The sequence below is a fragment of the Oryzias latipes genome, chromosome 7 (assembly GCF_002234675.1).
Source record: "Oryzias latipes chromosome 7, ASM223467v1".
Classification (NCBI taxonomy): Eukaryota; Metazoa; Chordata; class Actinopteri; order Beloniformes; family Adrianichthyidae; genus Oryzias; species Oryzias latipes.
In genome coordinates this window covers 11740555-12023564 of record NC_019865.2, presented here as the reverse complement: position 1 = coordinate 12023564, position 283010 = coordinate 11740555, and the positions used below count along the sequence as shown (strand labels likewise).

Below are 283010 nucleotides of genomic sequence, written 5' to 3'. Positions count from 1 at the left end.
GTCAGAGGTGGCATAAGAAGTGAAATGAGGTTTTATGAGCTAACGTAAAAAAATATTTACTTTAGCAAAGTAAATGTTTGTTATATTCTATAGTTATTAGAATGTGGGCTGCTTCTCATAGAGCAAGAACAGCTGATCTTTGCCTCTATGTCAAACTAAAAATTAGAAAAACTGTGAAAATGTTGACAAAATGCAGACTGTCTACAGTAACACTCACATGCCGAAGTTCATGCATAAATGCGAACCTGCAGTGTCTGCAATAGGCAGCCACTCACCACCATACAAGCTTCTCAGAGCTGAGATGGTCGGCTCACCTCAGACGTGCTGTTCTGTGAGTCTTTTCTTTCTGCATCACCTTAAGTATTGGCCACTGGAAGTGTGACAAACAAACATGCTCTCTCTGTCTTATAAGCAGTTCCAGTGAGTTTCAGCACCTCAGTGGGAAGTCTCCAGAAAAATAAGGTTAGAAGGGTAAAAGGGACAGCAGTGTACAGCTGTGAGCACATTTCAACACCCAGGAGCCAGAAGGGGGTCGTGTTACAGAGACACACAGCAGACCATGGCTGTCCCCGTTTCTCACTGTAATAAGCACACTGGGAAATGTTTCAACACAGCATCTGACTGAATGACTGAATTGGTTTTCTGGAAATCATCAGTCCTAGTAATTACTAAGATGCATCTGAAAACTGAAATGCAAATCAGAAACATCCATTTGGCAACATCTGAAAGTGTTTGTTTTTTACAGAGAAACCCACTTGGGATGAGCAAAATAAATGTACCAGTAATATATTTACTTCAAATAAAAAATTTGACCTTAACAGATCAATTTTAGTTCTTCTTCTTCCACTTTCGGCTTCTCCCATCAGGGGTCGCCACAGCGAACGAGTCGCATGGTAGATTTGGCAATGTTTTACGCCGGATGCCCTTCCTGACGCAACCTTCTCAAACCGGGCTTGGAACCGGCAGAGGTAGAGAAGGGAACAGGGAGTAGCCCGGAGTCGAACCCTGGTTTCACGGACGGCAGGCGCCGCAAACCAGCACGAGCTAAACCGGCTCCCCCAACAGATCAATTTTAGTTAAAGGAAAAAAATTGTTTCTTCACGGTTTTAAATGTTGTATTTTTCTTTCAGTACAAAGCTTCAAAATTGTCAAAAGTTCTGTAGCTTAGTGCTTTAAAATCTGAACTAAAACAAATTGCTGTGTCTCGATGCACTGGATGTAGTTAAATAAGCGAAGATTTGTAACACATCTTTTAGTAATAAAGAGATACAGGAAAAGAGAGATCCAGCAATGCAGTATTGTGCAGCCAGTTGCACGGCGTTGTTGTGGTCAGCATGCTTGCCTCACAGTAAGAAAGTCTGAGTTCAAATCCCAGCTAGGTCTTTCCTGTGTGGGGCTTGTATGTTCTCCTCGTGCTTATGCAGATTTTCTCCAGGCACTCTGGCTCCCTCCACAGTCCAAAAAGATGCTTCATTTGTCAATAGGTGTCTCTAAATTTCACCTATTTGGGAATGTGAGTGTGTGGCAACTGGCAACCTGTTCAAAGTGTACCCTGCCTTTACTCAACAGTAGCTGGGTTGGCTCCAGTTTTCCTAACTTGTTTTATAAGTGTAAAAAAATGACTATTAATTTCAAGTCAAATTCTTTCCACTCCTGACTAGTGATACCACTACCTTTACATACCGTATTTTATCAATTATCTTTTGTCATTAAAATGTGTCTATGAAGACTCTCATTCTTTCAGGTTGATTCCATCACTGTAGTAGGATTAAGGGCTGTCATCTGGACTTGGTTTTTTAAGTTGAAGACGTTTCACCTCTTATGCAAAAGGCTTTGTCAATTCGACAAATTGACAGAATTGACAAAGCCTTTCGGATAAGAGGTGAAATGTCTTCAACTGTAAAAACCAAGTCTAGATGACAGCCCTTAAACCTACTACTATTGTGGTTTAGTCATCATAATAACTTCAAGTGCCCCATTGTTCGATGTTTAACCTACTATAAAGAGAAACATCCAAAATCCACATAAATAAGTGGGGAATACATCTTTATGGGGAAATTATGTCCAGAGGAGAGAAAATGCTAAGTCAAATTGAATTATGCAACACTATTCCCAGGGTGGATGTGAAAATAAAATGTCAAATACCACCTCTTTGCATTTTCGTTTTAATTATGACACAGAATAAGCGTTTTTTTAAGAACAAAATGAAGAAGCATTTTGAGGTATTGATTTTTCATTTTAATTTTGAGTCATTTGATGCAGTAACATTTTGAAAATGAAAAAGCATTTCTGTCAATACATTAAATTGTCAAATTACACATTTCTACATGAATTTTGCTACACATTTACCAGAGAACTTTTTGAAAATGAAATATAAAATACAATTTTCTTTATTATTTTAATTAAGTGACAGAATAAGCAGTGTTGAAGTAGAAAAGGAAAATCATTTTGAGTGATTGCTTTTTCATTTTAATTTTGAGTCAAAAAATGCAGCTTCATTTTGAAAATTCAAAAGCATTTCTGGTATTGACTTTTATTTTTAATTATACTACAGAATTGCTTCCATAGATTCGATGTGGCGACCCCTGAATGGAAAAGCCAAAAGTAAAAGAAGAAGATTTTAAGCATTAAAAATTTAACGCATGTCTGACATTTGTAATTTCTGGGAAGTATTTTCCTCTCCTTATGATTCCTTACATAGTGTCTTCCTTGGAGGGCATTTATAAAGATCACTCAATGTGAGGTCAAACTGTCTTTGAATTAAAGACCATTTTTAAACTCCTATCTTGGCTAGACATGATCTCATCAAACCCCTTCCTTATTCATAATGGGTGGCGACTGATGATACACATCAAGCCTGCTCATCCACTTAAATGCCACAAGTCCAGCCTTGATAGTTATATAAAATAAATTACGCTTATTTAAATATTTACTTGGAGAATTGTTAATCTAACCAAGGAGTTAATAACAAGCCAGAACTTTAAACTGAAAAATACAAAAGCAATACAAAAAATCGACTTAAAATAAATAAATAAATAAATAATAGATTTTCATGTTGCTTTTGTATATTTCAGGTTACATTTCTGGCTTTTTATTATCTCAGCTTTTTTTTTTTCTTTCTTTCTTTCTTTAAGGAGAAGCTACACTGTGGAGCTGTGGTTAGCGCTCTTGGCTCACAGCAAGAAGGTCTCTGGTTCAACTCCTGGGTGATACCAATGGGGAACATTTTTGTGTTGAGTTTGTACATTCTCCCCGTGCATGCGTTGGTTCTCTCTGACAACTCTGGCTTGCTCCCACTGTCTAAAAATGTGGTTAATTGGTTACTCTGACTTGCCCCTATAGGTGTAAATATGGGTGTGTGATTGTAGCCCTGCAACAGATTGGTAACCTGTCCAAGATGTCCCCCACAAGCGGCCAGGAGAGGCTCTGGCAGCCCTGTGATCCCAAAAGGGACAAAACAGGTTTAGAAGATAAATGAATTAACGTTTTTTCAGCTCCTGTCTCACTCAGCTGAGTGGAACAAGTTAGAAAAAATAACTGAATCGCCTTATGGCTTTTTGTCTGGGTAAAATACCTAAATTCAAAAGGTGATTCGCTATTGTTCTGTTAAGGATGCATAAAAATAAACATTATTCTTTTGATAGTCTTTGAAGTATTGTGGCAAAAGGAATGCTATTATTATTAATACTATTAAGAGCAGAACGTTTCAGATAAAACTGTTACATTACTGTACATACTCTGTGAAAAAAAAACAACCAACAGATTTGAATCATGATTCTACATTTGCTTCAGCAACTTCAAGCTGGGCTGGGTGCAATCAGCCAAAATTGGAAAATGCTGTGAAGAATTTCCCTGCAGCCTTGAATGTCAGCAGAGGGATGTGGTGAAACTTACTTTTGTTGGGTTGAGTTGTGTGGGTTTTTTGTAGAGTGAAAGGATGGCAAGCATAGAGGTGTTGACAGAGAGATTCTCCACACATGAGAAAATGTACTGTCAGGACTTGAGGGAACAAAGCTTTGCTGATTGGCCTTTCAGAGAAGAATGCAACTGCACACCTGAAAAGGTAAGCGGGCCTCTAAACTTTATCAAATTAAACTTTATTTCTAAAGCATTTTTCATGCATAGTAACACACAGTACTTCACAAAATAAAAACACACGCACACTCTACCAAAAACATGACATGATGATTAAAAAATGATATACGAATAAGTTGCAGGTTAGTTTGGGGATTTGTCTACAGCAGCGAACACCCCACTCATATTCAGTGACTGAATAGTGACTAGCATCGGCAGCCATAAATATTGAAGATTCATTTTTCTAAATATAAAAGCAACATTTGCTTACTAACTGAATGATGAAATATGTCTAAACTTATGTTGTGGCCTAAACATAAGTTGTTTTTAGTGAAATATCGTTCACAACTCATTAATTTAATTTGGAAATGATCAAAAAGGGTAACAATTATTCACAGAATCTTCTGCTGCTGTCATTACGAGACCGCCAATATCCAAGTACATCAGAAATATTACAATGCAATGAGAAACATTCATACCCTATGCTATGTCTTTATTGTTGCCTTTACAGATGGCTAAAGCTGGGTTTGTCCACTGCCCCAGTCAGAATGAACCTGATGTTGCCTGCTGCTTCTTCTGCCTGATCGAGCTGGAGGGCTGGGAACCAGATGACGATCCATGGTAAGAAGCATGTTGGGATGAGTTTATAAATAACTGTTTATTTAAACTGTGCAAAAACAAAACAGAACAAACCTTGGTCATTTTTGTATGAACAGTTTTTATTCTTAATATGCCATCAGGACTGAGCATGCAAAACGCTCCCCAAACTGTGGATTCTTATCCATGAAGAAAATCTTCAATGAGCTGACAGTGTCTGAATTTTTTATCCTGGAAAAAGAAAGGCTCAAAGTCTTTATTGTAAGAATCTTTCCTATAAACTGGTATGCAGTTTAAATAAGTATGGTAAGTGTTTAGAAAATTATGACTTTTTTTTTATTTTGTCTTTTTTTTTTTTATCCAGAGGAAAGTCTGTCACAAGAAGATGGCACAACTGCGTGATGACATGAATCATGTTCTTGAAGGGCTGAAATCTCAGCTAGAAACCCTATGATTTTTACTATTTCTTTTTTTTTTTCTTCTTCACGAAACTCCTGATCCTGCAGGAATTTATTTTGAGCGAAAAAGAGCATTGCTTCATTTTTTGTAGTACCACCTGTAACCACAAGATGGTGCTTTAGATCTTGAACTGTAATCTGGTCACGTTAAAAGGGCTTTGGTGTCCTCAGTTTCACTTAAAATTGTAATTAATTCCAACTAAAACGAAAATTCACATTGGGAGGGATTACACTGAAGGGTATATTCCTCCTTTTTCCCAACCAAAGACTCACCATTTTCATGAATGTACCACCATCTCAACAATGTCTTTTCAAACCTTGACCCTGGACAGATGGCCTGGAGCCCCTCCTTTTGAATACCAACTGTTGCCCCAGTAACATCTGTTACATATAGAGGACAGTGTGGACCAAGAGCTTGCCCGGACACTTCATAAACACCTAAGAATAAAATAAAAATAAACGTTGGAAGTGATTGGGCAGCTGACAATGCAACAAATATTCATGCTGCTACACTTGTTTTTGAATTTTTAACATTAAATTTTTTTTCCCAAAGCTATGGAAGAATGTATTTTGAATGCAGCAGAAACCCCATTTTGGCTTCAGGTCATGTATGAGTTAAATGAATAAAGTACTTGATTAAAGATGCTGTTCCTTCTCCAATGTTCCTCTATTCTGGATTAACGTCTAATGTAACACTCTGGCCACTGAGCCTAGATCAGCTGCTTAATTCTCCTTTATCCGCTCAATGCAAACGGGATTGAAGAGAATATTTTTAGACAAAAGTAAAATACTCCTATGTGATGCAACAATTTTAATAAAACTGTCTTTTTTTTTTTTTAAACTGAACAATTTTGAAACGTCATTCTAAAGGTGAATTTTGGTGCAAAATCTGTTTAATACATGATGTAAATGCAAAGCAACAATGCATTATGCAATGTAAGGGAAAATTTAACATGTCATTTTTGATTGAGAGAACTGATCAAGTAAGCAAAGCTGGATTTTAATTTATTTTTTAAGTCTTGTAGTAATCACATAAATCCCCAATCCACTTCATTGTATAGAAAATAGCTGTGTAATTGGCCTGTCAGTTTTAACCCGTAAGAACCCAGACCCATTGTGTTTTTTTTTTCTCAAAAATAGACTTGTGTATTTTACCACAAACCAAGTGGGCCACAGAATCCATTTCTGATTATTTTGTTACACTGATGTCACCTATGGGATGTCCCCATGGGTGACATCAGTGTCATTAAACCATGGGTATGGGTTAACGGTAAACACTTAGTGGTATAAAAACTGAAATGAGTCAAAATTTTAAACTAACGCGATTGAACTTTTGGCTCTTCCGATCTAATAAAACATGACAGTTTACATCATGACCTTAAGTGTACTTTTCTAATTAATGAGATTCAGCTAAACAAAATATACACAAGTGTAGCAGATGGACAAATGGACAGATGTTACAAACAGAAACTTTACAACCTGAGCTATCCATCAGACCCCATCTGTTGCTCCTACCGCCAGTTCCTCCCTCTATACCCTCCTCCAGGGCTTGGAGTCTCCTCTCAAGAATCTGTCAGTCACTTGATGCCTTCTATATTTTCAAGTTAAATGGCTTTTTACTGCATTCATATTAAAATTGCAGAAAAAACTGTGTAGAATTTTGCAGTGAACATGAGCTTTTTAGGGTTGTTTATATTAAAAATTCAATTTCAGCCTTTAATTTTTCTCAAGAAATTCTGCATATTGGCTTAAAATTGAAGGCAGTCGGCAGACAGATGAACTCTCAAAGTGACTACATATCAAAGTCATATGTTTACTGATAAATTGTTTTTTGTTCCCCCCCCCTTCACCTCTAATGCTCTCCCATGTCCGCAGTTGGGTATGCCGGCTGCCTGTTCTCTCAGACATCATGACCCTCCTACCTCTGTGAATTTTTTTTCCCCCTGTTTTTTGTGCATGTGTGCCCTCCTCCAAAAAGACCTCCATCTGTCCCTTCACTCGGCCCATTGTGGTGTCCTAAAGCCCCGAAACTACCACAATGCACTGGGCTTGCAGAGGGTGGGGGGCATGGTAAACACGTCAGCATCCAGATCCCATTAGAAGCTCTTTAACTCCTACACCCTAATACTTTGAAAGAACTTTGAGTGGGGAGGGTCTCCCTCCCCTTTATCCTTAGGTAATCACCTTTAACGCCCACTTCCACAGGTAATGAACCTGGAAGACTTTCCATTCGGTCCGTTCCCAAGTACATATAAAATTGCCAAACGGTTTTGTGCTTTCGTCTACAGTAGATATCTATTTTTTAGAATAAAACATCCTGAAAATGGTTAGGATATGCAAAAGAAAGCTGTATCAAATATAAACCTGTATTTCAAACTAAAGTCAATTTACAAATGAAGCACATGTTTAAAAAAAAAAAAAGAAACTTAGAAATCAACAAAGTTAACGCCTAAATTCAAACTACTGTTTGAGAAAGCAAATCTTTTTGAATGACTATTTTATCACACATCTTTTTTTACTTAAATCTAAAGCTCTTAGGTATAAGTTATGTTTTTATGTTTTAAAAACAGAATGAATGATGGACTGACCAGAGAACATTTTTAAATTTCGTTGTACTTGACAATGACAACAATAAACCTAATATTTTGAATTCTTCATTTCTTTTCTCCTTTATTATATTTTAAAACACACTTTTGACTTTGCTATTTTTGTTCTTTATTTTATTTTTATTCTTTCTGTTTCATTTTCGTATGTGTTTCTATTTTAACTGATAGGTTTTTGTCTTGATTAAATTTCGTGTTTGAGGAAAATGTGTATTTTTAAAGTTGTCCAAAAGTGGGACTGTGGAATGTTGTATGTATTTATTTTTTCCATTACTTCAACATAAATCTGGTTTAGAGTCGCATTTTCAGCACCAGCCTTGCCATCTTTTTAGTGCCATCTTTCATCATGTCTTTTATGTATCTTCAACCAGCGACTTTTCCCTATCCAGGGTGCTCCACCTCTCAACCTGGGCACCCATGACCCCATGCACCCTCCAGTCACAAGTGTTGTGTGCCTCCATGCTGAGACCCAAGGGTGGGAGGATCGCTGTGTTCACCCCAGCTTAAAGGCAGGGGGATTATCGGCACACAGACACTGATTAAAGCCTTCCAGCCTCCCATGGCCCCATTAATACAGTCTTAATCACAATGCTTTATCCCTGCATCGAGCTCCTACAGATCAGGCCCTTTTTTCATTTTAGTCTGGGCCACTCTTGTTTGGCTCATGGATTAAGTCTGCTGTACACAGAAACTAAAGCGTAAACACAGGAGAATGAGAGGAAAAGAGCACCAGCTTTATCCTGCTTTAAACATGGTTAGAATTTGTAATTATGTCTTCTCTTTGTGGTATCAGCCTTGTCTTCAATAAAAGGTATACTGTGGTTTCATGCAAACATCTAAACTTTATGCTTTTGCACCCTTTAAAAGGATTTTTCGGGGATTCAGAATAGTGTCATCTTTTTATTTGGTTTTTGGTCCAACAAACAGAACTCTAAAAAACGTGAGCAAGTTGCATCCCGCTGGCACAGCCAAGATGTCATCATGAAGGACTTCAAATTACAAGAAACTTATTCCATTATATCACAGAAGAAGCACTTGTCCCATCCCAAAATTCATACTTCAACTCACCTTGAGTTTATGATGATATCCTGTTTGTATTTTGCAATCTTGGATTTAAATGTTTTGTTGCCAAACCTCCATTTGGTTCTCGGAACAAGTGGCACAAGCTAGTCCGGAGAAAAATTTCAAAGGAAAACTAGAAAATTGCAGTACCTGCGAGTGACTTAAAGAGCCCCTCCAAGGAAAATTGTATATTTGGTGTTTTTAAACATGTTCTTAGTATTTCTTTATTCAAATCGCGTTGAATCAAGAGCAGACGAAGAAATGCTGTCTGATAAAGTTTGTAGTTTGTACATACAAACTGCAGTTGCCGGGCCACAAGCTCCCTGCTCCGCTCCATTGTGGTTCATCCACTTGTAGACGACTAGATCCATGAGTGTCTTCATTTTTCTCATCTGAGCTGGCATTTGGCTCAAAACTGTAAGGCTAGATAACTCAGATATTGCTCGCCTTTTTTGTTGCACCGCTATTGTTAGATTGGGGCGTTGCTGGACTGTACGATAGCAGGAGAGAGTGGATCATGGGAAATGACCGCAGGCTTACTCCAACAGTCCTTTCCACAGCAAATTTTCTGATGAACTACTGCCGCTCTGCAGAAACTATATCCTATGAAACGAGACAGGTTTTTATTTTTGCCTAAAAACTGCATAATCATGATCCAAAAAGCCACTAGGAATGCTTTTAAGATAGATCAAAGGTTGATTGGAGTGGGACTTTAAAAGTAAAAACAAGAATTTTAATAAAAATCAAGTATTCAGTGCCTAGACTTCTTAGTTCCACAGATTTTAGCCGAATTTAGCCGCTGCATTTTGTCGGAACCATTGATGATCTCCACCAACTCGTGTTTTGAATTCTCGTGGATATTTTACATTCCCTGCCCCCCACCAGGGTTGTTGTAACAAAGTGGCATATGCACAAAGAGGCTGTGTGCCAGCTAACTCTGACAGCACTTTCTCACAGACCAAACGTCTGTATCGTTATGTCTCATTCACATCCCAAAGCTGACATGCAGGAGCACTTGGGACAAACTTTTGAATGAAGAGCATGGAACTCTGTCACCTCGCCTGCCCTTTCCTGTTCCCTCCACCTCACAGTCCCCCTTTCCCTCTCTCATCCTCCTCTCTCATGCTCTTACACTCCTCTTTCTCCCCAAATTGGCCCAGCTGTCCATCAGCCCCCTGCAGATCCCCCAGCTGTCTGCCCTCCCCACACGAGAAGAGCAAAACAAAACGGGTCACAGGTCAAGAGAAAGAACAGGCTGCGTTCACAATGGGCCAGCGGCGCCCGCTAAAACAATCATTTTCTTTTCTTTCATTGCCTTTCTGCACTATTTCCAGAACTGGAAAAGACAAACCTTTTGGAGAGTTTGGGGGGGGGGGCACTTCATTTAATTGTCTGAAGGACTACAAGGAAAAAAAATACATAGGTACACAGCAGCTCTCACTCTCAAGACTCTGTGTTTGCACTTTGCTGTGATGTTCTTCCTCTCAAGTGCAATCATGTTTTTTCAGAACCCAGAAGTCAAAAGCGATGCTTTGGTAAATAGTCGACCGATATACATATTTCAGACATCTCCAGGAGAGAGCTTGTCTTTAAAAAAGCCTATTTTTTCCTCTTAGCAGAAAACCCACACATTTTCTACCCATTATGGAGATATTTTAAAACAAGTCCTCGCCCTGCAGTGTTTTGGCTTGAGCTCAATGGGGAAATGGGACATGTGCACGAGAAAGTGAACGACAGAAACCGAGAAAAGCCTCTGTGACACATTCACCTGTTCCCCAGAGCTGTTTTCCCATGGCCCACAACTGCCTCATGCATGACCTCATATAAACCCCTCGCAAGCCCTCAAATGGCATCATGCACAGACTGCACACACCATGCAATAGTCACCTTCAACACAATGAAATTTCTTTTCGTTTTAAGCTAAATTAAAAGCTTCAGAGCATTATAGGTTTTATCGATTTAGTTTAAAATGTGAGTTAAAGTAAATGTGTTGAAAAAATTGTGCTTTAAAAGCAAATTTATGGAAGTTAATGTAATTTAGCTGTATGAAAAGTCTTCCACCATCACTCGAAAAAGTTTAGTGTGGTTGTTTTCTGGCTTCATAATATTTAAATTCTTTAGTGTTTTTCTATCATTCTATTAATCATTTTATATTTATTGCATCTATTAAAAATCAGAGAAAATTAGTGCAACATCTGATTCAATTATTTCATACAAAAAACTGAATTATAATTTTATTTTTCTGACTTTTTTCTGTCTTTTTAATAACATCTGGGGGGGGGGTGTCTTTCATTTAATTCATTTGATCAGTGTAACAAGTTTATTGTGTGCAGAAAGTAAGTTGTAACTTAAAATGTAACTTTAACAATGGGACCAAGATGCATTTATGCTGAAATTTACCGAAAAAACTAGATGAAAGTATTGAAACTCGTGGCAAGCATTTGTTACTATGGAAATAGCATATAGTATAAGAATATTTATTCAATTAAGTGCGAAAGAGCCAAGTTTTGACAGTACACTGAGACAAAAATGAAAACATCAATAAAATAAGTACCTGAAATACATCAAATAAATATCTTAAATAAAGTAAAAGCTACAAAAAGAATGGTAACAAACAAAGAAGACAGTAAAATGAAAACAGCGCTGAGAAGAATCTAAATGGTGTTGAAATAAATAATAAATACATTTATAAATAATGCATTGCTTTCTTAAAATCAGGACATTGACAGTTGACCCCAGTGCACAGTTTCAATCAATTCACTTTTTGATCATTTTGATATGTAAACTTCCAAATGTTGTATCAAAGCTCTCATATTTGAACTCAAGCTGCTCCAAACAATTTATCCAACTAATTCTCAGTTCCACTCTTAAACAACAGAGGGAGCTACTTTAATTTTTTTTAAAAACAACATCCTAATATAATATCAATAAAAAATAAGAATAAATAAGACCGTACATTTTAAGGGTGCATGTTTGCAGCAGGTAGTTTAAGTTGAAATTATTCTGAGACTCTCTCGTTCTGAGCATTCTAAGCTCTCCCAGAGTTCCAAACAGCATGAATGCAAACTGTTTTCTCTATAAAAGAATCTTTTTACAGCAGTTATCAGCAATCAGTTCTTCACCTCTCTTCTCTTCTCTTCTCTTCTGAAAGAGTCACTCACTGTTCCTGTCCCATTCAGATGGTGCCCATCTGAGAAGTGACCAGGTGAGAGGGAGGAAAGGAGTCAAAGGTCACGTCCAGAGGCAGCTCATATCGTGATGTCTGGAAGATTTGGTGGCCTTGAGGCCCTCCTGGTAGGCTGCCAGTGCAGTTGGTATAATGGTGGGATGGGAGGAAGTGAGCATGCTGGCCAGAGTGAGATGTGAAGTTCCTTTCGGATTCATGGGGAGAAGGCTCCTGCTTCAGGGCAAAGTTACTGCTGATGCTGAGGGGGGGAGTGAGGGGCCCATCATAAGGAGGGGTGCCAGAGCTGCACTCATTTGGTGAGGGGTTGTCGTAAACAGGGCCTTTGTATCCCTTCATATGGAGGAGATGGGATGCCTCCAGGGAGCCGTAAGGTGGACTGGGAAGGCCTGGGGAAGGGTAGCTAAGTGGATGTCCAGCAACCACACCACCCATTCCTGGGCCTCCGCTCTTGTCCTCCAGCTTGTTAAGGATCACTGGAGTGGGCCCCAGGTGCAGGCAACCAGCCACAAGATTACTGGTAGGCTGTGAAAGACCTTTACAAAGCATCTCAACAAACCCAAGACTTTCTGGGGACTGACCACTCTCAAGCACCTCAGACAGAGCCCAGATGTAGTTGCGGGCCAGCCGTAGAGTCTCAATCTTGGACAGTTTTTGTGTTTTGGAGTAGCAGGGCATGACTCTGCGCAGATTATCCAGAGCATCATTCAGTCCGTGCATTCGAGAACGTTCTCTGGCATTGGCCTTGATCCTGCGGGCACGAAAGCGCTCCTTTCTAGCTGTAGTCATCTTCTTTTTCTTCGGACCTCTCCTTTTGGGAGCATTTTCACCATTTGGTCCCACCTCTTCATCATCATCCTCTTCATCCATGTCCTCACTCCCCAGTTCTGTGCAGGAGTGGACACGGCCCCCTACATTCAGGCCATGGCGCCCCCTCATCTCTGGACTTTCATCTCCATCTTGCGAGCTGCCATCCTCCTCCAGCCATCCAAGGGAGCTAACAAGATCGTTCATATCCCCACTTTTTCCAAAGGGTTTGGTCATCATTTTATCTGAAAGTTAAAAAAAAAACTGGTTTTAAATTTGAACTGAAACCAAAATAATCAATTTTATCTGTTATTATTACTATATTGCGCATTTTTAGTCTCAGATGCAATGGAAAGAGCGCCTGTTTCAGCACTGCAGTGTGGACAGCTCACTGCTCTTTTCTCACTGATTTTTTTCCCTACATTTTTTAAGAATCCATTTGATAATTATTGTGCAGTAAAGTGGCATTCTCATGTAAAAGGATTTGGAGCTGTGGTGGGATGAGAGTGCTGAATTGCTCGTCCCCCGCTGCTGCGCACGCTGAGGCGACGCTGCCAATCTGGGACACGGCGGGATTTACTCAGCATACAAAGGTCAGAGATTAAATTGGAACACAATCAAAAAAACATGTAACATCACGCCCACTTGGGTTATAAAAGAACAAGAGTTAATTGTTGTCTCTTTTGGACTGTTACTAAAATAAAAAATAAAAAAAAGGGAACCAGATCATTCAATGTATTGAATTTGTTGTTTCAATCTTAAAAGAAGTGGATTAAGGCTTTATGCGCTGTTAGAATAGTTCGAATATGGGGCACAAAGTATACAACAACAATTTGGACGTTTAAATGTAAGAAATGAATGAACTCCATACTTAAACTATTTTAACTTAATTTAAATTGGGGGAAGAAATTAGATTCGTAGATTTATATTTTTGTGTGAATCTTCGCGGTGGTTAAGTTAAATGTGTGTGACTATGAGTTCCTAAAATTCGTATTTTCGTCTGCATCGAACTTGAACCTAAAACTTGCACACGTGCAAACTCACCTGTTTTGGGGTCCAGTGGTCGATTTGCTCCAATTTGCCAACAAAATAAATGGTTTGATTTTAGAAAAGCCGCAAAGTGAGTTGTAATCCCAAAGAAGATGGGTTGTATCAGCGCACATCCGCCTCTGTCCCGAACCGTTCTGCTCTGTCAGAAAGCCATGAGCGCGCAGAACTTTCATATCTGACTGGCTCGTCCAGGCAGAGTTTGCTCAGCCTTTAGAGGGGCAAGCCCCTCCCTGTGCCGCCCACCCATCTCCAACTTATCAAAAAGCGCGTGGCGGGCTCGTGACCAAGAGTTCCACCTCATCAAATGTTTGCAGAACACAGGAGGAGAGGGCTCCGGCACACGCAGAGCCTTCCTTCCTTTATGGAGGTGCGGGAGCACTGACTGAGGGGTTGGCAGTCGCAAAATACTAGAGGAAAAAAACAATTAGAAAGATTTTATTCAAGAATGATTTGATGCTTTGATGTAGTTTTAGGTTGAATTGGGTTCTGGGTCTTCCTTGTCGACTTACCAAATTTTAAAATGATAAAATAAAACGTCAGATCATTTCATTTCAGATCATTGCATATTCACAATATATGAATCATTAAATCTGCAGTTTATTTTTTAAATGAACACCTTTTAATTAGATGTAATTATTCATATATTGAATTATTAAAACTTTTTATGTTTGTGTTAAGTTTTCTTATCTTCTTCTGTCCTATTAAAATGAACAAACAAATTAGTCATAAACAAATTATACAAAAAGAAACGCATTCTTTACAAAGGGTTTTTTCCACAAAAGCCACGCGCCACATTACTTTAATTATGAATTGCCAATCATTTCATTTTGTGTCTTTGTTTGATTAGAATCGCATGTTTTGTTCAAATCTAATAGATTAACTGATGTAAAAATGTTCCCGATTTCAGGTGAAGGCACATTCAATTTCGCTTTTTTTACGAATGTTAAACGACACACCAGGTTTGTCAAGACACAAAATAAACGTTTTGTAATCGGACAACAAATGTAATCATAAAATTTAAAATCTTTTGAAGATTTAATAAACTAAGATAGCATCTTTATTTGCTCTGGAGGCATTAGGTGTCAACGTTTGTTTTTCTCTATGATTGTATTTAATGACTTCCAAATTTATGATTTATGTCTGTTTTTTTTATTTTTTATTCTACCTTGTTAACCACGGGCATCACAAAAACTGTTCCCATCCAAATAAATAAATAAATAAATAACGAAAAGAAAAAAATTAAATATCTTCTTTTACGTCTGTTAAAACTTTAAAACGGATTGGGTCTTTTGTCACGAGCATAATAAGTTCCACTGCTCAGTTTTGTTGGGGTGTGCATTAACAAAGAGCCACTTTAATCGATTGTCTATCTCGTCATTAGGCGGTTGGATTAGAAATGTTCCACTTAATTAAACTCGGTGTAGGCATGCGCTTCTCCGAGTTAAGAGACGCTCTTCCCTGCGTGCTCATCTAAGTGATTCTGACAGCTTGGTGCGCAGAGAGCAGGTGTGTGCGTTACTCACCCGGTCATGCAGTTTCTGTGTTGCATTTTGGCGTCATTTTCTGCCCCGAAGGACAATCAGATTATTGAATCGAGGGGCGCAATAATGAAAACAAAGTTTCCCAAATTGGAACTTTTACGCATGCAGTTTTTCAATGTTCTTGTGAAGTTTTTATTTGTTTTGTTTTGCTTTTTTTCTCTGGTTGTGCAGCCACGTTGATCGCATAACTTATTTTGCATATGTTAGAGTTTCATAAAAGCCCGCCATTCCTCGTGCACAGTGGGAGTCTATTGTCACAACCGGCCACTGACAGCCGGGGTCTCGCGAGTCGCACGTGCCCCCGCATCAGTCCATTGTGCGCGCGATTACGCAAAGACGCGCTTAGGCTTTTTTTTCAAAGTTCTGAGTCTCCTATTGATCTTCAGACTATAATCTAGTTCCATGTCTTATAAAACGTGCTAAAACAGGTAAACCATTTTTCTAAAGATTTATTGAGCATACAACCGAACAGATGGTCCAAAATAGGAAGCGCGGGGTGGGGGGCATCTGTTGCTTGGATGAGCAAGCGTCACACGCTTTCAGCACAAGATGATATCACGTGCTGAAACAACATTTATCCACTTGGCTGAAGCTCTCCGTCGCTCTCGGTCAGGGCAGAGATTAGCCTTTGCATTTGTGCTTAGGCGCGTAAACGTGTGCGCGTGGCTATATGATGTGCCCAAAGGTCCCCAGGTACGCGCACTTCTACCCCCAAACACGGATCCTACACACACCTCCTGTCTCATGAGTGCGCCAATGGCTTCAACACACCTGCAACCTGAATGGGGAATTGGAGCTTCCCTGTCTCCCACGGTCACCATCAGTTTCCCAAATGACTGTCTGAGTAACGGAGAGGGAATTGGCCTGCTCCCATTTTTCAGCAGTAACAGATAACCAACGTTGTGAAAGAGGTCATGGTGAATATGTCCTCTAAAACTATTTGTGATGAGTTTGCATGATTTTAAATCAAGTGGTTTAAACTATTTTGGATTTTTTTTCATAATAATTTAACAAATCGACCATGACATCAGCTAAAGGTTCCTACGTTTTTAAAGGTGTTATTGTGCTGAAACTTGCACATGAATTTTTGTAACACATTTGTTTAAAAAAAATACCAAAAGAGTGTCAGTATTGTATTTAGCAGTTATTTTGCAAATAGGAAAACCCTTTTGCATCAGAAAAAAGTGGTGCCACAAGTGAGTTGTCTCACACTGCTGTCCCCAAGGACTCCGAGTGGATTGGGAGGGATTGGTGAACTACGCTGACAGATGGGTCCTTGTTTCTGTCTTTTTCTTCATCTATATCTCCCTCTCCCTCTCGCTGAAACACAGACACACTCACAAACACCAAGTCTGCATGAAAACAATAGGAATTAAACCTCTACACACAGGCTCTTTGGTGTGCCTCAGAAAGCTGAGCCCCTTGTAGTGATCACAAAAGATGTACTGAGCTTGGATTTGTGCAAAAAGTTGGTGTGCGGAGGCATAGGAGCCAACGTGACACAGAATGGAAAGTTGACACTGTATTGTTGTCAGACTAACTTGGTAAAGTTTGACTCTGTGGAATTAATGCATTTTCCTTATTTTATAGTTCTTGTTTTATTAATGAATGTTAAATATATTAGACGTTCAAGTGAGCTTAAATTGTATGCTTTTCTTTGGAAGTTGTGTTTCATTTCATTTGTTGTTCTTGATGCTGAATATGATTAGTTTCCATGCTTTCCTAATTGAAGGATGGTTGCGCATCACAGACACACAGTTATTGATCCAATTAGAAACATAAAAATTAAAAATGAACAACAAATCTCAGTTCATTAGTTTTTTTAATCAGAAGCAATTTTTTTAAACAAAAAAAGAAGATTGTGTTTGAGTCTAGTCAACAAAAACTGCAGATATAAATGTATTTATTTGTTCCAACTGTGAAACAACAGCTTTTTGTTTTAAAAACTCATTGTGTATTCATGTATTAAGTCAACATTCAACTGCACAAAGAATTCTGGTAAAATTTGGAAGCATTACATCTTGACAATAAGAGCAGATTGTCTGACACCTATTCCTCTTCCTTTGGGCTAATGCATTTGGAAAACATTCCAGTTGAGCAGAAATGTGGCTGCAGAATAGAAATCTGGCCTGAGGGCAATTCTTACTAAGTGGGGAGAAAGCCACTAAACAAAGGTGCCTGTGGTTTCATATTCAGGATACTTTACAACCTACATCCCAGGACATCAACACTGTTTTTGGGTGTGCTGTTGGAGGGGGCACAAGAGGGGGGAGGAGGATCCATCTGCCATGCTGCCAGTCCTCAGGGAGATAGGCATATCCCAGGGGTGTTTTGGAGAGAGGGGGCCTGAAAGGATTACACCCAACCACTAATCAACGACGCTAATCTGTGGGCCACAATACAAAACCCTGTCTGACTCAAACGACAATTTGGCATAGAAGATAAAGTCTCACCGTTGAAGGACATTTTCCTTAATGAACAACCTGATGCGATAAACACAGGTGATCTTTAATTGGGCAAATTAACTGTGAAGGTGTGATAGTCTACAAGAACCACGGTATACATGATCAGGTGCAAGTATCCCACAAGTGGCCAAGTCTGAATCCCAGTGTGACCATTATGCAAAACAGAGGAACCAGCCTGTAAAGCACATTTGTCAAAGGCATAAAAGCACAACTCCAATCAGCTCCAACCACTGAAGTGGGATTTTTTAGAGCACACTGAAATTATTTTTTTAAGCGCATGAGTGAGAAAAATAGCTTCTTTAATCTGATGTCTGCATTTTCCCTGAACCGTATTGAAACATTTTGCCACAGCATGAATCTACGCCATGTGGGGGGGCTGAGCTGTCATCTTGGCAAGTCTCACCACGCGGTGAGATAATAGCAGGGAATCAAGTTGCCACTAGTTTCATGGTCCCCCATTGGTTTGGTTTTGATGTTATGGGTCTGACTGGGTGGGGCCTAGATCTGTTAGAGGTGGATTTAAAGCTCCCTAGAACTATAAGAGAAGCTTAATGATGGTAACCATCCTCCAGGGCATAAGGAACTGGAGCATCCTGGCCTACACCTCCTCTACCTCCTGCAGAATACCCACTGGCTAGGCTGCCTCTAAGCTCCCTATTCCTATAGCTTCATTGTTTAGTGGGCCTGGCACTGTCAATATTAAGCCTGGCTAATGTGATCTAGAGGCAGCTGGAGCAGCCTCGATTATTACCATGACACAGCCGACTGAGGGTGTAATATCATTAAAAATAAATCAGGTGGTTTGGAGATTTGCTGTTGCAAGGGGGGGTCTGAATGGCATTAAGTGGGAGAGCTGCCATAATTTCATTAATCATTTTGGGAAAGTCAAATGTCTGTTGAAAAATCTCCTTTAAGTTGAAGTAATTTAATCTGTTCTTTCAACCAAAGTGAAAATATGTGAACTGCTCAGAGAAATTATTTAAATGTTGAATATTTCATTAAGTTTCAGTTAAGACATTTGTACAAAGACACTTGGAAATACACAAACAGAAGATTGTTCTAATTTCATAATAAGTCTGTGGGAAACTGGTGATGGCATGAATAGCCCCATAACTAGCCTGTTGTGGTTTTAGGCTTTTGTGGTGGATTATTTGGAAATGATGATGAAAACGTGAGGTCCCCTTAATCCTCTTAAACTGTTGGACACTATGCTGTCAACTCAACAGACTTACAAGCAGCTATGTCAACTGCAAAAATACAAAAGTTGCAGACAGACTAACACACACTACAGTGGTAGAGATTTTCTTTTATTTCATTTTAATTAATTGAATCAACACTTTGCTGGTTGCGATACTGAGCTACCAGCAGAAGCACCGTTAGTCTCCCAGCAAGAGCCCTAGATCACTATTGTCTCAAGGCACAACAACACACTTACATGGTTATGTCAAGGCTGATTGAACAAGCAACGAATTGTCCCCAGAATCTGCTGACTGGATCAATAAGCACTGAACAAGGGAGCAGAACCACGCTGGAAGATGTTAATCTGTCCTTTACCATTCACAAAATTTTAATCCAATCAATGATGGATGGATGGATGGATGGATGGATGGATGGATGGATGGATAGATGGATAGATAGAGTTGAAGTGCTTGAATAATACTTAAGTCTTTTTGTTGTGTGACAGGGACATCTAGTGGTAACCACGCAAAATACTTTTTTTTGGTTCAGCAGGAGGACAAGATATCCTGTTAGTATTTAGTTATAAACATTTAATCTACACAAAGCATCAGATAAATAGAATTTACAGAAACAGATGACAGTCACAATATGGTGGGATAGCATTATTCTGGTTCTTGAACTCCTTCTGTGAGAAACCTTAAACTATTTTGATGGATTTTTTTTATTTTCAAGTTCAATTTCTAACAACAACTAGAGTGCAATGGTGTTTATGATGCCACGCCAAACTTAATTCTCATAAAAACACGAATCTATTATTATAATGTCCTGGTTCCATGAATGTGTGTTTCTGTAAATAGTCAAAGCTTTGTCTCCCCCTCTGGTCATTGGCGGTGACTATCTCCAGAGTTAAAATACTACATATCCCAGCAGTCCAAGCGCACACACCTAACTCTCATGTGCAATCACCCACACTTCATTTAAGCACTGCACTGCGACTCACTCAGTGTGAAGTATTAATTGTACCATTCTGTCTGCAGTACCACCTGTTATAGCTGAATCAGATCTTCTGATTTCCTGCCCCTGTTGCCTCTGACTCTGTTTCCCTGCCATGTGCCCCGAATCTTTGCTGGGTCCTGACTCTAGTTTCCTTTCCCATGCTTGTTATTTACCTCTGCCTGCCTGACCCTGATTTAGTTTTATGGACTTTAAGATGAGCTAATAAACCTGCTGTATCTGGGACCAGCCCTCTGCCTGTTTACGGACAGACAGTAGTTAGAAAAGCTAAACAATGCATGGAGCAGCCAGCTTCATCTTTTATTATAGCTCAGTTTTTGGAGTGGGGCGACATCTTTTTTGACAATGTTTAGACTTTATTACAGGTGTTGCAATTATGCAGTAGACAGATTTTGCCTTTTGCTTGTATAATGTATAGGAATTACACTGTAAACCTCTTTGAATAATCTGTTGGTCATTTATAGGCCATTAATATACAAGAAGGATAATCTGTTTTTAACAAGATTATCTGAACTGTCTTGGATTATAACAATAAGAATTAATAAAGCCCTTTCTGATGTTTTTGCTTTTAGTGTGGCGCTTTGAGACAACCACTGTTGTAAACCAGCAATTTACAAATTAATTTAAATGAAATGCAATGATAGTAACCCTTGTACTATCCTAGGCACTTTAACATTGGGAGTTGCGTCATCTAGACCCACTGACTAGACAGTGCGCTGAACCTTTTTTCTTCAATGATTTGTGATCTTCACTGGTGTCCATTGATTACATGAAATCTTTCCACGTTTATCCACTTTTGTCATGGCAGGGAGAACACGTCAATGCAAGGGTGGGGGTCATCTATAGCACAAGGGTTAAACCAGCCAAACATGTTCTTGACATCTGAATGTTCAAATTTAGTAGATTTGTTGTAATAGTTTCCTGTTGAAGGTAAATGGAAATTACTCAAACATAATGAGGCCTAAAATCTAAGGGTGGTAGGTCCAAAGCAAATAGATTATTACTACATGTCACAGTGAATGTCTGTATAAGCTCAGAACTATCAGAGGTCTTCAAGAGAGCAAAGCAACAAAAAACCAAAGCAAAGGTTTTATCACTGCTGTGGGTCAGGACAATCTTGATATCAACCATTGATCGTTTATGGGATTATTCAGGTGGAGTCTGTCAAAAAGACCAAGCACTTAATGTTCTTGGGTTCTCCACTGAGCCGTTTACCTAGACAAAAGATGTAAGATGTGAGTGGATCTAAAATAACTTCTAATCCGTCTCACACCCCCATTTATCCCAAACAAACCCCCACACAAATTTTCTACCAAATCCCAACATTTTGTAGGGTATACCTGGCTAAATCTGTCCCTGGTTTGTCCTGTTCTCTTGCTCTCTTCCTCCCACACTTTGCCTAGCTCTTTCACTCACACACTAGTCCATACATCCACCCCTGCCTCATCCACCCGACTAGTCTCTGAGCAGCATCAGTATCACAGCTTTGCTCTCCTCCCCCTCCCCGCCATGGGATTCACACAGCTGACATACTTTACTTTGGTTGCTTGATACTTCCCCTTGTAGCAGACACTTTTGCAGCTTTTGCACTGATCTGTTACTAACTCCAAATCGCGCATAATATGGAAAATGGCTCCTAAAAGAGAACCCTCCATTAAGAAGGATTCTTCACCTGTGACCCAACCCAGACTCGGTCCTCCTTTCCCCTCTCTGCCTGCAGTCACAACAGCTCCAAAACCAGTTCAGGAGCAGAAACCAAGGATGTTGCGTCCTTCAGATATACCATTTGACCCCAGCACTTTGGAGGTGAGTGTTTCATCTAAAGTTTACATTTCCAATGATGTTCATGTGGGGCATTTATTAAATATGGCGTTAAAACACATTACTTGGCCTATGTACATGCGTGTCTTAGTCAGAAATTATGAATAACCAATTCTAATATGTTTGATTATTAGTGCTTAAACTAAAATTGTTTGCTTGCTTTATTATGAAAGGTATTAAATAAAGCAGATTCAAGAATATGGGTATTGATGAGGAGTTTCTCTGTCAACCTTTTGCAGAGATTTTAGATACAGCAGAGTTTAGTGTAGAAATGGGAGCAGCTGCTGTCAGTCTGTCAGTCACTGACCTGCTTTGTAAAAGGGTTATTTCCTTCTGCAGTGTGAGCCATTTCTTTTCTACAAAGAGAGAAAAGACTAAAGCTCAAACTGATTTTTTCCAACATGAGAAATGCTGTCCATTTCCTAAAAAGTATTATCTTTTCAAAATTCTCACAAGCAGACTGAAAAAGAGTACGGTAATATGTCCTCTAAAAATGTTTTTTATAAGAGTCTCACGGCTGAAGACTTGACAAATGAAAATAAATAAGATGTAGAAATAAATAAATGTAAAATAATGATAGAAATATAAAACAATAATACATTAAGTAAATAGAAATGTAATACAAGTGGTAATATGAATATAAAATAAATAATATAAGATCTAAAAATAAATTATTTAAAAATAAATATGATCCTGTACAAATATTTTCTTTCAATTGTTGTTATTTTTCTGGTTTACCAGACAATCTCTGAACAGTCTAATTATAGGGAAATATACTAATGTGTACTTGGTGTAACAAGATGAGACTTTTTTAAAATACAAATAGTAAATAAATACTCAATTTTTCAGACCTTTGGTTCACTATTTGTAACTACACTGTGGTTTTTAGGTCACTGCTCATACCAGCAGCATTGATGCATGCACGGTATTTACATTAGTAAAGCAAAAAGATTTTAGAGTTTCTCAGAACAATAAGGAGCAATCCTATCATGTCAGATCAAATGATTTGCTACAGGCAAAGAAAAGCACAAAAACCCAGCAGAAATTCCATCAGCTTTAACATTAGATTGACTCAATGTCATATGGGGCAAAAAATGTGTAGGATTCTACAAAACTGTTGGAAATTATAAGTTAGTGTGTTCCATAAAGAAAGTAAGATGTTGCCTGATCCAACAATTTCTAGAAATCAGGTTCATCTTTACTTGGCCTGCTCCTGAAGTTGCATTGATTACAAAGAGCAATGTGGTGCTATTCTAAAATCATCAGTTTTAAGTGACAACAATTAAAAAAGATGAAGTCTTAGGGAAAATGTATCATAAAATGATCACTGTCATAATGAGAAATCACTTTTTTATTTTTAATTTTTTTTGTGAAATATAAAGGAATGAGAAGCTTTTTACCTTCCCATTGACCAAAGACCATGCCCCACATAAACATTATTTCAGCTTTGTTGGCACTTCAGCTTTGCTTGCACCTTCATTGCATGATCATTAGATTAACTGCATCATTTTGCAGGCTGGCCTCCTTAGCTTGTGGTGAGAAGCTATATAGGCCAACATTGCCTCCCTCCAGAGGAATAAAAAATAGAAATCTGCTTCATTTCATGGTTTCACTGCCTTCAACTAAATCGTACTTTCAGCAAAAATTTACTTTATTAAAGAAAAACTGTAGCAAAGTCACTTAATTGCATATTTTTTCTTAAAGGTGGAGGTCAAAAATAGTATTAGACTAAATTGTGACACAATGTGAATATTCGCTTTATTCAGCAAAAAGTGTACAATTTGTATGTTCAAAGCACAAAATCTGCAACACAAAGGACACCTCATTCGTTTCTATATATGGAGTGCAGCAGTTCTGGCTGCCATGAAGCTCCGACGTCGTTTGCTACGTCATTTACGTAACGGCGCACGGCAGTTCATTTTTTTAAACCCTGCCCTCTCTCTTCATCTCTGTGCATTCTTTGGCTTCCCTTCGTCCCGGGCGAACCTCAACGAACGCAATAATGGTGGGTTTATAGGTTCAGTTTGACTTGGCGGAAGTGCCACAGCCATGAAGATGGTTGTTCGTGTTTTAAGAAAACCGTATCAATTCGTAAAATGCGTCAAAATGGACCCGATTGTCCGAATTTGCTCGCGACTCCAGTAAGCGGAAGTGCAACTTTGTTAAGCTAGCATTAGCTTACTCTATGCGAATAATAATAGCGATGTAACGATAAACTACGTTAGAAATAAAGTCGCAGTTTATACGACCAACACCATTAGAGACTATAGCATCTATAGTTCATTTAATTAACAATAAAACCGTATTGGCTGAGTTGACCGATCTAATTGATAAATAAGCGCAGACATTTCATCCCATTTCATTTTATTCCTGAACAGTCTGACTTCTCGGAAGACCAAATTATTGGTAAGTTGTTATGTTTTCTCTGAACTTTTTTCTTGACATCTCCATTTTACCCGGCTTTTGTTTGCTTGGCTCCCATTCTTTCCTGAAGCAGTGAAGGCACTGACTTTGCCCTGTGTTTCTACTACTGTCTGTATGCTGTTAGTTATCTGCATGTCGCAGAGAAGTCGTGGTTTAGGCTGGTTTCTTCTTTATTTCCACACGTTTCATCTCTTTACCCCCTTTGCTCCTGCTTATCCCTTTCAGATTGAATTTAACCTGGACCAAATTCACGGTAAGTGGGTGAGGCAGGGTCGTCGTACACTAAAAACACAGGATGGTCTGACTGAGTGTGCAGGGTGTGTTCTGCATGTCAGTTTCAGAATTAAAACCTGTTTAAAACGCGAACGAGGCGCATTATGAGTCTGGAATCGTGTGTTGTTCTGATGCCATGTCTGGCCATTGTCTATATAAACTTAAGCATAGCTTGTGTCCTTCTCTGTTAAATAAGTCTAGATCCACCAGAGCTTTTCCAGAGTCCTGCTTTTGTCACAAATACGTTTTTATTCCCTCCAGTTGGTTTGAAGCGTGCCCATTTTTGGTGCTAGATAAAGGGGTGGATCATGCAGCTGTTTTGTTTAATCTTCTTTGACATAATGGGCCATGGCTGCTTTCACTCTCCTCCTTTGCTCCACTCCTCTAATACCAAATATGGTGTTGGGAAAAGGACTAGTAGCCTGAAAGGAAGAGGCACATTCCTTAGAACAGGAAAGCAAAACTCCCAGCAGCTATTGAGCTTTTTTGGTGAACAGCTCACTGCATAACATTAGGAAACCCCTGCTGCCTAGTTATTGCATAATCCATCTTCATGCCCACCCTTACTCCTAGTAAGACGCAAAGCACTTTATTCATATGACTTCAATAGAGGGATTTTACAGTGCAATAGTTTTGACTTTTAAAAGTTCACTTGACGATAACACTGCAATTAATAGATTCTCTTGTCTTGCTGTTAATGATTAGGTTATTTAAAGGCTCAAATTTGTAAAAAGAAATCGCACAGTTGGAAAAGAAAACTTTTAAAAAGATTGAAGCCTTAATCAAATTTTATCTTGAAAAAATCTGCTTATTGCAGCATATTAGTCTGTTTTGTGTACTGTATATCAAAATGCTAAAATAAATCTTGATAATTATTTATATTTTATTAGTGAGAAAATAATTTGTTGCCTTTGATCTTGTTTTTTTGAAAATGAGTCCAACAGTTGTACGTTGTTGGGTTTCAACAGATTTTTGAACGTTTAAAAAAATGTAAAGGAATAAGCAATCTGATTGGTTGAACGTAATATGTCAGATGTCTCGGAGCTCTTTCTGCTAGCTAGACAAACTAGTTGTTTTTTAAACACAACTCATGGCATGTTGTGCTTTAAATCCAAAACAGCTACGCATGATGTGTTCTTAATATGAAGCTGTTTAATTGCAACGACAAGTCAGATTACTAACAAGTCCGTTGACTAAATTAAGGAAGTAGAGGAGATTGAGCATAATGGCAGTTATTAGGAAACGACAAACTGTATGCATTTTATGCCATGCCCTACTGCAAATATTCCAAATGTGGTTAAGTATACATTTTAAAATGTAAGTTTTGTTATTTGGCCCTAATGCTTTGTTGGGTGTGTTTCTTCACTCTCAAAACCTTCCTCATCATTTCAAGATCAAGATGAACTTTATTAATCTTTATTAATTATTATTTTAAAAAGATAAATGCATTTTTCTAATCTGTTTTCATTTATTATTCCATTTAATTGTGGTTCTGAGATGTTTCTTCTCTAAATCAGGCTGTTTTGCCCTAATTAGTCAAATGTGTCGGTGTTCCAGAGTTCAAGGAGGCGTTCCTGCTGTTTGACAGAACAGGAGATGGCAAGATCAGCTACAGCCAGTGTGGGGATGTAATGCGGGCCCTGGGACAAAACCCCGTCAACGCCGAGGTGCTCAAAGTCCTGGGCAACCCAAAGGCTGAAGGTGAAAACTGAGGTTTTATGTAGCTTTAAAACACTATTTAAAACTAATACTTAAAATGCTGCTGACACCAGGTGTGACTTTACATTTATGTAAAAACCCTTTCTTACATGCAGAGATGAACACCAAGATGCTGGACTTTGAGCAGTTCCTGCCCATGTTCCAGGCCATTGCAAAGAACAAAGATCAGGGCTCCATGGAGGATTTTGTTGAGGGACTTCGCGTGTTTGACAAGGAAGGCAATGGCACAGTAATGGGAGCAGAACTACGTCATGTCCTCACAACACTAGGCAAGTTACCACTTTTGTTTCCATGTAAAGATTGCCAGAATAATCACAAGGAAATAACGTGAACTTACTTTTTTACACTGCATAGATTTAATGATTGTTAAACTTAATATACTCAATAGTTTAAAGTAATTTAAGTAAGTTTTAAATCTTTTTATTGATTGAGGTTTGTCCCCTTTGCTTTTAGGTGAGAAAATGACAGAGGAAGAAGTTGAGACGCTGTTGGCAGGACATGAAGATGCAAATGGATGCATCAATTATGAAGGTGAGGACTAAAGGAAGCACACATGACAAAAGAGAGTTTTGACTAGAATCAAGCATCAGCTTGGCTTGTTTTCTTTGTTTTCAGCATATCTGCCCTGATAAGAAAAATTATTAAAGGCCTTCCATGCAAGTGTTGTTTTGCTGCTTAATATTAAACATGAATGAAGAAAAAAAGATTTTTGCAAACAAACTCACTGCTTGATGTAAGAAAAGAAAAAAATCTTGGACAAAAAACATGTAGGTCAAAAGGCAGTTGTTTATTTTTCAACTGAAGTGTTTTATTGATCTAAAACTCATCTCATTTGATTGTTAATTAAGAAAAGATCTGGAATTTAAACCACACAGTAAAGTGATGTGATCATTCATGCACAGCAGTGGACAATTTAAAGAATCCTTCCATCAAGAACTGTGCCTTTAGCGTCAGTTTAGTTTTACTAAATTAACCTGCTAAAAGATTCTATTTTAGGAGGGTAAATAGCTGCAGTCGTTACAGCAGGAAAAATCAAACATAACCATTTAAGGTAACCCAACATCCATGCTGTCACTCACTCCCGCAAGGCTTACACAGAAGATGGTCGTCGTGACGGGTCACCCCTGTTGCTTTGTCATTCCATCAACCGGACTTTACATTCCTAAAGCTCGATCTTTGCACTTTCTGGAAAATCAAAGCCTATTTTCAGGCTATATTTGTTTGACTTAAAGCAACACACCATCTAAACATGAAATGTCGTTCTTTGTGCGTTTGTGTGCAGAAATGCTGTTGGAATTACACATTTGAGCTGCTCTAGTATGTTGGTAGCACTTTTACTTAACACAAATGAAATATTTGGGCTAAATTAGCCTAGCTGTACTAGAAACTCTAACAGAAGAGGTGAATCTCTATAAAAACAAAAGAAACTACATCACTGCACAAAAGTTGTGGTATCTTCTGTCATTTCATTTTTGGATGTCTTTATTTATTTTTTTACTAATTCTTTTCATCAAACTTGACCACAATATTGTCTGAAATAAAGATCACAGAGAAAGGAAATTATAGCACCACACCAAACAAGACCCTTTGACTACATTTCATGACTGCGTCTTAATAACCTCTTCTAATCAGTCCTGTTTCATGGTGTCCTTTAAGAAGGTGTGATTTAGTGTAAGCTGCTGACGGTGTATTAACTCTTCTTCCTCCACAGCATTTGTGCGCCACATCCTGTCAGGCTAAGGGCCGGTATGGGCAACATGTAAACAAACTTATCCCTCGAGGATAACGGTTACCTTACCTTTGGATGGCATCTCCAGGCTTTCCTGCTGTTGCTAAATAACCCAAACAAATTAGTCCTGATTTCTGTCATGTCTTGTACTGTTGTTCACACGTGTGAACAGGAACAATGTGGCCTTGTAAAGTAGTTGGCATAGATTTTTAGCTGTTACTGTGGGAAAGCCTGGTGTTTTCCGTCCCGTTCAGACCTGAGGCTTTGACACATGTTTGGCCTCCTGCTGCTGTCCCTCTCCTGCAGCCTCTGCCTTGCTGCAGCATGCGTCTCTGCGTGTGTCCGACTCCCCTGGTTTAAGTGGGGGAGGCGGTGGACACACAGGGAGGACTCCGGTCTTATTCAGGGAATGTCTGGTGGGTGGGCACTGTCAACATGGAGTGCTGGTTATTCTTAATGCATGCTGTTGGTTATAGTGCATAGATTTTATATATGCTGGTTTCCGAGGTAATATAAATGTTCGTTTTACAGATGTTTTGCTTTTAGACATTTTATAGCCTAAAACCCACCAGATTTGAGAGAGTGGACCGGTCCTCTTTTTCTACTAACAGATGTGCAGACTGTTCTCTACTCTGTACTGATGGAGAGTTTTAGCTGGCCGCTCTGACTGGACTGTAGCTCAACTGATCCTCTTCCCTTTTCTCTGCTTCTCAGCTAGAGGAAGGCAAACGGCGAGAATGGCTTCTCTAACCAACTTTCTAAGGATCTTAGAGGGCCAGCTGCTTTGGCTGAATGGGAAATAGAAATAAATGCCTCCCTTGTTTCTCAGAATCCCTTTTAACTTGACCGCCTTTGCTCTGTCTGAGCAGAATATGGGGGATCTTTCTCCAAATGCAGCATCTCCCACCAAGGCTCACCAAAGCTTGAAGACGAAAGGACCTTAGCCCCGCATGCTGTAGTTGGAGTGGGTCTCCTAGATTTTGACAGTGAAACTCACTTTTTTTTTTCCTTGTCTTTCTTGCAGAACTGGTCAGAATGGTTATGAGCGGGTGAAGAGGAAGAACACTCAAGTTTTTGTCTTCTTTCCTTTTCTTGCTTATTTTTTTTTATGCATTTAGCTTTCTCAGTACCCATGTAAAACTTTCCATGAATTTGTCCTGCTATTTTAATTTAAGAAGTGCCTTTACACCCCCACCCCCCCAAATAAAGAGCAGTGGTCACAATATTGATCTGATATCACTGTCAGCATTGGATAAGACCTTTAATAAATGTTTAAAACCCTTTAGAAAACACCATCTGTGTCATTAGCAATTCTATTCCTATGCAGAATAGAAACTTGTTTTTGATCAAAAATAAAATCTGTGTATCAAAAGCCATACTTTTGAGAGTTTTACAGATGAGTTATCAGTCTCCATGGTTACAATTTATGGCAATTTTGTTGATATATTGAGAGAAGCTGGTGTGCTGGTTCCCTGCTGTCATATCCTTCAACACAAGAGGGCAGTGTTGCTGCTGGAATTGACTGTTGCTGCCACCATGTCACTGTCAAAATAAAGCCCATGATCTTCTTTTCAGGCTTATGAGTCATTTTTTATTGCTACTAGAATACTTAAAATACTTTTTTTCCTTAGATTTGCATCACTCTTTTTAAAAACCTTAAGTTTTCTTTAAAATGTAGATGGTTTCTTTCTTTGTCTTGAGGATAAAGGCAGCATTGACATAGATGCTGTATAGCGCTGCTTAGCAGCTTCCTGACCTTTTTTTCCTTCGTTTTCCTCTCAACCAGTCACAACTATTTTCCCTCATTAGGCACCTCAGCCATTGGAGTGTGGAGCTTATATGTGAGGTAGGGTTAGGGAAGGTGTTGTAGTCCACTCCTGAATAGGTTGTCCACTAATTACTGGGTGTGTGTATATGTGTGTGGTCGATAGATGTCAAGGCTATTGATTATTTTAATCCTGCTATTTGTGAGTCTGTGATCCTCGTGGCTCTGCATTCGACAGGGGAATCGCTAATGGGCCTCAACGCATCCTGTCTCAGACCTCTCCCCGTCCAATTAACTTTCAGCCAGAATCTGCCAGTAGAGAAAGCCTTAGGCTGGGCCCGGCTACGATGCAGCTTCTCTGCTCTTTTTTTTTGCGCAGGAGCAATCCTTAACATCTGGAATGACATCAGCTCTTTAACTTGGTTCTTCAATGCAAGAAACAATCCCAATTATTTAAAATTGAAAGCAAATATAATTTTTAAATTGTAAGATTGTAAAGAAAACAAATTCAAAACGTATTTAGACTCAATTTGCTATAATTTTCTTTTTAACCCATTGTTGCCTGTTGATGGTTCACTTTGGCGGCTAAATTACCATAATTTTGCATCTACTTGAAAGCAAAAACTCAAGAGATTTTTTTATTTTTATTTTTTGGGAAATAAATTCAGGCATCAAGGCGTTAAGATATTTTGGTTCCAATAATGTATTTTATCATTTAGTAATTTTTTTAATATTCAAATCGTTCAGTTCTTTCAAAAATAGTACTTTTTCCAATTTAACGTTTTTTTTAAGCAATTGTAAAACGCAATGCCTGGCTTTGGCAAACATTTCACTTATTTGTTTGTAATTGGAGTTCTACATGGCCATATATATATATATATATATATATATATATATATATATATATATATATATATATATATATATATATATATATATTTTTTTTTTTTTTTTTTTTCTAGGACTCTAAGAAATATTGGAAATCCATGTTATATCAGGCGGTGGCTGCAGTCATCTTCGATCTGAGCTGTGCATTCACCTTACAAAGTGTCTTATATCCGATGCACCCGTCACTTCAAGTGGTCAAATAAAACAGAACACGGGGACTGCATGTTTCTTTCAATTAAAATTCTCCCCAATGTGTTCAGCGTGACCTTCACCTTCTTAAAACAACAGGAAAGTACACAAGAATGGTTGGTACACGGTAGATGTTTTAATAATAATGTTGCCACTCAACCACTTATTGTTTGCCAGACAACCCATTTCAAAGTTGCTGGGTTTGGTTCACATTATGACACTTTGCCGGGTTCCATCAAAAATAAACGTACTATACACATGGCAGTGTAAATTGTTGTAAAATGTCCGTAATGTACAGTATTTCTCAGGCAACTCTTAACTAAAAAGGTATTTTAAATGTGTAATATATTAGTTTTATTCCTCCTGTATCTTACAGTCTTTATACACTCATTCACACACACACACACATAAGAGACAAATAACAATCATTTAACAAATGTCCTCCATCAAACTCTGATTTTGCATTGTAATTCACATGTCACACATTAAACTGCAGAAGAGCAGCAGCCCATTGTAAGATAAAAATATAAGCATTTGACGTGAAGAGTAAATTGCCATTTTGTTTTCCAAGTAGATGAAATTTAACGAATGCATAAAAACAAAGTATTGTGGCACATCTGATACTTTTGGGATAACAATTTCCATAAAAATGAAATGGATTGTATTTCAAATGTTTTTAAGCCTTAGCAATTCATTATTTGCTCATACAGTGTACATATTAAATTCAAACTTGCACGTAAGAGTTGGCTCAATTTCATACAGTATTACTCAGTTTACTTGTCATTTTTGCAATCTATCGAGATCTCACATCCTGGATGTCGTTTGTATGTTTGCTTGCATGCCTGTGTGTTGATGCTTTTTGTGTATAGATTGCACATCTGGAAATGAGCAGTAGTTTGCATACAAACATTAGGGTTTTTTTTGTTTTTTTCTTATTTTTCCATTTCAGTCAGGGTAGATGAGGAATCCAGAGAAGGTGCTGTACTTGTTCTTGTTTCCTCCATGGACCTTTCCTCCGTCCAGCTGCACACACACCTCATCACCCACGTCCAAATGCAAGATTACACTGTTGGAGGCATAATCATAATTCTGATCAGCATCCTGAGCGATAGCACTTGCTCGTACCTGTCACCAAGAGAGGACAAACACTGTAAGAAAAATGACAAAGTTGCAAGATAAAACTGTTCATATTTTTTCATATTTAATTTTTTTGTAAAAAAAAAAAAAACTTTAATAGCTGAATACTTCAAAAGCACTAATTAGTAAGAAACTCTTTCACACTTTCAAATTAAACTCATAAAGTGGAGATGTGACCCCTGTAATGAAGAAAACTACTCCAGCAAGCCATGTTCTCACTGGTCAGCTAAAGATGAGATGAGGCGTGAGAGGGGAGCACCTGATTGGTTTGTGGAGATAAGCAGGCTCCCAGGGGATAACAGGTTAGTGAGCTCGGCCGAGAAGCAGCATCACTGCCAACCTCACCCATCGACCTGTTGCTGTTGATGCTGAGCCAACTCAATATGTATGATATTAAGTGGCTGTGCCACAGTGAGACAGTTTCACTTATGCATGCTCTGCATGAGTTTGGTGGTATTGACTCAACAACACTACCGTAAATCTTTTCTTGTTTGTTTTTGTTTTTAATTGTGATCAGGCCAAGTGGGCTTTCGCACAAAATAGGAATTTCAATTGTTCAAATTGTAGTTTTTTAAAATCTAACAACTTTTTAAAACCAAGAAACATTACTTGAATAATGATAACTAACAAAAACAATAATGAATCGGATGTGCCAATAATTCTGGTGCAGCGGCTCTAATCATTAGGCATATGTCAGCCATCAGTGGCCTTGTGTCTGGCTCAGTGTCCGTTCACGCTGGGAGCACTCAATCTATGTCAGCGCTCGAGCAGGCCACCATTTCTCCCTGACAGCCCCTGAATATGATCTGCAACTCAACCACCATCATGTCAGCCACGTCCCTGACAAGCCTTTCTCCCCAATGAGCGTGCATCAGTTTGAAAATGCCAATTGCTGAGCAGCAGAGCATGAATTACTGTAGCTAAAAAATTTGCTCACCCACCTTCCGGGTAAATTCATTTTACCTTGTCTGGACATATCGTTTTACCATTTATTTACCCTGGAGTACCCCCCCCCCCCTCCACCACCACCTCCACCATTTTCAGCCTTTTTTGTCGAGACAATATTCAAGGTGTTTTAGAGACAACTACTGGATGCTTTTTCTAAGATATACGCCTTGATAGTGGCCTGTTGTTTAGGCAGGCCTGAGTCCTCTCCACATCTTACCCATTTAATTAAGAACAGAATGAGGTCTCCCAGGGGTGAAAAGCTTAAAAGCTACTCGATTAAACTGACCACAGCTTTTGTTTCACTACTGCAACTGGCTGCTTTTGTAATTGAACATTCCTTTGTCGGATTTCATTATTAAATAATTTACTTTTGCTTGTTAGGGCTGTTTTTAATTCTGTTCGGTTTTCTGAAAGGATTTAATATTTTCAGTGAGCAGACTGAAAACTGAATTGTTGATACGTTGAATGAACTTTATGTTTTAATATGTAATTTGTACTCAAAACAGTGAGCTTGCTACTGTTAAGTGTAAATTTCTGTTCAATATCATTACAAATTGTCCTCCAAACCAAAAAATGAATTATTGTTTTCTTTTTACCCCTATTAAGGGCTATCTAGTTATAGTTTGACTACCAAACATTTTTTACCTTTATGTATTGAGGATTTGCTCTGATTTGCTCTTATGTTGGGAACACTTTTACATGAAAATTAGATTCATTGAAATTTTTTATTTTAAAAATGATGGTTTGAGCATAGCTTCTAACTTTTTTTTTATTAATTACTTTAGGTAAGAGTGAAAATAAAAAATAAAAAAACTTGGTAGTTTGCTTTGCTTTTTTTTTTTTTTTTTTAATTACTCTACTCTTTTGTTATGAAGCTGAAAGACTAGTTCCTGAGGAAGATTCCCAGAGCACTGGCTTTTGCAAAGGTTACGTTGTTGTCCTTGACATGTGTAGTGACAGCTAATATCACATTTACATCTTTGGCTGCTTCTGACATAGAAGTTATTGTTGTGACTCTTTATTGACAGCATGGAAACATACTCTATTCATTACTTTTGGCCAAACTCCACAGAGATGGCAGAGGATCCGCCCTATCAAAAATGCTTTTTATTCCATGCTGTAACATTACGTTTCTCTTCTTGGCCTACCTATTTTCCTTTATCTGCAAAATGAATTGATGCTTGAGCTGATCTTTGTGTGCTTGAAGAAATAATTCTAGCAATCCATTAATGCGGGTAGCAGACAGAGAGGCATGAGGGAGCCGTGGCGGGATTAGGACAGGAAGCAGACAGAGGAGATGGATACGGCTGGAGGACACCGACTGATCCGCATGAACCAGGCAGCACACAGCGCTGATCCTGCAGTTGGAAAGGGTTGTGAGACGTGCGGCTAGGGCCCCCAGGGCTTGCCTGTGGCTGTCTCTGTCTCTGCCTAGCCCTTTCATTATACAGCCCCCTGTTAACACGCCTGGGAGCAGAGGGCCACAGGCGAGGAGAATCAAGAAGTGGTGTGAGGTGCAGCTGCTGTGTCGTTTTGTCTACAAGCAAAGCCGCGACGCAAAAGACAGACATGGGGAGACAAAATGAAGAAAAGGGAGGGTAAACAGGAGTGGAAGAGTTGAAGAAAGAGGTGGGGGGGCCCCAGTGTAACAGACTGATCAAGCGAAGCTATTTTGTGAGACCTAGGAGATGTGGGGGTATATGAAGTCTTGTTTTTATCTGGGGTGCTTTGCTCCAGTGGTAATAAAACTGACAGGATTCATTCACTGTGATGTACTGACCTCTTAGAGTGGAGACAATAGGAAAGTAGCTGTTAAACTTACCTAAGGGACTCCAGCACATGGCAGGAGGGAGGGGAAAGGGTTGGGGTGATGTTGTGGAAATAGAATATTTATTGAATAGGTTTTCCCTATCCTTCGGGAGCCCAGGGATTACATGGCAGCACCAGCTTAAGCATTGAACCATGCCTGAGATTGCTATTACCTGACATTCATAGTTAAAGCCTGCCGTCTATGACACCTGTGTGCAACATGAAGAGACTAGCTTCTCTTATCATCTAAAATAACACCCACATTTTTATTTACATCTGTCCTGAACCTTTATAAAAAACAAAAGCTTCTTGTTCCTACAGGTCTGCTGTGTATCTAACACTTTGCCTTTCTGAGAGATACGTCTATCTCACCTGCAGCACATCTACAGTACGTCTTCTTCCTGGGAAAGTTAATACAGGTCATTACAGCAAGTGATGACATTTTAACATTACTGTGTGAAATAACTTGACCTTTTGCTGAGCTATTAAAAGGAGACTTGGACAGGTGAGAAATCATGGGAGAGATTAAAGTGAGCTGAGGCCGAGTCTATCTGTCTACATAGAATGCTGCATTGAGAATGCCTAGCACACACAGGAGCAAGGTAAAAATGTAAATGACTGGATGAGCAGCCTGATGATGAGTTAATGAGAGTTACAGGAGATGATGTGCAGAAAAGATACACCTGACATATCACCACTCTTCAAAGCCAGAGATGCAGGCCAGCATTGCCGTAATAATAACCATTTTGGAATATGAAGCTGTGCACAAATCACATATATATGACTGCAATTGATGCATGCTCTGGTTAAATGCATTTATAATTCCAATTACAGCAAAAAATATTTCTATTGATTAATTTTAAGGACGGCTAAGTGAACTATCCATCAACAAGAATCACGAGGAAAAAAATGTCCAGCGTTTTTTTCAAATCGGATCACAAATAAAGTTGTGCATGTTCAGTAGAGGTAACACAGGTGGTTAATCTGCCAAAGGAGATCATATGACTGTCAATCAAAATGCCACAGCTCAATTATAAAGATGGAAAGAGCTGAAGTGCAACAGCATTCAATCACGACTCCCCTGGCTCTGGTACGACGCTGTGCTGCAATGATTTGTGAACATTAGATTGAGGGGTAGAAGGTGGGCTTTACAAAGTGGGGATTTAGTGTCAGTAATGGATGTTGGATCCATAAGATCCTAGGGAAGCTTTGTTGCCGTTAGCACCTCCTCCTAAGATCTTGACTCAGCTTCATGCAACGTTCGCTTCACAGAGGTAGAAATTTAGAGTTAAAAAAAAAAGATTTTGTTTCAAACAAGTCAACTGCTTTTAAGATATCTTCAGGAAGCCCCTTTGTTCACTCAACAGATGAATGGAAAATTGATTTAAAAAATATATTTTTCTCTGGTTGACCTTGATCATTTGTCAAGCCAAGACCTGCCCATTTTCATCTCAGCCTTCAACGCCAGCCTCCCAGGTGCCTCGTCTACCAGCCCACTGCCTCCAAACCTCCATTAAGTCATCTGTCTTCTTCTGCCCCACCTCAGTCTTGAAATAATCTCTGTCCTCCTGTAGTGCTCTGCCTTGAGAATCTTCAGGAGAACCTTTTTGCATATATCTGTCCAATCTTTTTTGTTGAATACTCTTTACCAAGTCAATTTAAAATTATTTTGCTCCTTATAATAGTACAATATTAATTGTTTAAGTTTTAAAAATTAATTATTTTGCAACATAAACAAAGGAGTAGGAATTATCTTTGTTTTACTTTCTTTACCCTTTGATGACCCTTTTAAAGTGGTTTAAAAAAATCACAGCTGGGGGACCAACTATCTAATAAAGCCTGAGCACCTGCGGCTATGATTAAAGAAAAAAAAACTCTATTTGATTCTTTGGTCAAAAATGCAAGCATAGTCCCCATTTAGTAAACCCCAGCCACTGACTAGCCTCAGGCAGAGTACCTGTCTGCCTTAGGGCTTCAATAACTCCAAACATGATCAGGCATTCTGCAGAATTTCATTTACACTCATTTTCATCAACCAGCACCTCTGTTTAAATAGATCCCTTTTAAGTGGGCACTCTATTTAACAGAGGCGTTCAAAGGGGCTGCATGACGGATGTCATATGGACCTAGATGAAATTGAATAATTGAGCAGAGGGAAAAAGATAATTAACGGAGAATCAATGAACAAGCTGGGATAGGGTTTGGATAGGAAAGTATCACGGGTATCCAGGGCATCCAATTTAAGATGAATAAATTATTTAGCAGAATAAAATTGACTTGAATGACAACACAGCACAAAAGGCAGGAGCCTGACATGTATCTGCATGCTTTGATGACATCCATGGCTGCGTCTGTGTAACCGTGGTGATTCACTACGTGAGCTCAGGTTACATTTGTGAGCGCATTCCTACACTCAGCTTGGCCAGAAAGTGAGATTTAAGCAGAAAGCATTTGCATTTTGAGACCTTGATGAATGAATGAGTGTAAAAAAGCCACTAGAAGAATGTCTGGTGAATTTGGGCTCTTCTGATGAAACCCTGTGATTTATCACACCTCTTCATTCCTGTTTCGACCAGCAGCCCCTCTGTCTTTAATTAGTGTCTGGGGATGGAGAGAGGGGATGAGTGGACTGTCAATATGAATTCATTATTTATTTAGCTGAAGTGTAAACTGACTCCTTGAGATTCTGACAGACATTTTCTACTGTGCTCTTTTGCACTTCTGTTGAGGCGATAATCAAACTGGGTGTATGATACTTACTAATTAGACCGCTCTTTTTTTTTTTGAAGCTATGCCTGCATTCTACCACTTGTCATGTAGCCACAGTGCATGAGGGAGTGCAAATATCTGGTGCTGCAGTTTTGGTCTGTATAGCTTGAATTCCCTTTAATGAATAAAAGGGCGGCTGTTTCGTTCTTCAGTCATGTTGCCACCCTTGAGGCTGAATGTGCTATGAATACAACGTGGAAGAGGTGAGTCAATGAAGAAACAGAATGATCAACTTTGACGAAAATCTGCTGCGTGGCCACATGGTTATATTTGTATGCTGACACACCTGGTATCTTCCATGGACGTTCATGCATGCACTCACTCACTCACAAATATTCACTTTTACTAACCAGTCCATTCTTCCTCAGGTCTGCCCACATGCTAGTCCCGTCCCCACCTCTCATAAGAACATGGTAGGTGAAGAAATAGATACCAGGCAACGGGCAGGTGAACTTTCCAGTACTCGGTTCGTAGTAGTTACCTACATTGGTCACCACGTCATCAAATTTCAGTACTTCATTGCCTTCGTGCTGCTTTCGTAGCCCTGCATAAAAAGCAATTTTGGGGGTGTAGACTGAAGGAGAATAGCCTCCAGGGCCTGGACCTGGGAGCCCCTGTGGCCCTGGTTTGCCTGGCTCTCCAGGGGGTCCACGTTCTCCTGGTGGTCCAGGGATGCCTGGAGGCCCCCGAAGCCCAGACCTTATCTTTTTTCCAGAGTAATCCTGGGGAGCTGGAGACACAGCCGACAGCTCCTGACCTGGCTGGAATGTAGGGTAAGCATCGCACACCATCTTGCAGTCTCCAAGCATTTCGTAATGGCTCTCTGAACTTCCTCCGGTACCCCCTTTGGTTGTGTGGACCAGCAGAGGAATGGCCACCAACAGTATTAGAACCATGGCTACACCTACAGCAGCTCCTATGACACGTTTCCTTTGGCTGAGCCGCGACACGGCCAGCGTGAGGAAGTCCTCTTCCCCCTTGACGGGAATACTGCCGGCCAGGATGAAGGCTCTCAGAGAATCAGTTTGTTATGAAAAGCTGACAAGAAGTATGGGGATGGTCAGCAGGATTCTTGAACAAGCGTGGAAGAAAAGGGCAAATGGTCAGAAATATAAATAAATGGAAGAGAAGATCCAAGGGGTCAATTAAAAAAAGAAAAAGTCCGATAGGCCCAAACTAATTTTAAAAATAGTGTCATCTAATCGGAATGAATGTACTTTGAAAAAAAGGTTTAATGGAAAACCTACAGCAAAAAATGTATTTTCAAAGTTTTGTCTTGATTTTGCAGTTTTGAATTACTCTGCAAAGTTTCAGAATAAAAGTGTTAAAATGTGTTAATATATTTTTGAACTTAGACTTGAAGTCCGTTTCAGCTCAGCCCCTCAATCAATTTACTGCTTTATGTTTGTTTACTTTTTTCCAAAACAAAAACCCCTTTAGGTCTCACTACAGAGCTCCCAACTTCAATTAATAAAAATGTCTTGGTTTGTGCTGTGACAGTGCAAAAAAAGGATAATCAGAAATCTTTTCCTGACAGAATCATTGGCGGGTGTCCTGATTTTGTTTTTTCAAAAGGTTGTTCAACTGGACTTCAGAAAAATTCCTCCCAGGCCAGAGAATCTGAAAAATATAACAAAAAGGTCTAAGATAAACATATGAATGTACTTTTTTTTACTTAAAAATACTTAAAAGATAAAATGTGCATGATTGTATTAAATCAAATTAAGGTTTTTAATTAAATTATATCAGACAAAAAATATTAAAAACATCATTTAATCTCACATTTATATCATTTTCTATTAACTAACTTCATAAAGTATTTAAAACGAGTTATGTAGACATTATTCTGGGAGAAGAAAGCAACTTACCTCCTTCAATAATAATCCAAAAAGGGATAACTCAGTTTTTTCCACGCTCCAAAAAAATGCCTGTGAAGAGCCAACAGGACGCGCAAGAGTTGCCAAGAAAGTGATGCGTGATCAGAGCGCAATGCGCTTAATTTTTCCTGCCTAACGTATCGTTTTTTTGCGCAAGGAAAATAAAGACTCAACGTTTTGAACTTCTTCGGAATTAATCTTATAGAGACTAAATGCAGGGAAGCACTTTTTGATTCAATTCCAGAAAGAAAAGCGCGGCAGTCCGGGATGCGTCTGTCCGCTGTTCCGCGTCTCCAAGCGTTTGGTCCACGCGCTCACTCCCGGTCTACACCTGTTAGATCTCTCCACCCCCAGCCCCCTGCACCCTCCTTCCCTCTCTCCCCCGTCTCTCCTTCTCTCATATCACTATGTCATATCAGCAGATATATTTTCCCCACCGATCTTTAACCCATAGTTTGTTCAAATAGTGTCTCTCTTTTCTGTCTACTGGTTGTTATAATCACTTTATTAGTTTTTGAGGTAATAAGTTTAGCTTTTGAAATCTTCACATTTATTTCTGAGTAAACTAATGGCTAAAATTCACAGATGTCTCCTGTCTGGATCTCGTTAGCCTGACATTCAACCTGTTGTTAGAGACAAACTCCCAGCGAGCCAAATGTTTGATTCCGTATTGTGAGACGGAGACAGAATTTTTTGTTTTCATCTTCTGTATGCCGGGCTAGGGAGGACATAGGAGGGTTTCTAAGTAAAAGCTTCCTTGGCATGATGTGTGAGGAATGGAGAGGAGATGCTAAATGTTCCCCAGACCATTTTCTGTGTGTGACTCGCATCCCACAGCTATAAAGCCTCATTAGTGAGACACCCTGCCCCAGACATTGTGCAGCTCTTTTTGTTTCTTCACCTAAAAAAATCCTACACACAAGCACATGCAGTGATTGCACATTGGAGCAAACACACATGCATGCACAGTCACGTTAGACAGACCATTAGGTGAGAAAGGACATGCATTTGTGACTCACGGTGGTGCAAAACTTCATGTATTTCAAAATCCTGATATTTGCATGATTTTAGGGGATTTGTCATGATGTCAGGGTTAGAATTTTCCATTTCTATACGTTCTTGTCTGTCAGTCTAAAAATATATTTTCAGATATAGACAGGGAACAGTAAAAAGGTGTGTTTAATGTTGTGCCTGGAAAAATTAATTACAATTAATTAATATTTTTAATTTTAAGTAGGTACAAATTCACACAGAGGTGAATGTTGACTGGCCAAACACCCTGAGTTACTTTATGAGCTAACTTGGTTCCACTTCTGATCATTTATTGGTAAACTTTAACCAGGAATCCAAAAAGTAGGACACCCATTAAAGGGACTCCCTCTCATCTAGGTCCCCATTCTGAATTTTGCAAAGCAGCACCTCTGTCTGCCAGACAGATTCACTAGGTAGCTGTTATGCTAAGTATGTTGCCTCTGCAAGCGACCACTTCCAATGAAAAGTCTGTGTAAATACACATATATGCATGTTTTGGGCTTCCATGTTTAAAAACTCTTGCATTCAAGCGTCACTAGGCAAATTTTAAGACTATTTTGGAGCTTTACTTGTGTGGCCACAGAAAATCTGTTAAACCAGTTGATATTTGACCATTCAGGGACTCGTATCAAGTAGTGAGTTACATGGGGGAGCGCCCTTTTTAATTTACAGAAGTGCCAACCGCTTAAAAAGTAATCATAAAGAAGAAATTAATAATTGTGGTTTTAGTCTGGCTGTAATTATATGATACCAAGTCTTTCATATATCAGAATAGAGCTGTCAAAGAAAAAGCCTGGAGCAAGACGTACACGATTTGCAGCTTCTTCCGACTGTGAGTGGATACGCTAGTTTCGGGTAGCGACAGTCCTGTGTGAATACCGTGTGCTAAAAACGCATTAAAGAACTCGCATTCAGGATGTTATTGAATGTGCATTGCATGTCTGTTGTGAACATAGCATTAGGCTGAACAGATGCTGCAGAGAAGGTTTGCCTGAAGGTTCGACGATTGTTTGGAACCAAATTGATTTTTAGGGTTGGTAACCAAAGGATCAGGTGAAACAGAAAGATCCTGATGCTGGAGTAGGGAAAGCACGTGCTAACCTTTTGAGAAGAAGCGGAAAAGGATCTGGAGAGTGATGAGGAGTCTTTGGATCTCAGTGCACTGCAGGTGCTAGATCGGTCATATGTCATCGTTAAAAGTCCCTTTAGACACCGTTTGTGGAGTGCATTGACCCCTTCTAGACTTAACGAGAGGCATCCAGGACTCTTTGGTGACTGAGGGTGAAGGGGACGAAAAAACACATGAGACAACAGAGGAAAACAAATACACAAGCAGGAAAGCAAGAGCCAACCACCCAAAAGTCAATATAAATGTATATTGGGGCCATGCTCTTCATGGAGGATCTTTAAAATACTATTGTAGAAGCCAATATTGTGAATAGTTTATGATGGCCAAGGAAGAAAAAGGAACCTGACCATACAAAGTGGGTTTATGGGGATAAGAATATTTAAAACAGCCTGGTATAAAGTCCATTAGACCAAAACTAATAGAACTACCCTGATTTGAGTGAAAAGGACCAAAACCAAAACTCATATTAGTTCAGTATCATTTAAATACTTTAGTCTGTTAAGTTTTACACCAACTGTTCTAACCATCAAATTGGCAGATTTGCAGTGTTAAAGTTTAATGACAATAGCAAAGGGGAGGGTCTCCATACAATATTAATGATTCCCTTTTTATTATCCACCTCCCTCTTGACCTCTCTCATCATTTATGATGACCACCGTCTGGTAGTGTAGCAATCATCCACAGTAATCCCTAGAGACTCGCAGAGGCAGATACAAGTCTTTAATGTGACTTTCCAAGGGCTTCAAAAATGCAAATAGTCCATACGAGATGATCAAGGAATGTGTAGCTTTTAGTAGTAGCTCATTATACAACAAAAAAGTTGAAATACCTGTTAGCCTCAGTTTGTAGATTTTTAATCTGGTTCACTAAAATTGTTTTCTGAGGTTCTTAAAACATGGCTCAGATAATTACTGCAAACCATCACAGGCAATATGCTCTGGATTGAATTTTTAGAGCCTATTTAAATATTACTGAGGTGATTAATATTGAAATCGCTTATATATTTCACCTGCCTGTCTGTCTGTCTGTTTTAGCCCCCCCATCTAATCCTGGATTTTTTTCCTTATAAAATTCAGACATTCCTACATCGAAATATGTTGTGTTGTGCTCATGAAATTCACCTTGTTTGCATTCACTGCTATTCCCTTGTTCGTGTAACCTGCATATTTAGTGTGACTGAAACAGACTATGGTAAATGGCCAATGGGAGAAAATGTTCAACTTTTTGAATTATTAGTTTTGTCCAAAATAATTTGATGTAGCACGTTAGACTGGGAATAAATCTCTTTTGTGCGCATGGTTGCATAATTTTAGCTCTAGCTTTTCTCTCTTGTCTTTTGTTTGAACAGGAGAAAGACAAACACAAGCTTATTTATGGCCGCATTACTCTGACCATTTCTCTTGTGCTATGACTGTTTTGCCTACATGGTCTTTTTAAACCACAAATTCTTCAGGTCAGCCATCCACAGCAGCATTTACAGAGCGAGCCTGCAATCATAAGAAAAGAAAAGAAATGCACTGTGTGGTCCACGTCAGATTTAAAACTATGCAATCACGTATGCAATATTTATTAAAGACCAACTCTATGGAAATTTGTGTTTTAAACATGTTCATGTAGCATTTTTGTCATAATGGAGGACATATATAAAAAAATTAAGCTTAAAATTGCATTTCAGAGTATTTCTTTATTTAAATCATCTTGCATCAGGAGTGTACAAAAATACTGTCTGAAAAGGCTTGTAGCAGTGACATAGGGTATATCAGGTAGGCCACAAGCTTCCTACTCTGTTTTGTGCCGAAGCATCCATTTGCAGACAAATAGATCCATACACATCTTTGTTTTCCACGTCTGAGCTTGCATCTGGCTCAAAACTGCACGTCTGGACACCTCCAGTGTTCCTGGCCATTTTTGTTCCACCGCTAACGTTGGGTTGCGGGTGTGATGAGCTGTAAGGTAGCGGCAGAGAGTGTGAACAAAGGGTTGATGGGAAAAGGAGGCAGGCAGTTCCACAACTCAGAGACAAATTTATGATAAACTCCTGCAGAAACTGTCACAGGTTTTTCAAAAGGGCCTAAAAATGGCATAATCATAATTTAAAAAAAAACACTGGGAAAAATTTGAAAATAGATCAAAAGATAATCGTAGTGGGACTTTAAAATAACTTCTTTAATACTCACTATTTATAAAAGTTTGTACTTTCTTTTTTAATATCCTTATAGAAATTCTCCACTCTGATAAGAATTGCATTTCTTTCATTTAACTTGAGGGTGTGTGTTTACTGTATCACCGGGTACAGATTTATATGTGGACCACACGAGTTTGAATGTGTCTACATCCTGGTGCGGTGCTGTTTCATTAGGCTCTGATTATGGGGCCTGATGCAGAGTGACAGTGTGCAGATTGAGTTGCACAGCCACTCTAATTCTCTCTATTAATAACAACCCTCCACACTGCCGTCCTGAACCACATTTATTAATCACAATTTGTCATCTGTCTGACGCTCAACCCTCCCCTCCTCTCTTTTGCTCACCCTCTTTCTCTCTCTTTCTCTTTTTCCTGCCTTGTTTTTTGTTCCCCCCCCTCTTCCCCACAGGATCTGTTACCCCCCTGCACCTTTCTACCTCCACCTCCTCCCACCCTCAATGCGAGCTCCATCAGTTCTAAGCCCAGAGACATGGTTCAGCACACAGATATGTTTTTCTGTTCACGCCCATACTTGAGCTGAACTCCGTAAAGACTGATTAATGAAAGCTCTCCAGCATTAATGTGCCAAAATAACTATTAACAGTCTGGATTCTGTTCACTGTTACCCTAGCTGTAACAGTTTACAACTAATCCAAACCTTGTCTGATTTACTGTTTCACTAAGAGTGAGTTTAGCAGTTTTGTTGGATAGTCTTCAGAGATCCTCAGGAACATGCACAGACTTTCCTCATCCAAAAAAAAAAATTTGCTGTCGTGTACGATTGATTTTATGCTAGAACACTCAGTTCAACTTGTTGTGACAGATGTGGAATCATCATGCAGTTACAACAACTTCTCATCTGGGGGCAGTATTGTCCAAAATGAGCACTGACCAGAAACAGAAAAAAGCACAAAAAAAGACAACCAGCTTGATTGTCATACGCTGATAAGACCTACGATCTTCGTGGAAACTTGATTAAATATTCAGCCAATCACCATATTCTTGGTCTGTCTTTCCATTTCCAACAATTATTCTTGTTACATTGTTATTTTTTGAATATTGATTAACTAAATTTTGTCATTTTTTTCCTCTAGAATACTTTCTTTATGCTAAATTTGTAAGAGTTTTTTGTCTCAAGTTTATCCTGAAAAGCTGTGTCTCCACCGCTGTGTAATAGCTTTTTACCAGCTCTTCTTGTACTCAGCTGGGGTCCCTCCACTGTTTTCTTCCAGCAGAACTGCTGTTTGGGGGGGAAACAAAGGCGATTTTCATGTGCAAATGTCAGTCAGTTCGCTCACAGCAATCAGAGGCCCGTCTTCTCCAGAGATCGGAGCTTGAGACACAGCCTGAATAATTTAGCAGCTCTGTGCCACCATGCTTTAGGGTCACAACCTTATAAAGTGATGACAGAAAGATGTCGGCTGACTTCTCCTTACATGCACTCCCATTACCACTTATTTACCGTTCATGATTCCAGGAAGACAAAGCAGGAGGCCACGCTGGGGAAGAGAAATCATTGGTGCTGTATAAACTGTGTCATAAAGCACAGCACAACCAAACAATGACATTTTCAGAGCATCCCCAAGCTGCAGACAATGCTCTCCTGTGCTATACTGTGAAAGAACCACATAGCACACATGGTCAGACAAACAAAAGAGATGATGGACACTCACACAGGTAAAAGGTTGAACAGTGACACACAGGACAGACAGGTGTCAGTTTGAAAACTTCACCAATGTATGGATCAAGATTTAGATAATACCGAAATCCCACACAAATCTCCCACAGACGGAGCTATCACACTCATTTAAAAAAAACTGAGAAGAAGAGGACAGAGTGAAAGGAATTGATCCCACCATCGGTACATTTCCATCATTCAGAGAGGGACTGACTGCACTTGGTCTGACAAGGGTGGTCATCACTCGTCTGCCGTGTGGTTGTGACAGCAACATGACAAGGACGAATGGATTGTCTGGCTATCCCAACCAAAACACATATGCTGTGCTTGAGATTATACATTTATCTGGCTCATTTTTTTCTTTCAGGCTCCCTCAGTTCCTCCTTCACTTCAATTATATTTAGCCTTTTTCATACATCCAGAAAAATTGAGTTTAAATTATTAATTTGTCTACCTGTGTATCTGTAAATTTGTTTTACTCAGCAGAGGTTTTATCAACCAACCTACCGGTATTTGGTGTTATTTTTCCAGTTTGGTGACACAATGCGAGTACAAAAAGCACAAACTCTAAAGATAGAAAATATTATAAGAACACAAGATTGAAAGTTGAAATTGTGCATTTGCAGTGCAATAGGAGATTTTCATTGAGATGTCAATTGTGAAATGCCATCAATCCAGTCCTGGGTCACTGAGAGACTGATTTTTTTCTGCTCTTTCTGTCCATTTATTCAATTGGTCAGTTAATTGCTGTTTGGTAAAACTGCAACCATCCAGAACTTCGGGAGTCAGCGAACATGTGGTTTGACCTCAAGCCTTCAGAGAGTGTTTCAAGGGCAGGGGGAGGGAGGGGAGGACATGAGAAATCCCTCTGATGGCTGTGAGTGATCATTTGGTGAAATATGTTTGGTGGTTGTCTGCCGCAGATTGATGAAATGTACAGAGCATGTATTACACCTTCTCATTCCTCCGCTGAGTGTTTATCTGCCTCTTTCTGCTTGACCAGACTCTATTGAACACTTATTCCATTTTCTCGTCTTTTCTTGCACTAGTGAGTTTTCAGGCAGACTTTTAAGGGTTGCCTTCAGCAGTCCTATAATAAGGAAGGTGTAAGAACATATGTCAGCCAGTTACAATTTCAGTATCGGTCTTTTAGCTGGTTGTCTAGAAGGTTTGGAAGGTACGAAACTGTAGACAGACTAAAGTATCTTATTCATATGTGAGTTTAGTGACAACCAATAAAGGCCTGGTTTTTACAAAAAATAACATTGAGTAGACACTTGTAGAAGATAACACACCAAACATTTAAGATGGCACCAAATTACTTTATGTATTAACGCAAGATTTTTTCAGGATCCCAAATCTACAAGCAAATATTTTACATTTCTCTAGCAGTGCTTACACCTTAAGCCCTTTTTTGTGACAAATTTTATTGTTTAATTCTTATATTGTGAAGGGGAAAAAGTATGCAAAAACATAGAAACAAAATTAATGTGTCCTTTTCTATTGACTAAAAATGATATATTCTAATGTTGGAAATATGAATGATTTAATCACTATTTATTTGGTCAAAAAGCTATTTTAGTAACAGCTGCACAGGAATAAAACTGTTCCTGAAACTGCCATAACAAACTTTCAAAAACATCTGAAAGATCGACTCCAATGGAAATTATGGGTTCTTGTGGCATTTTTCTAAAATTGCATTTCAGAGTATTTCTCAGATTGTTGTGAATCAGGAGGAGAGGCAAAGTGCTGTTGGAAAAAGCTTGTAGGTGTGACGAAGGATCTACAACGCCAAGCCACAATCTCCCTGCTCCACTCCATTCTGATGCATCCACTTGTAGTCGACTAGTTCCATGTACATCTTCGTTTTCCTCATTCAAGCTGGCATCTAGCTCAGACCTGTACAGCTTGTTAGCTCAAATAATGCTCGCTGTTTTTGATGCACTGTTAATTTTAGGTTGGGGTTGTGAGGGGTTGTAAGTTAGCAGGAGGAACTGTAAACAAAGGGATCACGCAAAATGAAGGCAGACTTACTCCGCACCAACAGTCTCGCTCAAAACTCAGAAGCGAATTTCTACTGATCTACTGCTGCTCTGCAGACACTATGTCCTAGAAAACGACACAGGTTTTATTTATTTATTTATTTATTTTGCCTAAAAACTGCAATAGATCAAAAGATGAATGGAAAATGTAAAGAAACGATAGCTTGCTGGATAATAATTCCTATAGGTCTCTTGGATAAGTGGCAGTAACTGTTTCTGATTATTTAATTAGTCTGATGGCAATACTGCAGTCCTTGATTTGACTGTAAAAAGCCAACGGGAACGAAATCAGGAATGGGTTTCTGTGTGCTCTCTTTTTTTTGTTTTTTAAAGTGGATTGCAACAAGCAGAACCCAACAACAGAACATTTTGGCTTCCCAGCTGTGCCACAGCCTCAAGCAGATGAAAAGAAAACTTGACTACAAAAACTCTAAAAATGTAAAACAGGCATTTCTCCTCATTCATTTCTCTTTCACAGATACAGGTAACTACGGAGCCCGTGTCCTGACATTAAGATATAAAAATATATCTTGTTCCCACAGGTTATTATGTCGTTCGCACGAAATACTATTCCGTTCCCACAAGATACTATTGCGTTCCCTCAAAATACTATTCCGTTCCCTCGAAATGATTAACTCGTGCGAACGCAATAATTATGTCGTTCGAACGCAATAATTAATCCGTTCGAACGCAGTAATTATTCACGTCATACGTCATTCACGCGGATATGCTCTCTGTACGCCGGCAAAACTAAGCCGCTTTCAGCGGTAACTTCCGTGTCTCTGTGACCCATATTCGTTCAAAAAAGGAACATGAAAAACAAAAATGATCACTTTAGGGGTAAAAATAAAAGCAAGAATGGTCGATCTGTTATTGTCTCAATGAAAATCTGAAAAATATCATATTAAGCTGGCTGCTTCGCCTAAAGCACTTACCTTTAGCTCGTAGCATAACAACAATAGCAGTACGTCACGTTTCCCAGAATGCTTTGCTGCGAATCATTGGTCTTGTTGTTAGACCTTGGTCACAGGGACACGGTGATTGGCCAATGATTGGCAGCAAAGCATCCTGGGAAACGTTTTATTTTTACCCCTATTGAATGTTCACAGAGACACGGAAGTAGAGGCAGGAAGCGGCTTTTGCAGCAAGATGACCGGAGGGCGTACCAGATGATGTGAACGTGAATACGATGGATGCTTCTGTGCTTTTTAAAATAAATAAATCTGTTCTCTAAACATCCTCCGTGTCTTCAATGCAATGTAATGAGACACACACAGACAGAAATGTGAAGGTATCTGCTGTAAATCTATGACGTAAATTAATAACAGGATCAATGATCGGCTTGTCAGTTAGCATGTATCCTTATAGCCTTCGAATGTAAAGCAACTGACTGCTAAAGTTAATAAAAGACAAGTCCTGAATATTATTATTCCTATTCGACCCTAAACTACAATATCAGCTGTCTGACAACAGACCAGCCAGTTGCCCAAATGCCGGCATACATCAAAGAGCTCTGCGGCGGAGCTAGTGGTAGCCTAGCAGGGGCTATCGTATGACAAAGCAGCCTAGTTATCATAAATCTTTTGATATTTTTCTTATATTCATTGAGACGGTAATAAAGTGATCATTTTTGTTTTTCATGTTCCTTTTTTGAACGAATATGGGTCACAGAGACACGGAAGTTACCGCTGAAAGCGGCTTAGTTTTGCCGGCGTACAGAGAGCATATCCGCGTGAATGACTTATGATGTGAATAATTATTGCGTTCGAACGGATTAATTATTGCGTTCGAACGACATAATTATTGCGTTCGCACGAGTTAATCATTTCGAGGGAACGGAATAGTTTTTTGAGGGAACGCAATAGTATCTTGTGGGAACGGAATAGTATTTCGTGCGAACGAGATAATAATCTGTGGGAACAAGATATTAATCTGTGGGAACAAGATATATTTTTATATCTTAATGTCAGGACACGGGCTCCGTAGGTAACAAACACCCAAGAGAGGTTTTTTTCTTTGATTTCAATTCAATTCAGTTTTATTTATATAGCCCAGTTTTACAACACAGTTCTCTCAACGGGCTTCAAAGGGGCTTTGGGTGAATGTACAATAGTGGGTTCGGCTGAGGGAGTTTTCTTCAAGTATTGCTTAAAATGCTGCGAGGTTCGAGCTCAAATGAGCCACGAATTCATTTATACTAATGCTAAACTATTTATACAGGCAGAAATTAACCTAAACTACTTGTCTAAAGTAAGATAAAAATCCCCAAGATAAATGCCCATACTTGCAACGGAAAACATGGTTCACAATACGGAAACAACATTAGGGCACTTTGTGGCTTTTGCCTGCATTGCCAATTATTTTACAAAGTGGCAAGCAAAAAAACATTCTCTGGCATAGAAAAGATAAGATGTACTGAAAGTGTCAGCACTTTCATGACCCTCAGTTAATTAGGATTTGATTTTTAACACTTGTGCTATCCTAGGCACTTTAACGTTGGGAGAAGGGTCATCTGGACCCCACAAGTGCTAAACCTTTTTTCTTTATTGATATGTGATCTTCACTGGTGCCCATGTATTAAATGAAATCCTCTTCACCTTTATCCACCTTTGTCATGTAGGGATAACACATCAATGTAAGGATCGGGTCATCTGGACCCCATAGGATAGCACAAGGGTTAACCACAAAGTGAACACAGTTTTTTTTAGTTCTTTTTTTTTTAACATGGAGATAGTATTTGAAGAAGTCACTCTTGGGACTTACTTTTTCACTTGGTGGTTTCAATCTTTGAGAACCTGTGAGACCTCATGGATCCTGTAAATAAAGCTGGAGGACTCAAAGTGACGTGCTAGCATGAGACGTGGCAGAGGTGATCAATCTCTAATTATGTGCAAGCATGTCTAAAATAAAAATATTCCTTGTCTTTACCCAGATATGACTATAAACTGTTTTTTGGAGGCAATGCATTAAAAAATACAGGAAAAACCACAAGTCAGAATGTGTTAACGAATAAAATGGAAATAAGGAAACCGAACAGTTTCTGTTAAGTGATGTCAGCAATGAGATATCCTTTGAATTCAGTGCAGAAATCATTGTTAGATTCCATCTTTTGTCAGATTAGGTACTGTACTTGTAAACATGTATTTCTCTCCAGTCATGGATTTGGGGTCCTTTAATAGTGCTTTGAAGATTCAGTAAATGTTTTGCAGCACCCTGTGATGGAGCAGTGAGCGTAAACAGACAACAAAGAAATGAAACCCATACGTATTCTGAATAATTTTTTGTTTTAGCAAGAAATGACCTGAACACTAAAAAGAATTGCAGTGGGTCGTGTTTAAAGTCTTGCTCTGATCCAGCACACCATAGGTTCGGCTCGATGGATGATGAGATGACATGCTGACAAACACCAATTATGATCCTGACTAATCCTGGTCGACTGAAGATTTTTTCCTTTTTGAAGCACATTTTTGTGGTTTTCCTGTCACTTTTTTTAATTGATGCTTCATTTTCTGTTTTATTGTTTACAAACAAGGAAATACTTTGTGCTAGTTTTTTAATTGACAATCCCTGTTGCATAATGTTTCTAACTGACTGATCAGGTATCAGAGATGGAGTTCTTTTTGTAAATGCAGCTTGAATAATTCATACAGGGCTGTCAGAGGAAGAGAGGGAGAAAGGGAGAAGGGGCATTTTAGAAATCAGCTCGCTATGCCCCTGACCATGAATAATTGATCTTAACTGATTAAAGTTTGCCATGATTACCCCACACCTCCCCAACAGATTAAACGGCACACCTGTGTTTGCTGTCTCTTTAGTAAGTCTTCTCTTTGTCTTTCCTTTCACTCAAACCTGATCCCTGAAATCATGTCAGGCCGTTCTCTTTGTGTGGTGAAATGCAGCACGTTTCATTATTTATCCTGTCTCATACTGATACTCAAATCTTCTTTATACGCTCTGCAATGGGCATTAAAGGAAAATTTGAAAATTAACAAAATTTACTCCTGTTTTCCTTTTTCCTAAAGCAGTTAATTCGTTCTAACTGAAAATGTAAACATTGTTAATTAGTTGACCTTAAATTGAAACAGATTGTGTATCCATGGTCTCTGGTGGGTGATGGGTCTTGCCTTAAAAAGCAAATAGACAAACTGTCGGATAATGTTGTAATTGAAAAGAGACTGTGTCCTAACTTGACTTGATTCACTCTCTCTCTCTCTCTCTTTTTCTCTCTCTATATATATAGTATGTGTATATATATATATATATATATATATATATATATATATATATATATATATATATATATATATATATATATATATATATATATGTATATGTCTATATATATATAGTACAGACCAAAAGTTTGGACACACATTCTCATTCAAAGAGTTTTCTTTATTTTAATGACTATGAAAATTGTAGATTCACACTGAAGGCATCAAAACTATGAATTATATTATATCTATATCTATATATGTATACATATATAGATAAATATATATATACACTGCATCTGAACTACTTTTCTATTATTTAACCTTTGAAAGTCCAGAATAAAAAAAATATACTACTCGGATCCCTGCTCCAGAGCCAAAGAAAGAAATGTGAGACAAAAAAAGACTTGAAGGAGAGGAGGAGCAGGAAAAAGGGAGGAAGTGTGCAAGAATGACAGCTACTGACAGTAGCTACAAGCTGTGACCTTTAGAGCAACCACACAAGCATGACAAAGCAGGCTCAAGGTGACAGAGAAACGGGTTATTTTGGAGGAAAATATGGATAAATTCCACATATCTGCAGTTTAGCAGCCAGGATGTGGGTTTGGTGATGGAGATTATGTCGACAAAAATAATCAATAACTCTTTAATTTATGTCAGAGAACCATGACGTTCTGTGTAAATGCGTTTTAGGGTGCAGTGCACATATGCTGCTTCACATACCGCTAATGAGTTTTGCTGTTCACACACACTCAACCACTCTTATGTTGTTTGCCATTCAATTGCTCTGAATTGTTTGCCTTTTTGAAGGGTGAGAGGGCATTACATCCCTCCATTTCCACCATTTCAGGTAACTTAAAACCAGAAAACGTCATTTTCCACCAACTATCTTATAACCCAATGCTAAAGCTGCCATATAAAAAATGTATATTTATGAAATAGGGCCCCTTTTTGTTTTCCCCACTTGCCCAGGAATACTTTTTCTAAATGTGGTCAGGTTAAATAAAAGGGAAGCATTCCTGATTTAGATATTTATTTGTGACAGATGTGTTTCTGAAAATATGTGAACTGTAAATTTAAAGAATTTGGAAGGTTCTGTACCTTTTTTTTTTCTTCTGTATCATAAAACCAATTGCTATCAGTATGTTTTTTTTCCCTCAAGTATTACTGCCACTCACATCAAAAATCCTTTTGTGTAAAAGCAATAAATCAAATCCAGGTGTTCAAGTTAGACAAAAGTGAGACATGTACTGACAGCCATATCTTTATAGTCACCTGGTTATTTCTATTTTATTACAGTAACTGAGTCAGAGTTTAAGAACTGCTGTTTAGTATGAAGTTGGAGGAAACTGTACAAATCTGAAGTTTAATGTCAATTAAGAAATTAATTGTTATTAATGTCAATATACATGTTAATTTCCGAACAGAAAATAACTGAATAGCCCTACCCGCCAATTTTAACTGCACCCCCCTTAGTACACACACCCCTCCCCCCTCAATATATACATCCCAACATAAACACACACACATGCACACACACACCCTCTCAAACACACATACACGCACACACATTTTGCAAGGAAGGTGGGACCTGGGTCCATCTGTCCCCTGCCTCTTCCCTGGTGGGGGGTACGGGCCCCTTTGTAACGGCGGCCGTGTCCCCGGGGTGGCGGCTTCCTGGGCCCGGCGGTGCTCTCTCCGCACGGTGGGGGGGTTCACATTACATCTGAGCCGGGGGTGTCTGGTCCCTGGGGGGTGGGTTCTGGTCCTCGCTCCTGAGTGCTGGGCCCCGCCAAATTTCCAACTGTGGCCGAGCCTGGTCGGGCCATATTTACAACACCCCTTGTGGGCCCTCTTTTTTCCCCGGGGTTCCCCCCTCCTGGGCGGGGGCGGTGGGCCCCTGCCTCGCTCCTCCCTGGACCAACCGTGGGCCGGGCGGATGGCTGCCTGGAGTGCGGAGCGGGTCTCCCTTGGGGGGTCCTGGCTCGTATCTGGGGTTGGGGCGGGGGGATGCCCGGAACTCCTGGGTGGTGGTGGGGTGCTCGTTTGGGGCTGTGGGCGTCCTTCTCCGGTGGGGCCCTGCGTTGGGTTCTCCCGGCGTGGCGGGGGGGCTGCTCTCCTGGTTGGGCTGGGGCGGCGCTCTCTTTCCCTCCGTGCCTCCCTGGCCTCTGGCTCTGGGGGCCTTGCGGCGGCCCTGCTGGCCCTGGCCTGGGTGGCGGGCTTGGTCGCCCGGGCGGCGGTTGTTCCCTGCCGGTTCCCGTGTGGCATTGGGGGGATTCCGGCTGCCGCTGCTGCTGCGGTGGGGGTCTTGGGGTGGGGATGGCTGGGCACTCTCCCTCCTTCTTTTCACGTTCCACCACCCATTTTAGAAGAACATAAACACTCACCTGAGCACTGGTGTTAGCTCACCTTTGCACTAACAGTTTGCATGACTGAATGACTGAAATATTTCACACTAGTTGGTTTTAAGGCATAAGTATGCGTGTGAACACTATCTGTTTTGTGTACATGTCGACAGGTGGACATTTTTGCAGCTAGCAGGTGTGTTTAATACATTTCAGTGTGTGTGTGGACAGGCTTCGCCCCTTTTTTTTTGTTTGTTTTTTTGTTTTTTACTACATTTGAACCTTACCATAATGATTAACAACCAGTAAACTTGTTGCTTTATGCTGCTTCATGGTCTTATCCCCCTTCCCCTCCTATTATCACCCCCTACCCCCCCTCTCTCTAACATCCCTCTCTCTTCTTCCCCTCTTTCCTTTTCCGTCCGGTCCAACACCAAAGATTTTCAGACATGATTGAAATTAATAAAGTTTGGCCTCAATTACAAAAGGGGTTTATTCAGACATACCTTTGGTTTGTCTGAAGATTAATAACCCCTCTTGTTAAAGTAAAATATGTCCAACACAAGAGGCCCTCAGCTCTCATCTGTCTGCCCAGCTGTTGGACAGGACAAGTTAAAAAAATAAAAATAAAAAAAAAATAACTGAATAAATGTAGGGTTTTATGGAATTAACACAGAGTGACGTTCTAGGATGGGAAATCACATCTCAACAGGTGCTATTACTTATGGAAAGTAGTAGCAAAATACCTTTTTAAATATATTGCTACTACTTTCAGATACTTACAGATTTTTAAAATGTGCAGAAATTCTTGAAAATCTTCAAATCTTGAAAGAACTCATTAAAAAAATAGCTTTTGCTATTGTTGCAATGCTCAACAATGGCATCAATTTTGACTTAAAAGTCCCCCCCCCCCCCCCCCCCCCATAGTTCCGTCCCTGGGTAAAACATACATGGAATAATAGAAAGCAAGAGCCGATTTACTGCTGCGTCACAAATATACAAACAATCATGCTTGAACTTAGTCTTAAAGACTGCCTGGTAGCAATCAAACATTTACCAGTAGTCTGAAACAACCAGAACAGTCAGAAAATGCTCAACCCTCACACAGAAAGATCCAAACAGAGGTCTGAACCAAGACATTTGCTTTGAAACAAAATTACTGCCCACCACTTCATGGAGCTTTTTTTCTGGCTTTTTTGTCATTTTTTTACACTTTGTTTTTGTCAGTTTTGTTAAAAACAACTGACAAAACCTTGTTTATGTTGGAATGCATGTTAACAACCTCCAGTCATGCTGGAAGCTCTGATGCCCTTTGTTCACCAAGGCAGAACCAGATCAGAGGAAAAGTCTGTCTGTACTTGGTCACTGCATGACTTCAAACTTAATGCTATAAACAAAGCACAGAAGAAAAAGAAACATGATTGTTGCTAAATATTCTTGCATCTTGTTTTTTTTTTTTTCTACCAGATTGGGGGGATTACATGAAGAGGATGACCGGTGCACCACCCTGGTGGAGGTTCTCCAATAGTCCTGTCAAATAGAAACAAACACCCTATCTACAGACGGAGGGAGGGGAAATCTCCCAGATAGCATCACACAGGGTCTCACCAGCCTCTCTGTCTCCCCTCCGCAGAGCCCACAAAAGAGACGGGCGGAATACTAAGAGAGCAAGCATAGATTTTCTGCACGGGGGTGGGGGTCAGAGGAAGAGAGGGGGCTGTAGAGGATGGTGGGCTTCACTGCCCACATCAAACTCCCCTCCTTTTTCTTACCCCTCTCCTTCTCTCCTCCTCCTCTTCCTCTCATCTGCCTGGCTCTAGAGGGACTCTGTTTGTCAGCAGGGCAGTGGAGCGTCTCCCTCTAACTCCACCACTTCCCATTTTGTCTGTTTTTCTTTTCTTTCTCTTTCTAGATTGTTCTCTCAATCTGCCCATCTCTCTTACTTTGCGTCTTTTCACCAACAGTTGTTTTTTTCTTTTGCCTCGAGGTGTGTCCAACTGTCCCTCTCTTTGTCCTGAAATGGAGAGCCCTTTTGATGAAGGTTACTGAGCCCCAACCTGGAGCAAAACGTGCCAGAAACGTGTCTGGGTTAGTTTCAAACAGTCATAGGATTCAAAACAGAGGGGGAGAAGGGGTGAATCAATCTGATTTATGACATATATTCTTGCAATAGCAGAAAGGAAACAAAATGTTGAGTTACTGATGGAGATCAGAAAGAAACATTTGTTGCACAGCATGTCCTTTTAGGTTGCATGACTGCATGACGCAACTATACCCGCCTACTAACTAAATATCCACTCTGAAGATAATTGTGTTTTTGCTGTTTTTAAGATATTATTTTAGCAATTATCTCATGATGGAGGACATATTTAAGAAAAATAAGCTTACAATTGCATTTATGAGTATTTTTTAATTCAAATCATTGGGAATCGGGAGCAGACAAAAAGTATTGTTTCTGCTCTGCTCCATTCGGATGCATTCAGTTGCAAACAAATGTAGGTCTTTGTTTTCCTTGTTCGAACTGTTATCTGGCTCAAAATTATGGCTGGATGGCTCCAATATAGCTCGCCATTTTGGTTGCACCACCAATTTTATCTTGAAGTTTTAATGTAGAGTAAGTAAGTGGGAAAGACTGTAAACAAAGGTGTATTTTGAAGGTTAATTTCAAATTAACTCCTACCACTCTGCAGAAACTATATCCTAGAAAACTATACAGGTATGTTTATTTTTTTGTTTATTTTTCTTGGGGGGGGGGGGGGGGCAGGCCACTGGTAACACTTTTAAAACAGTTTAAAAGATGACTGGAGTGGGACTTTAGGAAGGGTACTAATTTTAGATGTAAACGTTTCTTCCAAGGTTGCTTGTTGCCCTAGCAGGGAGGATGCTTGGAATGCTTATAAAGAAAAATGAATTAATAAAATCCAGGGATGGGGAGTTTAAAAGAGGTGACAGTTGTGACATTGTGAGAGCATCACAGAACAGGGGGGAGAACAAAAGATACAATAGATTTATCCCAAAGGGGAAAGTACTTTTTTATGTACCATGATTTGGGGGGATTTTTAGCCCCTTTTAGAATGCTGTAGGCAATAAAAAAATGCAGCACGTCTATGTCTATATCTTTTTTGGGGGATAAATAGTTGAAAGGACCCACCAACTGTAAAAAGAAATATATACTGAATGAAAAGACCATGCCTTATTCTTTCTTTTTTTTATTTAGGATTTTATTTTTAATTCTAGTAGTTTTCTATGCCTTTACTACAGTCTGTTTCTTCTGTTACCTCAGTTTCAACATCAGCCCAACCTGTTTCTAAATACATTCTGAGGAGGTATTATTGATTTCTGATACCGTAAGATGATTGTTGTAAGATGTTTGTTTTCACATCCCCCTCTTTGTATCAGTATCACTGCAAGCCTCAAGAAAATAGAGAAATGGCCAAAAATTTCAATACTTCCTTGCATTTGTTTCATGGGGGGGGGGGGGGGGGGTGTTTTTCTTAACATTTATATCTTTAAACTGCTTAGGTTTAGGGCTGTGTTTGTTATACTGCCAGAGGCGGTCTATCGGGGCACACCACTAAGCTGCCATGTCAGATTCCAGCAAATGCCAAAACAGTGAAGACTGACTCTCCTTGGCATTTGGTGAGAGCAGCCCCTGCAGACCAGGTCCATGAAGCCTGAAGCTGGGGCAGGTGGATCAGAGACTGCCACAACAAGGGAGCTGCTCGAGACGGAGAGAGGAGGTGACACTGACTCGATCATGGTGACTCAAGAAGACCCAACAAACTGAAACTTGGCTCTGAAAGACTGTTTCCTAACAGCAAAGTTTCTCTCAAAACATTTTTACTTCCTGTCCAACTGCCAGTCAGATCTAAACAGTTTTCTGACCTCTACTTGACCTATTCTTCTCCCAAGTTATACCTTAGTATATCTCGTGCCCACAGACAAAATGGTAGTAAACCAGTTTTTGGTGTGAAATAGTTTGTGAAATAGAGAAATCCTCAAACCTGTGACTTCCAAACCCCAACCTAATATCATCCGAGCAACAAATATGGTGAGCAATATTGGAGCTATCAATTTTGAGCCAGATACCAGCCTCAGACGAGGAAAATGAAAACGTTAATGGATCGATTTGTCTGCAAGCGGATGCATCAGAATGGAGCAGAACAGGGAGCTTGTGGCTTGTCGTAGTAGCTTCAGCATCACAACTACAAGCTTTTTCTAACAATCCTTTTTCGTCTGCTCCTGATTCACAACTATTTGAATAAAGAAAAATTTGAAAATTCAATTTTTTGCTCAATTTTCTTAAATTAGTCCTCCATCATGACAAAAACGCCACCAGAACCTGTTAGAAACTGCAAAAAACATCACTTCATTGGAGTGGGTCTTTAACTGCTTCCTTACCAAGTCGATAAAGGAGGGGTATGCTCTTATTTGCTTACTCACTTGATTTGTACTTTTCGTCTAGTGCTTTTATTCTTAAGTCAAATTTGCAAACACTGAATATACAAATCAGACTCTATTCCAGAGTCACACAGGCATTAATGGCTGACATCTGTTGACTGGTCTGCCAACTCTTGTTAGACCAACTTGAAGCTTTTCCGAGACTAAAGCCTGTTGAATTCTTTCATTCCAACAACAAACCTAATTCTTCCCCTGGAGCATTTTATCTACCTTTCAGTTTACATCACTCTTAATTTCTTCCTATTGTTTATTGCTTGTCTGCACCAGTTTCCTTTGAAAAATGTATATAGATTTCTGCCAGCTTTCAGGTATTTTCATTTGTTTTTTACCAATGACAGCTAGGAAGCTGTTTTTATTGTTTTGAACTTCTCTGAAGAGATACTGTGCAAAATAAAAAAAAGCAATGCAATGTTTCAAAGGTCACGTTACGGCAATATCAGCTCATATCTCCCTTTGCTTTTCCTGTGTTTTCCTGTTTTTTTTGGACACACATGAAGGAAAGTTTGAGTTAGGATGGTTGCAGATATGTGACAACTCATCTTCTTGCGTTTCTGCTTGTCATGTGTCATGGCTGCCTTCGGTTTCCATGTTGTGTCGAGCTCAGTCTCCCCACCCCAGCAGCTTATGTGACTTGCTGAGAATCTGCGACTCTTCAAGGAAGGACACGTTCTATCCGCCGCCTCCATTTTTTCAGCTCAACTTGCTGGGTTTTGTTCCCACCATCACTGACGGGAGCTTCTCAGCAGACACCTTCCCCTGAACGGGCTCAGCTGGCTGACAGGCAGCTGTCCGTACTTATAAAGCGGAACAGGACACACACTGTACTCTTGTATCACCATCACTACTGTTTTAACACCTTTGCCATTGACACCCCCCCTTTGGTTTCAACACCTTTCACTGAGGCGTCCGAAGTCAAAAAGAAAAAAAATAGGATTGCTTAAACTAATATCTGTTGTGGTTCCGTACCCTCGCTGTTATATATCTTTCTTCTGCTCACAGTAAATTTCACAAATCTGTGGAGTGATTTCAAGCAGCTCAAGTTACAAGTATTTCAAGCCTAATGTGGAAGACTTTGACTCAAAGACTGGAGAAGTAGTCCTTGTTTGATTACCATGGGAAAGGAAAACTCAGGCAAGGGGGCCCAAAACAAGCCAGCGGCTGATGAAGACAAATGCACAAACACATGTTGGCAGAATTGCTTTTTGGTTGAGCGTGATCGGCTACACTCAGGAGGGCAGAAGCTGGAGTTGTGATTTATAGTTTTGTGCTGTCCCTTGGACCACTACTGTCTGCTACCTCCCACAACTGTAATTACCATGTGTGTCTATTAGAATAGTTCTGCTGCCCACAATGTATCACCTCAGCAGAGAGAAGAGTAACGGAGAGGAGAGGAGAAGAAAGGATAAGAATCACCTCCCTCAAGATGGTGTTGTTATTCAAACAGCGTGCTCTCCCAAAGCGTGATACAGAAGAAGTGTGCAGTGAGACATTGGAAATGATTAGATAAAGGTCAAAAAGAAGCTTGCTGCAACAATTGCTTTATTAAAAAAAACATGAAAATTAAGATGCAAACTGGTATCAAGGCAAAGCTGCTCACATATTACACTTTGTTCAGCTGAAGTCCTTAAGAAAATGCAGCATATCGGCTCTACTGATACAGAATGCTTCTTTGATGTGTGACAAGCTTCTTATCAGCTTTTTTATGCTTTGTATATAATATTTCAAGCTGTGAGAAAAACAATGTTTTATTTTAATTTAACAGTTTGATTTAAAAACCTTTGTTTTATTTTGCATTCATCAAATTCTGTCTTTTTACCATGTTTGTTGGTTGGACTTATAGTATTTTACATTAGGCCTTATAGCATCTCCTAGTGGTCGTACCGCTACACCGATTTCAGAATTAAAAAAAAAAAAAGTATCTGCCTGCACGTATTTTACCGAAAATCTGATAACAAAAGTTTTTGCATTAAAGTTAGTGTTTGGATGGTAAGATATTTCTCCTGCGTGTTTCTGAGATTTTGGGAAATCTGTTTTTTTAATCTATGCTGAGATTTGTATTCGATTTCCAACAAATTTTGCTTCTCTTCTGTCAAACATTTTATAAAAATGTAATGATCACCTTTTAGTCTTTCTATTGAACTGTGATCAGTCACTGAGCTCTGGTCAATCTATAATGGGCTTAAGGGTTTAAAGGGCAGTCTTGTGCTGCAAATCAAGAGATTTGTTTTATCTTCAGATGATGTAATTGACAACATTTATTTACTGCTGATAATAAATAACGTGAAAATTCGTGCATTAAAAATGTCTAAAATATAAATAAATGTTTTTTTTCACTTAATAACTTGAATTAATAAAGTGACTGACATCTTCCAAAATGTGCATTTGAACAAATATGCACACGCATTGTGTGTGCTTGAAAATAATAAACAAACAGGATGCTTTATTTTTATATTTAAACTAACAATTATTGTATTCACTACGATCACGTTTGTTTATAATTCCTTTTTTGGTCACGTGGTTAGTTAAGACGTCATTTAGGCGCACCTGTCACCTGTGTTAGTTTGAGCTTTTTAAAAACTTTAAGAAAACGTTCTTTCGTATCATTTTATTGCTGTTTTCCTATGGTTGCTTCGAAGATTGCTTAAATTTTTTGTCTGTATGTTTTCATTTGTGCTAAAAGCATTGCTTGCGGAGGGTGTGGGGGGTCATAGTTTTAATCGATCTGCATGGCAACAGACCCAAGTGGTTCAGGTTGATCTTGCAACTCATTGATTTAGACGGTTTATTAACGGTAAGAGTATCTTACTACACACAGAGGCATGAAGGCAGGATTACCTGGAAATGGGAATATCGATTGCACCAAGACACTAAGGCTCAGGTTTTAAATAAAGGGGGAAAATTGGACATGGGAATCATGTCAATTGTGAAAATAATAAAATACTGTAACAATAACAGATTACTTTATGTTGCAACATGAAAAATGTCTCTTTTAGCATACAGATAGTGGACCATCCAGACTACTCATGATTTTTGTTAAAGACCCACTCCAATGAAAATATACTTTCTGGTGTTTTAACATGTTCTTGTATCATTTTTTCTCATGATGGAGGTCATATAAGGAAAATCAAGCTGTAATTGTATTTCTGCATATTTCTTTATTCAAATTGATGTCAATCAGGAGCAGACGTTAAAATGCCGTAGGAAAAAGCAGGTAGCAGTGACATAGTCTACAGTCGGCAGGCCAGAAGCTGCCTGCGCTGCTCCATTCTGATGCATCCACTTGGAGACAAATAGATCCATATACAGTATGTGTTCGTTTTTCTCCTCCAGGCTGAAATGTAGCTCAAAACTGTGCGCCTGGATAGCTCCGATATTGCTCACCACTTTTTGTGCAACACAAATGTTAGGTTGGGGTTGTGAAGGGCTGCAAGCTGGAGAGCACCTAAACAAAGGGATGATGGAAAATGAGGGCACCAACAATCCTGTCCACAACTCAGAGGCAGAGTTCTAATGACCTACTACTGCTCTGCAGAAACCATGTCCTTGAAAGCGACAGTTGTTTTTATTGGGTTAAAAATGGCATAATCATAACTAAAAGACCAATGGGAATGCTTTTACGTAAGATCAAAAGATGATTGGAATGGGACATTAAGTCATTCAAATATCACAATTCTTTTAAAAATCATTGTCATCATATCTTAACTAAAAAATAGTGTTAAAAATGGCAATTAGTTTTTATTATTCAGTTGATTTTTGAAAAAAGGTAAATATAATTTTAGTTACATAATTAATTTGCTTGTTGTTTAAAACGGCCTTGCTTTAACCCTTGTATAGCACAAGGGTTAAAGCAAGGCTGTTTTAGGCACTTTAACATTGGGAGTTGGGTCATCTAGACCCACTAGACAGTGCTCTGAACCTTTTTTCTTCAATGATTTGTGATCTTCACTGGTGTCCATGGATTACATGAAATCTTTACACCTTTATCCTCCTTTGTCATGGTAGGACAACACGTCAATGTAAGGGTGGGGTCATCTAAGTTAGCACAAGGGTTAAACAAAGGAGAAGCTGAATTGGCGACATTTCATGTGCAATTCTGAATAATAAGGGACCTTCCGTATCTGTCCAGCAGATGGCGCTGTCGGTCCAGTTCCACAGTTCCGTGACGATAGTCCGGATCCAGGAAGAACAGCTCATTTCAGCAATTACAGCTTTTTTTTCAAGCTCTGCGATTCGTGCTAGAGCTGCGTCCTGAATGCACAACACGAATACGCTGCTGACGAGCTGTGAACACGTGAGTTAACGAGTTGTTTTAAAATTGACCAAAGTTGTTTTGTATTTTACGATTTCTTACCAAAAAAAAGCGACAAAAATAAATGGTTGTCACCCCCCCCCCCCCCCCAGCCGTTTCCGTCGTTGTTTACACCGTAGCTAGATGCTAGCTGTGCTAACTGCTAGCATTTGGTGTTTTGACAGGGCGTCAGTGGAGAACTTTCCGATCCAGCAGGGAGATGTTTGACAAATACGGACCTTTGAGCTTCTTAGCTGCTACAGTCGTGACTGTGTTTCTTCTGGATGCTGGTGCTGTTGCAGACGCTAAGGTGAAACAAGGGAAATGTGTTGTTTTAGCTTATCATATCCTATGACAATCATCCTGGATACTACTTCTTGTGTTTGCAAAATACATATTTTTATCATAAATATTTACATGATAATCCATACTTTTTTTTAAAATCAATTTGTCTAATAAATGAAATCAGGGACACTTCAGTTCTGATTATGCTTTCTGCTGTATTGTAAACAACTGTAAATAAACCCACGTGGCTTGTTTCAAAGTCCGATCTTTTTGACTGCTTTATCAGACCCGGATGAAGAACTAATCACCTGAATCAGGTGCAGCCTGGAACAGGGAAATAAGATTCACATGCAGCCCAGAACCAGGATTTAAAACTCTCTTCTTATTATCCTTGATGTTGCAGAACTTTGAAGATGTTCGCTGCAAGTGCATCTGTCCACCATACAGAAACATCAGTGGGAACATTTATAACAGGAATGTTACCCAGAAAGATTGGTAAGATCACTTTGTTAAAATGTATTTACTATTATTTAAATAATATCAATTTAGAAACAGTTTGGGAATTGGTTTAGTTACTTTTTATTACTTAATTGACACAAATGCTGACTTTTTGTCTGCATTTTCATGAGGTTGCCCTACACACTTTAATCTTACCTTGCAGGTATAAATATTAACGAAAACCTTTGCTTTCATTGCAGTACCTGCCTCCATGTTGTTGAGCCGATGCCAGTTCCTGGATATGATGTAGAAGCTTACTGTCTGCTGTGTGAGTGCAAGTATGAGGAGCGAAGTAGCAACACCATCAAGGTACTACAGGCTTTCATTTGATTTCGGTGGTTTGTCTCCTACAGTATCCTCCCTCAAAGCAAACGTCCTTCAAAATTCCTTGGGCAAAACCCTTCGCGCTACCGCCTAACTGTGTTGCCACAAGGGGCCCCAAGTCTGGGTCCCCCTATGTTGGTTTCCAGCCCGGATAAAACACAGGCTGGTGTCAGGGAGGGTATCCGGCGTAAAAATCTTTGTCAGACTACGTGTGCAAAACAGTGAAAGCTGAGTCGCTGGCGACCCCTGAACGGATTTGCTGGGGTCTTCAAACTATACCTATTATGACACCTTTTAACCAAAAGACCCAGAATACCAGTTTTTATTGTTTGAAGCATTTTATCTTTGTTTTGTTGCGTTTTGTATTGTATTGCCACAAAACCTGTCATTTATTGATTTGTGGGAAAGATACACCCCCCTACTAAAAATAAAATTGAAATGCTTGTTATGTCCTGTTTTTGTGATGTGCTGCAAAATGACATCTTTATGTGACCCGTTTGCTAAATGTTCCAGGTAACCATCATCATTTACCTGTCGGTTGTGGGTGCATTGCTGCTCTACATGCTGTTCCTGCTCCTTGTTGATCCTCTCATCCGGAAACATGACCCCTACACTCAGCCTCTGCACAACGAGGAAGACAGTGAGGTAATCATGCAAAGAAACATCACATGTATTGGTGTACATTATGAATGCCGCCGGTTTTAACATACGTCTGCGTTTGCAGGAGATGCGTCCGCAGGCAGACAGCGGGCAGGCCAGAGGAAACACGGTGCTGGAGCGGGTTGAGGGAGCACAGCAGCGCTGGAAGAAACAGGTCCAGGAGCAGCGAAAGACCGTTTTCGATCGCCACAAATTGCTAAGTTAAACTGTCAGCCTGAGCTTAAAACCCGGTTTAGAGTAAATGACCTCCTTGAGCTCAGACCAGCGGCACTATCACAAACCAGCACAGCATCCTCTGGATCAGTATTTTGACAACAAGAAACATATTAGCATGAACTTCTAACAGACTTGAATGTAATGGGCTTTAGGCTGGAATATAAACTAATCTCATTTGTCGAAAAATTAAAACCATTTTTGCGCACTTTAAAAGTAAAAATGAATGCTTGAGTTTGAAGATCATCTGTTAACTTTTTAATAACTAGTAAATATTGGGCAGTTTGCTTATTGCTCTATTTAGAAATTTACCTCACAAGTGGTACACTGGTTTCATTTCAGCTTGCCTGCTTAGACAGTTGCCAGGCGTTTCTTCTTCCAAGCTTAGTAATATGAAATAGTTTATGTAAAAACGTGAGCATCTTCTTTTTGCAGTACCGTGAGTTCCTTTCTGATCTTTTTTAACCTCATTCTGGGTCTTTTCCCTTCTCTCTGTGAGGGAAAATGTGTCGAATGGACTCAAAAAAGATGTGACTGAAATACCAGCACTAAAAAGCTTCAAAATCACTGGATTGTTCTTTAATTTAAGTATTTTGTTTCTGCACTTGTATGAAATAATATATTCCAAAATTCCACTTTGAGAATGTTTTTATTTTAGTTTAGAAAGAGAACTGAACTTTGTCATTTTGTGCAACATAGGTGATAGTTTGGAATCTTTCCTTGAATTCTGTATTCTTCTACTTTTCAAATGTTTATTAAGAAGCTACTGCAGTTCTGTGTTTTTACAAGAACAAAAGAAAGTCTTAGGTTTAACCCAGTAAAAAGGGGAAAACAAATGTCAACCTGCTGAGCACAATTTGAAGAACTAATGTGAAATTCCAGACTTTACGGACATTTGGAGGGCTGTGTAGATGTACAATTAAGCTGTTTTGATTATTTAAAAGTGACTCAGTGCTGCTCCAATCTCCATTCTTCTTTTAGCTAAAAATGAGAAATTTATCAACTTAATTGCCATGTTTAGCTCAGTGCCAAATAAAGAAAAACATATTGTTTAATTCTATTTGATTTTTGTGATTTCTTTCTTGCAGCACTTTTGTCTTTGTGTGTAAAATAGCATTTATATTTACCAGTACTATTAGACAACAATTTACTACAAACAAACCTTATGGTTGCACTGAGGCATAAGAAGCAGTTATTTTTTCGTATTAAATGTTTTCTTACTGAAATGGTCTTGAATCATATTCAAAACAAAAATAGCTCCCTGATATTTAGAATTAAACTTTTTCAAAGTCTCCGTTTTATATTTAAATCTAATATGATGAATATATATTTCCAGTTTGGGAACAGCCTCAGTTAAATGCAAAAATTACTTTAAATATTGACTAAATGATTACTGCTAAAGATACATCATTAAGCTTAAAATAAACATCTCCACCTGTTATACAGTGGATTACTCCCACAATTGTAATTTTGGCTTTTTAGATGAAGACTGAGACATTTTTGTAATTCACTGAATTGCTTTCATTTTGTAATTTACCACTATTTCCCGGTTATATCAACAAAAGGAAATTACATTTGCAGATTGAAATACACACAAAGTTTACTCTTGCCGTTTTCCAAATTGCTTCTCAAATCTTAGAATTTGGAGTGGAAGCTCCTTATTAAAGAAATGCGCAAAAAAACAGAAACTTGGTTTTATAATTTATTTTTCATGTCTTGCAAGACATGACAAGACAAGAGATTTCTTCAGAAAACTAGATGCCAGTCAAACATTGGCCTTCAGTTGAAACGGCCCTGTAGCTCCTGTCCTGCAGCAGATCTCAGTAAAATTATTACTTGGCCCTTTTACTTGTCACTGCCCCCCACCCCATATCCATCCCCAAGCATGGCCTGCCACTGGTTACCAATCTAAATTTAAACTACAGCAGGGCCAACTGCTCCTCCAGCCACTCTGGGCCCCTGTTATTTTTCTCTCTGCCGAGATGAACTTTTCTGTCAGAGCTCCTTGGGCTGGAGGGGAGGTCTGTGGCTCTGTGTGAGGGAGACAGAGTCAGGAGGAGAAGGGAGACGAGGGGCGGGGGAACCCACTAGCTCGGCGTCTGGGGATCAGAGGCCCGATGAGAGGAGGGAGGAAAGCTGCGCCTGTGTTGTGGATTTTACGCTGAGAGCTCATACGTTTTTCTGGAATTGGGAGTTGGTGTCAGATTGAGGCCTCAGGATGGCTTCCAACGCAGGAGGCGACAAGTCGGTTATCATGAACGAGGAAGAGCTGAAGAGGAAGCAGAGGGAGAAGCTGAAAAAGCTCCAGGCCACAGGAGGAAACCCTCGCCCTGCAAGAACCCTTTTCCTCTTCTCCCTTAAAAATCCCTTCCGCAAGGCCTGCACCAACATTGTAGAGTGGAAGTATCCTTTATAAACTTCATTCACATGTACACACATGCATTCCTACCTACAGAATTTCTGCTGAGCAGTGACTTATGTTTCATCTGTGACAAAATTACTGAAGTCTTATTTGAAATCTGATTAAACCTTCACTGAAGTATAAACATATTAGTTTGGTTCTACGGATTGTTTCTGTGTTTGTTGTTGAGCTGGAGCTCTGTCTGGGAGTGTTGGAGGGAAGTATTGATGGCCTTTTCATCTTTTAGGTCTTAAATAGTTAGGAAATATGGATTAAATGCAGAAGAATTTCTCAAAGCATCTGTTTGTTGATGAAACTAAGGCATGAATTTTCCTGTGGTAACCCTGTTTTGTTTATTTATTATAACATATTTTTCTAAATCAGAATGGATGAGTTTCATTGACCACATGTACCCAGGGGCTTTAAAAATACATAAATAGTGACACCCTTTCAGCTTAAATACACAAATTGAATCTATAAAACTGAATATTATGAGGAAAGTTGCAATTATATATTTAACGTTTTGTAAAGTTTTAAAATGATTTTCTGTCTAACCCTAAGGAATAATAGCAGCAGGAAACACTCATTTTCGCTGTTCTAGTGTAGCGCTTAGTACCATAAAGAGCAACATTACTAGTAATCAAATCACATGAATATCTTACAGTTCAAGTGAGCAAAATTTCCCTGATGAGTGGGCCATGTTTAAATGGTTTGTCATATTCTGGGGTCCTGCAGCTGTCCCTCATCATCACAGCGACATGATGCTGACCTGGCAGGGGAATTCTTTTAGAGAGCCCCCTACAGGTGAGAATGGGGAAGTGGAGCAGACAGGATTACATTAGGAGTGTTGTCTGTTACCCTGAGGGTGATTTTAGGGATGATGTTTCAGACAGGATTTAAGTTGATGCTTTTCATTTTTATAATACGAAAGGTTTTTGCACTTTTGAAATCATTTTCACTTAGAATCTCTCACACATCCAAAATGTTTTACATCTGTTCATATGTAATGTTATGAACTTGACTTTTTCCGTCCAGAACGTTTGAGATCATCATCTTATTGACCATCTTTGCGAACTGTGTGGCTTTAGCAGTGTTCCTGCCCATGCCTGAAGAGGATAGCAATAACACCAACATACGTTTGGTAAGTGCGAGTAATGGCCCTCTCTGACGTACATGAAAGCCAACAGCCCAAAGAAAACCGGTCATATTCAGTCCTGTTTATGCAAACGTCCATAATAACTCCTCCTTCAAGCAGTGATCAGAAAATATAAATAGTCATGTTCACTTGCTGAGTGCTGTGATGCCTAAAAGTTGACAAAGCCTGCTCTTTAATAGCTGAGGGTTTCAGCTGCTCACTTGTGTGATTAGAAAGCCATTTTTAAATCCCCTCAAACATAACTTAGTGCTTATATAGGATTCCTATTTAAGCAGTCTGGCACACGTTGATAACTTTTCTGTTGTGGTGAGGAACTCTTAAGGTGTTAAATGTCATCATTTTCTAACCAAGACTCTTCAAGGACACAAACCTAAGGATTATGATGTCACATCATTGAAAAAATAAGCAAAAAAAGGTCAAAGGTTACTTAATTTTTTTAGCTTAATATGATGTGGAATATTCAGTGAGAGGTGTTCTAAGGACACAGAAAGACCATGAATTTTTAGTGTTCATCCTTTTTAGTGGTGCAGACAAAAAGGATGGACTTAAACTCCAGACCTCAAGGACCGGTTTCCTATATGTTTTCCAACTAACCTGTCATCGAACCTCCTTATTGGCTAAACACACCTGATTCAGGTAGTCAGCAGCAGACGAGACAGGATTTCTTAAAAACCAGCTAGATGCTGGCCCTCAAGTCCTGGAGACGAAGACCCCTGGCAAAGCATCACAAATAAAACTCAATGTTGTAACTTTAACATTGGTTTCTTTACTTTGAAATGCTAAGGACGCATTGGAGTAAATTGTAAAATATTTTAAAGCTTCAATGAAAATCAGTGGGGAACATTTGTGATCTTTGACTATTTTTGTGGCCATATTTGTTAATTAATCAAAGAGGGGTTCAATATCAAGGAAGACATAACCCCAAACTAGTAATAAAAAAATAACATTTATATACATTTCAGTTATTCTGAGATAACAGGCTATGGACAGATGAAATTAAAACTTGTATTGATATAAAAAAACTGCTTTTATTTTAACCCTGAAGAAACCGTGGAGTCAAATTTGGTTGCTGTTTTTTTTTCTTTTTGATTTTGTTATATATTTATTATACTTTTTGGTTAATAACTGCTACCCAAATCGGACAAACAAACAAAAAATGTAAAGTTAACTTTAAAAGCCCAGAAGAAAACAGTTTTTTGGGTTTTGCAGAGTCGATATTTTGATATTTGTCAATACGGATTGCTTGAACCAATCACCATTCTGCATTTGCTTACAGCAAAGACTGTTCTGCATAATTCGATTTTATAGATGTTTAGCGGAACTTTTCTTGTGACTTTGACTCATTCAAACATGTTCAAAATATTTATGTTAGTGCCTGCTCCTATCCAAATGACTAGTAGAATGCAACGATTCACTTTTCCCACACTGCAAAAACATGCCCTCTAGAAATGAGTCAAAAACTCTTACCCTATTGGCAGATTTTCTTTAAATAAGAAAAAGAATCTGTCAAATAGGTAAGAAAAATTGCCTTACCTAGAATTACTATTGTAAGAAGAGAATTCTCGTCATTAAGACATGTTTTCTCTAACTAAGATTATTTTTGCTATTGAAAAACTTTCACGATAAGATTATTTTTCTTGCAAGACAGGAAATAACACAGTTTTTCTTGAAACAAAGGTATTTTTATTATGATTCAGTTTTTGCAGTGCATAACTCAGTTCAAACCTTTACACATGTTTGTTTGACACTTTCAACATAAACATACTGCTTTGCAGTAGGGAGGCAACGATTCACTTTCCCCTCGATTCGATTTTATGGTGTAACATACGGTTTGGTTTTTATACCGAGAATTGTGGCGCACAAAGAAACGCACGTTTTTACTTCTGTTTGTGTGACCTGGTTGTGGGACAAGGCTGTGACTTTAATGCGAGAGCGTCTAATGAAAGCTCTGGTGGAACCCATGGCACACACTAATGAGTCAGATGCAAAAGAAAAGAAAAGAAAAAAAGTCACTTTCAGTTATAGTAGATGTACTTAAGAATGGGATTTAACCACAAGATTACCAATTGATTGAGAAATGGTATGTAATGTAAAGTTTTTTTAGGAAGACCAAAACAAAACCCTACTTTTAGAAAAGCAAGTTACTGAAACTTTGACAACACTGTTGTCAAAGGATCCAGCAAATTCTGATTATGGGATTTTACTAAATGCATGCGGGATACATCCTGTTACATTTTCTCTGTCACTGCTGTAAAGGAAATCGTTTGTATTTCTGTCTTTGTCTGCCAAGAAAGTCCAGAATAATAAGATATCAGCTGATGTATTTTGTTCTAAATAAAAACCATAAACACATTAAGACATTTCTTTTTACTGTAACCCCGCCCCCCAAAGCTTTCTTACACACATTACAGGACATTCCTTCGAAGGGAAAATGAAAGAAGAGAGGGTTCACTCCTCTGTTGCTGTCAGATGTAGGTCAGCCAAGGCGGTATCAGTAGCATTGGTGTGACAAGGCCTGTTTACAGAAAGGCTGAGATGGGTCATAAGCTGACAGATGCTTGCTTTTTTTCAGTAATTTTACAGCCGTATTGGCTTACAGACTGAGTGAATTGGATTTACCGTCAGGGTGCAGATGGATTCTCTAAATGGGTCAAAGTTTTAGACCTGATTGGTTTTCAACGTGTTGGAAACAGCATTTCATGTACAGAATTTGCAGTAATCCTTTTCTTTTCAATATTGTCTGACTTTTTGCTTTCTTTCTTTTTTTTATTTTACCTCTAAAAAAGGAATGGAAACATCTGTTTGTTATCTTGTGAAGTTGATGATTGGAGGAATGGTTGCTTCACGTATCACCACTGAATTTAATCCATTTATAGGCTTTAAGTAAATACAATATGTGTGGACATGTAATATGTGTTAGATTTTATTTATTTCATTTAGTACAACCGATCATCTAATTTCCTGTTGAACATCAGAACTGTAACTCAGGAGAACATAGTTCTGATTTCTTTCAGGATAATAAATTCACATATTGTTTAAATTTAAGTAAAGACTGAAAATAATACAAACAGATGATGCTTGACCAGAGGGGGAAAAAGGAAATTTGAGAGTTGAATGTAAGAACTTTTTCATTAAAATTGAAATGCTCGATATGTCCTGCGGCAGGAGAGTCTGGAGTATATCTTCTTGATCATCTTTACTTTGGAGTGCTTCTTGAAGATTGTGGCGTATGGGCTCGTGTTCCACGAAGGGGCCTATTTACGGAACTGTTGGAACATATTGGACTTCGTCATCGTCTTCATGGGGTAAGCTGAGCTCTGAGCTGCAGCTAGAGGACTCTAATGCCAAAGAGCAGAGCCACTTTTTGAAATTTAAAAAAAAAAAGTGGATTCTGAGAGTGCCAGCTTTAAAACTTCCCTTCTTTTTGTCTTTTGTGCTTGCTTGTTCACTTGGGCAGCTTGTTCACCTTTGCTTTGGATACCATCAATATGATCGCAGGAGTACCAACAGAGAAGGGTGGAGGATTTGACATGAAGGCTCTAAGAGCCTTCAGGGTGCTGAGGCCCCTTCGCCTTGTCTCTGGAGTCCCCAGTAAGACCTTGCACTCCTTTTCCCAAAAACTGGCCCTGCTTTTTTTGTACTATCTAAACCATATGGATGTTCTTTGCAATCAAAGCTTACTGAGATTTACATTTAATTTAAATAACCCCTTTTCAAGGCCTACAGGTGGTCATGAACTCCATCCTCAAAGCCACACTGCCTTTGGTGCACATTGCCCTGCTGGTCTTTTTGTTGGTCACCATCTATGCCATCATGGGGCTGGAGCTCTTTAAGTGCAAAATGCACAAGACCTGCTACTACACAGGCACAAGTAAGTATAGAAGAACTTCCCTCAACATGCTCACTCTGGTCCTGTTTTCAGTGTTTGTTGTTTTCTTTTGTGCACAGACATCTATGCCACAGCGGAAGGGGAGCTGCCTGCTCCGTGCGCTCAGGCTGGTAACGGACGCCGCTGCTCCATCAACGGCTCAGAGTGTCGCCCTGGATGGGAGGGTCCCAACAATGGTATCACCCACTTTGATAACATTGGTTTTGCAATGCTGACTGTGTACCAGTGTATCACCATGGAGGGATGGACCAAGGTCCTCTACTGGGTTAGTACAGGTTTTTACTAGTGTTCGGTTTGATGTGAGTCGTGAGCTCCTGGCTGATGTTCTTAAATATCTTCTCAGGTTAATGATGCCATAGGAAATGAATGGCCATGGGTGTATTTTGTTCCTCTCATTCTTGTTGGTTCCTTCTTCGTGCTCAATCTCGTTCTGGGCGTGCTCAGCGGGTAAGACTGCTGTTATTTTTTTCTTAACTGTTCTGATCTGTGGGTTGTCCAGTCAAACAAATGAATCATGCTTTTTTACCACTCGATTCCACTCAGAGAGTTCACTAAAGAGCGAGAGAAAGCCAGGTCAAGAGGAGAGTTCCAGAAACTGCGGGAGCGACAGCAGCTGGACGAGGACCTCCATGGATACATGGAATGGATCACCCATGCTGAAGTCCTGGATGCAGACAGGGAGGGCAAAGGTCAGATCTGTAGGCAAACAGCAGCACCCTTGTTGCTAATGCAAACACTGCATCAGATTAAAAACGGTTGTCTTGGTCTTTCAGGTCTCCTACCTTTGACCAACGGAGACTCTGAAACAGACAGCCTGTATGATTTGGAGGGCAAAAGTCGCATCATCTACTACTAGTGAGTCCTCTGTTCTGTGATCATACACAAGTTAGAATACAAAATCAATTAGATTCTTGTTTCCCCCTTTTTTTTAACAACGCTCCAGTTCAGAACCAAGGTTATATTAGATAAAAACACCAAAAACATCAAACAAAACATTTTTCTATGTAATATTTCTAATCCAGTTCAATCCAGATAATTCAAATAATGACCGATTATCTCACTTATATACTAATGTCTTGTATGAGTGACCAACCGATTACATTGAAGGAATTTTGATGGAGTCCCTGTAATCAGCTAACAAAAGGAGACAGTAGAGATATAAAAAAATCCTAGTTTGGAAAATTACAAAGGCTGTCCTTCAGTGAAACAAAGGTCAGTAGGGCAACAATCTGCAAAGGAAATAAGTTAGTCATTGCAGCAGTTAGGAATAAGGAAGTGCGTGAATACAAAGTCACTGAACATCTGTTAGAAATTAAAAGACATATGTTAATACCAAATGTAGCATATTTGACAAACTTACGTCTGGTATTAGGCAGAGAAGATAAATTATTCATTGCAGCAGTGAGAGGATAGAAGCAGATGATACCAAATCCCTGTTTGGATTATCTGTTATTGGACAATTGATATGTTAGTTACTTCAACAACAATAACAACACAGAATTAGAACAGAAAAACTTAAAGTCATTGATGTCTTTTAAAGACAGAAGTAATGTGTGCATCACTGGGAGAGCAGGAATATTATAGACCAACTCAAAAAAAGCCCCACAATGAGCTGCTTTTTTTCTGTGTTTAGCCGCCTGGCCCGTCGTTGGAATCGTTTTTTCAGGATGAAATGTCTGGTGTATGTGAAGACGAAGGGCTTTTACTGGCTGGTGATGTTCCTCGTCTTCCTCAACACTCTGACTATTGCCACAGAGTATCATCATCAACCTAAATCTCTTACTACTCTGCAAGGTTGGTGTTTGGACTACCGGACACCTTTTTCCCTTTTCATCTCCTCCCATCTCAGTTTCATGTTGTTCTTGTCCTCTTTCATCCCAACAGATGTGGCCAGTCGTGGACTGCTGGTGCTTTTTGTCCTTGAGATGTCTGTAAAGTTGTATGCTCTCGGACCAAGAGCATACTTCATGTCCTTGTTTAATCGCTTTGACTTCTTTGTGGTGCTGTGCGGCATCCTGGAGATGATCATGCTGTCTGCAGGAGCAGTAGCTCCGCTCGGTTTCTCTGTCCTCAGGTGCATACGGCTCCTAAGGATCCTCAAAGTTACTAAGTAAGTCGAACTCTTTGACATTTTAGCAGAAGTTGAACATGTTCAGACTCCTCTACAGTTTTCCCTTTATACTTTGATGTGTTAATATGTAACATCTGTTTACAATTTTTAGGTACTGGACTTCTCTGAGCAATTTTGTGGCCTCTCTTCTCAACTCTGTCCGCTCCATCGCCTCCCTTCTCCTCCTCCTCTTTCTCTTTATTGTCATCTTCTCCCTTCTGGGAATGCAGGTGTTTGGAGGGAAATTCAACTTTGATCACAACCGACCCGCTCGCAGTAACTTTGACAACTTCCCTCAGGCACTGATCAGTGTATTTCAGGTGAGGAAGACTGACAGTGTTTTGACATTGAACACTATTTTGTTGGTTTTAAAGTCCCCACTCCAAAAATCTTTTTTATCTATTGTTGAAGTGTTCTCAGTGGTCTTTTAATTATGGTTTTGCACATTTTTGCCAAAATTTAAAAAGCTGTATCGTTTTCTAGGACGTTGTCTGCAGAGCAGCAGTAGTTCATTAGAAATTCGCCTCTGAGTTGAGGGATGGTCTGTTGGTGTGAAGAAACTCCGCCCCCCTTCCCCTCCCTGTTTTCTGAGAGTTCGGAGCAGGGAGCTTGTGGCCCGCCCATTATATTTTCTACATCACAAATAAGCTCTTTATCAAATGGCAATTTTTTCATTTGCTCCTGATTCCCAATTATTTGAATAAAGAAATAATAAGAAAAACAAATTAGAGCTTAGTTGTCTTCATATATATGTGTCCTTCATGAGAAAAATGCCACAAGGACATGTTAAAAACACCAAAAACATTAATTTCACTGGAGTAGATCTTTTAGATAGAGTTTAATGTCAAAAGTCATTTTAGTTTGCAAATGTTTTTTAATATGTAATTTTCCCTCAGATTCTGACTGGAGAAGAATGGACCATCATTATGAACAATGGTATTATGGCTTACGGAGGGCCTGTCATACCTGGCATCCTGGTTTCCATTTTTTTCATCATCCTTTTCGTCTGTGGAAATTGTATCCTGAGAATTAGTCATAAATCTCTTTTCAAACTTAAAAATGATAAGCATGGCAGCTTTTTTGATGGCCACGGTTCTAATTTTCCTGAACTCAGTGTAACCAGATATCCTCCTGAATGTCTTCTTGGCCATCGCCGTTGACAACCTGGCAGAGGCTGAGAGTCTGACTTCAGCTCAGAAGGAAAAGGCAGAAGAGAAGATGAAGAAGAAGCTGCTGAGGTGGTTAAACAATTAAAACACAAGTTAAAGGAAGAGTTATGTTTTTGCATTGGCAAATTTCATTTATTTTTGGGATTTACACCCAGGTCCAAAATGCCAGAGAAGACGGACGAAGAAAGAGAAAGGATTGCTAAGAAACTGGCAGAACAGAGGGCCAAGTTGGAGGGCATGCCCACCACCGCCAAGGTTGGTGTTGGGTGATGTTGTAAAACATACAGTGGTATGAAAAAGTTTGGGCACCCCTGATAATTTTCAAGATTTTTCTTCACAAATCATTGGTTGTTTGGATCATCAATTTCAATTAAATATATAATATAGCAGACAAAACACAGTGATATTTGAGAAAGCAAATGAAGTTTATTATGGAAGCGATTCTGTAGCATAATTAAAAATAAAAGTCAAAACCAGAAATGCTTTTTCATTTTCAAAATGAACTTTTGACTCAAAATTAAAATGAAAAACAATCCGCTAAAATGCTTTTTCAGTTTCTTCTTCGACATTGATTATTCTGTCACTTAATTAAAACGATAAAGAAAATGGTATTTGACATTTCATTTTCAAAAAGTTCTCTGGTAAATGTGTAGCAAAATTCATTTAGAAATGTCTAATTTGACAATTAAAATGGATTAACAGTAATGCTTTTTCATTTTCAAAATGTAACTCCATCAAATGACTCAAAATTAAAATGAAAAAGCAATCCACCAAAATGCTTTTTCATTTTAAACTTTAATTCCGCTTATTCTGTGTCATAATTAAAAACGAAAATACAAAGAGGGGATTGCATTTTCATTTTAACATCCACCCTGCGAACATTGTCGCAAATATTCAATTCGAAAAAGCATTTCCAGCGAGGAGGCAGGGCGATGACGTCACTGATTTCTCCGTCTGTCCGGCTGCTAAGAGACACAGAGATGCTTGGAGCAGTGGAGCTTTGTGTTAGCAGCAGAGGAGACGGCTTTGTGATGGTTGTAAAAGGAAAAAGCATTTTGAAGGAATGCCTTTTCATTTTAACTTTGGGTCAAAAAATGCAGCGTCATTTTGAAAATGAAAAAGCATTTCTGGTTTTGACTTTTATTTTTAATTATGCTACAGAATCGCTTCCATACTCAAAACAGCTGTCAGATTTCATCATCATAGTTTAGGTGAAGGATCCAAAAAGCTTGCTTAGAGATTTCAGCTCTCAATTTCCACTGTGAGGAATATAGTGAGAAAATGGAAGTTCAGGCACAGTTCAAGCAAAGGCCCGGAGTTGCCGGCCCAGAAAAATCTCAGATAGGCAGAGGCGAAGGTTGGTGAGAACAATCAAACTCAACCCACAGACCAGCTCCAAAGACCTACAACGTGATCTGGCCGCAGACGGTGTCACTGTGCATCGGTCAACCATTCAGCGCACTTTGCACAAGGAGATGCTGTATGGAAGAGTAATGCGGAAGAAGCCTTTTCTGCGCACATGCCATAAACAGAGTCGCTTGAGGTATGCTAAAGCACATTTGGATAAGCCAGCTTCATTTTGGAATAAGGTGCTGTGGACTGATGAAACTAAAATGAAGTTATTTGGACATAACAAGGGGCGGTATGCTTGGCAAACAGAGAACACAGCATTCCAAGACAAACACTTACTATCCACAGTCAAATTTGGTGGCGGTTCCATCATGCTTTGGGGCTGTGTGGCCAGTGCAGGTACTGGAAATCTTGTCAAAGTTGAAGGTCGCATGGATTCCAGTCAGTATCAGCAGGTTCTTACAAACAATGTTCAAGAATCAATGACAAAGTTGAAGTTGCGCCGGGGCTGGATACTTCAACAAGACAATGACCCTAAACACTGCTCTAATTCTACAAAGACATTCATGCAGAGGAACAAGTACAATGTTCTGGAATGGCCATCTCAGTCCCCAGACCTGAATATTATTGAAAATCTGTGGTGTGATTTAAAGCGGGCGGTCCAAAATACCTTCAACCAGAATCCAGGCCCTTATTGAAAGTTATAGGAAGCGATTGGAGGCTGTCATTTCTGCAAAAGGAGGATCTACTAAATATTGATGGCATGTCTCTGTTGGGGTGCCCAAATTTACGCACCTGCCTATTTTTGTTTAAGTAATTAAAACACAGTTTCTTTAAATCCAATAAACTTCATTTCACTTCTCAAGTATCACTGTGTTCATCTGCTATATGATATATTTCACTGAAATTAATGATCCAAACAACCAATGATTTATGAAGAAAAATTTTGAAAATTATCAGGGGTGCCCAAACTTTCTCATACCACTGTAGATTGTGCTAAAGGATTATAACTTTATACTGTTTTTTGTTTTCAGCTTAAAGTCGATGAATTTGAGTCCAATGTCAATGAAGTGAAAGATCCATTTCCACCTGATGATTTTCCAGGTAAACCAGTTCATTTGTCTTCCTCTTCATTTATTGTTTTAATGTTGCTGACAGGTAAAAATCAGGGCAGTTGATCTCAACCAGCTCCTTGGGTTGTGTGCTGAGAATTTTAAAGCTGTTTTTAAGTCCATTGAGTGACAACCATCATAATTCGTACAGTCTGAAAATCCTCTCCCCAATCTTTGATTTAGTGTTTTATTCAATGCAAGTTGAAGTGCTGGTATTGTTCTGCAGTCTGTTTTTCTGCTTTTTAGGTGATGATGAGGAGGAAGAACCTGCAATCCCCCTAAGCCCTCGGCCTCGACCAATGGCAGACCTGCAGCTGAAGGAAGAAGCGGTTCCATTACCTGAAGCCAGTTCGTTTTATATTTTTGGCCCTCAGAACAAGTAAGATAATAAAAGAAGTGTTTCAAAGATAAAGATGTGTAAATTCTGTCTAGCTCATGTCTGTACTTTGCAATCCAGGTTCCGTAAACTGTGCTACAAGATCATCAACGCTTCGTCCTTCACCAACTTGATTCTACTTTTCATCCTGCTGTCCTCCATATCGCTGGCAGCTGAGGACCCCATCGATCCAAGGTCCTACAGAAACGAGGTGGAAGCCGAGTCAGACTCAGCATGTTGGACAACAATGGATGCAAGAGGCTGAGCTCTGAACTTAACCTAGTTTTTGTTCTTTTTTTTAAAGATCTTGGCTTATGCTGACATTGTTTTCACAACCATGTTTACCATTGAGATTGTGCTCAAGGTAAGGTCAACAAGCAACAACAACTATTTTGAGATCAGTTGTTTTGTGTCGTCTCTTTTTGTTGCTACTCAGTTTTCATTTTTAAAATAAAAAAATAAACAGTTCAGCGAATCCTGCAGTTTTAACCTTAGAGGAATGAATATCACCGGTATTACAATATAACATGTTTATTTATAGAGATTTAGTTTTACTAATATACGGAGTTAGTATTTTATTGACTTTGTGTGTTTGGTTGAACAAATCTAAATTTCACACAAAAGAAAAGGCAGGTAGTAGTAATAGTGGTAGTGATTAAATAAAGATGAAACTATCCAAATGTTTCTGGTTTATTCTTTATCTAACAAACCGAATGACAAAAGCAGACCTAAAATTATATATAAAGTGTAACTTTATTTTATTGTGTCACGGACAGATGACGGTGTACGGCGCTTTCATGCATGAAGGCTCGTTCTGTCGTAATTCTTTCAACATCCTGGATCTGATTGTGGTCACAGTGTCGCTCCTGTCCATGGGAATGGAGTGAGTTTCAGGATCACACAAGACACTGTTGTCACTTTTCACTGAAATACATGTTTTTATTTTTTATTTTTAAAACACACATGTATGATTATTGCTTTTACTATGTACTGCCTGCAGGTCCAGTGCAATTTCTGTGGTCAAGATTCTCAGGGTGCTGAGAGTGCTGAGACCTCTCAGAGCCATCAACCGAGCCAAAGGACTGAAGGTACAAGACATGCATCGACTGTCCTGCTCAAAAAAATTATGTATACAGGCAATCAGTAAGATACTTAAACTGGAAATTTTGCATAGAACTCCACCTTGTATGTAGGTGGCTGATAAATGAATACATCTATAATAACTTTCATGCATTCATGAACAAATGTCAGTATTCTATTTCTGTAGAACTGACTAAAACCTCAGTCTGATTTAACCCCCCCCCCCCCCCCCCCCCTGTCCTTTTGCGTAACAATTGACAGCTCCTGCAGCAGCAGTCGCTTATTATTTTACAGTCTGGCACTAGTCAGAACTGCAGCAGTTACAAAACATTCACTGTACCAGTTAATAATATATCTCACGCTTAAAGTTGGCCTTGATTTACTGGAAGCAGAACAAAACTTTGTTTGCTGTCATCACACATTAAAGAATGTATATAAAACACCTGAAGGGTCTGATCAATAATCAATCATTCAACTTTAGTCTTCTTCTGCTGCTGTTTTGGGCTGATATCTGATCTGCTTTAAATAGGTTTTTACAGGTAATACATGCAAAGTAAAAGAAAAAATAGAATACCCTAAAGTTACAAAAAAAGTGGGAGGAAAATCAAAGCTGGGGAGCATAAATAAAGAATCAAAGAACATCTGAATATCCCTTTTAGTTCACATTTGGTACTGGTGTTCTTAGATCACAGTCTTGCTCCATGGCTTAGTCTTTCCCAAACTTTAGTTTTGCGTTCTGAAGTAGTTTATTAGAAAAATTGTCAGCCAATCCAAGGACTGCAAAACCCAAACCATCAACCAACCACCGCCATGCACAGTGAAATGAAATGCTGTGTTTCTCCAAAGGTCATTGAATAAAAAGCATTGTAGTTTTGCTCAATAAACTTTAGAAACTTTATGATATAGGCATTTTTTCTGGCAACTTAAATTAAAAAAATGATTTGTAATATTCATATCATATTTGACTAATTATTTGAGTCTTATCAGATTCTGGTTTTCAAACAGCAAAATCTAAATGCTTCCAAAACCAGACCAACGCTTGGGGTCAAGCAGTGCTGAAAAGATCGTTCTGAACACGAGTAATGGGAAAGAACGGCTGATGAATAATGAACAAATAAAACTTTTACACACTTTTACAATGATATTTTAAAAATACTCTTGTCTTCTTTCAAAGATTTTTCATTTATTTTTGGGCCCTTATAACAGAAAGAAAATACTTTTAAAGCGTTTGACTGTTCCATTTCTCAGTACTTATCGCTGTTCTCTTTTCCACAGCATGTTGTCCAGTGTGTGTTTGTGGCCATTAAAACAATTGGAAACATTGTGCTGGTCACCATGCTGCTCAACTTTATCTTTGCCTGCATAGGAGTACAGCTCTTTAAGGTAGTTTTCTTTGTATATGGTCATTGATCTTAAACCCAAATAAAGAAAATGACATGAATCCTCTCCTTCACAGGGCAAATTCTACAGCTGCACTGACCCATCCAAAATGACTGCAGAAGATTGTCAGTAAGTCAGTCACCCTTCCACATCTCCCTCCTCAAAAAGAAACGTTTTGCTGCTAATGTGTGTTTGGATTTACAGAGGATACTTCATAAAGCCCATGGAGAACTCCCTTAAAGACACGGTGTTGGCTAAAAGGGAATGGATCAATAGTGACTTTAACTTTGACAACGTGCTTAACGGGATGCTGGCTCTGTTCACAGTATCCACCTTTGAAGGATGGCCAAAGTGAGCTCAAAGAATATTTATGTAATTTTGTTTACTTCCTCATTGGAGTCGGAGCTAGTTTTTCATCCCTGATCTTTCCTCTCGTCAACTTTTGTTTTCAGACTCTTATACAGAGCCATTGATTCATCTGAAGAAGACTTTGGTCCAGTCTACAACAACCGCGTTGACGTGTCTATTTTCTTCATCATCTATATCATCCTCATAGCCTTCTTCATGATGAACATATTCGTGGGCTTCGTCATCGTCACCTTCCAGGAGCAGGGCGAGCAGGAGTACAAAAACTGTGAGCTGGACAAAAATCAGGTACTAAAAAGCAGGACTCAAGTTATGGTTGGGGTCCTTGTCCTTTTTCTTTTAACACACACCTCCTGCCTGTGTCTCATGCCTCCTCTCAGCGTCAGTGTGTGCAGTATGCTCTAAAGGCTCGCCCTCTGAGGTGCTACATCCCTAAGAATCCCAACCAGTATCGCGTGTGGTACATTGTAACGTCCTGCTACTTTGAGTACCTGATGTTCTTCCTAATTATGCTGAACACGTTGTGTCTGGGTATGCAGGTATGTAAATCACAGCCCAAGAACATACACATTTTATAGTGAGTCAGACTGGAATTTTATCCTTAGATGATTTATTTTTAGAAAGCTTTGAAATTTACTTCAGCGGGAAAACTCCAAGGTTGATGAATGTTTAGAACAATTTATTTCCTTGGAAAAAAAAAAACTTTAAATAAAAAATTCAGTTTAAAATCCTCATATGTCATTTTTGCTCAATAGAATACGGTAACTGAAAGCGATGAATTCTATTTTTTTTTTCACATGCTAAGGATTTGTAATTTTTTTAATAAAAAAATGCATTTTCTGCTTAAAACCTTTTCTCCAACAGCACTGCAATCAGTCAGACCACGTTACCAAGCTATCAGACACTCTGAACTTGATCTTCACGGTGCTCTTCACAGTGGAGATGATACTCAAGCTTATGGCCTTCAAAGCTAAGGTAGATGCTCTGTTGCTCTTTGTCCTAATGCATCTATCCACTACTTCATCTATCTTTTTCACAAGTCTGATCGCACTATTCTATTGTGCAGGGCTACTTTGGAGACCCATGGAACGTGTTTGACTTCATTATTGTCATTGGTAGCGTTGTTGATGTCATCCTTAGTGAAGTTGATGTAAGTACATTTATTAAACACAAGACTTTTTATTTTTTTATTAGATTGTAGTCATTGTTAAGGATCTGTATGACGTCAAAATTGGATTTGTTTAGACAAAAATAGTGAGAATAGAGTCAGTAATGTGAAAAAATTAGAACACCTTATGAAAGCCTGTATATTTGGATAAATTTATACACATTTAATATGAATTTGAACATCAATGATTCAAGTGATATAACCTGATATTTCGTTTTTTTAGTAATGTAATGGTAATGTAATTTCAAAAGAATGTAATGTCTGCTTATGTTTAAATTTAAACCAATCACAGTTTAGACACATTTAAGGGATTGATAGATGTCAGAAAAAAGTCTCTCAATGACGTGATTTCAGCTGAAGGAGCAAAAGTAGCTAATAGGAGGCAGGAGGTCCTAACTATGACCTCCATTAAATGTGAACTTTTGTACAGATCTTTTTTCTGTAAGTTCAATTTTAGTTTTAGTTCTATTAGCATCACATTTACTTTCTTTTTTTTTTTTTTTTCAAAATAAGATTGAACATTTTTTAAGACACAGCTGATTATTTACTGAGGGTCTCCTAATTTTTTTACATGAATGTATTTGCCTCAATCCTCCACTCCACCACATTCTGCCTGGCCCTTCACTTCCATCACAAAATGTCTCATTAATCTCAATGAATTTTTTATTACTTATATTTATTGTATGAGGATGATATCAGGTAGGAACGTTTTTTCTCATTGTTTTTTTTTGTTTTTTTTTTACCACTGCTACACTGCATTGCTGTGCTTCACCCACAGGCTCAAATGTGTCACAGTTTCTCCATTCAAAACATCTGTAGTTTAAAAACAGATACTCTTTTTTTTTTTGCATTTATTTCCTCACCAATCTCATTGTCTTTCATGCACCTCACTCCTCATGTGTCTATCCTCCACAGACTGCCCTGGCCTCCAGTGGAGGACTGTACTGTCTCCATGGCTGTGCAGTAAATATCTGCTCTGCTGCATGAGCCTTGCTGTGTGAACGCTCTGTTCTCCTCTGAAACATAGACCTGTACTAAGTCCAGTGCTGCTCGTCCTGTTGATGAAAGCAGTCGTGCTTCTACAGTTTTTAGACTGTAGAGTATGAAAACTTACTGTTTGAATAAAAACAAAGTTCACCTCTAAACACAATTATCCTTGTAATGGCCACACCGACTAAAAAATTAATATTCTAGCAGCAACATGTGCATTTTGTTTATTTGGCATGGGTGACAAAACACAACAGGTCAGCTTGTTAAAATAATACAATTGCTGGAATAACCTGTATTTGAACATTGTGATGATGGTCACATCTGAATCCAGTTAAAGTCGTTAGTACAATAAATGTAAGTAAAGTAACTGACTTTTTCTTTTTGTAGGAGACAGATCCAATGCAAGAAATTGCGGTAAGTTCAAATTCTACAAACCTTTGAGATCTGCTGCATTTCAACGTTGAAGACCATTTCGGTTCTTATGGTTTTGCTGACAGGCGTCTGAAAATGCCTCAGTTTCCATCACATTCTTCCGACTCTTTCGTGTCATGCGTCTGGTGAAGCTGCTGAACCGTTCAGAGGGCATTCGTAATCTTCTGTGGACCTTCATCAAGTCTTTCCAGGTCCTCACACTAATCATGACTTTAATCCTTTTTAGTTTTAATTGTAAGTTGTTTTTCTGACAAAAGTGTTTTTTTTTTATCAACAGGCTCTTCCTCATGTAGCTCTGCTCATCATAATGCTATTCTTCATCTACGCTGTCATTGGGATGCAGGTGCAGTGAACTTCAGACTGTTTAAATTCTGCTAAGGTGATTGGCCAAATGATTTAATTCTTTCATCTCTCAGATCTTTGGAAAGGTCGCTTTAGTGGATGGCACCCAAATCAACCGCAACAACAACTTCCAGACATTCCCACAGGCTGTGCTGATGTTATTCCGGTGAGTATCTTAACCAGGATTTAAAGAATAGAGGAGCACCTAAAGAAATGTAGTCTGACTGTACAACATGCTTTTATTTGTCCAGATGTGCCACTGGAGAAGCTTGGCAGGAGGTAATGATGGCCTCAATGTATGGCAAGAAATGTGACCCCAAGTCTGACTTCCTGCCAGGAGAAGAGTACACCTGCGGGTCCAACTTCGCTGTCTTTTACTTCCTCAGCTTTTACTGCATCTGTGCCTTCCTGGTAAGAAACATCCGTCTGCTAAAAAAAGACTATGAAGGGATTGGCTTTTGGGGGATTTAAAGTATGCAAATATTTTAAATAATAATTATAAAAATCAGAAAAAAAACGGTACTTATCTGTCTCCAGATCCTCAATCTATTTGTAGCTGTCATCATGGACAACTTTGACTATCTGACACGGGATTGGTCTCTTCTTGGTCCACACCATTTGGATGAGTTTAAGAAGATCTGGGCTGAATATGACCCGGAAGCCACGTGAGCTTAAACCCTTTCAGTCATGACAAACATTTATTGATATTCAAAATTAAGGTGATCTGACGGTGGAAGTCTGTGATCTATCAGAGGTAGAATCAAGCATCTGGACGTTGTAACTCTGTTAAGAAGGATCCAGCCTCCACTGGGTTTTGGAAAGTTCTGTCCTCACCGTGACGCATGCAAGGTACACCACAGAAAGCAAACACCATCCTGTAGTTAGGGCAGAAGATGTGTAACGCTGTGAATTGGTTTGTAGCGCTTGGTTGGTATGAACATGCCGCTCAACAGTGATGGAACTGTGACCTTCAACGCTACCCTGTTTGCTCTGGTCAGGACTGCCCTTAAAATCAAAACAGAAGGTACAGCACACCATACACAATTGGTGTCTTTATGGTTAACGTAATGTTCTTAACTTACCTCTGATTCTTCCACACAGGAAACTTTGAGCAGGCCAATGAGGAGCTTAGAGCTATTATAAAGCAGATCTGGAAACGCACCAGTATGAAGCTGCTGGATCAGGTCATCCCTCCTATAGGAGGTAAGTCTATTACTACAAGAACTGTGAGTCACATTATAACTCAACTAAAGCCCACTGGTGTTGGTATTGTACCCTACAGATGATGAGGTGACTGTGGGGAAGTTCTACTCCACTTTTCTGCTTCAAGACCATTTCCGCAAATTCATGAAGCGTCAGGAGGAGTACTACGGCTACCGTCCATCAAAGAAGAGCGCCTCAGGCCCAGAGATACAGGTGCACTGCATTTTATATTACCTTCATTGTAGCTTTATTCTCTCGCTGTTGCTGCTCTAACATTTCTCTTGTCTTTAAATAGATGTTTAGTGACTTTGTGTTCATCTGCTTTCTGGTGTCTTACTGCTGTAAAAATGACAACAAATGTCTCAGGAACCCTGCGACAGACTGGCGACCTGTCCAGGGTGTCTCCCGCCTTCTCCCATAAGTGGCCGGGATAGTCTCCGGCAGCCCCATGACCCCGAAAGGGACAAACGGAAGAAAATGAATGAATGAATATCTCAGGGATTTTATATTGGTCCCTCTGCTTCCTGTTCTCTTTTTTGCAGCAGTCACTAACCTACTGTGTTCACATTACTACAGATGTTCCTGTGTATTGTGTGTTTGTCTTTTTCTTGTCCTCTTAGACACAAGCTGAATCTTGTTCCGCTGGAGCTTCTTTCCTAAATCTTTCTTTGAGGAGGAGTTTTTCTCTCCTCTGTCGTCTTTTGCTTGCTAATAAGTATGAAAACACAAAAAACCCTTCAATGTTATTTGCTGCTAAATTGTTTAAGCTGATAAAAACAGCAAAATTTTGGGAATGATATGGATAATTATTCATTGTTTTTCAAGCAATTTCAACAATTAAAAAAGGGAAAAAGATTATTAAAAATTCATATAAATGTCAGATAATAATTCATAAATGGATTCGAAAAAATAAAGAAAATGATGGCATATTTTATATAAACATGTATGTATATATATGTGTGTGTGTACGTACATACATAAATAGATATATATGTACGTACATATGTACATATTTAATAATAATATTTAATAATAGCTTAATTAACTGCTTTAAAGGGTGTGGGAAGAAGAATATTTATATGATCCCACCCCTATTATAATCGTAACTAATAAATCTTTGTTGAATAATTCTTGTTCTGAGAAAACCTTGGTTGTGAACTAGTGCCTTTTAAATGAATTAAATTAAATCACATTTTATTATATTTTTTAATTCAGTTTGAGTTTGTGTCTTCTGCCCTCACAATAAACTGTTTATCTTGCTAAATGCTAAACCTGACATGGTTTTCCAGGCCGGCCTGAGGAGTATAGATGAAGAGGCAGCTCCAGAGATGCACAGGACCATTTCAGGAGACCTGCAGGACCAGGAGGAAATGGATCGGGCTCTAGCAGGGGCCGGAGAGGAAGCCATCTTCCAGGTGCAACAGATGCTCCGCAGTGAATGACACCTAACAAACAAAGCATGAACTTCACTAGAAAATTTAAAATATAAGCTCAACATCTGAAACTGCAGACAAACAAAACTGTCCTAAACTTTAATCTGTTCCATAGAAATGATGATTTCTCGACATTTTGGCCTTGCTTTTTCCAGCGCTCACACGGTCTCTTTGGTAACCAAGTGGACTCCTTCTCTGAAGAGCCGGCTAACGCTCAGCAACCTCAGATGACCAGCCAGCGGCCCCTGCAGTTCTCTGAAAGCCAACCCGAGTCTCCTCCAAACTCCTCTGCCTTCCTGACCGACACAGCATTCTTCCCCACAACAGCACCAGGGAGCAACACAAACAACAATGCCTTTGCAGAGTGAGGCCTGACTGCTGACACACTTCAGCCCACTTCATCGCCTGACTTTACATGACGAGTTTGTGTTCTCTACTCATTTGTTCAGATTTAATTTTGAGAGAGAAGGCAGTCCAGAAGAGTTCTACAATCCGTATGAGGATACAGAGCCAGGTGTGACTCAGAAACACGCTGAAACATTATGATCACTTCTATAAAATTGATGTACCGGTAAACATCAGTTTTCTGCTTTTTATTTTTGGACTCCACTCATGAATTTCTTTAATAAAGTCTCACAGAATATTAAGATGTAGATTCTGTAAAGACAAATGGACCTAAAAAGTAAAATGAAACCAAATGTTTGTATAAAGAATCTCTTATTATTTTAAAAATCGTATTCACATTTTTGTTTTCCTTTTTCAGACATTAGACGCTCCTGGAGATTTCCTGTCAGCTCAGACAGAACACAGGTAAACGTACAAAAAACAAACAAAAAAGCAGATTGATTTCTCTATGGAACTAAAATGGCAAACTCATGAGTGTGATTTCGTCGCAGTTTCCTTATGATCACAGCTACGGAGACACCCAGAATCCAAGCTCCAGTACAGCAGCTGATCAACTCTTCCAGGAGGTGAATTTTTTCCCACTTCTGTTTCTTATTTTGACATTTGTGGGAGGAGTTTGAGCTTAATTTACTATTTGAAAAGAAGAAAAAGGTGTGAATCCCAGTGTTGTTTGCCTGCTTTCCCCCAGGTTTTTGTAAAAGGAGGTGCTGACTCCTTGGCCAGAAACCCAAGCTTTGATTCTGTAACAAAGAAAGAGATGGCTGCAGATGAAATGGAAGGGACAGCTCAGGACGTCGTCATGGAACGCTCCAAGAAAAAGAGACGTCCTGTCCCTGCCCCCCCCACAGCACCTGCTGCTGCTGCACAACACACAGGTCCGCCGGATCCGGCTGTTCGGAGAAAGAAACGTCCAATTCCCACAACTGCTTGCCAGAAAAAGTCAGACGCAGATTCTGCAGTTTAGAGGCTGGTTATGTTAGTGTGGTTGAATTGATGACAGTTCTACTCATAACATTACGAAGCTTGATGTCCCATTGCTCGTCTGTATTCGTTAGCCTGGCTCAAGGCTGAAAGACAGATGGACAAACATGGGAGAAGCTCAATAAAGTAGAAATTTGATAAAGCTTCCTTCTGATTTTGAGAGCTTAACTATACCTTTATTCTTGGAGTAAACATTTAGGTTTATTCATTCCACTGAAGAGACAATTATGAGAAAACGGCGTCTTACTGAAGACTCAGGGAGGGAGGCAGGACAGTGAAGAAATGTCTACTTAGAGTGTTTCTACAAAAGTCAGCAACTTGTAATGAGCTGCACTTTGAGGAAAAGTTTTACGATGAATGTGGAAGAAATCTAAGAGGGGACGTGGTGCTTATGTTAGGATGTTTTCAACTTGAAATTTGTTTCCTCTGCAGAAAACTAGTAATTTTTATGTAATATGAGCAAATAAAGTTGTTTATAGTAGCCTGAGAAAAATGTTTTGCACTCATTTCATCTTTGGTACTGAAATGCTGACCAGTTAGCAGGGCTTTTGTCGTTTTTTTCTGTCTGCCACTGTGCCCGTTTGGCTGGAAATACTGCTAGCTTTGAGCAGTTCCTCCTAATAAAGGCTCACTTTGTGCCATTTGATGTCACTTTTGCGCTTTCACACGCAAAACATAAAACAAAAAACAAGTTTGTGTGTTCTTTATGAATAAAACCTAATGAGACTTCCCCTTCTAAATTAAATTGTAATGCAGTAACAGATACACGAAAACAAGGTTAAATTATTCAAATTATATTTATTGAAGCAATCAATCAAAGCAGACATGTTTGTTTATCAAAAGCTGACTCGCTGTTCCTCAAACACAAACAAGACTTGTGGTAATCGTCCAGCTGGAAGATTCTCTCCATATTTAATGTCTGCTTTATGCAGATTTGCTAAGCTTTGTTATCTAATTCAAGGGCTGCCAGCTGAAGCTAATTAAATGTTTATTTCATTATCACAAGGGAATGTTTCTGCTGCACTAGAAAAAAAATAGCACACATGAAATGTAAATGCCTGCTGGTATAAACAAGAACATAGAGGAGATTTCAGGAGCATCACTGAAATTCGGCGCCATAAGCCGTATAAAAGTCTGCAAACGTGTTAACCACAGAACTCTGGAGCTGGATTTCACTTCATGATAACTTTTGGTTAAACCATTATGGCCGAATTGAAGAAGGGCTGCTTTAAGATAATGTATGTACATGTTGATTTTTACTGCCTACGAAGAAAATACCTACAATAAAAAGACACGTTTATCACACTAGCATATATAAAAAAAAACACAGAAAAGGAAGAAAAAAAACAGGAAAAGAAATCCAGTACATGATTTGACCTCAGAGCAAAACATCCAACTTTCAAAATTGTTACATAGAGAAGCCTGAATTATTCATTTGGATTGGGATTGGCATCCTGATACTGGGAGAGGTCAAAGGTGAGCACCTTGCTGATGACGCAGTCTCCTTGCTGTGAACAGACAGAAAATGTAATTTGTGGTTTTAGTCTAAGGTAACAGCAATTAACTCTGCTTAATGCAGTGCCTCTAAAATAATCATTCTGTGACAGTGGTCCCCAACCCCTGAGCCGCTGGCCGGTACCGGTCCATGGGACAGTTGGTACCGGGCCGCAGAGAGAGAACAAAATAAACAACTTATGATTTTTATCTGCTTTGTTTATAATATGATTCTACAGAAATTTTTATTTTGGAAAACTACTGGATTCTCCCAACCACATCCGACTCATTCTTAGCGTAATTCAAGTCGCTCGATCACATCTCAAAAGGCCATCGGCTACTGGCTAAAGTTGAAACCAGCTGCAGATATTTTACAAAGGATAAAGATAAAATTTACCCTCAAAAATTGAGGGAAACTGGAGGCTAAGAAAATATTGGATACTACTTCAGCCTCCTACAGGCCAGTCCGTGAGAATATTTTCTGATATCAAACTGGTCCGTGGCCTGAAAAAGGTTGGGGAGCACTGCTCTACGGCACTCATCTATTTGCATTAGTTATTTGAAAAGTAATGATAAAAAACCGCACCTCTGGATAGACACCAATGAGAGAATCTGCCTTAGTGTAGAACTCCTCCTTCAGAGAAATGACGATGGCCTGGAAGTTCTGCACAGACTGGTCTTTGATGTAATTTGCCACCTTTAAGGATAAAAAGAAATCCCAGCTTCAAGATGAGCAACAAGAATGAAAAGTTTCAAGAGAAACAACACTGAATAAGAAGCAGAAAGCAGTGAATCAAACATGAACAGACCTTGCCAATATTAGTGTTGTCCAGAGCGGCATCAATCTCATCCAGGACAAAGAAGGGGGCCGGTTTGTAGCTGCAGACACGAGGGAAGGACGTCCAAAAGGGGATTATTGTTTTACAAGAGGATGACACATGTTCTGTGTTTCTGGATTCTCAATTTCAATCACCTGTGAATAGCAAACAGCAGAGCCAGAGCAGCAACAGTCTTCTCTCCTCCAGACAAATTATCCATGGGTCTGAACCTTTTTCCTGGAGCCACACAGTTATAATTGATGCCGTCCAGATACGGTTCTTCTGGGTTTTCTGGGCCCAGGAAAGCCTACAGGGGAAGATTTAGGAAAAAACGTTGTTTTACAAGTATTTTTTACGAGTATAAGTATTGTACGAGTGGAATCATGTATTGCGTGCTCTAAGGAAACTTGCCTGGGCGCTGCTGTTGCGAGACAGTGCCTTGTAAATCTCATCAATGTTGGTGGCCACGGACTCAAAGCAAGTGTTAAAGCGATCGAACCTCTCCTTCTTGATTTGCTCAAAGGCCTGCTTAGCTTTCTTAGCCCTCTTACGAGCAGCTTCAAACTCTGAAGAAGAAACAACAAAATGAGTCAAATGTATCCCCTTTCCCATAAGTTATTTGACAACAGTCTAAAATCTGACAACTCCCTCTCACCATCACTGGTCTCCTGGAACTTGTCCCTGACACTCTCAAGCTTTTCCATGGCCTTCATGTTGGGAGCACTGATCCTCTGCAGGATGCTTTGCTGTTCATTCAGACGCTGCTGGAGTGTGTTTGTCTCCGCCTTGATCTCCTCTTCTGACAGAGCATCCTACGGGGTGCAAGGATGCGTGTTTATGTGAAATTTACAAAAAGAATCACCATAAACAAATAAATAAGATTTAATGTGCTGGCATGGAGAATGAGTGTCTTGGCTCCACACAGACACACTGTTTAGACGTTTTACCTTAAGGTCTTCAGACAGGCTGCTGTAATCGATCTCAATAAGAGCTTCTTTAGCCAGAACGCTGCTCGATGTCCTCTGACTGCTAGACTCGTCGGTCTGAGAGCTTCCCTGCAGCCGCAGAGCAAAAACAATGTTTTCCCGTCTCTTTCTCAAATCCAGTTAAAGTGACAGAATGAAGACCATGTCCGTGTACCTCTCCCTGGCTGATGTCATCCATAGTTCCTGAGCGAAGGGGCAACCTGATGTCCTGCATTTTGCAGGCCTGCAGCAGGTTGTGGCGGTCGCTGCGCTTCTGCTCCAGTTTGGTCTCGATGGCTGTCACCTCCTTTTGGAGCTGGGTCAACTCTCTGGAAACAAAAAGAAAAGGTTTGTGGTGCAATACAAAATAACATTCTCACACTGAGGAAATGCTAAATCTAGCTACAAACTTGTTAGCGCCTCCAAGTTTTTTGCGAATTTCTTCCATTTCATGGTTTTTATCGTTGACTTCAGATTTCTTGGTGAGGTGCTGGTTTTTCAGATCCTGTAGCTGAGCCATTGTCTCATCGATGATTTTCATGTGCCTGTGCTCCTCCTGAAAACAAATCACACAAAACAATTTCACATTTAAGTTCAAATGAATCTATTAGCAGAATAAATGACAATTTCAACTTTTTACTAAAGATTGCTACCTTCTTTAGTCGCTCTATTTCCGCTTCATCCTTCTTAACAGTCTGCTCCCACATCATGACCTTCTCTTGATCTTCCTTCAGCTGGTTCTTCTCATAGTCCACCTGGATGCCCAGCCGAGTTTTCTGGGTCTCAAACTCAAGACTGAAGAATAAAAGTGTCAGATTAAAAGAAGGAATCAGGACAGCTGATCATCCACAGAACTGACGGGACAACAGAACTCACCGTTTCTTGGCAATCTCATTCTGCCTCTTTACTTTCTCCTCCTCAAATTCTCTGATGTTCCTCACTCCAATCTCTTTGCAGAACTCAATAAACACCTCGTCTTCCACCTGAGAATCAAAGACAAAGAAGTCGGTGCTCTGCATGTTTCCAAAAGGATTTCTGAGTGAACTTCAGTCTCTTAGCCTTACCAGGTTCATCCGATCGCGGAGGTCTGTGATTTCACGCTCACGGGACTGGATTATCCTCTTAATGTCATTGATGCGAGGGCCGAAGTTTGCAAGCTCGCTCTCTAGCTTAGACTTTTCCTGCAGGACACACAAAAAAAAGAGAGTTTGATGCAACACCAATAGTAAACGTGCAAACAATGCAAACTTTATCACTACCAGAGTGTACCTGCATGTTGAGGGAGAGGTGTCGAGTTTTCGTCTGTTCCAGATCACTCTGAGAGTACTTCAGCCTCATCTGCAGCCCGTGAGCTTGAGACTGCACCTGTCGCAGCTCTGCCTCCTTCCTTTTTGCTTTCATTTGCTCCTACAGAAAGATGAGATCTAAAGTTTGACAAACTGAAGTCTGTGAGAACGTCCAACAGCTGTTCACAGCTGGATCAATACACCCAAAACACCCGGAATCAAACATAAAAACTTGCAGGACTAAAAGTTAACCTTAAGCTCTTCCGTAAGTTTTTCCTTTTTCTCTTTGAGTTTATCGACTGCCTTCTCATCCCAGCGTCTGGCCTTGGCTTTCAGGTCGCTCGCTCCTCCAGAGATGACTCCAGACTTCTGGAACAGAGTTCCATCCAGAGCGACGGTCTGGAAGGAGTAGACAAAAGGAGAAAAGCAGTCTTCACAAATGGATCCTCAGATGGACCAACTTTAGTTATTATTATAATTTATTATACTCAAAAGCAGATTTTAAAATGCCCAAGGATACCATAAAGAGTATGAACACGTACAACACACAATAAAATTCGGCACAAAACAAAGCAAAGACGGTGCAGATCAAATCACAGAGAGAAAACTGGAATGGGGGAGTTTGAGACTTCAACTTGAAGTAAAACTGAATCATGTTCTGGACTTCAAGATTTAAAGAGCAGAAGAACTGAAGGCTCTGAGGGGGGCAGAGGGAACAGTGAGGTGATGGAGGCGGAGTACCTGAGACAAACAGGAGGGAATGGAAATGAGGAGGAAATTCTAAAGGGTTTGGAAGAGTGGGATGTTGAGGAGTAGGATTTTATATTCTTTTCTTTGAAAAACTGGGAGCCAAAGCAGATGATGTCGAACAGATGAAGCAGTGAAAAGGAGGGTTTATTGTTGTGATATACATTACTGAGTTCTACACCAGCTGGAGTTTATGGAGAGATTTTTGGGGAAGATGGGGGACTTACAAAACTCACGATGGGAAGTAGCAAGGTTGAGACATTGATATTACATGTGTGGAAATAACCTGTCCGAGTGACGTTGCTCATGTGAGAATGGAAAGATAACGTAATGTCAAGAACAAAACTTCAACTAAACTTCACCCAAAGAGAAGGGAGAATGAAGAACCATCAGAATTCTGAGAAAAAACTTTGTTTTGGAGGAAATAGATGGGATTTCAATGAGCAAGAGCTCAGTTTTATCACTGTTTAGTGGTTTGAAGGTGTGAGATTGGCAGTTGGTAAGAAAGAGGGGTGGAAGTATGGAATTAGGTTTGGCAGACAGATAGAATTGAGAGTCATCGACAAACAGTGAACCTGAACATTAAACCTGTGGGAAAAATTCCATAGGCATAATCATTTCTTCTCATGTAAAGTACCTTGTGTCTGTAAGGGCCTCCGAAAGCGATTCTTCGTGCATCTTCTACATTATCACATACAAGAGCATTGCCACAGGCGTACTGGAGAGCTTTCTTGATGTGGGGCGGCTCGTAGCGAATCACATCAATCACCAGCTTTGCCCCTCGCAGTTCTCTGAGTTTTTCATCTGTCGGTTTCACCTTTAACAAAAATATAGCATTGAAAACCCAAATGAATGTATATTTGTTGTTCATCAATATTGATATGGACAAAAAACTTCAAATCATTTATCTTTCATCTGTGTCATCACTTTCACCTCGAGGTAGTCGAGAGGAAGGAAGGTCTCAGGCTCTCCTCTCTGCTCCTTGATGTACTGAATACAGTCTCTGCCCGTCTTCTCAGAGTCAACAATGATGGCATCCATGTTTTTGCCCAACACTTTGGTGACAGCAATCTGATACTTCTTCTGAGTGGGCTGACACAGGTCAATCAGACGGCCGTACTAAAACAAGAAAAGGTCCAAGAATGACTTCATAGTAAATCCTGTTCATTTGTATATCCCTGTATTAAGTCTGTATAAGTCATTACAGAATTAGTAATGCTTTTAAAGCTTGCTTACCACAGAGCCAGGATACAGCCGTTTGATACTCTCCATGATCTCGGCTTTGCGCTGCTGTCGACTGTTCTCCTGCCTGTCGATTCTGGCGTCTCCCAGCTGCTCCATAACCTACAGCAAAACCAATAATGAAAAGAAGCATAGAAGAACTCTGCACAGCTGATGATTTAGTTTGCTGGTATTACAATAAAATGAAAACTGGCCAGCATGGATTATCTGCAGTGTAAAAGGAAGTTGCTAGCATCCACATTTTAAAGAATCGTCATCGTTGGAAATATATTGAGTCTACCTTAATGTAGGGATAAAAAAATGCAACACCAACAACTCCATGTGGTAAGATAACAGATCGATGCCCCCCACCCCCTACCTGGTTAAGCTCCATGTTGATCTCATCAATTCTTCTCTTGGCCATCTCCACCTCCTCGGTCAGTTCTTCCTCCATGCGCTTCTGTTCATCAAGTGACTGCCTGAAAAGAACAAAAAACAGATTAATAGAATAAAAATCTACAATAATTCCAGAGCATTTGAAAAAATAAATACATCTAAAAGATAAACATACCTGCTGGTGGCAATATAATCTTCTAATTTCTCGATACGCTTCTGGTTTTCCTCAATTTCCCGGATTTTCTGTTTGATTTTGGCCTGAGAACAAACATGATAAATATTGGTTCTGATCTTTGCACAGAACTTTTGATTGAGTTTATCCTTTTTACCTCTGTTTCCACTTTCTTCCTCTCCTCCAAGTCAAGGCGGTCCTGGTCAGCTTTTTGGTCGCGATTAAACTTTTCCAGCTCTTGAGCCAAAGTTGCAGCTCGCTTACTGGCCTCCTCCTTCAGGCGATGGTACTGCTTAACCTGATGGAGGAGAGAAAAAAAACACTCATACAAGCTCATAGCAAACTTCCAGCCTAGTGTAATAATAGTTTGTTCATTCAAATTTTCAAGAAAGCTATTATGTCTGTACGAGTTAGAAGCTAAAGAAATAAAAATGTATTATGTTTTAACTGAGCAACATGAAATGACATTTGCATTTTTTAAACACTTTAAATTAGAATTAAGGAATCTTGAAAACCTTTATCAAAAAGTCACACCTGATTTTCCTCAAGAGTGAGGTCCTGGCCCTGGCTCTGCGCCTCTTCCTCCATCCTCTCCTCAAAATCTTGTTTTGCTATTTCCACCGCCCTCATCTCTTTGTCTAATTCATCCATGTCTGCTTTGCGCTTCTTGTACATTTTCTGTGCGTTCTGGAGCGATTTTCGCGCCGCCTCGAGCTTCTTGATCTTGTGAGCAGTGTTCTCCTTGGCCTTGATGTACTGAGGCCGCTTCTGGTTCAGCTCAGAATCCTTCTCTCTGCGAGCGAAATGATATGATTAGCATTTCATTAAGAATTTAACCCCAGATAATTGATGTAGAAACACCAGGAGCTAACTGACTTGATTTCTTTCTCGATGGTCTGCTGCTCCCTCATCATTCTGCCCAGCTCCTTTTTCTTGTCTTTCAACTCTTCCTCCACATGGTCCATCTTCTTCCGGTCCTTGTCAATCTCCTTGTTCCGCTGGCCCAACTCTTTGTTGAGCTTTTCAATCTCAGTTTCATTGTGGTAGAGCTTGAAGAGCTGGAGCTGAACACTGGCCCTGGCAACTTCATCCTTAAGACGCTGGTAACGCTCAGCCTTAAAGAGAGATCAAAAGACACAAACTACATGATCACAACAAAACTTTCATGAGTTTTGTCCATCATCACTGCGTCCATCTTTTATAGGTCACTTTAGTTTAAAATGTCTTCTGTAAATAGAATCCACATATTAAAAATGATTACATGAAATAATATACGCTGTTTGGATTTATTTGGTTTACACCATATCTTATAATTAACAAACTATGCTGCCATAAAAGCAATTTAGCTTTTTTGTTTTAGTGAGTATTTCACAAATTAAAGTTCCAGATTGGAGTTCAACTTTCTCCATAGAACAGTAATAACAGGTACAAACCAAAGGCATGACATGTGTTATAATCTTACACAGTTTTCCGGGCAAACAAAATAAAAATGCTTTTCAATTCCTTTAAAAAAAAGGTTTTCAAGAAAAATGTGTACACATTATTTTATCGTCACAGAGACATACCTCCTCCTTCTCTTGCTTGGCTTCTTTGCGTTCTGCGGCGATGTTTTTTTTCCGATGATAATTGAACTGTGTGTCTTCTTCTGCCTTCACCATTTCTTTCTTCCTTCGATCATACTCCTGGGCCAGCTCTCCTGAGCGGGAGATTTCCTCAAACAGGGCTGTGCGCTCTTTGGGGTTCTTCATGGCAATAGACTCTACCGCTCCCTTTTAGTAAAAAGAAGAAATAAATTAAATGCCAAACCAATTTAATCCAAAATTGTTTTAAGAGAAGAAAAATAAAATTCACAGGATTCACATCAGTGGATGTGTTTAAAAAAAAAATACCGTAATGGAGCAGACAACCGTCAGTACAAACACTGTCTCATCAGTCAACAGTCATAGAAAGGGCATGCTATGCATTTGGTCTCACCTGGAAAACCAGGAAGTTCCGGGCCTTGATCAAAATGCCAAGTTTTTCCAGCTCTTCGCTATAATCTGGCAGACCCACAACTTTGCTGTTGATCCGATACTCAGAAGAAGAACCTGCAACAAAACCCCAAATGTAGTCACGTAAAAAAGAAATTCTAAATTCAAATAAATCTTTTTTTTTTTATTCCTTGTTGAATCATAATAAAATATTTCAAAGAAAGGCAATATGATTGTTTAGAATCAGATTTTTCCGTCAAAAACCAGTAGATGAACACATGCGAAGTTAAATAAAAAATAAAAACTTTTTCTGTGTCAAGTGACAAGTAAATGTATTTTTGCAAAAATTCTAATATCCCAGTTATGCTCAGCTAAAAGCAGACAGACAAAGACAAAAGGGCTGATATTACACAACAGCAAAACAGTATTGAACTTATTATTTGTGATTTACTTGCAAAGATAATGTTTTGCTTATTAAAATCCCCACACAAATGTGAATAGGTGAGCATTTGAAAGAATTAATGTGTTAATAATACTATTCTTTTCTTCTTCTTTTTTTTTTTTTTACCTATGATAACTCTCGTGAAGGTGCGTTCCTCGCCATTATCTTCTTGGTAAACCATGCTGACAAAGGCTCTGTTTGCAGCTGGTTTTCCTACAGGCGCTCCATGGATTAGATCCTTCAGAGTCTTCACACGCAGATTACTGGTTTTTTCTGCCAACACAAAGCTGATGGCATCCATAAGGTTGGATTTTCCTTTGGGAAAAGCATACAGACAATCTAGTTAGAGAAGTTGTAATAAAATGTAGTTTTACAGAAATACACAACTTTTAGAAATACAGATAATCAATTTTCTCTTGTGTTTTCACATAAACTAGGGTATCAAAAGACGTGTACTTTGAGTAAAATATAAAGAGAAACAGATACGCAACAGTATTTTTGATGGTATGACATTAATTTGTAATGTATGTTGTAATTTAGTAATTCATTTACTCTCGTGGTTAAAAAATATCAATTCAAAAAAATCAAAATATTGCAAATAAGAAAACTCTACAGAATCAGTTGTGGGAAATTGGTAATTATTTTATAATAACCCAAATCTTGTGGGCTTTAAGATAGGACCAATAAGTGCAAATGAAAGTGTAGGAATGGTCTGAACATGCACTCTCTTCGCAAAAGCTGCTTGGTAACACAAAATAAAATTTAGGGTTAGATCACCGTCATAATAACAGCAATATATATTTTTTCTCCGTTAGCAGCAGCGACTTGAACTGTTGGGCATAACTTACCCGATCCATTGGGTCCGATTATGGCAGTAAATTTATGAAACGGTCCAATAATCTGCCTTCCTTTATATGATTTAAAATTTTCGATCTCAATGAGTTTTAAATAACCCATTTTTCTTTATTTGTGCAGCAGACTGGGAAAACAGCTGCACGGTCAATGTTAGCTTAGCGAAGAAAAAATGCTAGTAAGCTAATGCTACAGACTCATGCGTTCGCAAATGAAAAAGTAGTTGCTTTAGGTCGATGGCTAGCAGTAGAAATTTACATTATGAGAAGTACGTTTACGTAAACAAAATCATATAGATAAAATCTTTATCAAATAAACTCGGTGCATTAGTGAAAACAAAGCGCCATTTTACAATCTCGCAGGAAGATACTAAATCGCGCGAAATGCCTAATCTCGTGCGTTCTCGCGACGCATCGACATAACTGGGATTTGTAGTCATATACATATACGCCTTGTACCTTGTAAATTTTAACATTTTTTTTCACAATTAAATACATAAATTTTGGTTAAGAAATGATTTTAAATATTTTTCGTTTTCACGATTTTTAACATCAGCAGTAATTATTTTTTGTCCATTTCTCTTGGAGAAAAAAAACTACAAGACGTTTCCTTGGTTACCAATGCTCCCCCTCCAAACACTGCTTGTTGGATTTGAACACTGAGATTAGCTGTTGTTGCGCGGCCTATTTATGAGGTGAGTATTGTCTTGTTTTTAGTTTTTTTTCGTTTTTCCCAGAGCAATATAACACTGAAAATTACTACTGTTAATATTTTCAAATAGTTTATGAGGTATTGTTTTGTATTTTTTCTTTTCCCAAGAGCAACCTTACTCTGAAAACAACTACTGTTAGTATTTAGATAGTTTTCTTTCATCATTTTATGTATATCTAACAAACTACTCTCTCGGAATTATAAACAGCATGACCTTTCATCATTTAATTAAATAGTGGAAAGCACCATTCTGTTTTTTCTTTCATAAACCAATATATGTAATTCCTTCTCACCAGGATTTGAGACAGTTTAGAAACCAAACATGTTCAAAGGTGACGCCCGACAAGACCAGTCTCTGACAAAAGCTGTGGAAGGCCGAAGATCTGCTGAGGCAGCCCGCAAAGCTCGCATCTTCAACACTCGACTACGTGTGATGGGCCTTGACTTAGATGCTCTGAACCAACAAGTTAAAGAGAAACTGCAACAAGAAAACTTGGAAAAACTACAGAGCAATGCTCTCGGTAAAGAAACGTGATTACACTATTAAGAAATTAGGAACTTTATCTAGTAAAGCAATAATCTTTTTGTTCTATGTCGTAATACCATCTAATTTCAACTCTTGATAAACAAATGCAATTAATGTACTTTGTTACAATTCGTCTAAAAATCAATGAATATGCAATAGGATGGACCTGCTATGACCATGTGATTTACTTGCTTGTATTTCAAATGATGGGAAGACAGCTTCTGTCTCTAAAATAGCGGATGTCAGCAGAATGATCTCTTTTCCTTTCTACAAATGTTTTTTTTTTTTTTTTTTTTTTTTTTTTTGCATTGTAGAAACACTGAAAAAAAGTCAGGATGAAGCACTACTACAACAAGACAACAATGAAAAAGAAAAACGACGAGCTTTGCAAAAGGACCTTACTCATTACTGGGCCACTCAGCAGCGATTAGACACACAAAATGCTGGTTTACAGAATGGCCTGAAGGGGGCGTTTGACATCACCACTCCGGAGGCCAAACTGGGACCTGCCAGTATGCAGAGATTCCAGGTAGGTTTACTGAGTGAGGTGGAATGGTTGTTTGCTTAGAAACCAGAGACAGTAAAGGGATGTGAATGTTTAAGTAGGTCACAATGTTCCTCGTAAATCATTGTGTTCAACACACAGGGGGAAGATGCTAATTGGAAACAAATGAGGAGAGAACAAATACGAATGACAGAAAGAGCTTTAAAAGGACAGATGGATGAAAATATAAGAAGACAGGAGAGAGAAAATCACAAAGGTACAAAGACATTAAACATAAAACACAGTTAAAAAAACTTCAAAACAGTGAGCTTACACAATGTGAATCACACCTGCTATAAATCAAACTCATGCTTTATGCTTACTTGCACAAACAATAACACATTCTCATGCACCGCTGGTTTTCTCAAAGACATTGATGGATGTTCATCCCAAAAACTATATTGTAGATGTGAATGTGTCCTTGAAGATCTTTGTACAATCAAAAACTACAAAGGAATTTTCCATAACTGTATATACATGTGCAACAGATATGTTGGAGAAGCAAGAGCTGTTGCATCAAAACCAAGAGCAGCTTCACAAGGCTGCAATGGAGGAGGAGCGTCGGAAGGCTGCCCGCATTGCACTCCACAGCTTTAATCAAGCTCAGGTACAGAATACACAGACAGACGTGTGCATGCCCATGAAGGAACCATTGACATGAATGCTTGATGCAAAATCCAGCGGGGGTTTGAGCTCTGATAAAGAGATCTCAGTGGGATATTAAAATTGAAAGAACAATCTGAAAGTGTTAAGTGATGCATGTACACACTTTACACATGATGGAAGCAGTCATATCATTTAGTAGCAAGCATCATGGATGGCTTAACCACTCTGATGTATGCATGGAAACTGTCTGTTTTGAAAAGCCCCTATTTAACTCTTCCCTCATTTTCCTGAGCCCACTTGTCTAAATTCCCCATTGGGATAGATCATTGTAAATCTTTCAGGTCACGGTACTTTTTTCACGACAGTGTGTGATTTCCCTAATAAGCGCCTGAAGTGCAAGAAAACACAATTGGCAGAGTGACTCTCTCTGGGGGCCATACAGCATATGGTTGAGTCTTGGCTCTTTGTGAGAAGTAACTACATTCTCGAGTTTATAAGACTCCTGCTGTTTCCATCATTGAGAGCATAATCACTGAACCCTCCCTGGGTGGGTGGTAAGGCCTCACCATATGCTGCTCCCACAGGCTGCAGAGCGTGCAGAGAGCCTTAAAGAGCAACACAGGCGAGAGGAAACAGAGAACCTTGCAGAGATGTGGCATACAATGACATCTGACATGTTGACAGAGTGTGCAGATGCAGGAGAAAGAGATGTGGGAGGAGGTAAGCCACCACAGATTCTGCCAGACAGGTGGAAGGGGATTCGCCCGGAGCAGCTGCGCTCCTTTCAAAGGGATAGAGAACAACAGTGCCAACAGAAACAGGTACACGAACCAGTTCTACAAATGCTTTAACTGTTCTTCTATATCTTTATTTAGGATGTTTTTTTCTCCTTCATTTTATGAGTTTACTTTTCCATAGAGGGTGCATGCAGACTATCTAAAAGTTCAATTTTCATGTGGTTTCCGATGATGCAAGTGTTGACTTCTCCAAATAGGTTTGATTGTGTTCACAATGGTCCCAATCTAATGAATACTCTAAAAGAATTCTGATGGCCATAAATCTTTCTAGATTAAACATCTATCAAAATTGGTTGAAAACATTTGGACTACGGTTGAAGTCCTGGAGTGGCCTTCCACAGCACAGACCTCAATCCTCATGAGAGTATGTGGCAAACCATTCTAACTTAATGAGCAGAATCTAATTGACAATGAAAAATGGACCAACATCTTTAAATTGACCTGTAGCAGCCAAGACATCTGCTACACAAGCAAATTAACAATGAGTGATGATAAAAAGCTGTTTCCTTTAGTAAGTAAGAGAGAGTTAGAAAGTCAGAGGGTTAAAATATTAATAAAAATATTATTTTAGTTCAGTGCATCAAATGCCTTTATAAAGCTAAAAGAGATTTTGTTGTCTTTTCTTTTTGGAATTACCGTAAATCAACTATACATGTTTATGATTGACCTAATTTAATAAAAAAAAAACAATTTTTTGATTAAGTGAAGGAAAAAATGTATTAGGACCTTAAATATATATTGTCCAAACAATGCATGAGTACATGCCAATATGTAAATCTGTAATACTTTAATTCAATTTTTAATCGAAACAGTTTAAGTCTCCTCGTGTACCAGTTAGGTGTATTATTTCTGACATTTAGAGGCAATGTGACGCTGGAAAGATTCAGGATGCAGCTTGGAATCTGGAGCAGCTGACGTTGTCTAGGAAAGCAGAGGAAGAGGAGAGAAGAAAAGCTGAGAAGATGAGAGAACTGAGAATTCAAATGGACCAGTACAACATGCAGCTGGCCAGGGAGCAAAGCGCACAGTAAGCACTGCAAATTCACACTAGTATACCATAATATTCCCTTACTTTTCTTTTTTTTAGATGATGGAACATTTTATACAAGGAATTTTATATTCTTGTGTGTAAATTGATGTTTTTCCTCCAGCCAGGAGTACCTGAACAAGAAACTTTACACCAATAAACCAACCAAAGACTACTTTTACCAGTTCAACACCAGCTCTCGCTGATCAACGCAGACTTCTGGCATTGATATTCTGTTATCTTCAAATGATTAAATTTTTACAACAAATATTTATAATTTCAAATTTACTTTACATTTTTGTGACTGTTTTTTCTAACAGAAAGAATGAATTAATGCAACAAATCATTTCAGGTATTTTTATTTGTCATATTTGCAGTTACATTGGCAGATCCATAAAGCAGTTACAGTTTTACTGGTCCCATCTGTGGTGCCCACAAACAACCAGGAAACATACAGACATCACCTCAATGTCAATTGTTCTCCACAAAAGAGGCACCCGTCCTAGTGAAACACACACTCCCTAGATTTCAGTGTCTCCTAAAGTTTTTCTCTCGTCTGGCATTATCGTCAAATCTGACTGCGTTTGAAATCTAGAGAAGCTTTTTTTTTTTAAATAAAGCAATTCATTTTAACACTTTTTTTTATAAAAAAGAACAAAGAAGAGCAACAAAAAGTGGAAAAGCAAAGCTTGAAGGAGGGGGCACTCGGTTTCCTTTTGAAACACATAAATCAGGATGAGCTGCAGTCCAGTAAGTATCTGTGCAAGGATGCCTATTGATCATGGAAAACTAACATTTGCTCTTAACACCAACAAAGGCAGATGTTTACAGGCAGAGTTCTGTGTTACGATATTGGCATGTTGTCTCTGTCCTCACTCCTGACTGAAAATTGATTTCTTTTAAGATTTGTCCTGAGTTCAACTTCATGGAGCGAATGGATGTTTCTTCCAGCAACGTTTGGCCAACAGGAAGGCTTTGATTAAACAAGGAGTGACTTCCTGCACACACAAGCAGCACAGATATTCACTGAACTGAAGCTCTTTGATGAATTACTATGTGCATGAAGACAAACCTAACTTTTAGTGTGATGTGTCTACTTTCACTAAATGACACTAGGAACAAGTTTTTTGATTATCAAATTTTGATATGTTTTCAAACATCTACAGAACAATGTGGAGCTTTTTTTTTCATTTTGTTTAATATCTATTTTTCTACACCCAAATCTGACTGTATCAGTCATCAAAAACGCAAAAATCATAAAGTGTGAGTAACTAAAAGAAGGAATTCAAACTTGACGTTTTTAAAAAGTAAGTTGGAAAATTGAAACCTGCACATTTTAACATTTTTCTATCAAACATTGTTCTTTAAGGGTTATTTACATTCTGTTGGGGTGGGAGGGAACTTTCTTCCCCAGAAACTTCTTACTCAGATTAAAAGCATGTTAACACAACGTCTAAACTTGCCCTGAAAAGAATACATTCTCTTGTATAAATACCAACAGTTTGCCTTTATCACACATTAACTGGCAGCCATCTGCTCACCAATGTCCAGCTTGCATTGATAAAAGTCGAAAAATAAAACTTGAGAGTGTTTGACCACAAGACTGCACTCTCTCTTACCTGTAATAAATACTGATTCTTGATTCAACAGGGAAATGTGAGATGGAAAGGTACAAAAAGAATGTGCTTTAATACAATGTAAAAAGAGACAAAGACAGATACAGAGCAATACAAATAGGTCTCGGCACAAAAACGACAGTTTCATTCCAGTAAATGACGTTTCACTTGAGGAGGGAAGGCGAGATTGTTATGTTAGTTTTATGCAGACCCAGCAGCCACACGAACTTAGAGAGAGCATGTAAATAGCTATAGTTCTGTAATATGACTGAATAGATGGATGCAGCTATATACACCAGGTGCTACTCCTTATTTTCAGAGCAAGTTCCACTGAAAGGCGGCTTCAGTTGATTTAAGTGAAATCGTTGATTTATGGGATATGTGTTACTCTGCATCTCTTCCATGACCACATCTAAAACCCCTGATACTTCTAGATGCACAACATTCTGTCTAAAGGTTTTTCCTTGTGTTGTTTGCATGGAGAAAGAAAGAGAACAGTATAAATGCTAATCTTAAACTGTATTTGACTGCACAAGATAACAAAAGTAGGGGGGGGCGGTCAGTATTCTGTCACACAGTCCACTATCTTGGACACTGCTTTGGTTAGTAAAGTCCAATCAGTCAAATGACCGCCAGAGCTTCTGAATTGTCAGCATATGATTGTGTATTGGAAATCAAAAACATGAAAAGTCTAAGAGGGGCATGATGGTATGGGCACATATGTGTTGACATGTTTTGGCCTGATGGCTTGGACTGGAGTTAGTCAGGGATGGTGACTAAGTTGGACACACCATTGGTGGCAGAAGAGACGGGAACAGGGTTGAAGGTGGAGTTCTGTGGCAGACTGTGGAAACCCTCTTGAGCACTTGGACGACTGATCTCACTGATCAGAGACTCATCCAGGTTGAGATCAGAGGTGACGACACTGCTGCCGTTAAAGTCCAGGTTGTTGTCGCTGCACAGCTTGCTGTCATCACACAGGGATGGCTGACTGGCTGTCTGCTTCTCCTCAAGATCACTGCAGCAACGGGGAGCACAATGACAATGTTCAGCATTAAAAAAAAGACAAAAAAAAGAAAAGTAAAATATGACAAGTTGATTTTAAAACTGCTACAAACAAAGGTCAGTACGAACTAAGCTGAAATCACAGACAACAAGGACTATAATCATAAACAGTTTAAAGGGATTTTCACTATGTTATTTTGAGGTATAAATGTATCATGTTGGGCTTTTACTGTTATTTTATGATAGACAATAGACATTTGATAGAGCTTTAATGGACTGCTGTACAGTCATCAAGTAGATGGGGTTGTAGTCTGATGGACCTCCACACACTTTTTTCATGAGCTCCTCTTGTGTTTTCTTTGCATTTCCAATATACGTTTTTATTCATAGTGGTTTTGCTTTCAATTCAAAAGTTAAAAAAAATAACGGTAATAACTAAAAAAAATTGGGAAAACACCTCACTGCATACCTTTCAAGAGATCTGCAAAGACGCAGGCATCAGAGAAAGAAAAGGGGAAATGAATGGAACACAAAGGGTTAGGAAAACCAAACAGCACTGAAGGAACTGGGGTTGTTTCAGGATTTTGAACATTTAACTCAAATATAGTGCACATTTCAGCAGACAAACCTGTACTCTCCAAAGGTTTCATCTTTCATCGGTCGAGCTTCTGAGTCCATCGGTCCATCTTCTTTATCTTTCACTGGAAATAGAGAAAGAAATGTAATTAAAATACATTTGTTTCTGTTTTAGAATGTGAAATGAATATATAGAAATGTAATTCTGTCATAAAACATGATTTCATTATACAGAGTATTTAAATTCTTTCTATCCTTTGGAGGGATCCTATGGTGACGTTCTCTGTGATCATGATTGGAGGGGGTGCTGATGTGGATTACTGACTGTATACGAGAAGTGGACCGAGTAACCCCTCCTCCTCGGGTTCCAAATAGAAAGTACGCGTTGGTGCTAAAAACCAAAATCCCTAGACTTCTTTTGATACCTTTTTTTTTACATGTTCTTGCTAATCCTATTTTTTTTGTTCAATGTTCAAAACATTTGATCGACAAATTCTCCTGATCTCACTTTCAAGTGGAAGGGGCATGGAGTTCAAATAAGCTCACTAGTTACTGGTTACTCAGGAGTGGTTTCAATATTTCACTTTTTTTTTGGGGGGGGGGGGGGGGGGGGGTCTGGGGGTCTGGGGGTTAATTGCATTGTGTGTGCTTCCTAATTCATAATTGTTTTCTTTTTTGTTAAAGATTTTGTTTTTCAGTTTTGAAAGATGTTCTCATTCTGTGAAGGACTTTGTGTTTCTTGCTAATCTTATTTTAATCTTATTTTAATAATGTCAATAAGGTATTAGAAGTGGATTATAAACAAAGTTTGATTTGAATTGATGCTTTTATTTAAATTATTTTGAACCCATAGTGCAATAGCTGTAGGCCTAATTTTAATAAAATCACTTTTTTGCTAAAGCACCAAAAGCACATAATGCGCATTATTGAATTAAAGAACAATTATTGAAATGAACCTTTGGTCGTTTTCTACCCAAATCTGGGTGTATTATGGCTAAGAAATGATTTAAAATAAGGGTTTGATGATTCCCAAACCTTTCTTAAAGTTGAACTTTACTTGCCTGAGTACTTTCCTCCCTTACTCCTCTTGATGAAGCAGAGGATGAGCAGGATCAGCAGCAGCAGCACGGCGGCGCTCACAACACTGATGAACCAGCCCTGTGTTGCAAAGCTTTGCTGCATTGCTGCTACTCATTCAAAAAAAAGATTGAAATGAGAGAGTAAAAAAAGAAAACTACTTTAAAATAAATAATAAAAGAACTATATTTTTAAAAGCAGAGGGCACAGGTTAAAAGAATGTGCTGGAGAGCACGGCAGATTGAGTTTGAAGCATTTTGACAGAATAGCATGACAACAGGGAACCGACGAGATATGCTAAAAAAAAATACAGCAAACTTATGTTTATAAGTAATAGAGCACTTTATATGGATAGCCATGCTCTCTTCTCTGAAAAATCTTTCAAAGCACCTCACAGGGAGCAGGAAAAAACAGCACGTGTCCTTCCTTCTCTGTGTGAGGAATCTAGCTTTATATTTAGACATGGTGAACCCAGAGGAGAGAGCAGGAGGGAAGAGAATGAAGGATGCTGGAGAGGTACCTTTTTTTTCAGTGTTAACATCAGTTTTGAAGAATGCATTTTTTTGGTAGATGAAGTGTAGCTGATAATTAGAGCCAGGGGTCAGTCCCTGGAGCTGGTAGAAAAACTGAGAGGAGTTCAGCTTTTCTGTCTTCCTCCATTCACTCTCATCTGAATAAGAAAAATAAATTAGTCATAAAATTAATACCAGAAACGTTTTGCAAAGGTGTTGAATGCGTAAATATTTACTGTCATCGCGGTAGTGTATCTGGAAATCAGTATGCCGGTGTTTCCTCTTGACCGCCCAGCTGATATTAACCAAGTTTTCCCCCACAGACAGTGTGATATTCATAGGTAGGGCTGTGAATATTAATGTTTAAGAAATTAAAAAAACAATTTTAGCAATACGTTCAGGTGGGTTCAAAATTAATGAGAATGACAAGCATAAATGATATCACCATCTGACTTGGTGGCACCCGTCTTCATGATTGGCTTTCCATTTCCAACAGCTGTACGCCCACTCAGGTAGAAGCGGTAGCTGCTGTGAGGATCCAGACCTTTCAGCGTGTGATGAGTGATCTTAGGGTTATCTATTGTTTTCTCTTTTATGAGGCTATCATCGTTCTCGGTTACTGATGAAAAAAAGAAAATCAAAAATCATTCACCACGTCAATGAGTTTCATAAACAGGAAGTTGAATTTGCACAATGTAACTGATTTAAAATTGAAACAAATGATCTTCATCCCAGTGCAGAACTCCCCTGATTTAAATGAGTTACAAAGGGACAGACCGGGATGAAAATAAGGAGCTTACTCTGTTGGTACTGCAGCACATATCCGGTGAGATTTCCATTAGGATGGACAGGAGGTTTCCATTCCATGGTCATTTCTGTCTCTGATGGGCTGCGAAGACTCAGGAACGCTGGAGGACCAGGTACTATTGCCATATAAGAACAAAAAATGGAAATTGCACTCACATGAGAAAGGATTTATGCCAATAACTATAGTATTAGCCAAGCAGAAAGAAAAAGAGATAGGTTTACTCTAATACATTTACTTAAGTAAATTTTCAGTAGTTTTACTGCATTGTATGTTTTATTTTCACTGGGTTTATAATGCAGTCCAAGTACTCAGCAACTATTTGCTGTATTTAGTTAGTTCCATTTGTACAATTTATTCTTGGAATCTCGAAAATTTGTTTCAGCACATAACTGCATAAAAAGGTATCGTGACATTACAGAGTATAGATTGCTGCAATTAAATTGCACATACATGGAGCAGATTTGACTTTAAACCTTTTACATTTGAGAGATTTTTAGAGATCAAAGTAAAAGGACAAACTTTGCTATTTGCTTTTAAAGCCGTAGTGGTGCATGGTAGGTCATTGCTATTACAAAATATCTGTTTGAAATAATCAGTAACAATTCAATCCAATCATCTGCATTCCACGATTTTATTTATTCATTTCATAAATTCTAAACGAAAAATTCACTTAATGCCGATTTTTTAACCTTTTTTACTCTTAGTTAAGTAAACATTTTTGGATGATCTCCAACTTTGCATAACATTTCCCATGCCTGCAAATTTCCTTGTCTTCTATTGTTCCCCCCGCCACTCCCTTTACTTATACTCACCTCCCTCTTCGGTCATGAAGGGCACCGTCTCAGAATAAGGTCCTTCTCCCTTGTTGTTGAAAACAGTGACAGCCAGATCATACTTTGAAAATGGTCTGAGATTACTGATGACCTTCCTCTCTTCATTAGGTTCAGTTTTTTCCACTATAGTGTTCTCACTATCTGTGGATCCATGACCATGATGAAATCTGTAACCCTTCCAGGTCAGGTGTATCTGATACCAAAAAAATACAAAAAGTTTAAAATAGTTTTTTCTTGTTTATCTGAGCACTTTATGCCGTTGCATGAAATGAGCTTGATGTTGACGTACAGGCTTCCTTAAAGAAGTACTAAAATAAAATAGTTAAATAGCTAAAGAGGCTTTTTTAGGCCAAGCTCTGGGCACATAAATATCCATGTTTACACAAAAAAATCCGAAAATCCATTGATGATGTTTTCACCTTGTATCCAAGCAGGTGTCCTCTGACTTTCTCTTTATCAATAGGTGCCCATCTCGCTTCAACTGTAGTGCTGTTTTTCAGATCAATTCCTACAACCAATGGACCCTCAAGTGGAACTGAAAAAAATAGTTTTTATGACAAACATCAAGGTCAAATTTTCTCCACCAAAGTAAAATAAATCAATTGACAAACAGTTACCGTCTTCCCCTGAATACACTATGACAGGGTCTGGCTCAGGTCCATCTCCCTTCTCATTGGCAGCCTGAACTTTGACTTCAAATGCCGCAAAACTGCCGACATCGCCAAAATCAACAAGCGGTACTTTTGTTATGTTTTCGTGCCATATAGGCCCGCTGCCCACTGCTCGCCTCCACATCACCTTATAGTGAAAGTCAGGGCCATTGAATTCATGTTTTTCCATTTCCTGTAATAAGAACAAAGTCAGACCGTCAAACAGAATTTCAGTTTTAGCAACCTATTGAGAGATGCTTTGAATCACAATAGATTACGTACCTTCCAGGCAATGACCAAAGTGTTTGGATGTACAGACTCACTCCTGACATTCTCTGGGTTTTTGTCTGGAGCTGTATAAGGTAAAAAAGACAATGTGCGGTTATTATGGGTTTACTACAAAAGAGTGAACAGGTTCAGGTAAAAAGTAAAAAGAAAAGTCTCAACCTTCAGCACTTGTGTTGTAGATGTCAGATGGTTGGCTTGGGCCGCTATTGCCAACTTCATTGATGGCACTGATCCGGAACTTGTAAGACATGTACGGCCGCAGTGAAAGGACGGCATGGTCCTTGTTGCTTTTGACTTTCTTCAGCTTTTGCCAACCTCTTTCCTTTAAATTTTGATCTTCAAACTCGATCACATAATCTGCAGCAGAAAATTTAACAGCGAGTTAAAAAAAAGTAATTAAAACACACACAAAAAATATTTAAAGACCCACTCTGATGAAAATCATGTTTTTAACATATTCTTGTGGCATTTCTCTGATGAGGGAGTACATTTATAAATAAAACTAATCATAAAACTGCATTTCTCCGTATTTCTTAATTCAAATCTTTCAGGAGCAGACATAAAATGCAGTTAGAAAAAGATTGTAGTTTTGACGTAAAAGCTACAATCAGCACGCCACAAGCTCCCTGCTGCATTCCATCCACTGGCAGACAAATAGATCTTTTTTTTCCTTGTCAGAGCTGCTATCTGGATCAAAACTGCATGGCTGGATAGCTCTGATACCATTTTTGTTGTTCCGGTAATGTTAGGTTGGGGTGTGAGGGGCTATAAGCGGGTGGGATAGCACGTAAACAGAGATCTTTTTGAGGGGAAGAGGGGGTGGGGTTGCTCCATGCCAACGATTCCACCCACAACTCAGAGGTGAATTTCTAATGGACAATCTTTGTAAAGCGACAGATTTTTCTATTTTGGCTAAAAACAGCATAATTATAGTAAAAAGACCACTGAGAATGCTTTGAAAGTAACTCAAAAGATGAGCGGAGTGGGTCTTTCACTAAGGCAAAGACAGAGACACTAAATATTTAGTTCATACAGTAAGGTTGTTTAACTTTTTAAAATCATCAGTTGAGTCTAAAAGCTCATTGTTAAGAGCTCAGAATTTAGTTAAACCTGTCTTGTCGTTTATCATAGTCTTGTTTGTACACTGAAGCAACCAGTTGAGTTGGTTAAATAACTCTTTCTTTGATTTTTGTTTTGTCTCACAGGAATCAGTCACATGTTTTAAACCACAAGACTTATAATCAATAAGACTTATGAGCCAAATTTTCTATGCATTAAGCCTAGATATCTGACATAAAGTTATGATAATCCTCAGCAATTTTAGCTGTTGTAAGTTATACAGTTAATTATATTGGATAGAGAAGTAATCTGTAAAATCAGCTGCACTAACATCTTAAAAGAGACAATAAACCCATTGCAAACCCCATAAATCCAAAAATAATTCTTTTTAAACAACCAAACAGAGCAATATTGTAGAGGATCTGAATGTGTGTGTGTCCCTATACTGAACCTTTCACAGGGCTGTTGTGGTCATCTCCAGGAGTCCATCTGAGTGTGACAACACGACTGTCAGGATCAGCGAGCAGAAGGCGACTGGGAGGGTCGGGGCGATCTTAAATAATACAAAAAATCTGGGTGATTTAAATTATCTGTAAGATTTACTCTTCATTCACTCATCAGTTGATAAACGGTAACTATTTAAAGCCTGCAATCTTACCAATTAAAGTAAGAGTGCCGTCGGCTTTAGCCATGTCCAGGCTAGTGATGACTTCACAGGTGTACACCCCTTCATCATCTGCATTCACATCAGCTATTATGAGGTCTGATTCATCAAATGTGTACCTTGAAAAGAAAAACAGCATTTTTTTCCTATTCCATTTTATTGCTTCTATAACTCACAGTAGTTACTAAGATGCCTTCTTCCTCTTTAAACCATTTTACAAATTTGTCTGAAAAAATAAAAATTACACAAATAAGTTGATCAATAGTAAAAAGAAACAGTTTTGATTATTTGTTTCTGGCTCTGTGCAATAAAAAAAGGCTATGTTTAGCAAACAAAACAATAATGTTTGGCCTCTGCCATTTAGGTTCAGTCTCACTTTTCATCGCTGATGGATTCCTGAAGCTTCTGATTGTCTTTCCTCCACTGAATTTGAGGGTCTCTAAAATGGGGATCGACAAGGGCTTTACATGTGAAGACTGCGCTGGTTCCAGGCTGCGCCTTCAGGTCCTGTGGCATAGACAGGATCACGGTTCTGTCTGGAGGGGAATCAAGGTCACAAGGTAAGACAGCTCCCCCCCTGAAAAAATCAAAAGTTGCTTGTGGGTATGTGTGTCTCACTCACTGAAAACTTCCAGTTCGGCAGTGATTGACAAGTTGCTGTTCTGCACATTGCAGTTATAGAGCCCCTTATCATCGAGGGTGACATTGGCGATCTCAAGAGCCCCACTGGTGAGCAGGTTAACTCTTGGTTCAGCGAGAAGCAAAGACCCCTCTCTTTCCCTGGAAAAAACACGGAGCAAAAAAAAAAAAATTTTAATTATGGATGCCCGCTTCACCAAAAGAGTACATTCACAGCAGCACGTGAAGCCAAAAGCTTTTAATTTGTTAATGTATGGTTACCTATGAAAAAGCATTATCTTTAAACCACATTAGGACAGTTAGCACCACAGAAAGCGACCTGCCTTACCATGTGACTTTAGGTTTAGGAGAACCAAAGGTTTCACACTGCAGTAAAGCCCTCTGACCTTCTATATGTGAATAGATTTCCCCGTCTTTAGTGAGAATTTGAGGGGGCAGATCTGAAAACAAAATAAAAAACATTTACATGTGTAATAAACCCAAAGGTAAATTCAAAGGAGGTTAGTGGCTTTCGGAGAACACTCACTGATGACGTAGACATGCGTGTTGGTGAAGATGGTTCCATGTTTGTTGGAGGCCAGGCACTGGTAGACGGCAGTGTCTTCAAACACCACATGCTCAAGTATAAGTGACCCACTCTCCACCCTGATACGCTTAGAGTTTTCTGTTGAACGTAAACACTGTCAGCGCCTTTTGAGAAGCCCATGAAATGTTTTTTAAATGATTTTCTAACCTGGAAGGCGGGCCCCGTTGACGGTCCAGCGGATGGTAGGAGAGGGGGTGCCGTCTGCCTGGCAATCTAATCTGACAGTCTCACCTGCAGCGTACAGCTGACTAACTGGCTCTTTGATCCAATAAGGAGCAGCTTTAAAGGAAAAAAACATAGCATATAACATTTGCCAAGCATTGAATATCTAAACCACAACTAAATATGAAAGAATGAAAGTAAAAATATGATCAAGATCAAGCTCTATGTTCCATATGTTGCTCATCAACCACAGGATTACAGAAGTCAAAAAATGTACAGAAGTTAACAATGTCACATAGTATATATACTATTTTTTCTTTAGTATAAGCTCAACTTCATGATATGATTCTAAAGTTTTGTCCTTTATGTACTTTATGTTTTTAAAAAAAGTCCCTGATCTGACTGGATGTGCTTGTGACCCTTGTGCTATTCTAGGCACTTTAACGTTGGGAGTGTCATCTAGACCAGTGTTTTTCAACCAGTGTGCCGCGGCACACTAGCGTGGGAGATGGTCAAGTGTGCCGTGGGAAATTGCCCTCATTAACTGATTTAACAACATTTTCCATCTCCAGGATTTCAGTTCTTTGTTCATCCCTACAGGCCCTGATAAAACACTAAGAAATTGGGAATATGAAAGATTGTAAAATACTTTTTTCTTTGTGTTTATTTGATTCTATTAAATACATTTTGATAAGAATGACGGTACCGTGATTTAGCCGCAGCTTCAGCTGTGTTAGGAAAAGTTTCGCCCCTTTAACTGTCTCCACCAATCATTCTTGGGATCTTAATCACATGTCATCAGTCTGACCAATCAGAAGTGGTTAAAGTTTCACTTCCTTGTTCAGAATTCTGCTGAAAAAGTCGTTCAGTTCTAAGAAAAATACCAGCTAAAGCTCGTCTTTAGCGGTGTAGTTTTCCACAGAATCCGATGTCAGACCGTGGAACAAATGAACAAAACAATGAAGCTCAGAGACGCGAGTCTGTCTGCGTTCGGCGGATTAATGAACTACATCTCCCATGATGCACTGGGTCAAAGTGACAGTGTGAGCGTCTGGGCGCACGACTCTCTCCTCTTAACGTCGTGAAACCACAATGACCACAAATCAAACAGTTTTTAAATCCTTTAACTTAACTTTTATTACATCTTAAAAAAAACAGGTGCAGCTTCCAGCTTTTTCTGCCACAATTATCACAAAAATGCATGTGAGATCATGGAGGGACTGTTGATCAATACTACGACGGAGTATTAGGGCCACAAAAAAAAAAAAAATTAGAGCCACCAAAAAAAAAAAAAGTAAAATTACGAGATTTTATCTCGTAAATTTAGGAGATAAAAACTCGTAAATTTACGACTTTTTATGTCATAAATTTACGACTTCAAATCTCATAAATTTACGAGAAAAAAGTCGTAGATTAAGGAAAAAACACCGAAGTTGTCCGTTTATCGGAACCTAGCTTGAAGATGAAGTATGTGGAGCCTTTTGTGAAGCTTCATTTCCGGATTATTATAGGTGTAAAACAAAGAGATTCTGAACCTTTTGGCGACTCAAAATCAGATTATTTTCCGTGTAGCAGTCTTTCCGGGGTTCAGTGTCAGTAAAGCGGAGTTTAATATATAAAATAAGGAGCTCAGAGACACGTTTGGGTGTAGACAATCGCTGCAGCCTTTATTCTCCTTTTCATTCACATATCCTGAAGTTCATTTGTCTCATTACGTCATGAACCTGTCATCCCAACACCAATGCGGAAGTAAACAGTCTTACAAACGCCCCCTCCTGCAGATGAAATGTCCCGTTTCAGCATAAAACAATAAAGAGGAATGAAAATAGTGTTTTATATTGGCTTTGGAACGTTGAAAATGCCAAAAAAAAAAAAAGTGCTTCTCCTTTTGTGTGACGGAAGCGTCACACAAACGTAGAGTCTTGTCTTTGGTGGAGGAAGAAAGGATTCAAGCAAACAGCTGCAGGGACACCGACGACGGCTTCATCGGGCTGCAGAGATCCTGCAAACCAACCATCAATAAATAAAACTTTAATGAATCGTAAATCAAACAAATGACCTTCCAGACATTTGGAACGTTATCAATAAACATTCAGCTCACCTGTTCAACAAAGTTTAGTCGGTCTTCTCTGCGGCTGCACGGCGTTCACCTGCTGCTCTGCATGCTAACTTCCACTGTAATCTCCTAAAATTACGAGTTTTTTTCTCCTAAATTTACGAGTTTTTATCTCCTAAATTTACGAGTTTTTATCTCCTAAATTTACGAGATAAAATCTCGTAATTTTACTTTTTTTTTTTTTTTTGGTGGCTCTAATTTTTTTTTTTTTTTGTGGCCCTAATACTCCGTCGTACAATACAGACCGAGTTTCTCCTTTTTTTTTTTTTTTGAATGCCGCCGGTGTGCCGCGGGATTTTTGTCAAGGTTGAAGTGTGCCGTGGCTTAAAAAGGTTGAAAAACACTGATCTAGACACACTAGACAGTGCTCTGAACCTTTTTTCTTCAGTGATTTGTGATGTTCACTGGTGTCCATGGATTACATGAAATCTTTCCCCCTCTATCTTTTTTTTTATACATCGTATTTATCCCATGAAGGGAAATTCTTTCTCCCCATTTGACCCATCCTCTTGGGGAGCGGTGAGCTGCAGCTGAAGCCACGCTCAGGAGGCGGTAGCGTTGGTGATCTTGCCTAAGGACCCTCACTGGGTGATGTTAATTGCTCGCCATTGATATGGTAATTGCCCCCAGTACCATTGCTCATTCCCCTCCGGTAATCAAACCCTGGTTTCCTGCATGGTAGCTTCCCACCTTACCAATCGAGCTACCCAGCCGCTCAACCGAGCTACCCAGCCACTCATCCGCCTTTGTCATGGGAGGGAGAACACATCAATGTAAGGGTGGGGTCATCTAAGATAGCACAAGGGTTAAGAAAACTCCTCTTGGTTTAGTCAGTACTTTTAACTCTTTAATACTGTATTTTAGTCCAACTCCAATCATCTTTAGATCTATTTTACACATAGTGTTCCTAGAAGTTTTTAATCATGATGATGCCTTAATTTAAGCAAAAATCAAAAGATTGGTGTCATTTTTTATAGTTTCTGCTGAGTTCATTAGAAATGTGTTGTGGGTGGAACTGTTGGGGTGAAGTAAGCTAGCCCCTATTTTCCATCATCCATCTCTTTACACGTTCTCTTGCTAGCTTACAGTCCCTCACAACTCCAATCTAACATTAACGGTGCAACGAATAAAGTGTGCAGTATTGTCGCCAATCAGCCGTACAGTTTGGAACCAGATGCCAGATCAGACGAGGAAAACAAAGACGTACACGGATCTATTTGTCTACAAGTGGATGCATCAGAATGGATGAATCCTGCAGCTACAATCTTTTTTCAACTGCATTTTTTTGTCGGCTTCTGATTCACAACAATCTGAATAAAGAGATATTTAGAAATGCAATTTTAAGTTTAATTAAAATTGCATTATTATGACAAAAAGGCCATAAGTTACACCAAAAGCACAATTTTCATTGGAGTGGGTATTTAAGATTCCCAGGTTATTGCTTTGCTTTCATAAATGCTATAAATGCATTCAAGATCTCAATATTTTTTTTGAGTTGTAGTTCAAATTTACTGTACCACAGCATTCATTGGAACAACCTAAGATTAAGTCAAAAGAGAACACTAAAAAGCAGAGACTGTTGATTCTCTAATTTACTTCCCATGCCGCTGTCTGTGTGTTTTTGTGGCTCTGTGTGTTTGACAGAGAGTAATACACACCTTCCACAGTCAACATGAAAGTGTGTTTGGCTTTCCCCTGGGTGTTGTCAGCTATGCACTGGTACTCTCCCCCGTCACTTTCAGAGACATTAAGGAAGCGTAGGCGGTGGTTAAAAGACTCTTTGACAGTCCGGGATTCCGAAAGCTCGCCGTCTTTCCTCAACCACGTCACTCGAGGGGTTGGACTGAGGACAAAAGTGAAGATGTGCAGGGAGTGAAGAAGAATATGCATAGAGAAGGGCAAATTTGTTGTTTTATGTAACAAACCTGAATTATGTAAAGAATAGATTGTAAATACATTACGTGGGGTTGGAAAGTAACAGAAATGAAAGAAAGATGAGTGGTAGATTTTAAAAGGTAGCCTTTATTCCTTGACTCACAGGCCTTGTGCGATGCACTCCAGATCAAGGGTCTGGCCCCTGAGGGCGAGGTACGTGCTCGAGGATCCAGTCGGAGTCACCATCTGAGGTCTCCGATTGTGCACTATAGAATTAGCTGGACACGGGAAAGACAAAGCAGAACTCATACATATTTATGAGTAATTTTCCAATTGCTGTGCTGCTGATAATGCAACTACTTTAGAAAAACCCTCATTCTCCTACAGGGTGTGGAGCAGACAGGAAGGGGGTTGAATGGGTGGGGGGAGGTTCATCTCTCCCACAAAAAATAAAGACACAGACAGAGGTCTCATGTCAACATGTGCTTGTGTTTCTAACCACTGGTTGGGCCACAGATGGCGGCAGCCCTCTCTCAGCATGAGTCGTATCTCATTAGCCTTGGGCTAAGAGGGTGATGGATCCCACAAAAGCAATGGGACATCCACCAGATACTGCTATTACTGCTTTGGTCAGCACAACACGCTACTGCATGGGGATGAGGTGACTTTGATTTAACTAAGGGGCGTCATAACATGCTTCTCATGCCAATTTAATACAAATCTTAGCATGAAGTGTTTGTAGATAAAAAAACTCTGTGAGGCTGTAGCTGCATCTCAATGGACAGCTAAGATGAATAAAATCTGAACTTTCTGAAATTTTTTAATAATATTTACAAAGATTTTGTGGTTACATCTTCATTTTAGTCTGATCACTGAATTTGATTTCCAAGAACTTTGCTTTAAAGAAAGAAACATTGTTTCTTTTTAGATTGAATTTAAAGTAATTAGATGGAGGAAGAAGATTGTGTACATCATTGGTTATTGCAGTAAAGTAATGCCAAACTGATAAAAGATCATTTTGTTAAACAACAATGTAATTTGGGGCAGCTGTGGTGCAGAGGGAGAGTGGTTGATCTATGATCAGAAGATCACAGTTATGCTTGCTGCCCTGCCTGCCCATGTGTTGAAGTTTCCTTAGGCAAGACACTGAACCCCACTGCTCCTGTGGTTACAGGATGGCGCCAGTGTCCGGCACCACTGTGAATGTGTGTGAAAAGTGGACTGTGACTGTAAAGCACTTTGGGCCTTCTAAGAAGGTAGTAAGTGCTGTATAATTATATGCCATTTATCATATAATTGTCCTATATTTATGCTTTTTTTTCTATTCAATTACTCAATACTACTGTCAGTTTTACGCTTTTAATCTGGGCATTCACTTTTCTTTGATCGACAGAGAGGTTACCAATATTTTTATCCTTGTTTACATTTTAAATGTGCAAAGTTCATTTTAAAACTGACCAAAAGTAAATATAAAAAAATAATTTTCAGCTCTGTAACTGATTCTATCTCAATTAAATGTTCCTTGAACAAACACTGAAGAGTCTGAGGATTCATGATGCCACTCATTTGTTTAGCATATTCAAGGATGAAAACACTCCAGGAACTTTTTAGGCATTGTCTTCTTCACACATAGTTTGTAAAATAAACTGTAGCCCCAAACCTGCTGAACTCTTGGCTTCATAACTTCTTTGTGTAAATCTTTCAAACAATGTTTAAAACATTTCCCACCATCAACACTTTAGTCTTGGTTATATTGATCTTTAACAGAACTTACAGGGTTTGACCTCAAGGGTAAAGGGGTCTTTTGTCAGAATCGTGCGCGTTTCCATGTACTGGAGGTTGCAAATGTAGTCATCCCTGGAGTCGGTGGTCTTCAGATTAGCAAAGTATAGGTTGCCGTCCTTTCCCACCATCACACGATCACTTAGCTCAATGTGACGTAATTCTAAAGAAAATACATTAAAGAATAAAATAAATAATTGCAATTGGATAAAACAGTGGGATGAAAAAGTAATGAAAAAAATCCAACTGCTAACAGAAAGGCTAAAAGAGCAATGTTCTTGTCTACATATGGTATTTAAAAACAGATACAAGTATGTATACTCCAAATCCTACATAGCAGACATTAATGGAAACGTTTTACAAATATAAATTTGACTCCCCTATTTTCCTGTGAAAGTATCAAACAAAAAAAAAAGTTTATGAGATCTGAGGATCAGTTTCAGTAAGGAGACAGAAAGTATCTCATGGAAATAGGACTGGAAAGATGATCCACTCACTCCAGTCCATCCAGTGGATGACGGGCACCATGGAGCTCTTTGGAGGATTACACTTTAGCGTCATATTGGATCCCTCAGTGGCCCTAAAAATGGAATCTTTTTCTTTCTGCAGAGAAGGTAGACCTAAAAGGAGGTGAACAAAGAAACAAGAGCACAACAGGTAAAAACACAGAAAGATCTTTATGGCAAAATATTTTAAACAAACAGAGCAGAGGATGAGAAGTTTGTTAGAAAGTTTTCCACAGGAGTAACTTTAACAAAGATGTCCAGTTTCTGTTTCTTTTATGTTTTTGCTGTGATGTGTGACTCATGTGTAAATGCCCTCTCTTTCTCCTCCCCACTGAACCATTGTTAATAACCCCACAGGAGCTGTTGAAGAGTGCTTCACATGACATCAACTCAAGAGTGTTTCTGGGGAAACTGTTGTCAGGGAAACAGTGAAGGAAGGAGGTTGCCCAGGAGAGAGCCAGCCACACAGGTGCATGGATATTCATAGGTGCTCTTTACTTTTCCCCAGGGTTTGCACACCAGTTTATAGATCTGCTGCTTCATATTAATATGTAAAAATGAGGTCTAAGCTTCAGGGAAAAGGTTTATTCCCCCACCAGACTGATTTCTACAAACAAGAAAACAGCACCATGCAGCTTTTTTTTTAAATAACTTTAAAAATATACAACAGAAACCTGCAGTCTTGACCACAAAAATATTCACAGTGACTTACAAATATGATTTAATCTACATGTTTCATATGTGCTCAAACATGTGTTTGTCATGTTGTCTTAAAAAAAAGGAACTTAATTTTTCTCATAATAAATTCTCCTCAGGCTTTACCATCAATGCTGAGTGTGGCCTCTTTTGACATGGCTGTCCCCAGGTTGTTGGTTGCGTAGCAGACATATTTGCCTTGGTAGCTCTTCAGGTTGACCATGTTGCTACCATTGGATGCTTTGAATTCAAATGAGCCCGGGTGCTCTGAAACTTTCAGGTGCGGTTCACTGCGTGGGTCGAATTTGTGTCCGTCCTTTGTCCATGTGAAACTTCAACAAAGAAAAGAAAGGTCAGTATCATTGGCATTGCTGGCGGCTCCTTTGGGAATTAAAGTCACACAGTCCTGTCAATGTCCCTCACAGAAGTGCTTAATTAATGCAAGATTTTCCTGAATTTAAAGCCCCTAAAGAATGAATGAAGAAGTCACACATGGTGAACCAGCCACATTCCGGGTCCTTTGGAGTGTAATTGGGATGTTCATTCTTTCATTCACAATTAAAGTAATTTTTTATGTCAGAGCAGACAGACACTTTGAGGAAGATTTCCTCCAGGATTTAATCACATTTCTATCATCCTGAGGTTAGATCTGAGACTAAAGAGAATATACTTTCATGTTATACTAATTCAAAAAGGAGGATGACTCTCAGTTGTTCCAAAAAAGCACAGATAAGCTACATGCAGATTACCATGTGGGCACTCACCTGGGTTGAGGGTTTCCAGAGGCTTCGCAGCTCATGATGAACTCCTCTACACCAACAACTATGATGGTCTTTGGAGGATTAATGATCACAGGAGAACTATTGACTGAAAAGAACCAAAATCCCAATTAATACACCGTCATCACCCTCCAACCGCAAGCATTTTTTTAAAAAATGTCTGGTTTTAATAGCCATAAAAAAAAACTTCAAAGGTGCATATAAATCAAACAACAATGATGATTTGCACAGCCACTTTTTCCGGCAAATGGCACAGAAAAACAAACCAGCTGCTCATAAGTATTTTTAGTCAATATCATTTAAAAGACTCCCCAGGAGAAGAGATTACAGGGCAAGAAGAGGAGAAAAAGCAAGAGAGCAGGGAGAGAAAATAGGTTGGGATGAGTGGAAATTAATACAGTGTAATGTGTCACACTGTGGTCCCAGTGAGACCAAAACTCAGAAAAATGGAGGGAAGAATCTAAAGGGAAATTATGGCAAACACAAAGAATATGATGTTAGGACCACCTAAATTAATATTTTTGCCATTTATGTCCATGAAATATATAACAACTGCTATGACAAAAAAATAAAAACTTCTTAACTTATAATGAAATATGCTAAACATGCATATTTAAAAATGCTATTCTTATACATAAAAATATTGCCTGTAGTGTAGCAGTTTTCTTCTCATAACTATTTTCAATCAACCTGAAAAAAATAAAATAAAATAAAAATAGTAAAACTGTAAAGCCTTCTTGTTGAAGTAGGGATACAGCTAATGTTAGGTATGATTTTTAACTGGGCAGAGAGAAAAGTAGGACAACTGGAGGTCTACAGTGTGTGACAAAAAGGTGCTTAAGCCAGAGAGCTCTTGAGTGCACTTGGGGGAAGGATGAAAGTGCAGAGAGACAATGTGCAAAACAAAGAAGAAGAGAGCTGCAGGAGACAGAGATGGAGAAAAAAAAAAACAAGATGCGAGCTGGAGGAGATGTTGAAAGGAGGGAAGAGAGGGAAAAGAAAGAGAGTGGTGAAATTTAATGAAAGAATTCCCAATGATTGAGGAAATAAGCTTCTCTTCTCAGCTGATCAAATTGAAGTTTAGGCTTTAGGGGCCGCTCCATTATTGGCAAAGGAGAAGGAGGAGGAGAGGAAATGGTGCTTAGTGCTTTAACTCCTCTTTATTTCTTCATGTCTTTGATCTGACAGCCTTGCTGCATCCTTACAGACAGCTTTCTCTCCTCCTTGCTTTAAGAGAGCTATAACCTGGAGTATGGAGTCAGTAAAACACACTCCTGCAAAGATGAGCGGACATCTTTGCATCCCATGCATTCATAAAAAAGCACATTAGGATAAAACCCCAAATGCAAACTAATGCAAGATTCATGTGAGTGTTGAATCAGGAGTGTTTCAGTTGCATGATGGGGCATAATGTCTACAGGAAAATGGTTGTGTTTACAATGAGAACCAACATCAGATGCATTACCATGGCAAACACATCAATAAAGCTGAAAGCACTTACTATCACTTATGTGGTCTGTTAATCCATCGATTTGGCCGGAGCAGTAGCAGTAAAGGAAAACATTTCAGTTTATTTAGACAAATAGATATCAAGAAGGACACAAAAACAGGCGGACATTTAAAAGACAGAGCACATACAGCAAATTAATGGAATTTAAAATGTTTTCTAACTATGCATTGACTCATCCTCTTTATTGATCCTGATCACTGTCTCAGTAGGTCTAATCAACATGTCAGAGAGTCCCTAATTGAATGCAGGGAACATTTGACCCTTTCCATCTTTGCCCTGCTTCTTTTTCCTTCTCATCATCCTTCTCCCTTCAGACATGATGGCCTTCTCACCTCTGTGTGACCCTGATCTTGTAGATGAAAAGGATTGCTGCTTTTCATGAATTATCATAAAATGTCTGGGTTTAGGGGCCTTCATTAAGGCATATGGGAAAGAATTATAGGTTAAAGCACATTGTTTTTAGGTGTAACGCATGAACAACAACAGTAGCTCTTTCCCTCCACTGGAGCTTTGTGGGCGACTGCAGAGAGAGATGAAGATCAATTTCCCTGCAGGGCAGCAAGCTCAGCTTTATTTTTAATGCCAAGATATTGCACTGAAGAGATGGGACAGGGACTTAGGGGCAGAGAAAAGATTCACCATATTTTCACTGCTTTACTACCTTGTTTTTTGTTTTTTAAATATCTCCTCTAACAGATTGTGGTTTTCACCAAGAATTCAGATCAATAGAGAGACTAATCAATTTCTTGTGAGAGAACAATTTACAAAGTAATTAGACACACCACAAGACAAAGTGGGCGCCATCTAATGAAACCCCTGACAGTAGGATTTCCAGTTAAATATTCTCTATCCCTGAACATTGAGATTATTATGGGAGAAACGCATGTGGGTTCAGCCCATTTACCCTAATCATTCACGATTAAAGATCAATATCAGAGTGCTCTGATGAATTCACAGAGTAAATTACACAACACTTGGATCTTTGAACATTGAGCTTATGTTGGGAAATGTAATTTGAATCAGTACTCACAGTTGGAGGGTATTTGTATGACTGCTTGGTTATGTTGGGCACCAAAGCAAAGGAAGGTGAGGAAAGCAAGAGGGAGGTGGGAGGAGCGCTGCCCCCTACTGCAGACCTGCTGTTGCTGCATGCGAGCCATTGCTCACTGTCCCATCAAAGCCCCACCTGCTCACAGAAAATGCACACAGAGGCAGTTCCAAACGCACACACAGTCTGCGCACACACATAAACTCCAACCAAGCACGTGTCTTCTTGTGTGCCTGATTCTAAAGACGGTGGCTTTGTTTCATATGCTCTTGGTCCGTCTTGATCCCTGTCCCTTCTCCTTTGTAATCAGGTCCACGCCCTGCTGCACGTCTCCTGTCTAAAAGATAAAAAAAAAGAGATGGTGGTGGGAGGGGAACAAAGAAGGAGGGGGCAGAGACGCCATGTGTCAGAATGGTGGAAGATGTGCTGTGCACCATGTGGTCAAACCAGCAGACTGACCTTCTTTTACACACTATTTAAGAACGAACAATAAAGAAAGTCTTTACAAACGAAAGCCCAATAGAAAACCTGTCGTGCATGAACCCAGACAAACAAAACAACCACTCTTTGGTTTTACTGACATGATCAATGGCCCATATGGAAAGGCCAGTCGGCAGTCCAGATGGACAGAATACCATAACAAGAAGGGAGCAATGCATCCCAGAAGGGGCAAAACCAGCCAAACCCAGACTGGTGAAAATGTCACATATGATAATACAATAATAGTATAAAGACAATCTAACAATTGGCTGTTATTTAGACTGCAGGGCTACATTTTCTGTGCTCTTAGCATGCTTGGATGACATCACAGTGATAAAGACACGATAAAGATGCTATAACTCATGGTGAGTGAGGCAAACCACCCCTCCCAGGAGTCTATCCATTCTCCATCTGCACCATTGGAGAGGGTCTCCTCCGCAACAAGCAGCCTATCCTCCCCCGCGGCACCACGTGGCGCAGCCCGCTGACTGTTTACACTACTCAATATCACACACAAAGAGCTGTTACGGCACACAGTGATTAAGATGTACATGGGAGACAAAGGAAAATCACATCGACAGAGGAAACAGGAGAGGCTGGCAGCTGGGCTGGCCAGCTGAAAGAGTTTTGGTCCAATCCGTCGCCGTAGCTGGCAGTGAAATAACAGAGCGATGAGTGACCTTGACTTGACAGGGTGACAGAAGAGAGAAAGATGGTGATGAAACCTGGAGGGTGGGAAGAACATGGAGTGCAGCCATGAAGGTATTTTTATGAATTTAGTGGCTGGCAAAATGATTTGTCATCATTTGATTTTATAAATTACTCAGTGGTAAAAGCAGTGGTTAAAAAAAAGGACAGGAACGTGAATAGCAACGTCTGACGAGCCACTTTACATGAGATTAAAGACCAAGTAAGAGCTGAATTCTTAACAAGACTGTTTAAACCAACAGTTGTAGGATTAAATGAGCCAGTAAGCCATTGTAATAGCTCACTTGCCCTTTTAGAAGATGGGAAAAGACTTCAGAAGAGATAAACAGTTATAAGAGGGATTGAATTGGGGCAGAGAGGAAGATAAAAGACTGGGAAGGAGGGATAGAGACATATCAAGGTAGAGAAAAAGAACCATAGGAGGAGGGATTACACAAAGGGAATACTGGGATGCTAATCCTCTCCACCTACTTGGGTATACATCCACAAAAACACACATGCAAAATATTTTATTCCTTGAGCATCATTCACCTCCTCTTTTTCTTTCAGAGTATCTCCATCAGGTTAAGACTTCTTTAGTTGAGATCTTAGGAGACAAGAAGCTCACTAATCTTAAACAGGCCCACCTGATAGTTCTTATAGAAAAATAAAATCAGTGTAGTTAACTAGGTTATTAGCTCTGGTGTTTGTTTTAAGTAAAAGTGGAAGTTTCCAAGAACCACTAATTCACACTGATGCTGCGGGATCCCTCAGTGAAACTAAGTAATACTCTGATTAAGGATGAACAGCAGTGTGATTTATCATTTTGTGTGCCAAAATTGACCCAACAACGGTCCAGTAAACCCGCAATAAGAAATGACACACGAAGAAGACTGTAGAGTTTAGTTAGACAGCCAGGAGGGCTAAAGTGACCAATGTTCAGTTTAGAGGTGTTTTAATGCAAGATTTCTCCTACTACTAGTAAAAGTACTTAAACAAAACTACCAGTCATAATTAACTTTGAATGAATGTCAATGTACTGTTGGAGCAATGGAGAGAAAAAAAGTAAAAAAATTCTAACCACTCAAAAGTCTGCAACCCGGCACATCATAGCTGATATCAACTAAAATAAACTGTTCAATACAAAATACTGCTCCCTACTAATTTGTTTAAATTAGAAAAAAAACATTTTTTTCAAAATAAAAGCTCTCTAGGCAAAACTTAGGTTAAGTTAGTGGAAAAAAACACTGCACATGTCCTAAACAGACATTTCAGTGTGGTGAAAATTTCACATAGATAGCTTGATTAATCAAAAGATTAAATCAAAAATGGTTGAAACAACATTACAGTATTCATAACAGAGCTTAATTTTAGCCCATATTTGAGTTCTTCATTTCCGTCTTTCTTTTTTGTTTTTTGTTGTTTAGTTTTCTGTAGTTCTCTATAAGTTAATTGTTGCTCAGAGACAGTAGTCTAGTTACAACAATGAACAACTCTTGGTTTAAGGTGTGTTATTCATGTTAAATTTTAAAATTTTCCATTGTTTGCTACAAATCAAACAACGGACACTGCCTTCAGTTTTCTTTACCTTGAGTTGACAGTTCTTAGTTCTGATTTTTCAATGTTAAGACACTCTGTTCCAAATTCTCCTCTAAATCTGTTTCACTAATTATTTACACATTTGTTTATGAACCCACTCAGGGCACCTTCCCTCTCAGTGTTTAAAACACAAAGTCCATCTGGTGACATGATGGTCAATAAAGGGGCTTGAAGCTAGGAGTATCCCACCAGTGAACGTGGTGAAGCTGTGATTAGCCACTCTGTGAGACTGACACACACCTTTAAGTGGACTGACACGGTGACAGGAGATCATGCAGATAAAAGCGGCCTGTTTTAAAAGCCTCCAGACAGGAGGCGAGGCTGGCCTCAGTGTACTTTAGCGATGCTAAGAAGCAGCACTAAAGAGAAGCACAGTTATTGTTCAGAAGGGGAGAAATACAAGGTCTTTGAAATTAAGAAGGAACTCAAAGGATACAGAGTGTTGTAAAGCAATCCCAGCCACAGAGAAACCCACACGGTCACATTTTCCAAGCTGTGTGCACGGCATGCAGCCAAGGATTCGCTCCATTATCACAGGGGTGAGCGACTGACACGCAAGCAGATGCCCGATTCCACCTTTTCTGGGTCACTGCTGCACAGCTGCCAGTGATCCAATCACAGCCGTTACCTGCTTCATTGGACAGGGTCAAAGGTTACATGTGTGGTGCCTGCTAACAGCAAAGCCGAGGTGACCCAACGGTGAGTCTTGGTGCTTTTAAAAGCTGTCATCACTGATGTCAAACAGAAGTCTTCAGCCACAGACAGACTGAGTGAAGAGGGCGTGGATGCTTGTCTGAATGCAGGAAATTAGTCTGCCAAGACGTTTCAAAGAAGCCATGTTGTCCGCTTTGCTAACATGTCAATTATTCATGAATTCCTAATTTGAGTGTTTTTTTATGTTCAGGCCTTTAGGTAGACAATCACACCCTTTCTTTTCTCTGTAAAATACTTCAAAGCTTAATAGGCTTCCTGGTCGGTGTAGAAGGTGGAACAAAAACCGCATAATTAGACCTGAAGTTTTAAATCAAACTAAAAGATTTACATGAGGTCTTACCTCCATTTGACTAGCCTCACACACAGTAATGGCATGATGTCACACATACATCTCTGCCAGTCATCAGGCTTGTGTATGCGGCTTCAAACGTCTGCAGATCTCGTGTCCTGTCATGCCTTGCTTTTAAATATGAACCACCCCGAGCTGTGATGATGTGTAGGAGGAGAGGATGCAGGACAGGAGGCAGAGGGGGAGAAAAACAAATGAAACCCCACTTCCCCCAGGGTCCGTCTGTCTGAAGAGGCGTTAAGAGATAGATGGAGCGAAATTGAAAGTAGTGATTTAGCTAAAATCAAAGGTAGTTGGCACTAAAAATAAGAAGGACTTTCTGGGTCAGGGTCACACAAGAAGAGATCAATAAAAAGTAAAAAAAATTGATGGTGTGTGAAAAATAAGGTGATCCTGGTGGGGGGTAAATGATCGAGCTGCATACACAGTGAATTATTCATAAAAATCCCCCTTCTTGTCAGTACTATTTGCCCTAAATTCACCTAAATTCATTATTCATTTGCTCCAAGCCCCATTCATTTATGGACCAGAGTGACACTGACCATCCATACCTGCTGTGCTCAGCATGGCTGTTTGATTCTTTCATATTCACTTCAGTTGTCCTCTCTCCACCACTGTCATACTTAATGTATGAGCCTGTTGCAGTGAGACAAGTCTCCTGCCCAGGACAAAAATCAAATCTGCTCTTCTCTTAACACAGTCATTTGTCAGATATTATTGGTGTGTAGATGACATTTTCTAAGCTCTGTCTAACATTTCATGAGTGTTCTGGAGCTGCCACGATAATAGCAGGAACTTAAAGATGAGCATGTCATTATCCTGTCACCTTCCTGTCAGTTCTTTTTTAACTGCCACTAAAAGCTTTCTTCTTTCACTAATCATTTTTCTGATATACTTTCCTGGTTTTTAAATACACGTTTTATACATTACTTTGATAAACTGCTGCAGTAGCAGTTTCAGCTCGACTAATATTGTTGTGGCTTAATTCAATATTTTGAACATTAATGGAAAAGAGGGTTCACTGTGTAGCATAGCGGGAAGCTAATATCTGGCCCTGTTGGTGCCTTTTTGTTATTAAAGGCCATGTAACATTAGTTAGGAGACTGATGATGCATGGCCAAATTCAAATGGAAATTCATCAGTGGAAAAACGGTGCAGAGCTACAGCTTATCAGGAACCGAGCTACAAGCTGCACATTCATCAATACCGGCATTAGCATAGGCTTTGCAGTCAGATGCTTTGCTGCTTCCACTGGTGCTAAAAGCAGCAGAAGAAATTGTCAGTCCTTCGATTTCAAAGGATTCTCCCTCTTTTGAGGACACACAATACCGTGACCCTGCAGGTCTGACAAGAGTTATGGGTTAATACCAGAGTGGCACAAAGATGGAGAAAATAAAGGTTTTTTAGGGGAGCTATGAGGGCAGACGCCCACTCCCTTTCCACCCTGGTTGCCATGACAGCACAATCCCCACACAGCAGCGCCCTTTTACACATACAAATTCAGTTATTCAAACACATGGTCACTAACTGGTTTGCAGGATCACTTACATATGCTCACACACGTACTCACTCATGCACCAGTGCAGACCAACTCAAACCCTGCAATCACCCCGTCATTTCTAAGTGGATAAATATGAATTATGTGTATAAATAGATGAATTGGAGAAAAAAAAGGTAAAATACAAGATTTTTGATCTTCAAGATTCTATGACCAGATAGCAAAAGCACCTCTTGCAGGATTTATTTATTTATTGATGGTCTCCCCAAAGACACACTGGAAATGTTGGAGGGGAAAAAGAAACATTGTGAATAATTCAGGAAGAAAAGACAAGACTGATTAAAGTGTCAGGAAGGACAAAACCAGAAGATGGAATTCAAGAGGAAATCGGACAAACAAAAGACAAACAAAACAAAGCAGCAATAAATCAGAGCGAGGCGTTAGCAGCAAACTCAACACCATAAATATGAAAAATTCATAGACGGTGGGAAGAAGGATTTGGCTTCCAGAGGAAAAAAAATCAGAGATAATAGATATGGTGAGTGCAACCTCTGTGATCAAAAAAGGGTGTTACCCCATTGTAATGGTGTATCAGGTTCGTCTTGTTAGTGTGTTTCTGTGTTTGTGCACGAGTGAGTTTATCGGTAAAGATCAGCCTGTGTGTCAGCAGGTCAGCTAATCTCTCTTGTCAGCTAATGGAGCCAGTCTTGCAGATGGAGTGCTGCCTCCAGCTCTCTCTGCTTCTAGTATGATAGCTGCTGCTCACTTAAGTCCACAACTGATAAGATCATTTCATTATGGTCTGTCAGTCACCTATCTACAGAAAAATAAAGACATATGGCCCCAGAAAACAAGCAGTAAAGAAATATTCAACATGAATCTCAATCAATGCTGCAACTGCTTTGATCTTAAATTGTGTATAACTAGGGGCTTATTTTAAATGTTTGGTTTCTGTCACTGCGTGAGGTCAACATCCCGATCAAACTGCTTCCTAAAATGTTGTGTTTCATATCAAATTGAGTCCTATGATAAAATGTTAGCATCCTAAAAGAAGATGAAAACTTTACAGTTCGGGGCATGTTGGTGATGGGAGGAGACTAGTCACCCAAAAACACAAATATTACATTTAAATATGCAATATGTTCTAATGGTTGTTGTCTTTTAGTCTAATTCCAGCATTTTTACAAGAACAGAAAAGATGCACTCTCTTTTTCACCTTTTTTCGCATTAACTCCTTCTTGAAACAAAACCTGAAGTTAGTAAGTTGTGCCAGTTTGTGTGTGCCTTTCCAAATAATAGACACAAAACATCACCTACAATCCTTTTTCAACACTTGTGTGCAAATCAAGCTGTTTGCATCTGACCCTTAGTTATTTCTGTATTTCGTCCCATGTATTTTGTCCATTTAATGCATGCAATCAAGTCAGTAAATCAAGTTCAACATGTTTTATGTCCACCATTTTGCACACATTTTTAGATGTTTAAACCTTTGGACCTGCTTTGTTGATGACTGTTCTGTTTACAGTTATCAAAGGTCAAAGAGCCCAACAACTTTGGCTGACATTCAGCATTGACAGTCAGTTAAGATAAAGATTTTAAAGTCTGAGAAAACATGGAGAATTTCACTGAGATTTAAAATGTAGGTGAGAGGTGAATAAAAAAAATCAGACATCAAATGAGTCCAGGTAGGAAAATAACCACCTTCAACAATGACTTCAGTCGATTTAACCCTTGTGCTATCTTAGATGACCCCACCCTTACATTGACGTGTTCTCCCTACCATGACAAAGGTGGATAAAGGTGGAAAGATTTCATGTAATCCATGGACACCAGTGAAGATCACAAATCATTGAAGAAGAAAGGTTCAGGGCACTGTCTAGTGGGTCTAGATGACCCAACACCCAATGTTAAAGTGCCTAGGATAGCACGGGTTACCAGCAGTAGTGATCCTGTTGTGCATTATCATAAATGTGTCTAAAAAAAGGTTTGAAAAACGATTTGTCATTTATTGAATCTATAATTGTTGGATTTTACCTCGGTGCCATCCACTAGTGCCACCTTGCCAAGACCACCCCAGGAAAACTCCTATATCTGTCCCTGGGTAGAGGTGATGAGGCATCAGCTAGATTGTTATACAGCTTTTCATTTTAACTGGATGGAATGAGTTTCATTCAAGGCATTTTAGAGTTCACTATCTGTTTTTTAACCCCTTTTCTTGGTGAAACACAGCAGCCCAGTTAAAAACGTTATCATCCATGAGATTTAGGATTGTGTTGTCATATGCAGACCAGATAATAATATATAATAATACACATTAGTGCCCTAAAATCCAAAAATGAAAGGTGCTAGAGGCGCCCGAGTCTTGGCTTTTTTCAGCACATGGCCTTTGAGCTTTTATTGCTCAGCTATAAAAAAATCACCACAAACGGGGACTTTGTGTTTTAAGTACAAAGTTCTCAGTCTGCCCACTTCAGTGGAACATAAAACAGTATTGACATAATTTAATTTACACCAACCAAAACTTCTTTAAAGTGTAAACCGTTGTCTTATGTTTAAAGAAACTAACTTATCACTAACCCAAGATTTCCCATCAACACTGAGATACAGCAATAAATAAAAAACAAAACAACAGCAACAAAAACTCATCAATGTAAACCTCATCATTTATAAAACACAGCAGATTGTAAAACTAATTTTATAACAAGTTTTGATGTTTGTTGTTCATTTTCGAGATTTCTGTAGTTATTTACATAACATTTGTGTTTCAGAATAAAACTTCTTCTGCTCCCTTTTGTTGTTGATTTTAGAACCACTGTAATGTTTTGACAAAATCAGAGATTATAATCTGACAAAAAGGAATCATATCTATTGTTTCTTGTATGAAACACATGTTGGCTGTAGATATGAACACACATAAGAACAAACCCTTCATGCACTCCTGCACTCTTGCTTGTGTACCGCATCCCCTTCATTAACATCAGAGTTTGTGCCTGCAGCCCAATGCTCGCTAATTACAGACACACCCAAAGTGTCACGGAGAACATAAGAATGTGATGCATGCAAACACTCCCCCACACAGCAAACATCCTTGCCTAACAAAGGCATTGGTTTTCCCACTGCAAGATGCAGCCAACCAGCAGGATGCTGTGACCTCACATTTGACTAAACTTCTTCCTCCTGATCCCCGCTCCCCCCAGCCAACTGTCGTTGTGTCCTTGGGCAAGACACTTCCCCTCCTTGCCTCCAGTGCAGCTCCACTAGTGTGTGAATGTGTATGAATGATCCCGGTGATGGTCAGAGGGCCGTAAGCGCAAACTGGCAGCCACGCCTCTGTCAGTCTGCCCCAGGGCAGCTGTGGTTACAACAGTAGCTATCATCACCAAGGATGAATGAGGAGTGAATTAAAAATGGACACATTGTAAGCGCTTTGAGTGTCTGGAAAAGCGCAGCTAAATCCAATCTATTATTATTATTATTATCTCAAAAAATTTGGGCAAAACTTTCCAAAAAAATTAACACGGCCCTGGATGTTCCTCTTCCAGAGAGGGAAGAGAAGAAAAGTGTGTTTTGTTGGATCCTTACATGACTAATCTTATTTTTTAAGTCAATAAATAAAAAGTGTCAAAAATACGTTTTCTGATGCAGTGGCATGTGGGTGAAAACTGTACGGCATGGTAGCTCCAGTATTGCTAGCTATTTTTTGTTGCACCAGTAATGTTAGGTTAAGGTTGTGAGGGGCTGTAAGCTAGCAGGAGAGAGTGTAAACAGATGGATGATGGGAAAGGGGAGTGGGCTTGCTGCACACCTACGGTCCCGCCCAATACTCAGAGTTGAATTCTCTGAGTCCTGCCGCTCTGCAGAAACTATGTCCCAGAAAATGCTACCATTTATTTTTCATTTGGGCTAAAAACAGTATAATCATGATTAGAAGATCACTGGGAAGATGATCGGAGTGGGTCTTTAAGCAGTTCACACAAGTATAGAAGTGTGACAACCAACCCTGCTCTCTTGCCTTTCTGTGCTCTTCAGAACAAAGTTATCTGCATAGTAATTTGAAGATTTTCATTCATCTTAAGGGGATATGAGAACAGCATAGTACGTAGCAATAAAGATGTTTCTGGTGGCAGGATAGTTTGGCCCATACAGCAGGTTGCCAATGCTGCTGGCTCAAGTCATGAAAGCAATCATGTCGCTATGAATTTAAGTGGAAGAGCTGTTCGTGTCGACCTTCCTCTCCCTCCTTCTCTGCTTCCTTTTTCGTCTCCTCCTTTCATCTGCGCCTTCTCTCTTTTTATCTGATGCAGACATTTTCTTCTTTAAAGTTCTAGCTTTCCTTGTAGTTCTCCTTGTTCTGACCTTCCCCACCACTTTTTCTTTTCTCCTTTCCTTTGTGGCAGTGTGCAGCTTCAAAGCCAGTTTCAGGAAACTGTAAACATGTTTGTGCGCAACCATTTTCCTCCCTCTGAGAGAGAAATTAGAAGGAGATCAGAGGGATGAGAAGAAGTTTTTAAATGCGTGGACGAGTGAAGCCTGCAGGGGATCAAAGCTGAGCCAGACAGGCCTGTAAAAACAATCTGACATCAGCATCGTGTCTGTTTGTGTTCACCCTGAAACCAGACACGGGAGAGCCAAGCTGGAGATGACAGGCCAGCCGCAGTGACGAAAAACAGCGCCAAAGGGAGACTGGAAAATACAGTGGATACATCAACAAGCACTGGTAGTAAAATAACAACTAAATACATATCTGGTCATCCTCACAAAACCTGATGACTAAAATTTGCACTTTGATCATCTTCTGATCTATTGTAAAGGCGTTCCCAGTGGTCTTACACTCTCTCCCGCTAGCTTACAGCCCTTCACAACCCCAACCTAACATTACCGGTGCAACAAAAATAGCAAGAAATATAGGAGCTACCCAGTTGTACAGATTTGAGCCAGATGCCAGCTCGGATGAGGAAAATGAAGATATTATTGGATCTAGTGGTCTGCAAGTGGATGCATCAGAATGGAGCGAGTAGAAGATGTGAGGCCTGCCGTTGTAGGTTTTAAGGAACGCCTAGGGTTTTTGCAACAGCATTTTTCATCTGCTCCTGATTCACAACGATTTGAATAAAGACATACTCAAAAGTGCAATTTTAGGTCTAATTTCTTTTATATAAGTCCTCCATCATGTGAAAATTTTCACAGGAACATGTTTAAAACACAAACTTTTTATTAGAGTGGATATTTGAAAAACAAAATGTGTGTCGATTTATTCCAAAAAAGTTTGCCACCTTTTTTGTGTGTTTTATTCAATTAGTTTCTAAAATGCTAAAATTGAAGATAAAAGAAAAAAAATCTTAACAACAGAGGTGTACTTTCTATGTGTTTTTTTCCCCACTGTCAATATATTGTTGTTCACCTTTTGGCTTATCCCTTCAGGGGTCGCCACAGCGAATCATCTTCCACTAAGTCGCACAGGTGGTTTGGCAGAGAGTTTTACTCTGGATGCCCGTCCTGACACAACCCTGTATTTCATCATGGCTGGGGACTGGCACAGGGACACCCAGACTTGGGCCCCCTTGTGGTTACATGGTTAGGCAGTACCATTAAAAGTCTTGCCCAAGGATCCACAGTGAATTTCACGGTCAATGTTAGATAGGTGTAAGTTGACTTACTTTTGTAGCATATGGACTGAAAAATGCTCCAAAACTAAATGTAGATTAAAAAGCTAATATTTTCATCAAATGTCTATTTCTTAATGTGTAACTTCAGACAGATGGCATAACTTCAAAGAAATGGCATCTCTGAACAATAGAAAATTACCAGAATTTGAGATAGAGTTGAGCATCTAAATGTGTGTTCTAGTAAGTACAACTATGAAGTTAAAAACTAAATCCATTAAAAAACACACCAAAACTGGCATCCTTTGCTTAACATAAAATTTTTGTCATAAGTGGGTACCGGTATTTCAAAATATTAAAGGAGATAATTCTTATTTTTCTGCTGGTGAATTTCATACTCAGGTTGTGTCCCAATTCCTTCACTAGTTAGTGCCCTATGTATAGTGCATTCACTATTTCGTTGAGGTGTCCGGATCTAGAATTTCAAAATTCAGTGCCCTAGAAAATTTCCCAGAAGTCTCTGCGAAGAACCACTGGGCATCGATTCTCACTGGATTGGTTAATTAAACCACAATGTATTGCATTCGAACAAACTTTCATGTGAAAAAAAATATTTTAATGTACTAAACATCCGAGTCTTCATAAAATGTTGATATTTATTAGAGTTTTACTTTGGGAAATCAGTGAAAGAATATTTGTCATTTAAAAAAAAAGTAGTGAGCATGGTGTCCGAATTGCTTTTAAAATCCAGGACACTTGATAGTCCCCACATATCTAGTTTTATTAAAGGGAGTACGAAAGAAATTCAGATGAAGCCTTAACCCATAAGAACCCATGGTGACGTCTGTGTACCAGGAAAATATCAGAAATGGATTCTGTGGTCCGCTTGGTTTGTGGTAAAATACACATCATTTTATTATTAAGAAAAAATGGGTCTGGGTTCTGGATTAGTAGCAAACGAAAGTCCAAACATCTAAAATCGCTGGTTGTTTGCAGAAATATGAATGTTGTTTAATGAGATCACAGCTGTGCTGCTTAGATACTGTAGGAAACACTTGCTTTCACTTGTATGGGTATCTAGGTTGCTTCACAAAAGCAGGGTAGGGGGAAGGGGGGGGGGGGTAGTGCTAGCTGTAGCAGGTAGTGATGTCTGAGGAGGGCCAGTCACTCAGACAGAGAGGAGGGAGTGGTCCCTAGAGTCCAGTGATAAGTGGCCAATACAGCGCTATGAGACACAGCTGCCAGCTTCTCCTGTGACATGCAAGGACACGTGGCCAGCACCCGCAGGGAAAACAGGCACGCCACAACCTGAATGTGTGATGACCTCCTTTCTAACACTATAGACAGCTAAGGGATTATGCATCAACGCAAAGGTGCTCTTGAAAACCAAATTCCATTTCAAAACGACATAAAAATGTTTCCATGAATGGAATTCCATATTTTACCCAAATATATTTGAATTAAAACATCACGGAAGGCAGAAATGAAACCACCAAAATATCTTTCAAGCCAAATGGAGGCCCAACACAGGTCATTTTATAAAGATTGATGTAATCATATTTTTATAAGGAGAGTTTTCCACCATTTTACTTAGCTTTTTTCTTCATGAACATTTTCCAAGGTCTCTCTAAGATGCATGTAATCCTATCTTTTCTATCGCCTCATGGAAATGGACGGCAGGAAGTGTAAGGTCATTCAGCACTCTGCAAACACATCTTCATGAAGGGTTTTTGCTACTTAATGACTTTGGGGGAAATGGATGTGATCCTTTTAGGTTTTATTACACTTTTTAAACTCACAAGTCACAGGATGAATGAAAACACATATGTCATCATTGTTTCCTTAATTTAACCAAACATTCATCTGTTACAGGAGTGAGCAGCAAAATGACTCAACCTCCCAATTTACACTAAGGAATTAAAATAAAAAGTTTTACAGCCTCAATTGATTTGAGTAAACAACTTTTTGAAAATGTTCAGTGATTCAAATTTAGCCAACTACATCATATGAGAATTTTTGAATGCTGACATTTTAAAGCTTTAGCTTGATTCAGTTTTCACTCTCATAAAAAATCAAAGAACAGGAGGAAGCAAGTTAGACTCAAAAACAAAAAAGTGAAACTGTTTGCACTTTTCTGCATCCATCCTCAAACCACATGCACTTGGGGCTTCACTGCAGCTAAGAGAGAAACCAAATGAAAAATAAAGACAAATTTAAATTAAGGGGATGTTGCTTTAGTTTAACTGTTAAATTAAAGCAACATCAGTCTTTCTTTGCTCCGCTATTGTACGGGGTCCCGCAGGGTTCAGTCCTTGGGCCCCTGGTGTTCTCCCTTTACTTAATCTCCTTGGATTCGATTCTTAGAAAGCACAATTTTGCTTTTCCTTGCTATGCGGATGATACTCAGATATAAATGGTAAATGGCGTTTACTTATATAGCGCCTTTCTTCCTACAAGGACAAAGCGCTTTACAGTCACGGACACATTCACCCAGTCACACACACATTCACTCACACATTCACACACTGGTGGCCGCTCCGCTGCCAAACACAGGCGCCCGCCTACCACCAGAGGCAAGGTGGGGTTCAGTGTCTTGCCCAGGACACTTCGACTCATGGGCGTGCAAGGCTGGAATCGAACCTGCAAATCTTACGATCATGGGTCGACCGCCCTACCGCTGCACCACGGCCGCCGAATATGTGTGCCATTGTCCAAGAGGGATGCCTACACAATCAGCCCTTTAATTGAGTGCATGGGGGAATTAAAAGCCTGGATGGCTCTTAACTTTCTCCACTTCAATGAGGTTTAGATTTTTGTTGTTTTTTGTTTTTTTTTAATCTTTCACAGTTAAGCACTTTAGTCACCCTCTGCTGAATTTAAATGCCCTTTATAAATAAAGTTGACTTGACTTGAACTGTTTAACCTCCTATAAGACCAAAGCTAATATTTTGCTAACCCTAGACACGTGTCATCACAGGCCCCCAGTTAAGCAGAAATGGTAATATAACTCAAAATGTGATGTCCATTAGAGGTGAAGTTGGAAAGCTCAGAGGACTTAAAATGCTTTCACAGGTCAGATGTCTTGCAATCGCGTCGTCTTTGTTCAGAGTTGCAAAAGCAGCACTTTCTTTATAGGGCCTCTTATTTAATCAAATTCAAGGTCTTCTGGGTATAAGCAACAAAATGTCAGATGCCTGGACCACCAATAAAGGTCTGCAAGGAGGGAGTAAAGGAGAGCGTGATGATTGCATGTAAATGTCTGCAAAAATAATGGAAAAGGATGGATTTTTTGAAGGTTTATAACATACCAAATACCTTCAATGTTACTTTTCAAACTGACACTGCACCACTCAAATCACACAAATTGAAAATGTACCAGCATTTTAAGAAGGATTTTAAACAAACTTTTTTTTTTCCATCCATAATGTATCAATTCTTTCCATTTACAAGATGCAGGGTAATATTCCCTGTTTACAGCATAGTCTTCCGAAAATGCCTCACCCTGAATCAGGTTAGGATGGAGTTAAGGAGAACAAAGGCCAGGAAGGCAATAGGCCCTGACAACATCACCTCCAGGCTCCTCAGGGGGGGTGCAGACCAGCTCTATGAGGTGGTGCTGTTCATATTTAATTTGAGCCTCAGACTGGAGAAGGTACCAGTCCTCTGGAGGACTTCCTGTCTGGTTCCGGTTCCAAAGGTACCTCTTCCTACAGAACTGAATCAATTCAGACCTGTCGCCTTAACTTCCCACCTGATGAAGGCCATGGAGAGGATCATCCTCAGCCACCTCCGCACCCAGGTGAGCTCAGCACTGGACCCGCTACAGTTTGCATATCGACCAGGCATCGGGGTGGATAATGCCATCGTCTACCTGCAGCATCGGGCCCTGTCTCACCTGGAGTCCCCTGGGAGCACTGTGAGAGTCATGTTTTCTTATTTCTCCAGTGCTTTCAACACCATCCAGCCATCAATGTTGAGGAGGAAGCTGGAGGTTGCAGGTGTGGACCAACATCTCACTGCCTGCACCATCAGTTATCTCACAGACAGACCACAGTTTGTGAGGCTGCGTGATTGTGTGTCTGATGTGGTCTGCAGCACGGGGGCACCTCAAGGGACTGTGCTCTCCCCATTCCTGTTCACCCTGTACTCATCGGACTTCACCTACGACTCCCACCACTGTCACCTGCAGAATTTCTCAGATGACAGTGCCATTGTGGGCTGTGTATCGGGGGGGACGAGTAGGAGTACAGGGGGATCATCTCTGACTTTATTGTCTGGTGTGAAAATAACCACCTTCTGCTAAACACCAGCAAGACGAAGGAGCTGGTCCTGGACTTCAGGAGGTCCTCACCATCACACCCACCGGTGAACTGAGGTCTTTTGGCGTGTGCAGACAGCTGCTCAGGACTTTCTATGACACTGTGGTGGCTTCAGTGGTCCTTTATGGAGTTGTGTGCTGGGCGGGTGGCAGTGCAGGCAGAGACATGAGGAGGCTTAACAAACTGGTTAAGAAGGCCGGCTCTGTCCTGGGCTGCACACTTGAGTCCATCGAGGAGGTGGCGGACATCATGGATAACCCCTCCCACCCCCTTCACCAAACTGTAGAGGCCCTGACCAGCTCCTTCAGCACAACACTGTTACACCCACAGTGCAAGAAGGAGCGCTACCGCAGGTCATTTCTCCCCACAGCCATCAGACTGTACAACACCGTGTTACGGTGACACACTACAGTCCCACGGGTGTTTTTCATTGTGGTTTTTTTCATTAGTGTTTTTCATTCACTCATTTATTTATTTACTTTTGTTGTAGTTGTTGTCAAATGTACTTTTTCCTAAACGGTTGTTTGATTGGTGTGTACTTTTTTACTTATTTATTTTTGGATATACAAAAAAAAAATTGCATCACATGTTTGCAGTGGATCACACGTCACTTTTGTAGCTGTATTTATTTATAATGAGAATGTCTTTTTACACTCATTTTTTATGTCCATTTTTTGCTGTTATATATGAATGTTGTTGTTGCCACCATGAATTTCCCCATCGTGGGATAAATAAAATCATCATCTATCAATCCATCTAAGTCCGATTAAGAAGGAGTTCAATAGAATTATCTGTTATATTGGGTACGTTTTTATTATTTTTTAAACATACAATAAAGTAAATAACCTTCTACCAGAACTGGTACCTGACTGCACAACACATTTAGATATGCTAACACATAATGATAATTAAAAAACAATCATGCATCCTGCAGCAAATGACAGATTTGACCACTTCTAAAGCGAGAAGAGTCAGTTTGATGAGTTTAGCTATAATTTAGTTTTAAATGGCATTCTGCAACAACAAACACCTTCGAAATAAATAAAATATTCTTATCCCAAACAAAGATTATTTTGCCATTAAAAAAACTTTCTTGATATAATGACTGTTTTGTCCATCAAAGCAAAGACAGCTGAGAAACACTGCATCAAAATACAGCTTCTGGTCTGCATGCATGCAAGGCCTGAGCTTAACCTGTACTCCACCTGTGTGCGTTTGTGCTAGAGCTATTAGTCGGGGGTGTGACAGGTCAGCGTTGCTCTGCATAGCTCACCGTGTTTGTGTCAGAACGAGTGTGTGCGGCTGTATAGGTGCCGATGCTTCAGCCTTCCTTCCCTTCTCTCACCTCGCAATCACCATGACAACCTCCTGACTCTCGCTTAGCTGCACACAGCAAATATTTCCCTCCCTGCCCCCTCCCACATGTCATCCTCCTCGCCCCATCCCCCCATTCCCTGTCTCTCCTTTCTGTCAAATATCTTCACTCTTTACCTTTATCTCACGTCTCCTGGGTCTTCCTCCCTTCTTGCGTCTGTATTCCTCCGGTTTCACTCTTGCGTCTGCATGCTACTCAGTTGAAAGCCTTCTTTCCTCACGGTTCTTTCAGTCAAATTTCTATCTTTTTTGCGCTTCTCTGCAGAATCTTAAGTGATTCTCGCAGTTGGAATAAAAACCTGCATATTCTCACTGTCTTTCTGTAATCAACCAGAAAAAACAAAAACCACGAACCGCATCTGTCCTGCAATGCAGCATCATTACAACCATCCAGCCAAGATAATGCACAATCCAATTACAGGTAACATTCTATTAACCTCTGCCATCAACCTCTATGAGGCCAGAGAAAGACAGGCTGGTCTAAGGGGAAATTTACAGGCTGGTACTGGACTGATACAGTCCCCGAACCCTAAGTGGCTCCCTAACTCACATTTGTTATCATTATCATCAAGAAAGCATTTCTTCTCTGTAACTAAATCCAATCATTACCAATCGAGTCAGTAGCAGTGATGCATTTAAGGCGGAGCAGCTCGTACTCTCCAACAGAGAAAGGCCAAACCCCATCAAAGGCGGTGGTGTTATCTGACGCACACAGCCCTGTTTCTGCTGCAGACCCCCTCTCTGCAAATCCCCCCTCCCCATGTTTCCACACACTTCCAGTCCCTCCACGCACCACACTGTTAGCGGTGCAAAGCGATCAAGGACACGACATTTTCCGGAGCATGTTCCAAATTTCAGCGAGGAACTGTATGAAAGGATAAACTCAGTCTGTGCCGTCTCGCCTGTGTGTGCGTGTGCTTCATCTCCTTTCAGGCAGAAAGATATCTGGCAATATAGTATCTATTGAAGCAGGCAAACTAATAAAATAGGCAAAAACGCCTCAGTGCTCATCTCTTTCTTCACTCCCCACCTCTTGCAGCACATAATCCTGCTGCCAGGGTATTGCCCTTAAACTGACACTCCAGCTGTGACCATGTCTCTTTTCTGCCCATTTTACTGCTGTTATGGGAGCTGACAGAAAGAGTTTGCATCTAATTCCAGCAAGAAAAAGAAGCAGTGAAAAGTGAACGCAGACACTGAGGGCAGAGACAGAACTCCTCTGACCTTTGCCTGCAGGTAAACAACATTGTCAAACATGCAGCAGATGGTAACCAAGGTTGTCACAAGGTGCTACAGAAAAAGCAAAAAAAAAAAAAAAACAAACATCAAACTGAGCTGTAATTAATGTCTCAAGGAACACTGGAGAAGACAGTCTCAGAGAAAATAGACCAGAGGCTACTTCCTGAAAGACTAAACTTCTGCTACAGTGGCAGATATCTAAATTATCTCCGTCCCACAATAGTGCAGCTAAAAACATGCTGATTCTGCAGCTTCACATGTAGGACACCCACACAGCACTCCAGCAACTCCTGCCAGAAAGTACTAGCCAAACAAAAGCTTCTACATGAAAACACTTCTCCAGCAATTCAAATATCTTTATTTACTTGGAGGAGAAGGCATATCTCCTGACACCTGTGGAGGCGGACAGGACAGAACACGGAGAACAGCATGTGTGACTGCTGCACAGCTAACAAGACCGTCACTATCACTTACTGTTTGCTTAGTTGTTCTCCTTCTACCACATGTTGGTTGAAGCACTTCTTCCATACACACTATTAAGAGATGGACAAGGCAGATATTAAAGACGATGAAAATTATATTTTTGGGTCTTTTCAACATGTTCCTGTGGCATTTTTCTCATGATGGAGAGCATGGATAAATACAATTAAGCTTAAAATTGTATTTCTCAGTATGTCCTTATTCAAATCATAGTGAATAAGGAGCAGACGGAAAAAAAATGCAGTTTGGAAATCAGTCTTTGTTGCGTAGAAAATACAATGAGCGGGGCACAAGCTCCCTGCTCTGCTCCCTTCAGATGCATCCACTTGTAGAAAACTAAATCCATGTATGTCTTCACAACCTCAGAGCCAGATTTCCGGTGAACTACTACAGCACAGCAGAAACTATGTCCTAGAAAATGACACCGATTTTTTGATTTTGCCTAAAAACGACATAGTCAAAATTAAAAGACCACTGGGAGTGCTTTTGCAATGAATCAAAAGATGATTGGAGTGGAAGTCACTTATAGTTGTACAGTGCCCTGACATTTTAAGCCCTGAGGAATTTATGTTTTTGTTACTTAAGAAATAATTCCCACTTTTTGCATTCCATATTAAAGGGAAAGTTCCTCCAAGCGGATGTTTAAGAAATTGATACTAAATTTGTAAGATGTTCTTTCCTGCCTCACAATGCTAGATCTGCAGGATGAAAATCACATCTTGTCTGCATAATTGCATCATTTAACCTGTCAAGGATGTCAAGCCCCTCCCTCTTTTCTCCTTTGTATTGGGCTTGTTCCCAATCTCCTCCTCTTATCATGATCTGCACCCTTCTGTTTGCTTTCTTCTCTCCGGCATTCTGTTTCCTCCTGGGAAAACCCCTTTCATCTTCTTCAACGCAGTAACAATAGAGCTCAGGCCTGTCGTGCATGTTGCTGCATGCAGCCATTCATCAGAAAACAATTCAACAAATTTGTAAAATTGGGCCCAACAAGTGCAGCATACAGGTCTCCGCACAACAAGTGCTCGGTTCTCCCTGCAGTGCAACAAAGCATGATATGAGAAACAAGCCTGCAGCTCTGTTGCCAAATGTTGCTGCCGTTTGAGTCTGTACATCACCATGCCTGATTACCTCTGATTAATTCAGCAATGTGAGACAATTCCCAGTAGATTTAAAAGCAAAAAGTGACAAAAGGCTAACAGGAACAGTTTGATGCACAAGATCCTAAACGAGGAAGATGACATGAGGTAGCGGTTAATGTATTCTGTCTACGAGCAGACGAGGCTGGACTATGTGAGGAATATTGATTAAAAAGAAATCAAAGGAAGCCGGCTCATGGAAACCCTCCCTTTAAACTCTCACGGCTTTGTGTCAACTTCCAAACTGGCGAAAAATAAAATTTGCATGCCCAGACTTCCACATAGAAATAAGAAAGGCAAGTAACCTTGGAAACAGCAAACTACCATACTCAGTTGTTTTCTATAATTAGTAGCCTATATTTATGCCTTCAAGCAACACTTCACCATAACAAAAAGAAACATGGAGGAATTTATTTCCATTTTGTGTTCATATTTGGTAGCATAGATTTGACAGCACGCTAAGATAATCAGGCAGGTTTCAGCACAACCAACAACGTTCTAGTACCAATTTATGTTTGTTCAGTGTTTAGATGAATTTAGACCCAGTTTGGCCCCAAAACCAACACATTCAGTCACCCTTAGACCAACAGTCAGCCATATTGAAGCTGCACTGTAGCGAGACTTCATTTTCACATATAGCAGACCATTTTAATGTGTGTTTTTTAATATGAAGCCGTTTGGTTCATGTGGACAGAATTGAGAGCAGCTGAATTTTTACAACCACCCTCCTATGATCTCACTGCTTTCATAGATAAAAAGCAATAACTCACAATTTCAACTCATGCACAGTTAATTCATCTCATCCTGAATGCTGAATAATTTATTGACTCTCATATAAGGGGCAGCATCTTTTACAATCGCCAGTGCAGTATAAATTTTAGTTGATGTGGACACTAAGAGAATTCTGAATTTCTGAAACAAAGATGCTATTTTACTGAGGACAGACAACAGAGGACTGGGAAAAGACGCAAATGCTGCAACCCACAACTTCACTTGATACAATTAATTCCTCTCATCCAGAGCTCTGCGGCTGCTGTTTAATACAGAAATTCAAAAGGGGCATATTTTAAAACCGGATTTCTCAAACACAGACATGTACAGAGGAGAAACACAGGGTCGGTTTAGTCTAAATATAGCTGATGTGGACAGTAGGGCTGCTTTGAGAGATCAGGGGAATTCTCTGTGCTGCTGAAACAAACATGTAATTTAGCAGAGGACAGAAAACAGATGAGGACAGTACTATGAGAGAAATGACGGAACAATAATATACAATTGAACATCTCAACATCGTGTATATTTTTTTTTGTTTGGTTTTTATATGAAATCATGTTTTAAAATTGTTATTAAAAAAATTGTAAATGGACATCCCAAAAAAAGTTTTCTTTTTTTTTTATAGCTTGATTAGCTAATTGAACATATATTATTGGAAAACAGATTTTTCTAAAAAAAAAAAAAAAAAAAAAAAGGGAAAATAAGTATAAGTTGTTTTGAGAGACACTTTTCTTTTATTGAATAGTTCAAAGCTTATTTAAAAGTTTTACAGAAAAACTAGTTTCTATCCTCTGTTGATATACAAATACATGGCATAGATGAAACTAAAAATCTCATTTATTTGTTGGTTTTCAAGGATTCATCCATCCATCTTTAGAACCCGCTGTATCCCTTTTGGGGTCACAGGGTTGCTGGAGCCAACCCTGCTACTTTTGGGCGAAGGCGGAATACACACTAAACTAATCAGATTCACAATATCACACTTGCTTGCTCACATGAACACATGATAATGCACAATTAAGAGTTACCAATTAACCTATGAAGCACGTTACACCATCATGCAGCACTGATTCAAGGGTTCAAGGGCCTTTATTGCCATTTCACCATAGGTTGAAATGAAAGTAGTAACTCTGGTCCCGAGCCAGCCAATAACCAAACAGTAAAAAAAAAAAAAAACTATTCAAAGTTTGCTGTTTCCCCATTTCTAGTGTTTCAAGTTTGCCGGCCTGCTGCAGTGGTTTTGTTTTTAGTTATTAAAGACCTTGTTCCTGGAACCCCCTGCTTCCTCCCCTCTACACCTGGGTACTCCCCCAACCCCAACTGTAACAATATTGCTAAAAAGACAACAGAAATATAAATATAAAGACAAAATATGACCAAGACATGTTTGTAAAAAAAATTATCTTTTTTTTCTTCTTATTGACAAAAAAGTTTGTGTTTAAAAATATTTTAACGTCTTTGGCAACTGTGTTCAAACATATGTGAATATATTTATACTCCATTTCAGTTCCAACATTTCTTTCTTATGTATTTTTGTTTTTTGTCATTTTCTGCTGCAGATTTTTTCTCTTTCTGCTCATAATTGATTTTCCACTCTTTGAAATTCTGTCATTGTGACCTTTAGTCTTTGCTTTTCAGCTTCCTTGTCTGAAATTGCCCTGTTTTTCCCGTGTCTGCTCCCCTGTTTGCCTTCCTCCACCAAGCGCCTGCATGCCTGTTGTGGGTGTAGTGTGTAATAGGATGGCACAGTAGGTGAGATTAAATTAGTCTAGTGTACGGGGATTACAACCCACTCCAAACCAGATCCCCTCCCTCTCTCTGTAATCCAGCTCTAATGAATACATCATGGCTGACACAGCAGATAAAACCGCCAGCAAGGCTCCTTCGTCCCAACATCATTTCCACATGAAAAGGAGACAAACAGAGACATCCTCTAAACTTCAGCTGTCTGAGGATGCTGCGTCAGTGTCTGGAAATCGCTTTTTCACGCCTTATATGTTTCAGTTGAGGTTTGTTAAAAAAAAAAAGAGTAGTTAGCGGTGAGAAAATGCCAAAAATCAAATCAAATGACGTGTGCTTCAAATGCCTAATCAACACTGTTCTGTGTTCGCTTTGATCACTAAAAGCTCCGCAAATTCAAACAGAGAAGATATTACCTGATGGTATTGGTGGCAACTCATTTACTGATGTCCCAGAGCGATACTAAAAAATGAATTAAACATGAATGAAAGTCGAACTTTAGGCAAAAGAAAAAATCTGAGCAGGGATAAATGTCAAACCAAAGCCAGTCAGCAACATTTTTAAGTGGAAACTGACGATAAAAACACTTACTACAGATGAATTATAAATCACCACGTACTGAAAACCTCTGTCAAAACCTCAGCAGTAAAGCAAAGTCAAGTACCAGTTCTGCAATCCTAACATACAACTTCCATCCCCCCCCCCAGGCTTCATTAAAAATTCAGCAAGCCTCTTAGCAACAAATCAATAAATTAGTAAACCAATTCTGCGGTGTCCCCTTAATAAACAGTCTGTGAATTGTAACAAAAGCTGGAATGGACCAAACACACCAGAGCCCCAGAGTAAGCAAACTGTGGTTGCTGGTGTCAGAAATATTGTCAACAATATTGTCAACGTTAACGTAAAGATTAATCTAGAGAAGCTAAAGTGAGCTGGTTTAGATCACAAAGTTACCATTAGTGAGACAGTACAACACATGACAATGTTGTGATGGCTGCTTTCAGATCACCAAAAGGCCAGATTAGATTAAGTTTTAAAGTCTATAATTAAAAATTCAAAATGTACTCACTTCACAGTTATTTTTTCATGTCACCCTGACCTGTCCTGAAATTTGAGAGAAGGCTTTTACACTTTTAGAAGTCTTGACACGTGATCCGGGAAGACACTTGTACACAGCTAAACATTAGTCAGAAGCACCAGTTTTGGGGTCATTAGCAGTCATCAATAAAAGTTTCTTTAAGCATTAGGGCTGATTTCCCCTGGTATGTTTACAGCATTTGTGTCTATTGCAGTAACACAAAGAAATGGAGCATTCATTCATCAGTCAAAATGTTTACTTTGCCTCTGTCATGTCTCCATCGTGTCTGCGTCTGATGTTCATCCCTCTGCAACACAATGCAAGCGTTACACAGGAATTCTATTTTCACTCTGTTGACATGTCAATGTCACAGCAAAAAGCAGGAGATACAGGAAATAAAAATAAAAATAAAATATGTCAAATTTAATTTTATATTTTAGGTGACGTGGACACACAATAACGCATGCCAGTGGATAACATCGGTTTCCATTTTCACTATGGATGATGACAGTTTAATTTTGGAAGTGCAAAAACATAACCTTATTAATGAAACAAAATACATTCATTTTACAAGGCCTTAGTGAGGAAAAAGACAGCATGGGGCTTTGCCAAAGTTTTGGATAAATTACTCGACATGGGGGTGGCAGGACAAACCACTCCTATGGAAGCCAGAGAGGAGGGGGGTCAGACCAGAGACGCAATGGAGACAATATAAACTATTTTTTATTTTATTTTATTTAACCTTTATTTAACCAGGAAAGTCCCATTGAGATTAAAAACCTCTTTTACAAGGGAGACCTGGCCAAGAGGCAACTAACTAACTAACTAACTGATGGTTATGAGACGGATTGCTCACGCAACCCAAGGGAGACGCACCGCGAAGGACCAGTGTAAATCTGGCGTTAGTAAAAGTACCTCAGCTACAAGAACCACTGTTTTAATATTAACAGCAGCACCAATAATACAACTCTTTGAAATGCATATTTTTGATTCTTTCCACTCTACTGTTCCCCCCCAATATAAAATGTTCAAGCTCCGCCCCTGACCAGAAGGCAGGCAAGGATCTCATCAAAATTATATTTCAATCATTTTGACATTTTTTCATCAGCACCCCAATAAAGACATTTTAATTTAAGGAAAAAAATGTCTTATTAAATTTCTTTTTTTTTAATGTCCCTCTTCATTGTATGAAGAAACGATTTTCTCTGTAGGTTTTAAATCAATTTCCACTGCAGGTCATGAGTTTGATCATTTACTCAGCCAATATCTTATTTGATACCCGCAGGAATTCTGTCTCATCCAGTCAATCACACTGAGAGCCGTAATGAGATAATTCACTTTTCTGAGTTGAATTTATTTCTATATGCGATCCCTCTGCTTACTCACTATTCTCCAGTGCAGATTCAGTTTCATAACAAGGTTTGTTTTATGAGTCTTTGTTACCAGTTCTCGTTCTAGAGCGGTCAATTTGAGCATCAGCCATTTTTTTGATTGAGGCCACAACCATCTTATCTTGGTCTACTATATGAGGTCAAAGGTAACTCTAAACTATTTATCGGGTTAATAAAAGGGACATAAACACACATGGAGTAAATGAAAAGAAACTTTAAAGGGTACATTTCGTCCATCTGTTTAAGAAGTAAGGTTTTCTGTGTTTTTTTATTTTATTTAAATCTTTTTTCCCACCTGTTCATTTTTTGTAAAATTGAGTCTCCCATTTTTGGGCTCCTCTACCCTCTTCTACTTACAAGAGCAGACCTGTCAATCTTTCTAATGGTTAACTCCCCAAATCAACTCAACGTATTCTCCTCCAAATCCTGACAGCACGTCTACATGATCCCCTCCTAGACACCGAATGGGATGACCCTTATCCGCACAGTCTGAATCAAACAGTCTGGGACTTGAAGCCTAGCTGAGGGTGTGACACTCCATACTAACAGTTTCCTGAAGGAGCACAGGTTCCTGCAGCTCAACCTCACACATGCACCACGACCAAAAGATGCACTTTTGATAGAAGGAGCTGTTAAATTCTGCACCTGTGAGTTTGCAACTTCACCACCGTGATCCTCAAAAGAGAACAGAAAGGAAAGCAGACACAAAAGTATTATTGTTGACACTTCTGTCTGGCAGCCAGTTCTTCCTCTTAACCCTTATTTTACTCTGCTGCTGCTGCTGCTTTTATGGCTGATTCCCCTGAAAATGCTGAGTGTGGTCTTTGATCAGAAGCAGACGCTCAAGTAACGAGTTCAGGGACTCAGCATCAGAGGATCTTTAATTGGGTTTACCACGGCGGGATCTATGCTTATTTCCTGTTTGTGTGGCAGGGTACACACAGATTTGTTTGTGTTTGTTTCTGTTCATATCTCTGTGTTTGATGAGCAGGATGACAGACAAAACGCCCTGGGGCTATGACAGATGGCTGATGAGCGATGGGTGAGCTCCTGCATGGAGTTCATTCCAACACAACGCAAGCTTTTTACCTAAAACACACAACAAACAGGTTCGAAGGAACCAACACGTATGTAACAGTACCGTCCTAGTAAAAATGAGCAACAGATCTATCTGAGCTGGCATTAAAGATTAACTCCAGTGTAAATTGTGTTTTTAACAGGTTTTTTTGGCAGTTTTTGCACTGGTAATACTATGTTGGGGATGTGAGGGGCTGTAAGCTAGCAGGAGACAGTGCAAACGGATGGATGACGGGATGTGGAGGTGGGCTTACTCTGCTCAGAGGTGAATTTCTAATAAACTCCTGCCGCTCTGCAGATACTATGTCCCAAAAAATGACACGATTTTTTTTATTTTGGCTAAAAACAGCATAATTACATTTAAAAGACCACTGAGAACACTTTGATCATAGATCAAAAGATAAGGGAAAGTGCAGTTTTGTTTTCAGTGTTAATCATTTTCATGTCAAAATCCGACTTTCAGTCAGGAAATATATCTTCTAGAAATCTTTTTTGCAGTGGATGATGTTCTTTTGACCTTGACCCTTCACCATATGCCCTAGTCAATACTATTAGACATATGTGTAAAAATATTCAAATTGCTTTACCTCTCCAATGGACATAAATGCTGCTCTTTTCTGTCCTTTTTCACACGGCCAACTCAATAATCCTCTTTTTTTCCTTCAGGATCCCAGTCGCTCTTTCCTGCTAAACATACGTAAATCCCTGTTTCCATCCATCCATCTTTTTGATGGAACAGCTCAATTATCCCATCAAAGGGGGAACGTTACATTCTGCACCATTCTGTAGCAAAAGTAATCATGGACCTGAAGTCTGGTTTACATCAGAATTCCCGCCACACTAGTGGCTCCGCTGACAGTCCTGAAATTCAGCCGCCGCTGCAGCATAAAGCAGTGCGAACATGATGATAATGTGCACAGCAGCAGATCTCTGGGAGCGTTCTTTCTGCACAAAGAATCCACACACACAGTCATTCACACCAACACACCCTTCTCAGCAGTAGCCATATCTTGATCCATTATCTGATTGTGTGCAGCACAGGGTGTTTATGGATATTGTGCAGATGGTAACAAGTCATTGTCAGGCACAGTTTCTCCGCTCCCTTCCAACTCCCTTGACGGGGTTCATCTGGGACAAGCTCCAGGCAACTGAGACACGGAGGGAAGGAGGGAGGAAGAACATGCTCACCACCTCTGAGCACTTGTATGGACTGAATTGAGTCATTGTGCTATCTGTAATAATCCTGTTAGGACAATTTTATTCTTTTATAAAACATGTTCCATCAGGATGGGCCAAGCCCCCAGGTTCCAGAAAAAGCTTCAGGTTTGTGCATCATTATCACCACTGGTGGAAGGTTCTTTTCATCTGAAGTAGAAACAGACATCCAACATGCCATAGTGCCTGACAGCGAGCATCTGTATGGCAGAAAGCCAGGTGAGCGCCTCCTTCTCGTTGGCACACCTCTACAGTCTGCTGTGTGCTGCCACACCCATAATTTTACCCCTGACATCTTCAGAATAAAGATAACTTTTCCTGTTAATATAAAAGCCCATATTTCCTTTTCATCTCCTCATTTGTTGCTTTTTTATTTGCTTTCCTTTTCCTTTTAACTCTTGAGATTAATATTATCATGCTACAATGGCAAAGAACAGACTCACTGCAGCTACAGGAGACAAAACTGAAAGACATTTGGTCAGGAAACTGCTGTGGTCTGGTTTGCTGTTTTCAGCACTACAAGGCTGAGTTTAATGCGCCGGAGAAATGAAAAATTCTCCATGAGCATCACAATCAAAGCCCACACTTATAGCAGGACAACTGGTCGAGAGGAAAAGATGCATATCAAGCTAAAATATTCTGGAGGAAGAGTATAAAAAACTCAAGGAGGTGAAGGTTCATTTAACTTTTTAGGCTAATGCAGCAGGAAGGATGCTGCAGATATTAATATTTACAAATGATCACAAGATTTTAGTCAACTTTAAAATTTTAAAACCTCTAAAATATGTTTTACACATACATGTTTATTATTAATCGGAAAATATAACCATCAGAATTCTCACATATTAATATTCAGCTGAATATTAATATTAATGTCAGAGGAGACCCTGTTGCATGCAGACAAATCCATGAACAAGAAAAAAGCATTTGCTCTCTAAAGCTTCATTCCAACAGGTTATATGCTATGGTTAGCCTATTTTAAGTAGTTATCATAAAATAATTAATATTTATAGCATCCCAAACATTTTAAATGTGATTGTTTTCTGTTTTTTTAAGATTAATAATATTTCAATAGCTGTTTAAGTGAATTTTAGAGGTCACACCTTCGTTTAAGCCAAAGATGACAAGCCACCTCAACCTCACACCTTAATTAATTCCCTCACTAACATTCTGTTTTCAGTTAATGACAAACTGCCCCGTGTCATCCCTAAAAAATCCTCTTACCTCCACGATGAGCCTCCTCTCCTCTGACGACTCCCAGCACCTTTCCTTTCCTTGCTCCCTTCCTTATCTACTTGTGTCCTTTCTTCCTCTTTTCTGTGAAATTGATTGCGCCCCTCTTCTCTCTGCTGATGCTGCAGTGATAGAAAAACACACCCTGCTTCAGCTGTGCTTTCTCCCTCCCTCCCTGACTCTTATTGGCTGCCCGTTGGAGGTGACATCACCCCTCTTTCTCTGCCTGCCTCTCCTCCTGGCTCCTCTGTTCCCACCCTCTCCGTCTCCTCACCTTTCTCTCCTTGCTTTCTGACCATTGCTGTACTGTGCCTTCTCTTTTTTTTCTTTTTCCTGCACACATGGAGGATTATCACGTCCAGCAGCTCCTTTTTTCCATTCTCACTCTCACTCATGCAGTGTCTTGCATAATAATGTAAAGCCGGCATGTTGCCCATTGCCCTTGAGCAATTCTTCTCTGTTGTTCTGCCACTCTATTCTAGGAGTTAATTAATGGAAGAAACAATAGCTCGAGTGGAACTCATATCTATAAGCTTCAATGGGTTTGAATTTTAATTCACTGGATTATGAAAAATTTAGATTATCAACACAATCAATGGTCTCATTGGGATGAAGGTTATATAACTGTTGACTAAATATGTGTCAGGATTGTTTATACACAGCTCAAAGATGCCCTGATATCAGAGTAATAAAGAGCTGTGTAGTCCCGGGATTGTCCGTGTTTGTTGTCGTGACAAGATAACCCAATTGTTAAATGTCATTGGAAAGCTGGGGGGGGGCAGCACACAGGATGAGAGAGATCTTTTACTTTACATGCTTTTATGTCATGCACTACGATTAATAGTAATTGATGTTTCTGTCAGTCATCTGTGCTTCGCCTGCAGCTCATCCAAAATTCAAAAATGCAAAACTCAGCTCTCATTTGCTTTGAAAGAGCTGTGCCTGTGAACCGGGACTTTCTAATGCAAACGCGTCTCGGTTCCTTTTTTCCGCCAAAAAAACCCTTTAGATCCTCTAAACAATTACCAGGCTCAATTTCACACTCTTAAACTTTAAGACTAACCTTCTTTACTCATTGCATGAAGACTGTTGAACATTCTACATCTCTTGTTTTTAAGATGCCATTTACCACTGTTAACAATTATAGTAGATATATTTTTGAGTCTGTAGAGCCCCTGAGCAAATATGAATAAACAATGAAGAATTCCATGAATAGAATATTCAGTGAACAAGTAACCTTTTATGGGTTTTCTAGACACTGTCTTTTATTTGCGTTTTATCATCTCACACAGAATAAAAAGTCTCTGTCAACAAACGCAGTCAACCAATTAGCGCAGTTAAACGCTCCTAAAATAAAGCTAAAAAACTAGGGCAGCTGCAAGTCCAGTCAGGAAACCCCATTCCAATGATCTGCTCTTGGTTGTTCCCGCACCTCTTTAGCCTGAGGGGGCCAGTGTGCCCATCTGCTACTGCTGTGTGAGGAACTCGTTGGCATTTAGACAAATGATGTAAATGACCGATGGTGCCATCAAGGTGAGACTGACATTTTTTTTTCTAGAGAAGCTTGAAGGTTAAACAAAAGTTCAGAAGTTAAAGTCCCACTCCGATCATCATTTGATCTATTTCAAAAGAGTTCCCATTGGTCTTTTAATTATAATTATGTCGTTTTTAGCCAAAATTTAAAAAGAAAATCTTGTTGTTTTCTAGGATCTGCAGAGCAGTAGTAGTCTGTTAGAAATTTTCTTCCGAGTTGTTGGCAGTACTATTGGCAAGGAGTAACCCTGCCACCACATCCCATCATCCATTTGTTTACATTCTCTTCACCCCTCACAACCCCAACCTAACTTTACCAATGCAACAAAAATACCGAGCAATATCCGAGCTATCCAGTCGTACAATTTGGAACCAGATGCCAACTCGAACAAGGAAAACGATATTTGTGTACAAGTGGAGGCATCAGAATGGAGCAGAGTAGGGAGTTCGTGGCTTCAACATCACTGCTACAAGCTTTCTCAAACAGCATTTTTTCCTCTCCTCCTGATTCATAATGATTTGAACAAAGAAATACTCAGAAATGCAGGTTTAAGCTTAATTTTCTTCATTTATGTCCTCCACCAAGAGAAAAATGCCATCATGTTTTTGGTGTTCTTTTGTTAGAAACCGCAAAAACACCATTTTCATTGGAGGGGTTCTTTAAGGTCAAACAATGAAACTGGGAAAAAGCAAATGTAATGAAACATATAATAATAGGACAAATGTTGCTACGTTCTGAAAGACTACCATGGAAACCAAAAGACCTCAACAAAATCTTTCTCTGGAGAGTAATTAACACTAATTATGCTTTTTACATGTAATTTCATCCAGAACTGCTTCTGTTCAGAGCAGTCAGTGCTGCAGTAAACTCAGTTGTAAGTGGAAGATGTGAAAAAATGGACACAAATTTTTCTGAAATTGATCTGTTGAGATAATCGACCTTTTTTCTCTCCTCACAGAAAACTTGCATGTCTGTTGAATCTGTGAGAGGAGACCTTTCCTTAGAAGTCACTCCATTATATCTACTGGCCAGGCTTTTACTAACAACCCCTCTCATAAGAGACATTTGTGCTACCTCTCCTTTCAAAGAGCTCGCCATTTACTCTCCTTTGTGCTCGGCCGAACCGTAAGTGAGTCAGCTGGCAGACTGGCAGGAGGGATGGAATGATCTATGAGGCAGGAGAGAGGTGCGGCACTTCCGAAAGAACAACTTAAAGGCCTGACTTGCAGGAAAAACATTGAGTCAGCAAAAGACAAAGAGAGAAAGGGAAACAATTCCATCAGCTTAAAAAGCTAAGAGACACGGGGAGTGTATGGCAAATGGCTGCAGCGAGAGTGTGGACATCCAGGATGAAGAGGAGCACAGAGATGGAAAGCACAAGGCATTAAAGCTGCTAGTGGGAGAAGGATGGTACATTATCAATAGTCCACACATAGTTACAAATACAGCTGTAAGTTATAGAGTTGTACTTGTACAGATATTCATGCACACATGAAGACAGGATTCCTTTTCTCAGCTAATTCATCAAGCTTACGCAAAGTTCATCATAGGCTCTCCGCCATGTAGAAATATACCAAAATCAGTTTGTTCCAATGGATTAGGATCAAAAAACAACTACTACTGTATCTTCTGTTATAAATTAAAATTGAAGATGAAGATTAAAATAAAACTCTTAATTGGTGAAATAATTCAAAACTCTGTGTTTCTTCACTCATGGACACCTTTTTACAACTTTTTATGATTTCTTTTTTCAAATCAAATAAAGTTGAGATTTCTGGATTGCGTCTGGCTAAATAATTTAAAATTTTAGTCTTCTTTAGTCTTCAACTGCTTTGAGAGTCTTAGAAAAAAAAAAGAATTTGAGGTAGAAAGTATGGGTGACATAAAAAGGAGGTTTTAAAGGACGAAAAATGAGATGTGAAATGAACGCTTCTTTTCTCCCACATTGCAGATGCACTGTTAATTGTTGATGCTGCTTGCTTTGAAGATCCATTGATCTGTGTAAAGTCATTTGGTGGGCAGAAGGTCACGCAGCTGCTTCTGACCTGGCGCTAATCACTCACTAACTGAAGGGAAATAAGTAATTAGGTTTCCTGCCATGCTACGACTGGGTGCAGGATTTGACCAGCACTTCAGTCAGCACAGCATACCTTATTAAGCATGTTTGCCAAATGTTAATAGCTATGGGTCAACCTCAGACAAAGGAGGTGTGGTTTACCAAAGGTACAGTAGCTTTTACCTTTGCTAGAGAGAAAAAAAACAGAAAAGGTTCTGCAGAATCTTTTGTTTTATGAATGCTTAAAATTAGGCTTACTTTTACACGTTTTTAAAGGCTCTACGTAGAAGTCAGATCCCATCAGGAATGTTTGTTGAATAACCTGTTAGCATTTTGCAATCATTGCTGCTCACTAATTTTATTTTATTTTTCAGCAGCCCTACTTCTTCAACTAATAACCTTCAGTGGTCGACCTTATTGCATGATCTCTAAGGTGACTTTTCTAGAAATACTGGTTTGTCTTTTCTAAAATGCCACAAGGTGCCCACTGGTGTCCCACAGAGGGGAGGCAAAGGTGAGGCTAAGGGGATGTGAAATGGAGAGGTAATAAAGACTACGACCTTTACAGAAGCCTGACTGTCACTTCCTGTTTGTGTGCGGGATGTCTGGCCTCTACACTTCTGTGTATGAATGTGGACTTTGCCTTATTCCCCGAAAAACACAAATGCTCCATGTTGGCTCATGAAGGATGGAAAAAAGCCAAAAAAGACCAGTCAGTCGACAAACAAGCTGTGCGACAAACTTTTGCTGCCCTCCTCGTCAGAGTTCGTCTGAGCAGGGATGGCAGTCTAATCTGGAGGTGATGACAAAACCTGACAGATTCCAAACAGCACATAACACCCTCCCTAAGCTGTCAGGCTGCTGTCAAAACTCTGGGCTGCTCCTGTCCACCTTGATACATCAGGCTGTTTTTTCTTCCAAACCTATTAAAGCTCACAACATTTTCTGCAAGAACATCCTATAATAGAGAAGTGTGAGAAAACACAAATCATTGAATTCTAAATCTTTTCTGTGATATTTGCATTTGAAAAGTCTGCAGGGAATAAACCAGGCAAGACACCGTGTAAATAACAGCTGGTTTCTCATACAAATTAAGCCATCTTTATTAATTAGATGCATTAATTTCCTGGGCTGCCCCTTTTGATTGGGTAAGTGCTTAATGTTTTCTGCAAATGACAGAAATGGAAACTGTCCTCAAATTTCTCTCCCTCTGCACTAAATAGAAAGATCAGACCTTTTACTCTAATGAACTGAAAGACGTGTGTTGCTCATTTGAGATCTGCTCTGAAGAAGCACTTTATTACGTTGCTTTGTGACTGCTTCACCGCTGTGATTTATCCCACATCCGCCGAAGGCCGCAGGAGTAGAACATATTACCCTAAGAGCTTTCCGGCTCCTACACTAAGTTGTCAACATTAATGAACTTCAGTAGCCCTCATATCCTCCACAGCTCCGCATCCAGGGAAGGTAAATCATCATAGCTGCACTTTTCTTTATCAAACGCTTTTTCATGAATGTTTTAATGGATCAAAATAGCAACGAAGGTTTCAGTTTAATGCACTCAAAAGCAATCAAGGGGTCACGCTGACAGCAATAATCATTCTCCTTTTACATGCACAGATAACATTTTTTATTACTTTCTTTTGACGTAATAAATCTAAAAAACTTTTAAAGCTGAATCATAGTTTGACTTCTTATTCCCAGTCCTTAAGGGTTAAAGGGTGGGGCTGAAAATGTCCAGTCCAAGACAGCACTCAAGAGTTTTTTCATTTCCTGACCCACTCTTCTAAATTCATCTTCTTCTAAAGCCAAAAACATGCTTCATGGGTTAATTTGTCACTCTAAATTGCCCCTATAGGTGTGAGTGTGAGAGTGCATGGGTGTGATTTGTGGCCCTGTGACAGACTGGCGAAATGTCCGAGATGTCCCACGAGTGGCAGAAATAGGCTCCGGTAGCTCCGTGACCCCAAATGGGACAAAACGGGTTTAGAAGATGAATGGATGAAGGATGATGAGGGATCAAAATTCAGGAGTGAGACTAGAAAAGTACTATTTTGTTTATGTATAATGGGCATTGAATGCACAGTAGAAACTTCAAAATACTCCTTAAAGTTTAGTTTGTTGCTACCAAAGCCAAATAACTCAGCATTGGAAGAAAAACAGTGACACCCAATTATGAAGAAAAAAGAAAGAGAAAATTTTTTTCTAGAATAAAGTTGGAATTTTTTTTAAAAATAGCAGATGTCTACAAAAGAAAATCTACATTTGTTACTCTGCAAGTACCTCCCAAAGCATTTTTTATAATGGAATTACTAATAACACATCTATAAAAAAAATGATTTGAACAATTTAAAAAAAAATCTTTTTTACTATTTCAAGATTTGAGATCTATTTATTGTTAAATATGCGATCTAGTTTAGGGTGAAGTTTCTGCCCTTTTGGACCCCGCTGAACATATCCAGAAAAATAAACAAAATGAAATGACACAATATGAATATAGAAAAAAGTACAAATAGTAAAAAAAAATGGCAAAAAAATTTATGATATATACTTCAGTGAGAAAAACTGGCTATATGAAAAAATGGTTGAAAGGCGAGCAAACAGAGGAACAAAGCCTGTAGTTGGGTTAGGAGAGCTAAAGCCAGCAGGGAGGTGAGTCTCCAAACTTCTTTCTTTTCTGTTGGTCTGAAAAACTGAATTTCCGGACGTGTGGATGCTGTATAGGTCAAGCATGGGCTAACAGAACATTACATAACATTTTTTTTTTTCGTAATAGTCTCCGGATCATGAAAACTATGAAAAACAATAAACTACATGAACTCAGTAGGGGTGTGATTATATAAACTTGCTTCTTCCTACTCCTTTTCAAGCAATAAATCAAGCTCTATATGACTTTAAGTAATGATCACTATATTTAATTAATCAAATATTACTAAAGTGTGTTTTTGTTTGTTTGATTTTTTTCTATGCACTACATTATTTCTGTTATGAGTTTGATAAACCTGTGTGATTTTTTTTATTGTATTGACTGAAAAGTAATGCTTGGAATCAAATCTAATCAAAATCTACATATTGAAACAACATTTGTGGTACAAAAATGTTCTTAAAAATTGTGCATTGACTGTATAATACCAAGAATAATAATACAACTACCACTACTACTACTACTACAGTAATCGTGCTAAAAACAGTCATGGGAATAATAAAAGCAACAATAACAACAATAATAAAATAAAATTACTTATTTCTTTATTTTTTAATTATCTGTACATTTGCTAATACCCATCATTAACTGGTCCTTTTGTGAATATAAAGTAGAACCTTTAGATGGGAAGAACAAGGATAAAAAGAACAGGTTTTGCTGCACAAAACCAAAAAGTCCCATTTGCAGATTATTAAACTAAATTTTGCATTTCATTTAGAAATGTAAGGCTCCAAAGTTTTAAGAAAGACAATATTGCTACAGTCTCTGGTTCAAGAGTGGTTTGACAGAACTAATGCAGTGATATAAAGGGTGTTAGAACACTTATGACCCATCTTTTGACTGTTTTTATACCATATATTCATTTTTTTAAATGATATATTCCTATATAATATAGAAATGTTTTTTTTTTGCAGAGCATTTTCCTGATGTTTTTTTTTTTAGATACAGCCCTATTTACAATGCAACTTCTTTTTTGAAGAAATTTCTTTAAAAAAATGTAAATCAACAAATAGGTCATAAAGTAACCTTTTGTAAACTATCTTCCACTAATGATATGTAAAATATTTGCATTATTGGACATTTATAGGTCACAGAAGAACGTGGGCTTCAGAAACGGGGGACGTTTTTCACGGTAGGGTGCATTTTTTTCCACAGAACACCAGCATAATGCAACGCAACAGTTGCATTGTTGAGTGATGTTTTTTTCCCCATCTTAAAGGGGTTAGGCTGGCCAACTCAGTGAAAAACCAGGGGGGCTGAAATCTCTACATGAAAGCGCTGTAATTTCATTTATCACGCCTCGGCACGCAGCAAATCAGACGGAGAGGCTCCCTGTTCTGCTGGTTGCAGGTTTCCAGGAGGAGCGCGTGGGGGAGGGTCAAAGAGGCAGCAGAACACCGGGGAGGTGGTGTTAGGGCGGGGTCCTCAAGTGGAAGAAAATCAATCAGCACGTGAAGGAAGATGGACAAACGGGGGGAGATAGAAGGAATGACAGATTTAAAGATGCAGGATGAATAATTGAATAGCAGGGGGAGTGGAAATGGTACCAGTAGGTTTTGGTATTCATTATACTAAGGTCTCTTCTTGTCCTGTCAGTTTATCTGACCGTCCTATGTTGTGGGCTCAGAAAGCAGCTATGGGATATATTTAAGCTCTGCAATAACATAAATCCCAAAAACATTGGTCATATTTAGAGCTGTTGATAAAAAATGACAAAATTAAAAAACATGTGACAACCTGAGGAACTCATTCATTTATAATTAGGCCTACAATCTGATGCAAAAGAAGTAGTTACAGCGTAGGCATTAATAAACTTTGAGTAACTCATAATTACAAGACTAACGACCCAAAACTGTTCAAAGCAGCAAGACCTTAGCGATTAAAGGAAAACCTTTTTCTGCCTGTGGTTAGTCTTTCTGAAGCTTTTTAATTTTTTTAAATTTAATTCTTAGGTAATTTAATTTGTAATCAATCTGAAATCACAATATTTTTAAGTAAGAGATTACTTCAAATAATCAGTGATCTTTAATTTATTACAGTTTGGGATCATTTTACCTTTTTCTTTTTTAAGACTCAAGTTTTTCTTTAGAGAAGTTGTATTAAAAAGTAGATTTTTACATCATTGTAAAAATAACAATGATCCTTTTCAAAACTAATTTGAACCAAACACGTGGCAGATTGAACACATTTATCTTCAAACCTTAATAAATTCCCTTTTTTTTGGAGAAAAATCCACTGAACAGTTCTTTTTTTGGTTGTTTGTTGAGCACGGCTGTGAAGAAATTTTCATAAATTTTTGTTGTTTAAAAATTGAAGCTTTGTGAGTTTTGGAAACCTGAATCAAGTAGAGAAAAAGTCCAAATGAGTTTTTAACCAAACACCCTTCTGTCTAGACTGACTACATATGAAGACTCGGTGAATCCGTGGATTCTGTTTGGTTTGGTTGTAAAAGCTTATTGGTGCCTCAAAATAATGTATAGTGTACCCTTATTTTATGTACTACTACAGCAATACAGTATCTGCAGTGCAACATACAACAGGAAGGTTTAGAAGAATTTAAACTGTTTTGGATGTTCCTGTTCCCTAAATTAAAAATGTATAGAGGTTTGCATCTTTCATTCCTCCCAATTGGGATAACAAATGAGATGAAATCATATAAACTGCTTAGACGCCTTTCCTTCTTCTGCCTCAGTATTTCCCATAAATCCATTTTAGCTGCAGATTGACAACCTAAACCTGTCTGATAAGATTTGAAGCTTCTTTTTCAGAATTGGTTTACAATGTTGCTACAATGATGTGAACACAGGTCCCCAATCTGTTCTTTATAAACTAAGTGTGTGTTGCATTATTCAGTGTTCTTGTGTTGAATGTTGTTTGTCAACCTGGCCAGTTGCTATAGTTTATTACCGTCACATTGTCCCATTCTAATAGAAATCGTTCTAATATGAAAAATCAATGATGAATCTGACTTCCTATGAATTTTCATTAGTTTAAAAGAGCTTTTTTGCTAAATGTGTGACTGTTTCTTCTTCAGGGACCCTTGGGATGAATATTTTGGGATGGCATTAGAAATACAAATAATGTTTGGAATCAATTACAAAGATGCAGCTGAAGAAACGCTAAAACCTAATGAGCCCATTTGGACCAGTTTCATTTTTCGCAGAATCAAGCTAGAAGTTCTGTCTTTAACTTTAGAAACATCTCTCTCCACAGCTACACTTTATCCCTCAGGATGTGTTAAGAAACTGCTTTACTAATCTTACCTCGAGAAGCTTAGCATAATGCTTCAGCATTGCTCTGTTCAGTCACGTGTTGATGAACAGCCACATCAGTCAAAGTAGACAGGAACACCAACAACACAATCAGTGTGGAGGAAGTGATGCTGCTGTGAGCTACTGTTCCAGTGACTGCTTTAAAAAAAAAGCTCCGGACGATCTAGTACGACATATCTAAAAAATACTTTTTTTGTTGTTGGGCTTTTTTCCGACAGAATTCCCAATCATGCAGTAACGGGATAATTTGGATGAGACAAATCGGGTGCAGAAACCAGCTGAAACACTGTTGAGAGACAATATATGAAATTTGATGCATTTATTCATGTCAGTTATTCCACTCTGATTCAAAGGCTCAGGGCTGAGTCAGCGATTTAATAGCCAAAAATACTCTAGGATTTGTGGTTAGTTTTCTTAAAATCACCTTCAGCTTTTCTCTTCATATTTTTGTTCCATCCTTCCTTAAAAATGCCACAAAACTTCAAAAAGTGCAGTTTTCTGAATATCTCCAAAGCTTGTTGCTCTTACACCCCCCCCCCCCCCCAATAAAAATGTCAAGGCTTGCGAGGTCATAAATTTGCAACAAGAAACACAACAATTTTCCCCAAAGGTTTTATAACCATCCTGTTCAAACATTCTTTTTTTTCTTTTTACACAGCCAGAGAACAAAAAAGATTTTACATAATAAACTCCCAAACCTTTTGTACAGATAAATCAAACTAAATGAAGAAAACATTTTATATTAGTCCATGTCTTATCCTCTGAACCTTTTTGCTTGCATTTGCCATAAATTGGGAAGGGAGACACAAATGTGTCAGAATGAAGCTCTGTGTTGTTCGCATGTCAATCAGTCTATTTCACTTGCTGATTCCTTTCTGCTTTATATAGAGTAGAAACCAGCAAGACTAGGCCATACAACGGATAATCCAGAACTGTCTAGAATGGTGGGTGAATGTTCAGAGGCTGTCAGTGTCAATGCATCAGGAATAGGCAAATCTAAATTAGGTGTATGCATGTCTGCGTCTGTTGAGTCTTGTGGTTTAAGCCAATCCGAATCCCTCTGAGCATTCCTGAATGGCCAACAGCAGCATATGTCTCAGCTTCTCGTAGCTCTCATAGGCTGGAAGGTCCAGCTGGTTAAAGCTGAAGGGAAAGAAATAAAGAAAGTTGTTGTATTTATGGCTTGTTGCAGCATTTGTCAGGTTGCTTTAAACCATCTAAACATTTACCAGGTGTGAGCAGATGGTAGACGGTCTGTTGACCGGTCGTCACGGTGGATTTGGAATTTCTGAATGCCATTCATTCCCTCCAGCGCAGCAAAGCCCTGGAGTGGAACCTTGGATGTGCCGGTGACAAACTGCAGGAACTTGGCCCGGTCTGCCTGATCGAAAGAGCGCAAGGCCCTCCAAAACCACTGGATCTAACATGTGAAGCAGAAACAAAGTAGTACAAATGAGAAAAATATACTTTTTTTTTCTGAATGAAAGAAATTGTTAAAAAAAACATCCGAACAAATAATCAAAACCAGCAGAATAAATCAAGTCTGGCGTTTTGCTTCTTCATGGCATTAAATCTCCGCCAAGAGCTCCATGGAGATTCTCAGTCATCCAGGTCATGACAGGACTCTAATCTTCAGGGCAACTGGGCGTAAATTTTGCCCCAAGGAACCGAATTCTGTGAAGCTTTGCCAAGTCATGTCCAAAGTTAAGTTTTACCAGTCAGGTCTGCTAAAATGTTTTACAACTAAACCAGACGATGCCAGTTCCACTTCTTCAAATAAACAAAAGGGTATGGATTCAGTTCACCAGCAATACAAATGTAATTTAAAGTTTACAGCTTAGCAGTTCTTATGAATAAACTTAATTTTGTTTTTCCTCACATTTCCTCTTTTTATTCTGTGCTCATAATCAAGACCGGCACTTCTATCCATAAAGGTAATCAAATAAAAGAACTATTGATCCTCTTTTCTTGAGAGTTGAACTCCACGACTGGATGCCAGTTTAACATAAACACCTTTTTTGTTTCAAAGCCACTGGGTAACAGAACAACTAAATGCTGACTCATAATTAGACCGATCAATTAAGAATCTGTACTAGTTTAGGAGGTTTTAAAAAACCCATCATACCTGAATGGAGCTGGACTGGTATTTATGATATTCAGTGTTGGCCTTCAGATCATCAATGTCAATGGTGGGCAGGCCAGAAATGAGCAACTCCAGCTCCTGCTCGGTGAAGATGGAGATCAGCCTCTTCGGTATGATCTCATAGAATCCTTCCAGAAAGGCTGCCAGCTGTTTGCGAATTGCCCCTGGAAAATAAATCCAAGTGTAAATATTAGCATTTGGCATAAAACTGCTACTCCTTTAAATGAGTATTAATTAAGACTGCGGAGAGGAAAATCCAAAGCGCTACGGCTTCATTAAAGGGTACAGCTGAAGCCGTTTGGTTCCAGAAACATCTCTGTGCCAAATATTTGACATAAGACTGCTGCCACCTACTGCCACACTTCAGAACAGTCAAACAGAAAACACTCATCTAACCAGTAATTAATACAATTTGCATGAGCACATCCTATTGGTTTACATGTGAAACTTGAAATGGAAACAAACTCGCCTGTCATTTTCATCTGGCACACCAGATGAACATATTCTTTTTTGTTTTCCTCTGTGACAAGAATGTTCGCTCCATTTGGCTTCAGGTCTCTCACTTCACAAACTCCGAACTCCTGGACCTGCAAAACAACAAAATATGAGCAATGATTTCCTTTCCCGCTGAACAGATTCGTCATGTGATCAAACAACTGCATATTGAAAGAAAATAGGAGCACAGACCTCAGTGCTGAATGTCAGCTCATAGCCCAGTGTAGAGACGTCATTTTCCAGCAAGTACACTAAACCTTGGAAGAATGGATAATCCTCACTTTCCATGTCTGTGTACCTGATGAAACCAAGACCACGCCCATAAATTAATTCACACCACCCCACAACAACATTTCAATTCATCGATATAAGCAAAACCTGCTAGCTGCTGAAATACCTGACACTCTTGCCCAGAATGTGTTTGTAGAAGCTGCGTGTGAAGTAGCACTCCAGTAGCCGGTTGTCATAAACCGCCTTGGCGACAACGCGGCCCACAAACTTAAAGTAGCTGAGGTGGTTGGGATTGCAGTGAGAGGAGGGGTTTATGGTGTAGGTGACCCTGTCTCCAGGTGAAGTGCGGAAAAGAGCATACATAGGATTGAACATCTCCCTGGAGATGATCATGTACCACTCCCTCAGCAGACCACCAGCATCCTGGCCCTCCTCTCCTTCAAACACAATGTACCTGAAAGAGATCATGAGTAAAGTTCTGTGAGTGATTTAGAACAGAAGAAACTAAAGTAAAAAAAAAGCAATGAAGCTTACAGCCTGTTCTTCATGTCTTCTGGGCTCTTGCGGTGCAATTCTCTGTAGGAGTCCTCAAACACATGATCTCGTCTCACATGCACAGCCATGTCCTCCTTCCTGAGGCCTTCATCCAGCCGTTCTAACTCCTGGCGGAAGTACCTGCGGAGTGACACAGCATAAGCGACATACAGGATCTAGATGTCAACACACAAAGTGGAGCTGAAAAACAATCCCCATACTTTCTCTTCACGTCAAAGTCCAGAATGCGAATGTAGTCAACCAGAACTGCGAAAGGCCCGTCAGCCAAGTGGGTGGTAGACTGCCGTAAGATTTGATTGAGGACTGTACGGTGAGTTTCTAAAAACCAGAAAGAGCCTCATTGTAAACAGAAAATGCCTTTAAAAAGTAAAAGGTGTATTTATTCTCCAGTTAGCATCACACTCACCAGCAAAGCGCAGGAATTTCTGAGTGTCTGGTGGCAAGTTTGAAGAAATATGCATGGAGGATGGTTCTCTGGAAAAGAATGGGTCAAGGGATGATGGAGTGGCGGGTGTGAGAGGTGCTGGTGACAGAGGGGGGGGTTCGTCTTTGATGTGCGACAGCTGGCTCTCCCGTGTGTCCCTGACAGGAGGTTTGCTCTCACGTTCAGTGGCATGGACCAGAAAGAAAGCCTCTACAGCGGGCTGGAGAACTGGACCACCAAAAGGATACAATCAGTTATGGAAACACAATCAAGTTACAAACTAACACAAGATAGTTTGAAATAATTTTTCAAAAACAAAGCCACCTACCCAGTACAGCATGCTGGTCATGGGACTCTTCCAGTTCTTTTAGGCACTCCCCAAGCATGTCCCATAGTTCATCCAACAGCAGCTGCTCACTGAGCAGAGGAAGATCTGGGAGTCTCTCCTCAGCCTCAGTCTGACTGTTTCCCTCCTCATCTAGAGAACAGATTGTTTTTTTTAATTGTATGCAACAATTCACCCCGTCACGTATCACGTTTTAAATAAAACAAGCCATCTGATTGTTGTAGATCTGCTATTGAAAAGGTTAACTTTTTTTACTTCAATATTTACAATTTTTAGGATAAATATATAAAGATAGAGACTGACTAACTGTTTTAAGTGGATATGGTGGAATTATGGATTCATGTACAAAATATGATGGGAAGAGAAACGGAAAAACACACCAGAAAATAAGCGGGGGCTTTACATTATTACTAATAAGCTGAGTGGTAATGGTTAATACCCAGAGGTGCAGAGTCCTGCTCTATGGGAGACGGCTGGTCCACATCCATTGGAGAATCGTCTCTCTGCGCTGCCTGGGATTCCGGCAATGACTGCACTTCAGACTAAAAAGAGCAAACCAGACATGAATGAGGAAAAACTACAAAGAGTTCAAGCAAACACGGCCATGCACATCACATTCCCATGATCCACTGACAGGGGAAGTATTTGGAAGGGCAGATAGGGGGAGAAGCATGAAGCAAAACCAGACAGCAAACCGGTATCCTCAGTGCAGGCGGCAACCCAATATTTGGTGTACAGCTGGTCAAACGACCTCAGTTTAATTAAAAGCTTTATTCTTCAACTTTGATCAAACTATTGAAGTCATTAGAGGAAAATGTAGCATTTTTTTTTCCTTCTAGCTTTTAAAAAGATTTTTTCCAATTTACAACTAAGCTGTGGCTTTGCATGGGTGAAAATACCATTTTGAAAAAAATTCCATCATAACAAATAGCACAAGTGTAGGTTATAAAGAATTAAATAATACGTTTTAAAATATTTCTTCTTTATCATTAGTTATAAAGCTTATCAGAGGCCAGTTGTCCAATGTCGAGTTATTAAAACCTCATTCATGAATTTGGATCAGGTTCAGTGCTTGGGGGTCAGGTGATGCCTTCAGATTTGTGGTAGGAACAAACTGCTGGAAGGCAGTTTCTTGCTGGTGATCATAAATTTTACTACACCTAAAATAATTAATTGCATCCAGAAAAATACAGCATGCTGTTTGATTTACAACCTTTTCCAAGAATATAAGTTAGACCTAAGGCAACAGCAGAGATATATCAGATAAATAATTTAAAACACTGATTCATTAGCACCTTTTTCTTTGTTTTGGTAATAATAGCCACATAAATCCGATCACAGAGCAAGAGTTGAGTTAGCAAATGGGGGATGGCAGCACACTGCAACACTGGATAAGAAAAGTTAAACTCTCTTCTAAAGACCCTACAGTGAACAGACTTCAACAAAGAGTCAAATCAGACATTACAGCCAATTTTTGCCAGCAGGTGACCACTGCTGTTTAAATCTAAAGTTTTTCGTCATTTCAATGGCCTCCTGCGGTAAAAATGATGAGGTGAGAGTATGGCTGCTGTCAGTGTAGCCATGCTAACCGTAGCGGCGGCAGCCGTGCCAGCAGGGGTAGCAGCACCAGTGGGAGCATGGGAGGCAGCCACAGAGGGGCCGGCAGCCACGGCGGCAGAAGAGACGCTAGATGATGGTGTCTGCTGGAGCCGCCGGGCACGTTGCCCCTCTCTCACCATCTGGATGATGGCATCGGCCTCTGCTTCAAGCTGGCGCACTGCTGCCTGGATGCTGCTGGCTGAGCCCAAACTGGTAGAGCCTGGTTTAAAATAAAGGGACGAAGTCATGAGAGAGGCAATGTAGCCACAAAAATACTGCCCACTCAAATTAAAACTACTGCGGTCATCTAGCTTTTACCTAATCGCCCAGTCTGCTTGGCCTTTTTGTTGGCACGTCTGGTGTCCTCACGTAGCTGGATGATAACCTGCAGAACTCGCAGGAAAAACTTCTGTGTTGAAGTCTTTGACGTCAGTGAGCTCATACAGGGAAGCTGCAATTCACGGCCTCCAAGTGTGCGCTTTTGTGCAGCTACAATCACGACACTCTCAGACCCATCAAACCTATTAAACAACAAAAATGCACACAAGTTAAGAAACAATGCAGCTAGAACACAAAAACAGAAAGAGTTCGTTATCTTTGCCTGTGTGAAATGACTGTACTGGCTACTCCAAAACATCACTCGCTAACCTGCTGGTCATCTTGCCCTTCAACTTGGCTGATATAGAAGCATCATCAGGGGGTGCATCTGGTGAATGCGAGTCAGCATGTGCCCGTCTCTGCTGCTCCAAGTTGTACTCTCTAAGTTCAGCCAATAGTGTGCCTGAGCAGAGAGATGGAAAACAATGGTTTAAAGTCTGTTGGGAAAGTGTACTAATATAAAAAAATTACCAATAGTAAGACAAAAAAGAAAAGAAAATTCCTAAAACTTACCGATCTGTTTGCAAAGAGTGTATCCAAGGTGTCTAGCTCCACTCAGGAGTAATCTGAGGACTGTGTCTCTAGTGGGACTGTCTCCTCTTGAGAGCTGCAGCAGAATGTTAGCAGCATCCTCCAGACCTTCTTCTGAACACGAGTGAGATGTCAAGACCTTTGAAAGAGGTACAAGAAAGAAAAAGGAATATGAACAAAATTGCAAAAAAAAAAAACATATCAGAAAAGTAATACTGTAAGCTCATACTCTGACAGAAACAAAACTATTGTTTTCTTTTACATAAGACACAATTGCTTCCCCATGATAAAAGGTGTTTGTTCAACATACCTCCACTGACAGTTGAAGCTGTTTCTCTGTTAAACCTGCGGAAGCCATCTTGTCAAGTTCTGCATTTCCAGTGGTACCCCTTTGCTTTCCTGTTTTAACATCCAACCACACAACTGACCATTATTCACTAATAAAACTTAGTGTAGCAGGTTCAAATTAATCTGAGCTATTCCACTGTACCTGTAGAAGCTGTTCCAGTGGGCGTAGGTATAAAGATTGTAGTAGTAGTAGAGGATGCCCCGAAAGATGGTACACTTGTTCCTGAGGATGTACTCTGGGCTGCAACTCCTGCAGAAGCCGCTGGGACAGTCACCGCAGGCTGCACAGAGGCCAGTGGTGCTGTGCCCTGTGCTGCAGCTGTAGCTCCTGAGTTTGCTGTGTTGGAGTTGACCGCCTGTGGAGTAGGGTGGCCTGCAGGTACCTCAGTGGCTTTGTTGTCAGGCAGGGCAATGGATATGAGGGACAGCAGACGCAGGAGCTTCTCAGTGAGCAAAGAGCTCCGTCGGATTACAGGATGAGACAACATATTCATCAGCTGGCCAAGTGGTGATGTCTCTAGACTAAATTGGGCTCCCTCTGCCTCTGCGCTGCCCCCTAGGGGTACTGACTTCATAGATGCTTTGCCTTTTCGGCTGACATTCATGTTGTCAAGCTTTACCAGCAGGTCCCAAAAATCTGTTGAGATGCCTAAAGACTGAGCAGTCATAGCAGAAGAAATCAGTGAGTTCTGGGTGTTTGAGGCATTGGGATTGGCCTGAGACCCAGGCCTCGAGCTTCCAGTTCCGCTTCCTCCCACGGAGGAGCCTGAACAAAGGCGAGAATCGATATCAGAAGATAAAAACAACAAATCCTTGCAGCGTTGCTGGGTGAAGTGGCTAGGGAAAACCTGCAGTAATAAAAGAAAAAGAATAAAGTGAATTTTCTGGATTCAGCTACACAACTCGCAGCAAAAGCTGATAAACTTCGACAGTTCAAGAACACTGACCTTTGCTAATTGAATAAGCGTGTCCAATACATGTCGACAGACCACAGGAGCAGCTTGTGGGTGAATGTGAACTGTAGACCCTCCTCCACCTGTACATGCAACACCTGATGCAGTACCCGACACTCCACCTCCCAGCGTTCCAGATCCTGCAGAGCTACCAGCTGAATGCCGGTCAGCATGCTTTCTACCTGATACTCGCTGAATCTGGAAAATGTTTGTTCGGCAGCCCAAGGCTGCATCCATGGAGACGGAGAGCCAGGAAAGCTGGCTGGAGCTACGAGACTCAACCCTGTTCAAAAGCTCTAAGGAAGAAGATGAAGATGAGGAGAGGGAGGAAGAGGTTGACCCTTTCCCTCCACAGCCCGCCTGAGTGCTCCTTTTGCCACGAGAGTCTTCCAGACGTGATGTCTCTACGCAGACTTCACTCTCACTGCTGCGCTGGAGAATAGACAACAGGCTGCGAATGACCCACCCCCGAGTCTGAGAATGGTAGCAGAGGTTCCTGAGCACGCGGTGGAGACGGCTGGTGTTGAGCTTCGGTTCGTCCACAAATAACAAAACCAGGAGACAGGACAAGGCTTCATGGTCTAGCAGCAAACGTCCACGCAGCCGCAACAAAGAATCCACAGTTGAACTGGTTGGCCTAATGAGACAGAACAATCCTATTATTCAGTCTTGACTTTAACTTTCAAGATATCAGAGGTACTGTATTATTTGATGAAGACAATGTGTAATTTTTTTGCAACATAACTAGCATTTACATATGAAAATACTTCACATTTATACAGAAAAGCAGCACTCAAAGCAAGATCTTAAGGTATTGATTTTACCTGTGATTTGTTCCTCCACCCATCTGAAATGTCCCTCCTCGCTGGACAGCCAGTCGAGTGTACTGAACCCCACGATTGCTCCCTAAACGACTGGTAAAAGCTGGCGAGCGCAAGATGGCTGAGAGTGCTGAAGATGAGCTGTGACTGAAGAACCGATCATGCATCAGTTGTCGCTGACGTGCCTCCTGTTCTCTACGTAACGCGGCGGCTTCCGCGGCAATGTCCGGGGGCATGACAGCCAGGACGCTATCTTCCATGTCTTCAAGAACACTACGGCGAAGCTCTGAGGGCAGCGTCTGGATGAAGGTGACTGGATCTAAAGGAGTGTCTCCTTGTGGAGGCTGCTGGGCTAGCTCCCTTCGCTGCTGTTCAGCTCGTTGCTGGGCAAGAACCTAGGACATTTTAAGGCATCGTTAATAAAAACAATCCTGATTAGAATTTATTTGCTTGTAAGTTAGATTTCATAAACAGATACTTTGCAACTGAGCGCGGTAAGCTACATTTAAATATGTCTTACCTCCTCCTGAATAGCAGGGGGTAAGGCTGCCAGGAACTCAGGGCTGACCTCAGTGACCCCTGGTCCTCCTAGCACAGGTGCAGTTGAGGTGGGTAAATTCGTGGCTACTGGAGGACGGGAAGGTGGCCTGATGCCAAGTTGATTTTGCAAGACTTCTCTACGAATGTCCTCAGGAAGAGCTGCTAGGAAGGAGGGATCTACACCCTCTGGCAGACTTATGCCTATCATGAAAGAACGTACAGATATTATGCATGTTATTGTGCACAAAACAAATTGTAGAAGTGAAAGGTAACTTACCTGCAAGAGGATCCTCCTCGTCGTTGCTGGTGGATGGGAGGGGCTCTTCCTGAATGACTTGGGATTGACTTTCAGCACTATCACTTCTTGGCATCGTTTCCCCAGGGGATGAGACAGATGTGGATCTAAAGAAAATTAAATAAAAATTCAATTCAGTTTTATTTGCATAGCCCAAATTCACAACAGTCGGTTCAATGGCTTCGTACCCGTAATTGTAAAGTGGACATACAATCAAAAGGATCATAGATGCATAGGATTCAATAAGAAAATACTAAACTTTGACTAAACAGACTGACCTAAACTAGGCATTCCTGGCCACTAGGCCAGGAATGCCTAGTTTTCCTTGTGGAAATGGTACAGTTGTTTTTTTTAATTAGACTGCGTGTTTTGTCTTGTATAAGCATGTTTTTATGTCTTATTTCAGCAAATAAACTATTAAGTTACTAACTATTAACTATTAACCAATCAACAACTATTCTCCAATCAACAAGTCAATAATGAATAGGGTAGACAAGTATACAAATAATTTCACCAATAGGAGACTTTCAAGTTCATGGACAGACTTACCCTGTTTCAGCATCAGTCTGTCTGTCAGTCAGCCCACTCTCTCTACTGCCAGACAACTCCTGAGAAAGCTGGGTGGTTTGGGGAGGGTTGGGAGCAGATTCTTCCTGAGTAGCAGAGGCAGGGCTGCTGGTATCCATCGGGGAGCCTTCGAGTTGTGACACGCCAACCACCGTAGGCTCTGAGTTTTCTACAATGTCTGGACTTAGAGAGGCTGAATGAAGAAAGAGTGATAGATTACCAGATCTTAAAAAATATTTAAGGTTATAACTAATTCCAGCTTTGACTTGTATTATTTCAATATTTCCACAACTTTAAATGCAGGGACTTTTTAGCTGGCTGATATTTTAAAGTTTTGTCTTTTTTAAACTTAAGTCTACCTTCCCTGCCTTCATCCAACGCTCCTCCACTGCCACTTCCTCCGACTCTCTCACCGGTTGTGGGTGCTGGAGACATTTCCATTTGAGATGCTTCTGCTTCACCATTTGCCCTCTCGGCTGCAGACAGTGACGGCAGGGCAGCCCCTGAAAGAGCAGCCAGAGAGCTTGCGTGCGACTCTGCCAGCAACAGGTCAGCTATTGGCTGGTGGACCTGTTGACTTATAGCAGTCTCCAAAGAGACTAAGGCCTGTTCATGAGGAGCCGGTGTTGTAGGAGTAACCTCTCCAGATGGGGGAGCAGTAAGAAAGCCCTCTGAGACTCTGGGAGGGTCCAGACATGACATTGTACCACCCTGACCCTGATCATGGTCTGTAACATCCAGGGAGAAGAAATAAAAGAAAAACTTAAAACACGAAAATCTTTTATATTTTTAAAGAAAATACCAATGCATATGTTAGTAGTACAGGTCTGAAGTTATCACTTTTATTCAGAGGTGCACATTTAAACACAGCTTTGTTGTTCTAATATAATGACAAATAAAAACAAGACAAGTTAAACAGAAACACTTGAGAGTATTATCGCTTTCTGACACAGATGCTTTAGGCCTCTACTGAGGAAGGCAGTAAGTTGTATAGTTATCTCCTGAGCGGGGTGCACATACTTGATCCCCAACAACAACACAACTTACTACCTCACCGCAGAACAGGCACCTGAAGCAAAGCAGATACTTCAAAGATACTTTGAAGATATCACTTGAGGGAAAATCCACATTTTGAAGAGTTGACCTCTTAAAGGTTAAAAATGCTGCAATAAAACATAAAAACAAGGAAGCCCTCAAAGAGAAGAGAATAAACAATACTTGATGAAATGATTGGCATTCAATAAGCTGACAGTTGTGTTGTTAAAGATTTTTAGGAAATTATTCTTCCTAAAAATGAACAGACGTTGAGTCACGAATCTGAAAAAAGGATGACACCCAGTCTGCAACCTGCAGGTGGTGGCAATATGTTAAAAACTAACCTGGATCAGTTTATGGAGACACACTGTAGTTAATTGAACATTTTTGAAGCATTGCCCATTCGGTATAAAAGTCTGATTATTACACGATTGCCACTTTTGCTACAATAGTGGAGTAAATGGAGACATTCCATTATTTTGTGGGCATTTCCCCCCCCCTTTTTCTTTTAAGTTAACTAAAAGTTATTCAACAAGAAATATCACCAAAAGGAACATTTTTTTAAGAGGCACTTTTCATCTACAATGTAATAAAATAAAATATTAATCCAATAATGATTTCCTCTGAGGAGGACAATAAAGCCACATTAGGTCAGAAATATAAATAGTATTGAATTTCTTTTAATGTATAAATCTCAAGAAAAAGTAAATTCAGACACAATCAAATATGTACAGCTCTTTTTGTACCAAATCAAGCTGATAGTCTAGCCGGTATGGCGTTGCTATAAGAAAGACAGTAGACTGTATAGTTATCTCCCAGATCTGGTGTGATCCTAAAACTATACAAACTACTACCTCATCCCACAGCACGCACAGCAGGCTGGCTGCTTGATCCTGGGTAGCCTTCACCGAGCTGTCAAATCCAAATCTGGTCACAGAGTTTAGAGATTTAAAAAGAAAAACCTAAAAATATCAGTACCTGCTGCGTTCTCACAGTTCACTGCGCCCAGTCCAGAACTCTGGAGACGCACAAAAAAAAGGTGCATTACTGATCGAGCCATAAGGTTAACATAAACCCGTACATGTTCCATCTAAACTCTCTGCAACTAGAAAGGCTATACATCTCATAATTCTTCATAGAAAGAGTCAACATGCATGCAATATTCTCCAACCTGCAGAGTTTGCTCCCTGGCCTGTTCTGCTCCAGAGGCTCTTCTGTCATTCTGTTTGGACTCTTCTTCCTCAGCCAGCTGCCTTCTCCTCTTCTCTCTACGCTCCTCCAGCTCTTCATCTCTGAGACTTTCCAGGTGTTGCAAGATGGGCACCTTCACAACTGAAGGGAGACGGCATTTTCTTTATCGTTTCTTCATTCTTTTTTAGATTCAGAGCTATAACAAGTACTTTTGAAGTACAGTTGTGTGGGCTTGAGTGTTGTGTAAACCCCAAAGCAGAACTAAAAAGCTATTAAATACTAACAATACAAACTTGCTTTGCATAAGGACGCATTGGGAAAAAGAAATTAACTTGCAAATCAATGAAAATCAGTTTATAGTTTACTGTAATTACCTGCAACACAGTCGTGCATACTCTCAGCATCAAGCACTTTGCACTCATCTGTCCATCTAGTTAAGGCAGTGGGAATGCTGGAAAGGGTACCTTAAAAGAAATCAAACAATGTTCAACATCTTGAACAGTACGCTATAAATCAATCGATTGCAAAATGATCATTGTAAACATGCCTGCTTGGCCCCCTGAGCTGCTTTGTTCATGAAAGAAGTCATCCAACAGTTCGTCATCTGAACGGGCAATGATATGCACATCTTCATTTCCCACCAAGAGTCGGGCGCGACCGCGGGATTGCAGTGGGAGAGAGCTGGACAGCTGTAAAATGTCTGCAGCAGCACTGGGGCCCAACAGTCTAAAACAAAATAAAAGACAACAAACATTCTATTGTTATTCCAATAGAAAAACAAAAGGTTATTAGTCAGGTGCTCCAAAACACATACTGCTTAACACAGCACCAAAGTGTTCAAGAGCTTCACCTTTGCAATATCAGAGGGGGGTTGGGCTGGCGGTTGTGTGGGTAGTGGACATGGATAGTGTGTCCACTGTTTGCAGTGAGTTGACGTAAAGTTCGTTGGCTGCGGCCCAAACCCTGTGCCAAACGACTGCTAGTGCCGGCTACTCCTAAAGTCAGGGAGCTGTGGTCAGCATGGCGCACCATGAGTGGGTGTGAACTCGGGATGTTGCCTGGAGATGGAGGGATGTCAGCTGACAGAGAAAAACAAAACCAATGTTAGAAAGAAAGATTAAAACAACCGATAAGAGTTTAAGGATGATGCATTTGACTCATTTGCCTTCTACAATGTATATTGCTAAGATGAATGAATGATCTACAATTAAATAAATATATCTATAAAAGAATGAATAGGAGTCCTTTATTAAGATAAACTACATTTTTGTATAAACATGGAGGTTGACTTGAATAAATTTAAGAAATCCTGCTTACAGTTGTTGGAAAACATGTTGTCAAACTCTATAATAAGATCATCATCTCTGTCAAATCTTTCAAAGCGGATGTGCGGGGCAGTGTTTATGTCAGGAAAGTCTTCATCCAGCTCCATCTCAGATCCTTCATCATCATCCTCGTCTCCTTCTTCATCATCCTTTAGAAACCACAAAGAGAAATGAGCCTGCAGTAAAAAAAAAAAATCAAGTCATTTTTAACATCTTTGAAATGGATTAATCATACTTGGTCTTCCTCCTCCTCTTCTTCCTCCTCCTCCTCTTCATCCTGGCTGTCTTCATCATCATTACTACCACTGGAGTCCTCTTCTTGTGTGTGCTCTTCATCCTCTGGCTCCAGAATGTTCATAGAGTCTGAGAAAAATGTAAAAACGAAAAATATGCTGTGTTGGAGTCTGTTTTTATTACATTCATTCTTTCTGAAGTACGTTTTCTGTTTTATTAGATTTAGAAAGCTTCATGAGCTGTGTTTTATGATGCACATGTACCTTCGCGGTTAGCCTGAAGGGTTGACGTTTGGCTAATATTGGAAGGGGCCTCATCCATCAACACATCCTCTTGTGACTCATCTTCTCCACTAGTTCCCACTATATTAAAAACCATGTAATAAGGTGCGTGCTTTGAGCTGTAAGCGGTTTGCAATACAAGCATATACAACACCGACATTGAGCATTAAGAACTGCAGTATTGCTAATACATTTCTCTTCTCCAACATTGCTTCTATAGCTTCAGGAAAACAAATGCACAGCTTATGATGTACTTAAAATCCTTTTCTTTCCTTGTTTTCTTAACTCACCAATGATTGTACTGTTGACTGTGTTAGGATCTCTCTCCAACAGCTCATCAATAAGGTCCACCAACTCATTCTCAACCTGTATTAATGGAAAGAGTCATTCATACTCTGTTAAAGTCTAGTGTGTCACATTTATCTTTTACACATTATGGAACAGAAATTAGAGATAAGGAGCTCTGGCTGAATATTTATGAGTGCTTCATTCATCTCATGCCTGCATAGCTTGTGTGCTCAGAACTTCTGGTTGACCAGCGATAACCACTGTGTCTCCTTCTGCTTCTCCATCCATCAAGTCACCGTCTGTTCCTTGAACCCTGTGGCTGCCATCCACTGGCTCAGTCTCACCAGACTCTCCTGGGACGGATACAACAATTTAGCATCCATCACATCGCAGAGTGCTACTGCATTCCCTCGGTTTTCATTTTTGAACAAACCTTGGTCCTGCGTGTTGCTACTGCTGTCCCTGGCAGTGCCCACAGTGTCATGCTCTGTCTTGGTCTTACTGGAACCGGCTTTGCCACCAAAGAGACTGCTGGGCTGGTTAACAATGCGTGAAAGAGTCTCCAGAGGCTTCAGTGCAGCATTCACCGTGTTGGCCATGTTGGGACTAGAGAATAGGAAGTTAACATGTAATTATTTAGCAAACCCACTGTTTATCAGCATCATCGCGTGTACTATATAAAACCATTTTAGGGTTCAATGATATTGAATTGAAGCTACAAGTAGTTTATAGTATTAAAAATGACACAGTCTTTAAAACACCATGGGGGGGGGTGTTACAATGAACAATACCAGAACTTCTTTAAATATATTTTCGGTTTCAGTTTCCAATCAATTTACACTGCAGAACAAAAAACAAACAAACTTGAAAACATGATTTAAGAAACATTAAATAAAATGACAGTATAAACACTCTGGCACATTACAAGCTTTTAGGTTGATTTGTTTTTGGCACATAAATATTTTACATTTATTCAGACAAATCAAATCCTTTAAAAAATAATGCAGTTTCAGTTATTTTTTTAGGTTATTTTATCCAAATGTGAAAGCCTGGCAAGACCTGCTAACACAATATCTCCTAGATGAGACAACCTTTTTCCTTTTTAACATAAATAATTGCAAACTCAGTTGGATGTCAGAAAAACAGTGATAAATATTGTGACACGAGGCTCTTAGACCCAGGGTTAGCCTTTAAATTAAAATAATTTGTTATAAATTGGGCTCAGACTCCAAGCAGCTTGTTTGCTACTTTGCTTAAAATAAGAACTATTTCTATAAGAACTATATCTTTGGATTGTTCATTAGGACTAAGCTCACCCATGATAGAGACACCCATGTAACAGATGTTTAAATAGGATTCTTGTTCTACATATAAAAATAAACTAAGTACAAGAACATTCCAGCAGAGTTTTGGTTGGGTATAGTGACTGTTCCCACTACTTCAGAAAAGAAATCCCTTTATTTTTTACAGATTCTCATCCTTTTTTTCTCTTTAATTTTTAAAGCTTACCTGGACAAATCCAAGCTGTGAGGCACACGAGCCAAGTCATTGACCAATCCCTTCTTCAGAAAGAGCCTTATGATGTTGTTCATGCCATTATGTTGTGTCTTGGCTGTTGCTGTGCTGTAGAAACTGGATGTGGAGGGACACGACTCCATGATAGTGCTGATAATGCACATCACTGCCTGCAGCCTGTAAAAGCAACGTGAAAAGGTAAGAATGAGAAGAAACTCCAACCAAGCCATGTTAATTACTTAAGATCAATACAAAAAGCAACAACGCTACATGCTACAAACAACAACAATTAACACTTTTCTGTTACCTGGCATGCTTTTCAGCACCTTCTGGCATTGCCAGGGCACGACTAAGGGCAGCTTTTACTTCATTCACCAGAGCAACCTGGGCATCAGTGCCTGTGCCGGCAGCTGCCAGGCTGGCTAAGAACAGACGGGCCAGAGCCGGTGTGTCCTTGTCCTCCGAATTCTGTGTGTGGGGCAGCAGGTGGTCGAGCACAAAGGCCAGAACACTGCAGTCCTGTTCACAGGTGAACAAACCCAACAGGTAAAGGGAAATGAATTATGGAAGTATAAGATAGAAAAATTCATTCAAGAAAAAAGATCATCTTTACGCACCTCTTTAATGAGCTCAGACTGTCCAGCGGTGTAGCAGTAGGAAGTAATTAGTGTGGCGATGCCCACATAGGAGCGTACCAACTCTGCCAGAAGTCTCAGGATGGTAGACACTGGCATTAAAGGCTTGCTCGCTTTTACTTTGGCTGCTTTGCTCTCTTCTGAGCTGGTACTTTTGTCTCCCTCCTGTTCCTTCTTTTCTTCCCGCATCTCTTCTGGTGTTGAAGCTGATATAAGTCAAACAGATTTTAAATGATTTAAATTTGATGTAAAACTTCCTACTAGAAAAGATCGTTTCAGTTAAGTAATAAATTCAGTAAGATAAAACAAACATAACCCCACCTTCTCCCTGCGGCATGGCAGATTGGGAAGATTCAGCTACACCCCCATCGGCAGCAAAGACTTGAGCCTTAAAGAAACAAATGAAGCCCAATTATAAACATATAAACTGTTATTTTCATTGTTTTTAGAACTTATTATTTAAATTATACATTTCAATTGTCACAGAGACTCACGTTAATATGAAATGCTGACTGGGAATCAAAGTCACTTCCCTGACGTGTGAGACGGTACTGCTGGTAGACATCGTCTCCGACATCCTGCAAAATCTGGCACAAATCTTGACCACCAGGTACGGCTGAAGCACGTTCTTCTGTACGCTCAGCTGCAACAGAGACACAAATAAACCTTAAATAACAAAACCTTAATCCATTATGACTAACTAGTAGGATCTTGTGAAAATGTCCTACGTTCTTCAGGAGCATGGTAGGCAGCCAAGGCATTGAGCATGTCATATATGACGTCTTTGATTGTGTCGGGAATGGACGGTAAGGGAGAGAGTTTTAGAGGAGTAGTCTTCACCAGCTGCACAGCGTTTGGTCCCTTAATCCGTAGGTTCTCAAACTCATCATCAGAAGCTGTGAAAACCAAGGAAGTATAATATAAGTAAAGTAATACGTCATGGTCAAAAAAATTTAAGTCTAACTGAAAACAATTTTTGCAGCACTACTTGCATGATTCTGTGTGTTTAAAAGCTACTTTATATAATGGAATCATCGCTGCACTCACTTGTTCCAGCTCCACGTGGTGCAGGCAGTGCAATGCGGATACAGTTGCTGGCTGTTTCAATAAAGCACTCAGGGTTTCGACAGGCTGCAGGGCCCAGCACACGTAGAATGTAGTTGATTTCTCTGGAACCAAGACTGCCGGACACAACTCCAGAGGTGGTGCTACCTGCCCCACTGGTCACAGCTGACCTCACCACCTTTGAAAACATATTTGACAAACTTAGGATATACTTTTTTTAACAGCCATACATTTTGGAACACAGTATGTAGAAGACATAACTAAACTGTTCTTTATCTTAAACAGAAAAGTACAAAAGTAACCTTTTCCATGGTGTGGCGTAGTGTAGCTGGATCTTCAATGATGTGCCGGAACAGCAGGGTAACAAGTGGGGTGAATCCATTGAAACCAGAGCCTTGTGTTAGCCCAAGAATCATTCGAGTGCTCTTCAGCTCAGCAAACATCATTGCATAGTGATGATTGCGGGTAAGACGTAAACAGAGACGAAGTGTCGCATGAAGAGTATCAGGGTCCACTGGAACACTGATCATGCTGACACAGGCCCGAATAAGAACGGTGATCATGTCATCAGTCAAGCCTTTAACTACAATGTCGGTTCCCTGAGACCAGACGGACTCCACAGTGGATGAGGGGCCAGAAGTGGTCTCCTTCAGCTGGCTTGAATCCTCCTTAGACTTGATCTCCACTGTAGCTCCAGAGTCTAGATCCGTCTGAGTTTCTTCTACTTTACTCTTGTCTCCCTCTGATCTCTCAGAGTCAGGAACATTGCCAGTCTTTGGAGGCTTGCTAATTCGAGGAACTCTCTGGACAGTCAACATCACAGGCCTTCTGTTCCCAGTCTCTTCATTCACCTGCCAAACAAAATGATCTTGTTAAGCCAATTACAAACTATAAAACATCTGCCTATATATCTTCTGGAAGCACAGGGACTGGATGTACATACCTGCACCATAGTGTTAAACAACACAGTGTATCTCCGTCGTCCAGCTGTGAAGCGGACGCTGCTTTCCCCAGCCCTCCATGCCGAGTCAATCGTGCTGTTGTTGGAGGCACTGTAACTGCACCAGCGGCCTGAACGATCATCAAACCAACGCCAGTTATTCCCATTCGGCTGCAGATACTAAAAAAAAAGAAAAACACAATTAACAAACCATTTAAAAAGAACAGCACATTTAGTAAATGGCTTATATAGTAAAACATTTCTTGTAAAAAATTACATTTGACCATTAGTGGTTTTTGCAAATTGGAATATTTAAGAACATTATCTGAAAACAAAAACATAACACTGCCTGCACCTTGGTAAAACAGCATTAGTGTTTCTGCATTATTTGGACTGTATGCTGTACTTTCATCCGTTTTTATAAATGACTGAGTTGTTTTTTTTTTTAAATTGAAAACATACTTTGATTGGAGAAAGTGAGTTGCTTAAATGAAACTATTGAGATTTCTTGATATGATAATTCAGAAGCAGAAGAAGAAAAATAAGCATATAAGTATTTGTGCTATCTATCAATTGGGAGAAAAGGACAGATGTGTTTTTCTTTTAATCTTTACTGTGGTTCTGATCTCATGTCTTACCTTGTTCATTTGTTCTCTTCGCTTTGAGGAAACTGCCATCTTCTCATAGAAGTCAATGATCAACAAAACAGGTGTGATCCACCTTTAAGAAAATTTAGAATGAATCCTAATTCATAACTTAGATGCAAGAGAAATATGATTGGACTGTAAAACAGCAATTTTAAGATTCTGGTCTATGAGTTGAAGACACTCACTTTGGTGTCTGAATGTCTTTGTGTTCTTTAGCTGCTTGCAGACAGGGCTGAACAACCTCAAGGAGCTTAATCAGCAGATCAAGAATCCCACTGCTCTCAACCACTCTGGCACCCAATAATTTCAATTCCTGTAGAAAAGAACAGATAGAAATTGCAGTAGAGGCATAACCTCTGCCAAAGATCATGTGACTATTATGGACAACTGTGTGGCTAAACCCTGTAGTACCTCAAAGAGCAGTGTGAGGAGGAGAATTCTCGTTGCTAACTTCGAGGCCTGCGGCAAAGTTGCCATCTGTTTTGCCCACTCAGACACAGTCTTTGTGTCGCTGGTGGTTAGTGGTTCGGCTGCTTTGATCAGCACATCTGCTGCCTCCCATACCTAAACACACAAAGTAAACAAGCAATTTTGGAATGGGTTTAGATGCTCGTCCTTTATTAAGATTCATTTTAGTGCTCCATATTTTGGGAAACCTACTAACTCAACTAAGCCAAAACCATAACTCTTATCCAAGTAAAAAACAAACAATAATGAACTCAAAAATCTTTCACAACTTTCAGGCTTTTGAATAAGCATTTCATTTTACAAATAGTACATTTATCCACTGACCTGGTGGACAACCTGGCCCAGAATTAAATCTCTGTATTCTGGACCACTTCTCTTAATAGCAGTCATCAACAGGTCGCAAAGTCTGTAGACTGTATCAGGGAGCTCATCCAGCAGATGGAAGCAGCCAGGAAGCATGGAATCAGTGAAAGTGTGCAACTCCTGAGGATCCAGAGGCTCAGCCTCCATGAAGCGCTCCAAACATCGCGCCTCCTCCTCTTCTGCCCGCTCCCTGGCTCTTCTGTCTTCTTCCTCACGGCGACGTGCTGCTTCCTGAAGCAGATACATGGCTGATCTCAACAGAAGCTAAGTAAACTAGTAAGTAGCACGTCTCCTAAGCTTAAATTAGTAAAACGCATATTACACCTATTTAAAATGAAATTTCAACAGCGAAAATAAATAACCTCAGGAGAATCTGAGCGCTGCTCCATGTTCACTTCTTGCCCAAGTGACATGGCGATTGCCCTCATCATCTGGTCCTCTTCTGACATGGTCATGTCCTTAATAGAATGTAAACATATAATTACTTTCATAATTCTGACTAGAGGGGAAACTATGAAGATCTAAATCCTCTGTATATTAAGAAAGATACCTACCCTCACGACTCCACCAAGAAGAGGTGGTGGATGTGTGAGTAAGTACTCTGTGGCCTGCTCCATTGTGCTTGTGTTCAGTAGAGCTTCCATAGCATGTTCTCTTGAGAAACCCATGTCCATCAGCTACAGCAACGCAAAAAGTAGAGGACATTATAAAAAATGCAAATAACAAGTATTTTGAGGCAAAAGGTTTTTGGCACTAATGTACTCAACAAGCTGAAAACTCCAACAGTGTTAATATACTTTTCCCACATACCTGTGTGAGCTGAGTTTGGTTAACCTGAGGCTCACGATGAGGAGTCGCATTGGTGGAATCCTCGACGGAACCTCCTGTCGGCGCTGCAGAGTTGGTTCCAGTCACCGCTGGTGCCTCTCCACTTGTTGATGAGCCTCCAGGAATGCCGGTAGCTGCCAAAGGGGCAGTAGGGGGAGCTTCATCATCTGGCCGCACTGTCCCTTCTCTCTCTTTGGCCAGGCGCTCCTGGATAACCGGCTCTCCTCTCAGAATGTGACATAGGATGGCCAGCATGGACTCAGCCATCCTGCCTCCATACACCTTTAGCGGTTTTCTATTCCAGAGACTCCGGATGCAGCTGAATGCAGCCTAAATAAGAGAGAAACTGTTTTATTAAAACGGCAAATGTCTTGCTAATATAAAAATGTCAATATGGCTAAATTACATATACATTACTAAATCTGAAATTCTAGCATTTTTCCTAGAAGAATTAGGTGATTTGGTGGATGGAGGACGCTTTGGTTTTTCTGTGACACAGCGTGTCTTCTGTACTTCACCAACACCATTGTGCGTTGGGCAGAACAGAAGACAATATAGACGGAGGCAAAAAGAAACTCATCAAGCTTGTTATTAAAGGGTACTCTGTACCAGACCATCACATTTTAGCAGTCAAAGGCAATATGAAAATGCCTGACTAATATGTAGAACCCCACCCAACCCCAATACCACAGTGAGATGAGGAGGCTAGTTGGCTTTTAGATGCTTTCTCAGTGAAGAAAAAAAAGCATTACTTAAAATCTTTGTCACAGCCATCAAACTCTACAACACATCAGTTCCGTGGTTCTATAATTAAGAAAAATATATCTCTTCTTGGTGCAATATTCATTTGTAAGTAAATACTTATTGCAAGTATTATAATTTGAAATTGCAAGGAATAGTTCAGTCTACTTGTGTTTGAAAATACTGACCTTTTGGGTGACTATAAGGAAGCGAAGAGCACTGAACTGGGGCGTGGTGGGAGTGATCCCTGGCATTTTAGCAGGCAGGGAGTGAGGAGAGTCCAGCACAGTGCTTGGATTAACCATCTTCTCCACCAGCATCAACCAGGCATCCAGGAACTCCCCAGTCCCATCTGGTAGATCGACATGTTCCAGACCCTCAGAGACGGGTACTTTCCCACCCATGGACAGCGCCCAGTTGAATGTTCTACACGAAATAAGGAGAATCAATGAATTTGCATTTCTAAAATATCTTGAGATCAGAGAAGACAGCTGTCACAACACTGACAGTTTGTTATGCTGATTTAAAACAGCTGAATATACAACTTTAAAACATTCACCTCAACTGTGACTATTAAATTTGTCATCCTTAATATAAATTCCAAAATTAGAGGCATTTATTTGAAAGTCATACTAGACACTATCAGCCATAAATGGAAGAAAATATGTGTTTTTGTTCCAATCCTTTTCTACCATCAATACCTTTTCCCACTTTCACAGAACCTGTGATTGCATTCAATTCTCTTGCAAGTCGCTCCTTTCATACTTATCCCTGCAGGCCTCCATCAAAACAGGAGGATCGATACCTCCTTCAGTTAACAAAAGTGAGGTCGGCTTCAGACCGTAAACATACAATTACAGCAGATGACATCACTGCACAATGTTCTTCACAGCAGCAAACTATTTTACTTAAAATTGTGGAAAAAAGGGCCAAACAGATTCCTACTCAGGAGCAAAGAATGCAATTTTGCTTGTACCCGTCAGAAATAGTTTAGAACATGGTTTTATGTCAAGTTCTGCCTGCTTCCCCCCCCTGCTTCCCAACTTCATCTGAATAAAAACAGTTTATCATTGCCAGCAAAAAGGCCAAGCAGCTTTAAGCCAAATGGTGATGTTATGCTTATTATAAAATAAACCTTATAAGATTATTCCAAACAAAACTTCATCAGAAAGGCAAGCTCTTCATTTTTTTCGCTCTCCTGGCTCTTTGACTGTCTAATGAGATGATACAGAATATAACAACCTGCTGTGATGGTTCAATTTATACACACAGTGTAGTGGGGCTAAATGGGTAAAGAAGTGGTACAGGAAGACTGTTGCATTGTTTTAAACTTCAAAAGCTTACTCAAATAAGGCATCGTGTCCTCCAGAGCAAAAGAACTTTTGCAGCATGAGGTGGTAGGGGTACTTCCTCTCATCAAAGAGCATTGGAGATGTGAAGCCCACTGAGCAGATGAAGAAGGTCAGCCTGCCAGAAAAAAAATTAAACATTCAGTACTCTATAATTTCATAAGCAAACAGGAAGAAACAAACTTTTTTTTTTACCTGAAGCGAGGTGTGGGAGTGTAAGGTGGAGGCTGCCAGCTCAGACCCTTTGTGAGCAGCTTGGTGAGGGCAGAAGCAGTTGCCCTTGCAGCAGGTGTAGGGGTGGTGCCTGTACTTGTGGCATGGTGGGAGCGACGTTGGCGCACTGGAGAGCCTACGCACAACTTCACCAGTAGACCAAAAAGCTCAGCAAGAGCTCTACCTAATCTAGATGAAGCTGCAAATACCCAAGCAGTTCAGAAATATAGTAAATATTTTGTTTTAGAAATAAAAAGAGAAGCAAAGCAGTTTTCAAACGAAAATGTAAGAAGTTGCTGCATGCACTATGGATCCAAACTCACCAGAGAGTAGAGGCTTGATTTGCTTGATGCGAGTGGCCATAGCTGGAGTCAGCTTGGACTTAGTCTTCTGGTCAGAAGCTGAGGGTTCATCCGTTTCCATAGGAGCCAAGCTGTCCCCATCAAGACACATGCCTTCCAACAGACCACCGCCAGAGGAATCCAGGGACACGGAGTCTGTTTCTGCTAAGTTCAAGCCAATGACACAAACCGTAATTGAAAAATGTGCTTTACAGCACGCAGTGAAAATTTGAGAAAACTATCATCCATTACCAGTTCTCCTAGAACCAGAAGCGGTAGTGCCAGATGGCCTCTCCTCTTTGGGTACAAGTTTCTGCATGTCAGCCTGACCAAATTCACATCCTGGAGGCAGACTGTTCAAAAACATTATTGAGAGGAATACTGCCAAATGTACAGTTCAAGTGAAGGTGAGAAAATTTTAGACCAACCTGTTGGGAGTGCAAAGAGACAACAACACCGTGCTCTCCCACACCAGTGAGCAGTAGAGCTGACTAAGCTTGTTAAGAACACTCAGACCCAGCTGGGAGCCCCACTGGTTGACTGAAATCGCTCTGATCTCACTCTAGAACAAAAACAAAACCTAGTCATACCTTCTGCATGTATTTAACATAACTAAGCATGCATAAGAAATGTATACAGCAAGTGTTAAAAAGAAAAAAAGAACAGTTATAGAGTGGGTGTTTCTATTGTAAATTACAGCTAAAAATCCACAACAATGTTAATTCGAGTATTTTTCTCAACTCGTGTTTTTGTTTATAAAGTCTGACAAAAAAACTCAAGAAGAGAGGCCCCTTCCCTCCCCCAATTGCACTCATCTTTCATTGACATAATCACATAACTTTATTTCAATTATCCGTGGAAAAGCATCAGAATCATCCTCCACAAAGAAAGACATTGTTGGAGTCAAATTGTCAAATAATTGGAATATCATCATCAAAGACTAGATCCCATATAGGAATTATTAAATAATCATCATTATTAGACTTGCACAATATGAGTAAAAAATTACTAATTAATATTACGATGAAGATGTAACTTGGGATACATGAACAGATAGCAAAACTAAAAACATAATTTCCATTTCACTGCAGAAGTTTAATTTGAATGAGAGTCAACATAACTACAATTACACTCCAAGTGACCCTCGTCTACATAGGAAGTAGGCATCTAACATAAAAGAGCGCAGTGTGATTGGTCAACAACATGAGGGGAACCAACTGATTGATCAAATGCATAAAATGCTTTGATTTATTAAATACTACAAGATGCCAAAAGATTGTTTTAGCACATCTAAGGTTACCATTATTTTGTCGTCTTTTGCGATATGCATATTGCACAGCTTGATATAGCGATAACGGTAAATTTGTTATTTATTGTGCAGGCCTAATCATGATTTAAAAAATGTATATTTACCTGTCCGACTCTGCAAGTGTGGACAAACATAAGGATGTAGGCGTGAGCTGCAGTCAGAGCGTGTAGAAGAGGAGTAGCACGGGCTGACAATGTGGCATCGGTGACATGGCCTGCACACGCCAGTTCTCTTAAGAGCACAGAGCCTCCAGGCATCTCAATTGGTCGATGAAGAGGCTCTAAAGATGTCAAAATACTGTCCAACTGACACAGGCCCTCCTGGAGTACCTTAGGCTCATGTGAAAGTGTCTATAAGGAAGAATTTAGGAGGAAAGCATTACAGCATTATTAAAGTGTAGCATTCTCAAAAAAATAGATATTTATATTGTAGTAAGTTTCTATTCCCACCAAAATGGACTTGCAAACACCAGCAACAGCTTGACAGGCTGCTGAAGTTGGGAAGTCTATGGGCAAGTTGGGCAGCCCCAATATAGAAACCAAAGGAAGCAGCCCTTTCTGGTTGACAAACTCCTGACAATGATCATCGGTGGTGTTGTTGCTTAGAATGGATTCTACAAACTTCATCTGTGAAACACAGGAGCAGCAATACAGTTAACCAGAACAAGACTCCATTACTTATTTGACACGGAGGTATGCAATGAACGAAATACTTCAATATAGAATAAAAAGCTCCTTTTTTAAATGAATTTCAATCTTATGCAAATAATTTCATGTCAAAAATAAGCTGCAGCCGCACATGTATGACAATGTAAATGCAAGTCTTTCAGTTCAAATAGTCAAAACATAATACTGTGCTGATAGAAAGGCTATTTATGTCAAAGATTTGTAACTCACCACGTTCAGAATGTAATCCATCAAGGGAATGGGGATTCGCTCCTCAGTGCCTACCACCCTGCAAAAACACGCATATTACGAACAATCCTAAATACAACAACTATTAAAGGTTAGTACATTAATATTTATATTTTAAAAAGTGTATACTAAAAATATATAATTTAAAAAAAAGAAAGAAAAAGTTATTCTGTTGTACTGTGTACTTAGTATCATACAGTTCAAGTGGCACTGACTGTCTGTTGCTCTCTGGTTCTCCTTGCTGCTGGCTGAATGTGTGGAGGGCCTCCTCTTCCTCTTCATCTTCACTTGAAGCTTCCTCGGCTGCGTGACTGGAGCGTGCTGGTGGAACGGCCACTGTGCCGTCTGCCTTCTGGATGGACGGCTTCTGGCAGATGTACTCAGGAGCTCGGCCCAAGTTGCAGATTTCCTCCAACAACTGCAACAATAATAGGATTTTAATGCAATTCAAAGGGCAAATGTGGTGAAACTTGACAAAGTGTAAAGAATAAAAACACATTACCTTTATAATGGCAGTAGTGGCATCTGTCTTCAGAGTAGGCTGGTGCCTCATGAGCTCATCCACAGCACTGCCTAAATTGGATGCAGTGTCCCCTGAGGCGAAAAACAGCCGTTACATCAGAAGTGTCATAAATTAGAATATTAAGAAGTGCAAAGAGATAAACTCACCCAAAGGGTCAGAGCTGCGACGCCGTCGCATGGCAGGCAGATAGTCAGGGGACAAAAGCACTTTAAAGAGACGCTCAAAGGGCTGGCACTGAACAAAAGAGTGCAGGCCTCTTGCATTCAGACACAGGGCACTGAACACATTGGGAAGGGAACCCAGCACCTCACGGGTGGCAGGAACCTGAAAAACATTATTTTGTTTAATTCCAACCAGTTTACACCTCAGAATCACACTGCACTAAAATGTAAAATAAGAATAATTACACACGCTACTAACATCTTTTATGAGGAGGGCATGTAACATGACATCTGTGAGACCATTATCCTGCAAAGAGGAGAGCAAGGATGGCTCCTGGAACACAAAAACTGTCACCACCTCTGTGGCTGAAAGACAAAAACAGTCCAGAGAAAACAAATAATTAGAAAATTACTATAACACACAGGATAAATAATTTAAAACAAGAGAAAATATTAGCTAGAGTCGGACAGAATGCTTTTCCAATTCTTGCTTAGTTAAATTCAAAGTATAACAAACCACACCTCTTTAGATAAAATGTGACTGAACTCACCCAAGAGAAACAGTGAAGGGCCATAATACTCTGCATTACTGATGATGTGTTTAAGTGAGGTAGGCAATGATCCATCCATAACTTAGAATACAAAAAGCACATATTTAAATACATGAAAGAAAAAATTTGCAAACAATCTTCCATTTTTGCTTCAAGTGGGGAAAAATAACTCACCATGGCGAATGCCATCAGAAAAGGCAGGGTCCTGAATGGCTTTCTTTAAAAAATTTAGCATCGACTTCAACAGAGCTGCTCTCTGGGGGATACACTGTATACCTGAGGAGCCAGATTTATATAAATGAGACAGCAGGTTGTGAAACTGAGAACAGAGGTTTTTTTTTCCTGTGAGTTCCCATGCAAGTACCTGCACGAGGTGCATTAGCGGAGCTGCTCTGTGCTCGGTAGTCTGACTCTGGTCTGGAACTTGAAGAAGTAGATGGTCCTGGGCTGCTCTCCATGGCAACTTCGGACACTGAGAGCATCAATTTTATTTACAAATCGACAGCAATCAAAGCAAACTTTGCAACCTTGTAGTTAAGAACAAACAAACAAAGTGTTTAAGAGATGAAGGATTTGATAAGTACCAATAAAAGGACATTAAAAGCAATTGAATCTTTAGTAATTATCATACATTGATTTTGAAATGAAATGCACAGAGCTTATGGTTATTTTCTATTTAAGTGGTATGAACTGACTTCAAAATGTTCAAAGGACTATAAGTTAAAGGCTAATCAACTTGGAACAGTGTCCTGGAAAAATAAGAAATTATTGAAACCAGATTATTACTGCTGGTTTAGTCCAAAATTCTTTATGATCTTGAGACTGATCTTTTGTATTCTCAGAAGGAGGTTCTTAAAAAACAAAACAAAAAAACCCCACACCTCAGAGGTAGAACAACATTTCTAGTAAATGGATCTACCTACGGTGGTCATTCAACTGACTTTTCATGTTAGGAGTGACTTGTCTGTGTGTGTATATTTAAAACTTTATTCTGAACAAAAATGACATTACGAGCTTTTTATGTATAAAAACAAGAATTTTTCCTTTTTTTTTTATTGAACTTACTGTCCATGTCTGTGTCCATGTCCTCTGACTCAACTGCGGCGCTGGGCCTTTGGATCTTTGGCTTGATAACAAAAGGGCACTCTTTCCGTGATAGGTCCACTTCATGCTAAATAAGAAATATGAACGAAAGAGAATTAGGTAGACAAAAGGCTTTTTAAAGACTTTTAAAAGCTGTGTCAGTAAAGCACGGGTACATGTGTTTTAACTCACCTCGAGCCTGCAGATGAAAATTGAAAGGCCGCTGTGGGATTGAAAGGCAGCCATGTCGAGGTTGGTTATCAGATCCACAACCCGCACTGCTCTCGTCACAAAGGTGATTTGATCTTGCTCATCACCTAAAAACTTGATCACCTTCAAAGTAAAAAAACAAAAACCATAGAATTATTTCTCAGAAGACACTGCCTGGTGATAGTGCAAATACTGGCACATACTTTCAACAGAGCTTCCATCATGCCACAGGAAACGAGAGCTTCGCCTCCAGCATCATAGCTTGCCAGGTGGTAAAGGAATGAGAAAAGTGCTGTGGCAAACTGATGCGGGTAGGGTTCTATGACTGGATCTAAAAACAAATCAGACACAGATGAAAAGGCTTCTGTTACATTTACCTCCTTTTCCTGGTAAATTATATTATAAAAAACACACTCTCACCGATCATTGCTTGTATGCAGTTGCGCACCAACACAGGCAAGAATCCATGATAGGATGCTGTGCCAGTGCAGTCAATAATGTTGGAAAGCTTGGGCGTCCTCTCAAGATGAACAATTGAAGTTAAAGTGCGCAAAGATGCTGCCTTGATATCCTTAAAAAAAAAAAAAAAAATTGAGTAACAAATAAGTACATTTTTGGGGGAATGGTATTATATTCAAACAATTATAGTAAAAATAATCCTTACCACAAGCTGTTTATCTGTTATCTGTAGAACATCCACCAGCTCCTCTATCAAGCCATTATACAGAATACTGTTGGCTGACTCTTGGAGTGCGTTTGAATAAACTAAAAAGAAAGTGGTTTACATTTATAGGAAAACTCTGAGAAGATTTAAAAATAGAAATAAATAAAAAGTGGTTCTACTAACCCAAGATAGAGATGGCATGTAGACGAGCCTGAACAGCTTGTAGTCTTTTCTTGTGGTTTGAAAAACCATGAGCTAATCGAATGTGTGTGAACAGGAGGGTTTGCTTGTCTTTGGGGATGTTATACATCGCCGTCAGCGACTCCATGATCTCAGATGGACTTTCTGAAATCTTAAAAGTAAAGAAATCCATGTATAAGAACATGAACCACAGTGGTAAATGACCTGGTAATGACCATTTTTACTGTACCTTGTCAAGCTGCTCAATGTGGATATAGTGTAGTGTGTTACTACTTGACTGCTGAAAAAATAAAGTAAATAAGAATTAAAAAATACATATATTCGAAAGGAAGGTGGGATATTAAAATGTTAAAACTGAAACATCAACCTGAAGATATTTGCTTTAATGAATGCATATTTGAAAGTTTACAGAAAGACAATATTTATATTTTAAAATAAAATAACTTAATGATAATGTTAAAAGGCCCCTTTCTTTGACATTCACATTCTTATTTTTCCATTCAAGTGTATAAAAGATCAATCTTTAACCCCAACATAGCACAGGTGCATTTTAAAGTATAAAGATAAAACTATATTTAAGCTTGTGAAGTATCAACTCTTACTTTATTATAAAAAATGTAAAATTGCAACCAACTGATGCTTTAGCGATAACATTTCACAATTAGCCTTGACATTAATTCAATATATGATACAAATATCCAAAAACCAAAGGCAACATAATCTTCAAACCTTTCAAATAAAGTGCTGTGTCAATCAACTTTTTAGTTCAAGCCTTCTTAGCTTAACTGCGGTCCTAAACCTTTTCAAACAAGCTCACCCTTTTCAGCCTAAAATGAAAACTGGTATTGTGATAGTGTAAATTTAGGTATTTTAGAAAAATATTAGCTAAATTTTCATAAAAGATGAAGTAGCTTGTCATGATAACATGCAGGTTGCACTTGAACTAAATATCTTGGCTTTTACCTTTCTGTCCAGTTTAACCTCTGAGGCCGGTTCAGCATAGAACTCAAAATGCAGCGTGGTGGCACTGGGAGGATACTTCTGCTCATGAACAAGCAAACGAAAATATTTTTTTAATATTGTCATTCATAAAAATGATGACAAATCAATCAAAGATATCACACACACTGTACACGCACACTTACTGCCAAAGGCAGATCCCTGCAGCATTCAGCAAGACCAAAGCCATTCTCTTTTCCTCCCCAGCTCTGCATAACAGAAGGCAACAGGAAAAAAAATGATGAGTTTTATTTCCTGAGGGACATTTAGATTTTTTGCAAAATGGAAACAATCGCTAAACCTCCGCCAGGTGTTGCAGACGGGCCAGAAGAGGGGTCCTTTTATCAGACCCAAGCCTGGTGATATAGTTGGAGCGCTTACTGAACACATAGAGTAGGTTCAGAACAGACAGGACAACTTGCATGTCACATGAGGCTAACAAGTTGGTTAAGTGCTGTAAAAAAAAAAAGGGGGTGGAAATAAAAAAAGACAAAATTAGCATGTTGTCACACTTTTTTTTTTTTTTAAGTAACCAATCTAGAGAAAAGTTCTACAACTTGTATGGCTTACCTCTATGGAGCTGTAGAGATGCCTAGAGAAGCTGTATTCAATAAGCAGAGCTGTGAAGTTGAGAACTGCCAAAAGCAAAGCTTTGAGCTGTCCATTTTCTGGACGGTCACAAACTAGCAGCCATGACATATTCTCCACCGTCTGGCCTGCATCGCACAGAATCCCATCAAAGCGATCAAGCAAATCCACCCAATGGTAGAGCTCACACTGTTGATTAAAAAAAAAAATCATTCAAGGTGACAGTGGCTTGTCAGACCCCTGAAAACTTGAACAAATATGTCACAAGGTAACATGAAACGTACTCCTAGCATTGCTCCATTAGAGAAATTAGTATATTGAAACTTGAATTCTACATTTTAAAGATAATCTAAAGACTAAAAAGTGCAAATGAAATGGTGGATTTTTAGTCTCAAGTCTTTGTTAGATCTATTAAGTGTACTTTATATATATATAAATTCTTTTTTTGGAGTAAGACCCTACGCCTGTCAAACAGGTTCTCTAACGTTTGCAGTAATCCATTTAGTATTTTCCCTCAGTATGCAGCCCAAAAGGCAATTTTCAAACATTTTCTTTTTTTATTGGGTGAAGTACAACAACAAAGTAAAAATTGAGCTTTCAAATTATTCAAAGAACAAAAAACTGAGAGTGCACTTTAAACATGAACCTATCCTTTGCTGCTTACCTTGCCAATGTTCCAGGTCTTGATGTGTTGCAGTTCAACCAGAAGTTGGTCATCACTGCATGCCTTGAGCTTGTCTATAAGTATCCTGCAGTCAGCCGGCTGTTGAATCAAAAGCAGATAGGTGACATTTTAAAAAAAGAAAAACAAAAAGAATTTAACATCAACATCAGTGCTCTATGTTTTTTCATGTTTGAAGTTTAAAAAGAATCAGACAGTAACCATCAAAGAATGACAGTTAACCATTATGACTGATATAGTGTTTAGGTTCTTTACTCCAACAGTAAAAGCTTATAATATTTGAGAACATTCTTATATCTATCTTCATTTTTAAGATTTTCTCTCCTACATCAGTTAGTGATGATTCTATTTTGTAAACAATACTTGGAGCCATTTTTAATCTCAGTGGCATGTGCACAATAATCTTGTAGGTGTATAAATATGTTTGTCGCTATATGAAAAGTCTGCTATACTTCATAATGTGATGGGGAGAAAAGGCAAAACTGACTTGTGAGCACAAGATTAGCTACTGATGAATACATCTCTATTAGAACCCCTGTCTCCCACTTGTTTCTGTCAAACAACTTTTGTTTATCAACATCTAAGTATTTTTCAAGGACATCTAACAGATTCATAGATAGAAGGGTAAGGTTAGAACTCAATACAAAAAAATCTTGGACTTTTAAATGAAACTTTGGATAGAAGTTAATATTTTTTCTGATGTAATATATAAATTACTTGTCAAATATTAGCTTATAACATTTCAGCAAAGAATTATAGGAGGATATGATAGTCATTTTACTTTATTGGATAGATTTTGTCAAGTAACAACAATAAAAACAACACTACCAATACTGAAAAGTAACAGCAGTTTGTGTTTGGAAACTGCTTTTAGTACAATGTAAGATTCGAAAAGCAAGCCACAACCAATCAGAAGAAATCAAGTTACCAAACATTCTTAAACAAGTCTTAATCTACAATATGTGCTATGTAAATATGTTTTATTAGCCTGCAAGTGAAATTTTACAATACGATTGTTCATTTTTAAAGGAGATCTCACTGTAAGCACAACTAGAGGACCATCTTTTAATAACAGAGACTGGTGAGAATTTATATTGAAATAAAACAGGAAAGCAGACACTGTGTATACTTACAGCTTCTGTAGGGGTTTTCTTTAACTTGCTTCTGTCAACCTTCATTTTTGATGATCTTTATTTTCTGCTCCTTTTATGCAAAGAACGACAAATAAAACATAACTTTTAGTTTATCTAAAAACAAACACTACAATAGAAAATAAAGCCCAGACATGTATCAGCCATACTATATTTAAAAATAGCAGCTTGAGTTAAACATGTCAAGCTGCACCATGACACAGAAATCATCTTGTAGTCTGGGGGGGGGGGGGGGGGGGGATATATATATATATATATATATATATATATATATATATATATATATATATATATATATATATATATATATATATATATATAGCAAACAAAAGAAAAAAAAACAAAGATTTGTTTGCAAAGAAAATATCGATGACTTTTTTTGCAAGTTAACCAAAAAACAAAAGTACAATTCACCTAAAAATATCTAGCAACTAATGTCTTTGCCACATGCTTGAAAAACGGAATTTATAGTACTTTATGAAAATGTATAGTCACCAGCACATTTCAATGCAGTACATTTGCTAGTAGTTAGCTGTAACTGAAAATTAATTTAACCAATTTGAGCTCAATTTACAGATCTAAAACGACACGTAAACTTGAGAATTGAGAAGAATTAAGAAAATTTATATTCTAACCAACCATGTTCCAAATCTAAAATCGGTTCGACTTACAAACGTTCTTCTAAAGAAGATATTAGCCAACAGTACACGACTAGCCAACAGCAAATCGTTATTTACCTCACAAAAACAAGTTACTATTCCCAAACAGAATCACAGTTGGTAGTTGCGAACGTTCCCTTTGTGAATACCTAACATAATGACTAAAAAAAAAGACACATTTCAATCCCCAAATAACTGTAAATTCGCTTTAACCATTTGCGGCGGGTGATATTTTAACCTCTGAACAGCTAACACTGGGCTACCGGTAATTTAGCAAATGCTATAAAATACAAACTCATTGTACCTTTAAACACCGTCAGATCCCACCCATGTAAGACATTGTAAACAGCACATGCATGCGCGGATATCAACCAAGTTAAGACCATTTGTCTACTTACATGTGCCACAGTTGTCAGACTACATACTCAGATTTATCAAGTTAAAGTAATACCCGACTAATTTAGACCGGGGCTCTACAGGCCGCAACAAAAGCCGGACTTTCCAAACGCTGTACTAACCTCCCTTTCCTTTTCAACAAAGTTAGTGCGAAGCGGCAGATGCTTTGGTGTATTAAATATACATCGAACGATTAAACACTTTAAAACTAAGATTAAGTCTGTTCGCATTGAAGCTACACAACCGGGCACGCGCTAGCTAGCACGATTGCTAGCTTAGCTACTATTGGTTTGACTAGCAAGCGGAAACACTGAATAACAAGCTGAATCATTCTCACACTTGTAAACGTGACACAAGACTTTTGATTTTGTTCTTTTTTTTTCAAGAAATTAAATACAAGGTACCGAGTTAAATACGAAATGTATCCATCCCTCCGCCGTGTTGCGATTTCTGCGTTTGTTTCAGTACTTCACACTAGCAGTTGGCACAGTCATCATGACTGGGTTGTGTACAAAAAGTGAAAAACGTTACTGTTGGGAATAAATACCCACCACTGTCTAAATCGATGCATATTGATCAATAAGTAATTTGCGCAATCCATCACGTTAACGCCAAACCATTCTGCAGTAACAAGCACACATCTGAAACTTGTGCACGAGTTTTAAAATGTCCTACAGGCAGCATTAATAGGGTCTACCGAAATGAATGTCAGTGTGGGGGGAGGGAGGCGCATCACGTGCACACAAGTAAATCCTACACAATATGAAGTAATAAACTACTTGCACCATTGTAGAAATGCTGCCAATTGTCACAATTTACAGTATGCCAATCCAAAGTTGTCCATCAAGTCTAAAGTATGTGCATGTTTTTCTCATATCCCACAACAAATCAGCAACAGCAAATACATATCACTAATCTTTTACTAGTATTTTACTAACTAGGTTCCACACCTGACCCATTCAATATTTTTCTTACAATCTAAAAATAAAATAACATTCACTTTAACCTATTAAACTAGAAACACAATTGTACACGGATGCCTTTTTTTTAAATGATGCCAAAAATCTGAAAATAAAATTGTGAAAATAATCTGTGTCAAGAAAGCTGTGCTGTCTGTACAGCATATAGAAATTAGACATTTCTTAGTTTGTTCATACAATATTAGCACCCTACAAATAGTTTTTATTATTTAATAGAATTTTGGACATTTTCAGGTAGGAATTATTTCTTGGCACAAGCAGTTCCAGATGCCAAAACAAATTCCATATATGTCTTTACATACATGCCTATAAATCTTAATTCAAATTATAATTCATATGTTAAAGCATTGTACCACATAACCATAGCAATTTACTTGTAGATAAAGAAAACATGCCAGCAGCCCATACCAGAAATTGTTTTGGCTCAACAACTCCAACATCCTCTTTCTCAGTCTGCAATGCAGCTTCTGAAACAATCTAAAAAGTAAAAGTAACGGCATTAGGGATGTTTAAGCACATACACTAAAAATATGCATTACAACCCTATCTTGAAAATCCATAATATAATTTCTATTAAAACACAAAAATTACAGTTAATGTAAAGTTCTGTATGTTCTAGGCAATACTGATAACCTACTTGCACCTAGATCCAAACTAGCTTGATCCCTTTGATTTTGAAAGTCACATCATTGTATGAATGTATAACAGATGATTCTATCATTTTTGTGAATTGTTCTTATTTGATTGCTTTAAATGAACACTTTCAAAATCAAAAATCAAAATAGTCCATACTACTTAACTTAAAAAATTGATGACGGCAATCACAAAGACTTTGCCTAATTCCATGTTTTTTTTCCTAAATAGTAATCTTAAAATCCTGCAACCCACATAAGAAAACTAACCACCGATTTAAACCTGCAAACCATAGAAATTAGGGGTGTTTATTGGCAAGACTGGCGATACGATATGTATCCCGATATTGTATCGGAATACATTTCTTTCTTATTTTTAAAAAATGTGACTTAGAAAAAAAAATCTACCTGAATTTCAATAAGTCTTCAATTGTAATAAAATTGTCAAATTCAATTTATTTAATGATCACAATATTTAGCACTGCAACTGTATTTCATATACAAGTTGCTTTTACCCAAGCAAATTCATAGTGCTTTGGTAAATTAAAATATATAAAAAGGGAACAGTCAACATTGTCTGATTTCCACAAAAAAATATATTTCAGTACAAGAGAAAAAAAATGGAATGAATGTGCCTTAACCAATGAGGTTATAAAAGTATGATTGAGGAAATAAAGTGTTGTGTATTTTCAATATTGCTTAATGTAGCTTCTCCAGTACTTTAAAATGGTTCACGAGCCTGAATGGTGCTTAAAAAACAAAGGGAAAAAACAATTCTTTCCAGAAACAATTAAGTGTGATGATGAGGCAGCATAACAGGATGAAGGAGAGTGCTTTAATGTGGCAAAGATGCTTTGCTCACATGACAGTCTGCACTGCAACACTGTAGCCTCGCTTTTTCGCACATGCAGACGTTAACTAGTACCGGTCATCGCCACAAAGTTGGCCTTTTTTTTTTTTTTTTTTTTTTAGAGAGTTTTACACATCCCTTTGATGTACAAACTAGAATTTATTGCTAGGAGATTCTGCAAGACTGTTGCTGGTTTTGCCAATATCATTTAGCTATTTTCCAATGCTACGTGCATTTGCCGCTGTGCAGATGCACTGCTTCACACGTTCTTATCTGAGCCGCTACAAAACACCGCAATCCGCGTTTTTATTTGTTACTGGCAGCAACATGGCACAGAGTTTCGGTTTGATACCCATCTTAAGTAAAAACTAAGTAGTTCATGTCTCATAACAACAAAACAGGCTGCTTCTCTGAGATCTTCTAGTTCTTTTGTACGATGTAGAGCTGTTCAAAGACTCTCAGTTTGTGGTGCTGCCAACTAGTGGCTGGAGCTTTAGGTGGAAAACAAGAGTCTAAAGGCCCGTTCACACCGGGACGAATTTCGCCGGCGATTTTCGCCGACGTTTAACGCCTCGTGACTAAACAAAGGGCACCAATGAGAGTGTGCACACCGACGCGAAAAAACGCCACGCGTCAAAAAAAAAAAAAAAAAAAAACGCCTCGGGTTCGTTTTTTTTTTTGACGCCTCGCGTCGAAATCTATTCGACCAATGAGAATGGCGCTTTTGCACATGTGTCTGGAGCTTCTGAAGTTACAGTAAAACACAACTTGGGGGCGCTCAAACACAAAACTGCCTTGCTGAGCACACATACCAGCGAAGAAGATAGACGCCGAGTTGCATCTACACTGCCGTGAAGAAATAATGACGGACATTCTAAAATATCCCCGAACCAAGCACCAGTTGGAGCTACTGGTGCTTGAAATATTCATGTTTTCTTTGTATGATTCTGACAAGCACGTAAATACTTGCTCTCTTCTTCTGAGGGAAAAGCGACTTTAAGAAGCGTAAAGTTGCGCAGCGCCACCTTGTGTACAGGAGTATTTCTGTTTACATTAAGCGCCATCAAATGTCAGGGAATGAAATTGCATGTTCGCTCGGCTCATCGTCAGCGAAAATCGCCTGGGTGTGAACACAAAAAACATGGCGAAAAACGTGGCGAAAAACGCTGGCGAAAAACGCCTGGCGAATATTCGTCCCGGTGTGTACGGGCCTTGACACTGAAGGAGGCTCATAAATAATTAAATAAATATTGTCCTCACAGCATTTTGAATCGATACAAGTATCGGCACATGAAATATTGCGATATATCACAGAAACTATTTTTTCTAATAGAAATCTTCCAACCTCCAAATGCAACTAAGGGGTTTCCATCAAAGCAAATGTTATTTCTTTTTTGTTTTTAACCTTTTCCCTGCTTCCAAAAATATTAAAGGGCACATGTCCATTGTAATATTGTCAATAAAATTAAACAATGGATGAGTCAATTTAATTATGTACATATGCCACTTAATTAATAACAGTATTCTACAATTGCCTCTCTGAGGGGAATAAATCAGGTGAAAGAAGCTAAAGGAGGTGACTCGTTTTCCAAATATCAAACTGACAGGTCCTCTTTTAACATTTCATTCTTTTAGTCTATGTGCAAGTCAATTGATGGATTTAAAATGCAGCATAAAACGCCAACAAATCTCTCAGTTAATGCACGTCTCTATTAGATTACATTAAATTTTCTTAAAAAAATGGCCACTTTTCATTGCAATTTCATGGTAGAACTTTTGTGATAGAAAAGATTCAGAATTCTTTTCACACAAATCAGATTTCTGTGTGGATCTTTACACCCACATCCATATAATTTGAGTCCCAAAAATTGTAAAAGTAAAGAAAAGTCATTTAGCATATTAAACTCATGTTATTGCAAATTCCTCCTTAAATATAAAGCATTTTCTTGCTAACAGTAGCTATTAAGGGTCTTAACATCGATAGCATACCGAAATTTAAAGGCAGCTTTATACCAAAGTGTTTATGAAACAAAGTGTTTATGAGCACATTCCTGTGTTTCAGAAACTGTTTTTGTTGCAGTTTAGCAAATGTGATGTTCAACTACTTCACTGTTTAACATGCACATTTAGACGAGTAGATAAAAAAAATCTGCAACATCTGACTTAAACCAGTTTGACGCATCCAATGAGAGCTGTAACATTTTTTTAACCCTTGTCGTACTTCCTTAATTTATGTTTAGTTTAACTTAAGTAAATGTGGTTGCTTTAGTCATTGCCACATGCCTGAATGCGGTTACTGCTACGCGAGTAGCTTATGAATTGTATTTTCAAAGCACTGCTTGTTCTTACTTACATCTGGCTGCGTGCCTCACATTCTTCAAGTACACATGCTAGCTAAGCTACCTGTAAACATATTCATGAGGTTCCGGCCAAAAGCAAGGCAGGTTGGTTGTCGTAACCATAATGTATGAAGCTATAAACTATGTTGAACCATAGACTAGATATCACAGCCATAGAGTTGTAATGAATAAATAGAACAACCGTTCCATTACCTCTCTTGGTGCAGGATTAAAAAAAGTGACTTTTTATCGCTTTTGAAGTTTATGCTTGCGCAGTGCAGCTAGAACTGGCGCTAACATTGCATGACGTTAGCCAGGTTTACTAGCAGTTTGCGCTAACGTTCGTTACTTCGGATTGATAGAAGCGTTAACCGCTAACATTATTTAGCAGATAAAAAAAGTCAACATTTTGGTTTTAAACTATTAACATTTGTGTTTCGACATTACGGTGTTTAAAGATTTTTGCTGAACGACTAGAAGGTTTAGAACGTATAAATGCACACATACCTATACACAGAAAACATCAACGTGTGAAAACTGTGGCTCCGTCCGGCTATTTGTTTCGAGCTAACAGAGGCTAGCAATTAGAGCTGCGCACAATGCTCCATTCGCGAGATCACGGCTAAATTAAAAATGGCGGTTCACACTGCAGAAGAGTCTTACTTTACCCGTAAAATAAAGCTAAAACGCGGCATACGCTCCATTGAACAGAGGCGATTGTCAGTTATGGACAATGGATCATGAATTATCTCCCATTTAATATATAAAATCCAACTTTTACGTGTGGTACGAAGCTTTTAGCCTACCTCCACTTTGCATTACATCTGCTTCTCCATCTTGCACTAGCGTGTGGTAGGGTTCTCAAGATCTCGCGAGAATACCTGATGTCGTTTAACATGGGTCACTCCCATGATTTTGAGAAGACCTTAGTTTTGGTTTAGATTTGGACAAAAGGGCAGTATTTTTTGGTCTCATATAACCCTCATGATTTTGCTTAAATAATATAGTTGAATGTCTGCACAAAAAAACAAAAACAGTTGATCTATATAGTGTTGCAAAAATGTTTTAAAAGCGCTCAACTTTTTCATCAAACGTTTAGGATTAACTACTAAACTGACTCATTTTGTTTTGTAAAATTGAGTTAAACAATTGATACAAAAACAAATAATTTTATGGTACAAATACATATTTATAGACACATTACAGTGTTTACAGAAATATATATAAAAAATGATACGCCAAGTGAACTTTTAAACACCCCTGACGTAGCCACTAAAACATTTCTGGGTATTTTGTCATAAAAAAAAAACTCAGATGTGCAGATTTAGCCCAAGCTTAAGTTTATCTTTTTCCAAATCATATTAAAAACATATTGTTTCAGATACAGGTAATACAACACAAATGAGACTATAAAAAACTATCAGGAAACTAAATTAACTAAACTTATCAAGGGCAATTTTGTTTTCAAGCAAACTTTCAATATTACACTAACTAGCATGAACAAAGAATAACAGTGACGGCATACAAATATGTATAAAAAAAAAAAAAAAAAAAAGAGTCCTATTACAGTGTTGTGTCATGTACAAGTTATTTTGAAAAGTTCTTTATAGCTACAAAAGAAACTGAGGTTTAAACATTTATTTACAATCCTCACTGAAATTATTCATTTGACTGTTGTTTCATTCAAGATTTTATGGTTAGTACATTCTATAATAGGAAAGCAAATCATTACATCTGACCCAAGGGTGCTGCCAATGCCACTCAATGCTCCAATTATGGCAACATGCTGAAAAAAATGATCATTATCCACCAATTAAAAAAAACTGTTCTTCAAAGAAGATATACAGTATATTTACATATACACATATATCTATATATTTTTACAAATATTTACAATCACAATCAAAGAACTTGTTAAAACATGTTACATTGTCATGGGTGGGAATTTGTATGTTTAAATTGGTTTAAAAATAATTACAGTACAGAAAACATGTAAAAAACAAAAAAAAATACCTCAAAAACTCTATGTTAATAAATATGAAAAAAATAAATAAAATTCTGATAGCGTGGTCTCACATTTAGAGCTCCCAAAATGAAGATCTGTCTGCATAAAGTGGAGTTTTGCTACCTTTTCTTTGCCCTTCATTAACACTCATAAAAAATAAAATGGTAAAAGTTAGATCCACATGAAATCATTCTTTACAATGACTTTGTACATGTAAATAAAAATATGGTCTACAACGAAATAAAGAGTACCTAGAGACATACTCAGTCCAACATGTTTTCTTTCCCTTTAAAAACTGCCAAACGTGTCGTACAATGTAAATACAAGCTCTAAAATAACCACTGCCAACAAAAAAGAAAAAAATGAAATAAAAAAAACAAACAAATGTAAAATATCCACATATTTTCAAATTATTTTTATAATTTTCAAATGTTTTAAAATGAATTACTACACAAATATACAAAAAAAAAATACTCTTTACCTGGGCCTTTTACACCAAGCCAACAATTATTTGTTGAAAAAAAAAAGTTGGTGATTTGCTCTCTTTGGTTTGTAATAAAACATCAAAACTATAAGCTAACTTTTTCAAATATATTTCAACCAAATATTTGACCGTTTCTTTAATATCCATGTGTTGAAGTTCCATTAACAGTGTTTTATAGTCCAAATGTTTTTCACTTGTATCATAAAGAACAGATTAAGTTTACCATACAAATCTAAAGAATGAAGCTAATTTGAACTGATTGGCTAAAAAAAACTAATTGTAATTAAAACATTAAATGAACTACAAGCTTTATTGGTTTTGCATGTTATCTAACCTAAAAACAATATACAGACTTCATCTCAATTTTTAGCACAAAACTCTGTCCTCTAGCACACAACGAAACTGTGCTTTCTTACAGTAAAGCAGGTTTAAGTTATTTTTTAAATTTTTTACCAGATTCAAGTTACATCTTTGTAATTAATCCCTAAAGGACAAGTCACTGTTGATTCTTTTGTTGTGTTAGCTGACTTTTTGATGTTGGTTTAGTGCGTAAGAGCCCTTTAAATGTCATATTTGTCTTTGAAAATGCCTTGACAAAGTTAAACACAAGTGCAAACAAAGTAACTAGTGAAGGACAAGATATGAGTTCAATATTAATTAAAAAGAGTGAATACATTTATAAAAAGTAAAAAATATAGACAATTATATCCTTCAAGCTTACTTGAAAAAGGTATTTTTTCATTTGTACAAGGTCTTTAATCCCATTTCTCTCAGAGGAGTAGTTTACCATTGCGATGAATTTTCAGAATTTTTCCAAGTCTCTGTTTTGCAGTGGCAAGTCCTTTCTTTGGACGTTTGCCTAGTATCACAAAGAAGGAAACAATGTTAAAGAAATACAAAACTTTTTAATTTGAAAAATTAGCAAAGCTTGTGCCTACCTTGACCAACTCCTGTTACCCCTTGGCTGGTTAAACCAGCAGGGGATGCACCTGAATGGGAACTGGTGTTTTGAGGTGACAGGGAATGTCTTCGAGAAGTTAAAAACACACCAGGAGCCATGGCTCCGCTGCCTCGTGGACCTCCAGAGCCAAAAGGTCCTGGTCCAGCTGTGTATTCATGGTCTAGCAGACTGGCAGAGTAATAATCCATCCTTCTGTCAGGGCTGGCATCTTCTGCAGACTCTGAAACTGGTGTAGGTGAGGGCGGGGCAGGCTCACTCTGCACAGGAGGAGGTGGAGCAACAGGTGGAGGCCGTTGTCTTTTGCTGTACTTCCTTTTCGCAGGCTTTTGTTGCTCCTAAATCACAAAAAGGGACGTTGTAAACTGCACTTAAATTCCTGTTATTCTTTCAAGACCACACTCAATTTTTGCCCAAGTTACCTGCTGAGCCAACTTGGCGGCAGCAGCCGCAAGGCCAGTTTCTACGGAAGCAACTCGAGCTCCTTCTCTGGGTGGTCTGTCTTGTTTAGGAAGAGTAGGCATTACTCGTGCTACAGAAAGGAAAAAAAGAAAACAGATTGAGAGATTAACCAACAAAGGTTAAACAAAATCAGATCTGACTTTTTGCTCTGCTTCAGTCGGGTACCTTTTGGGCTCCAAGGTGTGTCGTCCCAATTTTTTTTACGCTTCATCTTAGTTTTGCTGGTATAATCTTCCTCGTCTGACTCCAAGGAAGGGTACACTTAAAAATATATATATGTATATAGTCAATATACATTATTTGTCTGTTATTAAATTAAGAACATACTTTAAATTGCGTTTCATTATTTGTACAGCAGCAAATTGAAATCCCTGTGAATCTTACCATAATCAGAATCTTTAAAACAGGTTCCTAATGTCTCTTGCTCATCTGGGCTGTCTTCATCACTGAGATGACGCGCCGGCCTTTTAATCGTCCTTTTTCCAGGTCGCTGGATGACAGGTTTTTTCTCAGGATTTGCTGTCTTCTTTACCCCTCCAGTTACCCAAATGGCTCTACCTCCCTTTTCCTTCATGACCCCTAATCCTTCTGTTAGGCCCCCAGAAATAGATACGGGTGATGAAGAAGAGGAGGAGGATGACGAGGAAGGAGGGTTGGCCATAGAAAGCATACCCTGTATCGCGTCTCGAGTGCTGGGAGAGGCTGGGGCTTCCTCACTGAAAGAAAAACACATGAAAATTAGAACAAATAATTTACAAAGAAAATATTGTTATGCTTTTACAAATGTACATAGCTAACAAGTTCAAGCCTTAATGGAACCTGAGTGTTGCAGAATCTAAGCCGGCAACTTGCTTGCTGGCCTTTAATAAGTCTAGGATGCCTCCTGCACCTCCCTGCACTCCATGAGCAGCCATTGCTTCTTCATCAGTGGTGTAATCCTCCTGAAGCCACAAACATAAATATGTTAGACTTATGGTACCGTTCTAGTATGCAATTCCTGTCCTCATAAAAGCAGCAACTTGTCAAGTTAGCCAACATTGACGAGTGTCAATAATTGCTACTAAACAATGATGAAATAATCTTAGCACCCTTTGAAACTGTGCAACGTGGCTAACAAGAAGAAAACAGAGCCTAAACGTGAAAACAATTAAAAACGCCTCAATAAATCCTTATTTAAAAAAACAAAACCCTCACCTCAATATCAAAGTCAACTTCTCCTGGCTCTCTAATGCGATTGGGATCAGAACACGGTTTTGCTCGAGGTAACTTTCTAGGAAGACCTGGAAAATCATTTTAACAATTGCAGTTAGCAGTAGCTGAATGGCTTCAAACCATGTGATTGAACTGAATCAAATACGTGCCGATTAGTTTCTTTTTCTTGTCAAGTCCTGCAGACTTGCGCCGTGGAGGTGGGGTCTCATCAATCTGCAACTCTTCCTCTGATTCCAAATCAGAAAGACTGGAGCCCTCTGTGGCGAGATGCTTGTAGTTCCGAGCATTTCCGGCTCCATTGCTACTTCCGTCCTTTTTACTGAGCAAAAGAAGACAAGAACATTATGTTTTGTAGGGCATTAAAATGAAAGATATCAGAACTTGCTCCAATGCTTAATTACCCTTGGATTTTTCCATTTGTCAACACAAGCTTTAGTTTACTTTTCTTGAGGTTCCCTTCAAAATCATCAATAGGAAGCTCCAACTGTTAAATAAAATAGTCAAATCAAGCTTTTCAAAAAAGATTCTAAAATAAAAACATGTGCAACTGTTATTACATTGTTACAGATTCCATACCTTGTTCTTGTGTTTGGATTTTCCAGGCTGAAATTTTTTGAGAGTATGTTTGGTATGAATCTCAATAAGATCGAGTTCTCCTGGCTCTACTTTAGTTAAACCCTTCTGACTCTTCTTTTTGGTTGCTGGGGACCCAAGAACCACCGTTGCATCCTTGGGTTTTGGCCCTTTCTTTTTTCCAGGGGGGCGTCCAGAGTTCTGAGAGGTGCTCAGAGGAGCTTTTGAGATTGGTCCACCAGGAAACTGAGACCCAGAGCGGGAAATATTCTGTTGAAAGATGTCCTGAAAAATAAAATATGATTGAGAGCTGTGAAAAAAAAAAATCATCTTTGAGTAACAGTTTTTTTTAATGGTTTTGTTCAAGCTTCTCGAGTGTGTGCTCCATCTTGGTCATAAAAAGTCAAGGCCCTTGCTTACCACACCCAAAAAAATTACTTTGATGAAAAGCTGGCCGCTAATTGAATGTATACAAAAATTAAATAAATAAATAGTCTCACATTTGCATTTGTTTCTTTCATGTTTAAATAGAAATAACAGGGAATGTTTTGCAACACCATGAAAAAAGTATGTTGAATTTGAATGTAGTACTTTGATAAACTAGCTGTTCAGGTATGCAGTAAAAAGTGAAATTACACACTTTTTAACTAAAAACTAAATTCTGAATTTCTTTAATATGAATGTAAATTATATTTCAATTAATTTTCATATTTACAACTTTAATTTAGCAGTTAAAAATAACTTTTAAACCTTGTAGCAAAGGGGGATCCTAGCAGTACTGTCGCTTAGTGTAGTAAAAGTATGTGTGTGTGTGGGTATGGGGGTGTGTGTACCTCAACCATGCGAATCTCCTTGGCCAAGTCCTTCACGAGTGTCTGAGTATTGATGGTCTCAGGAATCTCCACCTCATGGTCTCCTAAGGCCTAAACAATGATTCATTTGTTGATATTTTCACATCCACCAAGACATTGTAAGTACTTAAGTTATGAAGCCATTGACAATAAGTTGTTATACATAATTTACCGACTATATTGTGAAAATGCGTCTGTTATATTCAACACAAATAATGGACGAAGAAAGTTAACACCATTCTGTCAACGTATCCATAATAACACGACTGCTTGGAGCTGGACAACACTCAAGCTGACCATTCCACTCACAAGTGTGAACTGTGAGAAGCACTTTTTACCTCTTTACGAGTCCAGGAGCGGAAGGAATTATTCAAGGCCTTGGCTCCATTAATGAGATAACTCGCAGGGTGTCTCCGGTTTTCCCTCAGACCTGAAAGATACCACAGAATAAAAATAATGATGTTAGAATCCCAAATGTGCTATTTCATTTGACTTAAACTTAGGATATTATAAATTAAAGAGTATATGAGAATTTAATATGAACACAAACATAGGTAATACAATGTTTACCTCTTAAGGTATCGAGCAGATGTTTGCCAGCATACCAACAAACTGTTTCAAAGTTGGGAAATTTAAACAACTCTGCTGTACTTAACCTCTTCTCTATTTCATAAGCCCTAAAAGGGAAAGAGAGAAAAGAAAAAAACTGATCAGTTTTTTCCCAAGAGAATATTAGTTAACCGTGACTTCAAAATTAACCATTAATATGTATCTTGTTATCGATAAATGAAGGCTCAGTAATAGCAAAATACACAACAAAAAGCTTAAAGCATTAGAAAATATGGTTGGATAAATCGTATACTTTTTTGTCAATTCAAATTCTAATACATAGTGCAAGATCTTCTGAAGAAACTAACCTGATCTGCATATCAATGTTGAGACTATGCAAGAAGTTTCCTCCAAAAGCCAGGCAATCAACTGGAGTCAACACTGCATGAATCCATCCTGAAGAGAAACATATATATTAGGTCATACAGCACTGCATAAAAAAAATAATCATATTTATATTTTTTGTAAAGATGTTTTCTTATTGTGACTACTTGGCAAAAAGAGCTCAGATGATGAATGATAGCATTTGCACAGATTCCAATATCCAACAAAACAAAAAATCCAAACTACTTTTATCTGCATCTCCCCTTTCGTACAGTTGCCTGCAGACTGCTTTACCTATTCATATCAGCATCAGAGGCATTTGTATGTCTTCTGGTCTCAGTGCGTCAAGTCTATTTAAGTTGATGCTCTGTCCGCTTCTCTCTTCCTCCCTTCTAGCAGTCATAACGGCAGCAACCTGTGAGTGCTGAGCGAATTCTCTTTGTATTTTATTCGTATCTTATTTTTGGTAAACCTTAAAACTGTGCTGCCTCAAAACATTGATTTTGAGTGAAGTGCAAACTAATATACTATGTACTTTAACCAAGCACACAGGGGCAAAAAAAAGTATTTCACTGTCTCTGGTTCTGCAGGATGTCTCACTTTAAAAGATTCTGTAAAGTTAATCAATTCTTGAATTATCATACAATGGGATTACCTGGAGTTTGATTTTACATTCTGTCTCACACAGTTGAAGTGTAACGTGGATGAACATTATATATCTATTTTTTCAAAGTGAGACAATTTGCAGATTTTGTGACTGACAACTACTTCCCCCTATACATAGAAAAACAAAGCCTAATTTAGAAATGTGTGCATGTTTTATTTATCAAACAGGAAGAAATTTACATCATTCTGTTATTCTATATCTATTCTATTTATAAAAATCCTGTCAACTTCTGTTAGTCTTATTTCAAGATTTAACACAGATCTAATCCATATACCGGTAATCTAGTTGGTAGACTTTAAAGGATGTTTAATTGCAAATAGTTGTCAAAACAAGCATGTGCTGCTTACCAGTTGGTATGAACAGTGTGTTTCCCTGTTTCACGGAACACTTGTAGCACATATCAACCTGGTCTCCAAAAAACATCTCATTCTGGTTAGAAGAGGAGTTCCACTGTTCAAATAGGGCCAGGTTGGCTGGAGTTGGAGAAATCAGGTAGAAGATTTTCTCCCCCTGAGTGAACACAAAGGAAAAGCTTTAAGTAAAAAAACAAAACAATAAAGGATTAAAACTAAAAGATATAATCTAAACATATTTCTCTTACCCTCAAGACATGGTACCATACTGAGGTGCCTCCAAAATCAATGTGAAAGTCTGTGTAGCTGTCTTTTACTCCCATCAAACAGTACTTCTGGACATTAGGGCGCTCAAAAACAGACTCTTCAGGCCAGAGGTTTTCCACCCATGACAGTTTCCTCACTATTTTGGGAGTTTCTACCAGGTTAGAGAGCCTAAAAAGTAAATGCATAGCTTAAGTTTTCAACAGCTCAGCTTCCACACTGAAATTGTAATCCAGTTCATTTAAATGTTCATTGTGCTTCTCAAGATATCAGATAAGTAAAGTCAAAAATGTGCACCTAGTCTCAGAAAACTCCAGACTAATGACGTTGAGTACCCTGTCTCTGTTAGGGCTGTTGTAATATTCAACAAAGTCTCCTAGTCTCATCTTCAGATCACATTGCCGACACACATCAATCACATCAATTTCTTTATCTGGACCTGCAATGGAAGAGGATTTAGAAAAATATGAAGAGGATTTAATATCAACACCCACGCCACAAAGAAAAATGTAACAATATCAAGCCATTAATTTGAATCTGGTACATAAATGTTAAAAAAATTACCAATGTGGTGCTCTATATCAGAAACGCTAAACGAAGCTGGAGGAAGGGTCATGCCTAACCCATCGCGCCTCAAGACCATGACAGGGACACTGAATGAGTGCTCTTCCAAGAATTCCACAGTCAGTTGTGCCCCTGATGGCTTTAGCAAGATTTCATCTGCACTGTAACCACATCACACAAAAAAAGGGAGACAATGAGTGCCAGCAAACAAGTGGAAATCTGCAATTTAAAAAAGATACATTAACAAGGAAAATGTTATGAAGTAGGAAGACCAGTTAAATCAACAACTGCCAAAGTATCAATCAGATCGAATCACCGTGCTCTAATAATCCAGAGGGAAATTTATTGTTGTTTTTCAGTCATTTCAAGTAGCTTTTACCTGCCATTCATTTTAGTTAAATGAATAGGGAACATTTGGGTACAACTATAAAAATATCTTAAATTCATTACATCAATAATGATAAAAAAAATAATCAAATGAAAAAAAAATCAAACCAAACATAAGAAATCCAGTGTTCATTTTATTTATGCATTTATATATATTTTTATTTGGGATCGCAAATTTGTTTAACTGATTTACACAGTCTTACTTTGGGAATGTACGGCTCCTCAGCTCTCTGACAAACTGTGGACTTCCCGTCTTTACAGGCCGACTTGGATCTCTTAATGCTGCAGCACTTCCATCTGTCTGTTTATTGCCGCCACGGCGTTTGCGCACTTAGAAAACAGACAACACACAGATTGGGCAGGTCTAACAATTATGATAATTTAAACTACTGTGGTGTAACAGCAAGAAAACGACTTCTCAGTCACATAGAAAAAGAACAAAGACACTTACTGACAGATGGCCCGTGTGTGACCTGACAGTTTGGGCAGTGGTACAGGTCAATTTCAGCTGCTTTGTCCTCTTCCACTCCAACACAGCTGCACAGAAAACCCACAAAAGATATTTAGCCACACTAGGTAATTGAATAACAAATTTTAGATCAACACCTATTACATTTTAGAAAATAAAGCAATAAAAAAATATTACTTTAAAATAAAAATGTCAGTCTTAGTAAGACATTGTAATTATAATGACTAGAAAATAACTCACCTTCCATGAAACCAGTCTTGACAAATGTCGCATTCAATCATGAATCGTGTCACATCATAAGGGAGTCGACACAAGCAGTACACTGGCACTGATGCCATGTTTTAAGGACGAATTTATAAAATATAAAAGAACATAAAACAAAAAATGGTTTCCAAATCTGATTCAGGAGAGTGGCAAGTCAGAGAATCTAACAGTAATATACAAATGCACTGAAAAGTATTTATGTATAGCCACTGTCAGCTCGTTTTCCTTCAGAACCTGGCAAGAAGAAAAACAAACATATTTGAACTCGCTGGACATTTGACGTGAAAGAGTACATGAATAATCCATGTTCTATAAAAATCTGGCTAAAATTTGTTTCGCTCATAACAAAAAGAACCAATGCAACAAAACAATGCTAATCTGATAAAGTCCTACAATATTAAGAAATAAATTTGCAACAAATAATTTCAGAACACAACAACGAAGTAACTATATCACACAACTGCAAAGTTCACTCATATGAATAGCGAGTTCAGCTTAAGAGTTAATAATGTTCACGAATTAGCAGGTGTATCTATACATGGCTGTTTGTAAACACACTGTAGGGCAACGTTAAACGACATAAACAGCGAGCAAGCTAACGTTAGCCAAGTTAGCAAACAATGTAGCTAGCTTACCGAAATATTACATTTTAAAACAAATGTTTTTATTACAAACTGAGATAGATTAATCTGATAAAGTAAAAACAGCTCCTTTACAGTTACTAAAGAAGTGTAGACTAAAGTTAACCACTAGAAACTCACCGATATGTAGCTTTGATGCTAGTCCTAGCATTGAAAGGCGGTTGTAATCTCTACGCAAGCTTGGGGCAGCTGCGGCCTTATTATGTAACACCAAATATCAATAATTTGCTTTACCACATTTTTGTTTATAAACTTAAAAATTCCAACATAATAAAATCTGATCAAAATATTGACGCTGAAGCTAAAAAGAAAGAAAGCTGAAGCAGTCTAAACGACAGCAATGATTAAAAGTAACATCGCCTTTGAGGCCATCAACGCCATTTCAAAGGGGATAACGTCAGACCGTTGTTCGCTTCTGTCATCCGTTGTAGGAACAATAAAGTTGTTAACATTCTGAAAGAGCACATGGGGGAGGGAGAAGGCCAAAGACAAATTTTTGATCACTTGTTGAATTACTATACATATACACATATCATGAAAAAACATGCAAATATATATAAAATAAAATATTTGATAATTTAAAATCAACATAAAAACAAATGTGTACTGTAATTATTTTTTCACAAGTAATTTTTATTAGTTATAAAACCATTCTTTTTGCCCTTATGTGCTTGTTGTCACCACTTAGTAATTTTAAAGTAATTTATCTGTATGTTTATAGGGAAACCAATAAATTCATTTATTTGCTTTTTATTATTTATATCCCTGAATTTATATGTGGAAATCTCTATACAAGACAAAAAATAAATAAATGCAGTTCAGTACTTCAGACAGTAGGCCCATTTGGAAATACAAGTAATTTTGCAGGTCGGACTGTTTGTGTCAAACTGATTACACTACTGTCTGCGTAATGATGTATGTTTACTATCAGAGTATGGAGTTGAGTTTTAAGGCCATTAGAGACCATGAACTTCCAAAAAAACACAGGTATTTCTCACAAGCTTTTCCACCCTCCATATCTGACAAAAAGCCAACAGCACACACACCCCATTGCCAAAGCATTTATTTTGGTTAGTTACAAAAAAAAGTTACAATTTACATAGGCTAAATCATCAGCAACATACTTTAATCTCTTCTCTTCTTTTCATTCTCAAATATAAATGGTTTACAATGTGCAATGCCATTGTAGGACTCCCCAGATTACTATTGTTTTCATTTCAGTATAGTGTTTGCCGAGTAGTGCAGCAGGAATGCTGGTGACATTCTCTTATATAATTTTGAAATAGCATCACTGTAAAAAAAATGGGGACTAATTATCAGAAAAGAACTATAAAAACCTTTTCTGCCAATCTTTTGGAGGTATATCAAGACAGGGAGTCCTATGTAAACACAGATGAAGACCAGTGTTGTCTAATTTAAATAACCTTTGAAATAAAGTGATGGGAACAGAATTTTACAATCTGTACAACTTCATTCCAAAATACAAAAATAAGTGTCATCTTTTAGATAACATTTTGGTAACACTTTAATGACAAAGTCAGCTTCATAAGTCTGACAGTTACAGTGTAGCTTATTGGATAAAAGTCAGTGTCAGACATGACAGGATGGTGCTTCACCTTCACTTGTAATCAGTGAAATTTCTCAGGAAAAGAAAGTACAGAATATTGAAGAATTTTATTCTTAAATCATGCAAATTTTCCAATTGAAAAGAAACATTAGTTTATGTTTTTCGTCTCATGTTTTCTGTTTTGCAATAAATGCTTTTACAACTAATCAAACAGAAATGCTCCTTTTGACTGTAAGCTATTATAACAAATAGCTTGACCATCAATGGTCAAGCAAATATATGGCTAAATTAGCTTATAAGCCAAGAACTGAATTTTACTCAAATCTGTTGCTGAAATTTGAACTTCTGTTGTTTGTCTACAAATTTGTTAAGAACTAAAGACTAAAAAATTTTAGATGTGTGTTTCCAGCACGGATATGGCTCACACGCAGTAAAAGGCTGATGGTCAAAAACTACACATTTCACAGGAAAAGAAGGAATGCCAAAAAAAAAGCTTCTAGCTAGGCATGTGAGGATCTCACAGCAGTGCTAAACATCAAACTTACAAACAGTAAGATATAAAATCCCCATGTTTGTCTCTTAAAGTAGCATGTTGAGAGCATAGCAAGAGTAAACATTTCCGTCAGTATACAGTGACATCTGAGAGGCTGCTTTGAAGAAAAGAAACCATTTTTCAATTCAAGATTATATACACCATGAGACTACCACATAAAACTCTTCTACACTCACACTTGCAAACAATGCTGTCAACTGAAAAGGCAACAGGGATGGTCTACTCGGTCAGTAATAACTTGGCTTAAACTTTTTCTTAATTTACGTGTTTTGCTGAGCTCAGACAGAAAGGAAACACGCAACGTGTAAAAGAGTACGGTTCAGTCATACTTTTTTTAAAATGTATTTCTTTCTGTTTTGGGTCAAATAAGCATTGAAGCTCGTCTTAGCTTGAACAGGCTTTCCCTAAATCCCAAAGCCAATGAATGCACATAACACTGACAGCAAATTGAACCATGACTGATTATCTCTGCAGTCTGCTGTGGAGTCACTGTGACAGTCATGAAAATACAGCAAGTGCAAGTATTTCTTCTTCAGCCAGTAAATTTAGTCATAAGGCCATGCAGTCTAAGGCTGAGTGTAATTATATATCAGCTGAACACAGACAGCATGTTCCATGTTGCTGTCACAAGAGGAACTTTTCTGATTGTGTTAATCTCCATTAAAAACATGAAACAATCCAAAGCACTTGCTGGATCATACACAACACTGCTGTATATTGTTTGTACTGTGGAAACAGATGTACTCAGGTAAGTGTTTAATTTGCTAGAAGCATCCTTTCCTGTAAACATGCTTTTTTTTTCAAATAGCATGAAAAAATTGCTATCCCTTTTGGATATAGTCCCTGTACAAAAACGGTATGTCTTACAGACAAATCAATATGTGCTGATCAGTTTAGATCACCATCACTAATTGCACTTTTAAAACTCTGTCCTTTAGTTGCTACAATTTACAAATTAAAACAAAAAGGCCGACATTAAAATATTTTATCTTTCTCTGCTTTTGGAAATTTGAATGAAAAAAAAGTGATATGTACTCAAATGTTGTACAAAAACACACTCAAACACACCATGTAGACACATATACATGTGTTTATCACTTTAGACATCCAAACATTTTCATTCACAAACCCCAGCTACTGAGTTTCATAAATATCACTGTATGTACATCTGCTTCCTGTCTTTTACATCCAAGTCCCAGATCATTCACACAAACATCTGGCACTAAATAAATGGCCTGCTTTGTATCCTTAACCGTTGGGCAATTTCCCTAAGACCTTCATGTGGATCTTGCGTTTCGTTGTATTCATTTCTGTCACAGAGGAAGGGTAGAGGTGGGGTTTGTTTGTTGAATTTTGGCACTGGAAGGTAGAGCAGCAATTGGGCAAGTTGGAGAACAGGTAGATGACGACAAGGAACAGGAACAAAATGGCCCTGCTGTGGAAGCGGTGCTATCATTCGACACTGTCGTACCACTGTCAGGCAGCAGAGATGTTGTTGTGGACCCAGGTGATGTAGGTGTTTGGGAAAGCAGCAAAGGTTGACTATAATTAGGTGAGAAGGGAAGCTGGGCAGCTGTTGGTGTCTGTGCCAGTGTGTGTATTTGAGTTTGCATCTGGGGCTGCAGTATTTGCTGGGAGTGCTGATAAGTCATCTGTTGAAGGGGGAGAGATTGATGGTGGTGTATGCTTTGCTGCACAACTGGAGCCATGTGCATTTGCAGGGGTGCAGCTCCTGGGGAGGGCAGGTTATCTCCAGCTGTGTAATGGGAGGATTCTCCCGCTTTTGGTCCTGCTGGAGGATTAAGCAGTCCTGTAGGAAACCAACCCGGTGGAGCCCCCTGGAATCATTATGTTAATGAATACTGATGGAAAACAACTTCTAGCTTCTTAAACAAATGTCTGTGATCACAACATCCAGAAAATGTTCTGTTTTTTTCTCACTCTACACATGAATACAACATAAATGTATCTGACTCTATTTTGTTACTTTGTACAGTAATACTATTTAAAAAAAAAAGTGAAACCAAAGTAAAATTCACATTTATTCTTTGGGACAATTATTTTGGTTTTAATGAAGGCGAATCTCACCTCTGATGACTGGCTCCAACCTCCCTGCTCCTGCTGGCTCTGCTTGATTTGATTCAGAGAAGGTTTGGGAGAAGCAGTGCCCACTGACTCCTTGGTCCAGTTATCAACGAGCTTGTGTAGTTCATCTGTGAATGTGCTTTTCTTTGAAGGACTGTGATCTGTGATGAAAATAAAATAGCTCCTAATACCAATTGTGTTGTAAGATTTCTGGATTAGCAGCTCTGAGATAATTTTTACCTCTTTTAGGGGGTAGGGATGTGCACTGATCTGGTTTGCAGAGGGGCGACAGTTCTCCCTCTGCACTGCCCGAAAAAGCACTTGACTGTTGAAACCCTGAAGGATTAAAGGAACATACAGAATGGATAAGTCCAATACAGAGGATTGGTTTGATGATTTTACGTTCTCCCACAATGTTATACTTTTTTGCTTGTATTTTAGAGAAAGCAAACAACAAAATGTGACATCAACAACTAAAACCTTTTCTTAATAATACAATCAAAATAACTTAATAATAATGGCTTCTGTCAAAAATAATCAAAACTCTTTAGTAATTTACAGAGTATTGCAATAAAATGCAACTGATAAAACTTCTAACCCAAGATAAAAAACTAGAAGGAATTGTTAACAATCAAACTATATAATCACAATGTTATATTTGTTTGTCCAAAAACTAATTACCAAATTAAATTGCAATTAAAATGTCAATCAAAATCATTATACTTTTAATACAAATAACAAAATTTATTTAGAACAGTATGAATGCTTTACAGTAGAATGATCTTTATCTCACTTTTATTGAAACTGGCTCCTAGCAGTTCGATTTCAAAATTAAAGAAGTTACGAAACCCCTTGCTATAAAAGGAAACAGCAAAAAAGGTTTACAATTTTCCCTTAATGACAGATAAATGCAGAACTGTTAAAAAATCATTTTAAACTTTAAATCATTTTCTTGTCATATTTAGTCAAAGATTAAGCTTCATGAAAAACAAAACTGCTTTTAAAGTAAAACCGAGGCAAAACTCTTTACAGAATTCATGACTGCAAATGACAATGACGCAATTATTTGGATTGGATTATTCAGTAGAAAATACTGAAGAAAATAGACCTTGAGTCTTAAATACATTAGAGGTGAAACTCAATAATCTGCTGGACAATAACCTCGAAGTCCTGGCTACTAAATTTAGTTAATTATTAGTGAAATCAGTCGATGATATAAAACAATTGTTTAAAAAATCAGAAATATCTCGTTGGAAATTAGACATGAGTTCATTTAACTAACATGTTTTTTTAATCATTTTTTATAGTTTATCAGTGTGCATTGTTCCAAGTAAAAGTAAGATAACATAAAACAAAACATACTCACATGTCATTATCCAAAATATAGAAAACATGTAAGAATAAAACAGAACAACAAAGACTGACCAGAGTGAGGAAGTCCGTTATTATCCATCAGAGAATGAGGCCGGGGTCGAAGCTTAGTTTTGGTTGGCTTGGGTCTGCGTTGAGATAGAACAGGGGGAAGTGTGGAAAGAGGGGGTGTTCGGGACAGGGAGGCTGGCAGACTCTGTCTTTGGTCTTTTAGAGATCGAAGTTTTCTGTACAGCTCCTGAAGCTCTCTGTTCTGCTGGGCCTGAAGGGAAACCACTTCTTTGATGTGCCTACAGACAAAAACATTTGATAGAGACCAAAGAATGCTATATGAAACACAAAAAAGGAAACCTAAAATGATGAAAAGACAGTGTTTTGTGAAATAATTATGTAAACAGCGTTTTCTTTTGCGACATACTTCTCTCTGAGCTTGTGCAGTTCTTTTCTCAGCTCCTCGTTCTCCAGTTCGCTCTCAACATCATCATCACTGCTGCTGAGCTGTGAGTGGCTGTGGCCAAGAACCCGAGACAGGTGGGCTATAGATGGAGCTCTCTTACACTCTTCTTTATCACCTTCTTTTGCCCGGAATTTCCTTCGCTCTCTTTCCAAATCAGGAGACACGGGTGAGCTGTCAGTTTGCCTGTCATCTTTTTTAGTCTCAGTCTGGGTCACAGAGAATCGTCCCACTTTCCTGTGAGTAGTAACACGGTCTGATGCCACCTCTTTTGGGGGTGGGCTCTGCGGCACCAAAGTCACCTGATCACAGAAGATTAGGGGATGATTGCTGCATTTTTAAACTTTAAAAAAGTAAAATAAAGAAAAAAATGATGTTTTACAAGTACCTGAAAGCGTCCTTTGCAAGTCTGAGGCAGATTTGGTTGAAAAGCCTCTTTCTCATCTTCAAGAGCCTGACTGTTTGAATGTTCATCTGATAAAGAAATAGTGATGAAATACAAACAAAAAAAGAGATGCAAAAAAAAAAAGCAGACACAAATGCACAAAGATGGTGTGTGAATGACAAACACAACACAGAAAGATGGAGATGAAGGCAACACAAACAAATGCATACAGACAAAAGTGGGGCACAAACACAAAAAGACTGTTAAAATCATCCATCAACATCACACATCAACTTAGTTTCTTGCAATGTTTTTGAGAAATAGTTGGAAATGCTTGTTTAAAAAAAGTAAAACAACTAAAGCCATTGCATTAAAAAAATCAAACAGTGAAAAAGATGTTACACACAATGTATCCCACCCATAGGTCCACTCACTCATTCTTACTGACTCAGCACACAGAGCAAACAAAGCATAGCATCAGACCAAAAAGTTTGATAATTAGCATTTAAGAAATGTATAAGTAATTTCTAAAAGCAGAATTATACAAGTTACACACAAAAAATCAATCTGTCTTCCACTGGTTAGTTTAAGATCTGTAAGCAGTTATTTTTTTAGAAGACAAGATAAAACACAAATAATAAGATATGGGATCTTAAGCTGCTGCTAAACATGCAACACAAATAAAAAACACAAAGACATGCAACAGTGATGAATACAGCAACAGCATGAAAAAGCATAGACAAATAAAAACTTTACCAATAGACACGTTTGGAACAACCTTTAGGCCCTGACTAGTGTGTACTGCTAACAACAACCCTGTTTCCAAAAATGTGATCAAAGAAGTAGATATAAAAACAGAAAAGGAGTGAATTGCAAATTATTTATGCCACATTTCTGACTGGGAACCAACACAACAAACAAAATGATAAAAGTAAACAAATTGGTAATATGAGGCAGCTATTCAAGGGAACATAACTAAAAACATATTTATGAGTAGTTTTACTGCTCGATTCATACTACTTGCATGAAGAACAATCCTCTTTTTACCAAAGAATCTCATTATTTTTCAGGACAAACTGTCTTTTCTCGGAATATATACTAATTTGGAATATTTTTGACTTGATTGATGTCTGTAGTTAAGATATTTAAAGTGATGCACAATTGGAAGTACTGCTCATTTAGTATTACTGATGCTATTGAAGATCATTTATTCCTACCATGTGTGTTAAAAGTAACTGAAGATAAGGAGTTCCTTGAATTATCTGAAGGTTATTACGTATCCAACTTGCTCAAAAGATGTTCAATAAATTTAAGCTGAAAAAATAAATGATTTAACGTTCAGATGTCAACTTTACATTTTGAACAATGAGGATTTCCCAGTTTTTTGATAATTTACTTTAAAATGCATACCTGGCAACATTATTGGATAATGCAAATATTTGCATTTCCTGCAATAGGACAAATCTTTAGAAACAGGGTTATACTAAATGTAATGATTTTTTTTAATAAAACTTAAACTTCTAAAAATAAACAGTTTAAATAAGAATTGTTATTTTTTTAATACATACATAAGTATATTAGCGGATTCAGCTCTGACTAGATTAAACACAGGAATCTCACAGCAGAATGCTGAACTGCTCATGCTTATTCAAAAAGTGCACATGTATTCTGAATTGTGACTGGACACATTTCAGCTTAGCTTTTCCGCTCCAATCCTATCTGAGTAAAGACGTGTCCTGCATGGGGTTGTCTACACTGAGCCGCCCGGCGTGACGAGGACGTGCGGGTGTTGCTGTTAGTCGTGCCTGTGGGTTTGGGGCAATGACAGAGGGTGACAAGGGAAGGGATACGTTCTGGACACAGGACACAGTGAGCTTCTGTCAAATCTGATGCAAACCTTTTTTAAAGCGTGCCAATATTGCAGCCTCTGCTACTCTCAATAATTATTGCATTTAAATAAATAGTGCAAAGATAAAATAAAAATTAATGAAAAATGAAAAAAGGAATTTAGACGCAGAAATAAACAAGCAGTTACCTGCAGGTGCATCTCAATCATTTACAATTTTATTCAAAAGATGATTATTAATTACTGAAGTTAAGAAATTAAATTCATTTCTATTGTAGCCTTATTACAGAAAAACATATATTTGATGAAGTACTGTATTTTTTGTGATAATGAATGAAAATACACAAAACCAGTGTCTAACCCAGAAGCATCGGACTAACGAAAAGTCTGGACAGCTCCTCAATCCTTCTTAGAGCATCCTTTTGGTTGAACTAGAGTGGCAGATCATGAAGGGTTTTCATTTGAGGCACTGCTGGGGTGTTATGGAAACTCTGATTGCTCTGGTAGCAAACTTAATTTTTCTGTGTTGTTGAGTTTGGTGTCTTGCAGTTTATTATTTACGGTACTGCATTTTAATTAGGTCTCTATAGAATATATTAAAATACCCTCAGTTGGCTAAGTGTAGGTCTGACGTGCAGGAAACCTTGGTTTGCTTCCCAGGGCGTGCAATAAGCTAAAGCTCACTGTGGGTCCTTAGGCAAGACCCTTTGTGCTGCTGCCTATCTGGGCCTCCCTGTGCCATGAAAATACAAGGTTGTGTCAGGCATAGCATCTGGCGTAGTAGCTCTCTTCCAAACCCGTATTCTCGATATGTCCATACATAGCAGTATAGTAGTGAATCCAGCAGCAGTTCATTTTTTAACTCTTGAATGAGCTTCATCATAAGCTGCAGCCATCTCTGTTCGTTTAGCATCTTTTTGAGTATCATATTTCAAATTGAGTTACTGAAAAATAAAGTAATTCATTGAGATGCACCTGCGTGTTTTGACGTCAACAATGACTTACATGGGGACTATGATCAACTGGCAAAATAAAACAATGTCTTTATCTAACTTCACTGTAATCCAATAACTTTTTTGTTTGTTAATTCTTAAAGGTAAATGATATTACTATGTTAACACTAATATTAGGCGTTAGATTTAGGTCCATGACCCAACAATCCATTCTCTCTCTTTCGCTCTCTTTCGCTCTTGATCCCTAAAAGGACGCTACCTTGAGGAACTCTGGGCTTCTTGAACAAGCTGGTGGAGTGGCGCAGTTTACATGCCCAGTTTTTGAATTTTCGAGTCCAGGATTTCTTGCTAACAGAATTTCTGATACTAGGACATGTCAGGTTTAGGCCAAAATATCCACCTCCTGCATTGTGCTGCTGCTGTCCATGCCGAAAGGAGAGGGGTTGCTGATTGGGGGACGAAGACGCATCTCCAGTGGCACTGGTTTCAGAATGTGAGGGTACAGCCTAGAACAGTTAAGGCAGTTAAAAACGACTGCATGGAGATGAGACATGAAAAAGGGACTTAAGATAGAGTTTAACATTTAAATATGATACATAGTCACAGACACTTTACAAGAGAACATAACTGAGCCACATTTCCTTTCTTAAATACTGTATGTTAATTGAAATAAAATAAACTTGGTACAGAGAGAAAGTTATCTTACAATCTCTCCGTGGCATTTACTCACAAGAACAGTTGGGGTTCCTGTTCCAGGTGGCTTCTGGGAGCCAGCAGGATTGTCATGACTGAGAGACACTGGGAAGGTAGGAAGGGCAGATGAGGCAGAGGTAGAGGGGAGAGATGGCCCAGGCTGCTGCTCCACAGGATTGGGCGCTTCTGAAGAAGGTTCTCTTCCCTGTCCACATCTCTCAGGATCAGGAGAAGTGGAAGAAGAACGGGAGGTGGGAGAGGACGTGGTAGAGCATGAGGAATGAGGGGAAGTATCTGAGGAAGAGGCAGGTGGGCCAAAAGGTAAGTTGTGGATTGATTGGGCCTCAGATGACTCATCACCACCTGCTGTTGTGGAGGCAGTTGATGCGAGAAAAGAGGCAGTTCCAGCCAATGCCACCCCGCTGTTGTACTCCTGATACAAAACGTTCCTCAGCTTTTCATCCAAAGTCTTCATGCTGTTGTCAACAAATTCGATTTTGGGAGGGCCTTCACTATCTGACTCGGCCACAGAAGAGGGCTGAGCAGGGGATGGTGTGAGTTTGTAGGATAGATTGGATAAAATACCTTCAGTTGAGCATGCAGGTTGAGGCGGTACAGAAGAATCAGATGAAGCAGGAAAACGGGCCGAATAGCTGCCTGTTTCCTCTGTAATGCTTGTTTCTCCTGTGGAAACCTCTGACTCTGACATCTGTAAAGATGACTGCTTTTGCTGTGAAAACTGCAGCTGTTTGTACTGTGTGTCCATGCCTTTAGCCATTTTGTGCTGTTCCTCCGAATGCTGCATATTTTTCTGGGACTGTACATGTTGTTCTAGCTCAGCAGGAACTGGGGTTTGCTGTGAAGTCTGCTGATGTGGTACTGAGCTAATATATGGTTGTGTTACAGATGGCTGCAACAATTCTGTATGACTGGATTGAGTGAGGACTTGGAGGACAGACTGCTGCAGAGCTCTTTCTTGCTGCAGCTGAACTTGATCTTGGTAGGCTTGGTGAAGTTGCTGTGTCTGTTCAAACTGCCACGCCTGCAGCTGCTGTTGCAGAGCTGGCGCAGGCTGCAGGTGTGACTGCTGTGTGGTTGATGTACCGTCAGGCTGTTGTGGTTCTATACCATGTGGGCTTAATGCAGAAGTGGCAATAGTGGCAGAAGGTGGTGAGAAAAAAGCAGCTTGATAATGAGACACTATTGGTGTACATGGCTTTAGTGCAGTGAATACTGCATCTCCCACACTTGAAGCTACGGTGGAAGATGCAGTTATAGAAGGAAGGGTGACATTATCAGGAAGAACGGCTATGGGTGAGGGACATGGGAAAGTTGCAGGAAGCACAGTGGGGATGTTAGCAGCAGCTGATGTTGGTAAGGCTGAAGAAGCAGAGGGGTTTTGCTCAGCACAATCTGAAGTGTGCCCTTGAAGTTCGATGTGAGATAAAGAGGCTGGACCACAGGTGGTTTCAGAAGCAGGGGTGGCTGGGGCTGATGGAGTTACTGAGGCATTGACTGAGACAGTGGGGGCTGGGGGCAAGGTAGAAGATGGGGAGCTGCAGGAAGGGGAAGTCATTCCAGTTAAGGACTCCAAAATCTGGGATCCTTCACTTTCCACAGCTACAGAGAAAACACAGTTAGTTTTGTTATGCTGCTGCCAGGGTCATTAATAAACCAAAGATTTCAAGAAACGTATAAAGAGTTTACCTGTATTTCCTTGAGGATGTTTTGACTCTGCAGTGGGAGGTGGTGTGACTGCCCCTTGATTGGAAAGAGAGTCTCTGTGGCGAATAGTTTGGTTAATAAAAAAACGCCATCGTCCAACTGGAGAAGAATAGGGTACCAAGTCCACTGAAAAACCAGAAAACTGGATTAGTTGCACATTACATCATAACTCATCATTATGGTAATATTTCTTTTAAATAGGGTTATTTGAGCTCTGCGGAGAAATAACAAAACAGCAGAGGAATCAAAAGAAGTTCTCTTGAAGAACATAACTTGTATGGTCTGTAAGAATCGTCAAAGACATCCATTCATAAACTTACTTGAGCCTGTGGGAGTGTTCACATGTATCTGGCCTGTTGATCCGGTCTGACAGAAAAGGAAAGCATTAAAAAATATAATTACTCAGCTATGTAAACATTGAAGAGGAGACTGTGACAGAAATCATCATACCTCTGAATGTGTCTGAAGGATTTCCTGTGCTTTCTTAACAATTGATCTGAGCTCTTCGACAAACTTCTCCTTCTCAACATCCAGGACAAAGTCCTCCTCCACCTAAAATACACAACCAAATAAATTAATAATAATGAATTAAAAACAAACATAGTTGCAACACCTTTATAAAGTACCATGTAATCTGCTATGTCCTCAGGTGCGTCGCCTTCGATGTCAAATTTGAATGTCACCATTTTGTTGCTATGAGTTTCCAGCTGACATTCGACCATATTGTCTCCACTTCCAGATACCTATGAGGGTTAAAAAAACAAAACCTTGTTCTAAATTGTTCAGTTACATTCTTTTTATTTTTATTTAGTGTTTTTTTTTTACCTGAAGCATGCTCATCTGAAACTGCTGTGAACTTTTCTCTGGTTTCAGACAGGAAGCTCTCCTTTGACATTTGGATCTATCCGATTTCCCATTTGCCAATAACTGGGCGGTATCCTCTCCATTTGCTGGAACAGAACTGAGAAAAACAAAAATGTCAAATATCGTGCTCCTAAATACATAATAATACATCTGCAATTATTTCATTTGAAGATAACATAAGAACTCTATCAGAAATGTCTTTGGGTAAAAAAAAACATGTGTTTAGGTTGTTTACATTTTTTACCATTTTAGGTTCTTCACTTTTAATTTATGATACATACCCTGTTGAAGAATGATGTTCTGCATTTGTCACATTTGGACCATCCTGCAAAATTGTAGGTGGATAAATATAAGATAAGAAAATAAATATGAAGCTAAAGTCATTAACAAAACAAACTCATAAAGCAGTAACTTGATTTAAGGGTACAATTAAATAAAATATCAACGTGAAAAACCATTCCTGGTACTATAACAGTGTTATTCTAGAAAAGCCTATGCTTACCAGCAGACATTAATGCCAAATGTTCTGTTTTGTTGTTCTCTCAAAATGTAATGTATGGGTACAAATTGGCAATAATGATGTCTAGTGCACAATATTATTTTTGTTCAAGGGGGCCAATAATTCTGAGCATTATCGCATGTTTCATCAAATCTACACATTTAAAAATATGTGGGTTAGTGAGTTTGAATCCAAAAAGGTTTAGTCAGATATTTTGATATTATTGTTATTCTCTGCAGCTGTATTTCAACAACATAAAATAATTCAAAAATAAAATAGAAACTTTTATTCTCTATGTACCTGAGAAATCCCCAGTAAGGAAAGGTCACAATCTTGCAGCGAGGGTTGGAGCTGTTTAGGGTTATTAGACTCAAGCGAGTGATGTGTAGTGACAGGTGGAGAGGTGAGTGTAATGTCAGACTGTCCTGGCAAGGTTAACAAGGCTGCTGGCAGAAACGTGGAAAGCTCAGCAGCGGCAGATTGTTGGGGTGGGAGGGATGTCAGGGATGTTGAGGAACACAAAGGGCTGACAGTTTGAGCAGGACAGAAAGTATGGGACAGAACAAGCAGTTCAGAATTTGCTTTGTCTGTGGGTGTCTGATTGTGTGAATGAGTTTGAAGGTGTTGTTCAGCCTGACTTGAGGTGTGAACTGGGAAGATTTGTTTTGATTCATGTTGTGGAGAAGCAGGGGCACCTGCAGCTAGTTGACTGCAGAGGGGCAGAGCCCTGTTCTGTGACTGGGTTTCAGCCAAATTAACTAGAGGTGGTTGCTGGATGGGTGATGGGCTGAGCTGGAGGGGCAACTGGCTCTGTGGTATCTGTAAGGTTGATGGCTGCTGCACTTGAGGAGGGTTATTTAAATGTTGCTGACTTGGGTCATTTAATTGAGGTAACAATGTATGGGACACTGGCGGAATTAGTAAAGGGTCAACAGTGCTTCCTGCGGACTGGTGCTGAGCAGGAAATAGTGTTGTTTGGCCTGATGCTCCAAACTGTTTAGCATGCACAGGATGAAGAGGGGCATTAAGGGATTTAGAGTCAAGTACTGATGAGAGGGCGTCTGTTAGAGTTCCAGCACTTCCAACAGAGACGTGTGAATCCATCATCTGCTGATACTGTAGGACCAGTCTGTGATGCTCCAGCTGTTGAGCAATGTTCTGTGGTATAGATGGTTTGGCTTGGTGGGAGGACTGAGGCAGGTGGATGAGCTCTGGTGTTTGAACATTTTGCTGAATGCTAATATCAGAACAAAGAGCAACTGGAGGCTGAGCAACAGATAGTTTTTGTTGGCCCATCATTTGGTTACCAAGATTTGGTATTTGGTCCGGTTGTGACTGGGACTGAGAAAAAGATGCAAGAAGAGGTTGAGTATGGATTGATGGCTGAGCAGGTCTCTGGCTCTGTGTGATGGCTACAGGTCCAGTGTAGGTGGTCTGCAAAGGAACCGGCTGGGTGTGACTGATTGGTACTTGACCTTGGATCATAGCTTGTGGGGGGAGCACATAACCCTCAGCCACAGGTTGAGATGCTTGGGCTGCTGACTGGGCTAAAAACTGGAGAGAGGCCTGGTCTTGCCTCTGGAGATGATACTCATTTTGCCCCTGCTGTTTGATGACTGCAGGAGATGTCAGGGCAGTTATCTGTGTACTCTGAACTGCCATTGGGACTTGGGTTTGAGAGATTCTGTGACTTTGATGCTGAACTACTTCTGTATCAACGCTGAATGGAGGACAAAGGTCCATCACTGAGAATTGTTGCTGATGCTGTTCAACGAATTCTTGATGCTGCTGTACAACCGACTGCTGTTGCTCTTTTATGTGATGCGGAGTGGAATGATGCACTAACTGATCTGTTTTTATTTGCGGGACACACACTTGTTGCACATCAGCTTGCTGCTGATGAATATGCATAGCAATGTTGTCCGTTGGTATTTCTGTTTGCTGAAGCTGAAGGCTGGCAGCGGGTTTCTGCTGCTCTTGAACAGGCTGCTTCAGGAAAGCATGTTGCTGTAGCATCTCTGCTTGTTGCTGTTGTTCTAACTGTTGTTGCAAAAGAGCTTGCTGTTCTATTTTTCCTTGGAGTTGTTGCTGCTCTTGACTCTGCAACTGCTGTTGCTGCAAAATCAGCTGATGTTGCAAATGTTGCTGCATTAGTGCTTGGTGATGTTGCTGCTCCAACTGCTGGATTAAGATTTGCTGCTGAACCTGCTCATTTTGTTGGTGACATAGAACTTTTTGTTGTAGTTGTTCCCTGTTTAGCAACATATTTTCTTCGGTTTTTGTTCCACCTTTTTGTTGCTCGGTTAGTTGGTAAAACTGACTTTGCTGATTTTGCTTTGAAGCGACATCTTGTAGGAGTGATTGCTGAGGTTTCTCTTGAGGAACCACACCTTGATGCAGTTGTTCAATCAGTATTTTGTGTTGCATTGCTGTCTGTTGCTGTAGTTGGACTTGCTGCTGTTGTTGAAGGAGTTCTTTTTGTTGCTGCTGATCTAGCCCCTGCTTGAAATACAACTGATGCTGCTCGAGGAGGAGAGCATGCTGCTGCTGCACAAGCTGTTGCTGCTGCTGCAACAGAACTTGCTGCTGCTGAAGTTGTTGTTGCAGCTGCTGTGACTGGGCCCTTGTTTGATTACATGGATCACCTGTTTGTAGCTGTGTATATGTCAGAGTCAACTCTTCTGGCTGGACTGACATAGCTTGAGACTCTGTGCTTGGTTGTATGGTCACCTGTTGAGAAGCTGGATGGACTTGCTGAACAGGATGTTGCACACAGATCTGCTGCAGAGACTCGTAGTGAGGTTTCTGAACAGCTGCAGCTAAAATACTCTGCTGATGCCCTTCTGATGGCAACTGAGCAGCACTAAGTTCTTGCTGTTTGGCCTCCATTTGCTTTTGAAATGTGGAGGTCTGTGAATTAATTCCAATGGCTTGATTTGGGACAACAGCCTGCTCCGGGATCATGATAGGCTGTGTTTGCTGGGGAACTGCATGAGGGATGATGTCAGTGATTGGCATGGGAGTGGCAGTGGGGTTGGCATGCTGCATGTGGGGCACAATGGTCCCAGACACTCCAGTGGGATCACTGATTGGCATCGATGTGGTAGGAACGTTAATGGGGGCTTGTGGGGACACTGGCAGGGTGTATGACTGAGTGGCAGCCAGCTTAAATGCATCTGAATCAAAAGTTTGTGACTACACAGTGGCAAAGAAGGAAAAATGAGGATTTGAATTGAAAGAGGAGAGAAAGAAAGAAGTACAAAATTAGTTTAGGAATAAGTTTCAGCAGAAAATAAAATAATGATCACACAATTTGAATCAACAAAATTTCCTCACAATGTTTAAAGTCAATCAGTAATGTTTCACCAAACAGGCACAGCTTAGATAGGAAAATGTTAATGCACATCAAGGGAGGAAATTACCACATTACAAATAAAATGGGCAGAAAAATGGTTGCAATGTAATTTAATGAGGGATTTTTTACTGTTTATTCCACCTTAATAACTATAGAAACTAGCTTTCAGGTGGAAATCTTGACAAATGTTCAACAGATGATCAATCTTAGATTCTTCTGAGGATGACTTGTTACATGGTTTTAATTATTAGTTCGGGGGAGAAGAACCCAAATGTGGGAAATTAGTGGGACTCATAGAAATATTGCAATTAGCAAAAAACGCCAAGGATTCTCTAAAATGCTTTCAATTTAACTAAATATCAAAAGCACGTTTCGCTTTGATGTACATTTTCCTTCTCATCTAAAAAAACTCACTGATACCTGTGAAACCACGCTGGTGGGCTGAATAAAGATCTGACCAATGGCTCCCCCTCCACTTTGGCCAATAGGCATGGTAGACATACCAACACTCTGCCCAAGAAGCATGTTTGGAGCACTTCCACTTTCACCAGAGAGCAGCATTTGAGAATTAGATGATGCACCATTGCTCTTGAAAAAAGAAAAAGAAAACAATACATTGTTAATTTTAAACGATCCAACAAATTCAAACAATACATAGTAAGTCCTACATCTAAAAAACTATGAGTAAAGTAAAGCATAGACTCACAGATGTCATTGATGGGAGAGAAATATGAGAAAGAGGGTATGGTTCCCCATGGAGAGAGTATGCCTGGCTCTGTCCACTTGTAGAAGAGTCACAGCTGCCACGCCCTATGGTCTCATCTTCACATTCGGAGCAACAGTGTAAACAAAAAGTTAATTATATTTCTTTTATAAAATGCTTCATTTTCTTCTTGATCCTGTTGCTAGACCATATCAAGTGTTTTATTCAAACATTTATCATATATTAATCTAAAAATGCATTACCTGGCAGACTCAGGGTGGTTCCACTGAGCACACTTTGCTGCTGTACATGCTGGTCTGCCTCAGGGAGCTCTTCAGACTCCTGCATTATTCCTCCAGTTCCTTGCTCTCCACCTCCTCCATGTCCAGATGGTATGTGCAGTGAAGATGGGCAAGAAGGATGAGAAAAAGGATATGAGGGGGGAGTAGAGTTTTTTGCCTTCTCAAAGACTTGCTGCTGAAGAAGTTGCTGTTGACGACGCTCCCTGGACTTTTTAATTAGGTTTACTCGGTCCCGGATGGATTTCCCCACCACCTTAGCATCACTTTCATGGAAGAATCCAGACTTGACCTTTGAAAAAAGGGAATGTGAGAAAGAAGGAGTTGGTGGTTTTTAACTCAGTATGCTCTAAAAACTAATCCACAAAAGACCTTCTGAAATCTGAGGATTATCTGGAATTAGTTTGACAGTCACTTGCCAAATGAAAGACTACACAAATCTGATGCCAAATATAAATCAAAATGACAAGGTTTATAAAGTGTCATCCCCAGAACAACTGTTAAGAATATTATATTCAACCGTAAGTATGTAATTGTGCTGGAAATTTGAATTAAGCTTCTTTTAAACACTGTGCTTTTTAAAAACTGTCTTTAACTTCTTCACTCCATATTTCACAGATTCACAACGTACCAGGACTCCACTTAATTTACCATTAACTTGAATTTGAAATAAAAGACCAAAACATTTTTTTATATAATTGGAAATAAGTTGTGGCAGGAAGGGGTTAACCTGATGTTTAAATAACTGTTTTTATTTTAGAAATAGTTTGTGCATCTAAGAAATGTCAATGCGTGATGTCTTATTCCTGAGTTGAAGCACATGATTTTTATAAGCTCATTATGAGATAATGTGCTGATTCTTGTTTGTAGTCAGTTCTACTTATTCTGAAGTTATTGCCATTTGAGAAGATGATTTTTCCCCACCCAACCCTGATCTTTCTTTCCAGGTCAACCATACACTACAGCAGAGACTTTTAAACTATTTTTTCCAATCATCAGTCATCTTGTTCCTCACCATTTCCAGAGCCACTTCCTCAGCACTATCGTTTTCCAGGTCATAGCTAAACTCAATGGCCTCATTGTCCTTGTGCTTCCCTTTTAACTTTTTGGGGTCTTCGACCCAAATCCGTAGAGCAAGGCAGTCCTGGATGCCTGTGTCCTCCTCTGCAAGCTCCACCCGAACACCAGTGTCCTCCCCGAAGAACGCATGGTTAAGGAGGTCTCGTATAGACAGTCTGATGAGTGAAAAAAGTCCCAAAGATGACAAGTACTGTACATCTACAAGAGACACTCATGTTGCAAATAAACCTGTTTACCTCTGGCTTTTAGTCTGACGAATGCAGCCTTCTATGATCTCTTTAATTTCTGGGTCATTTACTTTATCAAAGCTGGCTGGCTTAATGCCCTGAAAATGTAAGTGTACATACGGAAAAGTTTATATAGACATAAATGCTAAACTTACACAAATTTGTCATTTTATGCTATCAAGCCAAACAGCTGAAATTATATTTAAGGAAACTAACAAAACAAAGTATAAATTAGACTTCATTTATCTGCTTAACGAATGTTTTCAGGACAGTAAATGATATTAATAGCACTCACACTAGTAACTTTGCGATAAATCTGTGCTGCATTTTGGCACTCTGAGTAGGGGTATTCTGAAGTTGCCATCTCCAGCATGCACATCCCAAAAGCATACACATCCACAGACTCGTCATAATGCTCCTCATACATCTCTGGAGCCATGAACTCTGGTGTTCCTGTTTAGAAAAGAAAGTTATTTTCCTTTAACATCCACTCAAACAAATAAAATCATGAAACATTTGCTTATGAAAAGCCTCATCCACTGCAAAATCACTTTGTTTTTTTGATTCAAGCTAAAATTTTACAAACAGTACCAAAAGTGTGCTACATTTTACAAATCTTGTTGACATTTAAATGTACTTCATTTTACATTGATTTTCTCTTTCATATAATAGTACATTATATATAAACTATATAAAACTATATATAAACTATATAAAAACAATTTAAAAATGTGAGAACATTGGGTGCAGAGAAGGTTTAGATAAAGCTGATGATTTTCTGCAGTTGACAAAAACAACTAGCTTTCCTCTGTAGCGTACCTATCACACTCTTTGCAAAGGAGGTCCTCATTAGAGTAGCAAGTCCCAGGTCCCCTATCTTGACTGATCCTGTGGGGCCTGTGATGAAGATGTTGTCACACTTAAGATCTCGATGAATAATTGGTGGAGTCCTCGTGTGAAGGAAGTGAAGGCCCTTCAGAATTTGCCTGCACCAACTTCTTAAGACCTTGGGTTTCATCACTTTAAAGCGCTTTAGATAGCTATGCGCAGAAAAAAAAGATTAGACAAAATAAACATAAATAAATGCAAACACAACAATATAAGAGACAACATAATCTAACAATAACTTGATTAGCAATTGTGTAACTTTATGGAAATGCCCTTATATTTTACATAAAGCATTATGTTAACTTTACATAAGAAGTATTAGCATTTAGTTTTTTCTGGTTTACGTCACTCTGAAACATGAAGAAAATATTTTACTTGATTTTAGGGAAATAAAGTATGCAGTTTAAAAACTGAAGCCCATTTCAACAAATACATTCATTTTTTGTTAAAAATAAAACTAAAAAAAAGATTTGCATGATTTTTTGACACTATGTAGAATAAAAATAAATGTCAGTAAATAAAAAAAAATTAATTATAAACAGTAAGTGTTTTTCAAAATAAGTGGCTAAAAAACTATACTAGCTGGCAAAAACAATATGACAAAGATAGACAAAAATAACTTCACAAAGCTGACACAAAAAAAGTATACACACGTCTTCAGTGTTCCCGATGTCATGAGCTCGGTGACAAGAACGATACATTTCTTTCCACGCAGAACAGACTCCCAGGAGTCATAAAAGCGGACGATGTTTGGGTGCTGAAGCCCCTTTAACATCTCAGCCTCCTCCTTAAAGCGCTGCTGTTCAGCCTTGGTCAGCTTGCGGTCCTAAAACGAGAGGTATGTGAAACATGATATTGCTATTTTAACATCTGCTTCACTTTTTTGTTTACCACTTCAGGCTTTTATAGCCACAAGCAATTTGAGATAATTTCATGAACATAAGAGTGCCTCCACACTCTATCCATAGAAAGGATTCAACTGTAAAGTTCTTTCTTCAGTCATGACTGCACAGTAATCACTACAGCCACTAGATGGAAGTAGAAGCATTGAATTGAAGTAACACTAAGACAACACCCAAGCTATAGCAGCATAAAGCAGATGTCTGCTGCATCTGCCACATATCCCCAGTATGGCGACAGAATGGAGGCGGAAAAATTCCAGTTCACTGACGGTCATAGAAACCTTGAAAGCAGGCAGGGTCACAGCTCACAAGCTACTTTTGATTTCATATAAAATACAAATTCATGCAGCTACCCCCCTTTGGTGTACGTTGAAGTGTTACAAAAAAGATATGTATGCTAACTATTATGTAATGACTATCTACATCTATAGCTTCCTCTTTCTCAAATCATATGTGCTTTAATAAATACAATTCATACCAAAAAATAAAATAAAATGCACATGTCTTTTATGTCATTAAAAATGTTTTGGGTTAAAAATAGCATGTAAACAGGCGACGTAATATAACTGAGAACATGTGAAAATTGTTTCTGCGGTGTAGATGTCATAAGAATTTCTTCTTGCCTACCATAGTTTTCACAACAATTTCATTTTTATAGTTTTTTAGGTTTTGCAAACCTAAAGCCTTTTTGATTGAGAGAATAAAAATTTGTATACCAGTTTAATTAAATACTTTAAGATTTACCGGTAGTTGCTTTAGGTTTATTTTTGCTATTTCGGTAAGGTAAAGTCACATAGATGAAAAAGTTGATCGACAAATTTTTTTTAAGGGAATGTAACAGCAGCCATTGATTTGTCACAGACCTCACTAAAAATAGCAGTCATAAAAACTAGATTTCCACTGATCGATTTCATTGATGCAAAGCTTTATGCCTAACACAAAGCTAAACTAATAGAGGCTGGGGCCTGCAGGTCGTTGGATGAAAAATAGACAGATTTGATGTGTCTAATACAATATTCTCCCATTTTGCTGTCCCAGTGTTAGCAGCCTTTACTCTCCCCCTTTGAATTTGTGTTTTGGAACTTTTTTTTTTGCTGTTTATACGATTAATGGAATACAATTGGAAAGGCCACTTCCCCAACTTCATCATAGAGGTTGTCAACAAAAGTTAGATTATTTTTGTTTTGTGCGGACTAAAATTGTGTTATTCAGTCAGTAGTGAACACTTCCTCCCTTTGACTCTATCTAAAAATAAAAAAAGCATGTTGGTATAAAGGCTTTAATGTCTACAGTGAGGATTGTCTCTACATTTTTTTAAATTTCCTCATGTGCACCACGTCTGTCTCCCTCCTTACATGGAGCATCATTTTCCCATCTCGTCTGGCACAGATGGAGACAGGGATGCTGCTTCTGTATGCAGCCCTTCTCTTTGCCAATTCTGTGTTGCTGAGTGTTGGATCAAGCAACCCTAAGGTCAGCAAGTATCATCTAAAGTTCAGTAAGATAGACTTGTGTGCTGGCAGATTCACAACAACCCACTCTCTCCTGTAACCCAACTCTCTCACAGAATCCTGTGAGTAGAAGAACCCGTTTCACACATTTCAACGTCTTGTGTGGCTGAACCTGAAAAAAATCCTATTAGGTCTTAAAAGACTAATACCTTTAAGGAACAACAGAAATTACCATTATGCCATCATAACACCTTGTCAAAATGCAATAAGGATAATAAAATAATAAATCATGAATTCTATCAGATAGGGTAGTGGTTGCCTGGTATATATGCATTGAGCATGTCTCGTGTTTTAAATACCCTGACATTTTGTAATCACATATATTTTCCTTACTCAAATGACCATGGCTGGTAAATAGATTTGAATTTTTTTAAATCTTGGAACTAAGTCATATATCTCCTTTGCAGCTAGAAAAAACAGTTGCTGCAGTCCTTGTGTCTGTGTTTGTAGACTAATGCATTGTTTTGTACTCACACAGTTTCCTGGACACAATTTACAAAATAATTGTGTTATAAGTCTAAAAGCCCCCGCACATTAAGGCCCACTCCAATAAAAATTCTGTTTTTGGTGTTTTTAACATGTTGTGGCATTTTTCTCATAATGGAGAACTTTTTTAAAGAAAATTAAGCTCAAATTTTCATTTTTCTGTATTTATTTATCTATAGTGAACCGGGAGCAGATGCAAAAATGTAATTTTAAAAAGCTTGCATGTGATGTGCAAGTTACTATGCCATGCCACAAGCCCCCCTTCTCTGCTCCATTCTGATGCATCCACTCAGAATGGAGCCTGTCTGAGCTGGTATCTGGCTCTGAACTGTACGGATGGATAGCTCCGATCTTGCTTGCTATTTTTTTGCACCGGTAATGTTTGGTAGGGACTGTGAGCTAGCAGGACAGCACATAAACTGTATGATGGGAAGGGGACGGGCTTACACTGCGCCAAAAGTCTGCCCACAACTCACTGCCGCTCTGCAGAAACTGTGTCCTAGAAAACAACACAATTATTGTTACTTTTTGGCTAAAAGCGACATTCACGATTAAAAGAGGAGTGGGACTTTAAATATTTTAGTTGGTCCTTTTTATCTCTGGATACAATTATCCATCCTGGGGGAGGATCCCTCCTTCATGTGGACATCCCTGAGGTTGCACCTTTTTTTTCCTGGAATCCGTTTTTTTTTTTAGGAGTTTTAGGGCAGGGATGCCCAGCTTGGTTTAGTCTGTTTAGTTAGCTCAGTTTAGAATGTTCCTATTGAATTCTATGTCTTCATGATCCTTATGATTTCATGTTTACCTTACAATTACCGGTACGAAGCCCATTGAGATGACTGTTGTTGTGATTTTGGGCTATACAAATAAAATTGAATTGAAATTGAACTAAATTAAGCTTTTGACCAATTCAAACCTTGTATCACCCCATTTCCAAAAAAGCCACAGTTTTTATTTACATTTTGACTAAAAATATGCTTTCTACATTTTTGTCAACTTTTATATGTTGAAAATGAATGTCCACAACCATAGGAAACAACAACAATGTAAAACAAAACAACACCTACAAGACGAAAAACACTCTACCTCGAGTGGTTGGGAGATGTTTGGAGACTGATAAATGATAAGCAACAGCCAACATGCTAACTATACCATCAGGAAGAAAAGGGAGAAAAATATAATTTAACAAAACAACTCTGTTTTGTTTGGAATAGTTATTCTTTATAGTGAAATCCTGCTTTAAAGTTGCCCATGGCTAAAATATCTAGGATAGCCTGATTCAGCTGTCCTGTCAGAATTGAACAATAATTTCTAAAGATTCTTTTCACACCCAAGCTGGAAAATGCCTCACAAGCATACAGGCAGGTGCCACAAAAATGCAAAAAAAAAAAGGTTAACTAAAAGTTAACTTAATAGAAAAACAAAGCTTTTATTTAAAAATCAACAAAAACTAAATGAAAATAGTGACAAGGGATTCTTTGATGCTAAATGAACCTCAATTAGCACACATAATTTCGAGTGACAGATGCATGTAGAGCTCTGAGAATTGTAATTAATTTACGGTTGAAATTAGAGCAGAAAAGAGGGCTAAACAGAATTCAGATGGAAAAAGCCAAGACAAGCAATGCCAAAGAAAATCCCAAAAAAACACAAAATAATCGCAAAACATTACAAAACCTTGGAAATGTATTACAGCATGATGTCAAGTTTCCCTTGAAAAAGAGATCATTTCTCAGTGGGATTTCCTGGTAAATAATAATAATAAATAAAGGTTCAATAAAAAGAAAGAAATAAAGGTCTGTAACTACATACTACGAAAGGCTAAAGCAAAGCATGGTTCTTTCTCTTATTTTGAAATGATACAGCTGGCCAAAAAGGTCAAGCTCTTGTTTATCAATTAGCCTAATTAAACACTAGGTAAATAGAAAGGGCATGGCATGCATGACATTCTGGCATGTTGGGTAGTAACTACCAAAGCATGTGAGCCTTCAAACATTTATTCTGCCAAACGCAGCACAAGTGTCAGATATCCTAGGAATTATTTTCAGGTTACATGCCTGCCTCAGGAAGCCATGCTGTGATAAACAGAGATGATTTAGAGCCCTGTCAACAAATAGAAGAGTGTCTTTCTGGCTGTGAGGAGATTTTTCTACAATTGTACGGTGGAACGAAAGATATGTTGTCGTGCGGTGAAATAGTAAAGTGTGTCAGCATTTGAAAATCCAAGGTGGCGGATGGCAAGGATTAGATTACTGTAAGCCACAACAGCTCTGACTAACAAGATAAATTACTGGAAAAGACTGGCCTGCCCACCAGATTATAGTTCCAGCGGGCCAACTTCAAAACCCAGATGTCTTTGACTAGTCTAGTCTATTTGGAAGAAAAAAAAGGACATTAATGCGCAGAAATAGGTATTGACAACTTCTTATTGACAATGTTTAGCTTTCATCCATAAAATAAGTAGCATCTGTGTTCTGTGTTAATCATGTTTTATATGGGTAATGTCGTCAGCCACTTATTGTAACCAATAAAATCCCCCTTTGCTACTTAGACAATAAAAACTTGGTTGGTGGGAACATCCAGCCTCAGGGGCACTAGCCAGTGACCTGGATGAACATGTGTCTAGCCAGTTTAGTTGGACTGATTCCCGTCCAATCTGCTCATTGCATCTGTGATCTATTTAAATTAGCTTCCACTAATATTAGGCAAAAAAGGCAGCTTTGTTTATCCAGCCTCTTTCATACACAGAAGCAATTTAAGCAGCTTAGAATTACACTACATTATATATTGATCATTTATCTTCGCCACCAAGTTAATCCTAGCAACTCTGTTTATTGTTATTCATAAAACCAAAGTCATGGAATTATAATAAAAAAAGAAATGTCCTCATTTGATGCTAATGTACCATCAAAAATATGGCAAAATGTTTGGAGAAAGTAGATTCCTTCCTTTTTTTTTGTTAAAGGTTGAAGTCAAGGTACAAAATGTTCATTTTAGGTTCTTGTTATTATAACTTCCGTTCTAAAAGTGGTTCCATCGTGTGAGCGAGGCAACCCAAGCTGGACCAGCCTGGCAGGACTGGGTTGAACCGGTCTGGTTTCTGCCGCCTGAGTTGTGCTGTCTGTGCAAGGTTTTTGTTCCAGCCTAACAGACACCCACTGTAATTAACTCCTGGGATCACTCTGCATGCTCACTCAAACAGACAAAAAGTGAAGGGACAGAGATGGGAAAGAAGGGGGAGAGACGACTGAAACGATAGAGAAACAGAGACACTGATGTGACAAAAAACTGCATGTCTGACTCCTGCAGACAAGCAGCAACAGGTCACATACAGATGTAGTACATAGAAAACAAATTTCCAGTTTTAGCCCTACGCCTTCAAATGTAAGAAATGGCAAAAAGAAAACAGACTGTTTCTGTAATGTGATCTGTAACAACTACACTTTCAAGCTGCACTTCCACAGCTAATCCACTGGCTTACCTCTCTTTTTGGTCACTGGAGGACAGGAGCTTGATGTTCCAAACTTGAACAGTCATTAATTGAGGTGTGGAAATTTCCTAAATCAAATAAGTTTCTCAATGCTACAGTTAACAACTTTTTTGAGCAACAGTTTACCATAAAACTTAAGCATCTTTAAATATCATTAAAAAAGCTGATGTCTGATGCCTGACTCACACAAATAATGAAGTTGCTAAGTTGCTGTATTAAAAACAAAACAATGACCCACAAAGATACACAACAGTTTAAGTGCTTATTGAAAAAATAAAGATAATACAGTAAAGAATAGAGGTGTAATGATCAATAGATTTCTATTCCTATTATCCAACCAGATAAATCTGTCTCAAATAAATTGTTAATTGAATTGAATCGACCTATACCACAGAAATCAATTCAAAATTAAATAAATTGATTATATAGATAATGGAAAATACCATTTGGATAGAGTAAAAACAACCAAGTGTCTTCACAGTGGAAAACACACATGTGATGGCAGCAAAAAATGATCAAGCCATCATTACAGTCCAGTATGCTGAAACACTTTGAATTTAGCCATATGACCATTCAGTGTGGAAAAACAACAGCGGGTTGAACTTTATTAAGCTAAAATATGAATGGATATACCAGTAATTCTTGCTTACTTGTTTGTTTCTACACATATTTCATTTACACTTGATTATATTGCAAGAAATCCAAGGAATGGAAAACTTCCCCTCCACTGTTCAGCGCCCAAATATTTATCTCTGAGTCACGTTGGTTGAATTTTTGGCTAAAGATGTCCTGGATCGGTTTTAGGTCACTGAATCAGATTGAATCTGATCGTTTAAAATGAATCAATGTTGACTATGAATCAGATTGTCAACCACTAATTATGATATGAATCAAATTGTTGTTAAAATGAATCATTACGCCTCTAATCTTAGTACTTTAGATAGATGTGTGTTCACTGAAAAAAAAACGTTCTAATTAGATTTGAGAGAGAATGATAGGGACTCAGTTTTAGATGCACTGAAATAATATTTGGAAGTGTGATCTGTAATCTTATAAAGTAATTAGGTCAGAGAGGGTTCACATTCACTGCTCACCAAAATAATGGCAAACTCGTGATAGTCATGTCTCTGTCATCTCAGCCTCAGTCAAAGCCCCTACTTAACTAGATACCTGATCGTCATCAATAAGTTTTAGTGTCAAAATAAATTATATTCATGTTGGTGATTATCTACATTTTAATATTGCAGGGGTGTTAAAAATTCACTTTCCCCCAATTTTGAGAAGCCCATAATATATCACTGTGCCGTTCAAAAAGATTGATCTTTATAGAATCCATTATCAGGAGGGTTTAATGGCTTTAATGCACTCATAGAATCAAGTCTGTCATTAAAATAAAAGCAATGGATCATTATTATTCCGATCACTGTTGGCTGCTCTGAGGTTACTTTGACACTGTGCACATGCTTTGGTAAAGTGGTTTAAATAGGACAGATCATTTGGCCTGAGAGATTAGAATGTTGTACTGATTGCAGCCCTGGATCCATCTACAGGCGTGTGACGAGGCCCCCGTATGTGTGCATGTTTGTGTTTGTTCATGGGTCTCCCTGCATGTAGCTAACTTTGCAATAGCTACAGGCTTGCTCGTTGGCATGGATGCCATGCTAATCCTGTTTGGCTGATTGTCTCTATCTTAGTTTCCATTTTTTTTCTCAATTAGTATCACTCTAATGCTTTTTGTTTTAACCTTATCCCACTCTGCCTTCATCCTCCTCTTCTGGCTGATCTGATGTTTGTAAAAATTATTTTAGTTTCCCTTAATTTACTTAACAGTTTTTAAAAATTAATATTATAAATAGTTCCTCAGAAACAAAAACAACCTCTTGTGTTTATTTAAATTAGATATTAGTAATAGTTTTATTATTACTGTATTTGTTCAGCATTTTTTAAATAGTCCTTAAAATCTTGTTTTTCTTTACAGGCCTAAATAACAAACATGACCTCTGTGAGGACAAAACTGGGTAAAACAGATTTGGTACCTCTATTTTTTTGTAAATAATAAGGTAGTCCAGATATGATTGGTTACGTATGAAGCTAATTTCATCACTGCTTATGCAAGGCAGGTATAGCCCTGATCTGCCAAAACACATTCCAGGTGAAATGTGACACTTTTGCAAGGCTGGCTATTAAAAAAACCCACTAAGTATCTCATTAGGACAAAAAAAAGCTGGATCATTTGCTGAATAGAGGCTGATTAACTAAGTGCGAGCTAGCGTACCAACAGCAAAGGTGATGTGGACTCGATTCTCATTACTCCAACACACTGAACCTGATGTCAAGGATTAGCCAGGGCTCTGTTTTTGGAATTAGCTACAAACCAAACACATGACCGACCGCCCCTTTTTTTTTTTTTTTTTTAAACACAAAGCCGGCAGTCAAATCAGCTGGCTTAGCACAACACTGCTCGCCATTGTGAGGCTAAGCGTCAAAGGAATGAGTTTCCTCTGTTTTCTGCCAATCTGTCTCCCACCTTTAGTTCATTTCAGACCATGCAACAATGTCTCCCATTAATTCAGGAGCTAATGAAGTCTGTTTGGTGGCATGACATAAGCCATTGAGCAAAAATCACTATTACAATTGCATTTCATTGTTATCCTCTGCAATGCCAACACATGACAAAAAGAGTCATATTTGCTGATGTCCCGCCTACGTTTGCAACATCCAACACAAAGTGAATACTCGTTCCAGCTTTCAGTCACATGACTAATACCATACCGCCATGCATAATGCAACAGACAAAAGAACTTAAAACAGTACTGTTAACTGATATGTTGAGACTTATTACAATACAAAGCAGTACACAGTATAAGTTCACATTTTATAGCACATTCCTTATGAGGACCAGAATTATACCAATGAATTAATGTTTTATTAAAAATTACGCTGTTTAACTGATTTCAAATTTACTGACAGTACGTATAAATCAAGTAATTGGTAGGTATTGTTTTTTTTTTTTACAGACTATCAATGAAAATTAACTCGCCAATTAAAACCCTGTGTTAGATGTTGTGACTGAGAACGTCTAACACGTTTGACGTAGCATTCACGTGATCAACATGAATCTGCTGATTCTGATGCGTAGAAATCATCCTTTCATAGCCACTTTGCACTGAGATGCAATACGATACAAACATTACTAACTGATATGGAGAACACTACTAACCTTAAGTGTTGCAAAACGGCACAAAGACACTTTTCTCTATGACAGAGTCAGCTGACTTACGTTAATTGCGAACACGGTTAGATTCACGGTAGTCAAAAGAATGTAAACAGGGAGTTAAAGCTTCAATGTAAAAGGGATAACGTATTCCCTCTTTAGAAGTATAAAATGCAAAGGCGTGACTTTTTGTAACCAAAAAAGAACTTGAAAGCATAAATCCATCAGACCATAAATGGAGAATTCAACATTTTGTCATTCCTGCTGCTCTCTTTTTCTCTGCTCTTTGTTTCTGCTAATTGCTTCACTCATTTCACTTGTAGCTTCCTCTACTTAAGTAGTTCTGGTGCCAGAGTGTAAATTGCCAGTGGCCTTTTCTGCCAGCCTGCCAAGTCTTGTGTACCTTTTGTACATTCTGACTTCTTCTGCCCTAACCTTTGAGTTTTGTCCTATTTCCTAATTGTTTTTGTATTCCTGAATTTGGATTTTGACTGTTGGACTGGTGTTGGATACTGATCATGATTCTATTTGGACACTTCCTGTTTGAGCTTCTTCCTGAAACATCAGTCTGGATATTCCTTCCATCACCACTGAGTGAGCAACCCCTTTTACCTTGAAGTTTCTTGGTGTTAATGAGAATGGTTGCTCACCAACCTTTCTTTTTTAGTGTCCCCACTGCTCCGCTGGTCAAGAAGATCCTGAGGTCCCCTCAAGCAACACTTATCGGTTTTGTTTTAACTCCACTGAGCCAATAAACATATTTTATTATCCAGCTAAGTCTGTCTCTTATTTGCGTTGTGCATTAGTGTGACTTTTTCTTTATTAATTAAAGTAATTTCAGATTCTTAAAAAATAATATTTATCATGGAAAGACAATAGCATACTGTAGTTTATAGAAGTCTTACCTGAAGTTCACACCAAGCCACCTCCACCCATGTCTCTGTATCTAGGCCTTTGTAAACTGTCTTGAAGGCTCCTCTTCCCAGTTCAATGTCAAATTTGAGGAATCTTCCACCAGGAGAGGTGGCTACAGCCTTCATTTCCGCCTCCTCCTCCTGCTCACAGTCCCTCTCCTTCACATTCTGGGTCGGTGCACTTGAAGGAGCATATTTACCAGACTCGTTGCCCTGACATACATCATGTCCCAAGGCTGCAAAGGGTGCCACAACCCCTTTCTGTTGAGCATTGCCAAAGCCGGATTCTGTGGAGTGCAGCTCTAGGTGGGGGGCACTGTTAGGGGCCACATTAGATATCTCCACCCCATCATCCTCCTCACAAATGTCCACACTTTTCCTGAAGAAGCGCTTTTCCCGCTTCAGAGGCTTCTGTCCAGTCTCAAAAGATAAAGATGGCGCAGTGGAAAAGACCGGTGATTCCTCATAATCCTGGGATGCTTGTTTCTCTCCTCCTCCACCGTCTCCCCTTCCACCTATGTCTCCTCCAATCCCTCCATCATCTTCTCCTGTGTCTCTCTCCTTCTGAGACCAAGAACAGTTAAGGTCAGAGTGGGTGCTACACATCTTCTCCGCTTCTTGGTCAGCCCTGCCTTCCTGTTCTGAATGGTTCTTCTTGTGTCCATCCGGTTTTTCAGAGGACTCATCTGTACCCGTGGGTTCTCCTGGATCAGTGGCCATCGCGTCTGGTCTTTCCAGACCTTCCTTGACCTCCTCCTCCTCCAAACCTTTGCTCTGCTGTCAGTCCCCGTCTCTCCCTTACTGTTGTAACCTCTTTTACGTCAGTTAGGTTGTTCTTCCAGTTCGGCTGTTGGGAGCAAGGTCTAACTGGCAACGGTCTCCTTTCTGTGATCTGAACTTGGACTTTTCGAGAGCTCAACTACTGAAGAAAAAGTCCCAGTTTCCTTTTCATCATCTGCTACATTCACCTGTAAAGAGGTGATCACTGAAAAGCAAATCTCTGTTGCTCAGCAGGCAGGTAGGAGATTGAAGTTGTTTCAATACGTAAGGGAGAACTGCAAAGTGTTCCTTACTGCAGCTCGATGATCATCTTCAAGTTAACCTGTAAAACAAAAATAAAACAAAGCATATATATTTAGGTTTACTGCCAAATCAACAGTTTGGATCTATAAAAATGTTAAGTGGCCTCATGCAGGAAACTATTTAGGAAGATTTCAAGATTTTATATGACCAGTAAATTACTATAACATCCTTCAAAGCACATTTTCTAAATAATCTTAAGTGAGAAATGTTTGCTAATGTCCAATCAATTATCCAGAAGATACTTTTTAGAATCTTTTGCCTTTTGTTGTGTTTAACATCTCAATGAGTCAATAGAAAGCTGCAGAGAGAAAAGCACAACTTGAACCATTGAACACAGCTGATGGTCCACTGGATAGTAGTGTCTGAATAATTTATATGCAGAGTGAATGCTGGGGAGTATTAGAGTGACTACAACTGCAGAGGAGGGCTCATAAATATGCCCAGCAATTGCTGTAATTATAATCATAGCTGCCAATTGGATGAATCAATCAACAAATATTTAAGTAGTCAGAGGAGATTCCTCAGAAGAAGATGGAACAGAGCATGCCTTGTTTCTGAAAATCCTCTGCTGAGGTTGGTGTGCAAAGGCTAGTGGACATCTTTCTGATGTGGAATTTATCTTTTCAACTCAAGAAATAAAAATTACATAGTAGCCCAACTAACCTATAGATGCATAGTATGACCTGAATGTTTCAGTAATCTCAACGGAAAGAAGAAGTGAATGGAAAGAAAATGGGGAATCCAGGTCAGAGCATCCTTTTACATACAGCTCAACCTCTTAAATCATTGACTGTATATGAGAACTGGACTGAGTGAGCCCTCCTTGCTCGCATTCAACAAAGGAAGTACCTGCTGGTTACAAGGAGCCAAAATCCCACAGACTTCTATTGAAAAATAAACAGGTATGACTCAGTTGTCAATCATTCTTGCTCTGTTTCGTGTTTTTAACGTGTTCTTGCTAATCCTACTTTTTCACAATATTGTTTTCTGCAGTGCAAGTGATTTAAGTCAAAAACTGACCAATCAGATGCTTCAATAAAATTATGTGGTGTCTACTGGCCCCCACATCGAACGTTCAAAACCTTCGATTAACAGATTCTTCTCAGCCTGTTTTCAGTGATTGGGGTGTGGACTTCCAAAAAAGCTCACTCCTGATAGCCGAAAGTGGTTACCATAGAAACCTTTTGGTTTTTTTGTTGTTTTTTTTAAAAGACCAACTTGAACCAATCACTGCTTACTGACAACATCTGGCTCAAACATGGGAGTGACCGTATCGCAAAAAAAGGCGACTTAACTGACTTCATTTTGTTGAAGCCGGAAGTAAGGCATGTTCTATGGGTAATGTCGCACTCACTCAGTCCAGTTCTCCTATACAGTCAATGGGTTAAATTATATTTATATGTGAGTTTATGTATGAATATTGGAACTTTTCAGGGCTACTGCCTTTGGCTCTCTCCCTCCGCTTAGGGGACAGGCACTTAAAGTGTCTGAGCAACAAAAAGGTTCATGTAGACAAGTGTTGTTGGTGGAATTTGACCCATTTTAGCAAAGCCCAGCCTGATGAGTTCAGACCATTCCAGTGTTTCGTCTCATAACTCTCACTTCATATCTATTGTGTCTTTGGAATCACATTAAACAAGTCTGACATACAATTATATAGTCTGTCAGTCAAAATACAATACAATATAGTGCCAACTGCTGAGAGACTCCTAAAGGAAAACAACAGATTCTAGTTCAGTGGCATTCCTCAGACTTAATACTCATGTTGTATGAGCGAAGTGAGTGAACTGTACTATTAAGCTAATGGTCTCCTATAGTACAACGTGATAACCTTTGAAAAAACTGGTTACACGAGTAGCAATGTAAGTAAAAGCCTTTCTCATGTGACTTTGTGTGTGTATCCAATACAAATGATAAAACTAGTTTATTGCAGTATTTGCTCAGGGTTTTTATTAAAGATCTTTGTCCAAAATTTTAAATTATAGCTGGAAAAGTGGAAAATCCTTTCAGTTTGGAAAGACTGAGCTAAAAAAAAAGTCTGCTTTTGTGTTTGATCTGTGTTCTAGAATTAATTCAATTTCAATCTCTTTCTCCTCCCACCTAATTTATACAGTAAAGCTTGAATAGTACTTAAATAAAAGTAAAATGACTACTGATTTATGAAGCTTCAAGTGAAAAGCAAATGACAGCGGTATGGCAACGCAGAGGGGAATGCACAATAGTCAGCTCAGTAAAGGTGAAGCCTAACAGGATGTAGAGAGCATGAAGGGTAAAAACCAGAGATGACACAGAGAAGGAAGTTGCCCTTTAAACAGGAGCTTATTGGTGCATGTCCCTAGGGTAAGGAGTTCCCAGGAAACCCACATACCGGACAGAGTTATCACAGTACATAAAACACGAACGGCCCTATGCCGTCTCTCTCACACCCACCCGGTCTTCCCTTCCAAACACACACATTCACACACAGATACAAATATCCGACACACACCAGCCAGTCAGAACAAACTTTGTTGTTTCACACTCTCGCTGCCTTTTATACACAGACAAAAACAGACACTCGTAAAAAAGCAAACCGTCCCTGGCGTCCAAACCGCGTCCCCTTTCAATGAAAGAATGCCCAGAGGAATTTCCTGACACCAGCCAAATAACCAAGCAACTGCTCATGTGGGCAAACGCGTTAAATCAAAGTTGAAAATAATAAAACCAATGCCGCAGCTGAAATGTGACATCTTGCTGGGGCAGCAAAATGAGTGCGATGAACATCAAGTTCCCATGTCGGAATCATTGTCTCTTCATTTCTGAATGAGTGCTTAAGTGCCTGAGAGCTGAACATCTGACATGTTGCACTGTGCCTGCCCTCCAGGCCTTTGGGAAGCTTGAAGAAAACCTGCGGATGCTTCAATTCCTGAACTGATCAACCATAAACCCCAATCCCTTTACTTCTATCAACTTACATTTTTTAAAACCTAAAACTCAACTTTGCAACTCACTTATTATTCACAATTTGGAGCTGCAAAAGTGTCCATAAAATATCTAAAAAACAAAACAAAACATGAAAAACGGAAGAAGGGCTGCACAATTTGTGCAACCTGCTGTCTAGTTGGATATTGCCAGACACACCAGGTAACAGAACTACAACCATCAAATTAGATTTGCAGACCAAAGGAGAGCATTGTGTGTGTGAGAGAGAGTGATGTGAGCGGAAGGAGGGGTGTAAAATATGGTGGTGGTGGGGGACAATTGGTTGATTTAGGAGCACAGCGGAGTTTCAGAGAGAATTAAGAAAAATGGAGCAAGAGGGGCATGCTAGCAGAAGGGTTGGTTAAAAAAAAGAAAAGTGCGACCCAAAGAGAATGACAAAGCGGGAGATAAAGAGGAAAGGGTAGCTAAGCTGTAAAGGAGGGGGGCTAGGGCGAGGAGGGATTTTTGTTCTCCCCAATAAAATATGTGTCAATGTTTGTGAGGATGAAAGCAGTGACTACAAAAGCAGCTGCAGTTGTAAAAGTGGGGAGGGACGCAGAGTGAGGGGAGGAGAAAATATAAGATGAGTACACCATTAGAAGAAGCTCATGCTCACAAGATCCAGCTTTTTTTTAAAATATGCACCAAATAAAGTCCACAACATTTTAAAGAAATGTAATTTTGCAGCTTTATGCATTTAAAGCTCCACTCCAATCGTCTAATGATATACTTTAAAAATCTTCCCATTGTTCTTTTAATTATGATTATGTTGTTTTTAGGCAAAACCAACAAACCTGTCTTTTTCTAGGAAATAGGTTCTGCAGGAAACTAGTAGGAGCTCATTAAAATCCGCCTTTGAGATGTTAGCGTGAAGTAAGCCTGTCCTGACTTCCCTGCATCCATCTGTTCACACTTTCTCTCACTTGCTTACAGACCTTCACACCCCTAAGCTACCATTATCGGTGTGCAACAAAAATGGTGAGCAATATCGGAGCTATCCAGGCGTATAGTTTAGAGCCAGGAAAATGAAGACTTACAAGCCGATGCATCGGAATAAAGCAGAGTGCATTTTGGCATCTGTTTTAGATTCACAACAATTTGAATAAAAAAATACTTAGAAATGCACATTTTAGATTAATTGTCTTAACATATGTCCTCCATCATGAGAAAAATGCAACAAGACCATGTTAATGTTTACATTGGAGTGAGTCTTTTGGCAAATAAATGGGACTTTTATTTTGAAAAATGCAGGTTTGATTATTCCATTTCCTAATTACATTTAGTCATTAAAAAAGAATAGGGTCATAGGTTCACCAATATCCAATTTTGTGCATATTTTTTGTTTTTATTTGATACTTTTGAATTTTTACAATAAGCAATTGACAATATTGTTACAAGAAATAAAGTACTACAAAGAATTTCTGCCTACATCCACATTTCATCAATTAGCTGTGATGATATTATGTAAATTATGTTTGTTTTCAGTCTTTTTCATTTCAACTATCTGCTTCTTTTCTTCCCCTCTCCTGTGACGGAGTAAACTTAACAAAACTATACTTAAGAGTTAGTTAATCATACTTATGTGAAAACTACTACAAACAAGAATGTTTTTCTTCTTTCTTCAAGAATGTGAGCATTCTTGTACATCAAGCATCCATACATTATTTATCCAGCACTTGAATCTATCTGGTCCAGTCTCTCCTCCAGTTCAGCCTCCAACAGAGATTTCACAGTGGAGATGGCTGATCAGATACCGGGGGGCAGTTATATATGTATAAAAACAACCCTGAGTGCTTTAAATGTGTTTCACATTAAGCATAGACTGCAGATAACAGGTCGCATCTGAACGTTACATCTTATCTGGTCACAAAGCAAGCACAAAAAAAAGAGACTAGCGAGCTATAAGAGGGACATTACTTTGAGATGCTCTGTGTGTTCTATGTGTCATGATACAAAAAAAGCTATTTTATATATCTATAAAAAATTGAAATAAATGAAAACTAGATGGTAAAACTTTGCACATTCAATTATAGGCTGAGAAAAAGGGATCAATCAGGCAACAACCACTTCCCTTCCCCAGCAGTTAATAATCTAGCACATTACTACCCTCTGTGTTGTTTTGCAGACAAAAAAAGCATAGATGGATGCTGGGGCCCCCTAACATCAAACACACAATGGCTGTTCTCATCTGATCAGGGAAATTCAAGGCTGAAAACCCAACAGGGACTTTTGTCCAATCCAGGTCAAGCATGGGAGAGTCGGTGTAGGTAGCAGCACACATGGAGCACTGTTCACTGAGAGACACAGACACAAGGGGGAATATTTGTTATCTAACTCCCGGTATTGTTAACTTTTACCTCCCCCTCCTGACACATCCAATCCCAAAGAATCCATTTCCTCCAGGTGGGCGCTGAGGCTCCATGGTGATTATCAGAAAGACATTTTACTGAACGAGCTTCATTTTTTTGTTGTTGATCTTCTAACTGAAAGTGAAACTCCTCCGACTCACTTTAGCGAAGTTAAGGATGTCACGCACATTAATTGGCATTGCAAGAAAATACCCCCAAAGCAAAGAGTGCATGATGTGGACTGTCATGGTGCCTTCACGGACTCTTGAGAAGTTAACGTCCGTTATTTATAGGCTACAGCAGGGACAGCGCGCTGATGTTTGGATGTTCCAGGTACATGAAGAACAGATAGCTCAGCTGACTCCAGAAAAGGCCACGCAAGACGCGAGGCACAGACACCATACTAGGAAGAAGCAAGTGAGTAAGATCACTGACAGCACACCACAAATCAACACCACCAACCCCCCTAGAGATGCCAGAAGACAGAACCCGGAGCAGGTTTTCCAATCATGACGCTCTGCTTGCAGCGATCTGACCAAGGCTGGATAGAGATATTAACTAAAGAAATAAAAAAGCCTCCACTGGGCACAATCTGGTGTCCTGCTTGTGCACGTCCCAAGTCCGGTAAATGCAGTAGTGCCACGAAGAGCGTTTAACATTAAACAGTAAGAGCCATCAAATAGATCAATGATCAAAGGAGAAATATGGACAGATGAACCGATGCTGGTTTTCTAAGCATTAGGGGTTCGGAGGGATTTGACACCCTAAACTCTCAGCCCCCCACCCCTCTCTGATATTCTACCTGCTGCACCCCATGGTGGGGCTGGCTAAATCCGGGCCTGGATCTGACATTTCTCCAGCTGACAGGTTTGATTTCTGGAGTAAGATGGGAGGGAATCTGTCGTGTTTATGTCCCAGAGAAATAGATGTCTGACATGATCTTGCAGTCACGCCAATAAATAAAAAAATAAATAAAAATAAAAGAGCACTCACCCAACGCAACTTCACGGGTCCTCGGTCGTTTTGTGGTTTATTGACAAAAAGAACAGCTCCAGCTAGCAAACTCAAGCTGACACATTTTATTACATATTTGCAAACGTTCCTGACATTTTTTTTGGTCTATATATTTATTTTTCACTGACTGAAAAACAAACTAAAAAGCCCTCGTTCTGAAAAGTCTCAGCTCCGTTTGTTTTCTGTTTTTGTCGCCGCGGCGTTGTCGGCTCGCAAATCCCCACCGGAGGCGTCGAGCGTCGGTCTGAGTGCGACAGGCAGAGCCAGCGAGCGCCTGCCGTTTCGTTCGTGTTCCAGCTCAAACGATGCTTGGCTTTCGTCTGTACACGTCTTCCCTCGCTGCTGGCTACAAGTTGTACAGTCCGCCATTCATGGGAGCCCCGACAAATATCAGCACATCGGAAGCGATGACTGTGACGGCCTCCAGCAGGTTCGCGTGTGTGCTACTCCAACGCTGCAGCCAGGGCTTACTCTGCGTGCTGGGAGCGAGCGCGCGGGCTGTCCGTTCGCTCCTGCTGGGGAGCGTCATCATTCCCATCCTGAGGAGAAACAAAACCAACACTGCACTCTGCCGCCGCTAGAGGGCAGCAGCAGCGCGGTTTTTATTTCTACATGCCAACGGCTTGTTTTGAGGCTTCAATGTTGCCTTTGAAAGCCTTCCGTAAACTCTATTTTCAGAGTGGGAGTTGATGCAAATGGTGTTTCGAAAGCCCCACTACGGGCTGGAACACACCTACCGTCCATAATTATTGCATGTCCATGAATCTTGTCTTTCAAACTTGTGTTTAACATGAATCAAGAATTAGATAAGTTTCATTTTTTCACCATGAATTTGTCCAGTTGGTTCAGATTAAACAGCGATTCGTTTTTAAAACTTTTAAAAGAAATGTCAAATTAAAAATCGAAAGCTTGCAAACTTTAATTTCCTCACCGACCCAAACTGAGTGAGGAAGTCCCACTTCACCATTTAAAAAAAAAAAATCACTTTTTATTTTCAATGTTGTGGCCATTCATTTATAAAGTATAGCTTCAGAAATATTTACAATAATTCAATTATAACAGTTATTTTTTTTCAATATAAAACAAAAATTTGTTTTAGTATGACGGCAGCACATAAAAGTTTCTTTCAAAATAAAATGCACTGTGAAAAAAGATCCTCCTGATGCAGTCTGTTTACTTGCAGTTATTTTAATTTAATTCTATAACTTGGGAACTTTGCCTCTGAATGGAACTGTTGTGCTGCTGAAGATAATAATAATAATAATAATAATAATCAGTACTGACAATAGACTTATCCATCAGTTTACTTGGTCACTGACGTGTGCATTTAGGATTGGTAAAGCACACAAGGCTTCTTAAATTAGTGTAATGTGAGGAGAGGTTAAAAAAGATTTTAAGATCCCCTCATTTAAAAAAAATAAACTTAAGTGGCAACAATGAACTACTGAACCCAATATTTAAATAAATCATTAGCATATTTCTTCAAAGCCTATAGGAGCCACAAAGGAGGGCGTGTGGCTCTGGAGCCTCAAGTTACTGAGTTTGTCTAAATTTTCTTTCATGGGCGTAGTTAATGTATCAGTTTTATTTTATAACAAATTTTCGAGTGGCCGGGATAGGCTCTGACAGCCCTGTGACCCCGAAAGGGACAAAACGGGTTTAGAAGAAGAATAAATGAACACATTTTCAAGCTTTCTGGTCTTTAAGTGTCTCTTGTCCTCTTAGCCCCCTACGGGTTCTGGTTAGATGGTTAACTTTAGTCTGGTTGTGCTCATCAAACTCCTTATTTATTTTATTAATTATACTGTTAATATTCCACTCCAGTTAAAAAATGTTTGTTTGGTATATGGATTACTCTAATGCAGGGGTCGGGAACCTAAGGCTCGCGAGCCATATATGGCTCTTTTGATGGTCACATGTGGCTCGCAGACAAATCTTTAATTCAAATTTTTTTTCTTCATTAGACCAGTCTTTCTCGTGCGCGATGCGATGGCAGAGGCGCGCAGTAGTAGCGGTGCTTGGAGAGACAAATCTGCGCCAGCACTAGTATAAGTTTAAAATTGTCTATTAATTCACAGAGTTTGTACCACCCGGAAACCTGTGAATTGCCGTGCCTAAGACCGCGCGCTCCCGTCTCTGAGAAAGAGCGCGCAGTTGCGGGGACGGGATGTGTGAGGGAGAAAGCAGAGGGTGGGGCTGAGGTGTTGTGGGGACAGGCAGCAGGTGAATCGCGCAGGGATTGTAAATAGGTAAAACCCACTGCCTGTCACTCACTGCAGCGTGTGAGTGTGTGTTTGGCTCCAGGTCTGCATGTGATCAGTCTGTCTCACATCTACAAAACATTCATACCAACCTAAGATCACGTTTAAAGTCTCAACGCCTGCATGAAGCAGAAACTCACCACGTAAACCAGACTAGACCATCAGCAAAACTACCACGAGAAATACTCATCATTTATTAGAAACAGAATAACAATGTTATTAAAAAGAATCCACAGACTTACTGTACTTTAAAAAGGTTGAAATTACATCAAATGCACACATTCACTTGTATTTTAGTTTTAAACATATTGTCGCGGACTGAGTTGGATGGCTGTTGGGCCGCGTTAAAAGTTCTGGAGTTCATTGAACGCGTCAAGCAGAGATCTGATTGGCTCTCAGTTCTGTCGCTCAGCCTGTTGTTAGGTAGTTTGGACCAATGGGGTTCAGCTATGGGCCGAATAAGGGAAATGGGAGGGCTGCAGCGGGAGCAGGGGAATATAAAGTTGGGAGAAGCGCTCTCGTCTCGGCGGGAGAGATTCAGGAGCTGCTGAATTAATTGTTCGGCGTTTGTCGCGGTCTGCAGTAACCCGAATAAAGAACCTTAAAAGAGGTTAAGTCTCCGTGCCTCAGTGTGGGAAAGGGACACTACATTATTGTATGGCTCTTTCGAAATTACATTTCAAAATATGTGGCGTTTATGGCTCTCTTGGCCAAAAAGGTTCCCGACCCCTGCTCTAATGTATACTTTTTAAAAATATGCATCATATTTTCTAAAATAAAAATTAAAAAGACAATCTAGACTAAATTGGACATCATCTTGATTGATTAGGATTATAAATGTAATTTATTTAGCCTGCTTCGATGCTCCATGCTTTGTGAACTGGCATAAATGAATTACTTCTACAATGACAGTGAGACCCAGACAAAAATACCTCTACAAAAGTGCCCCTAACAACCGTGCCATGTTGTGCCATGTTCCTTTTGGCTACAAACCAATGGTTGAGAAGTCAGTTTTACCAACAACCCCTGAAGGTCGCATAGCATGTTTCAATAGGAAAAGCACAATTGGCTATTTAGCATTGGAATTTGGGTAACAAATTCGGTGAGAGCAGCAAGTAGAAGCTTTCAGTGAATTAGCTGTTCATCCAGAAACAAACTACTTTCAGTCCACCGCTTGTACCCACCTGAACATATGTTTAGAGAAGCTAATGCCCAGAGCAGAATGTACCGAGTAACCCTCGTGACGCTGAACTTTGTCGCCCTCTAGCGGCAAGCACAATGATTCAGAGAACACGTTTTTATTATGGGGTTTTTACAATCTTTTATTGGTTCCTGTTTTAATAATAATATAACAAGCTACAAATGATAACAAAACAAAAAAACGGATGAAACAATTTTTCTTTTAGTTGTTTCTAACCACTAGGCCAAATGAATACATTCATTAATCAGAACCCCCCCCCCCCCCCCCCACAAAAAACAAACATTTTATATACGTATACATTATGAATACATTATGTATACATTGTATACATTATATATACAAAGTGATAATTAGAAAAACAGTTTGCAGGCCTGAAACAACATTAAAAACATTTCAAGGCATTTTGGTGAACACATAATTTGTTTGCTTTTTTATCCAAATAAAATATAAAAATAAATAATTTTTTTGTTGTTTTAGTTCTGTTTTTCCAAAGTCCAAAAAAAATCTATAAGCACATCGTAAACAACTGTTGTGGATTGCTGTATGCATATTAAGACAGGTAACTCTGGACAAAGTATTTAGGAAATATCACAATGTTCAAAATATATAAAGTATTAAAATATTAAATCTATCCACAGACTCGGTGCTCAGGCATCTACTAATATGAAACCAGTTTAAAGTTTTTTTTAAATGTAGAATAAATTAAGCGTTTTTTTTTTCATTAAGATACAACTATTTAGCTTTCTTTTGCTATTCAAGCACACACACACCCACATACACTCTCCACAGGCAATTTTTAAGAAGCAAATTCCATTGGATTCAAGTTTCCATGACGGCTTTGGAAGATCTGCTTCAGTCGTGTTGATTCACCTGCTAAGATTTTTCTTTGGTTCTAAAATTTCTGGAGTGTCAAGATCCCCTCAGTAAGATATATATAAAGAAAACAAAATGTTGTTTCAATTTCAAAAGTCCACCTTGATATTTTTAATCAGACACTCCTGTTAAACCAATTTCCAAGATCAAGTCATCCAAGAAACCTTCTGCCAGTAGGAAGGAGATGAATGTGTTATTTGGAGATCAAAAGCTTCCAGTCGCCTTTGAGGCAGTTCAGCAGTAAGTCAGCGAGTCCTCTTCCCCACTGCTAGCTGCAAAGCAGGATTAATGGTCAAGGGGCGGTCGTAGGGGAATACAGCCATCCATTTCCAGGGACTCAGGCCAGCCTTCATATTTGTTGCTGTTCTTACTGTTCTTCATTCGCTAATGGAAACAAGAAAAGCAAAACAGAGCTGAAGTCATAACAGACTGGAATAATGCTCCCACAGCAACAGCTTCAGCTGAAATCCACTCTCTTCTGCCAAATAGGATTCAGTCTTTTCAGTTTTGCTGTTTCAGCCTTAAAAATTTTTTTTCCTGAAAAATTTCAAAGCAGCTTTTGCATCGAAACAATAGAACGTGTACATGAGAAAAATACTAAACCTTAAAGTTTTGATTCGTTTTAGAAACCTTTTAGGACAGACTCCTTTCTGCATTTAGATTGCTTCATTGTTTTCAAGAAGCAATCTACATACTTTTTCAACATAAAAGAAAGAAAGAAAACAAAACATGTTAAAGTCCCACGATCATCTTTAAATCTATTGTAAAAGCGTTCCCAGACACAAAAAACCAAACAAACAAAAAAACTTGTCGTTTTCTTAGACAGCTTCTGCAGAGCAGCAAGAGTTCATTAGAAAATTTGCCCCTGAGTTGTAAGGCCATGTTACACTGCAGCACGTACAATCTGCGGATTGGCCACGTTTGACATTTTTAGTCTTCCTGATGATACATGCATGATATGTAATTCATGTGTTTCTTGGATTAGTCATTCGTCGGTGTGCGCAGATGTCAGGTGAGGGTTTAAGCTTACAGGTCTGTACGTGAATTCAGTCACGAGCTGTTCAAAGATTTTGGTCAGTTGCAGTTCACGTGTAAGTCTGTTGCGGGGCGGTCCTGTAGCAACATGAAACCTTTAGATGTATTACGAAGGAACTATGTTGAAACCACAGAACAAGTACAAATAAAATCACACAAAGAACACGTAAGCTCACGCTTTATTGAATTTCTTCACTTTGACATTCAGAGCATTGAACAGAAACCACATCACATCAGCACCACGGTCAGCGCCCGCTGTGGCTCCTCGCAATGCTTTGTTTCAATCAAACAGTCGGCGTCCTCTGGTCCGCACCAGTTCTAAGTCAGCTGTCAGCCAAGGCTGTCCTCCTGGGGCTTGGAGGCTGGAAGAGGTGAACGGATGGACTCCCGCCGAGAGACGCGGGATCCCTGGCTGGAGCAACTGGGGAGATCCTGGCGCGCGTCCACAGTCGCAGCCCCGCCCGCCATACGGGCGTTCTTTTTCTTCAAAGTGATTTTTCGTCGCATTGGTTTCAGGGTTGGTTAAAAGCCATTGCTGATAAGATTGACACCTGCTGGTGATGTCACTGCGACCAGAATTTTACGCTCGTATGTAATAACGTCCAAATAGCGTCATTTAAGTCTTGCTAACACTGAAGATGATGAAAACGTAACTGAAGAAGTTAAAGGAAATACACACAGACAGAGAGAGGCAGAGAAAGCAGACAAACAGACAGAAAATAGAGCAAGTTACTCTTCTATCATATCTTGCAGCACTAGAGACTACAATTCGCTCCTTTTCTTCAATATATGTTGAATTTCTTTCCCCTCTGTATGTCCTGCCTCTGTTTGACAAACACACCTCGTCCTCTTCATCGCAGTTATAGAGGACAGTTGTAAGCAAAACCAGCCTACAAGACAATGAGCAAGGCCGCAGCATTCTGGATGTGAAGTATAAGTATAAACCGGCCTGTACCCTGCCCCTGCTGTGGACCCAAAATATAAAGTAATATATCAGTGGTTAATGCGTGAAAGACGTACGTGGAATGGTTGTGGAAAGCCACAAATTTAAATCTTTCAAAAATCAAACACGTGTAATGCCCAGAACAATTGTGTATCAACTGCATAAACAGTGCACGAACTGTGTAATTCTCAACCAACCAAAAAGTTTGAATGGCTCAAAAGGGATTTCATGTCAAGAAACAGACATCGGCGCACATCGACAAATGACTAACGCAAGAAACACTTATGACTTACGCACATCACGCATGTATCACAAAAGCCTGATATTTCATTTGTTGTAAATGTGCAAAGTGTACATACCAGCAGTGTGACACGGCCTTGACTATTAGAACACCTGGTATCCGACTGCTTGATTAAAACAAAGCATTGCTAGGGCCCGTGAAGGGCGCTGACCATGGTGCTGATGCGATGTGAATTCTGTTCAGCATACAGAAGTTCAAAATAAAGAAATTCAATAAAGTGCGTGTTTATGTGTTCTTTGCTTGGTTTACTCGTGAGACACTTGTTAAAAATTCACGTTAAGAACCACAACTTTTCTTACATTTTTCCAGTTTTCATCCGTGGACAAAGCTTAAATTGTACGTAGCGGCAGAGTGACAGGGCCTTTACATTGAACTGTTGCTGAGAGCTCCGTTTTCATCAACAATGATTTTGACAGGAAGTGCCAATTCCAAATTTCCAAATGAACTCAAAAAAGTGCTTTTATGACAATATTGAACAAGGAAAAATAGTTTAAATATTATTGCAACTGTGCAAAAAAATTACTGCATCTGTATCGTAGTTATAGGGTTGAGAGAGTTCAGAACCAAATATCATAAATATTTCTAAGAACTTCATAACCATTAACCATCTCATAAACCTGAATAGAAATGAATCCACTGATAAAGGACTATCATTTTACTTTTCTTCAGCCACAGAGCCACAGTATACAGGTAGAAGAGTCATATGTGGCCCTGGAGCCCCAGGTTGCAGACCCCTGCACTAGACCATGTCTGGTTGATAATTCTTCCAGAACAATGTCAGTAAAGTCGAGTCATATTTGAATACAAGAACTAAGAATTCAATTTTTGTTAAGATTGGGGTTTTTTTAACCAGTAAGCAAATATTCAAACACATCTCTAAATACAAATCTACAAATATTTATCTGACATCAACAAAAAGAAAATGTTAACCTTCCACATTCCTAAATGACTTTCAGTCTTTGTTAACTGTAAACTTCAGTTACAAACTAGGTAAACACAGCCCTAACAAAAAAAAAGAGAAGACTGTGAAGCAACAACTTGTGATTTGATTTGTGGTGGTTTTATAGAGCCAAAAATGTTGGAATTGTGTTGCTGTCCCATTATTTATGGACCTGACTGTATATAATGTGTTCATTGTGAATATGAATTACTCAGACACCAGAAGGATGCTCTGTCCAGATTTTTGTGTATTTGTTGGTGTAAGGGTCATTGAAAGAGGAATGTTGATAAGATATAAAGAATTAACAGTTAGATACTGTTGGATAAACGGTGAAATATTCCGTTTTTACAATCGTAAATCTGACTTCAGAGGAGTCCGTGCCTCACCAGCCATCAACCTCACTGCATGTCACTGAGTTGTTGTGTGTCAGAGAGAGGCAGAGAAAAGAGTGAGATAGAGAGAGAGTGTGTGTGTGTGCGTGAGATGAGAGAGAGTGTGTGTGTGTGTGTGTGTGTGTGTGTGTGTGTGTGTGGAGGGGGTATCTGACCTCCAGGGTAGTCGCTGTGTTAACGCTGGCTAAGCTGCATTTGATGTGTGTATTGAGGGGGGACACTCTCCTTGAAATAAACACAAGTACAATACTTGCTGTTGAATTATAGGGAGAGGAGTGTTTTATGGAAAATAATACAGCTTTAATTGCGTGTTTGTGTGTGTACATCTTGGCAGGTCAGTGTGTGGCTCCTTGACTCTCACAGTGAAAAAATTCGGCTCTTGGTGTCAAACTTGTCCACCCCTGAACTAGTCCATCAGGAAATGAATAATAAAAACATACCTGCTCAAAGGGACTTTTATTCTCTATTCCTTTGGCTCCCACAAACACCCAGCTGTCCCTGAAGGCCAGCTCCTTCACTGCGGTGCTGCCAAGCTCTTCGAACAGTCGCCTCGACTCATCGTTCATCCTGTAACAAACAAGGTGATAGAGTTTCAGAAAGAAAACACACACATAAGGGTAAATGCACACAGCTTAGCTTATTTCAGTGGTTATCATTTTTCTATAAAACGACACTGAATTATTGTATTTTGATGTTTTGTACAGTAATTCAAAAAAAGTTATGAAACTTTAAAAATAATAAAAATAAAATGAAAAAAACATTTTTAAACCCATGATTAGGAGAAAAAAAGTGTTGCAGTACTGAAATAGTACTTACTGAAGTAACCAAGTATTTTGTAAAAACAAGCTAAAAGTATATTTTTTGATAGTTTTAAACAAGCTTAACAATTTAAACAGTCACTGTTTAACCAGGGGGGCCTTGCTTTTTGTTTAGATCTGTGAGATGTCCTCAGTTGTGCACTGGCATAAACCAAATGCCTCTATAATGACAGTGAAGCCCAAAAAATAATTCCTCCATGAAATAAACGACAAAAATATTGCAAATCAGGTTTTTACTTTGACTTTTTTTTTTTTTTTTTTTTACAAAACTTGAACAAAAACATAAAAACATGTTTTAAAATTCCAATAGAGACAAACTTACAGTAACTGAAAAACAACTTGGTTTAGCTGAAATATAATACAACAAGAGTGGAAAACACAACTTTTCACAAACTCTTACTTTGTTGCAGCATCATCAAAGGAGGCCACAAAGACAAGAGTTCCTTCATGAAGCGGCCGTAGAAACTTCAGCAGCTCCGTCACATCTGGAAATATTTAAAAAGAATAACACACATCAAATGTTGTGTCTATCAACTTTTGCAGCAGATTTCATTTTAAGGTTTTGATACCTCCTGCCCACATATCAAATGTCCTTGCTTCTAAAAGGTCGCCTGTCACTCCTACGAAAAACAAAAAACATTAAGGCATTTGTATAAAAAAAAAAAGAAAAAAGATTCATCAAAACTAAATAAAGAGATGTGTTTTGACTTTTTAAAGCTTCAGAACGTAATACTCACCATTTACTAACGCTATGTTCAGTCCTCTCCCAACATTATTCTTTACACTGCTCATTATCCTACAAGACAGACAAATCTTTATTAAAAGAAAATGTAAAGACAAAAAGACTTTAATGGAACAAAGAAAGGGAAGGGAAACTAAAATGTTATTTGCCTTTTTACAAGCCTGATTGGGAAAGCATTTAGGGTGGGGAGAAAAAAAAAACAAAGAGGGGAAAAAAAACAAGTGACATAGATGAGAAGACAACTATTAAGAACTAAACCTCACATCTGGTCTTCTAAGCAAACTTTGGGGGCTATGACGTTTGCAGCACCAGACACCAAACGGAAAGCCAAGTGTTTCGGGGGACAGGGAGCCGAGAGTCCACATTTATACTTTCGGGGACGTGGCTCACCTGAAACACATTCCACATTCATCACCGCCAATGCAGGCAAAAGACAAGAACAGGGCCACATTAAGCTCCACAGCATGTTCTGCTTACCAGGTGTCGGCTGCTCACTTGACCCTGAAACAGGTTTTCAGTGACATGTTAGTATTTTACACAAAACTTAAAAGAATAACAACATTCCATTTGCACCACAATACATATTAAGTTCTGATATCTTCATTAAAACAGCAAATGCATTAATTCTATAGAGAGAAACATGAATACATGCATTATGATAAAAAAGCAGCGACAATAGTAAATGTTTTCTGGTTCAGATAATCAACTCATTATTAGAGAAAGGTCAGGCTTACCACCTAAGAAGCTCAGCACATGTACACTCTCTCCTCCGAAAAAGTTGTTAACCAGCAGCCAAACAAGCCCAACCATGAGCAGCACTGCTACAGCTCGCATGGGCCCTGTCAGGAAGATCAGGACATACCTGCTTCAGATGAAAAACGGCCACAAAGTAGCAGTGCTGAACCTGAACTCACCTGTCAACCTCATGATATACTGCCTTCCAAGTCCCTTCAAAAAAGAAAAAGTAAGAGAAAATAAGGGAAAAAAGAAACAAGTAAAAGTTACATAAGAAAAGTTCTTCAAATAGCAAGATTATATATATATATATATATATATATATATATTAGCTTTACAAAAAAAAGGTCTAAAACAGACTTTCCTCAAGTTTTTGACTTGATTTACAAAACTAATGCTACAAAATTTACCTATTGGTAAAACATGCCTTTTCACTTCAGTGATCACCAATGGTTTCATTTTATGTCACATACATTTTTTTAACCATCTATCTGCTAATGATTCTCCCGCGAGGCTTCCTTGTATAACTTTAACTTGTCAATGATGTAACTGTAGTGGCGTTGAATTTGCAACAGTAGAATTTGACTTTTTAACTCCCTCAGGCAGCAGCAAGGGAGAAACCAAACATGTTAAACTGACACAACAGGCTGCTGTGACAAAGAACACGTGTCACATTTAAGATAATACTTAAGATAACAATCCCTGCTTGATTATTTTAGTTGAAGCACTTATTCTTTCTAAATATTTCCTTGGGTTTATCTTAGTTAATTCATAATAAAAACAAAGAGAAAAAAATCAAATAATTTAAGACCCAAATAAACAGCATTTGGGGGCAGCTTGATTCAAGATGCTGTCCTCTCTATTAATAACAAAATAAAAAGAAAATGCCCTTCACATTGCTTTGTATGATCAAAAATGGGTTTATTGTCAATCAGAATATTAAAATGTCAACCAATGGTCAAATGACGAAACGTTCTAATTGATAATGGTACAAAATCAAACTACAATCATATGTTGTGTGTATGAATGTATCAATAGATGATCTAAGAGAAGTACAAAACGGAGGAGTGCATGACTGTTCACATTAATGTTGGTTAAGTCGAGGTTAACATGAAGGACACTCCTGCACAAGTTTTAAAGTTCATCTGAAAATCCAATATAACTTCTCTTACCTCCCCTATTCACAAATTACAAGTCAGTCTTTAGTCGCCCTTCTGTCTGTGGGACCCAATTTCTATTCTACGGAAGTGGTTGCAGGGGCACGAGCTCTCGGTCCAACAATTGTCCACGAGACTGTTACTTTTTCCTGCGCTGATTCTTCACTGGAGCGGCCTGGGATTAAATGATCTCCATGTAAGAAGACAGTCTGGAGCTAAATGTGTCGCCAGTGTCAGATCGTCACAAATGGAATAAACTTAGGTTGTCTGAATTTGTCGTCCGGATGTACCTGCACCCACTGTACATAGAGAGTCTGCGCGACAAGTCACGTGACCAGAAGTACATCATTTAGATTTAAAAGAAATATATATGTATATTTATTTGCTTGTTTTAGTTTTTCTCACATCGTAAAATATTAATATATACAATATTCTTAAATGTATGATTAAATTAAACAGTAAAAACATTAGGATTTTTTTAATTTATTTTTTTATTCGGCGTCTCAGAGTCAAGATGGCTGCCCACGGTTCCCTGCTCTCCGTGTTCAAAAGTATAAATCCACGTTGGAACGGACCTCTGGGAAATAGTGTAAAAGTAAGAAACACACGCTCACACGCAATGTTTTTTGCTATTATTACCCCACATTTACGCCCGTGTTTTTCAAGTCATTTTGTTTTCTAAGCGCAAGGTCATGTGGTCAGTATGTGAAACAACGAGCTAACATTTCAGCCATTATTTCCAATAACACGAGCTTTAGATACTTTTCCCTTCTGTTCCTCAGATATTTGGAACAACTTTTACAAACCATCGGAATAAAGCCACTCTCACTGTAAGTAAACACAGGCGGTCTCCCGTTATGGTCATTTGACACCCTGTTAGTGACAAATCATATTTATTCTTTCTTTATCTCTGTTGTTAGATATTGCTTTACACTTTTCTGGAGATATGTGTGTATGTGTTTTTAATTTTTAAGTGTCACGTGTTTTCACAATACCGGAAGATAAGAGGTTATTTGTCTGTTAGTTTGCATTTACATATTTTGTTTGTACAAACCAAACTGACTCTTATCTTTCTGCTTTCATTGCCATTCATCTTCATACACAGAGAGAACACATTGTAAGTAGCTGAGCTGTTGTATAGTTTACAAGTTGACATTATTTGTCCAATTGAAAACATTGTGGATTAGATGAAAGATCACAAGCCTAAAAAGGTTAATGTGACGCGTGTCACATATCAATATCACAGCCTCCTCCTGCTAAGTATGGAGGTCGGCACACCGTCACCCTCATACCTGGAGATGGAATCGGTCCAGAGCTCCTAAGTCATGTCAAAGAGGTTTTCAGGTTGGTTAGATGTAAACATTCAACAATTTCTCTTTAAAAAGGTCAATCGGTTAAAAATGTTTTAAGCAATTTCTGTTTGTAATGCAGGTTCAGTTGTGTGCCTGTTGACTTTGAGGTGGTGCAGGTCAACTCTGCTATGGAAAGTGAAGATGACATCATGGATGCCATCACTGCGATCCGCCGAAACGGAGTTGCCCTTAAAGGTAAATTACGGCTTTTTTTTTCTTTGTTTGTCTGTTTTATGATGAAGAGATGACAACACAAGTAAGAAAAAAAACTGTTACTGGTGTGCAAATTGTAGTAATATCATTACATAGAATTTCGCTTACTAACAGTTTTTTTTTCCCCCACTTGTAGGTAATATTGAGACCAAACATACTTTGCCACCATCTGTCAAATCCAGGAACAATGTTCTGCGGTAAGTGGAAATAGAAAATGTGGTTCTGTCTACAAATTCCCTGTCTTCTTCTTTAAATAGCCTGGTTTTATATAATGTTGAAATGTGTGATTTCGATTTCCCTCAACAGAACAACCTTAGATCTGTATGCTAATGTGATGCACTGCCAGTCCCTCCCTGGTGTCCAGACTCGCCACAAGGACATTGACATCATGATAATCCGAGAAAACACGGAGGGCGAATACAGCAGCCTGGAGCACGAGGTTAGACAAAAACAAGAATCAATGTCACTTTTTGCATTCGTTTGAGCTCAACTGTACTGGTGTCTGGACAATTTCACACGACCCACCCATCCGTCCGTCCGTCCGTCCGTCCGTGGGACCGGGTCGCGACTGATCTGGGTCATGACCGAAAGAACGAGGTCCTGGCTACAGGCTGAAATGAGCTTTATCCGTAGGGTGGTAGGTCGCTCCCTTAGAGATAGAGAAGCTTGGTCACCTTTGGAGAGCTTGGAGTAGAAATGCTTCACACCACCCATGCAATTCTAAATAGACAAAAAGTTCGGAGGTCTTATCAAAAGTGACTAATGTGGCAGTGAGGCCACTGAAATGTTGAACTGCACTGCTTCTTAATAGTCTTTTTTATTTGTTTTGGTAAAATAGTTGTTTTGAAAATCTTCCCGAAGGTTTGAGATACTAAACTGATATTCATGTATTTAAAATAGCTTTTTAAAACAAATGTTTCTTAAAATATACATCTTGTTTGATTTGTTTTTGTAAACTTTGCAGAAAGTTTTATGTTAAGAGCTAAAATGCACTTGGTGCTGTGTATCCTCTGTATTCTTGTTTACAGTTTGCGGTTAGCCTGTGGAACATTCTGCAGTTGTAATTAATTGTTTATTCCCTTGGCTGGTGTGTTTTCAGAGTGTACCCGGGGTAGTGGAGTGTCTGAAGATCATCACCAGGAACAATTCCCTCAGGATCGCCGACTATGCTTTCCGACTTGCCAGGGAGAAGGGTCGCAGCAGAGTCACTGCTGTGCATAAGGCTAACATCATGTGAGCATCTCTGAGTGGAATGTTTCTTTATCAAAGATCCTTTAGTCCTGCATGGAGAACACTCAATAGGCTTTTTTTTATTCCACAGGAAGCTTGGTGATGGTTTGTTTCTGCAGTGCTGTAGGGAAGTGGCCTCTGGATACCCAGACATTACATTTGACAGCATGATTGTGGACAACACCACTATGCAGGTAATCATTTTGAATAAATTAAATGATCTGTGTAAGATTTATTTATGGGCAATCATTAGGGATGTTAAGGACACCGATACGTTGTGAAAAATCAATCTAGTTATGAGAGTATCAACAGTAATGGTTGAAAACCACAGATACAAACAAGATTACGTTGGTAAAAAGTCATAAAATTGATCTGGAAGTAAATAATTCGTTTATGGCAAGTTTGTCTTCCTGTTGTGTATCTGCTGCTTTTGCCTTTTTATGTACTTGCAAAGCAAACAAAAAGATGTCCAATCATAAGCTTGCTTCTACCAAGTCTGGTCAATTACAATTGGCTGAAGGTAAACAACGAGGGTCTAGTGGAAGGGTGGCAGTGGCTCAGGCGGTTGAGCGGGTCGTCCAATGATTGAAGGGTCAGCGGTTCGATCCCCACTCCCCCCAGCCAACTGTTGTTGTGTCCTTGGGCATGACACTTCACCCTCCTTGCCTCCAGTGTGGCTCCACTGGTGTGTGAATGCGTACGAATGATCCCGGTGATGGTCAGAGGGGCCGTAGGCACGAACTGGCAGCCACGCCTCTGTCAGTCTGCCCCAGGGCAGCTGTGGCTACAACCATAGCTTACCATCACCAAGAATGAATGAGGAGTGAATGAATAATGGACACACTGTAAGCACTTTGAGTCACTTGAAAAGCGCAGATAAATCCAATCCATTATTATTATTATTTTTTTGTCAAAAACATTTCCATTTTGTCGCTCAAATTAAAAAGTGCCAGTAAGAAGAAAAAAAACAGAGTTTCCCTACATTTATAGTTTTGAATACTAAATGAATAATGTATATCTAGATTGTATTTATTTAGGTAAAATAATTGGACTGTTTCTTATCACTACAAAATTAGCTGAATCTTTTATGTATCAATTCATGGATCATGTATTGAGATGCGTATCGAATAATGTGAGAGGGAAAGATACACCCCCCCTTTGCGTATATTTAAATGATTTATTGGCCTGTTGTTTGTGTTTCCAGCTTGTGTCCAAACCACAGCAGTTTGATGTAATGGTGATGCCTAATCTATATGGAAATGTTGTGAGCAACGTGTGTGCTGGCCTGGTAGGAGGCCCCGGCCTTGTGCCTGGAGCCAATTATGGTCAGGACTATGCTGTATTTGAAACGGTGAGTGTTGGGAAACTAGCAGGATAATCTGTTTCCTCTTGCGTTTAAAATCTGGAAATACTTTTGGTCTTGTATGTCCAATCTGTTTCATTTTACCAGCTGTGTGTTTTCTTTTTCTTTCTTTTTTTTGCATTTCAGGCCACAAGAAACACAGGGAAAAGTATTGCTGGTAAAAACATTGCAAACCCCACAGCCATGCTGCTGGCTAGCTGCATGATGCTGGACCACCTGAAGTAAGCAAACACTTCCTGATCCTTTAACAAGAAAAGCCATTTTGCTAATGTGAGGCCCCTTAATGACCAGCATTTCTCCTGTACTTATCTAGGCTTTATAATTATGCCACCTTGATCAGGAATGCTGTCCTCACTACAATGAATGAAACTAGGGTAAGTCTTCAGTCACTGGTGGGTATTTACTCTCATCTGTAATAACTGCCAATACTCTCACTAGATAAAAAAGACTAGAGACAAATTTGTTTTACGTTTTGGACATTTATCTTCAATCTCCCTTTACATTTTACCTGGTATAGTTTCTAAGTTTGATATGCTGTTTTACTTATAATGTTTTTTCATTTTGATTCTTGGGGATGAGATGGGTGTTGGAATATATTTTCATTTAAATATATATTTAACGAGACATACTCATTTAACTCTTTAATACCAGGGAGGTATTCCAAAAAGCAGGTTATATGAGTTACCACGGTAAGTTTGAGGCTAAGGAAGCGGATAACTTCAGCTTTCGTTTCCAAAAATGGAGCTATGTTTCAGGGTATGTCAGGTTGCCATAGCAACGGATGCTCTGAACATAACCTGGTCTGGAGCAGGTTTAGTTGAAGGTTAGTTTGTTTTCAGAGAGGTGAAGGAGCATGGCGTGTCCATTTGAAGATGATTTAGTGGATGAAGAAGCTCAGATAATACTTTTTCCACCGTGAGAGTATGGAGTTACATCAGTCTCAATAATCAGAAATGCACACAACCTATTTCACAAATACACACGGGTTAAATATGTCAATGTCTTCTGGTGTTTCATCATGTTCCTTGATTGATTGCTTCCATCGTTTCCCTCTATAGTTGCACACAGCTGATCTTGGAGGTCAGGGCACCACTTTAGAGGTGGTCCAGTCTGTCATGAGGGTCATCCAGAGCAAGGGACAGCTCACAGCCGAGTTTTAAGCAGCTTTCAAATGATAACATGCACCTTCATAGCCAAATCTGTGGTGGCTCAGGTGCAACAAATACAGCCTAACATGTCTGTTTCCATGGAATCATGCATGACTTATTATTTCACAGTGGAAAGTGTACTTTATTTTCACCAGTGTGTCTTGTTTATTGTAACGATTACAATCTTTTAATTCAAGTCGGTCATCCGTCAGTTGATAAAGTCACTGTAAAGTAATGACATTACTGTTGTAATCATGCAAAATGTGCATTACCCATTTCAGGTCATAACTTTTTATTATATTGTGTTTGATACACACCTTCATGCTTTTTCTCATGTTATCAGCCTAACTTGAGTTTGCAAAGAAAAATTATTTGAATTCATAAAGTGATTCCACCGATAATTTCTGTCAAAGCTTTTTCTGTAATGATGTTGTAACTGTCAAAGTGGGCTATACACAAAATATGAAAACACAACATGTTTTCTCATTGGTCGAATTCATTGTAAAACCAATCAATCAATAAATACTGCTTAAATAAACATTCTTCAAAAAAAGGTTTGAGTTTCATATTTTTAAAGGGATTTAATTACTCATTGTTGCATTAGAATTTGGTATTTTGTTTAGCATTTGACCACTTTCGATAGTCGATAACAAGTTCAACTATAAAAGCTTGCATGTCAGTTAACCAGATGGTCCAAAATGTGGCATCAGACATGGCTGTCTCTTTCAAGCGCATAAAAACAGCTATTAAAACAACACATTGGCTCTATAACAATTGTTCAGCAAGAATTTTACTTTTAAACAAAAATGTTTTAAAGAATATTTTTCCTTCTAAGTAACCCTTGTTCTATCCTAGGCGCTTTAACATTGGGAGTTGGGTCATCTAGACCCACTAGACAGTGCTCTGAACCTTTTTTCTCCAATGATTTGTGATCTTCACTGGTGTCCATGGATTACATGAAATCTTTCCACCTTTGTCATGTTAGGAATAACATGTCAATGCAAGGGTGGGGTCATCTAAGATAGCACAGGGGTTAAAGGGGAAAAAGTTTAATAATAAGTGTAATTTTGATGTAATATTCTTCCATATGCATGGAAAATGTTTTTTTAATATCCACCACTAGGTGGTGACACCACCTTATAAAAATATATATCATCTTGACTAAAACAGGCTGAGCTGATGAGTATAAATATTTTTTCCTGGGAAAGGAGTGAAATACGGAATAGTTCTAGGGTCAAATGAAGATTTTTGCAGCTTTCCAAAAATAAAAGCTGTAGCAATTCTTTATAAGTGATACATTCAGGCACCTGGGCTGCTTCACATAAGTGGAACCATTAGCATGATTACGCTCATGCCATTTTTAGGAGTGGGGGTTCACCGTCTCAGATTACACTTTACTCAGAAAAAGTCTACAAGACTTTCTTCTTTTTTCATCTGTTAAAATAGCTTCACATCCTCTTATCACAGTTTCACCCGAAAAAACAAAACAGTATTTACTTTTTTACCAAATGTTTGGACCACACAGTCATCATGCGAAGAACTGCGCAGCAGATAAGTCAAACTAATACGTCAGATCACCTCTATCAATCTGGGGGGGCCACAGTTTAAAGGCCACATCTGATTGTAATGATACTGTTCAATTTATCATGGGGCTGACTGTGTGGGAAAGTTGTAGACTTCTCACTCTTTTCAATACATTTGCATTCTGGGCAGAAAAATCCCCCAGTGAAGAAATCTGTTGTTTTTGAGTTTGTTGCTTTAGTGCATCAGTGATTAAATGCAATTTCTTTTGAATGTAATGAAAGAAAAAAATAGTTGGGGAGACCTTGGGCTTATTCCAACAGCTCTTTTTAAGCATTTTTAAAAAAAAAATTCATCTTTGAAATTAATATTACTGGTAGCTATTTATTACTTAAAAACAGATTTCTTCATAGACTGATTTAAAGTAGGTTTATTTTGCTCTCTTCTGGACCTTTCCATTCCAAACCCGAGCAGTTTATTTATCTAACCGTGCCTTACATGTCTTTAAGTTACAAACTTCACACTCCCCCCTTTTGAGCTGCAGTACCATTCCTCCCCCAACTGGAAGTGAGCCAAGAAGCTGATGGACAGGTATTTTACTAATGCAGGAGATACTGCAACAACCAACATGTTCACTGCCTTCCATGAGCTGCTATAGCAAACAGAAAAAGGTATTTACATGCTACTGTATGTTTGATATTTTCTAATGAACTGGTTGTGCATTAAAACAGTCTCACAACTTGTTTTGCTTGTTTGGCTTGTAAAGTTTTAAGCAACCCACTGACAAAATAAAATCTATGAAACACTATTGTAAATAAAGAGAAAAATTACATTTCAAGAAAAAACATTTGACTATGGCAAAATGTGTGTGTTTTCAGCACTTAAAGTGTGTGAGGGGATGTTTCAGAGTTGACAGTTTTAGGAGCGACCTGTAAGAAAAGGTGCTTTTTAAAAAAAGGCTTCTCTGTTCCTCTAAACTAAGTTAACTGTTAAATGCAAAATGTTTTTCCTTGTTAAAAGTGAAAAGAATTGCCAATGGAACAAGTAGAATTTGTCTTGGTAAGATTTCTTGACATACCATGTGATTTTCTGCCCTTTTAAGACAAAATTAAATCTTGCAATTGACAATAAACTATCCTAGCGAGGCTTTTTGCTTCGGTAATTGGAAATACTATGTGTTAAATAGGCGTGTATAAAATCTGCGCAAAATACATGTTTATATATTTTTCCCCAAAAAAGTATCACATTTATAGCACTCCCACATAGACCATAATCATCTTAAAATAAAACCAACATTATACATTTTAAAATAAATTAGTAAACTATGAGTCAAATAAAACTTTCCAGTTTTAATCAAGCAGGTCTGTTTTTTAAAACTAGGCCATATACTAACAAAAAAAAAGTTTCATCAGACTAAACATAGGGAGAATCTCTGTTCATCCTCACGTTTTTAATCTAGGTTTCCGAAACAATAGAAGTCTCACATATTCTGTGATACTGGCCTCATGATTTATGATGTGACATCTAGCAGGAACTCCGCTGGTTTTGTTTTTGATCACATCTGTCTATTAACACTTACGTCAGAGAACATAACCCTCACCTTCCTCAGCTTCTTTACCCTAAACCAATATTATACAGTCAACTGGGATCTATAGGTGATGTGTGGTTTGTTTGTTACCCAAAAAGAAATAATCCATCATAATTGAATATCCACATTAACCTTTAAATTGCATCAGCTACTTTTAGTTTAATTTACCGGTATATTGATAAATTATTTTGTGCAGTTCAGGTGATCCTTATCAATCATCTTCTCTCTGATCAGGTTTTTGTAAGCACAGCTGTCTTTAGTCGCCAACTTGGGTTTGTTTTTTCTCCCTCCCCCTTAGCAGGTATGCATTAGCTGCTTATCATCACATCAACAATCTACTATTCTTTATGAAAAACTCCCTGAATGTCTCTCGTGGTCTCGACCTGTCCTCCTGGCTTTACCCTTGCAAAGATTTCTCATGTTTTCCTGAGCACTGATTATGGAAGAGGGTCAGAATGTGGTTTTGTTCAAAAAAATTTTGGGACAAAAATTGAATGTAGCAAGGTTAAAAGAATAAATGGGACAGTACAAATGTGTTTTGGAAGACGAAATAAAGAATGTATAGAGCAACTTATATCTGATACACCTTTTGTTTTTCCTTATATTTCAGAGCTCAACACTTCTACAAAAAGTCAAATCAAATGTCAGACTCCTTTATTTTTACAGGGATGGTCTAACATCAAAAGCAACATTTTCAAGGTGTTCGTTGATGCGTCATTTTTGACATTTTCCCTGTTTAGTGACTGACGTGATGTTGAGCAATATCACCTGTAGGCCAAAAAATAGTGTAGCACTTTTAAAGTTGGTCTTACTCTAACACCGCTTTAAGCACAGGACGGATACCATGTGTCACTGATTCTGGGCTTACAGTCATAACAACGAGCCAACATACCTTTGTTGTGCCGATGCTAATGAGATCTGAAAATCCACAATGGGCTTGATTTCAGCCCCAGGGAGGGGACTTGAGGATCCAAGCTTAGTCCTGCATTTGTGGATGTGCATGCTGCATGATTTAGTGCATTCACATGTGTTTATATCTGCATGCACTTTTCCTACTGAAGCCACCTGCTACTCCCACTGGACCTTTCGTTGACCCATGCCTGGTATTCTGACCTGTCAGCGGTCCAGTGGAGTAAATTCTGCCTGGACAACAGTGACCTCGTGAGTGCGATGCATTACTGCATTGTGTCTAAATAAGATCCTGTCTGTCTTACTCACTTTTCCTAATACATTTCATGCAAAGTTTTTTTATTTTTTTATTTCTGCCCTCTGGCAGTGAAAGCTTCTTGGCTTAGACTGAGGAACTAAATTGAGCTATTTCTGTTTGGTTATACATACATGCTGAGATTTCTGCTGTCTCTGATCCTAAAAAAACACTTTGGTTAAGTTGTGGCACACTCTACAGCTGGTGACTGATAAGATATTGATGTATTCTTTCTTATGTCTGAAAACTTCTGTCTTTTCTTGCCAGAGGATTTCTGCGCTTTCCTTCCTTTCGCTCCATTCCACTCTTCTACATAAATACCGTCTCCAGTGTATGTGTTTCTGTCCTTTCCTTGCTGCGAGTTCACGGGGTTTGGCAGAATTGTGTTACATCAAGCTAAACATCCAGCACTCATGTCAAGTTTACACTGCCCTGACGTCATTGAAACTCCACCACCAGTGGAATTGAACCAATTTGTCTCTTAGCAAATTTCCATTTTCCAGCTTCATGTTCACAAGTTTTAAAAAGTGTATTGTTTTGGTTGCTAAAACAAAACTCTTATTCCTATGACGCTCATTTAGAATCTGGTAATGAATCCCCTGCCTGTTCTGTGACTCAGCTTGCAGCTTAGGGGACGTCTCCCCCAGTCAAACCAAAACCATCTGCTGCAAGTACTGTTTTCTGTAGGGCAAAATGCAACTGTCAAAAAGGTAGAAGGCTCCAAAACAATGCACAGCAACATATGGGAAAGCCAAACAAAAATCATCCCCAAGAATCAAAAAAGAAACAAAAATAAATAAATCAAATAGAATAAAAATGTGCAAAACACAACCACTGTTTAAAATCTATTTGCAAAGTTGCAAATTAATTAGATGTCTCAGTTTAATCAATTAAAATCCCAGAGAACAATGCCTGTTGCAACCTTTCTTTATCTAATTTGTTAATCTGTTTGCAGATTTTGACTATAATCAACAAACCAAACACAACCTTTGAAAGGAGTAAATGTGAACAGCAGAACAGGATTTTTTTGTCCAATTCAAAATGTATCAGTTTAGTTTTTTTGGGGTAGTCACAGCAACTCTACAGAGTATAAACTTTACTGGAGTTGCTAGGCAAAGGGGTGCAGCTTTAAAGATGGATCATCTTTTTAGCTATTTTAAAAGCATTCCCAGTGGTCTTTTATAGATGATCATGACAATTTTAGCCAAAAAAAATAAAAAAACGTGTGTCCTTTTCATGCACACGGTGTCTTCAGAACGGCGGGAGTTCATAAGAAATGTGCCTCTGAGTTGTGGAAGAGACCATTCGCAAGGAGTAAGGCTGTCCCCCTTCTCATCGCCCATAGCTGAGCTCTTTACATGCTCCTACTAGCTTACAGCCACTCACAACCCCAACCTAAGATTACCGGTGCAACAAAAATAGCCAGCAATATTGCAGCTATTCAGCCATGCACTTTTTGAGAGTATTTTTTTTATGTGACATTTTTCATTTGCTCCTGATTCATGATGATTTAAATAAAGAAATACTCCAAAATGTAATTTACAGTTTCATTTTCTTTAAATATGCCCTTCGTCATCAGAAAATTGCCACAAGAACATATTGAAAGATCACCAAAAACTCAATTTTCCATGCTTTCCTGATGCACCTCTGGGTTTTTCTTTGTTTTTCTTTGTCTTTTCTTTGTCTTTAGCTCTCATAACCCTTGAGCTATCTTAGATGACCCCACCCTTACATTGACGTGTTCTCCCTACCATGACAAAGGTGGATAAAGGTGGAAAGATTTCATGTAATGCATGGACACCAGTGAAGATCACAAATCATTGAAGAAAAAAGGTTCAGCGCACTGTCTAGTGGGTCTAGATGACCCAACTCCCAATGTTAAAGTGCCTAGGATAGCACAAAGGTTAAAAAAAAGTACGTTTGTTTGAATAGCTTGTGTTAATAAATGCGTGTGGCTTGTTCAGAGATGGCAGAGCATCCCTGGGTGAATTGACATTTGCAGTATTTTAGATAGGTAGAGACAAAAATCTATGAACACAAACATTCTTAACTAGGTTTTAAATGTAAATGAATAAAAACTTGGGGGACAAGGCCTCCAGTAATTAAAAATAAATCTAAATCTGCTAATATATGAGTAAATAAAACAGGACCACACTTTAATGAGCCACATTACAATTACTTTTGTTTAGTAATATAACTTGTAAATCAGACAAACAATTTAAAAAAAAAAAAACCTCTCTGTCTCTCTCTCTCTCTTTTTAAACTTTTTTTTCAATAAAGTGACCTCTTTTGCTGCTTTATGAAATGTGAGACCATCATTTCCGGATTTTTATGTTTTGACCCCCTCCTCAGTGTTGTATTGTTTGGACTTCTCCTGAGGTCATGCATTTCTAAATATCTTTGATGAAAGCAGATTTCTGCAAATCCACCAGAAAACTCAGCTTTGATTATGTTTCACCACTTACTATGACAGCCCATGAAAAAAGGGGGGGAAAAAATGGCCTAAATTGGTTTCTGTGGATTTTTGTTGAGACAAAAGCATGGCGAATTTAGTCTGCAGTGAAAAAAAAAAGCATTCCCTTTGAAGATCCGATCCATTGCTTAGATAGTTGGGATGCAGCTGAAAATCTGTGAGCTGGCCTGGAAATAAGGTGCATCTGGGTCTGAAGACATCTAATCAGTCACATATTGATGTGACCCAATGCACAACCCCCAGGAACAGTGAAGATATGAAAACATAGTTTAGCTCTTATATTAAGGTTTTGTCTTAGAATCTTTTAATATCTCTAGTCAATTTGAGTTAAATCAGAAGACAGAAAGTAGTAAAGTTACTCCTTTTAGTTTATTCTGCATTGATATGTTGACAGTCAGTTTAATTTATTTCATCTTTTTTTGCTTTAAACTAAAAGCCTTCATCTTAAAATGCATCTTTTATCCTATGCCTGACTACATTTTCTGATCAGAAAGATGAGAGAAGTGTAAAGTTGAAAAACTTTCTTATGATCACATAAAGTACATTTTCCATAGATCTTTTGATGATTGATGTATGGTTGAAAATATGATCCTTGGTGTTCATGTATTTCACTAACATCTGGCTTTCACTGGCTGTAAAACTACACTTAGACAATCATAGACTTATATGTCCTATTTCTGTCACAGTTTCTTTCATGAGTCCATCAAGTGCAAATGTCTCAGTGACCCCATCTCCCCACCAAGTTCGAGTCCCACATGTCTATTATCAAAGGTTTGCTATCACTGTAAAACCTAAGAAAAACATGGAAAAAAAATCCAAGCTGAAGATAAGCCGTGTGTTCAACATATGGCTTCATTTTTCTAATTTTTGCTATGACCTCATGCAACACGAGGAAGGAGGAAACAGGAGATTGCCTTTCCAGGAGGCTGTAACTGGAGTGGCTTTGGGGGTGGGGTGGTGGTCAACAGAAAGTTGTGGCAAGTCAGGGGCCTGTTTCAGAAAGGAGGTTAAGTGTAAACTCTGAGTGCATTAACCCTGAAATCAGGGAAACCCTGGGTTTTCCGTTTCAGAATGGGAGGTTTGTTAAACCAGAGAAAGCAGAGTAAGTCAAACCCGTTTCTGAAAGAGAGGTAACTTCTACTCGGAGTCCGTATCCATGGTTACTTATGCTGTGAACCTAACCTGGTCGGGAGCAGGTTTTATTCTCCAAACTCAAAGTTTATGCCGGTCCCCTCCCCTTTTTAAAGACGAAGCGGTATTTTTCGCTTTAACCTTCATTGCCCAAATGTCCGTCACACAGAGACGGTCTAAGTGACAAGAATGGCTTGTTCTTTTCTGGAGGACCCAATAGACGAGGAGGCTGCATTAATTTGTAGAGAATTACATTTACGAGGATTTTGAGAAGACTCGATTCTTTTTTTTTTTCACTTTTAGCTGCTGCCATGTTCTTTTAATTCCTGCAGGATTGCATCTACATGAAAATGAAATCAGGGACATTGAATTAGATTAATGTAACAATTACTTTTTGGAAACACAATTTGCTAGCACTGCTTACTTTCTTAATCCCACATACGCCTATACCACTTGATCAATACAAGGGTAGTGTTGCAGCATGTGTGTGCTGAGCGGGGTGCGATCCACGAGAGACAAGGGGAGGGGCGATTGCAGGTGCAGATGGGGGGGGGGGGGGGGGGCGGAGCAGAGGTGTGTGCGTGGTAATTATTGTGTGTTCGGAGGAGGAGCACTTAAGTTAAATAAAGAGAAGGTGTCATTCCCAGAACAACTGTTTTGGAGTCATTCTTAATCCGCTCTGGAGGTTGAGGGTTTCGAACGGGAAGTGAACCCCGAAGGAGAATTCCCTTCGGCCCTGAAGGAAATCTCCCCTGCGCTTCTGACCACTGTCGGAAAGAAGAGAGAAAAGAAAGGAGAAGTCTTCGCGCAGCGAAAGGTTCAACAGTATACAAAAGTTCACTTTTAAAAACACAATTGCATGTATTAATATTAAACTGACCAACGTTTGCAAGAGGGGAAGGTTAACAAAAAAGTCCTCTAAACATTACCGACGTTAAATGCATTTTCCCCCCAGATTGGTTCTGTACACTATGCAGCATTTCATGCATTTACACCACGAATAACACTTCAAAAGTACTCCTAAACATCCCCATTTTTTATTTCACACCGTACGCTATTTAAAAAGTTATTACAGCCAATATTTTATAACAATGATTTAAATGCAAACTTAGGCATTAACTTGAGCAGCTATGTTTTCCACGCTAACTGTCTCTGTTTTGCAGATGCAGCGGTGTTGCTTTTCTTCTGGAATATGTGCTCATATTCACTGTAACTCTGCAGCAGCACGTCAAGTTCAGCTGGCGAAAAATACGCAGACCTCTTTTTTTCACGGTTGCCATGGTGACTCGTGATATCTGCGCTCCATTGATAATGGCTTCTTATAGTCGCGGTGCTCACGCTCACCTCCGAATCAGTCCACTCAGAGTTGATTGATCTAACTCGGATCAGCTTCTCTGAAACAGAAAACTCAGAGTTGTTAATCTCCCGATGGACCAACTCGGAGTTCAAGTTCAACCTCAGAGTTGGTTGAACCTCCTTTCTGTATGGAGTTATTTCAGTCTCAATAATCAGAAATGCACACAACCGGTTTCACAAATACACACGCTCCGATTCACAAATGTCATTTTATGCAAACGTGAAAAATAAATTCGGAGATACACACCCTGTGTTTCACAAACACACACATTGTGTTTCACACATGCACACTAAATGTTTTACAAATGCACAATGAGTGTTTCTCACAAATGTGCACACTGTTTTTCACAAAAACATTTTAGAAATTCACAATAAATATATCAGAAATGCACAGTAAGTGCTTCACAAACGTGATTTTTTGGTACACATGTGATGTGAACTCACAGATCATTCGAATTGCAGACTGTGCATTCAAAATCCCGTTCTCGTTTGTGAATCTCCCCCTGTGTGTGAGAGATTTTTCTACGGTGAATATTGAGACTCATCTGACGGAGCGGGTCGACTAATCTCACCATTGGCTAGTGAATCTGTCAATCAAACTCGTCGGCAAAGCAGGCGGGTTCGCTTTTAGCCAATCGTATGGCCCCTTACACTTTCTCTACGCTTTCTGCAGGTGGCAAAAGCCCCGCCCATATTTGATTCTGTACCAGTCGGTCGTTAGCGTGTTAGCCCTAGCATGGCTTGTCGGTTTATTGCCTTCGGTTGTCAAAAATGACTGGCTTGTGCAACTTTTCAGTGGACCTGGGAGCAAGGCAACAGTGGTTGAATGCAGTTGACATAGAATCCATCGAACTCTGTACTGGTCATGGGATTTACAATGAACGTTTCACTCGGGATCGTTTGTACGTTATTCTCTTAGCTTTCATGCTAGCGTCATTTCAACACTCAGACACGGTTCCCTTCGGTTTTGATCATATGAAGGTGGAGGAGAAAAATCTGCAACTTCCACAGAAGGTTTTGTGGAGAAACTGGCATCACTTTGCTCCGTACCACGCAGTGGGACTACATTACCTAAGGCTCATCTCACTGTCAATCACAGATACCCAATACACCTCCCCTGCTCAGCCCGAAGTCACTTTGCTTGACCTTAATTGTATTTTTTTAATAACTCAAATGTCATTGATTTTATATTGTAACCATATACATATACACCTCTTGACCAGGTCACCCTTGCAAAAAAGATCCTCATCTCTCTGGGTTTTATAGCTGGTTAAATACTACACAACAAAAGATGGTCATAGAACAACAAAGTGCAAACATTCACCCTTTATTGCAGAGTAAAATTCAGAGAAAACATGGACAGATTAAAACATCAAAATTTAAGCAAATGTGGGATCTCTACTGATTTGAATTTTATTTAAACTGGAACTAATTTTCATAACTTCCTTAGATACAATGAAGTCCCTTGAACAATACAGCAGTATTGATTTGAACTCTGTCTTCCTCCCCTCAGTCTCTCTTCTTCTGTATGTAATTATGTCGCCTAAATTAAGTTCTAAACAAACGGGACAGTAAAGATGTAATTCCACTCCCAAACGGTCTGAATTAAACAATGGGTTGATGTCGTCTTGCAGTTCCAACATTTGTGGACCCAAAAGGGGACTGTCCCATACCGGGACATTGATCCCAGGATGAGGTTCAGCCATGGATCCACTCTCCTCCCATTCAATCTCTGGAACCAGCATACCCTGACAAAAAAAAAAAAAAAAACTGTTTATGAACAGCACTGTTTTTTTTTTTGTGTTTTAGATTATGTAGGAACAGACACCCACTAATAATAACTTATATTGTTGCTGGCAGGCAGACCTCATATCTCCATAACTGATTATAATTTGCAAATAAGTGATCCTTAACAAAGTAGTGACATTAGTACATATGATGGCTCATAATGCCATGCATTGTGATGCATTTTGAACTTGCAGATGTGCTATTCTTCCTACAAACAAACAATTTAGGGAAATTGTTTGCACCACACAACAATAATACTTTTCATTCATTTTTGATGAAAATTCCTTGTAGTCATTGTGATTTCATCATACTGTTCTTGATACTTTCCACTTTAGTCGAACTGCACACAAATCAGTTGTCCAGTACAGTGAGATTAAATAAAGCAGTGTTTTTCAACCAGTGTGTGTGCCGCGGCACAATAGTGTGCCGTGGGAGATGGTCAAGTGTGCCGTGGGGAATTGCCCTACTTCACTGATCTAAAACCATTTCCCATCTCCAGGAAATCAGCTCTTTGTTCATCCAAACAGGCACTGATAAAACACTGAGTAGTTAAGAATATGAGAGATCTTAAAATGACTTTTTCTTTGTGTTTATTTAATTCTATAAAATACATTTTGATAAGGTTGACGGTGCCGCGATTTAGCTGCAGCTATAACTGTGTAAGGAAAAGTCCCGCCCCTTTAACTGTCTCCGCCAATCATTCTTGAAGGCTTAATCACATGTCATCAGTCTGACAATCAGAAGTGGTTAAAGTCTTCACTTCCTTGTTCTTAATTCTGCTGGTAAAGTCTCTCAGTTCTAACAAAAATACCAGCTAAAGCTCGTCTTTAGCGGTGTAACTTTCCACAGATTCCGGTGTCAGACCGTGGAGCAAGTGAACAAAGGTTAAAAAACACTGAAATAAAGCACTTACCCGGGGATCAGAAACAGGGTTTTGGGTCAAGCCCAACTGCCACAGCTGATTTGGTGTCATGCTTTGCTCCGTCCTGATTGGATGGCTGTCCCACGCGTCACTAAACACATCCAAACTGGCCTGAATGCGTGGTAGGAAAATATAGTGGCAGCAGAATACGTGATGTGACTGATATTGAGCAAGTCTTGGTCCTCAGGAGATTGCAGGATGTTGTAATATAAACCAGTAACACTCATGAAGACATCACACCAGAGGGGCTCAATCCTGTATTTGGAAAAAAGCAAAAAGAAATATCATATTGTCAGATTTATTTTTAATACATCATTCACTTTTATGTATATATTAAAGCGTCTAAAACTAGGTTCAACTCACCGTTGATTGTGTGTACACTTTTGCTGCAATGAAGCTGTTTGTGTCAGTTCTACGTACTGTGAGCATCAACTCAGCTATGCCCACATGTTCTCCTCCGTGATCTCCTCTCACCCTGACAATAACATGAAAATCATGTCTCAAACACATAATTACAAATGCATCGCCAATAGGGTACACATCAATTTAAAATGTAATGTTCTTATGTATGATGCCAATAAGTAGAATTTCTAGGTTAGATAAATTGCAGGAGTGGGTTACATGTATCTCTGGGGGAAACATTGAGGTGAGAGAAACTGTTAGGTGGGGGGGGGGGGGTAAAATGTTATCCATAGCCGCGTTTACATGGGCAAAAGTAATCGGAATGAACGCCTGATCGGAAAGAAAATGCGTCATGTAAACGCGCCGTTCGGAATACTCTGCCCCGGTCAGACTCATTCGGATCAGAATTTCTTTCCGATCGAGATAGGTGGGTTATACCGATCGTTTATCCGATCGTGGAGCATGTAAACGGTCATTCCGATCGTGTGTCACTGCTGCTCTGGGTTACGTCATGCATAGACGGTGTTTGGCTCTGCGGACGCCCCGTGAAAAGCGCCGCTCCGCTCTCGCCCCGCTGGCTCTCCCCTCTCTTACACCCCTCACGGGGGAGATTCGGAGGAGGAGCGCTTCGTGCCCCCTGACGCTCACTTGGTCCACTGGCACCCGAGTGAGCAGAGCAGCTGGATTAATAATTTTGTGTCGGGGGGGGGGCTTTTTTACGTGTGCGTTTTGTTGTTTTGTTATGTGTGGGAGAATCCAGACTGCGAGCCGTCCCGCCGCTCTGGGTTAGCGGCTGCAGGACTCAGGAGGAACCGTGTTCGAACAGAGCTCGGGCCGCTAGCTCACAGAGTGGCTTTGGGGCGGCCTGTGTGAACTCTTCAGAGCAGAAATAAATGTCACTCTTAGAAAGCTGCAGATTGCTGCGTTTCTCGCACGGTCCTGGATTTTGTGTCCATCCATCAGGCTAATAATGTTAGCCCGTGTTAGCCTGTCCTAAGCTTTCGTCCAGCTTAATTCTTCCACAAAAAAAGCACTGACCACACAGATTAAATATAACGATGAGCGAACAGGCAATTCATAATATTCATGACATTAATAAAAGCACGTTTGGAAGATCGTCTCGTATGTTACCAAGCTGCTGCATAAATGTCTGTGGAAGCGGTTTGTTTACAACGGGACCTATATCCGCATCCGGGTGATTTTACACTACTGCGCATGCCCAAATGATTCATTCCGAACGAGAGTATGAGCCATGGGAACGTTTGTTCTAATCGGAAAAAGGTTTTCTGTGCCCATGTGCACGGGTGAATTTTAACCCGACCATTGATCCGATCAAGATATTCTGCCCATGTAACCGCGGCTCATGAGGGGAAAGAGTTTTAGAGTTGCCTTTGTTTTCAGAGGAGTCTAAAAAAGTTATTTTATTTTTGTACAAATAACCAAGTGCTTATACTGCCTGATATGTGAATGAAATATTTCTTTATGAATAACATGAATACCTCAGAGGAAAGCCATAAACGTTCACAGCGTCACTGAAGAAGGCCAAGTGGGTGTCTGCACAGTTGTTGTCTGCTATCTTCAGGTACAAGATCTATGGAATACAAGTACAAATACTTTCAACTGACAGATATTTACAGGGGCAAAAATGCTAAATTCCCAATTGATAGGTAAAACAGTAATACAATAGGATGATAACATATGAAATAGAAGGGTATTTAATAATCCCTGAGGACATTTTTTTAAAAATGGCCATCTTAAAAAAACACATAAACACACATGCATTACAAATAGAAATATCACAAAATAAAAAGATTGATAAAAAAAGGTAAATAATTGGAAAATCAGTGGGTAAAATTAAAAGAAATTACTTGTAAGATGCCCTGCCAGAGAGTTGTATTGCCTGATGTCAGGAGGAACAAAAGATTGTCACGCTGTCACATTCAGTAATTCCTAGAGAATAAATAAAAACACGACAAACATGGATTAGATCATTTAGCTGTCTGAGATTAAATTACATCATTTTCAAATATTTGAAAGGGGAATTTTTTAAAACACTCTTGCTATGATAACTTGAGCTTGTAGTAAAGAACAGAGTTAAAAATAAACAATCAGAGACAAGACACTGATCACAGGAAGCCTGTGTGTAATACAGTAACTTCTACTCTAATCACTGTTGACAGCATATTTCTCCCATCCACCCTTTCTGTGACTACTTATCGACTACAAAACAGCCTAAAAACATAATGTTTGGGATTCTTGTCATTACGTCATTGAAAGTAAAGATAAGGGGATTTTAGTGGCTGTCACTCTGACACAATCTCACAGGGCTGGTCAGCACAATACGGGTTCTAACGTTAGAAACTTATGAGGCTTCTTTCATTCAACAGTGGATTCACGTCTGTTATATTTAAAAAATGCCGTTTTCATGAATGTCATATGAATTAACTTTGTTGCACAATCCACCCCGTCTTAAAGTCTGGGTTGTGAAAAGACTGTGTCTAACTTTAACCCGGCTCGCGTTTACATAAAGGCAGCACACGGAACAGCTAACTAGTTAGCATAGCATAGCATCAGTGTTTAAACAAATCCCCGTCTCTAAATCAATACTTTTTATTAAACTTTCTGTGCTGCTGTAAATCCGGCATGCTTTTCCCCTTAGTTCTATCTGAATCATGGTAGAACCTACAGATCATTGGCTACAGGCGCTAGCTTGAACCGAAACCGGCTTGAAGTTCACTCACAAAGGCAGACACAACTTGAGTCGAAAGCCGGCTAGTTTCGAGGCCCCTGGTTGGTTGTAGTTACTCGTGTTGTGTGAAGACCTGGTAAAACTTGACAAAACCATAAGTCCTCCCCCGCTTTAAAACCATTAAAAAACTATGACCGCACAGGCAAAGCAAAGCTAAGCTAATTTGCGGTGGGGGTACTCTGCAAACGACTCGGCTGAAATGTTTATAAAGCATTCACACATGTCACTTGGCTAAGGAGAACGCTTCAACTTAGTATTCAAGAACATTACAGGATGTACAACGAGGGAATAATAATCAAATAAGTGCATTACTTACGGGCTGAGACTGATCCCGTTCGGAAGAACTCTCCGCCATGTTTGCCGCCCGCGTCCTCCCAACTGCTGTGCTGAACAGCTCCCTCCCTCGTCAGTTGAGAGTGAAGAGTGTAAGGGGCCATTCGATTGGCTAAAAGCGAACCCGCCTGCTTTGCCGATGAGTTTGATTGACAGATTCACTAGCCAATGGTGAGATTAGTCGACCCGCTCCGTCAGATGAGTCTCAATATTCACCGTAGAAAAATCTCTCACACACACGGGGAGATTCACAAACGAGAACGGGATTTTGAATGCACAGTCTGCAGTTCGAATGATCTGTGAGTTCACATCACATGTGTACCTAAAAATCATGTTTGTGAAGCACCTACTGTGCATTTCTGATACATTTATTGTGAATGTCTAAAATGTTTTTGTGAAAAACAGTGTGCACATTTGTGAGAAACACTTATTGTGCATTTGTAAAACATTTAGTGTGCATGTGTGAAACACAATGTGTGTGTTTGTGAAACACAGAGTGTGTATTTCCGAATTTATTTTTCACGTTTGCATAGAATGACATTTGTGAACCGGAGCGTGTGTATTTGTGAAACCGGTTGTGTGCATTTCTGATTATTGAGACTGAAATAACTCCATATTTCTGAAACAGGCCCCAGCTCTGTGTGCCACCAGCTAATTTTCCATGTAAGCACGATGCTAAAGACACTGGCTTCCATTTTTCTGCTTAGCGCTGGTTTAGCTCCCTGCAAGGACCACATCTTCTTTGCTTACGGAACCACATCATATATCGCTCTATAAAATGTATTTAACCATGCTTATACTATCAAATACTGTTTCAAAAATCATTGTCTAAAAAAATGTTCTATGAAATGGATTATGTGGCTTATAATATGTTTTGCTCAATGACACATTAACTGTCAAGGAAAGGCGGTAAACCATTGACTTACCAGCTGGCATCTTTCTGTTCTACAATCAAGCAATGAGTTGTTGATGTTCACCACCAATGGGATCATGTGACCATGCTGTTCCTGTACCACCTCTGACTTTAGCTTCTGATTGGCTGAACACAGCTGATCCAGGTGATCAGCAGCAACTGACTTCTGAACAAATACTGGGGCCTGTTTCAGAAAGGAGGTTCAACCAACTCTGAGGTTGAACTTGAACTCTGAGTTGGTCAATCGGGAGATTAACAACTCTGAGTTTTCTGTTTCAGAGAAGCTGATCCGAGTTAGATCAATCAACTCTGAGTGGACTGATTCGGAGGTGAGCGTGCGCACCGCGACTATAAGAAGCCATTATCAATGGAGCGCAGATATCACGAGTCACCATGGCAACCGTGAAAAAAAGAGGTCTGCGTATTTTTCGCCAGCTGAACTTGACGTGCTGCTGCAGAGTTACAGTGAATATGAGCACATATTACGGAAGAAAAGCAACACCGCTGCATCTGCAAAACAGAGACAGTTAGCGTGGAAAACATAGCTGCTCAAGTTAATGCCTAAGTTTGCATTTAAATCATTGTTATGAAATATTGACTGTAATAACTTTTTAAATAGCGTAAGGAGTGAAATAAAAAATGGCGATATTAAGGTGTACTTTTGAAGTGCTATTCCTGGTGTAAATGCATGAAATGCTGCATAGTGCACAGAACCAATCTGGGGGGGGGGGGGGGGGTGCATTTAACGTCGGTAATGTTTAGAGGACTTTTTCTATTAACCTTCCCCTCTTGCAAACGTTGGTCAGTTTAATATTAATACATGCAATTGTGTTTTTAAAAGTGAACTTTTGTCTACTGTTGAACCTTTCGCTGCGCGAAGACTTCTCCTTTCTTTTCTCTGGTCTTTCCGACATATGGTCAGAAGCGCAGGGGAGATTTCCTTCAGGGCCGAAGGGAATTCTCCTTCGGGGTTCACTTCCCGTTCGAAACCCTCAACCTCCGGAGCGGATTAAGAATGACCCAAAAACAGTTATTCTGGGAATGACACCTTCTCTTTATTTAACTAAGTGCTCCGTCCCTCTGAACACACAATATATACCACAGTTGGGGCACACACCTCCGCTCCGCTCCGTGCTCACCCCCCCCCCCCCCCATCTGCACCTGCAATCGCCCCTCCCCTTGTCTCTCGTGGATCGCACCCCGCTCAGCACACACACACGCTGCAACACTACCCTTGTATTGATCAAGTGGTATAGGTTTATATGGGATTAAGAAAGTAAGCAGTGCTAGCAAATTGTTTTTCCAAAAAGTAATTGTTACATTAATCTAATTCAATGTCCCTGATTTCATTTTCATGTAGATGCAATCCTGCAGGAATTACAAGAACATGGCAGCAGCTAAAAATGAAGTATAAAAACATAATTCAATCAGGTCAAATATGAGCATGTCATGGATGTAGGCTTTGTTGACAATATTTGACATATGAAACATCTACATAGCAATATCTAATGTTGTTTTCATTGTATATATGTAATTGACTGCAACGAAAAACGGTAAAGCTCAAACAAAAACGTATGGGGAAATGACAAAAAAACGAGTCATCTCAAAATCCTCGTACGGCGTAAATGTAATTCTCTACGAATTAATGCAGCCTCCTCGTCTATTGGGTCCTCCAAAAAAGAACAAGCCATTCTTGTCACTTAGACCGTCTCTGTGTGACGGACATTTGGGCAATGAAGGTTAAAGCGAAAAATACCGCTTCGTCTTTAAAAAGGGGAGGGGACCGGCAGAAACTTTGAGT

General features: G+C 39.2%; 14 protein-coding genes, 1 long non-coding RNA gene and 1 other non-coding gene across 37 annotated transcripts; 6 read left to right on the top strand and 10 right to left on the bottom strand.

Annotated features, from left to right (window-relative positions):
* Window positions 1–3834: 3834 nt before the first annotated feature.
* On the top strand, window positions 3835–5777 carry LOC101168459 (baculoviral IAP repeat-containing protein 5.1-A). 2 transcript variants are annotated; one of them, XM_004070446.4, is made up of 4 exons: window positions 3835–4063; window positions 4586–4695; window positions 4815–4955; window positions 5036–5777. In XM_004070446.4, coding segments are annotated over exons 1-4 (378 nt in total). In that variant the 5' UTR covers window positions 3835–3937; the 3' UTR covers window positions 5037–5777. The 2 variants fall into 2 exon arrangements, with proteins under 2 accessions (XP_004070494.1, XP_004070493.2); XM_004070445.4 differs by having other exon boundaries at window positions 3845–4063; window positions 4815–4932.
* Window positions 5778–11259: 5482 nt separating this feature from the next.
* On the bottom strand, window positions 11260–14092 carry LOC101168209 (neurogenic differentiation factor 4). The gene is made up of 2 exons (XM_004070444.4): window positions 13830–14092; window positions 11260–13030 (listed from the first exon to the last, which is right to left on the bottom strand). Exon 2 carries the CDS (start codon window positions 13023–13025, stop codon window positions 11970–11972), a length of 1056 nt encoding a protein of 351 aa, XP_004070492.1. The 5' UTR covers window positions 13026–13030; window positions 13830–14092; the 3' UTR covers window positions 11260–11969.
* A 7556-nt stretch (window positions 14093–21648) lies between these two features.
* LOC101167617 (myosin light polypeptide 6) lies at window positions 21649–29574 on the top strand. 4 transcript variants are annotated; one of them, XM_020704639.1, is made up of 7 exons: window positions 21649–21840; window positions 24505–24532; window positions 26110–26253; window positions 26367–26540; window positions 26725–26802; window positions 27983–28017; window positions 29025–29574. In XM_020704639.1, exons 1-6 carry the CDS (start codon window positions 21664–21666, stop codon window positions 28009–28011), a joined length of 630 nt encoding a protein of 209 aa, XP_020560298.1. In that variant the 5' UTR covers window positions 21649–21663; the 3' UTR covers window positions 28012–28017; window positions 29025–29574. The 4 variants fall into 4 exon arrangements, with proteins under 4 accessions (XP_020560298.1, XP_020560299.1, XP_020560297.1 ...); XM_020704640.1 differs by having other exon boundaries at window positions 27983–28030; XM_020704638.1 differs by lacking the exon at window positions 27983–28017.
* A 1385-nt stretch (window positions 29575–30959) lies between these two features.
* On the bottom strand, window positions 30960–39697 carry LOC101167364 (complement C1q-like protein 4). Its single transcript, XM_004070440.4, has 3 exons — window positions 39374–39697; window positions 37856–39125; window positions 30960–31967 (listed from the first exon to the last, which is right to left on the bottom strand). The coding sequence occupies exons 2-3, from the start codon at window positions 38399–38401 to the stop codon at window positions 31788–31790; spliced, it is 726 nt and encodes a 241-aa protein (XP_004070488.1). The 5' UTR covers window positions 38402–39125; window positions 39374–39697; the 3' UTR covers window positions 30960–31787.
* Window positions 39698–62622: 22925 nt separating this feature from the next.
* On the top strand, window positions 62623–65795 carry tmem9 (transmembrane protein 9). Its single transcript, XM_004070439.3, has 6 exons — window positions 62623–62758; window positions 62941–63065; window positions 63444–63535; window positions 63739–63847; window positions 64376–64507; window positions 64587–65795. The coding sequence occupies exons 2-6, from the start codon at window positions 62976–62978 to the stop codon at window positions 64725–64727; spliced, it is 564 nt and encodes a 187-aa protein (XP_004070487.1). The 5' UTR covers window positions 62623–62758; window positions 62941–62975; the 3' UTR covers window positions 64728–65795.
* A 934-nt stretch (window positions 65796–66729) lies between these two features.
* On the top strand, window positions 66730–88719 carry LOC101170269 (dihydropyridine-sensitive L-type skeletal muscle calcium channel subunit alpha-1). Of its 2 annotated transcripts, none has more exons than XM_020704637.2 (45): window positions 66730–67138; window positions 68172–68277; window positions 71458–71597; window positions 71750–71883; window positions 72011–72163; window positions 72241–72446; window positions 72525–72628; window positions 72725–72870; window positions 72955–73036; window positions 73815–73975; window positions 74066–74291; window positions 74404–74611; window positions 75188–75308; window positions 75415–75529; window positions 75616–75715; window positions 77845–77914; window positions 78169–78301; window positions 78380–78509; window positions 78603–78662; window positions 79075–79181; window positions 79299–79386; window positions 80654–80761; window positions 80835–80887; window positions 80963–81109; window positions 81211–81412; window positions 81505–81663; window positions 81989–82099; window positions 82191–82274; window positions 83208–83255; window positions 83670–83696; window positions 83780–83905; window positions 83992–84057; window positions 84131–84222; window positions 84308–84467; window positions 84594–84721; window positions 84809–84905; window positions 84978–85080; window positions 85158–85259; window positions 85339–85472; window positions 86549–86674; window positions 86848–87056; window positions 87142–87206; window positions 87456–87508; window positions 87589–87663; window positions 87786–88719. In XM_020704637.2, exons 1-45 carry the CDS (start codon window positions 66954–66956, stop codon window positions 88059–88061), a joined length of 5526 nt encoding a protein of 1841 aa, XP_020560296.1. In that variant the 5' UTR covers window positions 66730–66953; the 3' UTR covers window positions 88062–88719. The 2 variants fall into 2 exon arrangements, with proteins under 2 accessions (XP_020560296.1, XP_004070745.1); XM_004070697.4 differs by having other exon boundaries at window positions 66731–67138; window positions 87456–87502.
* Window positions 88720–88856: 137 nt separating this feature from the next.
* On the bottom strand, window positions 88857–98792 carry smc1a (structural maintenance of chromosomes 1A). The gene is made up of 26 exons (XM_004070438.3): window positions 98438–98792; window positions 97716–97904; window positions 97152–97264; window positions 96743–96946; window positions 96054–96292; window positions 95712–95970; window positions 95335–95475; window positions 95181–95263; window positions 94989–95088; window positions 94625–94732; window positions 94322–94507; window positions 94026–94205; window positions 92894–93040; window positions 92625–92762; window positions 92420–92536; window positions 92232–92338; window positions 92009–92150; window positions 91766–91911; window positions 91531–91684; window positions 91338–91445; window positions 91046–91202; window positions 90802–90956; window positions 90546–90697; window positions 90382–90451; window positions 90159–90269; window positions 88857–89586 (listed from the first exon to the last, which is right to left on the bottom strand). The coding sequence occupies exons 1-26, from the start codon at window positions 98544–98546 to the stop codon at window positions 89506–89508; spliced, it is 3696 nt and encodes a 1231-aa protein (XP_004070486.1). The 5' UTR covers window positions 98547–98792; the 3' UTR covers window positions 88857–89505.
* A 64-nt stretch (window positions 98793–98856) lies between these two features.
* Window positions 98857–102929, top strand: ribc1 (RIB43A domain with coiled-coils 1). The gene is made up of 8 exons (XM_004070437.4): window positions 98857–99135; window positions 99449–99673; window positions 99993–100207; window positions 100325–100439; window positions 100711–100829; window positions 101413–101649; window positions 102486–102652; window positions 102777–102929. The coding sequence occupies exons 2-8, from the start codon at window positions 99475–99477 to the stop codon at window positions 102856–102858; spliced, it is 1134 nt and encodes a 377-aa protein (XP_004070485.1). The 5' UTR covers window positions 98857–99135; window positions 99449–99474; the 3' UTR covers window positions 102859–102929.
* A 66-nt stretch (window positions 102930–102995) lies between these two features.
* Window positions 102996–151580, bottom strand: l1cam (L1 cell adhesion molecule). The gene is made up of 29 exons (XM_011477073.3): window positions 151417–151580; window positions 123422–123776; window positions 122383–122397; window positions 120867–120969; window positions 120229–120434; window positions 119398–119520; window positions 118893–119063; window positions 117282–117396; window positions 116902–117086; window positions 113113–113244; window positions 112906–113043; window positions 112708–112819; window positions 112363–112520; window positions 112117–112276; window positions 111735–111859; window positions 111528–111629; window positions 110177–110374; window positions 110012–110082; window positions 109697–109922; window positions 109499–109614; window positions 109059–109272; window positions 108239–108361; window positions 107884–108057; window positions 107675–107785; window positions 107447–107596; window positions 106911–107036; window positions 105902–105974; window positions 105743–105754; window positions 102996–105286 (listed from the first exon to the last, which is right to left on the bottom strand). The coding sequence occupies exons 2-29, from the start codon at window positions 123549–123551 to the stop codon at window positions 105028–105030; spliced, it is 3828 nt and encodes a 1275-aa protein (XP_011475375.1). The 5' UTR covers window positions 123552–123776; window positions 151417–151580; the 3' UTR covers window positions 102996–105027.
* Window positions 151581–161295: 9715 nt separating this feature from the next.
* Window positions 161296–200432, bottom strand: huwe1 (HECT, UBA and WWE domain containing 1, E3 ubiquitin protein ligase). Of its 13 annotated transcripts, none has more exons than XM_023956591.1 (81): window positions 200375–200432; window positions 196156–196224; window positions 193695–193764; window positions 192544–192642; window positions 191862–192068; window positions 191593–191745; window positions 191432–191500; window positions 191256–191333; window positions 190522–190572; window positions 190275–190443; window positions 190092–190192; window positions 189848–189998; window positions 189631–189758; window positions 189410–189550; window positions 189200–189305; window positions 188499–188606; window positions 188309–188410; window positions 188135–188215; window positions 187843–187949; window positions 187569–187746; window positions 187402–187493; window positions 187097–187317; window positions 186882–186939; window positions 186435–186611; window positions 186090–186335; window positions 185105–185238; window positions 184929–185029; window positions 184659–184841; window positions 184318–184534; window positions 184118–184240; window positions 182962–183199; window positions 182015–182362; window positions 181759–181881; window positions 181567–181662; window positions 181166–181435; window positions 180785–180937; window positions 180559–180686; window positions 180365–180446; window positions 179730–179906; window positions 179089–179637; window positions 178769–178964; window positions 178450–178617; window positions 178216–178364; window positions 178043–178109; window positions 177704–177927; window positions 177394–177605; window positions 177081–177263; window positions 176005–176177; window positions 175785–175924; window positions 175574–175649; window positions 175266–175364; window positions 175004–175131; window positions 174761–174917; window positions 174294–174522; window positions 173991–174169; window positions 173818–173907; window positions 173424–173584; window positions 173231–173270; window positions 171577–171945; window positions 171200–171410; window positions 170633–170757; window positions 170336–170556; window positions 169819–170210; window positions 168989–169631; window positions 168184–168889; window positions 168004–168092; window positions 167676–167832; window positions 167433–167565; window positions 167103–167305; window positions 166922–167004; window positions 165625–165727; window positions 165168–165317; window positions 164822–165067; window positions 164616–164733; window positions 164395–164535; window positions 164027–164314; window positions 163822–163927; window positions 163604–163721; window positions 163117–163298; window positions 162221–162411; window positions 161296–162134 (listed from the first exon to the last, which is right to left on the bottom strand). In XM_023956591.1, exons 3-81 carry the CDS (start codon window positions 193737–193739, stop codon window positions 162032–162034), a joined length of 13539 nt encoding a protein of 4512 aa, XP_023812359.1. In that variant the 5' UTR covers window positions 193740–193764; window positions 196156–196224; window positions 200375–200432; the 3' UTR covers window positions 161296–162031. The 13 variants fall into 13 exon arrangements, with proteins under 13 accessions (XP_023812359.1, XP_023812348.1, XP_023812358.1 ...); XM_023956580.1 differs by having other exon boundaries at window positions 166775–167004; window positions 200375–200431; XM_023956590.1 differs by having other exon boundaries at window positions 166775–167004; window positions 171631–171945; window positions 200375–200431.
* mirlet7g (microRNA let-7g) lies at window positions 173029–173122 on the bottom strand. Its single transcript, NR_107105.1, has one exon. It is a non-coding gene; the product is annotated as a microRNA let-7g (primary transcript).
* Window positions 200433–200721: 289 nt separating the features above from the next.
* phf8 (PHD finger protein 8) lies at window positions 200722–211066 on the bottom strand. Of its 2 annotated transcripts, XM_011477064.3 has the most exons (23): window positions 210776–211066; window positions 209991–210248; window positions 209733–209818; window positions 209485–209611; window positions 208895–209055; window positions 208628–208769; window positions 208315–208501; window positions 208061–208223; window positions 207031–207118; window positions 206684–206790; window positions 206452–206543; window positions 206096–206185; window positions 205266–205547; window positions 205091–205173; window positions 204839–205008; window positions 204672–204757; window positions 204297–204418; window positions 204150–204193; window positions 203862–204065; window positions 203643–203738; window positions 203438–203547; window positions 202996–203353; window positions 200722–202916 (listed from the first exon to the last, which is right to left on the bottom strand). In XM_011477064.3, the coding sequence occupies exons 2-23, from the start codon at window positions 210086–210088 to the stop codon at window positions 202828–202830; spliced, it is 2985 nt and encodes a 994-aa protein (XP_011475366.1). In that variant the 5' UTR covers window positions 210089–210248; window positions 210776–211066; the 3' UTR covers window positions 200722–202827. The 2 variants fall into 2 exon arrangements, with proteins under 2 accessions (XP_011475366.1, XP_004070483.1); XM_004070435.4 differs by having other exon boundaries at window positions 203862–204193; window positions 210776–211065.
* A 634-nt stretch (window positions 211067–211700) lies between these two features.
* wnk3 (WNK lysine deficient protein kinase 3) lies at window positions 211701–248661 on the bottom strand. 3 transcript variants are annotated; one of them, XM_011477060.3, is made up of 25 exons: window positions 248105–248661; window positions 240711–241821; window positions 230856–231028; window positions 230134–230354; window positions 229610–229767; window positions 229324–229412; window positions 229023–229242; window positions 227972–228299; window positions 227712–227827; window positions 227426–227593; window positions 223951–226845; window positions 223433–223476; window positions 223113–223248; window positions 222914–223030; window positions 222738–222839; window positions 222608–222653; window positions 222270–222413; window positions 220600–222182; window positions 220129–220375; window positions 217074–217159; window positions 216650–216987; window positions 216286–216521; window positions 215101–215196; window positions 214864–215021; window positions 211701–214613 (listed from the first exon to the last, which is right to left on the bottom strand). In XM_011477060.3, the coding sequence occupies exons 2-25, from the start codon at window positions 241437–241439 to the stop codon at window positions 214089–214091; spliced, it is 8955 nt and encodes a 2984-aa protein (XP_011475362.1). In that variant the 5' UTR covers window positions 241440–241821; window positions 248105–248661; the 3' UTR covers window positions 211701–214088. The 3 variants fall into 3 exon arrangements, with proteins under 3 accessions (XP_011475362.1, XP_011475363.1, XP_020560294.1); XM_011477061.3 differs by having other exon boundaries at window positions 220270–220375; XM_020704635.2 differs by lacking the exon at window positions 223951–226845 and having other exon boundaries at window positions 248105–248655.
* Window positions 248662–252487: 3826 nt separating this feature from the next.
* Window positions 252488–259844, bottom strand: fam3a (family with sequence similarity 3 member A). Its single transcript, XM_023956579.1, has 10 exons — window positions 259539–259844; window positions 258546–258579; window positions 258366–258470; window positions 258109–258132; window positions 257895–258021; window positions 257627–257685; window positions 257459–257509; window positions 257290–257374; window positions 256512–256638; window positions 252488–252844 (listed from the first exon to the last, which is right to left on the bottom strand). The coding sequence occupies exons 2-10, from the start codon at window positions 258556–258558 to the stop codon at window positions 252746–252748; spliced, it is 690 nt and encodes a 229-aa protein (XP_023812347.1). The 5' UTR covers window positions 258559–258579; window positions 259539–259844; the 3' UTR covers window positions 252488–252745.
* Window positions 259845–259992: 148 nt separating this feature from the next.
* Window positions 259993–265382, top strand: idh3g (isocitrate dehydrogenase 3 (NAD(+)) gamma). 2 transcript variants are annotated; one of them, XM_011477058.3, is made up of 13 exons: window positions 259993–260118; window positions 260306–260353; window positions 260629–260640; window positions 260770–260867; window positions 260955–261070; window positions 261225–261285; window positions 261395–261527; window positions 262188–262321; window positions 262410–262512; window positions 263523–263669; window positions 263808–263902; window positions 263995–264055; window positions 264740–265382. In XM_011477058.3, the coding sequence occupies exons 1-13, from the start codon at window positions 260038–260040 to the stop codon at window positions 264839–264841; spliced, it is 1191 nt and encodes a 396-aa protein (XP_011475360.1). In that variant the 5' UTR covers window positions 259993–260037; the 3' UTR covers window positions 264842–265382. The 2 variants fall into 2 exon arrangements, with proteins under 2 accessions (XP_011475360.1, XP_020560293.1); XM_020704634.2 differs by lacking the exon at window positions 260629–260640.
* An 11644-nt stretch (window positions 265383–277026) lies between these two features.
* LOC111947622 lies at window positions 277027–278762 on the bottom strand. The gene is made up of 3 exons (XR_002873482.1): window positions 278714–278762; window positions 277176–277287; window positions 277027–277067 (listed from the first exon to the last, which is right to left on the bottom strand). It is a non-coding gene; the product is annotated as an uncharacterized LOC111947622 (long non-coding RNA).
* Between the last annotated feature and the right edge of the window lie 4248 nt (window positions 278763–283010).

What these genes read in the sequence shown, in the direction of transcription:
- LOC101170269 (XM_020704637.2), top strand. Translation starts at nt 66,954, where the DNA reads ATGGCTTCCAACGCAGGAGGCGACAAGTCGGTTATCATGAACGAGGAA. An exon ending in TCCACCTGATGATTTTCCAG is followed by an intron (nt 77,915 to 78,168) that starts GTAAACCAGTTC and finishes TCTGCTTTTTAG; the next exon opens with GTGATGATGAGGAGGAAGAA. An exon ending in TAGGAGTACAGCTCTTTAAG is followed by an intron (nt 80,762 to 80,834) that starts GTAGTTTTCTTT and finishes TCTCCTTCACAG; the next exon opens with GGCAAATTCTACAGCTGCAC.
- LOC101167617 (XM_020704638.1), top strand. Translation starts at nt 21,664, where the DNA reads ATGGCTCCTAAAAGAGAACCCTCCATTAAGAAGGATTCTTCACCTGTG. An exon ending in GGGCAACCCAAAGGCTGAAG is followed by an intron (nt 26,254 to 26,366) that starts GTGAAAACTGAG and finishes TCTTACATGCAG; the next exon opens with AGATGAACACCAAGATGCTG. An exon ending in TCATGTCCTCACAACACTAG is followed by an intron (nt 26,541 to 26,724) that starts GCAAGTTACCAC and finishes CTTTGCTTTTAG; the next exon opens with GTGAGAAAATGACAGAGGAA.
- smc1a (XM_004070438.3), bottom strand. Translation starts at nt 98,546, where the DNA reads ATGGGTTATTTAAAACTCATTGAGATCGAAAATTTTAAATCATATAAA. An exon ending in CTTCACGAGAGTTATCATAG is followed by an intron (nt 97,265 to 97,715) that starts GTAAAAAAAAAA and finishes GTTTTGTTGCAG; the next exon opens with GTTCTTCTTCTGAGTATCGG. An exon ending in TCCGCGATCGGATGAACCTG is followed by an intron (nt 92,339 to 92,419) that starts GTAAGGCTAAGA and finishes TTTGATTCTCAG; the next exon opens with GTGGAAGACGAGGTGTTTAT.
- ribc1 (XM_004070437.4), top strand. Translation starts at nt 99,475, where the DNA reads ATGTTCAAAGGTGACGCCCGACAAGACCAGTCTCTGACAAAAGCTGTG. An exon ending in CCAGTATGCAGAGATTCCAG is followed by an intron (nt 100,208 to 100,324) that starts GTAGGTTTACTG and finishes TTCAACACACAG; the next exon opens with GGGGAAGATGCTAATTGGAA. An exon ending in GCCAGGGAGCAAAGCGCACA is followed by an intron (nt 102,653 to 102,776) that starts GTAAGCACTGCA and finishes TTTTTCCTCCAG; the next exon opens with CCAGGAGTACCTGAACAAGA.
- LOC101168459 (XM_004070445.4), top strand. Translation starts at nt 3,938, where the DNA reads ATGGCAAGCATAGAGGTGTTGACAGAGAGATTCTCCACACATGAGAAA. An exon ending in GAACCAGATGACGATCCATG is followed by an intron (nt 4,696 to 4,814) that starts GTAAGAAGCATG and finishes ATATGCCATCAG; the next exon opens with GACTGAGCATGCAAAACGCT. An exon ending in AAAGGCTCAAAGTCTTTATT is followed by an intron (nt 4,933 to 5,035) that starts GTAAGAATCTTT and finishes TTTTTTATCCAG; the next exon opens with AGGAAAGTCTGTCACAAGAA.
- wnk3 (XM_011477060.3), bottom strand. Translation starts at nt 241,439, where the DNA reads ATGGCCACTGATCCAGGAGAACCCACGGGTACAGATGAGTCCTCTGAA. An exon ending in CCTTACTGGGGATTTCTCAG is followed by an intron (nt 223,477 to 223,950) that starts GTACATAGAGAA and finishes ACAATTTTGCAG; the next exon opens with GATGGTCCAAATGTGACAAA. An exon ending in CAGGAACCCCAACTGTTCTT is followed by an intron (nt 220,376 to 220,599) that starts GTGAGTAAATGC and finishes TAACTGTTCTAG; the next exon opens with GCTGTACCCTCACATTCTGA.
- l1cam (XM_011477073.3), bottom strand. Translation starts at nt 123,551, where the DNA reads ATGGCTCGCATGCAGCAACAGCAGGTCTGCAGTAGGGGGCAGCGCTCC. An exon ending in GAGTGCATCGCACAAGGCCT is followed by an intron (nt 117,087 to 117,281) that starts GTGAGTCAAGGA and finishes TTTTGTCCTCAG; the next exon opens with TCCAACCCCTCGAGTGACGT. An exon ending in TTTCATGTTGACTGTGGAAG is followed by an intron (nt 113,245 to 116,901) that starts GTGTGTATTACT and finishes TTTCCTTTAAAG; the next exon opens with CTGCTCCTTATTGGATCAAA.
- phf8 (XM_004070435.4), bottom strand. Translation starts at nt 210,088, where the DNA reads ATGGCATCAGTGCCAGTGTACTGCTTGTGTCGACTCCCTTATGATGTG. An exon ending in AACATTGATATGCAGATCAG is followed by an intron (nt 206,791 to 207,030) that starts GTTAGTTTCTTC and finishes TTTCCCTTTTAG; the next exon opens with GGCTTATGAAATAGAGAAGA. An exon ending in CACACCTTGGAGCCCAAAAG is followed by an intron (nt 203,548 to 203,642) that starts GTACCCGACTGA and finishes TCCTTTCTGTAG; the next exon opens with CACGAGTAATGCCTACTCTT.
- LOC101168209 (XM_004070444.4), bottom strand. Translation starts at nt 13,025, where the DNA reads ATGATGACCAAACCCTTTGGAAAAAGTGGGGATATGAACGATCTTGTT.
- tmem9 (XM_004070439.3), top strand. Translation starts at nt 62,976, where the DNA reads ATGTTTGACAAATACGGACCTTTGAGCTTCTTAGCTGCTACAGTCGTG. An exon ending in GTGCTGTTGCAGACGCTAAG is followed by an intron (nt 63,066 to 63,443) that starts GTGAAACAAGGG and finishes TTGATGTTGCAG; the next exon opens with AACTTTGAAGATGTTCGCTG. An exon ending in GAAGTAGCAACACCATCAAG is followed by an intron (nt 63,848 to 64,375) that starts GTACTACAGGCT and finishes TAAATGTTCCAG; the next exon opens with GTAACCATCATCATTTACCT.
- LOC101167364 (XM_004070440.4), bottom strand. Translation starts at nt 38,401, where the DNA reads ATGGTTCTAATACTGTTGGTGGCCATTCCTCTGCTGGTCCACACAACC. An exon ending in ACCTGAGGAAGAATGGACTG is followed by an intron (nt 31,968 to 37,855) that starts GTTAGTAAAAGT and finishes TCTTGGTGACAG; the next exon opens with GTACGAGCAAGTGCTATCGC.
- idh3g (XM_011477058.3), top strand. Translation starts at nt 260,038, where the DNA reads ATGGCTGCCCACGGTTCCCTGCTCTCCGTGTTCAAAAGTATAAATCCA. An exon ending in TCCAGGAACAATGTTCTGCG is followed by an intron (nt 261,286 to 261,394) that starts GTAAGTGGAAAT and finishes TTCCCTCAACAG; the next exon opens with AACAACCTTAGATCTGTATG. An exon ending in CTACAATGAATGAAACTAGG is followed by an intron (nt 264,056 to 264,739) that starts GTAAGTCTTCAG and finishes TTCCCTCTATAG; the next exon opens with TTGCACACAGCTGATCTTGG.
- fam3a (XM_023956579.1), bottom strand. An exon ending in GAACATAGCGTTAGTAAATG is followed by an intron (nt 257,510 to 257,626) that starts GTGAGTATTACG and finishes TGTTTTTCGTAG; the next exon opens with GAGTGACAGGCGACCTTTTA. An exon ending in TTTGATGATGCTGCAACAAA is followed by an intron (nt 256,639 to 257,289) that starts GTAAGAGTTTGT and finishes TGTTTGTTACAG; the next exon opens with GATGAACGATGAGTCGAGGC.
- huwe1 (XM_023956580.1), bottom strand. Translation starts at nt 193,739, where the DNA reads ATGAAGGTTGACAGAAGCAAGTTAAAGAAAACCCCTACAGAAGCT. An exon ending in CCCTTCACTGTTTCTCTTGG is followed by an intron (nt 187,950 to 188,134) that starts GTGAGTTCAGTC and finishes TTTGTCTTTCAG; the next exon opens with CCACAGAGGTGGTGACAGTT. An exon ending in CCCCTGCTATTCAGGAGGAG is followed by an intron (nt 170,211 to 170,335) that starts GTAAGACATATT and finishes AAAATGTCCTAG; the next exon opens with GTTCTTGCCCAGCAACGAGC.